The 237955-nt window shown below is 35.8% G+C and overlaps 3 protein-coding genes and 1 long non-coding RNA gene across 9 annotated transcripts; 2 read left to right on the top strand and 2 right to left on the bottom strand.

Moving 5' to 3' along the window:
* The first annotated feature begins 5889 nt into the window (after positions 1 to 5889).
* On the top strand, positions 5890 to 46583 carry STAP1 (signal transducing adaptor family member 1). 2 transcript variants are annotated; one of them, XM_059922907.1, is made up of 9 exons: positions 5890 to 6168; positions 15181 to 15252; positions 26267 to 26380; positions 28468 to 28524; positions 31628 to 31800; positions 33354 to 33482; positions 40530 to 40599; positions 42851 to 42947; positions 46247 to 46583. In XM_059922907.1, the coding sequence occupies exons 1-9, from the start codon at positions 6049 to 6051 to the stop codon at positions 46276 to 46278; spliced, it is 864 nt and encodes a 287-aa protein (XP_059778890.1). In that variant the 5' UTR covers positions 5890 to 6048; the 3' UTR covers positions 46279 to 46583. The 2 variants fall into 2 exon arrangements, with proteins under 2 accessions (XP_059778890.1, XP_059778889.1); XM_059922906.1 differs by lacking the exon at positions 46247 to 46583 and adding an exon at positions 44412 to 44516.
* On the bottom strand, positions 43268 to 141600 carry UBA6 (ubiquitin like modifier activating enzyme 6). Of its 4 annotated transcripts, XM_059922904.1 has the most exons (34): positions 141485 to 141600; positions 137619 to 137681; positions 114908 to 115002; positions 114340 to 114368; positions 110368 to 110462; positions 109731 to 109842; positions 102929 to 103009; positions 100770 to 100892; positions 98842 to 98965; positions 95290 to 95393; positions 93893 to 93955; positions 93063 to 93139; positions 92533 to 92599; positions 88985 to 89128; positions 87385 to 87452; positions 86597 to 86675; positions 85396 to 85476; positions 81472 to 81549; positions 79785 to 79966; positions 78121 to 78226; positions 76481 to 76570; positions 76161 to 76241; positions 75056 to 75184; positions 73541 to 73592; positions 73383 to 73446; positions 71996 to 72065; positions 70477 to 70548; positions 67133 to 67250; positions 65752 to 65945; positions 64863 to 65002; positions 62428 to 62515; positions 62150 to 62244; positions 60253 to 60355; positions 43268 to 43705 (listed from the first exon to the last, which is right to left on the bottom strand). In XM_059922904.1, exons 1-34 carry the CDS (start codon positions 141553 to 141555, stop codon positions 43694 to 43696), a joined length of 3150 nt encoding a protein of 1049 aa, XP_059778887.1. In that variant the 5' UTR covers positions 141556 to 141600; the 3' UTR covers positions 43268 to 43693. The 4 variants fall into 4 exon arrangements, with proteins under 4 accessions (XP_059778887.1, XP_059778885.1, XP_059778886.1 ...); XM_059922902.1 differs by lacking the exon at positions 43268 to 43705 and having other exon boundaries at positions 58025 to 60355; XM_059922903.1 differs by lacking the exon at positions 43268 to 43705 and having other exon boundaries at positions 58025 to 60355; positions 64875 to 65002.
* A 103-nt stretch (positions 141601 to 141703) lies between these two features.
* LOC132366479 (uncharacterized) lies at positions 141704 to 174682 on the top strand. The gene is made up of 3 exons (XR_009503445.1): positions 141704 to 141819; positions 156913 to 156979; positions 174271 to 174682. It is a non-coding gene; the product is annotated as an uncharacterized LOC132366479 (long non-coding RNA).
* Positions 157839 to 187499, bottom strand: GNRHR (gonadotropin releasing hormone receptor). 2 transcript variants are annotated; one of them, XM_059924072.1, is made up of 3 exons: positions 186978 to 187499; positions 174215 to 174434; positions 157839 to 158083 (listed from the first exon to the last, which is right to left on the bottom strand). In XM_059924072.1, exons 1-3 carry the CDS (start codon positions 187497 to 187499, stop codon positions 157839 to 157841), a joined length of 987 nt encoding a protein of 328 aa, XP_059780055.1. The 2 variants fall into 2 exon arrangements, with proteins under 2 accessions (XP_059780055.1, XP_059780056.1); XM_059924073.1 differs by having other exon boundaries at positions 158056 to 158083; positions 174215 to 174306.
* Positions 187500 to 237955: the final 50456 nt, after the last annotated feature.

The raw sequence follows: 237955 nt of genomic DNA, 5'->3' as shown, positions 1-237955 counted from the left end.
TTTGGGGCTTTCAGGAATGATTCCCAAAGATACACTGCAGAACTGACCCACCAAGAGCCAGCTGCATGAAGCAAACTGAAAACTGGGAAGTTGGTCCTAATGCTAGAGTCTGCAGAACCATATTGACATGGCATAATCAGAAAGCCACCATGATTACAAAATTGCCATGTCAAGGAAGCCACCACAGATAAGAAGCCTCCTGAGCAAGAAGCCTCCTTACTGCTTCTGGCTTCAGAACCACACTGTACTTCACACCGATCATTATCACAAAACCAATGTTCCATGCCTTGACTATCAACACCCATGAAACTAGTGATCAGACACTGGGACTTCTTATAACATTGCCACAGAAAAATCAGATGCCTACAGACCGTGATCGTCTATAGAAAAACCAAAGGCTGGGAAAGAATGAATTCTGTCTCTCCTCTGCCTTGCCAACATTGAATGCATGCCCCCTCTAGCTGCAAAGAAGTCTGGAAAATGTAGTTTTTAGCTTTTCAGTCTTTGCGGTAAAGAATGGCACACTAGAAGGGGTTGGAATAGAGGTAAGGCACCAACCTACAGTTAATAAGATTAGCGAGTTAAACCACTCTGACGGCTACTAATGTCACTTCACTAACAGTGATTCTTTACCTTTTTTTTTCTGTCCCAAAAGACCTAGCAGAAACATTTTCTGAGTAATAATGACTCACTATGGCACAAAGTTTTCACATAATCATTAAAATTAAAGCTGTGTTTTCACTTATGGATTGTAAACATAAATGTATACAGTTCACATATCTTCAAAATTTACTGCAATGAATTGTGATGCAAATGACAATAAATTATCAATAAACATTAAGTAAAACAAAGGTCAGAAATTTAGAAGTACTGGAAAGGGATTGGAGGCTCCTATTCACATTTACTTATTTAATCAAATGGATAGTAAAGTATTTTAGAGATCCTTAAATATTATAAAAAATGTGCATTCATTCACTTTAATTGTATTATAACATAGATGGCTCAAAAGAGCACTGAGATTTTGATTTTATATGAGTTAATCCATTATACTTCACTCAAAGTTTTCAGTTATATTTTTCATATATTCTGATGTATAGCAAATTCCTGTGACACAGATGCTGATGATGGCTATAATAGTTGGATTTTGGTGTATTTTCAAGAATTTGATAATAACATGATTGTTATACATGGCAACAAAAGAATCATATGTCAACCAATGTTCACACATATCAGAAAAAAGAAACTCCTGTCACAGTGGAGGCTAAGAACTCTCCAAATTAGAATCATAAAACTTTTCAGCTGGAAGTTATTCATTTAATAAATGGTTACTGCAATCTACTTCTTATCAACCTTGACTTCAACACAATCCCTGTATTTGAAAACCTCCGTTTCCTATTGATGCAGAGGCTATACCAATAACTAAAATACAATGGGGCAAACACTGTAATAAAAAATGCATAAAATGCTATGGGAATGCAGGGTAAGAGTGATAAACATTCCTCTTGGGAATGGGGAAGGCTTCAGGAAATCTTCATAGACAAGGATATATTCAATCTGGGTCTTCAAGGATAAGTAGCGAGTTGTATTAACAAGAAGAAGGAAGGGCACTGAAGCAAGGTGTACAGTGATTGGAAAGGTATGAGGTGATGGGAAAGACCATGAGGTATTAAGACAACTGGGAGTAACCAAATTTACTAGAAGAGAGAGTATTTTTAAGGAGTCTCGATTTAAAAGGGCCCTATTACAAATGACCTTGTGATGCTTGAGCACATTGTTAGTACTCAATAAATATTTAGTGCTGATGAAAAAATAAAAGAATGAATCTGAAAGCACTGAGAATTCATTAAAATGTTTGAAACCGGGGAATAACTTGACTACACTACATTTTAAATGAATCAGAGAGAAAAAGAGTGGAAAGTAAGAGGCTGCTTGGAAAGAAGCCTATTGCAGCTCTTCAGACAAGAAGTGAAGAAGCTGTTGTCCCAGAGAAGTTAACTGGTTTGTTCAAGGTCTAGAGCTGGTTACCAGCAAAATTGGCTTCTCTCCCTCTGCCCAAACACTTTTTCTGCTACATTTTCTTGCCTATAAATTCATTATTCACCACCTAAAACTTGAGATCTCTATAAGAGGATTTCTATTGTAATGGTGCAGTGGTACAATGATGTTGGAAGTTGTGGACAGGTCTAACTGGATAAAAATATTTCAGCAGGATTTTTGCCATTTTGTAGGTTTGGGGCTGGGGGGAGACATAATTTGAACATTGGTATATTAAGGATTAATTTGACTTGCAAACTGACAAACCAAAGCAACTTACAGTGGCTGTTGAACTGGTTTTCCATTAATTTGGTTTATTTATTTGTATTTTTGTTTATTTTTTATTTTTTAGTCGTGCCACGTGGCTTACCAGATCCTAGTTCCCTGACCAGGAATCGAACCCATGCCCTCAGCAGTGAAAGCGTGCAGTCCTAACTATTGGACTGCCAGGGAATTCCCTAATTTGATTTATTTTTTTAAAAGGTAAGAAAGACATAATTAACTAGATGATTATTTCTCAAAAATATTCCTATCTTTACATTTTTCTAGAGACATTCTTTTCTCCCATGAAACTCTGTGGCCATAAAGCCAGTGACTACTTTTTTCCTATTCCAACCACTGATGACTCCCAGCATCCTGACTCCTGCTCCCCTTCTTTTCATTTCTCAGTTCTCATCCCTCCTTTCACTGCCCCCGTTTTACGCCAGCTACCAGCTACCAAGAAGGTGGATTAGGCCATTTATCAAATCAGAAGGTTTTCCTTTCTCATTCAAATCACTTTCTTAGTACACTGAGACTAGGAATTAATTCAGGTTTTGTCTCAAAAAATTAACTTGGACTTATATTTTATCATTTAAAGTTTGGGGTAGCAGGGAGCAGGTCTCAACTTAATATAAAGGCAAGGCAGTAATTCAGAATCTTCTTCTCCCAATTTCAGTTTCAAACTGTTTTTATTTTGATAATGCACCTGAACACTCTTCTCTAGTTTACTAATCATCAGTCTGTATTGTTCTACCTGAGCAGAATTTACTTGAAATTCTATGCAATTGCAATGAGGTTCTCTATAGGACCGCTACATATCACAATGATTAATCCTCAGACATTTCCACTAAGTTCTCAGTCACCTGAGAAGACCTTGTGGCCAGAAGGAACAAATGTCCTTTGTTCTTTTTTTTTAAAATAAATTTATTTGTTTATTTATTTTTGGCTGCGTTGGGTCTTTGTTGCTGTGACGGGCTTTCTCTGGTTGCAGCAATCAGGGGCTACCCTTCGTTGCGGTGCTCGGGCTTCTCATTGCGGTGGTTTCTCTTGTTGCAGGGCACGGGCTCTAGGCACGTGGGCTTCAGTAGTTGTAGTGTGTGGGCTTCAGTAGTTGTGGCTCGTGGGCTCTAGAGCACAGGCTCAGTAGTTGTGGCACACGGGCTTAGTTGCTCTACGGCATGTGGAATCTTCCCAGACCAGGGATCGAACCCGTGTCCCCTGCATTGGCAGGTGGATTCTTAACCACTGCGCCACCAGGGAAGTCCCTCCCTTGTTCTTTAGAGCTGAATAATTCAGTCTCTCATTTCACTAGCAAAAGTTTCGTTCAGACCATGTATCAACTTGTTTTTGTTTTTGTTTTTTCCAACTTAAGCCGAATTTAACAAAAAACCAACCACTCATGTTTCCCTGGGCCTCCTGCCCAGATTCCCGTAGGTCCTTGCCTAGGAAATGCACCAGTGTCCCTTAAGACTCCAAGTCTTAACTAAAACTAGCTCAAATAAAATTTTTAGGCTCATCACTTAAAAGCAATGAGATCCAGATATCAGGAGAACTCACTGGAACACCTGAGGAGTACGGAGAAGCCAGTGGGGCTCGATGGGCTCATACTAGTGCAGCGTGCTGGTCAGGGAAGAATTCAGGTGTCCTCTAGTGGGTTATCTCTTATATCTTGCCAATTAAACCTGCATGTGGATGAAAAAACTTAATCAATAGTCTATCTAAGAAAGAAATGGAAAATTTTATTTGAGCCAAACTGAGGATAATAACCTGGGAGACAGTCTTTCAGAAAGTTCTGAGGACAGTTCTGCCTATTAGAGGTCAAAGCGCAGTTATATAAGTTCTTGAGACAAAGATTTTTAGGTCAAATGACATTGACAGTTTACACAAGCCAGATCTGCATGCACAAAGCTAGTAGTGGGTCATCATGTCCCCTTACAAGATTAAGAAGGAAGGTTATCTCCTAAGGAGGTCTTGTTAATGCAGATGCACAATACACACTAAAGGGGAAGGAAGAGGCCCAAATGGGCGGAGAAAATTTTTATGTTTAAATTTTTCTTGTCTTGCTATAAAATATGAATTTTATTCATCATACCTCACTTTGTAGACAATTTGACTCCTCACATCTACAGCTGCAGATCCAATAGAACCAAACTGGTGGGAAAACCACATGGCCTTTCCATTAAGAAAGGAGGATCAGACTGGAGATTCGTGGCTTGCTTTGACTGATGATAATATGCTAGTCTAACAGGGGAGAATGCCCAGGCCTGGGTCATAGACCTAGAGTAATTCTGAAATCTTAAGGGTGAAATAGCAAATGGTGGAACCTCTCAGGACCCCTGCAGAACAAATCAGAATTCCTTCCAATGTTCCCTTCCCCCATCATTCTTTGCACAGTGCGGCACCAAATCCAGTCTCTCAAGGACCATTTCCTGCATGCAACTATTGAATGCATTTTGGCCCCAGTGTATCTGTATAAATCTCACTAGATAGCTGTACCCCATCTGTGCACCATAGCTTCAGTGATCCACTGCTTAGAAAGCAGAAAAGAACAAAATGAAAGTTTGAAAATTTACAGCTTTCTCTGCCAGACATATTTTGCCATATACACAGTGGTAAACTACCAACTCAAAATACTGACAAAAAAGTTTAAAAATCGCATGTTCCCGTAACTATAGTTTACATTTAGTGAACCATCAAAATGGGCATGGAATAAATTTCCCATTTTTCTTTTTTAAAATTTATTTATTTATTTATTTATTTATTTATCTGGCTGCACCTGGTCTTAGTTGCAGCACGTGGGATCTTCATTGCTGCATGCAGGATCTTTCAGTTGCAGTATGTGGGGATCTAGTTCCCTGACCAGGGATCGAACCCAGGCCCCTTACATTGGGAGCTCTTAACCACTGGACCACCAGGGAAGTCCCAATAGCTCCATTTTTCTAAAAAATTTAAACGAAGCTCAATTCTGAAATACAGTTGTCCCTTGCTATCAGTAGAGGATCAGTTCCAGGGACCCCACAGATACCAAAATCCTTGAATGCTTAACTTTCTTAGATAAAATAACATAGCATTTGCATATAACATACAAAATCCTCCTGTATACTTTAAATCATCTCTAGATTATTTATTACACCTAATACAATGTAGATGTTATGAAAATCGTTTTCAGCAAGTGGAAAATTCAAGTTTTGCTTTTTGGAACTTTTTGAATTTTTTTTCTAATATTTTCTATGTATAGTTGGCTGAACCACAGATGTGGAATCTGTTGATACAGAGGGCCAACTGTACTTAAAACAGAAATAGTATTTATAAGATTATCCTATGAAGTAATTTTTAATGAAGTGGAGTTAATTCAAGTCATGTCTTCTGGGGATAAAAATGGACACCAGCAAACAAACAAAAAAAAAGGTGGAAGAAAAGAAATGTGACCTTGATGTCTCCTCAAATGTCCATAATCTCCACAGCTGTTCCTTTCATCCTCTGGTGATATTAATCTTCTGTTTATTTTGCTACTGTAATTCTAAACACACATTGTTTCCTCAGAGCTTACCCTCTCCAAGTTGGTCTATGCCTGTTCTTTCTTACCACAGAAAAAGTAAAGAAAAAAAAGTGTGTGTGTGTGTCCTGTTGGTGGTTTAAAATCGAGTTGGGACTTCCTCTTTGAACAGTTGCCTTTTCCTCTCACACAAGGGCGATCTCATCTTGTCTGAGACTAGATTCAGTTGAAACAAACCACACACCAACGAGAGGGTAATGATGGCTAAGAAGCCCCCAAAACCAGCCCCTCGCAGGATCTTCCAAGAAAGGTCAAAGATTACTGCTCTACCCTTGTACTTTGAAGGTTTTTTATTAGTCAAGCGGTCAGAATACCAGGTAAGTCCACAGATGATAATGTTAAACTAGAAACTTCTGTCTTAATATAAAATTTATTTTATGGTGATATGATGTGACAAGGGCCTTCTTGTCTCTGCTGGGACTGAACCCTCTTCCCTGAGGTCAGAAATATGATTCCAATTTGCATAATTTAAATACAACGTATGGCTTAAACACATATATGTGTATATATAAGCTTCTAATGTTGAGTCGCTAATGTAAAAAAATTCCTAAATTTCTAAAGAATTTATTTAAACATCACAGAAGAGTTTAGCTTAGAAGATAAAATGTTTCCTATATATTTTCTCTGCAATTTACTACTATGATGACAAGTACTATTAAGATGAAATGATACTATGATTGAAATTAAACCTTCTGCTCCCATTTGCAGTTGATTGAAGCTTACAAATAATGATCAGAAAATGATAAAATTGATACTGTTTAACATTGTGTATAGTTAGTTATATGTTCTAAGACACTGTTCAAGATAGTGATTTTAAAAGATACTACTTAGGGTGCTCTATGGGTACATGTACATTAAGCTACATAAATACATTCACTCTAAGAAAATTCACAAAGCATTCTTTATTTTTTAAACATAAAAATAAAAACTTATAATTAGTTAAAATCAGTGCTTTTGAAATACTAAGTGTGGATACTTTGAAATGAATGAGAGAAATAAACTTGGAAGTGTCTGTTACTAAAGAAAAAAGAAATCATTAACTTAGGTCAAATTTTATGAAATGCTAATATGAATTGAAACTAGAAAAAAATAGTGTTTTGAGAAATGCCTTAAGGAATGTTTAATAACAATTACAAATATATTTTTTCTGAGGATTTATTAATGCTTATAGAAAATGTGTGCATGTAAAAATATCTGTAATAGCACATTCATATTTCTTGCATATATAATCAGATCATTTACTATTGGAGAGTAAGACATGGTAATTTGTATTCTGTTATGGGTGTTAAACATGTATTAGTAATATCTGTCAGTTACATTGGAACATTTTTTAGTTGATCCTATACGCTTTTAAAATGAATTCAATCTTATTACTATGGGTTAGCTACATTATTACACTTTGCCAGGAAAGGGGAGTGGGAAAAAGAAATTTCTAGATTGTAATTTAAATTTGTCTATTCACTGAATTTTTTCCAAAGTGTTTATAATAACTGTTTCTGATACTGGGCTCCTTTTAATGTTTAAAAAAGGCAATCCCTTGGTATGGTTAGCAGAAAAAGAAAAGGATTTTAGAGTGTCAGTAAAACATGCCTTTACCTGATGGTTTTGCCACTTATAGCCTGGATTTAATACAAGTTACTCAATCTCCTTGAGGCTAAATTTCCTCAACTGTAAAATGGAGAGAATATGAGTCACCTCTCAAGGTATAAAGCCTGGGATACAGCGGTGCTTAATCAATTCATTCATTTAAGCAGTGTATATTTCGTGTTTCCTATGTACCACGTACCACACTCAGTTCTGGAGAATATGAATAAAATACAAAAACCCTACCTTCATGAGGTTTAGTTTAGTAAGGAGTGATGACTCACTTACCCGAATGCTAGTCTAATTTTTCTTGGAAAGCATGCCTTGAAATGGAAAGAAAAAACTACAGGTGTAAAAATTTCAGATGAAATCATAGCAAAGTATCTTTTACTTATATATCAGGGAGAAGAGATCAAGAGGATGACAGTAATGTCTACTAACAAGGTGATTTCAAGGATTAAAGGGATAACATGTAAACCACCTGGCTCATACTAGAGATTAGATTCATTCTCCTTCCATTTTATTATTCATCACATTCTTATTAACATACTAAAATCAGTTTTGAATCCACAAGTAATCCGGCTCAAAGGAGAGCCACAGTGATAATTAGAGTGCTGGAAAACAGAAGCAATGAGAAAAAGCTAAGGAAAAATAGTCAGGTTTCTAGGCAAGTGGTAGCAAAGTACCAGGGAACCTTTGAAAGGGAGGTGAGCCAAGGGTATCAAGAATGTCACCTTTCGATCTGAGGGACAGGAGGAAGTTGGGAGCCTCTACAGAATATTAAGTGAGGTCTCTGCTGAAGGAATTCAAGCTAGAAAAAATATAACTGAGGAGTAACCTGTTCTATAAGGAGATTACATGCTGAGAGGTGTTTCTTAGCTATTTTTGTGACAGGGACACTTTTAAGAATTAAGGTGCTTTGCCCCCAGGAAAATGTTCCAATATACACCATTTTAAACGCAATTCCAAGAGGTCCATGGATCCCAGGTCAAGACCCATTAAAAGCACGTAATCTTTATGGAAAAAATGTGGGAAGATTTACTTAACCCACAGTACTAGAATTCTGGATGATTAGGAAGATTTACTAGATAATAAAAGCTATTCAGTGCTACAGTGAGATACCAATGGCATCGCAGTTCTTACAAATGGGGAAAATTCTCAGTTTTCTGGAACTATTTGAACTAAGAGAGCATTTGGGCAACATCTCACAGTCTTCAAACTGTGATGTGCTATAATTAAAAACACTGTATATAATATGTCTTCTAATTATCCTGAACACAGAATATGATCATCATAATAGCATCAAAATAACATTTCTCTGACTAGTCCTCTAACTGCCACTAATTCATCTAGAAAAATTTTAGGGTTCAGTTGTGCTCTCAAACAGTTCTCTATGCTAGTAATCTCCAAATTTTTAAAGTAACACACTCTTTTCAAGAAAACATTTTTGAACACAGATCTCTAAGAAGATTAATTTATTTAGAAATTATATGTATATACTCCTGTACTACTAGTCCAAACAAATTACTCACTATATGCAGAAAGGGAATTAAGAAAGATGAAATATAATTAGACATTCTAAAAGTTTCTTCCCCAGAGGGATCATCTTGCATGCCTCCGAGGTTTAAGTGCCCCACTTTGGAGACCACTATATAACATCCTTCTTTAAGCAAAGGCACTTTATTCACTCACAAGAAAAAAAAATGGGAGCTTTTTATTGGGGACAGGGGCTGGAGAGGAACTTAACTGGATTTGCACTGTAACCCAGTTTTACTAGTTACATCAAAGAGAAAGAGCCCTGGGAGCCAGGAGATATTAAGTATCAGTCCTACTTTAGAACTTGGGCAAGTCCTTCAGAACTTTTCATCTGTTTCCTGTTTTGTAAAATGGGTAATTACTCTCTTGCATAACTGAACGGGTTGCTGTGATGATCAAACAGACTCTATTAAAATGGGTATATTTTCTTGAGGTGTTGCCATATGGAAGACATGCTAGGCTCTTAATGTCCGATCAGTCTGATCCTTACAGTAATTCTTCTGGGTAGAAATTATTTTATCTACTTCAAGTATTTTATCTACTTCAATGAGTGCATTGTTGCTCACAGAGTTTAAGCTCGAGGTGCCTCACCATTACGGGGCCTAACTTGGATTTCATTGCAAAGCGCTTGACATCATGCTGCCTTTCAAACTAAAGTTCTAATTCCATTTGGTGGTGGGTTTCTAAAGGTTGGGGACGTCTAATCACTAGATTCTTTATCACATTGAGCTCAACAGTAAGCTCAGTAGACTTTCAAAAACATTTGTTTAATTGAATGAAAATGAGATAGTGACCTTAAACTCTACATACAAGGTCATCTAACGATTATGAAGCTTAGCGAGAAATTCAAGAGGCCTATGTCGGTACATTTTTTTACTTCAGCAATTGAATGCAAATGATTGCTTAAAAATAAGAAATTTTGTGTTCAGTGTATTTAATCCAAAAATCTGCCCTTCAAAATTAATTTTTAAAATAGGTATGTATCTCTGTAGATATAAATATATACCTAGATGTTGGTCATTGAGATTGATATTGATAGATGACTCCGATTATACCGGTTTTCAGGAGCGCTTATCAGAAACTAAATCAAGCCTGTGACCCGCAGGTCTCTGCGTACTAAATATAAGTTTGATCTGTCCTTGGGTTTGTGGCTCTGGTTCGTGTCCACAGGGTCTACTGACATTTGTAATCTTCCTTTTCCTCCAGGCTGCCTTTTCTTCAACTCAGTGCCTTTGTTCTTGCTTCTTCCCCCATTTAATAAACCCTCCTTAATCCTTTCTATGAATATATATGTTTGTTTACCAGTAATGCTCCCATTTTTCCCTCATTAACTCTAGGCAATTCATACTATTCTCTCATGGCTGAACACGTCTGTAATTTTTCACAGGAGCACAGATGCATGTCTGTATGTACATAAAGAGCAAATGCAATAAACCTTGACTGCTATTAGTGATTTTAGTTTTCTATCTTGTGGCAGGTTAATACTAATGAGGCTAATTAAGAAGATGAACAGGGTGGTAGACTTTGCAGGCTTTTCTCTTGTTTTCTTTTCCTCTAAGAATCATAGAATCTCGGGTTTGGACTTTATCTTAGATGCCATACTTCAATAAAACTACACAACCCGTGACTAAGTTCTTGAACCAATACGCCTACATTCCAATCTCCTCCCCACTCTCCCTCACTCCCATCCTAGTTCCAAAATACTGTGTAATCTTGACTTCCTCCTTGCATTGAGAGACTTACCATTAGAGAAGGATGTGAAAGCCTTTAAAAGAGAGAGATGATTTTTTAAAAGCTCCAAGATAAAATTGAATTGTTTTGGGCTTCCCTGGTGGCGCAGTGGTTGACAATCTGCCTGCCAATGCAGGGCACACGGGTTCGAGCCCTGGTCTGGGAAGATCCCACATACCGTGGAGCAACTAGGCCCGTGAGCCACAGTTACTGAGCCTGCGCGTCTGGAGCCTGTGCTCCGCAACAAGAGAGGCCGCGATAGTGAGAGGCCCACGCACCGCGATGAAGAGTGGCCCCCCACTTGCCCCAACTAGAGAAAGCCCTCGCACAGAAACGAAGACCCAACACAGCCATAAATAAATTAATTTAAAAAAAAATTGAATTGTTTTATTATTTCATCTCAAGTCAATTCTCAGAAAGTTCAAGTACTTTTCAACAGAGTGACTATACACTTTCATGGTTTTTATAGAACACCTGCCTAATCATAGTATAGGTTAGCAACTTTTTCAAGACAAATTTCTCAATGCAGTTTTCTATCTTTTTACTTAAGACAATATGAAAGGGTGATTTTATATAGGAATGACAATGGATTTCATTATTCTAGTTTACAAAATATCTTCTCCTACTTGTACATAATCCCATTGAAAGAGATCTATTTTAGAGATTTTTAGTGGGCATCACCTTCACACACACATACAAATTACCATGTGGAAAGAGTATTATTATATGGATAATAAAATATGCGAAGTACCTGTTAATAATGTGAGTGATGAGGTAATGCTTCCCCACCGCCACTGGCTAATATTGATGGAACCCTTGCTATGTACATAGGACCTGGTGCTTTACCTATGTACTTTACATACATCCTATGTGCTTTACATACATCATTATTCCATTCAATCCTTCAACAACTCTGAGGATTTGCTACTTATGTAGTAAGAGGCTGGTTTCCCTACTTCCATTCTTGGTGCCTTAACACTGAACTCTCACACAGGAGACACATAATAATTATTATTATTATTACAATTCAGTGGTTTTTAATATATTCACAAAGCTGTGCAACCATCACCACTATCTAGTTCTAGAACATTGAAAATGTTTAAGTTTAATGTTTTAAGTTTTAAGTTTAATGTTTGTTTCTGAAAAGAAACACCGTTAGCTGTTACTCCCAGTTCCCCTGCCCTGTACATTTTTTATACCCATTTGTTGGGATTTTTCCTCTCCCAAGTTTGAAAGCAAGTGAAAATTAAGACACAGGAATCACACAAATGAAGATCAATTCATTACTTTCATTATTAATAAAATCTATTGATAGTAGTTTAGATTTAAGGCCAAAACTGTGCTGACACTTTACCCCAGATTTAGGTAGGCTTGACCTACCGTGAGTCACTGACGCAGTTTGAGAGTCACAGCCTGCCTCTTGGAGGCCCTTTGCCACATGGCAGGGAACAGAGCAGAACACCCACTCTGTCCTGGCAGGCTGCTGAGAGAGGACAAGAAGGCGTTGAGTTGAGCTTCCTGCCTTGCAGACTTACCTCTTAGATATTCAGTCCTACCCTCTGCAGAGGCGGTAGTTCTCTCTAGCAGCACCCTGCAGGATAGATTGGAGGGAGAAAGAAAGTAGTGGAGAGACCAGGCAAAGGGCTATTTCAATGCCATTAACATTTTGTATCCTATGTGAAAATAAGGAAAGAAAAGACTTCTGCTGGGGCTGAAATTAAGGTTTGTTCCCTTGCCTTATTGAACTGCTTGACTCAGAGATGTGTCAAGTATATACTGGCATCTGGATTTCAGAAAAAAGGAAGACTCTCTTTGCCCAGTTTTACAATTGCTTCTTTGGGGACCATCTGTTGGCTGATCCTTCAATCCTATGCCCTTTTGAATTGTTCTTTTCTTTGGTAATCCATTTTTGATTCAGGAGGCATCAGCATGTTCATTACGTTACATTATAGCCAGTTCTCTGTTGGGAGGTAGAATGAAGTGGAAAGATCACAGGGCTTGGACAGAGAAACTGTGCTCCAAGTTCCAACTCTACCCCTGAGGTAGACTGCTGCAGGACTACTATCAGTTTGTTCAAGTCTCACTATATACACTCCCCTTGGAAATGTGACTTTTCTGCTCCTGCCATAAAGAGGCTGAGTCTGTTTTTCTGCTCCTTGAATCTGGACTGGGTCATGCTTTGGTAAATGTGACAAAAGCAGAAGATTAGACAGTACTTGCACATTGGGTTTTGCCCTCTCTTACCCCTGAGCATTCTTCTGCTAGCATGTGAACAAGTCTAGGCCAGCTGACTGGAAGATGAGACTGCACGGAGTGTGATTCCAATTGTCTCAGTAGAGTGGTTTCCAACACCAACAACCACTTCTCTGATTCTCTGGACATCAACTAGGCATTCAACACTTCAGTTCAATTCTGATACTAACTACCTACCCAAATTTAGTGCAGACCCCACAGCTTAATTAAGAGCTGAGTCCCACGAGACTACCCCCTACTTCAGTCACTAGACACAAGTCCCAGATCTCCTGTCCTTCTGACTGACTGGTGATAAATCAGGGGTTCCCATGACCCTCTCCCAAGATTTCATAATTTACTAGAATGGCTCGCAGAACTCAGGAAAACACTTTGCTTACATTTACTGGTAAGGGATACAAATGAACAGCCAGATGACGAGGGCAAGGTCTGGAAGGATCCCAAGCACGGGTGCTACTGTCTTTGTGGAGATGGGGTACACCACCCTTTTGGCATGTGGAAACTTATCAAATCTTGTTGTTCAAGAGTTTTTACAAAGCATAATCTCCAGGCCCACCTCCTCCTTCCTGGAGGTTGGTAGGTAGGGCTGAAAGTTCCAACCCTCTTAATCATTTGTTCTTTTGGTGACCAGACCCATCCTGAAGATATCTAGGGGTCCCATCCTAAGTTACCTCATTAGTAAAAATTCAGGTATGATGTAAAAGGGTTCACTATGAATAACAAAAGCACTCCTATTACTTAGGAAATTCCAAGTGTTTTAGGATCTCTATGCCAGGAACTAGGAGACAAAGACTAAATATATTTCTTATTATACCACACCCAGTCATTCTGCATTCCCAGCTAATACCCCAAGCAAGTGAATGAGAGTACCCTAGACCATTAAGTCACAGCCAAGTATACCCAGATCCAAAGAATCATCCGCCAGCCACAGAATGAGGAGAAATATAAAATGCTTGCTGTCTTAGTCCACTAAGTTTTAGGGTGGCTTGTAATACAGCAAAAGCTAATATAGCACCTTATTAGCCATGAAGACAAAGGGAGAAAATAGTTCTATTAAGAACATGAGAAAGATGGTTGCTGTAATTCAGAATGAATTTAATCTTGAACTTCCTGAGAGCCAAGGAAAATAAAAGAAAGATGGGTTATAGAGTTCCCATTATTTGAGAAAATAAGTATATAAATTCTAAAGAGGTGACAAACATTTTGGTGGTCAAAAAAAGAATAAGTGATATGTCATTATCAAAGAGACACAAAATACCATAACATATGAGTGTCCTCACATTTATAAGCAAAAGAAAAAATTTCTTCACCTGATTTTCTTATATTAACACTCAATATAAATCAAGATAATCCAACATGTTGTGAAAATTCAGCTTATTAAACCCTAAAGGAAGGAATGTTCAACAAGTCTATGAAACTGACTGGAATTTTTAAAAACACACTTTTGCAAAGAACTGGGTATGAAGGTAAGTCTTCAGATATGAAGGATTTTTTTTTTTTATGTTTTAACCACACCCCCTTGCCATTCTTTTGTAATACAGCCAATCTTCATAAAATGTAAGTTCTTATCTAAATAGACTTTCACTTGATTGAGTCTTACTAGGTTATTTAAATATTTTAAACTTAAAAAATTATATTTCTATAGAACTCATAATAATGTGAACATATTAATTATGAAATGTTCAGCACATGAATGAAATTTGAATTCAAAGTTCAGCTTTGATTGTGTTATTTTTATCATTAGCAATTGCTCATATTTCCTTGATCTATATAAATATATTCTATTTATTGAACCTAAACTATGAGCCATGTACTATTCTAAGTGATTTATGTGTATTAATTCATTCAATCTTTTCAACTGTCTTGGAAGGTAGATATTAAATGCTTGTCCCAACCTGGCCCCTTATATGGCCCCTCTTACAGGTGCAAGTTTCCACTGAAAGTGCACAAAAAGTCAAGCATCTTAAATCAATGAGGAAAGTTTTGGAAAATAATTTACTTAAACACAAATCAAATTACATCCCTACCACACACCTCATACTAAAATTTGTGAAGGATTTAACCAGGAATTAAATGTAAAATTAAGCGATAAAAAAGTAGGTGATTTATCCCAGGAGAAAGAAGAATATTATATCACACAGCAATTAAGAAAGTTACAGAGGGAAATATCAATAGGAAAATTGTTGAATATACATAATGAAATGATGCTTACAATTTCTTTCCCACAGGATTATAAACATTACTGGACAGAGCTGAGAGGAACTACACTTTTCTTTTATACTGACAAAAAAAGTACAACAGTAAGTAAACGTGTTCAGCTGATTTAATTTTTCCCGATAAACACTTGTCATATAGTTTATTATTCACTTCTGTCTTCCGAAAGTAAAGATATTCCAGTACAACCAATTTAAATAAGAACATTTATATCTGTGAGGGCTATCAATTACAAGACCTATGGTAAAATTTCCTGGGAAACTCAGAAGGTGTTAACTGATACCCGAAATCTCATAACATACAATATGTCACAATTTAATTTTTCTAGAAAGTACAAACATACCCCATGAGATAAGACTTCTAAGAGTTCAAGCATGAGAATAACAATAAAGAAATTCTGAGATTATTTATTTGTATTAATTTTAAATGATTGATATTTCAGTTTAACCACAAAAAAAAAATGAAAATGGTGTATTTCATTTTTTCCACAAATAAAATGTAGCATTTTAGTAGCAAATGCATGTCTACCTTGGAATGCTATGCTTATGAGATTTTATGATCCAGTAACTTGTTTAAATATAAACATTTCAGACCATGGGTGTAGTAGCCCACACTGCTTAGAACATTGTTATTACATGACCAGATCCAATGAAAGATACAGAAAAAGAGCCTGTGTGATGTATTCTACCTGGAGGCATTTCAGCACCATTAGTGGTAAACTAACCAGAGGTCATTTAAAAAACCAAACAGAAAACAAACTTAAAATGGTCATCTTTGAGGTCAAGGGTTCAAGATGGCGGAGTAGAAGGACGTGCTTTCACTCCCTCTTCCGAGAGCATGGGAATCACAACTAACTGCTGAACTATCATCAACAGGAAGACACTGGAACTCACCAAAAAAGATACCCCACATCCAAAGACAAAGGAGAAGCCACAATGAGATGGTAGGAGGGGCGCAATCACAATAAAATCAAATCCCATAACTGTTGGGTGGGTGACTCACAAACTGGAGAACACTTATACCACAGAAGTCCACCCACTGGAGTGAAGGTTCTGAGCCCCACGTCAGGCTTCCCAACCTGGGGGTCCGGCAACAGGAGGAGGAATTCCTTAGAGAATCAGACTTTGAAGACTAGCAGGATTTGACTGCCGGACTTCGACAGGACTGGGGGAAACAGAGACTCCACTCTTGGAGGGCACACACAAAGTGGTGTGCGCATCGGGACCCAGGGGAAGGAGCATGACCCCAGGGGAGACTGAACCAGACCTACCTGCTAGTGTTGGAGGGTCTCCTGCAGAGGCGGGGGGTGGCTGTATCTCACCGTGAGGAAAAGGACACTGGCAGCAGAAGTTCTGGGAAGTACTCCTTGGTGTGAGCCCTCCCAGAGTCTGCCATTAGCCCCACCAAAGAGCCTGGGTAGGCTCCAGTGTTGGGTCACCTCAGGTCAAACAACCAACAAAGAGGGGACCCAGCCCCACCCATCAGCAGACAAGTGGATTAAAGTTTTACTGAGCTCTGCCCACCAGAGCAACAGCCAGCTCTACCCACCACCAGTCCCTCCCATCAGGAAACTTGCACAAGCCTCTTAGATAGCCTCAACCAGAGGGCAGACAGCAGAAGCAGGAAGACCTACAATCCTGCAGCCTGTGGAACAAAAAACACATTCACAGAAAGATAGACAAGATGAAAAGGCAGAGGCCTATGTACCAGATGAAGGAACAAGATAAAACCTCAGAAAAACAACTAAATGAAGTGGAGATAGGCAACCTTCCAGAAAAAGAATTCAGAATAATGATAGTGAAGATGATCCAGGACCTCGGAAAAAGAATGGAGGCAAAGATCGAGAAGATGCAAGAAATGTTTTAAAAAGACCAAGAAGAATTAAAGAACAAACAGAGATGAACAATACAATAACTGAAACAAAAAATACACTAGAAGGAATCAATAGCAGAATAACTGAGGCAGAAGAACGGATAAGTGACCTGGAAGACAGCATAGTGGAATTCACTGCTGCAGAACAGAACAAAGAAAAAAGAATGAAAAGAAATGAAGACAGCCTAAGAGACCTCTGAGACAACACTAAATGCAACAACATTCGCATTATAGGGGTCCCAGAAGGATAAGAGAGAGAGAAAGGACCCGAGAAAATATTTGAAGAGATTACAGTTGAAAAATTCCCTAACATGGGAAAGGAAATAGGCACCCAAGTCCAGGAAGCACAGAGAGTCCCATATAGGATAAACCCAAGGAGAAACAAGCCGAGACACATAGCAATCAAATTGACAAAAATTAAAGGCAAAGAAAAATTATTAAAAGCAACAAGGGGAAAATGACAAATAACATACAACAGAACTCCCATAAGGTTAACAGCTGATCTCTCAGAAGAAACTCTATGAGCCAGAAGGGAGTGGCATGACATATTTAAAGTGATGAAAGGGAATAAACTACAACCAAGATTACTCTACCCGGCAAGGATCTCATTCAGATTTGACGGAGAAATCAAAAGCTTTACAGACAAGCAAAAGCTAAGAGAATTCAGCACCACCAAACAAGCTCTACAACAAATGCTAAAGGAACTTCTTTAAGTGGAAAACACAAGGGAAGAAAAGGACCTACAAAAACAAACCCAAAACAATTAAGAAAATGGTCATAGGAACATACATATCGATAATTACCTTAAACGTGAATGGATTAAATGCTCCAACCAAAAGATACAGGCTCTCTGAATGGATACATAAACAAAACCCATATATATGCTGTCTACAAGAGACCCACTTCAGACCTAGGGACACATACAGACTGAAAGTGAGGGGATGGAAAAAGATATTCCATGAAAATTGAAATCAAAAGAAAGCTGGAGTAGCAATACCCGTATCAGATAAAATAGACTTTAAAATAAAGAATGTTACAAGAGACAAGGAAGGACACTACATAATGATCAAGGGATCAATCCAAGAAGAAGATATAACAATTATAAATATATATGCACCCAACATAGGAGCACCTCAATACATAAGGCAACTGCTAACAGCTGTAAGAAAGGAAACCGACAGTAACACAATAATAGTGGGGGATTTTAACACCTCACTTACACCAATGGGCAGATCATCCAAACAGAAAATTAATAAAGAAACACAAGCTTTAAATGACACAATAGACCAGATAGATTTAATTGATATTTATAGAATATTCCATTCAAAAAGAGCAGATTACACTTTCTTCTCAAATGCACACAGAACATTCTGCAGGATAGATCACATCTTAGATCACAAATCAAGCCTCAGTAAATTTAAGAAAATGAAATCATATCAAGCATCTTTTCTGACCACAATGCTCTTCTCAAACTCTTCCAAAAATTGCAGAGGAAGGAACACTCCCAAATTCATTCTATGAGGCCACCATCACCCTGATACCAAAACCAGAAAAAGATACTACAAAAAAAGAAAACTACAGACCAATATCACCAATGAATATAGATTCAAAAATCCTCAACAGAATACTAGCAAACAGAATCCAACGCACATTAAAAGGATCATATACCATGAGAAGTGGGATTTATCCCAGGGATGCAACGATTCTTCAATATATGCAAATCAATCAATGTGATACACCATATTAACAAATTGAAGAAGGAAAACCATATGATCATCTCAATAGACACAGAAAAAGCTTTTGACAAAATTCAACACCCATTTATGATAAAAACTCTCCAGAAAGTGGGCATAGAGGGAACCTACCTCTACATAATAAAGGCCATATACGACAAACCCACAGAATACATCATTCTCAATGGTGAAAAACTGAAAGCATTTCCTCTGAGATCAGGAACAAGACAAGGATGTCCACTCTCACCACTATTATTCAACATAGTTTTGGAAGTCCTAGCCACAGAAATCAGAGAAGAAAAATAAATAAAAGGAATCCAAATTGGAAAAGAAGATGTAAAACTGTCAGTTTGCAGATGACATGATACTATACATAGAGAATCCTAAAGAGGCCACCAGAAAACTACTAGAGCTAATCAATGAATTTGGTAAAGTTGCAGGATACAAAAGTAAGGCACAGAAATCTCTTGCATTCCTATACACTAACAACGAAAGATCAGAAAGAGAAATTAAGGAAACAATCCCATTCAGCATTGCAACAAAAAGAATAAAATACCTAGGAATAAACCTACCTAAGGAGGCAAAAGACCTGTATGCAGAAAAGTATAAGACACTGATGAAAGAAATTAAAGATGATACCAACAGATGGAGAGATATACCTAGGTATAAACCTACCTAAGGAGGCAAAAGACCTGTATGCAGAAAAGTATAAGACACTGATGAAAGAAATTAAAGATGATACCAACAGATGGAGAGATATACCATGTTCTTGGATTGGAAGAATCAATATTGTGAAAATGACTATACCACACAAAGCATTCTACAGATTCAATGCCATCCCTATGAAACTACCAATGGCATTTTTCACCGAACGAGAAGAAAAAATTTCACAATTTGTACGGAGACACAAATGACCCCAAATAGCCAAAGCAGTCTTGAGGGAAAAAAGCGGAGGTGGAGGAATCAGACTCCCTGAGTTCAGACTTTACTACAAAGCTACAGTAATCACGACAGTATGGTACTGGCACAAAAACAGAAATATAGATCAATGGAACAGGATAGAAAGCCCAGAGATAAACCCATGCACCTATGGTCAACTAATCTATGACAAAGGAGGCAAGGATATACAATGGAGAAAAGACAGTCTCTTCAATAAGTGGTGCTGGGAGAACTGGACAGCTACATGTAAAAGAATGACATTAGAACACTCCCTAACACCATACACAAAAATAAACTCAAAATGGATTCGAGACCTAAATGTAAGACCGGACACTATAAAACTCTTAGAGGAAAACATAGGAAGAACACCCTTTGACGTAAATCACAGCAAGATCTTTTTTGATCCACCTCCTAGAGTAATGAAATAAAAACAAAAGTAAACAAATGGGACCTAATGAAACTTCAAAGCTTTTGCACAGCAAAGGAAACTACAAACAAGACAAAAAGACAACCCTCAGAATGGGAGAAGTATTTGCAAATGAATCAACGGACAAAGGGTTAATCTCCAAAATATATAAACAGCTCATGCAGCTCAACATTAAAAAAACAAACAACCCAATCCAAAAATGTGCAGAAGACCTATATAGACATTTCTCCAAAGAAGACATACAGATGGCCAAGAAGTACATGAAAAGCTGCTCAACATCACTAATTATTAGAGAAATGGAAATCAAAACTACAATGAGGTATCACCTCACACCAGTTAGAATGGGCATCACCAGAAAATCTACAAACAACAAATGCTGGATAGGGTGTGGAGAAAAGGGAACCCTCTTGCACTGTTGGTTGGAATGTAAACTGATACAGCCACTATGGAGAACAGTATGGAGGTTCCTTAAAAAACTAAAAATAGAATTACCATATGACCCAGCAATCCCACTACTGGGCATATACCCAGAGAAAACCATAATTCCAAAAGACACATGCACCCCAATGTTCATTGCAGCACTATTTACAATAGCCAGGAGATGGAAGCAACCTAAATGCCCATCAACAGACGAATGGGTAAAGAAGATTTGGTACATATATACAGAGGAATATTACTCAGCCATAAAAAGGAACGAAATTGGGTCATTTGTAGAGACGTGGATGGATCTAGAGACTTCATACAGAGTGAAGTAAGTCAGAGAAAGAAAACAAATATCGTATATTAACACATATATATGGAATCTGGAAAAACGGTACAGATGAACCTGTTTGCAGGGCAGAAATTGAGACACAGACGTAGAGGACAAACGTATGGACACCAAGGGGGGAAAGTGGGGGGGGATGGTGGTGTGATGAATTGGGAGATAAGGACTGACATGTATACACTAATATGTATAAAATGGATAACTAGTAAGAAACTGCTGTATAAAAAAATAAATAAAATTCAAAAAAATAAAATAAAAAACAAAAACAAAAAACAACAAAAAAAGAAAGTAAATGACAGCCTAAATTGCCAACTGCAAGCAGTTATCTGACTTCATTTCTTCAAGGCCTCTGACAATTTCTGGCCTCATCTCCTGCCATTTCCCACTTGAGCATAATGCTTTTACCCATTCCTCTATTACATCAGACTCTTGCCTGAAGATGGACTTCCCATTTGCTTTTCTTTAGGCCTGGAAGGCTCTCCTCTCTTCAATACCATCTTCTGAGAGAGGGCTTCACTTTTCACCCACTGTAAGTTAGGTTTCTGCAACCCTTTCTTACCAGTTACTATCTCTCTCTCTATTCTGTCATGCTTTTGGAAAATTACCTTCTGATATTTTCGCTCAATTCAGCATTAATATTTTTTTGCTTTATCACCACTCTACTAAAATAATAACCTAATCTGGGTTCTTTACCTTCAATCTTTCTTATGCTTAATTCATCTTACAGCTAGAATGCACTGATCCCAACACCTTGTTTGGCCATGTCATTCCCCCATTCTCCTACCAAAATATGTCACCCCAATATTTGATAAACACCCCATGCCTAGAAGATAAAAGTCTGTAGCCTTTTGTTCAAGGTCACCCTGTACAGCCTCTACCTACAGCCCTAAACCATAACCTCTACTACTCCTTTAGAAGGAATGCTCTGCCTCATGGAATAAAAAATCATGTTTAGGGCTTCCCTGGTGGCGCAGTGGTTGAGAATCTGCCTGCCAATGCAGGGGACACGGGTTCGAGCCCTGGTCTGGGAAGATCCCACATGCCGCGGAGCAACTGGGCCCGTGAGCCACAACTACTGGGCCTGTGCGTCTGGAGCCTGTGCTCCGCAACGAGAGAGGCCGCGATAGTGAGAGGCCCGCGCACCGTGATGAAGAGTGGCCCCCGCTCGCCGCAACTAGAGAAAGCCCTCGCACAGAAACGAAGACCCAACACAGCCATAAATAAATAAATAAATAAATAGATAAATAAATAAATAAATTAAAAAAAAAAAAAAATCATGTTTACATACATTCCTGCCTGTTCAGTTCAGTTTCACATCATTTCTCTTGTGTGTTTCATTCTCTCATTCACCCTTCTACACTTCTAAATCTTTGTTCTTTATTTCAGGCCTACGTCAAGTTCTAGCACTTCAGTGAACACTTCTCCAACTCCTACAGAATTTAATGACCATTCCCTTTTTCTTCATACTTACTCAGATCTAAGCAGAAAGAGTTTTATGTTCCTGACTATGAATTTAAAATAGTCTTACAAATTGTTGCATGAAAGAAATGTCTTATAAGTACTGTTTATGTTTGATATAATAAAGTTGCAAAATAAAAAGCCAGGAAAAAAATGGTCATCTTTCACCAGATCTCTGGGTAGACAAGATTATATAAAGGTGTTTTCAAATACCATAAAATAAATTTTAACATAATTAACTTCTCTGTTGTGTCTCCAGCTTCCCACTGATGTCAGTGAAAATACAAAAGACCCTGGCCTAAACCTTGTATAATACACATATGTGAGAGAGTTAATAGTTACTATTCACCTACTACATGGCAAGGGAGGTACAACTTAGTGATTGGGAGCCTGGTCCTTAGGTAGACTACCTGGATTTTTGTCCTGGCCCTGCCACTGTTCACTGTGCCATTTTGGGATCTTGGGCTATTTACCTAACCTCTCTGTGTCTCAGTGTATCAGTTAGGGTACTGGTAGGAAACAGACGACCTCTCAAATTAGGCAATTTGAAGACAGTTTAATGAAGATATTATATTCAAAGCAGTGGACGAGATGTAGGAAAACCACAAAGGATAGTACAGAACCCTGAGGCTTTGTAACAGTGCCCCATTACCATACCTAGGAGTAAAGGAAAGAGAGGGAGAATAGTGGGAGAGCTGTGTGAAGATGACTGCCTTGAAAAGAGTATGATCTTTGACAGAGGAAGCAATTGCATAGAGTAATAAATACCTGACCTCACTCTCCTCGCTCTTCTGATCTCCTGCCAGTGTTCACCAGCGGTCCAACCCAACAGAAGTCAGAGGTTAAGGAAGCCCTTCATGTTGTCCATATAGTTCCCACTCCTGGTGCACAGTGTTGGATGGTGAAGGGATAAAAGTGAATCTAGAGGAGCAAATATCAATAAAAGATCTCCAACACAATCAGTTTCAAAAAAAAATTAGGATGAAAACAGTAGCCCATCTCATAAACTTATCAAAAAGATTAAATGCAATAGTAAGTAAAAGGACTTAAGATTGAGTCTAAAGACTTAAGAGAGGAGCTGGCACATAGTAAGCATTTAAGCATTTTACACGTATTATCTCATTTAATTCTCACAACATCCCTGCAGAGTGGGTACTATTTTAATGCCTACTTTATAGATGAGAATAGTCAAGTTTAAGATTAAAAAATTGTACAAGATCAGAAAGCTAATGAAAGGGGTACAATCCAGATCTTGTTCCTGAGCCAGCATTCTTAACCACTACGTCATGAAGAGACTGTTACAACAAAATGCTGTGGAATTGCCCATCTACCAATTTTGTTAAAAGAGGATGCAGACTTTGGGGGAATTTTTTTCGGTGATAGTCTTAGGAGAAAGCACAGGGATGGAACAAGCAACAACTGTAGATACTTAGCCTATAAGTAGGGAAGAATTTAAAGCTGCCTTTAAACATTTGAAAGGCTGTCAGGAGGTCATGTGAAAGAGTCACTGAATTTGTTTAGTGTTATTCCAGGGGAAGGGGACTAGGACCATGGATGGAAATTGCCTGGAGAAAAACTGTAGCTTTAAGACAAGAGAGATCTTGCCACAGGCACAGCTGTATAGGATGTATGAGTTCCATGTTGTTCGAGATGTTCCAGCATAGGCTGGATGACTGCATGCAGGAATACCCCGGGGGGAGATTCAAGCATCAGAGGGCAGCTAGATTAGGCAGATGACCTTTAAGGCTCTTTCAATACTACAATTAAAACTAAAAAGATATGACTTCCTTTCTTCTAATCAACAGATCAGCTTACAGCACTCTAATTCCACCATTTCTTCCTCTGTTGCTTCCTCCTTTAGCTTGATCTAGACAAGTTATCAAAAAAAGATCCCTGTGTAATTTAAAATTTTGTCCTCCTTCTCTTATACTTCCCCTTCCATTTTTAATTGCTCTTTGTTCATTGAAAATAAATAGGTCAACCCAAACTTACCCTCAACCCCATCAATATAAGAATAGCTCTGGAAAAAAATGTGCTATTTTTACGCCTTACCTTATTCATAAAACTAGAATAAGCATACTTATAAGAATACAGTAAAATAAGTTGTATTGGGCATAACAGAGAGAGGAAAATAAAAGGAGATTAAAAAGAAGTCAACAATGAGGCTGATTTAGCAAAAAATTATACCATTAAAAACTCTACTATACTTAGAGTTGGTCCTAATCTTTCTAATACTGCAGAGCAAGTCTGGTCAGTTGTATGCAGATCAGTTCATATAGACCAACTGCTCAAAAGAAATATTTTTATTATACTGGAATAAGAAATTTCCTAATAGGATCCTCATAACCAGTAGCATGTGGTACATGCTGAACAATGGCTTTCTAGAAAAAATGTATGTATGTATATATATATTATATATATATATTACAAATATTACTGATATAAAGAACGTGTAGTACACAGTTAAAAAAATAAAATACACAATACTCTTTACTGTAACTTCCATAAAGACAATTGATTCTCATAGAATACTTTCACTGATTTTTCTGAACCTGTATCCGTAGCCAACTATGATTTGACAAACTGAGTTGTTTTCCAATCTGCTGTTTCCCTAATAACTTTATTGACATTAAATATCATATTTGACATGAATGTTGGCCAATGTTTTTGTTTACATTAACGAGTAAGAGGAAAGTAAAGCAACAATTATGTATGTTGGAACGTCACCCATTTGTCAATGACATGAACAACTTCTCTGTTAAATGAGATAATGATTTTTGAATTATGAAAGAATATTTTGTCATTTTTTGTTCTGTTTATGATGAAAAAGCTTCAGACACAGCAAACTTTAAAATTTCACCTGCATTGCCACATAGCACAGGGAGATCAACTCGGTGCTTTGTGACCACCTAGAGGGGTGGGGTAGGGAGGGTGGGAGGGAGACACAAGAGGGAGGGAATATGGGGATATATGTATACGTATAGCTGATTCACTTTGTTATACAGCAGAAACTAACACACCATTGTAAAGCAATTATACTCCAATAAAGATGCTAAAAAAAAAAATTTCACCTGCATTATTGACATTTTCCCCTTCACTTTCTGAAGTCTAGACCAGAGGCCAGCAAACTGTGGCTCTTGAGCCAAATTTAGCCTGTGGCCTGATCTGGTACAGTATATGAGCTAAGAATATTTTTTACATTTTTAAAGCGTTAAAAACAAACAAACAAGCAAGAATTTGCAACAAAGACTGTATGTGGTCCACAAAGCCTAAAACATTTACTATCTAGCCTTTGTAGAAGAAGTTTGATGACCCTTTGGACAATTAACAAAACAATAAATCAACTTGTAATTTATAAGATTTGCCAATTTCCATGATGTAAAAACTCCCACCATGACCAATTTCAACCTCTCAGTGTTACCTCACTGTACATGGAGTTGGAAAGAAAGGAACAGCAGCACACCATCACAGTATATATACAGCATTTTCACCACACAGAAATGAAGATGTAAATAAACACAAGAGCATAGAGAATGCTATGTAGTAATATAACCAGAAAATGATGTTTTGAATTTTAATTCCCTTTGTTGTTAATATAATTTATTTAATTGTATGTTCATATAATTTAATTTTTAATAATGGCTATGTTTAACAAGTGGCTTGCAAAATTCCTGAAAATTTCTCAATTGACTTTTGCAAAATATGAGCCAGTCAAGCCCACCACCATGTAATACATTTCCCAGTGCCCTCTGGGTTGGGAAGGGGTGCCATGTCCACCTGAAAAGCAGAATATCATGCCAAGTACAAATAAGTTGAAAGGAAGATATTATGTATTTTCCTTCCTGCTAGAACTAATATATATTACCCATGAAATAATTTAATGAGATTTTCCTTTACCTTTTCAGTATGTTGACAAGTTAGACATAATAGACCTCACATGCCTTACTGACCAGAATTCAACTGAAAAGAATTGTGCAAAATTCACCCTTGTTTTGCCAAAAGAGGAAGTGCAATTGAAGGTGAGTGAAGAGAAGAAATTAGTCTGAAACTAGTCGTGGTTATAAATAGCGTTCACCTCTTCAAAGCCTAGTGGCTGAGGTAAAAAGGAATTATAAGAGGAGTGCCAAGTCTTATATTTTGTTAATATTTCTTGCCTTTTGCCAAGAGCCATGGTTTTCTAAATAGGGATTTAAAAGGGCACGTTCACTGTTTAGTATCCAAGCACATTGAAACCGTATACTTCTGTCCTCTGACAAAGTCAGAGATCCATCCCACCTGGTGTTTTTAGAAAGTTGTTTTTGAATTGGCATCCAAGAACTTGGCATTCACTGAGTTCCCAGATGATTCTGAGACATGTCCAACATGATATATGTTTGGAACCACTGAATTAGACAAACTCATATTTCACAAATTGAGAGACATTCTGTAAAGCAATTGGCCTATGCTCATCAAAAATACCAGCGTAAGAAAAGACAAAGAAAGACTGGACACCTGCTCCCATTTATGGAGACTATGGGGTCAAGACAACTGAATGCAATGTGTGATCCTGGACTGAATACTGGATCAGAAAACAAAACAAAACAAAAGCTTTAAAGAACAATTAGAAAATTTGAATAAGAATTGTATATTAGATATACACAATTTGTGAAATATGGAATTAATCTCAAAAAACGCTAAATTCCACACAGGCAGAGATCTGTTTGTTAAACTCACCACTGTATACCCAGCACCTATATAGGAAAAGATTTTTTTCTTGGATTGGCATTGAAAGTGAGCCAAGGAAAGTCAACCAACAACTACAACATAAAGAGAATAACTTGCAACTGAATAAGATATAGTTGGATTTAACCTTGAAAGCAGTGGTCATAAAGCTTTAGTGTACTAGGAATCACTTGTAGGTAGGAAATATAAGGCCCCATCCCCAAACCTGGGCCTCTGAATCTGCGTTTTAAGCAAGCTCCCTGGATGATTCCGATGTGGTGGTTTAGAGCACAGGATTGGAATCAAATGCCTAGATTTGAACTCTGGCTGTTTTGTTTGTTAGTATGTAATTGTAGACAACTTACTTAACCTCTTTATTGACTTGGTTTCTTCACCCAGAAGTAAGTCTTTACTCAGATGTAACCCTCTTACTGAGGCCTACCTGGACCACTTTATTAAAATTGCAACTCTTTTCCCCTCCCCAAACCGTTAATGGCATTCCCAATCTCTATTAACCCTGCTCTACATTTTCTCATTTATTTCCATCTGACACTATAACATTTACTCACTATTATGTTTATTATTTACTGCCCCTTGCTAGACCCTAAACCCTATGAGAATAAGGATTTTTGTTTTATTCTCTGACGTAAACCAGCACATAGAATAGTGCCCAGAACTTAAAGACACTCAATGAGTATCTGCTAAATGAATAAATCTATAAAATGAAATTTTAAAAAGAGTACTTTTTGCAAAAATGTCATGATTAAATCAGCTAATATATGTGAAGCACTTAGAACAGTGCCACTTGTAAGCACTTAATAAATGTTGGCTGTATTAGTAATATTTAGAGCTAAGAATTGGAAGTTTTTAAGGTAACTTACTAACTACTAAGGTAATGGGAAGTAACTACATTGGTCCTACCTGGTTGCCTCAAACTTAAAGCCAGTTAGTGTTAAATACCAATGGGGGGAGTAACCATGAACTGACATACTAAAGAAATAAGTGTGCTAACATTTAAATTTTTTCGAGCTAAGTAAATATGTAAAATTTTACTTGTTTAATAAGCAAACAGATTAAAGCTATGTACTTCCTACAAAAGAAAATATTATTGAAATATTTCATAACAAATACACATTAATAATTCTAAGCATAAAGAAAAATGAATTATTTCTTCCTTTTAACTGTAAGTGGTTTAAAAAATACAATTGACTTTTTAAAACAATGTGCTTCAATAGAAGAATATGCATTTTGTCAATCTTGCCGGGTTTTGATGGCTTACACTATTTCGAGACTTATAAAACAATCATATGAAATTCTAAAGTTATTTGAAGTTAATAAAAGTATTAATGTTCATAGTCATTCATGTCTTTTTTTTGTCTTTATCTGTTTTTGTCTACATCTTTAGACAGAGAACAGAGAAAGTGGGGAAGAATGGAGAGGCTTCATTCTCACAATAACAGAGGTAGGAAGGACATTATTTTTTATTGATTCACTCATTCAACAAATATTTACTGCCTGAACACTTACTATGAACCATGCTGAGTGAAGGGGGTTGAAGTTATAGCAGTTGAAAAGGACAGATATAAACCCTTATACTTACTCATGAAATTTATATTTTTATTGGGTGAATGAAAAGGAGAAAGAAAATAAACAAGAAAACAAATAAGATAATTTAAAATTGTGATAATTGTTTTGAAGAAAATCAACAGGGTAATGATTCTAGCTAGTCAATAACAGGTGGTCAGGGAGACCTACTTTTTGGTTTCATCCTTTAGATGCAGTGGTCTTTTGTGTATTCTGATATTTGTAGCTTACAGAGCATCTTATAAAAGCTTTCCAATTCCTTTTTTATTCATTTGATACATATTTATAAAATGCTGAGATGGATTTTATGAATAACATAGACAATATAACAGGAAGAGACCATCAAAATGAAGTCAGCTTTCAACATTTGTTTAGTGAGTCTTAAGACAAAGGGATGCTTATCTGTTCAACTCTGTGGCATCTTACCTGAGACAAATCGTAAGATCTACTTACTAACAGTTATAGTTAACTGTTGCAGCAAGATAACTACCATTATTTTAAATAAAACTACTGTAGCAACTGTCTAATAAACATGAGGTGCTTTGATAACCAGCTCCCTAAGGAGCACCATGTTTTCTAATACTCTTAGAGGACATGAAAACTTCCTATGTTTGTTAGGGACAGTTAAATACAGACTTTATCCAAAGCTAGTTTCTAAGTAAAGGCTTTGCATTCACATGAAATAAGGACTGCACTTTACCAAGATGATGGATGCTGGTTCTTTCTCTCAGCCAAAAACAAGTAAAAGTTGGAGGGTCAACTACCATGTAGGAAAGTCATAGGAAGGTAGAAGAGTGGGCCCGTTAGAGATGTGAAAGGCATATTGACTTAAGGGGAGGGAGAAACGCATTCCCTCCCTCTGTTGTGGAAAGGCATTGTTGTGTGTTTGGCCTGGCACTTCTTACACTGGGATACAGATATACCAAGTGTATGTGATTAGGTGTCAAGGAATACACTAAAACCACCGGAAAAAACTTGGGGTGCATCTTCCTAGAACACTAATTATACTTGACATTTTGGCCAAAAAGATTTGTTCTTAGTTTTTTCCTTGAGGTAAGGATAAAAAGCATTATTTTTTAAATTAAAATGTACATAGATATGGTACAGAATTAAAATAAAATTCATGTGAATTATCAAAAGATAACAATTTGCCTCTAATGTTGTGCTCTATAAATATTGTCTTTTACTATGTTCCCAGATCACTCTGTATATACATTCATACCATGCTGTTGTTAGGGCAACTTTAGTAGAAGTTTGAGAAGCACAGGCTATAGTTCAAAGTGCAGAGACATTGCTTTTGAATTAATTAAACTGGAGTTTGAGTCCTGGTTCCACAACTTTCTAGCTATGTGACTCTGGACTAGTTATTTAATCTTTCTGAGCCTGTTTTTTACATTTGTAAAGTAGGGATAACAATACCTATCTTGTAGCATTGCTGTGAGGATTTGCAATAGCATAATGCTTGGGACATAATAGGTAACTAATAAGGAACAGCTGCTTCATTAGTTTTTCCTCATTCTATTATTTTTTTCAGGATTGGTATATAAGGGAAATAGACTTACTGATTATTAGTTATGCAGAAGGATAGTCTCAAATTTCATATATATACACACATGTGATAAAATATAAACAATAATAGGAATTAATAAGATAATGTGTAAATAGAAAATGAAGTTCTAGAGTTTTCTTCCCAGACTCCAAAGGACTTTCTTATACACCCCCTGGAAAGCGTGCACCCCACTCTGGAGATCAAGATGATATTCAGACACAGCTGCCTCAAAATATAGGCTAGGTTGTGTCACATGAAGAAAAATATTCTACCATTTAGATTATAACTTCTAAGAGTACATAGCTGGTCATAATGAAGTTTAAATTAGGGGTATAAATATAGATCAGGAGAATATAGATGACTCAATCCAAACACATTTCTAGAAGAGATTTTTTAAAAACTTGATAGAGCAGTATCATAATCCTAATGTGTGAGTGAAAATTCAAAATACAAACACAAACACACGAAAATATAGACCTCTCATTGCTGATTCTCAGTCATCTAACGGATAGTTCCATCTCGACCCCATGTTGCCATATGGTTGGTGGAGCTTATTCCAGGTTATCTGTGGGATAGCTGGGCAACTTGCAGGCACTCTAGGACTTCCCTGGCAGTGAGATCCAGCGAGCTCAGAATAAAAAATGAGAGGTTTGATGTTACCTGAATCAGCTTGTGGTGCCAGGTGCGTGTACTTAGCTTTGGACCAGATCAAAAGGAATGTTTCTTGGAAGAAAGTCAGGCGCCCTGTGCAGGTTCTAGCTGGTTTAGAGGCAGTTCTAAAACACCAAGATCGTCTGTCATACAGAGTGAAGTAAGTCAGAAAGAGAAAAACAAATACAGTATGCTAACACATATATATGGAATCTAAAAAAAAAAAAAAAAAAAAAGGTCATGAAGAACCTAGTGGCAAGACGGGAATAAAAAAGACACAGACCTACTAGAGAATGGACTTGAGGATATGGGGAGGGGGAAGGGTAAGCTGTGACAAAGTGAGTGGCATGGACATATATACACTACCAAATGTAAAATAGATAGCTACTGGGAAGCAGCCGCATAGCACAGGGAGATCAGCTCGGTGCTTTGTGACCACCTAGAGGGGTGGGATAGGGAGGGTGGGAGGGAGGGAGATGCAAGAGGGAAGAGATATGGGAACATATGTATAACTGATTCACTTTGTTATACAGCAGAAACTAACACACCGTTGTAAAGCAATTATACTCCAATAAAGATGTTAAAGAAAAAAAAAAGCAAAGAGGAAAAATAAAAAAATTAAAAAAATAAAAAATAAAACACCAAGACACTCTCTTCATGATACTATCCATCCACCTCTGTCAGGTAACAGAAGCTCCTTAGGACCAGCACAGGCTCATCTTTGCTAAAACCAGTTACTCTGCTGTCTTTCTTGTTTGCCTGCTGCTTTAATTGGTTTCAGCTGTCAGTTCCCCTACATGGGTCACTCCGTCCTGGGCAAGTAATTAGACTGCATGAAGTCCTAGAGAGAGAAAAGAAAAGGAGGATTGAGACAGAGCGGACATCGAGTTCATTTCCGGAAAAAGGGAAGGAACCAATTGAAGATTATGTGGACGTATTGAACCCTATGCCAGCGTAAGTGCACCATGAACTTCAGTTTACTTATTAGATTGTCAAAATTAATTTCTAATTATCAAGGAGAGTTAGTCACTGGACTTGTTAAACCAGGGACAATAAGCTGTCTTGTGGATATACAGTATATCTATGAGTACATGTCACATTTCCTCTTCTATGTCATATCACGAAATGCAACATGTAGATTTGAACCAAGCCTCTTACCACACAGGAAATCTCCCTCCACCCACACAGTTAGACTAAATAGATTTTTTTCCACAGAACAAACCTAAATAAAACTGCTATGTAGAAGGAAGGAAAGAGGTTTTTTCACCATGCAACTCTATGATTGACTGAGTTTCGATCAGGAAATTATACCAAAGATTTAAAATACCTGAATGCTTTATTCAATTGATCAATCAATGATTAGTCTTGGGCTCGTACTTTGAGGAAGACATGTGCAAAGTGGTAAGGTGTTGTTGGAAATGAAGAGGCACAGAACATCCTGAAGTCAGCAACAGCCTACATTTGTTTTTTAACTCTTATATTGTTGAAAAATGTGACTAAGACTGTGAACCCTGGAATCTTCATCTTCTTGTCAATGAAACTTGTCCTGGTACCATCTTTGACATCAGGTTCTGATGTGTATTTTCTCTGTACTATAATCACTGAAACCTGCTAGCCATCACTCAACTGAAACCAGGGACAACTGATGGACTGATAGGTTAAAAGGCACCTAGACTACTTCTTTTTCTTTTTTTTTTGCTCAGTAAAAAAGTAATGCATATTTATTACAGATAAATAAAAGAAAATTAAAATCATTCCTTGCCCCACCACTCAGAGATATTCTCTTTCAACATCTTGGTATACTGTATATACTGCCAAATATTTTTCTGCTGAAAAAACAGACTTTTCATTGACTATAATATTTACTATAAAATAAGAAGTGCAAAAAAAATGAGATGTGCTTTCTTAAAAATTTTACACATAAAAATGCCACCAATGCCATTAGAAAGCCATATTATACCAAAAGGAGTGAATTCAGACATACCCTTAAATATGTTATTTAAAACAGAGATCATACAAGAGAAGCATATATATATACATATATGTGTGTGTATTTATATATATATATATATATATATATATATATATATATATATATATATATATATATATAGTATCCCTGAAAAGAAACCACCAACAAATATTTTTTATCCAAGAGACTATTATAAACTGAGACTGGGATATATTGTAAATTCTTGCCTTAGATTTTCAAGTGGTAATGGTAAATATATACTGATCAGTAGATAACTTTTCAGGTCTTCACTGTTTAAAAAGAAAGAGGCTTTGGAGGAATGAGGGAAGGAGGGCCTTAAGTATAAGCATACTCATAGTGGCACAGGCTTGTAATAATAGTAATTATAATTATATCAAATTAACTGTAATAATAAAGCTGGAAATTTTAAGAAAACTTAATAACTGTAGCTGTAGGAGTTATTTTAGTAGCATTTTTTCAAGTAATGATCTTCATCAGTTAAAAAAAAATTCTGTTTTTTATCTCACCTCTGTAGATGTTTTTATACAGTATCCCGGAAAGAAGCAACAGAGATGCTTGAGACGAACCCTTCCTTGGGAAATATGATCCTGAGGCCTGGTAGTGACAGCAGAAACTATTCTATCACCATCCGGCAGGAGACAGCGTATGTTTAATTTAAAAATGTATGGAATTGTTAAAAGCATGATATCACTTTAGAAAGCAAAGTCACACAAGTTCCGATCAGCATCTGCTATTTGTTTCATTGGGGATAAAAATGTGAACACAAGAATAGGGAGGGAATGTTATATAAACAATGCTAAAGACAGCCAAAGCTAACACTTGTAGTAGGGAAGAAGAAGAATGAGCAGATTACTTGGTCCTGGATATAGTTCTATTATTCATTCACTCATTCATTTCAACAAATATTTATTGAGCAGCTATGAGCTCAAGTAATACTCTAGGTACTGAGGATACAGCAGTGAACAAAACAACATCCCTGGTTTAAGGCGTCTACATTCTAGTAAGGTCACACATACTATAAATACATAACTAAAAATATCATGTATATGATGATAAGGTCTATGGAAGTAATAAAGCAGGATGACAGAGATGGGAACTCTCAGAGGTGATATAGAGAGAAATTTTTTCTGGTTGCTGTTGTTGTTTATTTCATATAGAGTGGTCAAGGAAATCCTCCTTTGTTAACTGACATTTAAGCAGAGACCTGAAGGAAGTGAGGGAACAAACCATACCAATATGTAGGACAAGAGCATTCCAGGAAGCCAGTGCATAAGGCTAGAGGTAGGAGAAGACTTGGGTTGTTCAAAAACAAGAGGCCACTGGGACTACAGTGGAGTGAGCAAGGAGAAAGGGTTAGGAGATGAGATTCCAGAGGTGGGGGAAGAGCTGACAGCTCTAAGCCCTACTGGTCATTGTAGGGAAAGGGGTTATACTGTGAATGATAATGAGAGGCCATTGGCCTCTGATGAATAAAGAAGTGACATAATCTGACTTTTCTATAAAAAGAATCACTTAGGAGCCTCTTGTTAAGGTTAATAATTTCTTTCTAGTGAAATGGTTTACCTTTGATAGTCAGTAACATTTACATGCAAAAGTTGATTTTTCTGTGTAGCTACGGTGGTTGTATCTTTTAAAGTCTACTCCTTCCCTCAGAGTCTATAAAAACTTGCATTTCAATAGGGACTCTGGCTTAGTTAACATTTTTACAACTGATAATATAATTGAAATATAGTGATTTTTGTCCTAAATGAAAATATTCAGTACATGATTATCTTTCATATAAGAGCTTAAACAGAACTTTGATTCTTGAATTTGACATTCTTTCTGTGGATAATATTCTATTTTTTTTTTTTTTTTTTTAGCTATAACACATCTATCTAGGAATCTAGCTACTGATCCATATATAAATATCAATAATTCTGAATAGATTAAATATGAAGACACTGGCAAGTGAATAAAGGCAGTAAAAAGAAAATAGTCACTTGGGCTTCCCTGGTGGTGCAGTGGTTGAGAATCTGCCTGCCAATGCAGGGGACACGGGTTCGAGCCCTGGTCTGGGAAGATCCCACATGCCACGGAGCAACTGGGCCCGTGAGCCACAATTACTGAGCCTGCGTATCTGAAGCCTGTGCTCCGCAACAAGAGAGGCCGCGATAGTAAGAGGCCCGCGCACCGCGATGAAGAGTGGTCCCTGCTTGCCGCAACTAGAGAAAGCCCTCGCACAGAAACGAAGACCCAACACAGCCATAAATAAATAAATTAATTAATTAAAAAATAAAATAGTCACTTACAGGACAAAATTAAAATTATGGCATGTGGCTGCAATGCTAGTATGAGCTACAACCCAAGAAGCTTCATTCACTTGCCAATTACTTCATATAAACAGAGACTTGTCTTTATACACTAGCCATGTGGCAAGAACGTTAGATGGTAAATCAGATCCTGAGTCTGTGTGTGAAGTAAGAGAATCTGTGTGTGTGTATTTTTCCACAATATGAATATCTATGTCAGCTTAATCATCTTGTGGTTTCATTATTTTTTCTGTTTATCATAGGCTAACATTTGGAATTAAAGGATTTTCAACTAATATGGTAGAATATCATGGATTACTCATGATAATTTACTTGATTTATAATTTAATTGGCTCCCTTGAAACCAATCCAAAATAAATAAAAGTTATGACTGGCATTAAATATCAGGGAGCTTGTAAGAACTCCTGGGAGAAAAGTGAAATTTTCTATTTAGTATATCCTGGTCAAGGAGTCTGTCCTTTTTTGGGTTTAGGAAATTGAATAGCACATAAAATACAGAATGTCTTTAACTGTTTACTTCCACTTTAAAAAATAAGAGTATACAAAACTGAATTCAAATTTATTCCACCTACCATCCCATTTTACACAATGAGACAATGAAGCCTGTGGAGGGCAGCAGCCTGCCCGAAGTCACACAGCTGAACCCAGGTCCACTGCGAGGTGGCTCCTGAGCCCGCCTCTTACCTGCAGAGCATCTGATCAGGGCAGTGACAGGATGGGGCCGGTCTCAGCTAGGAGCTGGCTCGAGGGCGGCGGTAGGGGTCGGGGTGGGAGGCAGGTGGAGGCAGGTACCCTGAGCCTCTGGCCCTTCTCCACCAGCAGTCCGCGAACTTGGCATGGAGCCTAGAGGAATTGTTAGCGTCAGATCTGAAGCTGAGACTGCCGTGTTTCAAATCCTAGCTGTGACAAACCAAACACTCCATATCTGCCCGCCTCCCGCCAAACGCATTCCCCACCCCCAACCACTGTCCTGGGAAGGTACACACTTTGGGTTACTTTCTCCTTTTTCTACATATGTTTGTCCCACAGTTATTGTATAGCATTGTTTTATGTTTTTAAGTTTTATGGAAGTGATATATTGTACTCACCAACCCACACTTCATGTTTACCCTGAGGACATGCTTTTGGATTAGTCCATATTGTTACCTGGAGATCTTGTCCTCTTGTGTCAATATTTAACTCTTCTTTAATGCCCTTCAATAACGTTTTACATATTTTTTAATAAAGTACTGCATATCTTTTGGATTTTATTCTGAGCCACTTTAAGGTTTTGTAAATGAAATTTTAAAAAATTTTAATAAAATAATTCTTAATTAGCAAAAAAATTTATCACAGATTTTTTTTTAAGATCTTTATTGCAGTATAATTGCTTTACAATTGTTTGTTATCAGCTATACATATACATATATTCCCATATCTCCTCCCTCTTGCATCTCCCTCCCACCCTCCCTATCCCACCACTCTAGGTGGTCACAAAGCACCAAGCTGATCTCCCTGTGCTATGCAGCTCTCACAGATTTTTAAAAAAAGGAATTTAATCTAACTGATTGAAAGTTAAATTAGATCACACAAGAAAGTGACTTTTTTCTTTCATACTTTTCTTTTCTTGGTTGGATTGAGTGTTTGATCCATTTGTATGTGAACCCTGTGCTACTGTTCTGCATGAAATGAACAAAATCCTGAGATCTAATGGCTCTTTAAAGACTGTATATTTCCTGCACAATAGCAGCAAGATCTCTTTTAAGGTGGTCTAAATTAGTCCAACTTTTGATTTGCATTTTCCGAACAAGTGAGCTACGAGAAATAACAGCGTTTTCTGTTGTAAATATGGGTTGTGACCAAATGCAATGAGTTTCTATACTTAGGATATAGATCTGATGTCACAGTTTTTATTCATATTGTATTTGTTATATTTAACCTCATTAGAAAGAGTCTGGCAAAGGAGTTCATATCAAAATTACATAAGTCTATTTTTAGTAAACATACTTCCAGTTTAAATTCACATAGAAATTCATGCTTGTACAGCTAATGGTCATAAAAGTTTATGACATTTCATAAAACTGATCATCCCTCCACTCTCAAGAAAAGTTTATATTTAGAAAGCAAGGAGTGAGGTAGAGTGGTCCAACTAGAGCATTCTAACACTGGAGTCAGTATGTGCTTATTTAGGCTTTGGGGAATAGTTTATACCTGAAAGTGGCTAGGAAAAATTTTAACTGTTTTTGCACAAATATTCCTTATGAGCCAGATATATCTATGATGTTAAGGATTATCATATGTGTTCTCTAATGCCTCAAAATAGGTCTTTTGGAATGCCTGGATTTAATATATTCTGTTTAACAGGTCACAATTTTAAAGAATAGCAATTGTAGAGACTAGTAGAAGTTTAGCTGGTTAGACTGTATCGCAGTAGTCTGTAAAGACTTTGGCAGAAGTCTAGACCATTAGGAAGCACTTGTGTTGCCCACAAAACCAATTCACTCTCTTACAGGTTGTAGGAGAAATGTTCAGCCATGCAAGTTTAGACCAGTGTGCCTGGTAAAACACTAGCTAAAAAGGATAAGTTGGTTTACAAAGCAGTACTTGAAAGTAAAATTATCTCCATCTGTTAACAAATCAATTGTGGGAGAAAAGATTTTAGTTCTCAGGAAGAAGCAAAAGTCCTTCAATGACAAATTATCAGGTGACTCCTCTCTTGATGTAAAATATCATCCACTTTTACCCAGCCCAGTGGTGTGTGACTTCATAAGACATAAAGCTGTTCTTACAACAAACGTCATAATTTGGTTTTGTTTTCTTAAAATTGTTATGAGTACGTGGCAAGCTAGAAGTATAAACACTTTGGAAAGCCATTAGCCAAGAAAGCAATAGAAAATATTTACCCAAAATTCATTCCTCTGCAAAAATCGGGGTCAGGAGCTAAGAACAGTATTTATAACCATATTTAAAGCCACACATATTTTTTTAAAGACAGGTTACTTCTTTTATGAGGTGGTAATCAAGAAACCTCAATATAGCAAATTTTATCAATCTAGATTTTCCCCCTCTCTCTTTATTCCTTTGGAAAAAAAAATATGAAAGAAAAACACAGGTCTGAAATGAGAGTCAAAACCTAAGTGACTTCAATGGAATTTTTTTTCTACCTTATTTTCTGCCTTAGCACTTAGTCCTATTAGTCAAAAGTTCCAAGAGACTCTGTTAACTATTGCTGCTTTTCCTCCCACAGCTTTGCCATGGATGATGATGATGATGATGATGATATGATGGCTATTATTAACAACAACAATCACTGTCCCCACTTATGGGGTACATTTGTGGGTCCTCTGTTAAGTGCTTGACAAACATTTCCTTCAGGCACAATAAAAACTGAGACAGACAGTATTTTCCATGTTTCACAAGTGAAGAAACTGAGAATTACAGAAACTACTAAAAAAATGCATTTAAAAAGTAGTAAAACATAGTTATAATTTACTGTCTACATGTGACAGACATTGTACAATACTAAGGATTTTTCAAACATTAATTCACAACAGCACTGTGAAACAGGCATCACCATTTCCATTTTATAGGTGAAGAAATGAGGCTCAGAGAGTTCATACAGCAGAACCAGAATTTGAACCTAGATCTTTCTGGTTATAAAGGCCATGCCTTTCAAGCTTTCTATCGGTCTTCCAAGGAATAATAATCACTTACGTCATAGGAATAAAAAAATTCTAATGGGAATTGGTGAGAGTTTTCAAAAGTATGATTATAAAGGTCTTTTCATGTAGGGACAAAGACAAAGACAAAGCCAGAGTCAGCCACCCCAAAAGAGGGTAGTTGTAGGATTTCCTCCACCCAAAGTTTTCCTTCACCAGCCTGTGACTGATTCCTGAAGGTTCAGCACTAGGAAATAATTTTTGGTTTTCCTTAAGAGGGAAGAGGGTAGGTTAGGTTTTATCCCATGTTTTGAGAATAAAGCTCTAAAGTGATTGGAAAAAATTGTTAGCTGTTTTCCAATGTGATATCCTATTAAGAGAAGATTTGGATATTACAGTAGATGATGAGAGTCCCTTAAGTAGAACTGTAGTTCAGTCCCAGAGGAATGTGACCTGGAAATGGAGAGAGGAGTGATGAAAAAGAACGTGGGAGGCCTTGTAGACAAACTTAACCTGATAAACAATTTTGCTTAGGCAGCTTCTGTAAACTGGACAGATGTTGAATTAGTTTGTCTTTCAAGCAATGGAGGCGTAATAAATGCTATTAACTTTTCAACATTAGAAAAAGTCTTGGTCCTGACACTCCTGCCATATGAATCAAGGCAAACATACTGGCTTCTGCTCTCAGTATAAATTAGTTCTAGCAAACAGCACTATTAGATGGGTTCCTAATATTTTTTTAAAAAAATAAATTTATTTATTTATTTTGGCTGTGTTGGGTCTTTGTTGCTGCACGTGGGCTTTCTCTAGTTGTGGCGAGTGGGGGCTACTCTTCGTTGCAGTGTGTAGGCTTCTCGTTGTGGTGGCTTCTCTTATTGCAGAGCGCGGGCTCTAGGCGCGCGGGCTTCAGTAGTTGTGGCGTGTGGGCTTCAGTAGTTGTGGCTCACGGGCTCTAGAGCACAGGCTCAGTAGTTGTGGTGCACGGGCTCAGTTGCTCCGCAGCATGTGGGATCTTCCCGGAGCAGGGCTTGAACCTGTGTCCCCTGCATTGGCAGGTGGATCCTTAACCACTGCGCCACCAGGGAAGTCCCCCAAATATTTTTTAAAATTCAGTTTTATAAATATTTACTGTGTGCCTAACGCTGGAGTACAAAAGGGAATTGAATGTGCTCCTTATTCTTAAGCAGTTCTAGTCAAAAAATACCATATATCTAGGGTGGTAATAATTTAGTGCTGTGTCACTACAGAAGAGGAAGACATTAGGATTCATCTACTATACTTACATTCTCACCTACATGTTCGTATAATACTTAACACCTACCATTTTCCATATCTCTAAGTTAGACCTGAAGTTAGCAGATTATCCACGGTGGTATACGGCTAGCAGGAAGAACAGCTACTGAGGGCATTCTCATAGGAATAGTGATGAAGAAAGGAATTTGCTTTCAGTTAATTCTTTCTACTTCCCTTTTAATATAGAGAATATAGATTTGACATGTATATGCCTACATAGGATTTTATAATATTGTCTATTTTATATCTTGGTTATTCTTTCTCATTCATCCACTCAATGACCCAGGTTTCCTATATCCCTAGCGTATAAACCCCCAAAATGAGACATAGAAAACTAGAGTAATGGGAACATAGTTTTACTGTACAGGTGATATTTTATACTCACTTTAGTTTGATTTGACCCAATAGTAAGTATACTTAAATGAAGATGAACTTTTTTTTTTTTAGCCTGCCAAGAATCAAGCACTACAAAGTGCTGAGTGTAGGAAAAAACTACACGATTGAATTGGAAAAACCTGTAAGTAACTATTTCTTTTTTGTTGATTAATTTTCTCCTGCTTCCTCCCAAACCTACCTTATATAATTCAAAGTAAGGTGGAAAAGCAGACTCCTTGCCTAGGAACATAGTGCTGGCGAAAAACAGCCATGTTAATGGGTCCTGAAGGTAGCAGACATCCAGGGTGAGAAACGAGATGCAAGAGCAGGTGGGGGAGGCAGAGTAGAAGATCATCTGCTATCAATTCTTTCCACTTCTTTCTTTCTCTGAAGATCTTTATCAATATAATTGTCTCAGGGAGAGAAAAATATTTTTGTTAAGCATCTATTTTACATACTCCAATTAGAAGTATATAAGTATTCCAATGTGCTTATTTATTTATTTATAAATTTATTTATTTTTGGCTGCGTTGGGTCTTCGTTGTTGTGCGCAGGCTTTCTCTAGTTGCAGAGAGCGGGGGCTACTCTTCGTTGCGGTGCACAGGCTTCTCATTGTGGTGGCTTCTCTTGTTGCGGAGTATGGGCTCTAGGCGTGCGGGCTTCAGTAGTTGTGGCTCGCAGGCTCGGTAGTTGTGGCGCAAGGGTTTAGTTGCTCCGTGGCATGTGGGATCTTCCCGGACCAGGGCTCGAACCTGTATCCCCTGCATTGGCAGGCGGATTCCTAACCACTGTGCCACCAGGGAAGCCCCCAATGTGCTTATTTCTAATGGGAAAAAAAATATTTAAATGCCTGGTCCTTTAATACCCACCATGCAGAAGTTCAGAAATTCCCCTCTTAATAGTAACAAGTAGTGAAGAGAGGATTTCTTCCTTGTCTTCAACCCCTCTCCTACCCCAACTGACTTGTAGTCATAACTATTCGATACTATGTTAGGCACAGAGCCAAATACTTCACACACGCCATCTAATTTAATCTTTATCATTACCCTGAGGTAACACCTATTATACAGGTGGAAAAACTGGTATTTACACTGGTTTCAGCCAGTGACAATGAAGTAATGTGGCCTGTGGTCCAGGATGCTGGGAAAAGGAAGCATCTGTAATCTCAGGCTGCAGTGGTGGGAAGATTGGGTCAGGAAAGTGCTATCACTTAAATGGATTCGATGGGTCTTGAAGATGTTTATGATATCTTCTCTAAAACTGAGCTCCTAGTTCCTCTGCCTTTCCAGGCCCATTGTACTGACCAGAGAAAGGGAGTGTAGCGTTGAATTTCTTATGGTCTGGCCATAACCCTTAGAGTGCAGACCTTTACCAAGAGCAAGACAGCTGCTGCTTCATATACCCCACTTACATCTTTGCCATAAATGCCTCCCAGAGATTTTCAGTTCTCATGTCCACGCCTGACTGGGCTTTTTCAGAAATTCTAATGAAGGAAACAGAGAATTAGATTGCTGAAGGATAATCCAAATAACCAAGTGACTGGAAGAATGGCTGGGGAGGAAGAATGTGCCTCTGCAACAGGTGAACTGGGGCTCATTTATCTGTCATTAGCCCCAACAGTCCCTAGTGTACACAAAGTGAACAGCCTGGATTATTCTTTCACCTTTCATACTCCCCAATCCTATCCTTCAACCAGGTTGTCATTCCGTGAATTCTTTTTCCTCTTTAAGTTTACCAGGGATATTCAGGTTTAACCTGGTTTTACTTGTCAAAAAATATTGGCTTAGGGGGTAGCAAGACATTTTAGTTACTCCTAGCCAAGTAAATTAGCCTGTTACAATGAGATATTAAAATGCTAAGTTCTCTGGCTTTAAAGGGGTCTTTAGTTTCAAGCAGAAGAAAGCAATTATGGTTAACAAGCAAAAAAAAGAATTTAAGAACATAGGAAGCCCACAGAATGACTGGAAGGCAAGAAAACCTTCAGGGACTAGGAAGCAGTTACTTGTACTAAGCATCATCTGATTAGGAATCTGCTTTCTTGATCCTCTACTCTAGTTCAAATTTCAGGAAGGGAGCTTTTTTGGGCCTAACTTGAATCACATTCTCATACAGTAACTGGGAAAGAGCAGAGTAACTAATTATTGTCCACCAAATTGTATACAATAGGAAAGGGGTAATTTCTTAATAGGGAATTAGATATGGTTATAAAGGAGAAAGAAAATGCATGGGTAGGTAAAACCTTGGCCATTCAGCAAGCTGTTAAAGTGAGGAATTGACACAATTTTCTGGAGGATAGGAAATACACAGTAATCTCCATTAAATTTCATTTGAGCTTTCTCTTACTCTATCTTTACACAGGTGACACTGAGCCTTCTCTCATTCTCTGTATACAGGTAACACTCCCAAATCTTTTCAGCGTCATTGATTATTTTGTGAAGGAGACTCGAGGAAATTTACGGCCATTTATATATTCAACTGATGAAACCCTTGGTATGTTCTTCATTTCATTGCTATATTAAGAAAAGGAAAACAAAACAACAACAAAAAAACCTATATATGATTTGTAATACCAACCAGGTAGGATTATATAGTTCAGCCTTTAAATTTATCCATTTGGAAATCATTTTGTCACTGACCCTGTGAAAATAAGGGAAGTACCAATAATTCCTGGTGGATACAGTATATGCCCACTCTAGAGAAACAAATCCTGAGGCATGTATTGTGACTATTAACTTCATTCCATCATTCTACTCAACTTTATCAACTTTATCAAACAAATTTGATGAGAAGAAAGCCATACAGAGTCACGGAAACCAAACAGGGAATTTAAAGGTATGGTCTGTCAACAATGTCAGATGCTTGAGACATGAAAATGGACGAGGATTAAGGGGACACTATGGGGATTGGTCATTAGGCAATAGATGACTTGAGAGTGCGATCTTATTCCACTGTAAAGGCAGAAGGCAGAGTGCAAGATAACAAGTAGTGGGTGGGTAGTGAGGAACTACAGATGAAGATCGTAGTTAGGACTGGCTGTGGGGCCCCTTGTTCATAAGTTATGAAGAATTTCAAAACAGTGGTAGCAGACCATTAAACCAAGCATGAGACCCAGTGCAAGTACACAGTTCACATGACCACAAAGCTGGCCCTGTTTGTAGTCCAGTTTTTGGCAAAGCAGGGCAGGCTGGACGTGACAGTTTCTTTCCATCCTTTGAAACAATCCCTGGTGCACATGGTCACTTGACAAGCTGTAAGCAGGAGAGAAAAAATATCTACAGATTATGAGGCAAAACAACTTGGTTTGGTTACCGGCATCAGGGCATATCTGGAAAGTCTCACTAATTAAAAGGACGGCAAGCTTTAAAGGTCCAAGTTTTAAAACATGGGTATGACTCTTGTGATGCCAAATAATTTTAGTAAACTCAGAGTCTGAAGGAACTTTAGAAAATTATCTAGTATAGTGTCTCATTCTGTATAGGAATCACCTGCACACTCAATACAGAAAACATCTCTAAGATGTGACCAGTTTGTAAATTCTTAATGACAGCCACCTCACTGATTTTTGACGCAGCATTGTTCACTTTTGGCCAGCTCTCATTTTAGATAATTATTTCTACTACTGAGTCTGAAACATTCTTCCTTTACCTTATACATATTAATCCAACTTTTGGCTTTAAAACAACACATGGTTTTAAAAAGCCCATCAAATATTTAAAAACTGCCACCATGTCCCCCCTTAGTCTCACTTTGTCAACTACAGATTATTGGTCCCGTCAGCTCTCTCCTTCTCATCTTTGACCTTCTCTATCTTAAAATATAACCACAAAGGATGAACATGTTATTATAGATATGTCAGCATAATACATTGCCTGGGCTTTATGCAGGAAAATACCACCTAATAGAAATCTTTGGGAATGTGCTATTAATGTGGTTTTTCTTTTTTTTTCCCCCCAGAGATGAAAGGATTTCCTGTAATATCTCTAAAATAATTAAAAAAAAAAAACAGGGGTGAGGGATCCAATATAATTTGCCTCCTCTATGGATGATATTGTGTCAGTTATTTAAGGCTGTGTAACAAACCACCCCTAAACCATGGTGGTTAAATCAACAACCGCTTTATTTGCTCATGACTCTGCACATCAGCAGTTTGGACTGGATTCAGTTGGGCAGTTCTTCTGCTAGTCTCACCTGGTGTCATTCACAGGACTATAACCAGCTGATGGCTTGACTGGAGCTGCAGGGTCCAAGTTGGGCTCATTCGCACATCTGGTGCTGGTGGTCAGCTGGGGCTGGCTGAACCTCTCTCTTCATGTGGTCTCTAATCCTGGAGGAGGTTAGCCCATATTCTCTCACATGAGAACTCGGAGTAGTTAAGGAGGGAAGGGTAGCTGCATGTACCTGGGCTAGGAATTCTTAGTGTTGAGAACAAAGTATGGCCCTCTTGGAGCTTTTCATATAGAAGCTGTGAACTGAATGATTCCAATGATTATGTTCCTACCCTTTTGCCAACAGCACACTATCTTGATTACTGTATCTTATGTACAGGGGTTATTTTTCTTCCTTTCTTTTAAAAAATTATCTAATTTGTATAAATAAAATTCTTTTTGGTGTATAGTTCTATGAGTTTTGACAACTATCACCACAATCAAGGCACAGAAAGTTGCATCATCTCAAAAAAAGCCCTAATGTTCTTCCTTTCTAGTCAACCCTTCTTCTCACACACAATCCCTGGCAACCACTGATCTGTTTCCATTCCTATAGTTTAGCATTTTTCCAGAATGTCATATAAATGGAATCACAGTATGGAACCTTCTGAGATTGATTTCTTTCACTCATTATAATGTATAGATTCACACAAGTGTTGTGTATTAGAGCTCACTCTTTTTTATTTATGAACAGTATTTTTCTGTAGGGAGGTACCAGTTTGTTTATCCATTCACCAATTTAAATATATTAGGGTTGTTTCCAGTTTTGTGAAATTATTAAGCTATATAAATATTCATATGCAGATTTTTGTGTGAAAATAAGTCTTCATTTCACTTTGGTAAAATATCTAGGAATGAGATTACTGGGTCATAAGTATATGTCTAACTTTTTATAAGAAACTGTAAAACTCTTCTCACAGGTGGTCCCACCTTTTTACATCTCTACCATCAATGTCTGAAAGCTCTGGTTGCATCCTTGCCAGCACTTCATATTATCTTTAAAAAAGTTATTCTAGACGCAGATGTAGAGAATGGACTTGAGGACATGGGGAGGGGGAAGGGTAAGCTGGGACAGACTGAGAGAGTGGCATGGACATATATACACTACCAAATGTAAAATAGATAGCTAGTGGGAAGCACCTGCATAGCACAGGGAGATCAGCTGGGTGTTTTGTGACCACCTAGAGGGTGGGATGGGGGGGGGAGGGAGGTGCAAGAGGGAAGGGATATGGGTATATATGTATACATATAGCTGAGTCACTTTGTTATACAGCAGAAACACAACATTGTAAAGCAATTATACTCCTATAAAGATGTTTAAAAAAAAGTTATTCTAGTAAGTTTGTAGTGGTATCTCTGTAATTTTAATATGCATTTCCCTAACAATTAAGGACGCTGAGCATCTTTTCATGTGCTATTTGCCATTCATATATCTAATTTGGTAAAATATAGGCCTAAATATCTTGCCCATATTTTTATTGGGTTGTTTTCTTATGGTGGAATTTTGACAGTTCTGTTCATATTCTGAATACAAGTCCTTTGTCAGATATATGATTAACAATTTTTTTTTCATTCTTTTAACAGCATCTTTTGCAAAGCAGAGTCTTAAATTTTGATGAAGTACAATTTATCAATTTTTGCTTCTATGGATTGAACTTTTGGTGTTGTAGCTGAGAATTCTTTGCCTAACCCAAGATCATGAAGACTTTTTTCTTATGTTTTCTTTTAGAAGTGTTACAGTTTTATTTATTTTTGGCCATACCATGCAGCTTGTGGGATCTTAGTTCCCCGACCAGTGATCGAACCCAGGCCCTGGCAGTGAAAGTGCTGAGTCCTAACCACTGGATCGCCAGGGAATTCCTAGTTTTATGTTTTAATTTAGGTCTATGATCCATTTGGAATTTTTGTTTAAGGTGTGAGGGATGAGTCAAGGTTCATTTGCATTTAGATATGTAATTGTTCTAGGACCATTTGTTTATAAAGATCATCCTTTCTTCATTAAATAGCCTCTACGCCTTCATAAAAAATCGATTCAACATATTTTTTGTGAATCAGTTTCCAATGATTATGTTCCTACCCTTGTGCCAACAGCACACTATCTTGATTACTGTAGCTTTACAGTAATTCTTGAAATCAAGAGGTATAAGTCTAACTTTATTCTTCTTAAAATTGTTTGGACCAATCTAGTTTCTTTGCCTTTTAGTATAAGTTTTAGAATCAGCTTGTTGTTATCTACAGAAAAATTCTCCTGGGTTTTGATTTGGATTTTGTTGAATCTATAAATCAATTCAGGGAGAAGTGACATCTTGCGAATACTGAGTCTTCCAATCGAGAAAGAAGTATATCCCTCCATTTATTTATGTTGTCTTTCTTTTACAATGCTTTTGTAGTTTTCAGCATACAGAGCCTGCACATATTTCGTTAGATTAATAGCTAAGTATTTAATTTTTTGGTGCTACTCTAAATGGTACTGTTTGAAAAATTCTGAACTCCAATTGTTCATTGGTATTATATAGAAATATAATTTTTGTATCTTATATTCCAAGATTTTGCTAATATCACTTATTCATTTCTAAAAGCCTTTTTTTTGGTTGTTGATTCCTTGGAATTTTATATGTAGAAATCATGTTATCTGTGACTAGAGACAGTTTCAGTTCAGTTGTCCAATCTGGATACCTTTTATTTATTTTTCTTGTATTATTGTACTTACTGGCTGGACTGTCTAGAACAATGATGAATTGAAATGGTAAGAGTGGATATCCTTGTCTTTCTCCCAGTTTTAAAGGAAAAACATTCCACCTTTTACTAATAAGTATGATGTTGGCTATAGTTTTTTTTTTATTATTATTATTTTTAAAATGCCCTTTATCAAACTGAGGAAGTTTCCTTCAATTCCTGGTTTGCTGAAGTAGTTTTATTTTTGTTTTTGAATCATGAAAGGATGTTGAATTTTGCCAAATGATTTTTCTGTACCTATTGAGATGATCATGATTTTTCCTTTTATTTGATTAATATGGTGAATTGATAGATTTTCCATTTTTGAACCAGCCTTGCATATACCCACTTGATCATATGTATTAATCTGTTTTTCAAAACAATTTTGTCTAGTTTTGGTATTAATGCAATGCTGGCATCAAAAAATGAGCTGAGAAGTATTCTCTTTTCTTTATAGTCTGTAAGATGTGTGTAGAATTGGTATTATTTCTTCCTTAAATATTTGGTAGAATTCACCCTATAGGCCTGAAGATTTCTTTGCTGGAAGGTTTTAAACTATGAATTCAGTTTCTTTAATTGAATTTAGATGTAGGACAATTCAGGTTATCTATTTTTTTCTTGAGAGTATTTTGGTAGTGTCTTTCAAGGAACTGGTTCATTTTTTCTGAGTCTTCAATAAATAGTCTTCTGACCCAGGGCCTGGTACAGAGTGGAAACTGATGGATGTTGGTGGAATAACTGGATGACTGAATGCCTAAGCATAGCATTGGGGAAGGAGGAAGCAATATTCTCTGTTTCCCAGAGGAAAACTGTCACTCTCAGAAACACAAAAGGACCATCACAATTATCTGTACATGTCCTACATTCCAGGCTCTATGTGAAGAGCCAGGATTACATGAATCATCTCGCCTTACTGCTCCCAAGAATCTTATGAGGAAGATATACTATCTATCTCCATTTTATAATCAAGAAAAGCAACACTTTAGTTTTCACATACATTTAAAGAAGTCACACACGAAGCTAGTAAGTGAAGCTTAAATCCAAATCCATGTTCATTTCTGAAACCTCTTTAAAAAACCTTCTTAGTGGTTCTGCAGCTCCAGTGATAAATATTTGTGTATATTCATATTCTCTCTCCCCTCACTCCATCTTTTCCTGTGTCTGTGGGTTAGGAGTCTGGACCTGGCTTAGCTGGGGCTTTTGCAAAGTTGCGATCAAGGTGTTGGCTAGGACTGGGTTTTCATCTGAGACTTGACCTGGAAGGATCCATTTTCAAATCAGGTTGTTTGGAGAATTCACTTCTTGCAGCTCTAGGATTCATAGCAGCCAGCTTCTTCAAAGATACCAATGGAGGTGGAGGTAGGGAGAAGGAAGGAGGGACTATTGAGCAAATCTACTAGCAAGGTGGAGTCTTATGCAATGTAACGTAACGATGGTATTGACATCCCATCACCTTTGCCATATTCTATTGGTTACCACGATTCCCATTTCCTGGTATTCACACACTGTGTAAACCCTGTATCTTGAGGGTGGGTTGCAACTGTAACTTGTTTGTAACCAATAGTGACTTGCAACCATATAGGTCCCTTTACTCTCCCCTCCATGTTATAGTTGTCATATATATTACATCTACCTAACACTGAAAACCCCAACAAGCATTATAATTTTTGCTTTCAATTGTTATAAACATATTAAAGAATGTGAGAAAAGTAGTCTATTATTACCTAGATAACTCCTACCTATTGCTCTTTCTTTTTCCTGTGGTATCATTTATCTTCAACTTGAAGAACTTTTACTGAATCTATCCAGTGATCTTTTTAATTTCAGTTTTATTTTGAAAATTTCTGCTTGGTATAATTTTTCTTCCTTTGTAGAGAACATCTATCCTACTGTTTGTTTCAAGAATATTTATCACCATCTCATGGAGCATAGCTCTTCAAAATCTTTGACAATTTCAATATCTTGGTTATTTTAGTGTTGGCATCTGTTGTCTTTTCCCTTAAGAAGTGGTCTCGTTTTTTTGCCTCTTTGTTTACCAAGTAATTTTGAATTGTATCTTGGATATTTTAATTTGAATATTATGTCATGAGCCTCTGGGTCCTATTAAAATCCTCCGGAGATTTTTCTTTTAAGCAGGCAATCATCCTGATTAGATTGAATTAATTTTGCCTTACTTTCTCTGGGAAGTGTTCCAATATCAGTTCAGTTTCAAAACCTTTGGTATGTTGCTTTGGGGCTCTCTTACGCATGTATATCTCAGGAATTAGCCTGGGACTTAGGCAGTGGTTTCTTTAGTTTAGTTCTCTGCTATTACTATTATTCTGGTGGCTCAACTGGTTCAGCTTGCTTTGTGATCAGGAACAAATTATCAACCTCCCTGCATTTTAGATTCCCTTGTTATAGGAGTAGGGAATGACAGATGAACAGAGTTAGAAGGAAACATGAAGAGAGACTTCAGATAGTCACACTGTCTTCTGTAGAGTAATATATTTTCTTTCAAAAGCAGAATGATGATGGAAGAGTAAACTGGAAGGGTAAATGACAGTGGAAATAGGACTTTCTAAGAAAAACTACAAAAAAGGTAAAAATCCACTCTGACACATACTGCTGAAGCTTTCAAGTACAAGCAGGAAAATTGTTCATGTTGAAAATAAAGAACTACCCTCTTCCACATTGGTTCAATCAAGCTTTCCCACCCACAATTTCTAGGCCAAGAACCCACCACAGAAGGGAGAAGAGAGAGGTTGAAGAAAAATCTACATATTGCATAAAATAAAATGGTAAAACTATTATACTTTCATGTATCTTGGTAATTTATTATTTTCAAAAGGAAGATATTACTTTTAAAGAAAATTATCTCTATCTTCCTGATCCTGATTACAAAGTCACTTACTTGGATACCAGAATTAAACACTGCAGCATACAATTTCATTATCTTATCAGAATGAAAACAATTTACTAGAAAACCATAGTATATGGCTGTGAGGGTAACTCATAGATATATGCATTCCCATGCACTGATATAAGTTGAAAACATATGGTTCTCTCTAAATGGAGTTTTTATTTCCCAGGGCTTCAGTTTAATACATTTACCTCTATACAATCTCCACAGCAGATTCTCTAGTTCTCATAAATTCTAGCAAGTCCAAAAAAGCCTCATAAGATTTTGTTAAAATCTGATTTGACCAATTTATGAAATGTTAAGTTATTTTAATTACCCAGCTAAAAACTAGAGACATGAAAAGTACTAGGAGAAGTCCTTTCCCAACGGAAATACTCTATGCCACACTTTTTGGTTATTGGCAATAAGTGAAATTTATCATTTTCCATGTTTTCCCTCAAGTTGTCTCTTCGCTGGCTCAAAGTCAACCCATACCTCCTTTTGTAAAAAACATTAATTTATAAGGATGGTAAAAGGCTACATAATCACCCATTTCACAAATACAACACAGTATGAGACTAATCACTTAGAATTCCTTAAAAATACTAATTCTTCAGCCCCACACAAGATCTACTGAACTAAAATCTCAGGGACATTTTTTCATAAACTTTTTTTTCTTGAAAAACAGGCTTCTAAATTGATGGTCATTCAAATTGGGAATCAACTAAGAATCAAAAGATATGGCTTATATTCTACTCCTGGTTCTAATTATTTCAATGTTTGGCTTCTTTGGTTTCTTCATCTGAAAAAATGAAGGGGTTAGCAATGGATTCTTAAGGTCCTCTTAGCTCCAACACCTTATAAAGATGTATCTTTATAAGAAGAAGAGAGTAGATCACAAACACACACAGAAGAAAGACTACGTGAGACAGAGGGAGAAGATGACCATCAACAAAGCCAACAAGAAAGGCCTCAGAAGAAATCAACTCTACTGACACATCAATCTTGGACTTTTAGCCTCTGCAACTGAAGAAATATATTTCTGTTGTTTAAGCCACTCAGTCTGTGGTATTTGTTACGGCAGCCCTAGCAAACTCATTCAATGAGTTATCTAGGATGCCTAAAAATATGCAGACTCCTAAGCTGCCCTCAGACTGAGTGAATTAATTTCTGGGGGTTGGTCCAATAATCTGCTCTTTTAAAACACATCACAATAAAGTTTACTACACACAATAAAGTTTGTGAAATACTTCTCTGAAATCTACCATAATATCAACTGTTAACTGATGCATAGATTACAAAAGATCGACCTATCTATCTCTTATTCTCAAGGGCCTCACAATTAAGTTAGTCCAAATATAGATAAGCAACAAGAGACTCAAGAGCTCCAATTTGTTACCATCTCAAATGTTAAGAATGAATTCTTGCAATCTAAAAGAAATGCAGTTCTTAATATAGGACGCTTAAAAAAATGGACTCGAAGATAGTGAGGCAAAGTGGTTGACTGCAATAAAGTGAAAGGAATGGACAGGGAGAAAGAAATCAAAGCCCAGGGCCTGACCAAGGTGGAGAGTCTAATAGAAGGCCACCAACACATTGAGCTGGGAGAAACAACAGGAAAAGAGCCACAAAAACTGCAGAAATTGAAATTGATGAAACCATAAAATGGCCCTCATAGTTTAAATACATGTTAGACAATATCTGCAGAGGATGGGAAACTATAAAAAGTGTTCTAGCAGTTTTAAAAAAGAGAACCAAATAGAACTTATAGGACTGAAAAATACAACCAAAATTAAAAACAAAATGGATGGATTTAATAGTATGTATGAAACAGATGAAGAGAAGTAAAGTAGAATATGTCAGAAGAAATTATACAGTATAAATCCTGACAAGACAAAAACAATTGGAAAATACAGAAGAGAGGGTGATAAATATATGGAAGGCAGAGTAAGTCTGCCACGTGTAATGAGAATCCTCATATAAGAAAAGAGAATGGGGATATAGGCAATATGTGAAGGAGTAATGAACTAACAAAACACACAAATCTAGATTCAAAGAGCTGAACAAATCCTAAACAGGATTAACAAAAGAAATCCATACCCAGACACATAATTATACCACATACAATGAAAGCAGATATTTGTTTTCGAGATGTAATATTTAGCTTGACAGTTGACTCAAGAGCCAAAGAGGAAGTCATAAGAGAGTAGAAAAATATTTCCAACATGTTGAAAGATAATAAAGGCCAAATTAGAATTTTACATTCAACAAACATACCTCTGCAGAATGAGAGCAAAATAAAGATATTTTCAGACAAAGAAATCATGAGCAAGTTATGCTACCAGTGGACTGTCACAATATGAAATTCTAGAGGAAATATTTCAGGTAGAAAGAAATTGATCCCAGATGGTAAGCCTGAGGCACAAAGGAGAATAAAGAGTAAAGAAAGTGATATATATGTGTGTGTATAAATATAAACATTGACTATATAAGAAAATAATAAAGTCTATAGAATTAAAAGACGTTGAAGTACTTGACAATGGAATTAAAATACAAAACAAATAAAATACATGACCATAGTATGCAAGCTGCTAGTTAGACAGTTGTTCTAGTTATTACGTCTGGGTAACAAATAATCCCCAAACTAAGGTGCATGAACAATCCATGTTCACAGATTCTGTGGGGCAGGAATTCAGCTGGGCACAGCAGGGATGGCTTGTCTCTGCTCCATGAAGTCTGGGGCCTGGAACCACTTGAAAACTTGCTTACTCATATGTCTGACACCTGATGCTGACTGTAGGTTAGGGGTCTCAGTTTCTCTCCTGGGGGCTAGTTTAGGCTTCCTCACAACATGGTATCTGGATTACAAGGGTGAGCTTTCCAAGAGGGAAAGAGCAAGCAAAAGAGACTGAGAGCCAGCCATGCAGATGCCATATAATCTTTCATGATCTAACCTTGAAGTTGTGCAATAACATATGCTGCATTCTGTTGTATTAGTTGAGGTAGTCATAAATTCTTGTTTCAAAGTAAGTGGAAACATTCTGTTGCTTGATGGTGATTGGGGGGTGGCAAGCTTCTAGAAAAGCATGTGAGACTACAAATATCGCTGTGGCTATCTTTGGAAATTATAATCTTCCCAAATGTAAAGATAATGATTAACTTTGGTCTGACTTAATCTGAATATGCATGTTGTAATATAGGGTAATCATCAAAAAATAAAAGCCACTAAAGTAGTAAAGAAAAAAATGTGTATAGTTCAGGAAAAGAGAAACCGTATTATTTATATTAAGAAAGAATTTAACATAAGGAATTGGTTAAACAGGTTTTGTGAGAAGTCAAAATGTCCGCAAGGGACACAACTATTAAAGGGAAGAAAGTAGGATTATTAGAACCTGGAAACCTAGAACAGATACCCTGCAGAGAGCCAGAAAAAAGGTAGACCCTGGGAACCAACCACAACTACTGGGAGAAAAGCCATTGCTGAGGTGATGCTGATGATCAGGAAGCAAATGGCAATGGTCAAAGTCTCTTCTCCCGTTCTCCAGCTTTCCAGTCTCCTTCTAGTGCCCCCTATTTGTGGAACCTAAAGGAAGCTAGATGGTGAAGGAGAAATATAGTATTCTCCAGAATTCTCCAGAATACAGAAGGGTGTCTAGAATTGAGAGACAGTTAATAATTGGCATAAATGGAATTAAAAAACAAAAGTAAATACAAATTTAAAAAGGCAAGAAAATAGAGAAAAAGAATCATAGAACAAGCTAGACAAAAAACAAACCCCCATAAAATAAAATGGCAGACATAAATCTATTAGTCATGATATTAAATGTAAACGGCTTTAGTGTTCCAGTTAAAAGACAAAGAATATCAAATTGGATTTAAAAAAGAAACCCCAAATCCAAACTCTATGTCAGTAATGAAGGAACACTCTCCTAAAAAACCCAAGAGTTGAAGAGGAACAACCCCTAATGAAAAATGGAAAATAAAGGCTGAAAATGAATGAGGTAAGCATCTACCGCAAGAAATTAGAAACAAGAACAATAAAAAACTCCAAACAAAATAGAAAAAATAAGTAATATTGATAAAAGCAGAAATTAATGAAACAGAAAACAAACATAGAGAGGATTAATAAAACCAAAATTTGGATCTCAGAAAAAACAAATCACTGTCCCCATTTAAAGATTATGTAGACTATCCAAAAGAATTTGCAAATAACTTACAAGCATCATTAGAGTTTAGTAAGTTTCTAGATACAGAAGCAATACAAAGATATCAATTACACTTTACACATAATCAACAGGAAATAAAGTGGGCTGAGTAATTTGGATTTAACATTCTCACTTGAGAATATTTAGAAATATTTCAAATATATTTGAAAAAGTATTGGATGATATTAGAAAGCTAAGTTAGTGAATAATTATCAAGTTAATATCTGGGAGAAAATAGAAATTCATAAAGGAAATGAATTCTTCATTTGTGACCACTTGTACTCTGGGAGATTTTGCAGATTTTTAAGAGGCTACTGAGAAGCTGAGCAGAGCTAAGGGACTTGGGATTCAAAGGTAGAATGTAGTGCCAGCCAAGAGGTGGGGGCACTAGCTCTGGTAACCCAAATCCACACTTAGTAAGCCTGAAGAGTTTCTGAAGTAAGGATTAACAGGAAGTAAGGGCACTAGTACAGTTAGCTCAGCTCTGAGTCACATGGATGACTCAGAAAATCTCAGTTTCTGAAATTGGGTCAAAATGATCCTGAACTACTAGTGCCCAAGTGCCTAGTAGAGCACATAAAAAAACTCTGTGGAGGATGAAAATATCTTATTGGGCATCAAATTGCAGTTGATCTTTGAACAACACGGGAATTAGGACACTAACCCTCTGCACAGTTGAAAATCTGCTTATGACTTTACAGTCAGTCCTCTGTAACCAAAGTTCCATTTCCACAAATCATATAATACTGTAGTATGTAGTATTTAGTGAAAAAAAAATCCACACATAAGTGGACCCAGGCAGTTCAAATTTGTGTTGTTCAAGGGTCAACTATATTTCTACAAGCAAGCTTTCAAATATAATATTGGCATACAATTAAAGATAACCACACAGACTTTCTGTTTGAATTAAAAAAAAAAAATCCCACAAGGACTCAGAGGCAAAGAATATACAAATCAATTTTCACTGCAAAGTAAAGGAGCTGTTACAGTGGAGGATTACTGGACTGAATGTCAATATTATGACATAGTATGAGTGTGTTTCATGTTTGGTAATTGCAATCATTGTTGCTTTTGTTGTGGTCATCCATGTACAATGCTTGGTGTCAGTCTATTTTTCTCTTGTAAAAATAAAATACAGTGTGTGTGTGTGAAAAAAAAAAAAAAGATAACCACACATACAAGGATACAAGATAAATAAGAATTAGCAGAAACAAAAATATAAAAAGAGACCCCAGGAGAGCTTCAGATTTGGGAATTATTAAACACAGACTATAAAATAATCATGCTTTTCATGTCCAGGTAGATAAAAGATATAAAATTTCAGCAGGACAATTAGAAACTGCTAAGTGATAGATTTACATGTTTGAAATTAGAGAACTGAAAATACAAAGGGCTAAAAATAACCAAGACACTTTTACAGAACTATAAGTTGGGAGGACTTGTTCTGCCAAATATCAAAAACAATGTATCAGCTATTGTGATGAAGAAGTATACCATCACAGGGATAGAAAAGAAGGAACAAGAAATCCAGCAAGAGACGTATACATATATGGATATGACATAAGACTTTGGTGGCACTGCAGAAAAGAACAGACTTCAGTAAACGGTGGTGAGACACTTCCTAGCATACACAAAATTAATTCCTCTTGAATTAAAAACTTAAAATGGGGAAGTCAAAATTAAAGCTTTAGAAGACAATATAGAGGAGTATCTTCATGACTTTGTGGCTCTAGAGAACAGTTTTTTTAAAACTCACAAAAAAATCTAGCCTTAAAACAAAAAATTGACACTTCGCAGTACCTGACCATTAACAAATTCTTTTTAACAAAGAGCATCATAAAGAGAGGGAAAGGCAAGCCAGAGTGGGAAAAAATATTTGCAATTATATAGCCAACTAAGAACAGGATTTATAAAGATCTTTTATGAATCAAGGAGGAAAAAAAACCTGCCAACACAACCAAAAAATGGACAAAAGAATTGAAAAGTCACTTCACAAAAAAGAAAGAGTGGCCAACAAACATATAAAAAGGTGCTTAATTTCAAGAGTAATTAGGGAAATGCAGAGTAAAACTTCAACGAGATATAACTGCACATCCAACAGATTGGCAAAATTAAAAAAAAAAATCTGTTAACACCAGAGATGAGCAAAGTGGGAAAACACGACATCTCTATTGCTCAGGAAAAACTTTGTTATTATCTAATAAAATTTAAGACGTGAATATCCTATGACCAAGGAATTCCATTCCTAGGCACATATACCTTAGTTACACTAGGCAATACATAAAATAATGTTCATTGTGGAACTGTGATTACCCACCCCCCAAACATCCCAACTGTCCACAGTCAATAGAATGAATAAATAAATAGTTGTATATTAACACAAAGGTAAAATTATACATCAATGACGATGAATGAAGTATTGTTACAAGCAACCACATGGATGAATCCCATGTTGAATGAAAGAAGCAGCCACAAATGAATGTATTGATTCTATTTACATAAAGTTCAAAAACAACAAAAGTAAACTGTATGTATTGTTTAGGTACATACATAGGTGGTAACACTATAAATAAAAACAAAGACACAGTTATCACAAAAGGTAGAAAAGTGCTAACTGCTAGAGAGTATGTGTGGGGAAGCTGGTTGTGATTGGGAAGGGACCGCAAGGGGAGTTTCTGGGCTGCTGCCAATGTTCTATTGATTTGAGAGCTGGTTATGCAAGTAGTTACTTCAAAGTTATTCTTTAAACTGTGTATTTGTATTTTATATACTCTTTTGAATATATGTATATACACACACACACATACATATATGTATATATATATGAATATATATTTCTTAAATAAACAAAGCTAAGACAAGGCAAGACAAAAATGAACAAATTACCTACTGATTACTTCCTGTGACCCCCAAGATTGCAACTTCCTGATTTATGTTTTGAATTTGTTAAAAGTAAAATAGTTAAGCCCATACCTAATGATTGTATACTAAATGGTTATATATTTACAATCACAATGAATTTTTGATAATATTCATTGCAGTTGAAAGGATTATTAGGTAAAGAGAATATTTCCCTCAAGATCTCAAGAGAACAATTTTCTTTCTGTCTTCATTTTACTAATTATAAAATAGTGGACTCTAAACACTGCTGACGTTTTTATGTCTTGTCACTGGCACCACCAGGGAGTGCCATGATACATAAAAAATAAAAATAAAGATACACATCTACATCCAAGTTCTTTGGGACAATTTAGAGGAACTTATAGATGTGTAACATACTGCTGTGAACTCTAAAAAGGAATGGACTTCGGAAATCCCCAACCAACAGTCTGGGATTTACCAGATCTTCTAGGTTTTACAATTTCTCAATTGTTTTAAAAGAATTTCCAGGAGCTAAAAGCACTTTGAAGTAATGTCTCTCCATATCTAGTGAGTGTTCTATCTCCATGATTGCAAAACTTGAAAACTAGGAAACACCAAAGCAACACTACTCACAAAATGAATAATAAAATTGGAATCTCTGGAGTCAACTACGGAACAGAATTTACAAAGATATCGTCAAATTTCTTAATTTATTTTTAATAAGTAAAAAATCACTCAGTGGTACCATACAAAATCAAATCATTAATTTTTGTACCTGGTATTTCAATCACCAGCACTGATCTCATGGTACAGAAATAAAACAGATAATGAAAAAGAACTGTCATTAAATTCACGCTGGCTTTCCAGCCTACTAGAACTATACAGAAGAAACTAATGGCAATAACCGTTACAGAAAAAAAAGCAATGACAAAATGGTTTCAGATTTAATCACAAAATGAACTTAATCCTTACTAATTTTATTTATATCTGCTAAAGCTCTGATCTCTATAAATAAGAACTGATAGCACGGTTTTGTTCTAAATTTACTTCTGAAGAGATGTGGAGATTTAGATCAAATATAAGCAAGCTACTAGATCATAGTTGAGAATTACTGAATGGCTACCTGGAAAATATCAGTTATTGTCATAGAGCACAAAACAAAAAAGTGGGAACAGACTTCTTATAGGAAAGTGCTTTTACTGCTGCTGGCCTCTAAAGTTCCAAACCATAGAACTTTGATATTCCTGGATTCAATTTTAAGTAATATTAATTTTAAGCATTATATTTGCAATATACATGATAGGAGAGGGTAGGATATGATGAACCAAAATTAATTGCTTATTTCAAAGGTAGCCATTTCCTTTAAACTTATCCTGTCCACTTATCCTCACCTCCAACGCAGACTACCCTTTAATCATACAAATTCACCCTCCACTCCTAAATATATTTTCCCAATTGGATGATACTTTTACAAAAGAATGAAACAATACAGCTGGTTGGCTAAGTAATTTAAACTATTTGTAAGTGGAATAAAAGGAAAGTTAGGTAAAGAATATAAAAAGATACCAAACTGGAGTAATACTGATGTGAATCTAGTTTTTAATTTATCAAAGTACCTATTAATGGTTTGAACAGAAGAGCAGAAGAAAAGCAGCTAGAGGGAAATGACTTTCTGTGGTTACAAAATGCCAATTGCTTTAGAATGCATGACAGCCTTGGAAATAAAATAAACACCTGCTGTTTTCACTGAGTTTACAGTGTTGAGTACACTTTATGTTATTTTAATGAAATCATTTCTATGAACATATGCAATAGCTCATATCAGAAAACAGAAAGTTTCTATCAGTAAAGACCTAAAAAAATAAATTTTTATCTTTGTCAACTCCCTTTCTGGGAATGTAGAATTAAATAATACATTTCCCTTTAAAATAAAATATTAATTTATTATTATTTTTTCTGTCCATTAGGCTGCTGGAAGAAAAAAAATCAAGACTCAACTAGTGATAATTTTTTAATTTCTACTTCTCATCTACTTCTAAGGACACTCCCTTTACAAAACCTTTTAGTCTTATATACTATGACAATCAGGTTTAGAGTTCCAAATAAATAAAATAGCCACACTAGAAGGCATACTAAAGAATCAAATGACTAGCCATATTTATCTGTTCACATTCATGGATTCTCTAAGCAGGTTGTCAGAGTCCATATGCTATTGTTAACATTTAGTCCCAGTTAACACCTGTCATCTGATGTGCTCATGACTTACAACACTGGTGCTATCAGAAAAGATCCTGATTTTGGGGAGACAGTGATATAACAAACTCTGGTTAAATCAGCAGAGGTAACATGTCAGTAAACTGTAACTTTTAAAGTTTTAAGAGTAACTACTCTTCATCCACTGCTACCATCCCTCCTCCATTGGTGTTAAATTCAAAGCCTCATCATGAGAGGTGCAGGGAGCCAAACACTGCTTGTATAGAAAAATGGGCCTCAAATACTAAACAAAAAGAATTTCATAAAATGGGATTAAACTTTTTGGATAGTTGCATTTGTTATTTTCAATTTCTTGATCTTTTATTTCTTCTGGTCTTAGATACATATTTTTTTCCTTCTTTTCATCCAAAGAGGTTAATACACAATTTTTTGGTAAGCATTGTAAAACAGCATTCCAGTTTGAAGTTGCTTGTGGGCACATCCACATATGAAGCACTACACATGTGTATACTATGCTTCAAAATGCTTTACAATTCTTCACTGTAGTTTTTTACTGATGTTTCCCTTAAATTAAGGCTTCATCAAAGAGAAATCCATAGCGTTATGAGCTGACTTTTTAAGCTCCTGAATAAGTGCATTCTTTCCAAAATCAAGTAGTCCTAAATTTAAGACAACTTCTGTTAATCAGTGTCATGACTAAAGTAGTATCTTACTGGAGGTCCAGGTAAATCTTCATCTCCATCAGTATCTGGAGCAAATGACACAGTAAGATCCACATATTTCTTTTCAGTAGAAGGTTTCACAAGTTTATGCATTCTAAGGAAAAATAAGCAAGGAAAAATAATTTGGTAAATTCTGTAAAATGAAAGAGTGATTTGGTGATAATGTTGTCCAAAGAATCTGGGCTTGTTTAAATTTATTTTTAAATCTAATAATTCACCTGCTTTCATATAATTATTTTCTTTACTAAAAGCTCTAAAATCAAGACATTCTTTTACCTAACAGTTAATCAATTTTTACCTTTGCTGGTAATGATAAGGAATACAGACCACTTATTTAAAAACAAAAACAAAAACCAAAAACTCCACAGAAAAAAACCTAAAATGTGAGAAATGCTTTTAAAAAATGAATATATCAAATATAGATCCCTGCCCTTGTGAATGAAGCTTATATTGGTGGGAGGGGAGAGACAATTAATAATACAGTAACTGTTAGACAGTGATAAATGCTATGAGAAAGAGGAAAAGTAGAGCAGTGTAAAAGGGATTAGGCATGCTAGGCTGGGGTACCAGACAGGATGCAGTATTAAATAGGGTTCAGAGAGGCCTCTTCAGGAAGTGCAAAGACCAGAGGTGAGAGTTAGTCAGATGGTCATCTCAGAAAGAGTTGCAAGCAGAGGGAAAAACTAGAGCAAAGGTTGCATGTTGGAGACTGGAATGTTCAAGGAAAAGTAAGGAGGCCAGTATAACTGGAATATTGTGAGCAAGGAGAGAGAAGTATGAAAGGAACTTGGAAGGGTAAGTGGGAACTAGATAATTTAGGGCCTTGCAGACCACTGTAAAGACTGGCTGTTTTCCTCCCTCTCTTCCTTTAGGTCTCTGCTCAAATGTCAGCCTTTCACATCAGAATATGACAGGCAGGGACTTCCCTAGTGGCGCAGTGGTTAAGAATCTGCCTGCCAATGCAGGGGACACGGGTCCGAGCCCTGGTCCGGAAAGATCCCACATGCCTCGGAGCAACTAAGCCTGTGCGCCACAACTACTGAGCCTGTGCTCTAGAGCCCATGAGCCACAACTACTGAGCCCACGAGCCATAACTACTGAAGCCCGCATGCCTAGAGCCTGTGCTCCGCAAGAGAAGCCACCGTAATGAGAAGCACGCGCAGCGCAATGAAGAGTAGCCTCCTCTCGCCACAACTAGAGAAAGCCTGCACGCAGCAACAAAGACCCAACACAACCAAAAATAAGTATAAAATAAATAAATCTTTAACCAAAAAAAAAAAAAAAATATGACAGGCAGAGGGAATACCTAGATTGCCCAATATACTGTAGCAACTTAACACCCCCTTATTCTGCTTTATTTTTCCACAGCACTTATCACCATCTGACATACATATTTAATTGTTATGCAAACTCCTCGAGCAGGGCAGGGACTCTGCTTTGCTCACTGCTGTATCCCTAATGTTTACAAAAGTACCTGGTACATAGCAGGCATTCTTTAAAAAAATCTGTTGAATAAATGAAAATAACAATTCGGCATTTTAAAAAAACACTTCAGTCTCACAAGCCTAGTCCTTATGTGTTTGCATATAAGAGGTGGATCTACTTTTACTTGGTATATTGACCAAATCAGGTTTCTAAGCCTATTAGCTTATAAGCTGACCCTGAACGATAATAAACTCACAAGGGTATTATTATAATCCTATAAATCTCACTTGATAGGTAGCCTGTGGAGCTTGGCAGATTCACTGTCTTTATTACTGCCATTAGATAGGAGTAAATCACATATTTTTATCTGAACTTCAATAACCTCTATATTTAATTTTCTAGTGTGCATCCAACTTATATTTCAACTTTTGAGAATCTCTTGCATATAATGTTCAATACTTACGTTAACTTCAATCTTTTTGCATGACCAGGCATTACAGGAACATAAAGCATTTTGACTCCCTGTACCACCATTGTTGGCTCAATTCCGTACTTCTCCTAAAAGTGAATACCCAAAAGAGAAACAATCAAAGCTCCACCCAAATATAAAATGCTGAATGACAATGTTTTACAACCAGTAAAAAGAGAGAAAACTCCTGCTAAATAATATTTATAAAAACCTCTAATGAAATTATGTATAAAACTAACAGACTCAAAGCAACTAATGAATAATTGTCTCACTTTGACTGCATTTATGAAATCCAAGAGGGTGAACTCTTCTTTTCCATGTATAATCCATCTGTCCCAAATTGTAAATGATATTCCATTTCTGTTGTAGAAAAATATTCAGAACAAAAACATTTAAATTTTCTTCCCTTTACTAATAATAAAAAACCCCAGAAGTCCACTATTTGTGATTTAGCTAGATATTAATGTGGGAATAAAAAAGGAAAATATAACAAAATATTCCATAATTCCATCTTACTTCCCCATCACACCACACAGGTAACCACTTTCATCAGTACCTTGTTTATCTTTCCAGTGTCTTATTATAGATCAGTATGTCTTAGCAAGAGAGTTCCATTTCTCTCTTTAAACAGTTGCATGAGTTTCACTGTGTGGATGTTCCAGTCTCCTATTACGAGACACTTAGGTTGTTCCAATCTTTGGCTATGATAAACAATGCCAGAATGAATATCCTGTACATATATCATTTGAGATGAGTGCAAATGTATCTGCAAGTTTGAAATATAGTGCTATATTTGCCTTAATATGGGTTATATTATTTTATACTCTCATCAGTAATGTATGAGAGTGCTTTCTCACACTCTTGCCAAGGTAATAGTTTTCAAATTTTTGGTTGTTACCAATTGAAAAATTGAAAAATGGAAGTCCAGGGGAATTGATTTGCTTTGTCATACAACTTTTGGAACTAGATTCTTAATCTCATTATCCATTAGTCAGACACTAGAATGGCTTCTAATTAATCTGAATTAGGCAGACATAGATGAAACCATAGAAAGTACAATGCTAAACAGTGTGGCACATTATGTGTTGTGAGAGTTCTATGGCTAGTTTAGTCAGCAATGCTTCATGCTACATGCAAAAGAATGAAATTGGACTCCTATCTTACACCACACACAAAAATTACCTCAGAATAGACTGAAGACTTGAATGTAAGACCTGAAACCATAAAACTCCTAGAAGAAAACTTAGGTGGTAAGCTCCTTGACACTGGTTTTGGTGATGATTTTTTAGATTTGACACCAAAAGCAAAGGCAACAAAAGCAAAAATAAACAAGTGGGACTACATCAAACTAAAAATCTTCTGCACAGCAAAGAAAACCACTAACAAACTGAAAAGGCAACCTACCGACTGGGAGAAAATATTTGCAAATCATAAATCTGGTAAGGGGTTAATATCCAAAATATATAACAAATACATACAACTCTACAGCAAAAAACCCAAACAATCCAATAATAAAATAGGCAGAGGACCTGAACAGACATTTTTCCAAAGCAGACATACAGATGGCCAACAGGTACATGAAAAGATGCTTAATTATCACTAATTATCAGGGAAATACAAATCGAAACCACAATGAGATATCACCGCACACTTGTTAGGATGGCTATCATCAAAAAACAGAAGACAACAAGTGTTGACAAGGATGTGAAGGAATTGGAACTCTTGTACATTCTTGGTGGGAATGTAAAAATGATACAGCCACTATGGAAAGCAGTATGTAGGTTCTTTAAAAAATTAAAAACAGAACTATCATATGATCTAGCAATTCCACTCCTGGGTATTTATCCAAAGAAAATGCAAACACTAACTTGAAAAGATATCTGTACTCCCATGTTCACTGCAGCATTACCTGTAATACCTAAGACATGGAATCAATCTAAGTGTCCACTGATGAATGGATAAAGAAAGTGTGGTTCTATATATAATGAAGTATTATACAGCCATAAAAGGAATGAAATCCTGCCATTTGTGACAACATGGATGGACCTTGAAGACGTTACGCTAAGTGAAATAAGTCAGACAGAGAAAGACAGATACCTTATCATCTCATGTATATGTGGAATCTAAAACAAACAAATCCCACAAAAAACTCAACCAACCAACCAGACCAAAACCAAAAAAATCCCAAGCTCATAGATATAGAGAACACTGATAGTGCCAGAAACAGGTGGTGAGGGTGGGCAAATGGATAAAGGGAGTCAAAAGGTACAAACTTCTGGTTTTAAGATGAGTAAATCATGGATATATAATGTGAAGCATGGTGACTATAGTTAATGATACTGTACTGCATATTTGAAAGTTGCTGAGTGAGTAAATCTTAAATGTTCTCATCATCAGAAAAAAAAATTCTGTAACTATGTATGATAATGGATGGTGACTGGGCTTATTATGGTAATCATTTCACAGCATATACCAGTGTTGAATCATTGTGGTGTACACTTGAAACTAATTTAATGCTGTATGTCAATTATACAATAAAAAAGAAAAAAGAAAAAAAAGAAATGCTACATGAAGATGGGGTTTTGACCTCATCATGAAGTGATGGAAGAGTTTATATATATTGGAGAAAAGGAGCAATAAAGCTATTATTTTTCCCTTTTAAAAGGTAAAAAAATTATTTCATTCTCATTATGCAAGAGAAACACACCTTCGTGCATACCTGATTTCAGTTTTTCTTACTTCAGATGTCTCTGTAAACACTATAATTGGAATGGCTAAGTTAAAGAAACAATTTTTGTAAGCTTCAAATGGATAGTCACCAGCTACTTTGATCATCTCCAATGCAACCTAGATAAAAGAAGGTGATCTGATTATATAAATAGCCTAAAACTATTCATGACTTTAATTGCATCTATATAATTTTCCTGAATTCTTCTCAAGCATTTCTGTGTAGAGAATAAAAGCAGCTATTGGACTGGAGTAATATAAATTTCTTATAAGCCTCTAATTAATTTGACCATGTAATCTTGCTACTTTGAAAGCAGATATCAGAAGTCAAGCAATACAGCAGTCTAAAATCATTTAATAATAGGAACAATAATTACATAGCTTCTAAGAATAACACTACAGTACGGTATAATAACTAGGGCCATCCTAAAGATTCTAAATCATTAAGGAAAGACTAAATTTAAAGAAATCCAAATCACTAACAGAAATTACATTTATTTTAAGACAAAGAACTAAAATCCAATATAATCAAAGAGTAAAGATTAGGGTAGTTCATTTTATTCAAGAAAAATAGAGCATTTGGATTGTACAGAGGATACAAAGATGATGAAGAGGATTATTGTCTGTAAGAAAAGTTATACTCTATCTTGACAGAGCTTATTTTTTTACATTAAAATGTCTGTGTTATCTGTAAAAGTTCAAAATACAGATTACTGTATTTTCAGAAATATCTTACAATTTTAAATTATAAGATCAATATGTATCCCTCCTTCTCTAAGATCTCTGAGTGAATGGTTTGGGGTGGTGTAATAGGGAAGACAGAAAAGAAGCAATGAATAACAAGCATTTTCAAAGAATCATAATCTCACCAAGCCAGAAACTGCAGCAGTGGATGTTGCTATAGCAGGTATAATTCTACCTGCTATGCGTTTTGTTTTCAAACGGTCAGCTGGTTCAATGTTATACATTTTGGCACGAAGATTTGATGCAGCTGTGATGAAATCTATGTGTCCATTACGATCATCATCTTTTTCAAATGAAAGCGCTGCCATCTGAAGGTCACCTGATGACAACAACCAGAAAAACAAAGTTTCCTACTAAGTGATAAAGGCTTTACTAGGTAAAAAGCAAGGCAGTGTGGGTTCACTACTGTTAAAGATTCCTTTTTGTTTAGGTTTGCAAATGACTGAAAAATACAACAACAACAACATCCAGGGAACTGAAGTTACTGAAGGATATGAAAATGATGGCTTTAAAACCACTGAATTAGAAGTTTTAATATTAAAAAAAAAACCTTTCTAAAAAAACATAAAAATGAGAAAGCCATGTACATCTGCTATTAAGTGGCTTACAATAAAAAAGTCAACACTGGGTACTGTTCAAAAATTGATTTCATAAATACTACTCTGAAACATTTTACCTCTGATAACTAAGAATAGGGTATATTGGTCAAATAAAAATAAGTGTCTTTATGAAAGATTTCCAGATTAGTGGTTCCCCAAATCATTCTGTAGACAGGTGTAGTTTAATCTGTGATGAAATGAGAAAGTAAGAAATGGTAATATGTTTTTTCTAGAATTATAATTATTAACTTAGGATATAAACCTTTTACTTGCAAAATAAATAGTTGGCTAATCTAGGCTTTTCTCCTGAATTTTACTGGTCTTTGTGTAAAATCTCAAAAGTTTGGAAACTGCTGATTTATGTAGTAGAAAGGTGCTGAGCGGGTCTAAAAACATGAGCTAATACAGATCTGTTTTTAAGGAATTAAAAGTTCAGTTTCCCTATATTTAAGACCATTTAGCAAGGGTGTACATAGGTCAGGTTTGTATTCCCTGTGTGTAATTATGGAGACTAAGAAGCCAAGAAGAAATCTGTCTACGATATTTTTTCCTAAAGTGATTTCACTGGATCTCAGGGTTAGTCTCCAAAGGACTCCATGTGTTCTTCATTATGCTAGCCATAAGTTAAAAAGGAATCACACAATAGAATCTCAAGAACTAAAACAATCAGAACAGCAAAAACAAAGCAGACTTACATTTCAGCCTTCTACGGTAGGGAAATGGTGGAGAAAGTTATGAATTTAGTCACAGTTAAAGATGAACAGTGACTTTCATATGATCATGGAATCAAGTAATATCATTATTATTGTTGTTGTTATGATTTAATCCCACAACCTTCTGAGTGTACAGCTTAGTGAAAATAAAAATCCCTTTAGTTCAAAACATTTTTATAAAGATTTCCCCTTACTTGCGGTAGCTTCACTAGATGAAATAGCCTTTTCCAGTTGGAAAACAGCATTCCTCTCATCTTCACTGCTAACAGGAACATGGTCTGGTTTCCTTGCAGTTTCATCTGTTTGAACAACCTTTAAATATATGTATGTATATTCATTAATGATATCACATCCTACACCTAAGTTTGACTAACAAATCTGTTTTTATCAAATAAGTCACAAAGCGAAAACATTCTATTGGTTTAATTAGATTATTAATCATTATGGTCCAATGTATTTTACACCTTCTATTGTTAAGTAATATTATGTTATTTACATATTTATTATCTACTGCCTCACATTGACATGTAAACTCTATGAGAACAGGGATCTTTATCTTGTTCACTGAGATAACCTCAATATATCTAAAATAAACCGCTCATAGTGGGTGTTAAAAATACTCCTGAATAGTTTATAAGATCTAAGTTCATACAACTCTCTCTTAAAATTCCACACTAAAATAAAGTTAATGTTAATCAACAGTTTGTGATTCTGACAAATCAACTTCAAACCAAATTACATACCTCTAACTAGTGCAGAGCTGTCTTCTGTCTCCAAAGAAATTGAAGAAATCCACAAAATATATAATATGGGCATCTTTTAAATATTTATTGACTGCTGAAAAGAAGTTCTATCCCAAAGAATATGTCTTCCTTCATATAGTTGCATGCTTAGGGCAGCACATATAAGTAATTTATCTTTAAGAAATTACTTATTAAACACAAGGGCAGTGAAGTTAATATTCTCAAACCAAGAAACTAGCTACACATCATCATTAAAATACTATTTCTTATTAAAGAAACACATTCAATTCACATTTTTACATATTAAATATGATTATAAATATTTGAGAAATATTAAGGAGTCAGGGAAGCCGTAATTTTTATTTGCCAGAATGTGTAGTTGATATTTTTTGGCTGTGGCATCTTTTAACTAGGAGTGCCAGACGCTGAAGCTTCAGTGGGAACTGCTTCAAGGAGTGGTGAAAAAGCTCATAAGTCATGTTAAAATTGCTCAGGGTAATTTATGACGCCAAAACTTCGACACAGAAAGAAGCAATTCAAGCTAGAAAACATATTGAAGAGCAGTAGAGACCTGTAAAGTTATTGATGCATATTTCCTTGGCTTTTGTCTAGCAGTTTTGCCCATTAGAAACATGGGCTAGGAATCTTCTTTATATAGGAATTTTGTTTTTCCTTTCTGTACTTTTGTTCTTGATAAACTACAAGTCATGAACATTTCATTCAGAAAACCTATTTACTTGCACAAAATGAACTGCCTACAAGTTTTCCTTGCCCCTAAAATAAAAATGCAGAGTGGAAGACTGCACACACCACTTCCTACTTGAATTTTGCAGGGAGGCACTCATTACTCCACATTTTCCAGTATAGCTAAAGGTAAAGGGAACAGCAGGTTGTTCTGTGGTTTATTTTTTAGAGTGCATATGAAAAGGCACATAATGAACATGTGAAAAAGAAAAATATTTAGTATTTTCAAACTTTTTTATTTACCCTGCCTAAATTTCATGTTCCATCTTTATTAATACTCCCTTTCTCCTTCCAACATATTCGCCTGACAAAATCACAACCCTTGTTACAATCCGATTTACCAGCTATTCTACAGTAGCACCCAAGCAGCTAAATGCCTTTTCTCCAGCCACATGTAGTGGAATACATTAAGTGGAATTAACATTAAGTGGATCTTAAATATTATCTCGAAATTCTACAACATCTTCTAATTTCCCACTTTTCCCACTCCCCTAGGCAATTATTTCACATCTTTTTTTTCTCTGCTCAAACTTCTTCTATCTTCTCCCTGTCACTCGGAGTGATTAAGCTTGCTTCTTTTTTTCAACTAAGAAAATAATCTTTTTTTCTTACACACTCAAACCAATTCCTTACAAATCCTGTCAGGGCTACTGCAAAATGTGCACAATATCCAACCTCTTACCACAACTTCCCTGTTACCCACTACCCCTGTTTGATGGTTCATTCAAACTACCATCATCTTTTTTTTTTTTTTACATCTTTATTGGAGTATAATTGCTTTAAAATGGTGTGTTAGTTTCTGCTTTATAACAAAGTGAATCAGTTATACATATACATATGTTCCCATATCTCTTCCCTCTTGCGTCTCCCTCCCTCCCACCCTCCCTATCCCACCCCTCTAGGTGGTCACAAAGCACTGAGCTGATCTCCCTGTGCTATGCGGCTGCTTCCCACTAGCTATCTATTTTACATTTGGTAGTGTATATATGTCCATGCCACTCTCTCACTTTGTCACAGCTTACCCTTCCCCTCCCCATATCCTCAAGTCCATTCTCTAGTAAGTCTGTGTCTTTATTCCCATCTTTCCCCTAGGTTCTTCATGACTTTTTTTTTTTTTTTCTTAGATTCCATATATATGTGTTAGCATATGGTATTTGTTTTTCTCTTTCTGACTTACTTCACTCTGTATGACAGACTCTAGGTCCATCCACCTCACTACAAATAACTCAATTTCGTTTCTTTTTATGGCTGAGTAATATTCCATTGTATATATGTGCCACATGTTCTTTATCCATTCATCTGTTGATGGACACTTCGGTTGCTTCCATGTCCTGGCTATTGTAAATAGAGCTGCAATGAACATTTTGGTACATGACTCTTTTTGAATTCTGGTGTTCTCAGGGTATATGCCCAGTAGTGGGATTGCTTGCCTATAACCTCCTAATAGCTATTTCTGCTTCCTCTCTCATGTCCTAATCATTCTTAACACAATTGCCAGGGTCATCCTTTTAAATATGTCAGGTTGTGTCCTCTGCTTAAAATCCTCAACTGGCTTCTTATCTCATAATAATACATGAAGTACTTATAACCCTCACTACCTCTCCAATCTCGCTATCTCCCACTCTCCTCTTGCATATTCTCCTCCAGAAAAATTCTGGCCTTCAAAGTCTTTCAAGGCCTTTCTCTGAACTTGTTCCTGCCGTCTGTACTGCTCTTTCACCAGATAACAGTATGGCTCACTCCCTCACTTCCTTCAGGCTTCTGCTCGAATGTTACCATATCAGAGAAGCTTTCCCCTTTTATCTCATATAAGATGACACCAGCTCCATCACCCTTTGTTTTCCCTGTTTTATTTTTTCTTATTAGCACTTATGCCCATAATGCAATATTACATAATTATTGGCACTTTTTTTATAGTCTGCCTCTGGCCCAACTTGCACAAGAACAAGAATTTTGTTTTGTTCCTATGGGCTTCTCCAGGTTTAGAATGAGACTTGACACAAGCAGAAGTTCAATAACTATTTGCTAAATGAATGAACTTGTACACATACCTTGTTGGAAGGTTTGAATTCCTGAATCTTTACTTCGGAAAGAATATTCAACAGGGTATCTGCTGATAAGTCCTGGTTTTTAAAACAGTAATTTTATCAGCATATTCTTAAAATTCTGAATTCTAAACCTTAAAAACAACCTAAAAAAGGTCCTTTATCATACGAAATATTTGAATAATTTATGATATAACTGTTTAGACCACATCTGTTTGTGACATTTACTTTTATTTCTATAGAAATACCATCCACAAAGGCTGGGAAGTGGGGGTGTTGTGTGTGTAAAAAAGTGCTTGTTAGTTAACAAACATGAAATCTTAGTTCTTTCCACAAATTTTTTTTTTTTTGGCCGTGCCATGCAGCAGGTGGGATCTTCCCCGACCAGGGATCGAACCCATGCCCCCTGCACTGAGAGCACGGAGTCTTAACCACTGGACTGCCAGGGAAGTCCATCCACAAATTTTTAAAAAGGTAGTTTTAGGACTGGTTGTATCAGACAGAGTGCCTTGAGATCAGGAACTATCTCTTCATTGTTTTACAAAGTTCCCTGCGGAAAGTTACACTCAATATACATTGACTCACAGTAAATGGAATTCATACCTTTGGAAGCAGGAAAATATTTAAATGGTTCAGGATAAACTTAGATGAATTTAAGGCTACATACATGTTTATTATTAAGAATCTACTTAGGAAAAACTGAGACACAGTGCTTCTGAGGTCACCTACAACTCATCACAAAATTATCACTCTTTTCACAAAAAGAATACCCAACTGAATGCCACTATTTTTACCAGATATTTATGGTATATTTTACTGCGTGTTAATTCCAAAAGGGATTAATGTACAACAGGCATTTTTATCTAGATCCAAAATAGCCAATTCTAGTTATGGATCTGGCTCATATTTCCCATTCAGCCTAGTACCTAAAAGTATAGCAATTTATTTAGCTCTATTATGCATTTGAGAAGGAAAATTCACTAATGCAGACCTGCCTTTCAAATAAAACTGTATTAGATCCCTTTACATATGAGTCAATGAAGACGATGTCTAAGAGAAAAGGTATAAATGATAAAAGTTAAGAAATTTCAATGTAGGGTAGCATTTTCAAATCTCCTGAAAAGCAGGTTAATTTCACAAAAATTAGCCAAACAAATGTTAACAAACAGAATCACTAAGAAATATTTAAAAATTGTTATGAAATAGGTCACTTTGGGTTTTCAGAGTAATTACAATAATTAAAGTTAGTAGGTTATAAATGTTTTAAAAATAAAGTAAGACTGCTTTTACAAATATTTGTTTCACTACTTAAGTTCAGAAAAAAAAAGTGACTTTCTTCTACTTAGTGATGCTGCAATGAGATTTTAGCTTCTGCTTTATTAGAATGGGCAACACTACAACAAAATGAGAAGTTTATATCGAAGAACGATTCTTATAACATAAAACACATTTTGATGATGCAACTAGCTAAGTCATCTAATTCTAACCTTTTCTATTACTTGTTAGGGCTTGAAGAATATCTTACCTCTTCTGTAAATGGAATGCAATAGACTGTAGCATATAATTTTGCAGCATTCAGAAGGAAACTGAAGTGCCTTTTGAAATTAAAAAATAAAGTGTGAATGCACAGTTTCAAAGATGTTTACCAGAAACTATAGCCTTTAAAATGCTGAAGATAAGTAATTACAGAATTTTTGTTACAGAATTATTTTTTTTAAAGTTAGGCAATGAAATTCTGGTCTAGACCAAGGCATTGTAGAAGCTATAAAAGAAAAAACATCACATGTTTATCCTCATAAGCACTAATATTCAGGTAGTGATCAAGACTACTTTGGGAAAAGAAGTGGCCAGAAGTAGAAAAATTATTGAAAGAAAATTCATTTTAATTCATAAGAAAATATTACAAACTTGGTTTTAAAGAGTGTACAATAAGTTCAAACTAAGCAAATGAGTTTGTTTAAAAACAAAAAAGGTAAGTTTTATAGAAGCAATCAGGGCTTCCCTGGTGGCGCAGTGGTTAAGAATCCACCTGCCAGTGCAGGGGACATGGGTTCGAGCCCTGGTCCGGGAAGATCCCACATGCCGCAGAGTAACTAAGCCCAGGCGCCACAACTACTGAGCCTGTGCTCTAGAGCCACAACTACTGAAGCCCGTGCACCTAGAGCCCATGCTCTGCAACAAGAGAAGCCACCGCAATGAGAAGCCCGTGCACCACAACGAAGAGTAGCCCCCGCTCACCACAACTAGAGAAAGCCCGAGCACAGCAACAAAGCCCCAATGCAGCCAAAAATAAATAAATAAATAAATGTATTAAAAAAAAAAGAAGCAGCAATCAGGATAAGATGACTAGAATAAGCACCAGAGGAAAAAACTAAGCACAGAATTACTTGTTGAAAGGAAGGTTAACAAGCTAAGTGTTTAATTAAAATATATACATATAAGTGTGTTTGTGTATAAAATGCATATCTAATATAGATAGGATATACAGGTATTTACTCAAAGATCAACTCCTTTGAAAATTAATCTGAGATTATTTAGGGAGTTATTTAGTAGTGATCATTTTCCCCCATTTAACTAAAGTTTCTTATATACTGACTTCATTAAATAGGAAAACATCTGTCTTCATTTTACTTTTTTAATGAATAAAGTCAAGGAGATGACACTTTGGTTGTACTTTAGAGAAGACAAAAATAATAAGATTATTTACCATGTAAATAAATAGATTCACCTATGTGTGGGGAGAAGAACTGTGGCTGGCTTTGTTGGCCAAAATGCTATGCTAACTCTTAAGATTAACAGGGATGCAATAATTTAACATTAAAGAGACTGCAGTTTTCACCCTGCAGTGTAAACCTATACAGTTAAGAAGTTTACAATGAAGGATGTATATAAAACTGGATATATATACTTACAAAGGTTCATTTAGATCAAATTTTAATGGAGAGGGGGGCCTTTTTGGTGACTGCCAAAACAAACCTAACAAAATACAAAATACAAAATATTATTTTCAGTGTCAGCAGTCAGTAATAAATTGCATTAAACTTTCTTCTCAACACTGATATATACTTACTGCCATCTTTTAATCGTGTGTCCAGAGGGAAACAGTGAAGAAGCTGAAGAGCCTAAAGAAAAAATTGAATTTAAAAAAATCACTACTTAATATTAAATGAAGTAAAAAAAAACCCAAAAAACAACATACATACAAAGATATACAGTGAAGTCTTCCAGTCACCGTTGTACTCAATCTGTCCATTCTCCTGTCACTGCCCCCCACCCCAACTCGGAATAATCTCTATTGCTATTTTTTATCAACACTTATAGATTTTTTTCTTTTTTTTGTATCTATGGCAAACATGAATATAGATTATTTTATCCCTTTTACACAAATGGTGGCATATTTTACATATCATTCTGCTCCTTTCAAAGAGCTAATCCTTAAAACAAGCAAAAAAAAAAACAGTAAAAATACATAGTATTTTATATTTTGAAATGATATGCTGCTTGAGATTTGCTTCAAAACCATCTAGGGGGAGGGTATATTAGGTGGGATTATAGATGAAATAAGATTTTCTATGAGCTGGTAATTGTTAAACCTGGGTGACAAATATATGAGGAATACATGGATATTAATTATATGCTATTTTCTCTATTATTTCTGTGGTTGAATTTTTCCACAATAAAAAAAAGTTAAAAAACCCATAGAAGATAAGGACAAAAAAGAGTTCTGTAGATTTTGAAACATGAGGTCATTGATAGTCATGGTAAGAATAATTTCAATAGTCGTGGGGAAAGAAGACACATTTACTGGATGAAGACATGGCAACAGTTAGTATAGACCACTTTTCCAAGAAGCAGAGCAAAAAAGGAAGTGAAAAACAGGAATAAGTATAATTTAAAGACTTTAAAAAGATGAGCTTATTTTATATTCCAATAGGTAAGAGCCTAAAGAGAGGGAGAGACTAAACAGAGTGCAGGACACATTCAAACTTCTGTATGTAACTGGAGTAAGAATAACAGCTAATATTTCACTAAATATTTATGGGATGGACCAGGTTCTATGCTAAAGACTTTGCATGTATTAACTCATTTGATCCTCACCACTATGCTATGAGTCAGGCACCAATTTATTACTCCCATTTTACAATGAGGAAACAGACAAAATGTGATTATTAGATATATACGGGGAAGGCAAAATTCCAACAAAATTTCTGATGGAATCTCTATTCTCTCAGTCTCTTGCTTTACTCTGAACAACAAACTTCTTTATGATTACTGATTAAATGTATTCCTTCTTCTCTAGAAGGAACCCCTATTTTATTAAAACCCATTTTGTACACAGAAAGACAAGGATTAGTTAAATGTATAACTGACAAGCCAATGGGTGGAGTTTAAATGCATTCTTTAATCAGTAATATTCAGGGAGAAATTAGTTGTGTGCCCTTCACTTGTTCTCAGTTAACTTACTAATTTCTGAAAAGCTTCCTGAAAGAAAGAGCACACATTTCAGGTCAATGAAATTAATTTCATAGTAATTAAATGAGCCAAGTTTAGACTTTTTCTTAATGTTTTTATAATGTACACTTACCTTATGGTTAAAATATTTTTCAAACTTTAATCTTGCTAATTCTACACAGTGGGACCAATTTCTAGGTCTTTTGCTAAGTAACTTAATAACTTGAAAACAGCCTTCTAAACTGTGTCCAGTTTGTATCTTCTAGAATGAGAGGAAAAAAGAAAACAAAGCAAATACATGTCCAATTAATCACACAAACACACACGCACATATTCCCAGGAAATGTCAGCCAAAGTTTGAAGTGCCAGCTCATGTGTCTTATGATTTTATTATTTTCACCTCAAGCTCCCTGTCCTCGTCTTTCTACTTTCCCTCTTTCTTTTCTTTTCTGGAGGGGAAATGGGAAAAGATAGCATGTAAAATGTTAACTCTAAAGTTTCTTACCTCCCAAGTTATCCTCATGTCTTGCTAGTGGTAAGTTAGTACTATATATGTACTTACTATATGAAGTGCTATGAATAATATTTTACACTAAAAAGTTGGCCTTTTTAGTGTAGGATTACAGGAAAGTGAAAAAACAGCTTTGAAGTTGCCCTCACCATGAGACTAATAAATCTGAGACCATTCCTACTCCTGAAATTTTCACTAAAACTTACCTCAGTTTTTTCCAAAGAGCTTAACAATCTGTTTTATTATTTGTAGCTCTCTTATCATTTATCAAATTCTTATTAGGTTGAACCATATGAATTGCTGTTCTGTGAGTCAAACATGGTAAAATATTTGCAACTCCATATAGTTTGACCAAATTAAAAATGAAGGGTTATTTGTGACCTGCTAACTTCGAGATTCCCCATATACTTACTATATACAATATTAATGTATAATCTCTGTTTAAGGAGGTAAACTATTTATAGGCAACTTGAAAATAAGATTACACTGACATAAAGTGTCAGAGTTAGCAGATGCAAACTACTATATACAGAATGGATAAACGACAAGGTTCTACTGTATAAGACAAGAAACTAAACTCAAAATCCTGTGATAAACCATAATGGAAAAGAATATGAAAAAGAATGTATATACATACAACTGAATCATTTTGCCGTACAGAAGAAATTACCACAACATTGTAAATCAACTATACTTCAATTAAAAAAAAAAGTGCATTGATTTTTACCTTTAAGACTACTTCTGCAGATGGATAGGTTTGCCAAAATTTGTTAAACAACGAAGGCTTGTAGGAAAAGGAACTTTCAAACTATAAGGGAAAAGAGGAAAACACATTACAAATAAAAGTATATTTAAAAGTTGGAAAGATCTGATGAATTGGGCAATTGGGATTCACATGTATACACTGATGTGTATAAAATTGATGACTAATAAGAACCTGCTGTATAAAAAAATAAATAAAATAAAATTCAAAAATTAAAAAAAAAAAGTTGGAAATATCATCTTTCCTACTTCAAAGAAAAATTTCTTAAAAAATATCTTTATTACCTTATCTCTTGCCCATTGTATAGTGTGTTCAATAGCAGCTGGAAAGGATTTTAGGGTACAAAATGGTATTTCCTCTTCTGGGGGATCCCGCTATTTTATAAAATATGACAACAGTTAAGAGAAGCAATGATAATTTTTTATGGAATGAATTTACTTGAGTGTTTTAAGACCATTAAAAAATAAAATTCAAAAATAAAATAAATCCAACATTTTTTAATCTTCTTTCTCCTACACATTAAGAGGAAAAGTTTATTCTTTTGACACTTAACCCATGTGTTTATAGCAATGTAACAACAAACACGAATTCTATTGTCACTTATTATCTGTGCACTCCTTTGGTATCATGTAGTACTCATATAGCAGACTATCATATATAATTACCTTTTTTTTTTTCTCCAAGTATCAAGGTGACATTTAACACTTTAAATATTCCGCATTTTGAAAAGTAATTCAAGAATTCCCAATATAGTGCCCACATACCGTGAGTTTCTTTCTCCAGGGAGAAAAAATATTTGTAAGCAGGAATCGTATGTTCTTGATGCTTAGTATAGTTTCTTGCAGAAATTGTGTATTAAATAAATGGCAAATGTCCATGTTGTGTCATGTGAAAAAGTACCATTGAAGAAATCCATATTCTCTTAAAGGGTACATTTGGTACATTTAGTCTTATTGGCTTACCCAATCTAAAACAACTCACTTTGTATCTTTTTACTTAGAGATTTTATTTTAGTGTGTTGATCTATAAAATACCACGGAATATTTTATAAACCAAAAAGGAAAGCCAGATGGAGTATTCAATTCTAGTTTTTCTGAGTATGAAGTTAGAGAATATATGTATAGGAGAAGGGAAAGATGTGGCAGAATGAGAGAATCAAGGGAACTTTCAGAATTTTGTAACATCCCCTACTTTGAAAATCTTCTAGTATGATCCCAGCATATCATGATTTTCTCCACCTAATTTCCTTCAAATCAAACTTATCAATTTTGTCTATTATAGTGTTTTTATTATATAAACTTCTGATTGCATGAGAGTAAAGGGGAAAACAAATTTTATTAAAATTAAAAAAATTTTCTAAACCAAACATATCCATTAAATAAAGGGATATTTATGCTTGTAAAATAATATTCTTCTTTCAATTTTACAACTTGGGTTGACCTTTTTTTTTAAATCCCCAAGCCTACATTTCTTAGACCAGTGATTTTCAAATTTGGCAGTATCTCAAAATCACTTGTGGAGGTTAAAAAAAAAGTTACACTTATATCATTTGTATAAAATATATGGTTATAAATGGCTTGGTCCCTCATATGGAGAAACTGAGTCTTCAGTAAGATTTTGGGTGGGTCACCAGTTCAAAGGTTGCTAAAAACTAATCAAGCAGCTCTGAGAAACAAACAGTAAACACAAGAATAATATTCCAGAAAGACCGGAAACAAAATTTTGATGATTAAAAAAATAAGTTCAGCTACATTTAAAAAAATGTCTATACACATATGCACAGACATCATTGGCAGATCAAAAACAGAAGGGATTAGGAATGCTAAACCAAATTTGCTGACTAATGAAGAGAAATAAACCATGAGATATAAAAATGATGAGCTATAAAGAAGAGATATTTACTTTAAAAAACTGGTTCACTTACATGACTATTATAGGATTCAGTTAAATGAGGTACAATAACTTCAGTGTGTCCCTTAGTGCCCATTGTTCCAGAATCTAAGAGGGGCCGTAGATTTGCTAAGCAACGGCTATGTGAAAAGAAAATGGGTAACAAACATAAAAGTGAGCAGTAACAATGTAAGCAGAGGACAACTTACCAACTTCTACTGACCATTTCACATGTTGATCACTTCTTGGATATAACACTTTAGGAAACAGATACATGACCACCAAACAACCCATTTATTATTACCATCCCCTTCCTCCCACAAACTTTGTTGCTCACCCTAGCAATTTTTGTCTCTACCTTCCATTCCCAAAGTTTGGTAGTTTTAGAACAAGACACATTACGTTTATCTTGTTCTAAAACTCCTACACAGAATGGATAAACAACAAGGTCCTAATGTGTAGCACAGGGAACTATATTCAATACCCTGTGATAAACCATAATGGAAAAGAATACAAAAAACAAATGTCTCTATGTGAATAACTGAGTCACTGCTGTACAGCAGAGATTGCCACAACATTGTAAATCAACTATACTTCAATAAGAAAAAAGAAAAAACAAAATAAAACCTCCTATCAAATTTTGGGCTTCAACTTTTTTTCCTCTGGGTTAACTCTTAATGTGTTACCCTTTCTTTTCCTGTTTTCTATTTCTTCTTTGGTTATTTTCTGACTATAAGTTCTACCTCACTATATCTTTTCAACATTTTCTTCATCCCAAACCTTCTTTCTCAATACTTATGATACCTATATTCAACACACTTTAATTTCTTAAAGTTTCTTTCTTGCCTTTCTCTGCTCAAGTTTACAAACTTTCCACCGTACTCTCAACTGGTAAATTTTCCTGCTAATAAATCTGCTCTAGCACCCTAACATTAGAGAGTCATACAAAGATATAAGAAAGATTATGTAAGGTGTATACATCATAGTCATTTATTCATCTACTTATTTAACAAATATTTACTGAATGACACCATGTATTGGGCACTGAGGATAGAGTGATGGGAAAATAAATAATAACTGAATAAATGATTTAGTGAGGAAACAAATATTAAATAAATGTGCATGTCAATAAAAAATAAGTGATATGAAAGAAAAATGAGTGCTGTGAAAGATTATCTTAGGAGGATCTAATTTAGAATTCAGGGGTTAAAGAAAGTCTGTTTGAATAAAGACATTCAGGCTGAAACTGAAAGGATGAGAGAAAAAACTAAAGGAAGTGAAGAGTAAGTAAGCAGATTTGAGGTCAGGAGTTTTAGAACAAGATAAACATAATTTCCTGAGGTTGAAAGAGTGCATGTACAAGTCCCTGAGGTGAAAAGTGTTAGATGCCCCCACTGTAAGAACTGAAAGAAAGAATGTGTGGCTAGAATAAGGGGAGCCAGGGAGAAATAGTAAATTTTAAGCTGGAGTGGTGGACAGGTGGCAGATACTCTATGAAAAACATTTAGGCCATTTTAAAGATTTTTAATTTTATCCTGTCTCTAATGGGAAATCATCAAAAGGCTTGGGTTCGAGGAGAACTATAATAGGAACATAAAGAATAATCAGAAAATTCAGTAACTTTTCCATAAATAGGTATGAGAAATGAAGTGAAAACAAAAGAGACAATTTCTATGAACCTGAATTTCAAGAACATACCTGTCTACATATCTCCTGGCTTCCACATTATCTAATGCTGTAATAATTATATCCTGCTTAGTATAGAACTCATCATTGTAAATCACCTCAGTGGCTGGACATACTTTGTTCAAGTGTGCATCTATCTTTAATTGAGGATTTATTTTCAGGGTTGCATCAGCAGCAGTATAGCTTTTAGGTTTCTAGACAAATAACATATAAAAACAGAAGAAATAAATGGTAAACAGGAAAAATAAACCATGATTGAACTTAAAACATTTTTTATATGAAGAATAACATAATGAGACCAGTTTTCATTTTTAATTTGTGGAAATTACATTCATTGTGGTAATGCTGCATTTAGTAATGCACATTAGAATAATTCATACATTATTAATAAAAATATAAACAACCTCTATTTTATAGCTAAGTGCTTTGTAATTCTTAAAATATTAGTTAAAAGTCTAATTAAAAGTACATTTTTCCCTAGTAATGAGGTTTGAATCGAGTAAGTGCCTAGAAAAAAAATGAGAACACATTCAGTAAAATATTAGAAATCCAAGTTCTACAGAATATGAACTCTCAGAGGTATGGTAACTTAATATCAATATTTTGATACTAAAATCTTTAAAAAATTTTACCATTTCTGGATGGAAATATTTAAAAAATTATATATGTTTCAGTTTTATAAAAAGAGTACTCTTTCTTTTCTTTTAGAGTTAGTGATCATTTTTAAATCACTGGTGTCATTTCAGGTGTTATCATAGTTTATTTGGGAGTACTGGCTCTGACACTAAGTATCTATAGATCATTCAGCTTGAACGAATGCATCTACTGTTAGACGGACATGTTTTTACTTCTCAGTGCTATTAGCATTCATACATACAAACTGTAAACTTTGTTAGAAGTGTAAAACAAACAGGCTTTAACAGTTCTTTTATAAGTAAAATGCACAAATGTCAGTGAATGAATCTTATCACATAAATTTTAGTTCATGAGAGACCCTGTTACTTAGTTCTTTGTATTTGGATAGGTGAGGTCATTTGGTTAACTATGCCACTACGTAACTATACAAAAGTATGCTTTAATTACTTTTCTGTTCATGACATTTCTTAGTTTACTAAGATTCTCAATGAGTTGTAGGACAACAAAGTGAAAAAAATTTCTGAAGAGCAAATTTACTTGACTGACTAAATTGTTTCTTTTACTGACTTAAATATTTTGACCTTCATAAAAAAGAAGACTGAGAATAAGCATTATTTTATAATAAAAAGAGATGTTAATCAAACAAGATCAAAAGAGCAAAAAATTCTCAAACTTTACCTGTTTTGTAATAAAGGTTAACAAAAAAGACAGTGCCAAATTTGTCATCTATAAAAACTTCAAATTAGGGAACCTGTTTTTATATCCTAAGATGTTTCTAAAATTAAATACATAGATAGATCTTGATTATAAAATGAAAAAAATACTGCTCATCATTCACAACTCAGATTTTAACACCCAAAATCAACGCAAAAACTAATTTTTATATCAAAAAATTATATATTTTCTCTATTGTCATTCCCATTATTTGATAATTTGAGAGATTCTAGTAAAATAAAGACACTATGCTTGTTCAAGCACCATTTTCTATTTATAAAAAGGAAACTCTCTTCTTTTTTGTATAACATAACAGATGATTCAAATTTGAAACAGTATAACAACACACCTGTATGTGATGAGGACGAAATAGGAACTGTCTATTCAAGTTGGATTTTTCTATCAAGTCAGGATCTGTTACTGTAACCTAATACCAAGGAAAAAAATGGCTGAAATTACATAAGAGATAAATTTAAATCTACTTTGCTTTTCTCTGAATGACTAAAACTCCCACAAGTTATTCTAAATTATTTTGGCTGGTGAAAGTTATAAGAATACAAATACTCCAAAACTGGTTACCAATACTACTGTTTTTACACTTATATTTAATGATAATGTTTAGCATAGGAACATGTCAAACAAAACAGCTGAAACCAATTGCAACTCCTACTCAAAACTTTTTTTAAACTATTCGTAACAAAATAAAGGCTTAACATCACTATCACATTTTAGAAACGTAATGGATTAGCCATAGAGGAGTTAGCTCTTCTTTCTATACATATTTATTCTCAATCTCAATTGATTGGGAAAGAAAGCCTCCATGTTTCAATTTGAAAGGAGCTCTTGCTAAAGCAGAGGTCTACAAACTATAGTGCAGGCAGGCTGCCTGATTTTGTAAATAAATTTTACTCAACACTGTCATGCCACTTTATGGCTGTTTTCATACTGCAATGGCAGAGCTCAGCAGCTGTGACAGAGCCTTAAGATCCACAAGCCTAAAACAGTTACAATCTGGTTAAGAAAAAGTTTGCAGACCCCCATTCTAAAGGATGCGAGATTAAAGTAAACAGATCCAAGATAATCTAAAAAGTACTCATAATGCATTTGCCACTTAAGCTAGTATTTGTAAAAGATTTCACTAGAAGCAGTACTTCTCAGAGTGTGTTCCAGCTGTTACATGTTGATTTGTATTCACAAACACATTCACTTTCTTTTAGCTGGCATTTCCGATATATATATATATATATATATATATATATATATATACACACGTATATATATAGATATGTGTGTATATATATATGTATATATATATATATATACTTTGTTTTGTTTTCAACAGTTCTTTGTAATTATGTGTTAGAGGGTATCTCTTTGAAATGGGGAAAAAAAAAAGCACAGAAAATGTCCTTTAAGAAAAAGCTTAATCAGCGTATACTTACTGTGATTCCTGATTAAAGAGCTTTTTCTTCTACCTCCCCCAACCCTACTTTTTATCCACTCTTTTTTTTTTTTTTTTTTTTGTTCTTCTACTGGATTGATCAAGTATTCTTGATTCTAATCCTCCCTCAACGCCCCTGTCAACCCCTCACCGAACTGATTTGGAAGTTAAATCTCTATTTTTATGTGGTGATATTCAAAATTTTAACATGTACATGTGACTTAAGATCTAAAATTAAAATCTCCATCTTCCTCCTGAACAACTGGAGGATATTTGAACTCTCCCTTCTATTTTCCATGATATCAATGAACATTTTACTTATTCTTAACCAGCCCACCCCCAAACTGGTCAATATTTTAATTAAAGGTTTTAAAAATCAATGTTTATTTAAATCTAAGAATGTTGATAAATGCCTCTACTTACCCTTGCTTCACACATTGCCTATATTAATCCATAGTTCTTTCAGTGAGAATAAGCAGTAATCTTTCATCATTTTAATAGTCAATTATCTTTTTTTTTTTTCTCCTCTTAACAGATAATTTAGCTGGGTATAGAAATCTAGGTTGATAATCCCTTGCACTATGAAGATATGCTTCTCCATCTTCAGGTGTGCATTTATTGCTGATGAGAAGTCTACTAAGTAATCTCTCTTTCTATCTTTGCTTTTGATTTGTTTGGGATTAGTTTACCTTTTCAACCTGAACACACTTGTCTCTTCAACTCTGGAAACTTGTCATTATCCTTGGAATATATTACTTCTTCTCCCTTATCTTTATTCTCTGGAAATTCTACTACACTTATGTTGGACCACGCAGATGTATCCTCTTTCATTAAAAAAAAAAGAATCCTTCTATACTATATTTTGGGTATTTATCTTCTTTTCATCAATTCTCACTTCAGCTATATTTGAATTTTAAGTTCACTGATTATACAAAAATTCTTCCTTGGCTTTTTGTGAAAATTTCAGTGCCTTTTCCCCTCATGTTTCCATTCCTCTTTCTATGTCTTCGGTCATTTTTAACTTTACAGTTTGTTTGTTCTATTATCTGTAGCACTCCTATTACCTATGTTCTTAGAGAGCTAATTCTTCTATTTTCATTGGCTGATTCTTCCAGGTGGTACCTTTTTCTAGTAGACTGTCATTTTTCATTGTGAATTGTCTTGAATGGATGTTGATTTCTCTGCATAGTCCTATGTACTCTCAGTGTGTAAGTATCACCATGATGCGGTTTTACATTTGTTTTAATCAGAGCTCTAGAGGTTTCAACAGCCCTAAATTTGTTATATTCATTTCTCTTCTTGAAGTTTTTTTTTTTTTAAGATTTTTTTTTTTAATTAGTTTATTTTATTTTTGGCTGTGTTGGATCTTCGTTTCTGTGCAAGGGCTTTCTCCAGTTGCGGCAAGCAGGGGCCACTCTTCATCGCGGCGCGCGGGCCTCTCACTATCGTGGCCTCTCTTGTTGCTGAGCACAGGCTCCAGACACGCAGGCTCAGTAGTTGTGGCTCACGGGCCCAGTTGCTCCGCGGCATGTGGGATCTTCCCAGACCAGGGCTCGAACCTGTGTCCCCTGCATTGGCAGGCGGATTCTCAACCACTGCACCACCAGGGAAGCCCTTGAAGTTTTTATATGATATAATTTTGGACCCCATACACCAGTGTGGTGCAGCTCTGAGTTATGATTTCTCACAAATGACTTTCTTTCTAGTTAATGTATTGGACATATATTCAAGACAGAAACACTTGTGAGTCACCACAGCTTTTAGCTCAGGAATTAATTTCCCTCTTGGTTCCTGGAACCTGGGGATTTCTCTTTCCTTCCTTCTAGTTAGTCTGGCTACATATGTAAACACTTTAAAAAAGAATAATTTATATAGCAAGACTATGCATTTGCAGTAGGCTAGAAATCTGTCCACATTAACTTATCTTGTTTTGTTACCTGAAGTAAGTAGGTTTATTTACTATAGTTCTTTTCCTGACTTTTATATGCTGATATGTATTATGAATTTCCAAGGAGTAAAGTAGGTGATATCCAAACTTGTGTAACCAAGGATTTTTTTTTTTTTTTTTTAAGAAATACTTTAAAAACTACCAGAACTCATAGTCATTTGTGGAACACAATTTAGGAAATGCTGAGCAGAAATAATATAACTGTAGGACATCTGCCTGTAACTGTGAGAGTAAGTTTAATAAACTATAAAATGTGAACTATTAAATAAATTTCAGTCATTTAATTACTATTAGTCACCATGATAAATCTATGACATCACCACTGTAGTGTACATCTTAAAGGCAAACAGCATCAATGAAATACATTTTTATTTAAATATATGACATGGCTTTCCAGTTAACTGCCATTTATCATCTTAAGAATTTATATTGTATACCAAAGTTTACAGTACTCACTCTTCTTTTGATACTCACCAATTGAAACAATATCTGAGTACTCTGCAACTTTCTAATGTTAGCTTCACCCATCTTAAATATTTATTTAATAATAAGTAGTATCTAATAGAAATAACAGTATTAATGTGCTTTATTGTTTGAAAAGCCCTTTCACATTTGATCTTCATAATTATATTATGAGGCAGGTAGTACAGATAATAGTTTCACAATATTAAAGAAAGAAACTGAGGAGCAGAGAACTCAAGTTATTTGTCACAAGGTCACATAAATTTTGAAAAATGGTCAGGGTAGAATCAGAATCTTCCAATTTCTAGCCTAGTGGCCCTATCCTCAAAAATCAATACTTCAGATCCATGCAGTCAAATACGATTCAAAACTGGGCAGCAAAAGAAATATAAACTTTTAACTCTCAAGGATTTATATCTTACCATTCCCTTCTCTTTGCCTGTGCCAACACCTAGCAAAGCAAAATTTTTTAACATTTCACAGCCTATGGCTCCACATCCTACCTATGGAGAAGAAAAATAAAATGTATCAGATTAAATAAAATTAAAACATCTACTTACTAAAGAGCAATTTCATCTTAATTTTCTTCAAATGCTAAGTTACAATAAATACATACTTTTAAAAATAATTTGAACTTTTAAAGTAACTTAAAAATCATTTTACTTTAAAATATTTAATGGTTCATGATATCATTATAAGTGTCTCAATTTAAAAAATGTATAAATCATAGAAGGAAAAGCATAATATTTATAATTCCTTTACAAAGAAGACATTTTAATATTCCACACAAAAGCCAAAGTTTGAACTAATTTTTTATATAAGATGGAAACAAACAGCACGAAACAGTGCATTATAATTAAAAAGATTACTTGTTTATAGACAATTTTCTAAACTCATTTGATGAATATAACTATTCTAAGACTTTTAAGTAAAAATTAATAATAAATTCTACATGCACGTAAAAGCTCAGGAATACTGATTTTCAAAGTATTATTTAAAAAATGAATAATAAAAATCAGTAGTACTTTTAGGACTGATTACAATAATTAAAAAAACTAAGTGGCAGGAGAAGTCGTCTTATGCTATTGGGGAGAGCTTCCCTGCCAATGCACTAAGACATTTAAGAAAGACAGATCCACCTACATATTCCTACATTTGGTAAAAAAAAACAAAAAAAACCCCAAAACCCACAATTTTTAATGTATTTCTAGAAAATCATTTAATGTTCAAAACTATTATACTCGTATTTTAACTTTACATGTAGTAATTCTCTAGACGATGGGTTGGCAAACGTCTTCTATAAAGGGTCAGACAGTGAATGTTTTCAGCTTTGTAAGCGATATGGTCTTTTTCACAACTACTCAGCTCCACTATTATAGTATGAAAGAAGCCATAGACAATATTTGAATAAATGGGCTTGGCCGTGTTCTTGTGAAACTTTATTTATAAAAACAGGCAGCAGGATGGATTTGGTCTGCAGGTACAGTTTACAAATTCCTGTTTTAAACGCTTCCTGAATGTCTACTATGTTAGAAACTGTACTCAAATTTCCTTTAATAAATTAATTTGATATACAATAGCAGTTTGACTGTACTATTTATTCTCATTATTATTCCTACTTACTAAAAAGATATTCAAATTTTGTAGCTTCCGACACAAAGTGTCTCCAATGCAGGCTCGTAAGGCATCATATCTATCTCCTCTGTAGAAAACAATACAAACCAAGAAAATAGAATGGCATAAAAAAACATTATTAAGATTAGTTTCATTGCTGCTATACCAATATAATGAGTTTCTTCCAAACTAACAGATAAATTATCTTATTTGAAAGAGAAGAAACTTCATAAAGAAACCAGTTGATTCTTTTTTCCATTTGACTTAATATTCTAAGTCCAAATGACTTAAGTGAAGGTCACTTTAGTTTATCTGGAAAAAAATTTTTAAGGCAGGGATTTTTAATAAAAGTTTGTAGAGAAGACTATGGTTGGGCTTTGAAGTTGTTAACCCACTTAAATTGAAGGCAGAACTTTGGGTTATGTGTATTTTTGGGAGAATGAATTCATAAGCTTTTATCAGATTCTCAAAGAGATATGTGACCCAAAAGGTAAAGAATGACTGATATAAATAAAAGCTGCAGGTAGCAATTGTTTTCATCTAAAATCAGAATGGTGTTCTGAAACCTAACCATTCTCATGATATAAATTTGACACTTTATATTCATTATTTATAAAGTGGTAAAGAGATACTGCATTATTATGACATAATCTCTAAGTAGAGAAGAAATGACTGCAGAAGTGAGCTAGGAGAAAAGACATCTAAAACAAATGCATGTTTGCACAAAAACTCTTTTAATCTAGTTGCTTCTTATAAACATACAACTAAGAAAAAAGCAACAAAAAGGTCAGTATTACCGTGGGAGAAATTCTTCACGTTCAGGTTTGCCTAGGGATTCGACAATATCTGCTGCTTCAATATATAACTTAAAGTAGAAGATAAAAACATAACTTACTATGTAGAAAACTAAATTGCTAGAAAAAGTAATTATCTTCTGTAGTTATTTAATGATCATTAAAGAAAACAATGATAAACATGCTGCTTCAGAGTAAAATAATGGATTAAAAAATATAATTGTTTCTTATGCAATAAACATTCCTTACATTCTTTCACTGAAACAATGGTTAAATCTGGAGGAACTGTAAAAAGATATAATTTGATTCATGTCATTTAGCCATCTTACAGATGATATATTCTAATATTAACAAACAAAAGGAAATTTCACCTCCAAATCTATTTTTTTTTATAACTACATAAAAACTTCTGGAAGCTTCATTCAATTTCAGCTACATTTGAATAATTTGTTTACTTTTGATAGGAAAGTACCTAGTCCATATTTAGTTTCCAACTTGGAAACTGTTGTAATTATTACATACACTACAGAGGAAATGGTCTAGGAAGCCACAATTTCAGCATTTAAAATAACATCAAACAGAATTAGTCCAGGTTAATGCAAAAAACCCCTGAGTCTCATTCTCATTTTCATTTTAAGTAACTTATATGGCTAAAAAACATAAACATGACCATGAACATGAATAAATGGTTATTTATTTAATTATAACATAGAATCTATATTAATAACATAATTTATATTCCCCATGCTGCTAATAGTTATATCTAAACCAGACTTTTACAATTGAACTTGTACACTGTGTTAAAATAAACCAAATAATCCAGCAGCAAAATAACATTAATTAATAGCATAATTAAATTATAATATAATTATAGTATATTAATATATATAATATAATTATTATAATATATATAATTCTTATATATTATATATAATATATTATAATAATTATAAACTATAATAAATTTACAAATTTTAATTATTAAAGCTAAATTTAAACTTTTTAAAACATAAAAAACAAGATCAATGTTATATTCAAATGTTTAAAATTAAAAAAAAAATAAAGGGCCTGAACAGTATCCTTTGATACACTTTGCCAATTATTCCTTCTGGTAATAGAAACCAGGGTTTTTCCATCTTGTGATGTTTTTACCCTATATAGTTCTCAAACTTTTACCATTCCTATGCTTTCTACCTTTAGAAGTTTATACCTAGAAACTAGGGAATCTGAAGATTCATGATACCAAAAGACTCCATGGAACAGTTCAAGAGTCCTGAAAGCATATGACTGCTAAACTAACAGTAGTGGAAACTAAATATAAGGATAAGAAAATTCATTCCTTCACTCTCACAAATGAGGGGAATACATCCTAGAATGCAACTTTGGGTTACATGCCAATAGCCTTAACAAATGATCTTGTCAGTTTCCACTACAGAATTAAGTTTTGGTGGCATATCACATCTGACTCATGCATCAAAAAATATTTTAAGGTTGCTTTTATAATATATTAATTAATACTATGTTATAATTCATAACAGACATTCATTATATGGGTGAATAATTCAACCTTAAGCACAAAAAAATATTAAAATAGAGAACTAACCCACTGGCACAAAGGAGAAAACTTTCCTGTCACAGCTTTCAATACTTCTTGGCTGGCAACACCTCCTACTGCTGCAGCAAGTGGGGGTAAAAAGCCTTGGGCAGTCCAAGAGAGCCAACGCACAATGTCATAATTTACTTCAGGCTGAAACACAAGCCACGAAAGACAATAATCTTAACAGTATTCACATGGTATACTCAAAATTTCAATAAATAATTATACCTTAACTTCTAAAAGAGCTACTCAATTTCCCTAATAGTTTTTAAGTCCTAAAAAAAAGTCCCAATCTCATAATAAAAGATCCAATTCCATGTCAGTTACCTTAAGCAGTATATTTCATTACCAGTACCTGCCCAATTTTGCTTTTTGACTCTTTACATTACACTAGGGAACAATTTAGAATTAACTGGATTATCTACCGTGATGTCGGACAAACAACCAGAATTTTAAAAAACATGTTTTAATGAAAACTATGGAAAAAACCTTGCACCTACATAAAAAAAAAAAAAAAAATGACCCATAAAAGATGATGAGCTATCATTTGTGCTTGAAGTGGCAAATAAAAAGTAAAACTGTAAAAAATGAGGCAATACATTGTAAGAAAAGGCAGTTTAGGAAAAAAATTAAGAGAGTAATGGCACTTTTGCAAACAAATCTAAGAGCCAGTCATCACAAAGTTCTCATTATTATACTTAAACTGAAATGATGTGTCTCAAAATAAAATTTATTAGTTTCTCAAAATAAAATTTATTAGTATTTTTAAGGAAAAAACTGGATTTTGGAGCTATTATTTTAGCACAATTTCTTATTTGTCACAAAGATCTCTTCATGAGCTCTGGCTTCTCTTTCTCTTCCTGTTCTTTCAACATCAGTAACTAGAATCTTAACCTAGGATTCAAGTAGGGCTCAATTAATCTCTTGAAATTCTATGTAAAATAACAGTACTTGTACATTTAGGGGAAGAAGGAAGGCTTTTATTACATTATCAAAGATATCTATGATACAAAAAGAGGTTACTATCTACTCACCACTCCACCCACTCCATTTCAATTTTCTATATCTCACTATTTTACAACTATTTAGCACTAAACTCAACTCAGATTACAATTTCATTTAAGATGTGGCATTTCTGAATGCAGAGATATTGGTGGTACTAATAATATTAAAAACAATGACAAGAATGCTAACAGAATCAGGTAATTTGATTGAGCATCTATTTTGAGTTGTATATTAAGTCCACATGTAATCTTCAAAATAATCCTAGGAAATATAATTTCTATCATACAAATTAGAAAACTGAGTCTTTGAAAGATTAAGTAATTTACTCAAGATTTTACTGCTAGTAAGTGGTGAAACCAGGATCTGAACCCAAAAAGTCCAACTCTCCAGCTCTATTCTTACCATTAGGTTACACTATCTTTCAAGATTTTATAGTTTTTAATAAACAAACATCCAAATCTGGGGAGTTTTTCATCACCCTAGGATAATGACTAAGGCCTATATCTGAATTTCTCCACACGGTCTCCAAAAGATGATACATATCCACAAGAAGAGAAATAAACCAGTGGCAGGGCTTCAGCATTACTAAGAAACAGAAAATATGAACTTCAAATTGCCTGTAAATAGAAAAACAAACACCAAACCCCAAATGAACTATTTCTGGACTTCATATTGCTGCAAGCCTGAACAGAGAGCAGGAAGCGTGTAACCACAGAAAAGAGGATGAAAGGCCTAATGTGACAAAGCACAGTCAAAATCATCCTGAGAAAACAGAAGGCCCATACTAAGTGCAAAAAATACTGAACATGTATGAAGTCTGGCAGATCTCAACAGTGGCTATGGTGAAAGAACTTCCCTGGGGAGAATGATGTAAATAGAAAGGGGGAGATATCCCTTGACAGAGAAGGCTAAAAAAGGAAGTAAGAGAGGAAGTTAAGTAGGATTTGGCAGAAATCAAAGAGATGCACAAGATATATCAACACGTATCCACCAAAAAATTATTTTTAAATAAAAAAAAAATCACCTATTAAAGAAACTCCTTTTCAGGAAGAGAAGAGGAAGAGGGGCTCTAGAAACAGAAATCTGGAAAAGCACCCAAAACCCTTACCTGTCCAAAAGCATATACAGAAAAATCAGTTTACCAAACAAAGCAGATGTAAAAAGGAGACAGAAAATTAGAATCAAACATTTCAGTACTGAAAATTTCTCCCCCAAACTAATTACAAGGCGGAGTAAATTTGACTGAGTGAATTATATATCAACAAACACTTGGAGATGTGGAAAACAAACACAAAAAACCCCACCTTGAATCAGAAATTTAATAACTAAGAACCAAAATGATCCATTCCACCTCCCCCAAAGGGGAAAAATAAATAAATAAAAGAAAATATGAATCTATGAATCAAAATGGGCTCATGGTATACCTGGAAAAATTGACTGAATGATCAATCTTGAGTTATAACCTGGTTAAACTATTAGATTTCACAGATGAAAAAATACACAGAAGAAAAAAATATACAGGGCCCCAAGGCAAAAAGACCAGATTATTTATAAAAAGTAAGAAAAGTAAGCTGACATCGTATTTCTCAACTATTAGATACAAAGCAAGATATCAAGGAAGAAAGTTAACAGCCTTGAATTTTACTTTCAGCCAGGCTCCTTTCAAGCATAAAGGTTACAGAAAAAATTTGAAATGTGTAAGAACTCAGGGAATACGGTTAATTCTAAGCTCCTTCTGAGAAATGCACCAGAGACTAAACCTGATTTCAAGTCTTACTATAAAGCTACAGTAATCAAAATAGGATGGTATTATCAAAAGGATAGAAACAACCAATGGAAGATAACATTGAGTTCAGAAAGAGCCCTACACATATGTGGTCAATAAATTTCTGACAAAGGTGCCAAAAAAACTGAATAAAGAAAAAACTGTGTTTTCAATAAATGGGCTAGAATTACTGGATATTCATACACAAAAAAATTAACCTTGATCTATGCCTGGCAAGATAGAAAAAAACAAATTAATAAAAGTACAAAACTGTACACAATGAGTTCAAAATGTATAGTCATGTACACGATCTATACTTTGTATGGTATAGAAAAATAAACTCACAAAACAATAAACCTACTAGAAGAAAATACAGGGGAAAAGCTTTGTGATTTTGAGTTAAAAAAGGGCACAAACCATAAAAAAGAAAAACTGATAAACTGAACTTTATCAAAATTAAACACCTGTGCTCCTCAAAAGACACTGTATTGATAGTAAAACGAAAAGACAACCCACAGACTGGAAGAAAATATCTGTAAAATGTGTGTCTGATAAAGGACTAATTTCCAGATTATATAAAGAATGCTCTCAACTAATAAGAAAACAACCTAATTAAAAAACAGGCAAAGATTTGAAAAAGTGAAGTAGAATAATGTCAAGTAACTTGCTTACTGTCACAGAGTCAATAAGTAGCAAAACTGGAATTTTCAGGATACGAGAACAGTAATATATAGAAGATTTATACGTTACATAATTTTTGATGGCCATAACTTTGAACATTCACCTGCTCTTCCAAGGTTTCACTTATAGATGTTGCTAGTTTCAGTAGCTCTTCTGAATCTTGCTGGCATCTAGGATTCAAAATAAAACACCCCAATTTCAATGTTCTCAACTGAAATTTAAGAAATATGTTGAAAAACTGTGGATTACAAAGTGCTTACTGACTTTAAGGTAACTGGATAACTAGATACATTACTTCAAAATTACTTCAAAATCATGCTCACCTAAGAACAGTATATAAATAATGTTTAGTTTTAAATATACATGGCAAAAACTTTTTGCAACAGTACTAGGAGGTAAAAAATTCTATAGCGGATTCATAATGTAATAATTCTCAGATTTTTTATTTTAAAAAGTTATAGCTTTTGAAGACTTCAAAATGGGAAAATTCTTATTTAGTATAACTCCATTTTTATAAATTGATCTCTCCACTCCTACCAGAAAAAAGACCAGGTCAGAAGTGTTTATACAGTTTGGTGTATCTAGTGGTATTACAGTAAAAAAAAAAAAGTTATTTCAAACAAAGAACATTACCCAATATTTGGCTTGCGACTATAGTTCTCCTGAAACTGGTCCAAGGCAAGCATGGCTGAGTGAATCTCTAAAGGTGCCTATTTAGAACATTAAAAATTGGTCAATATTTATTGAGTGTGTAATATGTGTCAGGCACTGTGCTAATGCTTTTAAGACACTATTTAATTTAATCATTATAATAAATGTATTAGCTTATTACTATTATTATCTTTATATAATAGATAAGGAAGCTGAGACTTGACTTCAAGGTCATAAAGCTATATCTAAACAAAGATCTAAGTTTTAATCCCAGGCTCTATGACTAGTTTTTATTAGGTTATCCATATGAAACAAAGTATTACCAACTGAACAAAGGAAACAAAATGTCTGTACAAGAGCACCGAATTCCTTTTCTTTATCAACATTTACAAATTTGGAAACTGTTAATATTGAATATAATTCTTTACTTATCACAAATATATCCATTGCTACAAAACTGATCCAGTGATTTAAAAAAAACAGAATAAATGCTTCCAAGGTTTTTACGGAAGAACTATGTATTATATAAAACTCTACATGGTTCAGAAAATCTTTTAACGTGATCACCTTTGCATAAATTAATGAAACCACCTTTACACTATCAAACCTGGTATATCATTACAAAAGTAAACCTTTTTCCTATTATTCTAACATTTCCATTATATAAATTCCTATTTTTAATCCTTGGGCATCAGCTCTAGATACATGAATACAACTTTTATTTTTAAAAAATCCGACAGTCTGACAGAAATCTTCATAATCTCTTACCAATCCCCACCCGCCTTTCTCAAACCTGCAAAGCATTTATTTACCTCAGGTTTGCTAAAATCCGCAATAAGGCACTTTGGATGTTTTATCTGCTTCTCTAATGGTTCCTAACAGAAAAAAACAAACAAAACAAACAACAGAAAATAATCCACTATTACTTCGGAGCAAGCACATGATTACTTGACAAACTATACAGAGCACTAAACAATGGCTCCCTCCCAAAGGTCTGAAATAAATAAGGTTGGGCTAATATGTTTTAACTGAAATATAAAATAGCTACCATTCACTGGTTACCCCTTTTCATATTATCACACTTTATTTTTTTAATGTTACATGCAACTAGATAACCTGTTCCAAATAGTAAATTTGGGAAGAATTGGTACAAACATTTGTATACCTGAAAAAATCTATAATCTTAGTCAAAGAGCTACCATATTTTTTTGATACCAAGTTATCAGGACTTGTTATGCCTGACATAACTTGAATAAATACCCAGTTAAAATTTTCTGTGTGGAGCAAAGAACACACCAAGGCCAAAAAACCCAACCAACCAACCAACACTCCACCACCACCTCTGCCCCCCCCAAAAAACAAACCCAATCTGAAATTTACTTGAGGCATAATTAAAAACTGGGGACAATGGCAAGAGGAAGTAATGCACAAATCTTCCTACAGCAGATATGACTAGCTGTAGCATTTTAATCTGTTTAGCTCTAACTTTGGCTTGAACAAAACCTTGTAGAGAACTTTAGTTAATAATTGTTCTGGAAAAGAAAAGGCAGTCAAGTTAAAACCTTGAGAACTTGCAAGAAAAAACAGAGATGTGTTAGACAGCTTATACTGAGAAGTGGCCTAAGGATTTAAGCAGCAAGAGGCTCCTTGGTTCCTTGATACAAGTAGCCTCTACATTCTCTCTATACAGATACTTACCTTTCCTTTCAATGCCAGTTTATGGGAATTATTTAACATTTCCAACATATTACACTATTTCTTGAAATCCAAAAAATTAAAAATTTAGAAACCTGGATTAACAAATATGATAAATAAAAGAAATATTCCTTTTACTTCAAAAATGTAAATAACTAAATAATAAAACAGAACATATACTGAATCAATGCTTATTAAATCTTTCAAATATATATTAGTTACATCTTTTGTCTTAGGAAGTAATTATAAGAAGTATAATCAACTCTTTGATGATTCACAAAGGAGTAGTTCCTTTGAGGTAACTTATATACCTTAACTATATGGATGGGTATTGTAGCTGTAAATTTTTTTGCTGCTATCAGTTTATTTCCATAGATTGATTCCATTTTCCTGAAAGTGGGTACAAATTAAAAAACAAAATCTGTTCAGCCTTTGAATTACTTTTATTGCTTTTTTCTCCCTGCCATTCTTCTGTAAAGAAACATATTTTTAATCAGAAAAAAAAAATACTTACAAAGCAGAATGTTTTAGGAGTCTTAACTTGAACAGCTATCCCTCCATGTAAATAAGGTTCCAGTTCTCTAGTATCACCAATGCTAAAAGAAAATGGTGATACCACTAAAAGGAGGAAAAAAGAAAACCATTATATACTGATATAAGTATTTAAATTTGAAGGTTTATCATCATAAAGATGTTAATTTTTCACAGTTTACAAAATTAAGAAGATCTCAGTATAAATCATTTTATTTGGTGGTGGGTGGAAGTGTGGGGAGCTTGACAGATTATTTTTCCCATACAAATGTAAGGACTTAAGCAAAAATGGTCACGAAAACTTGGAAGGAAAAAAAGGGAATGAGAGGTGCTTATTATATTAAAATACTTTATAAAGACTCAATAATTAATATACTGATACTTTTTATATATATAGTTCATAATAATTAAAATAGTATGATACTGGCTCATGAATAGACAGGCAGACAAACAGAATAGATTATTCAGTAACAGACCCACAAGGGACACAATTAAGGTGGTACCTCAAACCAGCGAAGAAAAGATACTCAATAAATCTTTTGGAAAAAAAGCCATCTGGGAAGTATTCCAAATGGATAAAAGTTTTAAGTATCAAAAAAGATGACAAAAAAATTATTAGATAAGAGCATAGGAGAAAAATTTCTTTAAAACTTTGCAGTAAGGAAGGCTTTTCTAATTATGACTCAAAAGAAAAAACTGAAAGCTTTGACATCATATACACATAGAGCCATCACAAGCAAAGTCAAATGCCAAACTACAAAAAAATTTTTGCGACTCATATTAAAAAAAAAAAACTCAGCAAATATGCCCTATATATTAGGAGTTCTGGGGAAAAATAATCAACAACTCAATGAGAAAGTGGGCAAAGGACAGATGATTCACATTAAAGGAAAAAGAAATAGCTCTAAAATTTAAGAAAAGACACTTAATCTCATTCATAAAATGTAAAATGCAAATCAAAATTATACTATACCATTTTCAATCATACAGGAGACTATTCTACAATTACTGATGTGAAAAGACCATCTAGATGTTTAGTTTAATGAAAAGGCAAAGGGTAGCTCTAGTCATAATATGTTACCTTGCATGTAAAAATGCATAAGGAAATCTGGAAGGGCACACAATAAACTAAGAATAGTGGACAGGTAAGAATGAGTGGGAGTCATAGGTGGGCAATAAAGTTTTCACTATAAACATTTGCCTTCTATTTTTTTTTAAAATTTATTTATTTATTTATTTTTGGCTGCATTGGGTCTTCGTTGTGCACGGGCTTTCTCTAGTTGCGGTGAGCGGGTCTACTCTTCATTGCGGTGCATGGGCTTCTCATTGCGGTGGCTTGTCTTGTTGTGGAGCACAGGCTCCAGGTGTGCAGGCTTCACTAGCTGTGGCATGCAGGCTCAGTAGTTGTGGCTCACGGGCTCTAGAGCACAGGCTCAGCAGTTGTGGTGCACGGGCTTAGTTGCTCCGTGGCATGTGGTATCCTCCCGGATAAGGGATCGAACCCGTGTCCCCTGAATTGGCAGGTGGATCCTTAACCACTGTGCCACCAGGGAAGTCTCCCTTCTACTGTTTTTGAACGATTTGCTTATTCACAAAATTAAATTAAATAAACAAGGTTTATATATTAAGTAGACAGAAAAGGTCAGCAGAGTAAACATCAAACTTAGCTGCTGTTACTTCTGGAGTAGAGGGGAGGTCTGAACTAGTACTCATTTTTAACTCTACCTAAACATATATACATATATATATCTAGAATAAGCATATATTGTTTTAGCTATTTAAAAATGTTTTTCAAATAACAGAAAATTACTTTAGAGCAGTAAGTACCAACTAATAAATGTTAAGAAAAAAAAAGTTTCATAAACTGCTACTCTATTCAAATATTCTCTCTCTGCCCAAAGAATTTTTGGTACAAAATGTGGGTTTTCTTTATTTTCATTCCTTGATATCCAGTGGCTTCTCCTGTTAATATATACATATAGCCTCAAGATTCGGATCCAGCACCACAATCTATCATTGCATGGCCCCCAACACAACAAAGGATAATCCTAAATAGTTAGTTGAGTCAATTTATGCAAAAACAGATAAAAATTCTTTAATATCAGTGATCTGAATCTGTATTTTACTTATTTAGATATAGTCTGGGAAACATAATCCAACAGTTTTGTTACCAAAGATTCTTTTTTAAAAATGTTTATTTATTTATTTATTTGGTTGCACCGGTTCTTAGTTGCAGCAGGTGGGCTCCTTAGTTGTGGCTCGTGGGCTCCTTAGTTGCAGCTTGTGGGCTCCCTAGTTGTGGCATGCAAACTTTTAGTTGCGGCATGCATGTGGGATCTAGTTCCCTGACCAGGGATCGAACCCTGGCCCCCTGCACTGGGAGCAGAGTCTCAACCATTGTGCCACCAGGGAAGTCCCCAAAGACTCTTAAATATAGATCCAAAGTTGTTTTGGTATAAAGAGCTCGTAACAGGGACTGATTTTTTTTTTTTTTCTCTCCTAAGGATTCATCTTGTAGTCATTAAAAGAAAAATAAAAGTAATCCATTTACTAGTCTATACACTAATCACATAATTATACTTTTAGATGCCCTAAAGATAAAACTGAATCACTCTCAGCTGAACAGGTGTAAACATGCTGTCTCTGAGTTACAAGACATCTAGCAATGTCTTTAACTCTTTTAAACATGGCTGGAGGAAAATCACAAACTACGCAGACTAATGCTGCTATAAATTCATTATTTTCAACTTCAAATGGGCCCTAAATGAAGCCTGATGATTTTTTGATTTTTTAAAATGTTTACTCTCCTCACATCTCTGGCCTTACCACCTTACCTCTCCTTTCGGTCATGATTTCATCTCAGTCCACTGACAAAACAGATTCCTGCAGCTTCTTGCCAATAAATCCACAAATCTGCCTGCAGTAACATCCATTCATCCCTTTATCCAAGCCACTGAACAAAAACATATATCTTCACTTGAATACTTCACTGTCACCTCACCCAACAAGCCTAGACTGTACTCATTATCTCTCTCCAAAACCTGCTCCTCTTCTTGCACTCCCTAATGTGTAAACAAATAAGGTGCCAGAATCTTCGCTCACCTACCATAAAGTTTCCTCTTAAATGTCTTAAGACTCTTGCTATCTCAACTCCCACTGTCACCCCTGCTATATTATATCTTTAAGTTCCTTGAATTCTATTTTGCTTCTTACTGTTTGTCTCTGCACAGAATATTCTTTTCATCATCTTTGTAAGCCGATGCAATCAATTTTAATCAAGACACCCTGTCCCCACTGCTGCTGTACCAAAAGTGAGTAGGTTTCCTTGCTAAGGTTAGAGATCCCAGAATGCCTTTTCTCTCTTTATACCATCATTGCTGAATGTTAGTATCCCCTCACTTGGATTAAATGTCTTGAGGCCAAGAATTGGATCATGTCTATCTGAGCTGATGGTGTGTTCTCGACACTGAGTATAGTGTCTGAACTGTAAACATGCTAAATAATGGATAAGTATAAATGAATTAATTAAACTTACCAGTTATTTGTTGTGTACATCCATTTAAGCCTGTCATTCCATTAATTTCTCGAAATGTTAGGAATTGTCCTGTTTCAAGTTTGTGAGGACGATTTTCAAGGCAAGTGACAATGCCAGGATTAGCCTAGAAATAAGAGTAATATACTAAAAAACAAGTCCATGTATTCCTTTTTTGTACAAATTCCAAATCTCACACAAAAAGGAACATGTTATCATAAAATTCTCAAAATAACCAAAATTCCAAGCCATTCTTCTCCTTCCATATTAAAAGCAATGCTTTAAAGAATTGTCACAAAATAGTAACTTATCATTTTATTATGTGATTTTAAAACTTATTTTATTATGAATGTTTAAAATATAATTTCTATGTTTGGGGGAAACAGATTCCACAAGGGAGTTCAAATATTTCACAGATGCAAAGATTCTTGTGATTTATAAAAAACATTCGAAGTGACTGAATGGTAAGTTTCAAAGTCATTCATGACAGACTCTGTGTACACAAAAGATGACTCTAACTTTGAAGATCAAAGAAATGTAAGAACGGAGGATGGAAATTTAAAGCCAGGAAAGTGGTAGTTTAAAGCTTATCCAACACTTTAAAGCAAAGAAATATTATGTACCCCTGCTTATCAAGATAAAAACAGGAAGGAATTGGTTTATCTCATCTAAAAGGTGGATGAGATAGGTCAGACACCAGGAAATTTCCTAACTGCATATAATCCATCACATTGCGTGAATAATGTGATAATAATTTAATTTACATAAAACCTAATGGAATTATAATTCTCTCTTTCATAAATATGTAGATTCTAAAAATTCTCTTGCTGTTTAAGGGCTTGAGAAATACAATTATGATCACAAACATGTAGATAAAATTAATGTAATGTGGGTTTACTAATATCTCAACAAGAATAGAATTCATAAGGGCTTTAAGAAGGAGAAATAATTTATAGATAAGTTAAATGGGAACGTTTATGATATTTTTCTAATTTTTTATGGATAACCTCCATATTTCCTGCACTATTCAATAAAAGACAATATCAGTGCAATACAAGATCCCTTGGAGTTTATTCTAACTCTATAATATTCTTAGGGACAAACTAACAATAACTAGAGAAGGTAAAAGGCTGAACAATAACCATTCTGTAAGCAAATTGATACAAAAAATGATTTTTCAATGAATTTTTTCTTAAAAAGGGGTGAGAAAGGCAACATTACACTGGGTTTAAAAAGAAAGCATAAAGATAGAAGCACAAATACTATTCGGTCAAAGTATATTATCATTTCCTTATGTTTGGTTTCTTTTGAGCTTTAATGTAAATTGATTATTAAGAGTGCAAATAAAGTTAATGATTTAGGCTAAACTACAAAAAGAGTAGTAAAAATGGATCATAATTTCTCCAATTCTTTCAGGGAATAAAAAATTAAGCTTGCGTGATATTAAGAGAACATGGTTAGAAAATTCAGAGTTTTTGATTTGAAGGTTAATTAATTCTTAAACTTTTATCATCCTCCAAATAATGTTTTAGAAATATAACAAATTAGAAAAGTTTTTGTTTATGATGATTTAAGTGTCCATCTTCCTGGAGTCAGAGTGTTGGGCCAAGTGACTTAAGACATGCTTAGTACATCTATGATCTGACACAATCAACAGTTCAGTAAACACTGACTCACAATTCATGTCCCATAGGAACATGACAGAGAACAAAATTAAAATTAATGACATAAGCAAATGTTCATCAATTGTTAAAAAATGTTAGATGGAATCCAGAATACTCTCTCTTAATATTCTAACTTCAATTTTAAACAAATAAAAAATACTGCATATTATAATATTTTGCTAATATCACTTTTTAAAAAATAGTTTTCACATCAACTTAAGAAAATCAATCATATACATATACAATAATATACGTATATAATCATACTTGCGTTATATTTGAAATGAAAATCTCTTTCGGTTCTTCTCCTGTTGTATCTAAAACTTCAAATTCATCACCGAAATCACAAAACAACCGTGACCAAATTCCATGTATATCTGCACTGATGAACTGTGAAATGAAGAAACAAGTTCAAGCTTATACATTTATATAAAGAAAAAAAACCCCTCAACTATCTTAGGCCTTTTGGTGACAATTTTATTTACAATTAAGCATATTATTTGAGGTATAAAGTGACCACAAATATGATAATTTATTTGTAAATTGGTTTTGGAATCAAGGATTTTGGTATTTCAGACTGGATATCTGGTGTTAACAAAATCAGAAGCAACATCAGCACACCATCATTGTACATTCTATAATTTTTAAATAACAAAAATTTGTGCCTTGCCCTAAAAATCAAGCACAGAATATAAGAAAGATATCTTGGTTTGACGGTCTAGCAGTGAATTCTTACCTTTCATTTTAGAAAAGAAGAATGGAATGTCCATTCACCAAAAGCGGTAGAGTTGAAGGAAAATAAAACAGCTAAAAACTGAGAGTGGCGTCAACAGGAAAGGGGCTGAGGAACTAACAGTGCACGTTGAAATTATGAAAGGTAAGAATCAGATTCTTAAACACAATCATAAATGTTTTATTGAAAGTGATTTTTATAACATATATACATTCTCCAGTCTAAGAAAATGTAAAGAAATTATTTTTGTGCTCAGTTATTTTCAGACATACTGATAATAAGGAAAAAGTCTTAATCTGTAACACATATGACCCTGTATAAGGTGATATTTTTCTAACAAAAACTAAAGTCTATTCATATTTGGGCATAAGAATGTAGCCCATTAAAATAATTTATACCACCTATTATATGAGGTAGTGAAATAGCTAACAGAAGACTACCTCCTACTTGATCATGCACTGCATTTACTATCAAAATAGGTACCTACAGCATTTTTTATGAGACATAAAACTGAGAAGAAATTTATAACCTTTTTTTTTAAGTTTAAAAGCTGCAAACTCAAGGACAATTTCTTTCTCTGCAAAACAACTTTAAAGTATGAATATATGCATCAATCACATAAAGATTTTAGTTTACAACCTTGTGTAATCATTTTGTAAAACTTTCGTGTTCTGTTCTAAGTTTACTGACTACTCTGTCTTATTCATCTACTTAATTTGTGAAACAGAACACACATGTTCTACAGAGTATAAATATGCTATGTAAGTACCACAATCCAAAGATTTTCAGCACATCTATTTTATACAGTATGATGATAGTTTAGTGCCTATCTCAAAGGAACAAATAGCATTTTCCTTTTGCCAAAAGAACAAAGGACCCCATGAAGGAGGTGGAGTCAGTAATATGTATGCAGTTGCAGGGGATGATTTTTCCCATCTAGACCTCTTTCCAGTCTTCTCAATGTCATCACTACTTAACAATACTTAATTACTCTGGACAAAAATCTAGGAGTCATTCTTTATCATTCTTTCCTTCACAACTCTTATTCATCCATTCTCAATCCCATTAGTCTGTTTTTACAAAAGATACCTCAAATTCAATGACTTCTCACACTCTCTATTCCCATCAAGGCACAAGTATCTCTCACTTGGACTACTTACTGCATTAGCCCCTAACTGGTCTAGCCACCTCTACTCTACTGTTACAATTCAACAGTTCTCTTTCTTTTTGGTTTCACGATCCCTTTACATTCTTAAAAATTATTGATGACCCAATTAGCTTTTGTTTATGTGGGTTATACCTACTGATATTTACTGTGTTCGAAAGTAAAACCAAGAAACACTTAAAACACAAGAACACACACACACATTCAATTAGCTGTCAGAGCAATGATATCACCACGTATCAAGTAGACTTTGTAAACTCTACTGCACCCCGTAAGAGAATCAGAGGGAAAAAAGCAAATAACATTTCAGTAATATTATAATAGTTTGACTTTGCAGACCCTATGAAAGGGTCTCTGGGACCCTCAGTGTCCTTGGACCACACTTCGAAAACGAAAATTAAAAAGTATTATTGTGATTGTCCTCATATAAAAAGTTTCTTATATAACTCACTGAAAAGCTATGAATTCTAATACTGAAAGTGCTTTTCCTCTGGTAAACTATATGTCATTATTAAGTGATACTATTACCTTTATTGGAGGGCACTGAGAACGGCAAAAGTCATTGATCTTCTTCTGCAATGATAGTTTGATCTCAGTCAATACTACACACTGTTGAGAAGAATACAAGATTAAAAAATAAACAATTATTTTGGTAATGTACAACTTCTAAATCAGGAGCATTTCAGTTTGCACTATGCTAAAAATACTTTTCTTTGTAAAAAATACTATCGTATTGTACTCCATTTTAAGGTTAATACCTTCAGAGGTACCAAATAGCAAAAGTAAAAGTAACATATACAGCCATCTCTAGGTATCCGCAGGGGATTGGTTCTAGAACTCCCTGTGGATACCAAAATCTGCAGATACTCAAGTCCCTTACATAAAATGGCATAGTATATACAGGACAAAACCTGCCCACACTAAACTCAATTATCATCACAATTAGAAGCAAACCTTAATATCCTATGTGGCATTTACACAACCCAAATGGTTGGAGATTTTATTTTACCTGTTACTGCCATGGAAATGCTTAGTCATCAAAATATTAATTAAATGCTAGCTTAAAACAATTACATTTTCAAAGAGATACATTAGTTGGCTGAGCTTTCTTTTACTTTTATTTCAGAGATTCAACAGATTCAAAATATTACAACTTTTATTTATGACAGTGCCACCAAGTTCTGTTATTTAAGATAGCAAATTATAATTTTCAATGCTTACTTTAATTTTTTATCATCACCCTGTGAGATAAGTAGAGAAGGTTTTATCATAGCTAACTTAAACTCATAAAGGTCAAATATTTTCTTAGGGTCATTCATCTATCAAGTGGCAAGAGCAGGTTGACACACTCAGTCCAGAGCTTTCCTTGCTGCTGGTTTCCATGAAATGGATAACTCAGTTTCACTACAAATAACCAGGTGTGGATTTAGTTTTATCTAGCTTAGAATAGGGTGTGATTCCTACAGAGCGGTAATCCTCCATGGATCTCTTAATGTTTATATATCTCTCACTGGGTATGCCACGAATGCAAGGCTCTGACCATTCTTTACGTGGGCTGTTTCTCAGGATTGTATTTGCCTTGTGCAAACTTGAGAAATGAGGTAATGTCTCCCTCTGGGACAAAGAGCAAGCTTGTTCACTGCTTGCTATAAAACAGCAAGTTCCCCAAGCTCAATGTTCCTTTCCTCTAAAGGAACCCACTACATGTGCAGCCATCCACTGAGCCCTCTGCACTGCACAGGTGGGATTTGGAGGAATGCAGGAGGAAACAAGGCAAATATCATGCTCACACATTTACCATGCTCTGAGTAGTAAAGTCCTTAGTCTCTGATCCAGGAATCTCATGTTTTCTGCCAGCATCCATGAAACTGTAACAGGCTAACTTATTAGCTTGCAATTAGGGTAAAATGAAATCCTATTACACCCAGTATATATTGAGTCTAATTTGTGTTTCATCAGTGCTAGAAAATTCTCAACCATAATTTATTTGAATATGCCTTTTTCTAGAAGTCCAATCTCATGAATTAGACCTTTTTATTCAAGCTCTCATTTCTTTTAATTTCTCTTTAGTATATTCTCTTATTACTGTGTGCTATAGTTTTTATTTTTAGATTTAATTCTATTTATTTATTTATTTATTTTGGCTGCGTTTGGCCTTTGTTGCTGCACGTGGGCTTTCTCTAGCTGTGGCAAGCAGAGGTCACTCTTCGTTGCTGTGCGCAGGCTTCTCATTGCGGTGGCTTCTCTTCTTGCAGAGCACGGGCTCTAGGCGTGGGGGCTTCAGTAGTTGCAGCACGCGGGCTCAGCAGTTGTGGCACACGGGCTCTAGAGCACAGGCTTGGTAATTGTGGTGCACGGGCTTAGCTGCTCTGCAGCATGTGGGATCTTCCCGGACCAGGGCTCGAACCCCTGTCCCCTGCACTGGCAGGCGGATTCTTATCCACTGCACCACCAGGGAAGTCCCTGTAGTTTCACTAATCTCCTCAGCTCTATCTTTCGATTTATTAATTCTTATTCCAGTTGTATATATCCACTGTTTAATCTATTCATTGTTTTAATTTTTAGGACTATATTTTTCATTTCTAAAAGTTCTATTTGAAAAAAAAAAGTTCTATTTGGTTATATCTGCCTGATTGCTTTCAATAGTGTCTTATTTTCCTGTTGTATATTTAATCCCTTCTTGTAAGATTTAGTCTGTTTGAACATCTATATTTTATAGTCCCTATCCAATAATTCTATTATCTGAAATTCTTGGAGGTTTAATTCTATTGTTTGTTATATCCACTGACTCTTGATCATGCTGAACTGCTTTTTCCTGTCTTACTATTTTATATTATGAACACAACCTCATAGGAGCTTTATATATTAGAATATACTGTGGCCTGGTTGAGGGTATATTCCTCTAGATCTTTTGTTTCTGTCTGGCATTCCAGCATATCACCAGCTTAGTACTATGCTTTTTGTGTGTGTGTGTGTGTGTTTGTGTGTCAAGATATTTATTGTGTACAAGATAGTTTACTGTCTTTTTCAAATTCTAAGCCCTGTATAATTCATTCACTCATTAGGCTAAAAGAGGCCTTAAGAAGTTATTCAATATAATCTCCTGAATCCAGGCAAGTCTACATGATAATGTGCATAGAAGTTAAATCAAGACTTAAAATCTTTAAAATCACAAGGCAACTTCACAGCTTTCTCAATCACCCTTGTTTCAAGACATAACAATCATCTCAAATAGGTTATACACAAAAAATTACCGATCAGACATTCACAAAATATGCTTTGAATGAAAATAACATAGCAACAATTCACTCAGAGACACCTATATGGCAAAAACTATACCATAATACAAATCAGAAATAAGAGTTTAGGATGAAAATTTGAAAAAGGTACAAATTTAAGGGCTGATAACCTAACTTTTCTTAAACTTACTGCTCTCTGTCTCCAAAGTTGTGCTGTATCAATAACAGTCTTCCACAGTGCCTCTTCTCTATAAAGGCGAATATACCAAAAACCAGTCCAACTGGGTAGTCACAGATTGTAACTAATGCAAGTCAGTTTTGTAAGGTATATTTGATATTCCATCTACATAACCAGGAACTGTCTTAAATAATAACCACCCTATATTTAACCACAACCATAAATCTCATTCTGAATCAATTGAAGAAAATGCCCCCAAATTCAGATTTAATTCAATTTGAAAACCAATTCATTTCCATATAAACCATTTTTTAAAAAAGAAGCTGGAATAACATTCTGAATTATTCATAATCCTGGGAAATCATTAATTTGGGCAGTGGTTTGAAACAGCATAAAAGAAATTATCAACCAACTTTTCTCACCTCTTATGTAAGAAAGAAATGTTACTTTAATAGTTAAGAAGGCAATGAATTGGCTGACAAGGGCCCACGGTCTATGGATGAATATAGAGATGGGATTAGGGAATGGGACATCAACTTGTGTTGAGATGTAGAATCTTCAATATTTACCAAATCTTTTCCAGAGGTAATACCTTTGTTGGCTTGTCTTTCTTTTTTTTCTCTCTGGTGAAACTATAAATTCTGAACTACCAATGCTCAATTTCTGTGACATTTCCACCACTGACACTGGAAAAAGCTTTGTTTTACAAAAAAATACACAAAGTACATTTTTCTGAGAAGCAGATGAACAGTTGGGGCATTCTGTGGATTTTTTACCACAGCTGCTATCAGACATTTGCTTAACTCTGCAACAAAAGCAACTTGAAAGAAAGATGTTTCCACAGTTTGAGGAAAAGAACCAGACCAAAAACAATAAGGCAAGCTGATGGAGAAAACTGTAACATCCAAATGGTGAGGTCATTAGGTTAATGATGCACTAGACTTACAGTCACACATTAGAGTTCACTCAGTATGACACACTCTAGGTCCATCCACCTCACTACAAATAACTCAATTTCGTTTCTGTTTATGGCTGAGTAATATTCCATTGCATATATGTGCCACATCTTCTTTATCCATTCATCTGTTGAGGGACACTTAGGGTGCTTCCAGGTCCTGGCTAGTGTAAATAGAGCTGCAATGAACATTGTGGTACATGACTCTTTTTGAACTATGGTTTTCTCAGGGTATACGCCCAGTAGTGGGATTGATGGGTCATATGGTAGTTCTATTTTTAGTTTTTAAGGAACCTCCATACTGTTCTCCATAGTGGCTGTATCAATTTACATTCCCACCAACAGTGCAAGAGGGTTCCCTTTTCTCCACACCCTCTCTAGCATTTAATGTCTGTAGATTTTTTTGATGATGGCCATTCTGACTGCTGTGATGTGATACCTCATTGTAGTTTTGATTTGCATTTCTCTAATGATTAGTAATGTTGAGCATCCTTTCATGTGTTTGTTGGCAATCTGTATATCTTCTTTGGAGAAATGTCTATTTAGGTCTTCTGCCCATTTTGGGATAGGGTTGTTTTTTTGATATTGAGCTGCATGAGCTGCTTGTATATTTTGGAGATTAATCCTTTGTCAGTTGCTTCATTTGCAAATATTTTCTCCCATTCTGAGAGTTGTCTTTTCGTCTTATGTTTTCCTTTCCAGTGCAAAAGCTTTTAAGTTCCATTAGGTCTCATTTGTTTATTTTTCTTTTTATTTCCATTTCTCAAAGACGTGGGGTCAAAAAGGATCTTGCTGTGACTTATGTGAGGGCAGGCCTATTGTTATGAACTCCCAGAGAAGATCTTTTTTTTTATTCAGAGCTCAAGAGAAAACAGACAAGCGTCTTGTTCTGATGGGCAAAGACTGTTCTCCTACACCCTTTCATTAAGGGTGTAGCTTTCTGAGGTTCCAGAGAGCTACAAAAGGTGGTATGTCTCAATTACACTTTTCTATCACATATAAACAAATTTTTATCATTTTTGTGTGACCATTAATTCACAGGAAATGTGGTTACTGAGACAGGCAAACCCTGTCCCTGAAAATGACCACAGCCAACAGTTAACTGGTCTTCTGTTAGCTACCTATTCATTTTTGGTCTCTGAGCACCTCTCTTACATATTTTGACCTCATGTAATCATTGAAAAGGAAGTCTATTAAGCAATTCTATCGTAGACAGTCTATGAAGCATCTTTGTAGCAGGATGGATTTCAAGCTATCCAGTCAAGAATGGAAGTCTACACTGATTTTTAAGTGGGTGTGATATTGTGATTATAGTAAGAAATATATATTTTGGTCTTCATCCAAGGTTCCTGCCACATAGCTCCTACCACACTTGTAATTTCCTATAGAAGAGCTATAGATGCATCTTTTGTTATAATATTTAGTTTTGTCCTATTTCCTGAAATAGCTTCAGAGTGATAAAGATGAAGTGAACGTCTTGTTATTCATAACAAGCCCTTTCATCCACATCTGAGTTTATGTTAATGAGGAGACTTTTGGAAAGCCCCTAAAGATGGGGGCTGATTGTTAGAGGAACCAACCTTAGGATGTGAGGTTCAGAACTTTCAGCCCTATCTCCCAGACCTCTGGGGCTGGAGACTGACTTAATCACCAACGGCCAATGTGTTACTCATTCATGCTTACATAATGAAGCCTCCATAAAAATCCCTGAACCAGGAGCTTAAGAGAGCTTCCAAGTTTGTGAACATGGCATACCTGGAGAGGGCATGGGAACTCGACAACCCTTACCCCATACCTTAAACTATGCATCTCTTCTATCTGGCTGTTCCTGAGTTATAGCCTTTTACAAAAAACTGGTGATCTAGTAAGTAAACTCTTTTCCTAAGTCTGTGCGCTGCTCTGGCAAATTAACTGAACCTGGGGAAGGGGATGTGGAAACCTCTGATTTATAGCCAGTCCTCAGAAGCACAAGTAACAACGTGGACTTGAAATTGGCGTCAGAAAGGGGTTGGGGAGTGTGGGTTCTTGTGGGACTGAGCCCTTAACCTGTGGAATCTAACACTATTTCTCCGGGCAGACAATATCAGAACTGGATTAAACTGTAGGACACCAAGCTAGGTGTCCAGAGAGTTGGAGAATTGTTTGGTGTTAGGGGGAACACTCATATGCATATAGTCACACAAGTGCCAGAAGTATTGAGATCTTAAAGAAACACAGGAGTGCTTTTCCCTAGACGATGGGGGAACATCGTAATTTAATCACAGGGAAAATCAGGGTCAATCTAGTCACTTTTAGAACTTCCAAGGTGCTGAGAAATTTTGTTTTTATTCGTTACCTGACTTACACTGAATTGTTGGTCCACATTATTTACTTCCTTGTTCCTGGGTTATATATTACTCTCTGCCCATGGCCTTAGGAAGAGTATAGTGTGCTTTCCTGCTCCTTCACTTTGGGCTTGACCATGTGACCTGCTTTGGCCAACAGACTATTAATGGAAGCAACACAAACAGAGGCTTAAAATGTGCTTGAATGGTTGCACTCGCTCCTTTGCATTTCTGCTATTGCTATGAGACCATGTCTCAGGTAGCCTCCTGGTCCCAGAAGAGAGGTACATGGACCAGAACCCAGACTGTGGAGTTCAAGTTTAGCCTAGAACAGCAGAACTCAAACTGACATGCAGATGCATGAGAAAGAAATACATGTTGCTATAAACCACTAAATTTGGGTAGTTTTTCATGTACATTACTGTGAAAATAGCTGACCAATATATTTACTTTGTGAGTAGTTCTTAGGCCCTTTCCCTAAAACGAAGCACTTGAAATGTATTAGTCTAAGTCTTTTAACCTGAAATTTTTTGATCTGCTCAACAGACTACGTTAAATTAGTTATACTATATTAATACATAATGATTTGCCTTGGAGTCTGTCAATAACATCTAATATAAAATGGAGTACCAACCTGGTATTTATCTAAGAAGGAAAGATCGGTAGTTTCATTTAAAGGAATAGAAGATGATGTGACATGAACATATGGATTTAATTCTGCAATATGTTGAAGTACAGCTTCAGCCCTAAAAAAAGAAAAGAAAAGAAAAAAGACTTTTACTACTCTTTTGTTCAATAAATATACTCAATCTTTCAAACTTGGACACTTTGATGACATCAGAAGAACCTGAATGTTACAAAATTTCATGGGAATTTAAACTGGAGAGGAATAAAAGAAGTTAAAACTTATTTTTACTATACAATCTTGAGATGTAGCATACTGTCATATTCCATAGTTAAGTCACATAATCTCAAAGTGTACCCTTATAGGTCAATGCTCCTTAAGGCTCAATGATTCAGCAATAATAAAGACCTACTTAAACAATCTTAAAGAAATGCATTTCTAGGTAGCAATGTGAATGTATTAAATTTTTGACAAATATAAATAATTAAATGTCAACACTTACTTATCTACAGTAGAGTGAATTTATGGTGATGAGTTAAACAACTATGACTGAACTGGTGTTCTGGATATAGAAAATATTCTAAGTAACTACAACAGTAAAAAAAAAAAAATCCTATGATAATACATCAAAATATCTTATCTTCACCTGTTTCTCATACTAACAACATCATCTTCACAGAGAAAGAAGTTGGTTCCTAGATCCCATGCTTGGCATTCTTCTGTATCATGAATTGTAAGTGCCTTCAAAAAAGAGAAAAATATCTGTTAAAGTCAGGAGTAAGACAAGGATGCTCACTATTTCCAATACTATTACACTGACTTGGAAGAATTATGTAATTAGACAATAGAAAGTAATTAAAGTCCTAGTAATTGGAAAGGTTATAAAGTTACATCCATTTACAGATGATATGACTATATACAACTGGAAACCCAGAAAAGTTCATGGAAAAACTACTTTATTATTATTTTTTTTATAATGCAAAATAATTTTTTAATGCTAGTATATGATTTTTTTGGCAGAGATTACTGTTACATTAACTTGAATATAGCTTCATTATTCAACTGTGAAGTGAGATAAGACAAATGTTAAAAGCAGGGTTTTGATTACTTAACACAGTAAAACTGTAATTCCAAGTTACAGAGACACTCATGTAACGATATTTTTAAGCTACTAATAGCTGTATACTGATGACAATAAGAATTAATAATATTTTCCACTTACGACATTTATCAATAACAATTCTCAATTAATTAAGTAAAAAATAATTAACATGATGGTCATATTGTAATTCCAAATAAATATACTATATGCTTGCTGTAGGTGTGTGTATATGTACTCTATTTTTCAAATAGTACTGAAACCTAGTTGACTTTAAAAAATGAATAAATTAGGCATATTACCATGCACTTACATCACCAGGGTGCCTTTATGCTATGTGAAAAACTACTTTAAAAAACAGTTAGAGAATTTAAGTTTAGAAAAGTAGCACATTATACAGATCAACATATATACAAAGATTTTAAAAATTCACATAAACTAACATTTCCAAATGGTCATGTTCTAAGTAAGAAAGAAAACTGACTAACTGGAAAATATATTTTTAACTTATATTTCAAGCCACAAATCTTATAGAAAAAGGGGCAAGGTATATGAACGCAGAGTACACTGAAAAAGAAATACATAGGGCCCTTTAAAATATTTAAGCATGTTCAACCTTGCTCAAGAATGAAACACCTTTTTTCATTCATCAGAATGGCATAAATCCAAATTGGTGAGAGTGAAGTAAATCAGGTATTCTCATATATTACTGGTGGGAATATGAAGTAGCACAAAACCTCAAAAGAAAAAAAACTGGCATTCTTTAGCAAAATGACAAGTACTTTTCTCCTTTGACACAGCAATTCCACTTTTAAGAATCTATTACAAAGACACACTGGAAATAATACAAAAATACATATGTACAAGACTCTTAGCTGCAGCACTATGTGTAATAGCAACAGACTGGAAATAATCAAAATGTCCACCAATGAGGAACTGGGTATAATTACGTATGATACATCAACACAACATGTATCCATGCAGCTATGAAAAAAATAAGTGAAAAAATATATTTACCACTATGGAGTAATACCAGGATATGCTGGTATGTGATAAAAAGCAAAGAAGTATGGCACTTTACCTAAGAAAGGCAGGTGGGGATAAATATGTACACACACACGTACAGATTTGCATGTCTATAGGTATGTATTTGCTTATATTTAAAAACAGATTAAAAAAAGAAGGCAATCTAATAAGGGAAGGAGGAAATAGGGTAGAGAGATGCTAAACTTACCTGAATATACTTCGCTTTATAAATTTGACTTTGAATTATATGTCTCATATAATAATAAAACTAAATCAAATTTAAAAAGCAATCCCTAAAAATCCAAAGTAAAATGAATAAATGGACAAAACTATCTACTTGAATTTGTTGCATAATTACACACAGGAATTATTTAAAGTGACTTAAGAAAGCAGTTAATTTGTCTGCCAAATCCAGATGGGATACTAAGGATAAAAAAACTTATCTTAAACTGTTTTCAATAATCATATTGTTATTAATAATGCTGGAACTGTTATTCCAAAACTATGTCATAGATATAATAGGATATAATATAGGATAAAGCAAATAAGTAGTCAGGTTCATGTCATTAAGACCCAAAACCTTATAGTAAGAGAAGAGATACAAATATAAAATCTAAGAAGTAAATAAGTAAATACCCTGTAATCCTAAACTTGAAACTCAGAAATTTCAGTGTTCATTCACAATGAATGTTCTAGCTCTGTCCACTGGTAAGACTTTACAGGCAGTGACAACCAAAGACCACTGGGGTAGTGTCAAAAGGACTCAAGGACTTCAGGAAGATCCCCCAAAGCAAAGATGAAACAATCTGAGCATCAATGAAAATAACAAGCACAATGGCTCAAAACACATCAAATACGTTTAAATCCATCATGATGTTCACATACACACATACCACCCAAGTTTCACCTGTCACTGTTATGGGATCATAGAAAACCAGTGATTTTGAAAAGTAGTAAATAAAGGGGGGAAATCAAGTATTTATCTTGTCTTTTACACATGCACTAACTATATGTAGCGAAACCAAACAAGTGATGAATGGAAACTTTTCTTTCTAAAATATTATTCCCATTAATAAATGAAATAGAAATGACAGAAATAGAATATCACAGCCCCAATAAAATAATGATCTAGGCAATGATCATTAATAGGTAGTAATAATCACAAAAAAAAGATAACAGAATATTATTTCCTCCTAATGGGAGAACACAATATCACTTGTGAAGCAGCAGTGCCAAAAGAATCAAATCTGAATCTGATTCTCTGGATATAATGACCAGTTTATAAGAAATACAGAGATGGAGGTACACGTGACAAATGACCTGATTTCTTTAACAAGTAAATTGAAAGGAAAAAAAAAAAATCAGAGAAGGGAAATCTATTGATTCAAAGAAACCAAGTTCAGTATATGGACTTTACTTGGATCCTGATTAGAACAAAACAAATTAAAGAAAAATTCTTTTAGACGATTGGGAAAATACGGACTCTAACTAGATACTTGACGATTGTGGTAGGCAGGCTTCAAAGATACCCCAATGATTCCCACTTCCTGATATTCAGGCCGTTGTGCAATCCCGTCTCCTCCTAGTGACTTGCTTTTAAGGACTACAGCATAGGTGATGGAATGTCACTTCTGAAATTAGGTTACAAAAGACTGCGATTTATCTTGCTAGCACATTCCCTTTCTTGTCTTTTGCTTGCTTACTCCGATGAAACAAGCTGCCATATTGTGAGCTGCCCTATGAAGAGGGCTACATGGCAAGGAACTGAGGGTGACCTCCGACTAATAGCCAGCAAGGGACTGAGGTGGGAACGACACAACCTTGCCACTGAATCCTATCAATAACTACACGGGCAGGTTTGGGAAGCAGATCCTTTCCCTAGCCTCAAGATGACTGCAGGCCCTGCCAATATCGGTGACTGGAGCTTTGTGAGAGATCCTCAGAGGAATCTGCTAAGTTGCACCTGATTCCTGCCCCAAAGAAACTGAGGTAAATGCTGTTGTTTAAGTTGCTAAGTTTTGTTTAAAGATAACAATGATCTTAAAAAAACTGTTAACGTTTTCTGGTGTGGAAGTGATACTGTGGTTATGTTTTCAAAAGGCACCCTTATCTTTTAGAGCTATATAGTAAAATATTTAAGAATGATATAATAGGATGTCTGAGATTGATATTAAAATAATTTGGCAGTTGGGGGCAGTGGGGAATGGGAAGAAGATACATGAAACAAATTTGTCTATGAGCTAATAACTGCAGGTGCATGATGGATACATGGGGTTTTGCTAACACTATTCTCTTTTTTTGGATAATTTTCAAATTTTCTGTAATAAAAAGTTTTTTAAAAGGAGGAAAATAGAGAATTATGACAATTTTGCTACTAAATGAAGAAGCAATAATTAGGCCAAAGGGTAACTAATATTACCACTACGGATGAGGGGAAAAAAAAAAGAGTTCATAACAAACAAACAATTCTTCTTACCAAGGACATTTACTCACCTTAATCCCTGCAAGAACAAGATTCTTTGCTATAAAGGGGGAAGAAAAAGAAAGGAATAGCTTAATATTAGGAATTGTATATTAGATATGTCTTCATGGAGTTTGGTTAAATCTCTGACTGAATAATTTTAACTTTTTACTACCTAAGAAATATAGGTTCCTTAGAAAATATGGATGAACAAAAAGAAAAAAATAAAATTTTCCATAATCAAGCCACACTGAGATAATCATTCTTAAAATTTCAGTGTATGCTTCCAGACATGCTGTTATGAATGTGTGTAGGTGTGCTCTCCATAATGAATTAATGGATACAGGGAAAGATCATTAATACCTATCAACATCACAAAAAGAGAAGCAGGAGAGTCATTACTGGTTCCGTGTGGAAGAATGTAACAGTATGAAATACTCTTGCCCCAGCTGTCCCCCCACCCAAAATCAAAACTGAATCTCATCAAGGTTTTGGATCTAATTTCCTTTATAGAAAATAATACAAGGGAAAGGAATTAAATTCTTTAAATTATGTTGCTCAAAGGCATCATATATAATTATGAATAAAAATACTGCTTACCAATTTCCAAACCAAGACCACCCATACCACTTAAGAAAACATGGGACTTGGCCATCTTCTGCATTGCTGTGTCTCCAAGAACATACCTCTGTCGACTACATGTAAAACACAATGAAAAATTATTTTACCAGAATTGTATATCCTTTTAAAATCATTTGCAAACTAATAACCTGGCAGCTAGATCCTGCCCACAGACTTGTTTTGGATCACTTGCACAGTGCTTAAAAGTTCTGAATTAATGCCAAATATATGACATATTTTGAAAAATTAGAAGATTTGGCACCACAGTCCACATTCCCTCATGGCTACAGAGTTGAGTAGGAGTTGCCCTGTTCAGAGAGGGAGGACTATGTGATCTAGATTTGCCACAGTTCCCATCCTTCTCCTCTCATTTACTACCTCGGTGGCCACCACAGGCATCTGAGTTCGCCACTTCCACTTAAAGCCTTTCACTGTGAAAAGGATTTCTCAGGCAAAAAACTGGTTTCCTTCTTGGAGTTTAGATGACTTAAAGTTAAGTAGTTTTCAAACATTATTTTAAATATAAAAGCTGATAAATTATATAAAGGACCTTGTTAAGTCATCCGTCCTAACAGTCACAAGGCAGTATCAGGATGGGAATTTCAAAAAATACACATTGGCAATTAAAAAAAGTTAGATATAGTAATAAAGTCAATAGTAAGAGTTTATTTGAAAGAACATTGATTAACTTGACGCTATACTAGTTTTTGAAGATAAGGGCATTCAAATGGCTTCTCACCAGAATTATTTTGAAACATGAGTTCAGTATAAATAAATAATTCCAGAGCCCCTTGGGTTGCAAGTATTTCTTTTGGAATTGACACACACGCACATTTACAGATGCTGGTTTAATGTATGTTTGTTTAATATATAGATGTTTATTTAATTTCCATATTTCATCTATTGATATTCAATATAAAAGCCTGAAAAGGGGTCTCTTGTTTAGTAAGAAGAAACTTTATAAACACAAGCTATCTTTACTATTTCCATCCTTATTCCCTACAATATATAATAAAAGCTAGACTTTTCTTGTTCTTTTAAAATTTATTTTATTGAAGTATAGTTAACTTACATGTTGTTAGTTTCTGCTATACAACAAAGTGATTCAGTTATACATACATTTATATTCTTTTCTATCATGGCTTATTATAGGATATTGAATATAGTTCCCTGTCTTATACAGTAGGACCTTGTTGTTTAACCATTCTATATATGTAAGTTTGCGTCTGCTAATCCGAAACTTCCAATCCATCCCTTCCCCACGGCAACCACAAGTCTGTTCTCTATTAGAATTTTCTTTTTAAATTGGTATTCACCATTTCTGCTTCACACATAAAATTGATTTATTTATGAAATATTTATTGAACATCTACTATGGTATGTATAGAACAGTGTATTATATAGTCTTACAACCCTTATTTGTGCATTCCTAAACAATATATTTAAGTTTTGTCTCTTTTGGAACTTTATATAAACAGGATCATTTGAATACTTTTATGAGTTATTCATATCCATGTAGCTGTTCATTAATTTTCATTTCATGTTGTATTCTATTACACTGTACTATTCTATTGTGATAATATACCATAATTTAGCTATTCTACAGTTTTGGACAGTTACCAATAATGAGACTATGAGTATTCTTATATATGTGTCATGGTACAAGTGTAGTAGTTTCTATAGCACGTATATCTAGGAGAGGAAATGCAGGGTTAACTATTAGATAATGCCAGACTGTTTTCCAAAGTGGATGTACCAATTTACTCTCCTCCTGGCAGTGTATCAAAGCCCCAATAGTTTCAAATCCTTAACGTGCTGGAAAAAGTTAACATAGCAGGTCTGATCTTTAGCCTGCTTATGGGGGCTAGCCTTTGGCCACTGCCTGTGAACTTGGCTTTTGAAATGTTTCCTACGCTAATAATTTTACTTTTCTATTTTTATTCCCTGAGTTTCCTGAAATAAAAACTCCTTAATTTTTAGGTTTTCTATTCTAAAATACACACGTGGAACTTTAACTGATCTTAAACAGCATCCCAAATTTTGATCCATAGTACTTTAAATTACTATTCTCCAATTTTAATCATGATTCTTCTTTTGACTTATGGGTTCATCTGAAGTGTATTTTTAAATTTATAATTTTATGAGGAATTTTACAATTATCTTTTGTGTTGACTATTAGCTTAAATGTATTGTGAATAGACATCACCATCTATATAATTTTCACTCTTTAATATTTGAGAATTTCTTTGGTCAATTTTACAAATGTTCCATGTATTCTTGAAAAGAATGTGTACTCTACAGTTGTTAGATACAACACTCCTTATATGTGCATTAGATTAATCTTAATAATCATGTTGATGAAATCTATACCTGTTCTGACTTTTTTGTTCGCTTGTTCTCTTGATTACTAAAAGCAACATTTAAAAAATGCCCCACTATGATTGTAAATTTGTCTATCCTCCTTATATATCAGTACCTGAACAGTGCTGACATGTAAGAATAACAGCTAAAACTCAGTGTTTATTACACGCCATGCACTGTTTTAGTGTTTTATTTGTATTAACTCATTTAATCCTCACAAAAATTCTATAAGTTCTATTATTATTCCCATTTTTACAGAGAGGAAAACTTAATCATAGAGAAATTAAGCAACTTATAAATAGTGGAGGCAAGATTCAACCCAGGCAGTCTGGTCTTAGCATCCATATTCTTAACCACTATACTACACTGCACATAGATTAAGAAAGTTAAATCATTCTACAAGGCTTACAGGAAGAAAAAAAAATCAGTTCCTGACCTAACTCTTCCCTACCCTGATTCCCAAGTCCTAAGAACAACCACCCTCAATTCTTTTAGTTATTTCTTCTAATATTAACCCCCTTCTTTCTCAATAACATGTTTGTACTTTTATTTCTTGATTTTTCAGTTTTACATATTACCTATTAACTTCCAACTAAGAAAGACAGAATGACTTTTCTGAATACAAATCTGGTCAAATCATTTTCCTGCTTTAAAAACTCCAGTGGTTTCCTATTTCCCTTAAGATAAAGTCTAGACTCTAATATTAGTCACAAAGCTGTTCATAATCTAGTCCCTGCTTGGCTCTCCAGTCTCATTTTTGTCACTCTACCATCAAACTCCATGTTCCAGGTGTACTAAAGGTTTCCAGTTCTCCAAACGTATTTTCTCTTTGGCTGATAGACGTTTTTCTGGAATATTCCTCTCCCCCACTATTTTATGCCTGAATAACTCCTACTTGTCCTCAGGTCTCAAATTATATATTATTTCCCCCCATGATACTTCCCCTGATACCCCTAAACTTTCTTAAAACAGTGTTAGATCATCTTTTGTGTGCATCCATAACACCCTACATTCAATCTATTATAACAATTAACACAGTGTATTTTCACTATTTGTCTATTTTTCCTAGGAGATGTAGATTCCTTAAGACAGGGCCTGCCTTATTTACTACTGTATCCCCATTGACTAACAGGGCCTGGCGCATAACAGACACACAAAACCAATTTGCTAAATTAATGAAAGAAATGAATTGGCACACAAGAACAACACTTTTATGCTCTACTAAGCAGAGGGCTTGAATTCTTTTTTCTACATTCACAGTCACAAAAACTACATTAGAAAAATATGTTTTTCATCTCACACTTGTCTTCATCAATTATTTTTAAGATTACTTAGGTAAATAATGAATAGCCGTGACACAAACGTGGTTATAAATGACAAAGAACATCCAGATAAAAGAATAAAATTAAGATATATGAGCCAAGGTTTTCAAAGAATCATATAATCTCAGACAAATTCTCAACAGTTGATTAAATTACCTGCCTTTTCAATGTTGGCCACCAAGGGGAAGGGTACTAAGTAAGTGCCTACTTTGTGCTAGGCAATGGCAGGTACTCTGCAATTGACCCTTAAATCCTATCGGATGGGATTTAAAGAGCTGAGAGTGTAACTTCAAGCCCAGCATTGATACATTACAGCTGACTGTATTAAATGGACATGCAACATATCAGTGAATGTACCCAGTAAAAAAGAAATTTCCAAGGCTAACTACTCTACTTTTAAAGAGCCCTATTTATTAAAGATTCTCCCTTTAATGAAGGTACAATATCCCCCTGTAGTTTTCACCACTAGTCCTAATTTTACCTCCTTGGGGCCATAGGGAACTTGTCTAATCCCTCTTTGATGTGACAGCCCTCCAAACATTTGAAGATGGTATTCAGGTTCCTCCAGGCTAAACATCTCCAGTTCCTTAAACAATTCCAAACATGGCATCATTCTGAGTCCCCCTCAACACTCTAATCACTATCTTCTGGATGTACTTCAGTTATCTTCAGGCATTCATAAATTTATTAAAATATCTATTTCAAGGCAGGCACTGGCACTGTGTGGGGATCAAGATAGCAACAACCTCATGAGGTACTGTGAAAATTAAATTATTTAAAATAAAATATATAAAATACCTAGGAGGATGCCTGTGACATGTTATTGGTGGGGGGGGGGGGTAAATAATCAAATAATCCATTATTAAGTACTATATACAGAAGTACCAGAAACTACGGGAACCTGAAATACAGAAGAGAAAGTGATTATCTCTATCAGTGGAGGTCATGGTAAGCTTCACAAATGAGGTTCAGGTTGAAATCTGAAGACTTAAGAGGAGTTAAATTAATCAAAGAAGGAAAAGCATTCTATGCTAGGAAAAAGAAAAGCATGAAAAAGAATGGCAGGTAAGAGATACATAGTATGTACCTAAGACTTCCACTTCTGGCCTTGGTTAAGTAACAGGGACCAGATTTATCCTCTTTCTGCCTTAAACAACTGAAAACTGGACAATATAAATGAAACAACAGATTTGAGACACTGGAAAATAGATAACTGAGGACAGTAATCTCAGAGAAGAAAAATAAATGAGGTGAGTTTTATGATTGCCTAGCCACTGCCTGGAGAGTTTCCAGGAGACAGAGCAGGAAGGGAAACTCAAGAAGAGCCTGGTGGTCTCCTTGTTGAATTGAAGAGACAGAGCTGTGAATTCAAGGCTAGAATTTGTGAGCAGAAAGATGCACAGAGAGAACACCAGACATCTGTAGAGGGTTCTCCTTGAGTCTTCAGCTAAGTTAAGATGAGGAAACAACCTCAAGCTGGGGAAAGAACCAGGTGACAAGTGCAAGTGAAACAATCACTGTTTTTAAACAGGGTCAGAAACAGTTTGTGTTCCTCTCCAGCCAAATGGAAAACCTATAATACAGAGGGCACTGGATAGAATACTCTGAAAAATATTACATCAATACTGGGGGAAAAGTAGCCTCAGAATTGAGTCTCCTCTCATCTCACCTAACAAAGCTTAAAAGTAAGTAAGCCTTGAGAAAATAAAATTGTTTTCAAGTAATTTAACTGTGTCCCTGAAAAAGCTCAAGAATATTTAAAGGAATTCAAGATTATCCAGCAACCAAAAAAGTAAAATTCATAATGTCTGACATACACTAAAAAATTACAGATATGCAAAAGAGCAAGAAAATACAACTTACAGTGAACAGAAAAATCAACAATAGAACACATTTAGAAATGACAGATGATAGAATGTGTAAACAGACATTAAAATAATTAAAAATATAATTCATATGCTCAAGAAGCAGCAAAACTTTTAGAGATGAAAACTATAAAATCTAAGATGAAAAATACTCTAAATGGAATTAACAACAGATTCGACACTGCAGAAGTGAACCTGAAGACATGGCAATAGACTTTACAAAATGAAACACAGAGATGAAAACAAAAAAGACTGGAAAAAAAACCCAAACAAACCCCAAAACCCAGAGCTTAAATGAGCTGCGGCACAACTTCACTTGGTCTAATATATGTGAAACTGAGGTCCCTGAAAGAGACTAGAGAAAGGGGGAGAGAAAAACATAACTGAAGAACTAAACAGTTAAAAATTTTCCAGGAACACAATAAACTCACAGACCATGATGCAAACAAAGAACAAGATGTATAAAGAAAACTATACCAATGCATATCATAATTGTTTAAAACTGGGGATAATGAGGAAATATTTAAAAAATCAGAGAAAACAGATCATGCAGAGGAAAGGTACAAATGACAACTTTCTCCCAGGAAAGCAGTACAAATCAGATGGCAGCGGCACAACATTTTTAGAACACTGAAAGGAAGACACTGTCAACCTAAAATTCTATACTCAATTTCAAAAAAAGGAAGTAAAGACTTCATTTGACACACAAAAGGTGAAAGAATTCATTGTTGGCAGACCTTCACTATAAGAAATGTTATAGCAAATCCTCAGGCAGAAGGAAAATGATACCAGATGGAAATCTTAATTTACACAAAGGAATAGAGAATATCAGAAATGACAAATCTATGGATAAATACAAAACCCCCTTTTCTTTATTTTTTAAATCTCTTTTAACGATAATTGACTGCTTAAGCCAAAAACAATAATGTACTGTGAGTTTATAACATAAGTAGAAGTAAAATGTTAAGACAACAATAACTCAAATCCTGGAACAGGAAAAACAGAAGTACACTGTTGTAACATTCTTATGTCATACAGGAAGTGACAGAATAAGATTTGAACATACACTGTGACACATTAAAGATGTACACTATAAACCACAAAGTAATCACTAAAAAAGGCAAAAGAAAAAAGTACAGTTGACTCTTGAACAACACAGGTTTGAACTGTGTGGGTCCACTTATATGTTGATTTTTTTCAATAAATATACAGTCAGCCCTCCATATTCACATCTGAGGATATGGAGGGCCAACTGTATTCATTGTACTACATCACTTGATGTAAGAGGCTTGAGCATCCATGGATTTTGGTGTACATGGAGGCTCCTGGAACCAATCCTCCCCGGATAGTGAGGGACACCTGTAGAGTAACATGCCAATTAAAGGAGATAAAATATAATTAAAATACTCAATTATTCAACAAAAAAAAAGGAGAGAGAGAAAAAAAGGAACACCAGTAACAGAATAAGCAATTAGAAAACAAACAGCAAAAACGGTATCAACATTCCACATTAAATATAAATAGTGTAAACACTCCATTAAAAGACAAACTGTCAGGGACTTCCCTGGTGGTCCAATGGTGAAGAAAATGCCTTTCAATGCAGGGGATGTGGGTTTGATCCCTCATCAGGGAACTAAGATCCTACAAGCTGCGGGGCAACTAAACCCTCGTGCCACAACTACTGAGCCTTCGCGCTCTGGAGCCCGCATGCCACAACTAGAGAGAAGCCTGTGCGCCACAACTAAAGAAGCCCCCACGCTGCAATGAAGAGCCTGCGCGCCACGACTAAGACCCAATGCGGCCTAATTAATTAATTAAAAAAAAAAAAGACTGTCAGATTGAATAAAAAGAAAAATCCGACTATATTCTATCTATAAGGAGCCCAATTTAAATATACAAATGAAAGTCAAAGGGTGGAAAAAGATATCATGCTACCAATAATCAAGAGAAAAGCAGACTTTTAATATCAGATAAACAGATTTCAGAGCAAAGAAAATCACCAGGATACAGAGGGCCATTTCATAATGATAAAATGGTCAATACATCAAGAGGACATAACAATTCTAAATGTTTATGCACTAATAACAGAGCTTCAACCTACGTGAAGCAAAAACTGGTAGAACTGAAATAAGAAATATACAAACAGGAAATTATGGACAACACCACTCTCTCAGTAACTGATATAAAGAATGACAGAAAATCAGTAATGATACAGAAGAGCTGAACAACACTATTAATCATTTGACCTAATTGACATTGATAGGACAATCCAATAAATAACAGAATACACATTCTTTCCAAATACACACAGAACATTGACCAAGATAGACCATATTCTGCACTAAAAAACTTTAAAAAAAAATTTAAGTCACACAAATTATGCCCACTGATAACAGTGGAGTTATTAGAGATCAAGCATAGAAAGATCTCTGGAAAAATTCCTCAATATTTGGAAAACAAATAAGACACTTCTAAATGAAGCATGTGTCAAAGAAATCAAAAGAAAATTACAAGTTTTCCGAACTGAATGAAAATGAACACATACCTGTCAAATACATAACAAAGCAGTGCCCAAAAGAAAAATTTTAGCATGAAATGGATATATTAAAAAAGAAGGGTCTCAAAAATCAATGATCTCAACTTCTACCTTAAGAAATTAGAAAAAGAGCAAATTAAACTAAAAATAAGCAGGAAAAAACCCTCAAAAGAACAGAAATCACTGAAATACAAAACAGAAGAAGTATTAAAAAATTAATTAAACTAAAAGCTGGTTCTCTGAAAAGACAATAAAATTGATAAACCTCTAGCCAGAATGATCAGGAAAAAAGAGAAGACAGAAAAATTACCATTATCAGGAATGAGCAAGGGAACATCATTCAGATCTTACAGACACTGAAAAGGATATTCTGGGAATATTACAAACAACTTTATGCCACTAATTTCAACCACTAAGATAAATGAACACATTCTTTGAAAGACACAAACTATTAAAGTTCACTCAAGAAAAAATATATTACCTGAATATCCGTTTATCTATTAGCTGTTTAATATGTAGTTAAAAACTTTCCCACAAAGAAAACTCCAAAGACAGCTTCATTGTGAATTCTACCAAAAATTTAAGAAAAAAATACCAATTCTACACAAACTTTCTAGAAATTTGAAGAAGAAACACCTCTCAGCTTATTCTGTGAGGTCAGCATCACCCTGATACCAAAACCAGACAAAATCATTCAAGTTAAAAATACTCAACACCAGTATCCCTCACGTACATAGTTGCAAAACTTCTTAACAGATTTTTTATATATACATGTAAAAATACATCATGATCAAGTGAGCTTTATCCTAGAAACAGAATGCAAGGGTACTATAATACTCTAAAAGACACAATTGTAATTCACAACATTAAAAGACTAAAGAAGAAAAACCATATAATCACTTCCATGAATGCAGAAAAAGTGTTTGACAAACAATACCGATTTCTGACTTTAAAAAACAACAAAACTCTAAGCAAACCAGTAATAGAAGGGCACTTCCTCAACCTAATAGGGTATCTATGAAAAACCTGTAGCTAACATCATACTCCTTATGGAGGAATGAATGTTTTCCACCAAAGATCAGGAAGAAAGAGAGGTTGCCTGCCTTTACCTCTTCCATTCAACACTGTATTGAAGGTTCTAGCCACTGTAATAAAGCAAGACATAGAAACAAAAGGCACCCAAACTGTAAAAGAGGAAGTAAAATTTCTTTATTTTCAAACAACACGACTGTCTAGAAAATGCTATGGAATTTGCAGAAAATTTTACTAGAACTAATAAGTGAGATTAGCAAGATTGCAAGATAAGAAGTAAATATGCAAAAATCAATTGTGCTCCAATTTAAGAATAATGAATAACTAGAAATTGAAATTCAAAAATTACCATTTACTTTACAATAGTATAAAAAATACAAATACTTAGGGATTAATTTGATAAAAATTATGCAAGATCTTTGCACTGGTAACTATATAACACTACTAAAGACAGTACAGAAATAAACTGACAGACATACCATATTAAAGATTCTTAAAGCATGCTCCCAATTGAAGGAGACTAAACAGGCTTGACAAGTGAATGTAATATGTGATCTGGGATTTTCATTTCTGTAAAAGATATTTTTAGGACAACTGATGAAATGCGAATAAGCCTGGAAAATTAGCTAATAGTCCTGTATTGATGTTAATTTCCTGATTTTCATCATTATGCTGTGTTTATATAAGAGAATGTTCTTGTTTTTAGGAAATACACACTGAAGTATTTAGCGGTAAAAAAAAAAAAATTCTTAAAGTTCAACAGTTAAAACATCAATGTTCTCAGAACTGAACTACAGACTCAACACAATCTCAAACAAAATTCCAGGATTTTTTTTTTTTTAAAGAATTGACAAGCTGTAGAAATTCAGAGAACCTAACAGAGCCCAACAAACTTTGCAAAAGACATCAAAGTTGGAGAAATTTTACTCCCAGATTCCACAATTTATGATAAACCCACGGTAATCAAGACAGTGTGGTACTGGCATGAAGAGAGACACATATATCACTGAAATAGAAGATTCCAGAAATAAAGCCAAAGATATTTAATTTATTGAATTCTGCCAAAGATATGCAGGGAATTCAATGGGAATGGAAAAATCTTCAACATATGGTGCTGAGACATCGGAGAGCAATATGGAAAAAAATAAACCTTGACCCCCCACTTCACACCATGTACAAAAATTAACTTGAAATGGATCATACACCTAAATTTAAGAGTTAATTCCACGAAACTTCAAAAAGATAACACTGGAGAAAGTCTTAGTGTCCTTGAGTTTTGCAAACACCTTTTATTTTTTAATTTAATTAATTAATTAATTTATTTATTTTGGCTGAGCTGCACAGCGTGCAGGATTTCAGTTCCCTAACCAGGGACTGAACCCGGGCCAAAGCACTGGAAGCCTGGAATCCTAACCACTAGGCCACCAGGAAACGCCCACAAACATATTTTAAGTAGGACAACAAAAAGCAGGCAGTATATACTAAAAAGTTGTATCTCACTAGAATTAAAATGTTGCTCTGCAAGACACTGTTATAAAAAAAAAAGACAAGTCACAAACTAGAAGAAAATATCTGCAATCATATAGATAACAAAGGACACTCTCATAGATGTCCTCATAGAGAACATACACCATAAAGAACTCACTAAGACAAACAACGTAACAAAAAAAAGAGAGGCAAAAGTTTTAGAGAGACATTTCACCAAAGTAGATAGATGGCAAATAGGCTCATGAAAAGATGCTCAAGATCGTTAGTCATTAATGCAAATTAAACCACAACATAATACTATTATATACACCCTAGAATGCCAAAATTAAAAAGACTGACCATAGCAGGTGCTCAGTGAACATGTGGGGCAATTCCAACCCTCATACGCTACTGGTAAGAATGTAAAGTGGTACAAGCATTTGGAAAACATTTTGGCATTTCTTCCTTTTTTTTTTAACATCTTTATTGTAGTATAATTACTTTACATTGTTGTGTTAGTTGATGCTGTATAACAAAGTGAACCAGCTATATGTATACATATATCCCCATATCCCCTCCCTCTTGAGTCTCCCTCCGACCCTCCCTATCCCACCTCTCTAGGTGGACACAAAGCACCGAGCAGATCTCCCTGTGCTATGTGGCTTCTTCCCACTAGCTATCTATTTTACATTTGGTAGTGTATATATGTCAGTGCCACACTCTCATTTCGTCTCAGCTTACCCTTCCCCCTCCCCATGTCCTCAAGTCCATTCTCTAGTAGGTCTGCGTCTTTATTCCCGTCCTGCCCCTAGATTCTTCATAACCATTTTATATATTCCATATATATGTGTTAGCATACGGTATTTGTTTTTCTCTTTCTGACTTACTTCACTCTGTACGACAGACTCTAGGTCCATCCACCTCACTACAAATAACTCCATTTCGTTTCTTTTTATGGCTGAGGAATATTCCATTGTATATATGTGCCACATCTTCTTTATCCATTCAGCTGTCGATGGACACTTAGGTTGCTTCCATGTCCTGACTATTGTAAATAGAGCTGCAATGAACATTGTGGTACATGACTCTTTTTGAATTATGGTTTTCTCAGGGTATATGCCCAGTAGTGGGATTACTGGGTCGTAAGGCAGTTCTATTTTCAGTTTTTTAAGGAACCTCCATACTGTTCTCCATAGTGGCTGTATCAATTTACATTCCCACCAACAGTGCAAGAGGGTTCCCTTTTCTCCACACCCTCTCCAGCATGTATTGTTGGTAGATTTCTTGAGGATGGCCATTCTGACTGGTGTGAGGTGATACTTCACTGTAGTTTTGATTTGCATTTCACTAATGATTAGCGATGTTGAGGATACTTTCATGCATTTGTTGGCAATCTGTGTATCTTCTTTGAAGAAATGTCTATTTAGTTCTTCTGCCTATTTCTGGATTGGGTGGTTTGTTTTTTTAATATTGAGCTGCTTGTAAATTTTGGAGATTAATTCCTTGTCAGTTGCTTCATTTGCAAATATTTTCTCCCATTCTGAGGGTTGTCTTTTCGACTTCTTTATGGTTTCCTTTCCTGTGCAAAAGCTTTTAAGTTTCATTAGGTCCCATTTGTTTATTTTTGTTTTTATTTCCATTTCTCTAGGAGGTGGGACAAAAAGGATCTTGCTGTGATAGAGTGTTCTGCCTATGTTTTCCTCTAAGAGTTTTACAGTCTCTGGCCTTACATTTAGGTCTTTAATCTATCTTGAGTTTATTTTTGTGTATGGTGTTAGGGAGTGTTTTAATTTCATTCTTTTACATTCAGCCGTCCAGTTTCCCCAGCACCACTTATTGAAAAGGCTATCTTTTCTCCATTGTATATTCTTGCCTCCTTTATCAAAGATAAGGTGACCATATGTGCGTGGGTTTATCTCTGGGCTTTCTATCCTGTTCCATTGATCTATATTTCTGTTTTCGTGCCAGTACCATACTGTCTTGATTACCGTAGCTTTGTAGTATAGTCTGAAGTCAGGGAGCCTGAGTCCTCCAGCTCCGTTTTTCCTTCTCAAGATTGCTTTGGCTATTCAGGTCTTTTGTGTTTCCAGACAAATTGTGAAATTTTTTGTTCTCGTTCTGTGAAAAATGCCATTGGTAGTTTGATAGGGATTGCATTGAATCTGTAGATTGCTTTGGGTAGTATAGTCATTTTCACAATGTTGAATCTTCCAGTCCAAGAACATGGTATATCTCTCCATCTGTCTGTATCATCTTTAATTTCTTTCATCAGTGTCTTACAGTTTTCTGCATTCAGGTCTTTTGTCTCCCTAGGTAGGTTTATTCCTAGGTATTTTATTCTCTTTGTTGCAATGGTAAATGGGAGTGCTTGCTTAATTTCTCTTTCAGAGTTTTCATCATTAGTGTATAGGAATACAAGAGATTTCTGTGCATTAATTTTTATCCTACTACTTTACCAAATTCATTGATTAGCTCTAGTAGTTTTCAGGTAGCATCTTTAGGATGCTCTATGTATAGTATCATGTCATCTGCAAACAGTGACAGCTTTACTTCTTCTTTTCCAATTTGGATTCCTTTTATTTCTTTCTCTTCTCTGATTGCTGTGGCTAAAACTTCCAAAACATTGTTGAATAACAGTGGTGAGAGTGGGCAACCTTGTCTTGTTCCTGATCTTAGCGGAAATGGTTTCAGTTTTTCACCACTGAGGACGATGTTGGCTGTGGGTTTGTCATATATGGCCTTTATTGTGTTGAGATAAGTTCCCTCTATGCCTACTTTCTGGAGGGTTTTTATCATAAATGGGTGTTAAATTTTGTTGAAAGCTTTTTCTGCATCTATTGAGATGATCATATGGTTTTTATTCTTCAATTTGTTAATATGGTGTATCACATTGATTGATTTGTGAATATTGAAGAATCCTTGCATTCCTGGGATAAACCCCACTTAATCACGGTGTATGATCCTTATAATGTGCTATTGGATTCCGTTTGCTAGTATTTTGTTAAGGATTTTTGCACCTATGTTCATCAGTGATATTGGCCTGTAGTTTTCTTTCTTTGTGACATCTTCGTCTGGTTTTGGTATCAGGGTGATCGTGGCCACGTAGAGTGAGTTTGGGAGTGTTCCTCCCTCTGCTATATTTTGGAAGAGTTTGAGAAGGATAGGTTTTAGCTCTTCTCTAAATGTTTGATAGAATTCGCCTGTGAAGCCATCTGGTCCTGGGCTTTGTATTGTTGGAAGATTTTTAATCACAGTTTCAATTTCAGTGCTTGTGATCGGTCTGTTCATATTTTCTATTTCTTCTTGGTTCAGTCTCGGAAGGTTGTGCATTTCTACGAATTTGTCCATTTCTTCCAGGTTGCCCATTTTATTGGCATAGAGTTGCTTGTAGTAATCTTTCATGATCCTTTGTATTTCCACAGTATCAGTCGTTACTTCTCCTTTTTCATTCCTAATTCTGTTGATTTGAGTCTTCTCCCTTGTTTTCTTGATGAGTCTGGCTAATGGTTTATCAATTTCATCTTCTCAAAGAACCAGCTTTTAGTTTTACTGATATTTGCTATTGTTTCCTTCATTTCTTTTTCACTTATTTCTGATCTGATCTTTATGATTTCTTTCCTTCGCTAACTTTGGGGTTTTTTTGTTCTTTTTTCTCTATTGCTTCAGATGTAAGGTTAGGCTGTTTATTTGAGATTTTTCCTGTTTTTTCAGGTAGGATTGTATTGCTATAAACTTCCCTATTAGAACTGCTTTTGCTGCATCCCATAGGTTTTGGGCCATCATGTTTTCATTATCATTTGTTTCTAGTTATTTTTTGATTTCCTCTTTCATTTCTTCAGTGATCTCTTGGTTACTTAGTAGCATACTGTTTAGCCTTCATGTGTTTGTATTTTTTACAGTTTTTTTCCTGTAATTGATATATAGTCTCATATCACTGTGGTCTGAAAAGACACTTGACAGGATTTCAATTTACTTAAATTTACCAAGGCTTGATTTGTGACCCAAGATATGATCTATCCTGGAGACTGTTCCGTGAGCACTTGCAAAGAAAGTGTATTCTGTTGTTTTTGGATGGAATGTCCTATAAATGTCAATTAAGTCCATCTTGTTTAATGTATCATTTAAAGCTTGTGTTTTCTTATTTAGTTTCATTTTGGTTTATCTGTCCATTGGTGAAAGTGGAGTGTTAAAGTACCCTGGTATTATTGTGTTACTGTCGATTTCCCCTTTTATGGTTGTTAGCATTTGGCTTATATATTGAGGTACTCCCATGTTGGGTGCATAAATATTTACAACTGTTGTATCTTCTTCTTGGATTGATCCCTTGAGCATTATGTAGTGTCCTTCTTTGTCCCTTGTAGTAGTCTTTATTTTAAAGTCTATTTTGTCTGATATGAGAATTTCTACTCCAGCTTTCTTTTGATTCCATCTGCATGGAATATCTTTTTCCATCCCCTCAGTTTCAGTCTGTATGTGTTGCTAGGTCTGAAGTGGGTCTCTTGTAGACAGCATATATATGGGTCTTGTTTTTGTATCCATTTAGCCAGTCTATGTCTTTTGGTTGGAGCATTTAATCCATTTACATTTAAGGTAATTATTGATATACATGTTCCTATTACCATTTTCTTAATTGTTTTGGGTTTGCTATTGTAGGTCTTTTCCTCCTCTTGTGTTTCCTGCCTAGAGAAGTTCTTTTAGCATTTGCTGTAAAGCTGGTTTGGTGGTGCTGAATTCTCTTAGCTTTTGCTTCTCTGTAAAGGTTTTAATTTCTCCGTCGGATCTGAATAAGATCCTGGCTGGGTAGAGTAATCTTGGTTGTAGGTTTTTCCCTTTCATCACTTTAAATATGTCCCGCCACTCCCTTCTGGCTTGCAGAGTTTCTGCTGAAAGATCAGCTGTTAACATTATGGGGATTCCCTTGTATGTTATTTGTTGCTTTTCTGTTGTTGCTTTTAATATTTTTTCTTTGTATTTAATTTTTGATACTTTGATTAATATGTGTCTTGGCATGTTTCTCCTTGGATTCATCCTGTATGGGACTCTGTGCGCTTCCTGGACATGATTGACTATTTCCTTCCCCATATTAGGGAAGTTTCAACTATAATCTCTTCAAATATTTTCTCAGTCCCTTTCTTTTTCTCTTCTTCTTCTGGGACCCCTATAATTGGCATGTTGGTACGTTTAATGTTGTCCCAGAGGTCCCTGAGACTGTCTTCAATTCTTTTCATTCTTTTTTCTTTATTCTGCTCTGCGGTAGTTATTTCCACTCTTTTATCTTCCAGGTCACTTATTTCTTCTTCTTCATCAGTTATTCTGCTATTGATTCCTTCTAGAGAATTTTTAATTTCATTTATTGTGGTGTTCATAATTTTTTGTTTGCTCTTTAGTTCTTCTAGGTCCTTGTTAAACGTTTCTTGTATTCTCTCTGTTCTATTTCCAAGATTTTAGATCATCTTTATTATCATTACTCTGAATTCTTGTTTGGTCTGGTGGGTTTTTACCTTGCTCCTTCATCTGCTGCATATTTCTCTGTCTTCTCATTTTGCTTAACTTACTGTGTTTGGGGTCTCCTTTTCGCAGGCTTTTACTCCTTTTCGTAGTTCCTGTTGTTTTTGGTGTCTGTCCTCAGTGGCTAAGGTTGGTTCAGTGGGTTGTGTAGGCTTCCTGGTGGAGGGGACTGGTGCCTGTGTTCTGGTGGATGAGGCTGCCTCCTGTCTTTCTGGTGGGCAGGACCATGTCCAGTGGTGTGTTTTGGGGTGTCTGTGACCTTTTTATGATTTTAGGCAGCCTCTCTTTTAAATGTGTGGGGTTGTGTTCCTGTCTTGCTAGTTGTTTGGCATGGGGTGTCCAGCACTGGAGCTTGCTTGTCATTGAGTGGAGCTGGGTCTTAGCGTGAGACAGAGATCTCTGGGAGAGCTCTCGCTGATTGATATTACGTGGGGCTGGGACGACTCTGGTGGTCCAATGTCCTGAACTCGGCTCTCCCACCTCAGAGGCCAGGCCTGACACGCTGGCGGAGCACCAAGACCTGTCAGCCACTTGGCTGTTTGGAAGTCTGAGGTCTTTTGCCAGTGTTCAGTAGGTGTTCTGTAGGAGTTGTTCCACATGTAGATGTATTTTTGATGTATTTGTGGGGAGGAAGGTGATCTCCACGTCTCACTCCTCCGCCACCTTGAAGGTCTCCTCCTAGGCAAACTTCTTAAATCCAGCATTTCTTAAAAGGTTAAGAAATACACCTACCATACAACTCAGCATTCATTTCTAGGTATTTATCTAAGAATACATGAAAGCATATGTCTACCCTAAAACTTGTATATAAATTCTCATGGCAGCCTTATCTGTAATAGCCAAAACCTGGAAACAACCCAAATGCCCATCAAAAATTATTAAGCGGTTAAATAAATTGCAGTATATCCATACAATAGAATATAACTCAGCAATAAAAAAGAACAGATTACTGATACGACATCATATATGAGTCTCAAAATCATTAGGCTAAGTGAAAGAAGCCAGACCTCCCAAAGGTGTACATACTGTATTATTCCATTTATATAAAATTCTAGAAAATGAAAACTATTCTACACTACAAAAAGCAGATGAGTGGTTGCCTGGGGCAAATGGTAGCTGGAGAGAGAAGAGAGGAAGGGATTACAATGGAGCACAAAGAAAATGTTTAGCTTTGATCGATGTTATCTAGGTTGTGGTGATGATTTCATGAGTATATACACATGTCAAAACACATCAAATTGTACACTTTAAATATGTACAGTTTACTTTATATTAATTTATACCTCAATAAAACTGTGGAAAAATACGTATTTATGTTGGGAGACACTCCTTCATGGGTCTTTCAACTCCTAGATGTCTCTCTAGGTATGCCTAGTGGGCAATGTCCTGACTACTCTTCACTTGGCCTTTTCTCAGGGTTGTATTTAACTTTGAGGTATAAGGTGAATCTCTCTCCAAGACAAAGAGCAGGCTTGATTACTGCTTTGGGTGGGTCCCCCAAATTCAGTGTTCCTCAGCAGTGATATATGTACCAAGCATCCATCTGGGCCCATGGCATCACTCCCATGGGACGTGAGAGCAAGGAGAACCAATACCAGGCTGATGCCCATGCTGTTTGCTATAAGTAATGAAATCCTCTCTCTGACCCAGATGTTTCACACCTTACGCTATCACCCACTAAACAATAATAGGCTAGCTTTTAGCTTGTAAATAGGGCAAGATCAAATCCTAGACCTTGACAATATATACATAAATTCTGAACAAGGCTAAAGAATAGGATGTCAGAGTGTAAAGTGGTGAGAAGTGACATGGAGGCTAAAAAGAAAGATATGGCCATAACTCATGGTAAATTAGAAGCTACTGAATTCATAGGTACAGTACTAGTCTTCATAATTTATTTGCAATTTGTGCACATTTTCTCATTAAATATTTAATGAATAAATGAAAGAAATGATTGGACTTAAAGGTTAAGTAACCTAAGATCATACACTAATAAATGATGGAGAATGATTCAAATTCAGATCTAATACCTAAGTTCAAACTGTCAGCCACTGTTATGCTGTATCCATAAAAGGGCTTAAATGTATATTGTACAGTTTGGCCTCATCAATGTAGATTATAGGGAATCATTTAAGGATTTTAAGCCAAGAAGCCATGGACTCCAAGGTAAGTGCCAAAAATACAACTTTGAATAACTTATGAAAGATGGATTAGAGACAAGAATAGTTCTAAAGAGAACACATAAGAGAATATTATAATAGTTCAATTGAGAGATTCCAAATTCAGGGAGAGAAAATGAAAGAACTGGAATTAAGAGTTGTTTAAAAAGAGCTGAAAGGATTTAAAAAATTTAATTTGGAAGATGACAAATAGGGAATAACCTAAGATGACACCAAGGTTTCTAGCTTAGGTTACCGAGTGGGTGTGGCACCATTTAATTAAGCTTGGGAATGGGAAGAGGGAAGGAAAAGGATTCCAGTGGTGTTGAGTGCTACTTAATGCTGAAAATTTTATATTAAGTTTTTGGGTGAACACTTTAAGACTTAGATATTATTCTTAAGAGATGTTATTATTCTTATTTACACATGAGAAGTATGAGAAGCAGAAAGATTAAATAACTAGTTTCGGTTCATATAAATGTCAGGATTGGATGTGAACTTTCTCCTCTAAATCCAGAGACCATGTTCATTTCACTGTACCATAGTGTTTCTCTAAGAAGTAGATATTCTAACACAACATTGTAAATCAACTATATGTCAATTAAAAAAAAAAAGTAGTTATTTGCTGAACATCTGCCTGGTTTACCTTTAAAGCACCTTGTGGGACTTCCCTGGTGGTCCAGTGGTAAAGAATCCGCCTTCCAATGCAGGGGATGCGGGTTCAATCCCTGGTCGGGGAACTAAGGTCCCACATGCCACGGGGCAACTAAGCCCACGTGCCACAACTGTTGAGCTTGCTCACCTCGACGAGAGAGGCCATGTGCTGCAACCTACAGAGCCCATGTGCCCTGGAGCCTGTGTGCCACAACTACAGAGAGAAAACCTGCACATCACAACTAGAGAGAAATCTGAGCAGACTGTGTGCCGTCATGAAAAGATCCCACATGCCTCAACTAAGACCCGACACAGCCAAAACAAACAAACAAAAAAACAGCACCTTGTGTGCATTTAAAAACAAAGGTCTTGAGCTTGGAAGAAGAAAGCTGAAGAAAGGGACTCAAATATAGACAGAAAGCTAAAATCATGGAAATGGATGTGAACTAGAGTATGAACTGAGAGAAAAATCCTCAAATTGGAACCTGGCATTTATAGTGCAGGCAAAGCAAGAGCAGACTAAGAAAAGTCTGAGAAAGAAGTCAAGAGGAGTAGAAGCAAATCCAGAAAAACTGTTATCTCAAAAGCCAGAGAAGTTTCCTCTAGTATTACACGAGAATACACACAGTTTTGATACTATTATGACTGTATTAATCCAGAAAGCTAAGAATGCCCTGATGCTGCTCTGATATTCACGCCTTGTTCATATAGTGATCTCTACACAGGAACCTATATGCAAGGAGCATAAAAAAAGAGACAGCAAAGTATCATTTTATCACTATCTGAATTAGTTTTAATTACCTCCAACAGAGAGTTCTTTGGTAAAAGGAGAGTTAGAAAACCAAGGCTTGAGTCCTAAATTGGGACTCATTCATTTCTTTAGATAAATCTTGGGATTAGCAGGCTCAGGCATATCTTCAGAGGAAAAGAAATGGGCAGATCTACAGAACTGGCTCAAGTCTAACTAGCTGTCTAACTCACCCAACAATTTACTGGCCATAAAGATGCAAAATTAAAGAGAGATGGGGCCCAGAATGCTGTTAGAAGTGCTCCGCCACCCCAAAAAAGAAATCTTTAGATTCTGAGAATAATTTCAGGTTTAGTTGATCAGTAACTATGAGGTAATTTAAGATTGAGTAATAAGAAAAAAGTGAGATATATTTAGCAAGCCACTTTGTTAAAGTAAGTATTGAAACTGCCCTAAAAATATTTCCTACCTAAATATATGTACAAATATCAGACAAATATGTACAAATTCAAGATTTGTAGATTTTATAGAGTTTCAGTTTCATAGGAAAGCCTAAATGTTTACAAATAATTATAACCTGAGATTCAGTTATTCATATCTGGGAAAAACTTTTATACCTAGTAAATATTAAACAAATTTCAATGACAGTATTTAGGAATAAATAAATAGTATTTAAAGTATTGACCTTGGGGACTTCCCTGGTGGTGCAGTGGTTGGGAATCTGCCTGCCAATGTAGGGGCACAGGTTCGAGCCCTGGTCTGGGAAGATCCCACATGCTGCGGAACAACTGGGCCCATGCACCACAACTACTGAAGCCTGCGCGCCTAGAGCCCGTGCTCCACAACAAGAGAAGCCACCACAATAAGAAGCCCGTGCACTGCAATGAAGAGTAGCCCCTGCTCACCGCAACTAGAGAAAGCCATCACGCAGCAATGAAGACCCAACCCAGCCAAAAATAAACTAAAAAGAAAAAAGAAAAGACAACAGGTGTAAATGCATAAACTATGGTAAGAAGTAGTCTAGTATGGCCAGTGTACTCAGAGGAAAACGTAGGTTTGGACTAACAAAGAGCATTGGGAAAATTGGATTTCCAAAACAAAAAATGAAAAGATTAGAATTTAGACCTCTACCTTACATCATCCACAAAATCAACTCAAAATGGCTTAAAAACTTAGACAAAAGACCTGAAACTATAAAACTTCTAGAAGAAAACATAGGAGGGAAACTTCTCAGCATTGGTTTTGGCAAGGATTTCCTGGATATGACACCAAAAGCACAGCAATAAAAGCAAAAACAGACAAGTGAGACTACCTCAGACTCAAAAGCTTCTGCATAGCGAAGCAAACAATCAGCAAAATGAAAACTCAAACTATGGAATGGGAGAAAATATTTGCAAACCAGGTATCTGATAAGGGGTTTAATGTCTAAAATATATAAGAAACTACAACTCAAGAGCAACCCCCCCCCCCGACCCTGCCTATAACCTGATTAAAAAATGGGCAAGGACTAGACTAGACATTTCTCCAACAACAACACACAAATGGCGAACAGGAATATGAAAAGGTGCTCAACATCACAAATCATCAGGGAAATGCAAAAACACAACGAGATAGCACCTCACACCTGGAAGGATGGCTATAATATAACAAAAATAAAACCCGAGAAAATAAGTGTTGGTGAGAATGTGGAGAAACTGGAATTCTTGTGCACTGTTGGTGGGAATGTAAAATGGTCCAGCTGCAATGGAAAACAGTATGGAGGTTCCTTAAAAAATTAAAAACAGAACTACCTTATAATCCAGCAATACCTGATCATATATGAACTGCTATATATGATACCTAAATTGCTATATTCTATAACTTTCAGTCCAGCAAACTGACTACAAGTGAACTGTAAGCCGACTTACCTAGCTTTGCAAATGGAAAATTTAATCTCTGGTTTACTGAAAATTATGTTCATTAATCAGCCATTATAGGATTGGAGGGATATAAAAATGTTTCACAAGGACTGCAACAAATAATGAAAAAAATTAGCCAATGCTATCTCAAGGAGCTACCATTTGTTATCCCAAGAATATGATCAGAAGGACATTAAGAACATCGTAACTACAGACAGAGTCCAAATTTAAGATGACTTCTGAAGTATAATCAGAGTCAGGAGACCACATGGTAAAACAGTTTTCACGTAAGCAAAATCAAGTTAGTCTTTATCTCTTCTTCCAAGGTATAACACAAAATGTGACTTGAAATCAACATACCAGGTGGTATATATCAGCTCCTCCTAAACTGCTCAAAATTGACTCTGCATCCCACATAAAAAAATATAGAAAGAAATCCAAATTACATGATGAGCCTATTGTTCCAAATTCTACCTACATAAAATTTATTTTTTCATGATTACTTATAGAGGAAATCTAAAAACTTTTAAACTGAGAGTATACTATCTTCCATGCAAACATCTCAAAGTATCTACTAGAAATGACAGCAATTTATGTGTTTTTAATTTTTCTTTAATTTTGAAAAAAGTATTTTTATTTCATGAAAAAATATGGTAAAAAAAGTCCCACTAAATTCCATTCAAATCACAGCTCTTCAATCACAAAATACTTCTCCACTGTCTATACAGTGCAAACATGCAATGTTGTTAATGAGATTACACTGAAGTTAACATGGTCTCTAGATGCTACTGTATAACTAACTAAAGTGAAATGAATTGTCTTTCATGAGACTCCTGCACTATCAAGGACATAAATATGTACTCCTGTCCAGAAACAAGAGGTATATTTTGTAGTGGATAGCAAAATCATTCTTAGTCATATCACCTAAACCTAACGCAACCAAGATTTAAATATTATTCAAGCTTTCAGCCTACAGTAAAAAAAAACAAAAAAAGAAACCCAAATTTTTAACTTGAGTAGAACTCTTAGAATATATATTACAAAATTCTGCATAGGCCTAATGGTGTCTTTGAATAAAACTACTCCGTTACTGGAGAACAATGAATGGGGAAAATGTTTCAGTTTCCATAAGGTTCTTACCTGTATAATGCATCATCAATCTCCACAGATTCTGTTGGCATATTGGGCAAATTTGTATTCACACTGAAAAAAGAAAACATAACTTATAAGGGCCAGTATGGCTATTCAATATTCATATTCTGTAATGTAAAATTCAATTATACATGGGATCAGATTCACTAGTTACTAAAACAGGTTTTACAAACCAGATATATATTTTATTATTTACCACTTTATTTAGATTTTAAAAATAGGTCAAGATTAAATTCACTGACTGCCTACCCTGTGTGTATTATAAAATTAAGAGCCCATGGTTGTTTTATTCTCAGGTGTTGTTTATCATTGCTACATATTTTCTGACGCATCTATATTTTAGCAATTTTATTTGCGTGCCCCATAAACCTTCTATAATATACACACTCGGAATTTACCATATAATGATATCTAAGCTTATTTCTACATGTTTGATCTCTCCTCTGCCCTCCAGATTTTATGCATCTGCCAGAACAGTATCTCTATTCTGATGTCTAACTGGTATCACAAACATAACAAGCCTCAAATAGAATTCAATTTCCCTTGCTTAATCTATTCTTCCCCAGTGTTTCCCAACTCACTTGGGACCACCAAGCAAATGATGCCACCACTTACTCACATGCTCAGGCCAAAAATCTAAGGATCTTCTTAACTTTTCCCTTATTTTCTCTATCTGTGAGTGCTGTTAGTTCTACCTTCAAAAGGGATCTCAAATCTGATCACTTCTCACTATTTCAGTCAATACAATCTCAGGCCAAACCATCATCATATCTCATGTGAACTACTTCAAAGGCCTCTTAACTATTCTATTTCTATTGCCCTTCCCTTTATTTTCCATCTAACAGCCTAAAACTTTTAGAATGTAGTCAGACATTACTCCCTAACTTAGAATTATCCTTCAGTAAGTTTTCTTTACCCTTAGAACAAAATTCAAACACCTTAACATACATAATAGGGCCTTTATGTATGTCTCCCAGTTACCTGTCCAACCTCAACGCCCACACCTCTCCCTCTTGCTCACTATCTTCAGCTACACTGGCCTACTTGATGGTCCTCAAAAAGCCAGGCTTGCTATCACTTCAGTGTTTTTATACTTGCTATTCCATTCGCTTCAAATGTCCTTCCTTCAGATCTCTGAATAACTGACTCTTATCATTTAAGCCTCTATTAAAATACTGCTTCACAAATATCACATAGACCATTTGGGATCACCCTATTGAAACTGAGCAGGACCCTGTGGGGCCTTCCCTGGGACAGACTTCCCCTCCCTGCTTGTTTGTACAAAAGTTTTAGCCTCCTAGGCTTTCCCCGAGTTCCAAAGAGCAAATTTAATCAGAGAGGTGAGAAAATGTAGAAACAAAGGAAAGCAGTCAAGCACGGCAAAGTAATAATAGTTTAGCCATAAAACAAAGTCAAGGACCTTTCGTTGTCTTGCGGATGCTAAAACTCCCACCAGGTGTACGAAGTTAACTGTGTGCTGAACTGCTGATCAGTTGGAACCACAAGGTTGATGACTGAGGTTCCAAAAATATTACCCTGTTACCTCACCGTCAAGCAATCAGAGAACTGAGCATGGATCACACACCCCACGACCCTCTTCCTCAGACTGTCTTTAAAAACCCTTCCCTGAAAGCCAACAGGGAGTTTCTGTCTTTTGAGCATGAGCTGCCCATTCTCTTTGCTTGGCCCTGCAATAAACTGTACTTTTCTTCACCATTACCTGGTGTCAGGAGATTGGCTTTGGTGTGCATTGGGTAAGCAGACCAAGTTTGGTTTGGTAACACAATCAACGAAGTAGCTCCCTAACTTGTTAACCTGCTGTATTTTCTTCAAATCATTAACTATGTATTTTTTTCATTATCGTTAACTATCACCTGCCTTCCCCTATAGAATACATGATCCATTAGGAATTCACTACTGTATTCCAAATCCCTAAAACAGTACCTGGCATTTAATAACAAGAGCAAACATGTGCCACACACTGCTTTAACTGCTTTAGATGTACTAACTCAGTTAACCCTTTCAACTTTATGAGATAGACACTATTACTATCTCCATTGAACAGAGGAAAAAACCTGAGACTGACAGAGATTAACTTAAATAATATGCCCATGGTCACAGAGCAGGTAAATGGCTGAGCCCTGAATCTAATCAGTCTAGCTCCTGACAACCACATTATACTGCCTACTGCCTCTCACAGTAGGCATGAAGAAAGCACTAAAAAAAAAAAAATCTGTTAAATGAATTTTAAAAATTAAAAAAAGGTTAAACATACTAGTGTAACAAGACACAAAGTGATGTATCATTTACTGCAGTTCATTCCAATTTTTTCACAGCATGGCACAGAAAGAAAAATGATAATAGGTAAACACTGGGAAACAGAAATAGTTCCTGGACAGAGGGAACCAGCTGAGACATTTGGGCCTGAGCCACGGTGACAGCTAAGATCAATATCATCTTGGCAAAAGTGGGATCCATTCTAGGTTTTGGGAAGCTCTAATTATCAATTACAGTATTCTAAAAACAACGTGATAGCACAAAATTCAGTTTTGGAATCTTATTTTCTAGGCCTGGTGTTGCTATACAAGCCAAAGGATTTGAAAATATAATATCAAAATGTGACTATTTCTGTTATCAAATATTGATTAGATGATCAAGTGATATCAGCTTCTAGCTAATAAAAACACACAAATACACAATATACCCTGGCACTGTAACAAAAATTTTTATTACAGTTTTCTTATTCCTGGTATACTTTCACTAGCTATCTTCCTTGCATGGAGGGCAATAGTCTAGTGGGTAAAGCTCTTAAGTAAACATGAGAAGAGCTACATTCTAACCCGTTCTGTCACTTAATGATACCACTGGCACCTACTTTTCAGAAAGTTCTGCCTTACTGGAATATTTCAAAAATCATTCTTATGATAAGGTCTACATGGCAATCAAAAGTGCTTTAAATAAGGAGAGGTTTTGTTTGTATTACATAATATCTCCCAAGTAAATTTGGCAATGCTGGCAATGTCAGGTAATACGATGGTACCAAAAGCATCCCTTCAGTCTGAAGCTGGTGAAAATGCTACAGGTTTGTGAACATTCACATTAGCTCAAAATCAAATATGCGCCACTTTTATCTTCGGCATATTGTATTCTGGTAGTGGGCAGAATATAACTATCCGCTTCATTAATTACGAAATGATTGAAACAGGAACTACACGCACATTTCCCCTCTATTTTTGCCAGAATGGAAAAGACATGAACCTCAACACCAACTGGGAAATAAGAATGGGTAACTCGCGTTTTTTTCCTGGATTTCTTTTTCTCTCTTTCTTTCTTTTTAAAGTGCCGTCAACGGAGGCCTCAGACTGTCCTGACTACCACTGATTCATTATTACCAAGTTCCCTCTGGTAATAGTTTTCAAAGGAGAATCTCAGCGGAGGACAGCGCACAGCAGAGCTTAGCTTTCACTTTATCGAAAGGAGGGAAGGTGTCCGGCACCAGGTCTGGGAAGCTCACACCGAGCGACTCGGACCAGAACTCTCCGCCGGAGCCCCTTCCTCCCCTCCACGTCCGGTGACTGGGGGGAAGGAGGATGGCAGACCCCAACCAGAACTGAGAAAGCGCTGAAAGGGGTTGATAAGTGGGCTTTTTCCTCAGCGAAGCCGGCAGTCGCAGAGGCCGGAGTCCACGCCGCCACACCCACACCGCGCGCTCCCCTAGCCGCCCAGGGCCGGCTCTGGCCAGCCCCGCGGCCTCTCGCGCGCTCCCTGCCCGCCTTAGGGGGAGAAGCAGAAAGCCGGCCCCTGGGTCCTGCCCGCCACGCCTTGCTTCTTCGCGCCCACACACGTCCTCTCACCTGCCGGCCCCCCAGGAGGAGCAGGACGCTTCTTCCCCCTGACGTGCGGCCACCGGCTGGGAGCCCTCCATTGCCTCCCAAGACGCAGCCGCCGCTGGATACTGGGAGGCAGGGAAGGGGGCAGGACCGCGAGGTCAAGGGGCGGGCGGTGACGTCACCGGAGGGGGCGGGCCTGGGGGAGCGCGCAGCCCGGCGGCGCCTTCCCGTCAAGCCCAGAGGCGTCCTGGCTTCCGGTTTGGGTGTGGTCGTGGAGTGGGCTTTGCTGCAGGTGATTGCAGGGAGTGGACTGTTGCGACTGGGGTCTGGCAGATGTAAACCGAACCAAATCACTGAAGGTACGAGTCACCTACCAAACACAGAGGATTCCAGTGGCCAGCGAAGTGATGGGATTGCGTAGCAAAATCCTTAAGAGTTTTATAGTAGGAAGAAGAAACCCCTTCCATTTTATACTTTTAAAAAACCCGAAGGCTAGTAATAAGTAGCTCCGGATTTCCAGTCTGAGATTCCATTTTAAGACGTTACACGTTTAACAAATAATTTTGGACGTCTACGTGTCAAGCACTGTCACAAATTTGATAGAATCGTGATTTTATGAGCCATGAATGGCATATGGCATCCAGGTTGCCCCCTTAACTTTGTGAGGGACAGAAATTTACGGTTGGTGTGACTTGCCAGATTAAGTACCTGAACATATGTGTAAGGACCTCTCATCTAATTCCCTTTCCATTGACTCCCCTTTCACTCTTCTTGGAAAACAACAAGAATTAGAGTGACTCAATAATATTACGATTTATCTTTCATTCTATATAAGTGTATGTTTGGAGAAATGTCTGTAGGATTTTAAAAACTGACAAATAGTTTGACTCTATATTTATATCATCTGTAATGTATGATATTTTTACTTAGAATTTCTTCCCATTCTGGTGTGGAGAGAGGGTCCAGGCAAAAGGGCATTATCCTTCGTGCCTCTGTTCTCTTTTCAACTTGCACATCTCCAAATACCTGGAAACTTCTTATTGCTCACCTATGCTGTCATTCAGATTTCTCAGTTAAGTTGTATACCTTTTCTACATAATCATGAAAATGAACTTGGTCTGTGTCCCATTCTTTCAAGGTTCTGCTCTAGGACTGGACTTATCCCCTGTCTTCTCTCTTTATTCTAAAATTAATAGATATAAATATCTTTGAAAGGTTCGCTCCGCAAATAACACCAGTTTCTCTCCTAATTTCTTTTCCCTGTTCCTTTCTTTCTTAAATATTTATTGAATGCCTGTTAAACATTAGGGCCTAATGACTAGACAATGATTGGGTGATAGAGATACAGTGATCCCTGATTTCATCAGTCTCATTGTGGGAAGGCAAAAAATGGAAAATAAATGAAAAATAACATTAGAAAGTAAATACGATGAAGAAAACTTTATAACATGAAGAAAGAGACTTGGGGAGGAGGAGAGAGACAATTTTAGACATAGTAGTCAAAGGTGGCCTCTTTGAAGAAGTGACATTTGAGCTAAAAACCTAAGTGTGTGAGTCCTGTGAATATCTAGCAGAAGAGCATTCTAGACTGAGGGAAAATCAAGTGTACACTTTAAAATTTTTATTTTTTGAGATTTGTCACCTTCTGGTGTATGTTTGTTATTTGTAAATTGCCTCTCTACCTTTAAAAGAGACTGGTCTTTTCCTGGAGAAAGAGATTCAGAGTGTGAGGAGGAATTTGTTGGGAGGGAAAATCTCCATTGCTGGCTTCGAAAAGGGAAGGGGGCACATAGAAAGGAATGGGAATGACCTCTAGGGGCTTACAGTGGCCTCCAGCTTCCAGCCAGTAAGGAGAAGGGGACCTTGGCCTACAGCTGCAAGGAACTAAATTTGGTCAACACCTACATGACCTTGGAAGAAAACCCCAAGTTCCAGATCACAACAGGTCTGCTAGTACCTTGATTTCAACTTTGTGAGGCCCTGGGCAGAGAACCCAGCTGTGATGGGCCCACAATTATGACCTTAGAACTGTGAGCTAATAAATTTGTGTTGTTTTAAGCCACTATGTTTACGGTAAGTTGTTATACAGCAATAGAAAATGAATATACTGAATATTATCTAAGACCCACATTTTTCTACATTTTAACTTCCTTGGAATTGCAATGTATTTTTTTCTTTTTTATCAGGACAGAAAATAATGGTGTTCTTAAAATTGAGGTCATGATAGATTTGGTGAAGTATAGTGTGAATTATTTCAAACAAACAATGTAACAGATACCCAGATTTAACAGATTTTAGTGTATTCTTACATTTGCAAAATGGGGAAGAAAATTGGAATATCACTGGACTTTTCACAGTGAAACTTTTGCCAGAAGAAAGTGGAACAACATATTTTGGGTACTCAAGGGACAAAGCATGCACTAAGGATTTTATATCCAGCAAAACTAACTCTCACGTACAAAGGGTATAAACTATTATCAACACTTGATATGATATCAGTATTTGATGAGACTTTCATTCTCATGAGCCCTTACTGGAGAATTACTAGAGAATGAGCGTCAGACAACGAAAATGATGAGAAAAACATTGACCTAAGGATTGGTTCAGGTTCTTAACGGAAAATCATAATCTGTTGTGTGTAATTAATTCTTTATTACTAATTCTCCTGAGTTCTGTCACCTTAACTTCTGAGTTTTTCTGTTTTCTTCCCAGCTTTATCAAGATATAATTGACAAATAAAATTGTAAGACATTTAAAGTGTGCAATGTGATGATCTGATATACGTATACAGTGTGAAAGGATTCCCTCCATAGAATTAATTGTGTTTTTCTAATTCTGAATCATGTTGTTCTTTCATACCTTGTATCATTTTCTTAATGTCATTTAGCTAGTTTAAAAATAGTAACTTTCAGTTTTGATCTATTTTGTGACACATGTTTGAGGCATGCTTTCATTATCTGTAATCATGATGTTATACTCCTTATTCTCTCTTTTTTGATAATAATTTTGTATAGTATTTGAACTTGATAGTTTTTGGCAGCTCAGTTTTATGTGAAATTACTGTTCTTTAACTTTTAGTATGAGGCAGGCTTTCTAGTCCAATAAGACTACATCCATCAGAAACAAAACTGTATTCCAAGAATGTCAGGTTTCTGGCTCATTGCAAGGAGGGAGGCCACATTCCATGGAGCCCACCATGGGATGCCTCATCAAACAAAGGAAAAGGTAGGTTTATTACAGGAATTTGGGGAAGTGTAGAATTTAGGAGAAATTAAAACGAAGTAGTATTTTGATGGACTCAAAAGAAAGGAAGGATGTATGTAAAGGGGTCTACCTTAGGTCTGGACTGTAACATGGACCCTGTTTTTTTGGAAGCTACAAAGTCAAAGTAGGTGAGGAATGTGTCCACAAACCCCTTTTCTGAAGTTCTGGAAGTAGAGGCTGTGTCTCTATCACATAACTCAGATCATCTAGCCAAGAATGGGATATTTCAATCTTAATGAAAGATTTCAAAGAGCAAGTTTTTTGACAATCTATGATTTTAGAGAAAAGAGTTCTCTGTGAGTAAAAAAAGCAGCAGTTACTCATAGTGGGTTTTTTGGTGACACTACAGCATGTTCTTGGGAGAGATATTATTTTCTGTTAACTTTACAGCTGGCTTTATCTGTGTTTATTATCTATACCTGATGAATGGCAAAGCAGATTTTTACTTTCTTAGTCCAAGCTCATTTTTCCTTTCTCACAGGTTTCAGGAAAACTTTTCTAACACCAGAGAGCTCCTTTTTTGATGCTTTGGTGTAGTGCTGAAAAATATGGTGGCTTGATTTCTGTGATTTCCTTCATTTCTGTTGTCCCTGTGCTGCATGTGTTTATATGTGTGTATGTATGTATGAATGCATAGTTACATTCTCAAGGCATAGTACAATAATTTTATTTTAAAATCTTTATTTTGGGTAATTTTAGATTTACAGAAAATTTGCAAAGGTAAAACAATTTCTGTATATACTTCACTCAGCTTCCTCTAATGATAACATCTTAAGTAACCGTGGTCCATTTGTCAAAACTAAGAAATTAATACTGGTACAATACTATTAACTAGCTACATACTTTATCTGGATTTCACCAGTTTTTCACTAATGTCCTTTTTTCTGTATGGATCCAATCCAGGATACCACAATACATTTAGAATTGCCCCATCTTGATCATCATGTAAGTGTACATTGTAATGAATATCTTCCTGAAATTTTATGTACAAATTGGATTTCTGCAAATTAAATAGTTCACATCATAAATTATAAAGATAATAAATAACATCTATATTGTGTTTTATAATTATAGAGGCTATTTACATGCATTTTTTACTTCATTCTCCTAAGTTATTGACTGTTAGCACAGAAAGGATATTTAGCAGTCACCTCAGTATACAACCCTATTTCTTTACAGAGGATGAATCAAAGAGGTAAAGAGTTTAAATGTCTTGGATAAATTCACATCATTACAGGTACAGAGCCACAACTAGCTTCATCCCTTGTTGAGTATTTCTCTAGTATATTATACCCAGATCCCAACAATTGGAATACCTGTTCCGTGACTATCATAAAGAATAGGGAGTACTACGTCCTGAGGTCAGGCCTTCATGAACATGGTTGGAAAGCAGCCAACCTCCTGAGTTTTGAAGCAGGCGTCTTTGTCCAAAGATGTTGCGGTAACATTTGAACTGGCTTGAAGCTGATTATTAGAGACTATTTAGAAGAACCTAGAGGGAATTCCTTTGTGAAGAAAATAAACCTTTTCAAAATGTGAATAATTATCATCTTAAGTGGTCTATGAATTAGGATATATGCATATCACATTTTCCTGAAATATTTTTAAAAAATTGCCCATAGAGCAATAAAAAGACAAGTCACTGTAGATTAACGATTGAAATATATTTTTCAAGACACTTTATTGTTTGATTTAACTGCTTATGCAACAGTGACTAGAGATAAAATATAATAAATCATGCCTCTAAGTTTAACCTTCTTCTAATATTGGTAGAAAACAGATGACAAACCTGAAAATCCCTAAGTGGGACTTCATGTTTTTGTGTCTTTCTAGGCACTATGCTGTAAATGCATCTGGATGTGCCCTAATTGGGTGATAAAGGCACCTCAACCCCTTTATGAAAGAGGATGCTCAGAGCCCTACTCCAAAGATCCGAATTCAGCCACAGTCACTGTTCACCATAGACTCAAACTATACTATCCAATTTCACATCTTTTTTCTTGACTGAAACAATGTTCAGATCATCTCCCTTCTCATTTTCGGCTTGTTTTCTCATCTTTAGTTTGGCAGCCAGCACCTCTAGCCTGGAGGCATCAAACTTCAGCACACACCAGAATCTCCTGGCCTGCCTATTAAAGCAGATTGTTGGACCCCCACTAGCATTTATGCTTCAGTATGCTTGGGTAGGGGCTGAGAATTTGCATTTCTGACAAGTTCCCTGGTGATCTGTGCGCTGCTAGACCTAGGACCAAATTTTGCGCTGCTCTAACTCGCTTCCTCTAACTCATTCTTTGGGCTACCTCTAAACCTCCTTTCAGTACGGCTTTCCTTATTGCGTTCTGGACTGCACCGATCTTTGTGTTAGTCTTTTGTTTCTGTTGCTTAGTTTATTTGCGGTCCCATTCCTCTTGGCTCTGATGTGATTTTATACTCTGAATGCTGCCTTTAGAAATGCCTTATATTTACCATTACAAGGTAATAGAAAAAGAATTAGTAATTTCTGCTACAGAAAATGTTTGTGATTGGTTTTTCTAGCAAAGATAACTGGGATATATGTGGACAGAGGGAGGGAGGTATGGAGATAGAGAAAAAGTTAGTATGGAATTCTGTCACATAAATGTGCAAGGCATCATAAAATCTGAGGGAAGCAGTGACGGAGAATACAATCCTGTTGATAATGTGGTTAAGGTTATTGTATACTGAGTGCTTGTAATTAAGGTTTTTACACAAATATAGGTAGCCCCATTATCTCATATAAAAGCACAATCATAATACTCCAGAGTAGATGAAGTTGAAGACTTCAGATACAGCTAAGAAAAACTAAGAAGCTGGGTAAATGGAGAACTGTTCCTATAATCAACTATCAGCAGGAATGAGAAATAGAAACTGGCTTTACAACCAACCAGCAGAAATCCAAGAAAGCCTGAACCTACACTCAGGTCAGCTAGCTTCTGAATCCTGTCCAACGCTAGGTCACTGATTTCCTCTTCAATGGTGTAGTGCCTAGAGGCTCAGCTATTTGCAACATCTTCTTTGCCAGTGATGGCATTCTAGAGAGACCTTCATCACTTACAATTCGTTGTACGTCTATCTATAAACATTCTTGTGGGGACATACTAGACAACACTATTCTCACTGAAGAAGGTGTTGAAAGAGTCATCTCTCACAATCCTCTTATCACTGGGCTTTGGGTGGGATGCTGGATTTTATATTCCAGGAAATAGAGCTCCCAGCAGCTATTTCTATTCTGGACACTAACCTCACCAATGTGATTAAGGATGCTTTAATGCAGGGTGGTAGAAACAGGAAGCAACGGTGAGGGAATAGATACTGAGTCCAGGTTATCATCTCCAATAAGGTAGGAAGAGAGATATCTGATTTAATAATTAGTAAAATGACAAGTTTAGAATAAACATACTCTAAAGATTCTTTATTATCAATTAAGATAATATTAAGTAACAATGGCAACAACAACAAATTACCTGCATGAATCCTCAGCCCTCTGCTGGTGAGATTTGTTTAGTTCCAAATGTTGGGCAATTCTGGATGAAAGGAATAGGCAAGAAATAGATTTGCCTACCACCAAGTTTCGTGGATAGATCTGGTGATTGCTTCAAAATGGGAGATGCTCCCATCACTTTTAATACTTCTACTGAACAGAAATTATGGTCATTGATGACATCTAATCACAGCTTCTCTTTATTCATTCAAATTGCTGAAAGACAGGTTGAAAGACATCATACTCCTTCTTTCTTGGTAAGAGATCTCTCTTCTTTCTTGTTAACAGAATATCAATTTTGTTCAGACAAGGCTGCCATGAGCTTCACGGGAGGCTAGATTTCTCCCTAACCCTAGATACTGAGTTATGATTGGTCTAAAATAGTCAAAATCCCAATCTCCTTAGAGCTGACTGGTTTAGGCATTGGGATGTTAGGCGATTCAGGATAATAAGTGAGAGGTAGTCCTATGGATGGGTTTCTGAAGAAGATTCTCCCTGTTGATAAGAATAGACACATCATGGAAATATTCCCTTTTTTGTCTTCGGACTTACTCTGTGAGGAGATGACTCCTGCAGCCGTTTCAAGTTTTTCCTGGCCAAAATGGACAAGCCTGAGATCAAAAAAACTGATACAGTGCATATGCCAAAATCCTAAATTTCCTGCAACTCTGAGTCAGCTAAGCTCTGGAATGCTTGTTATGTGAAATAGTTTCTTTTTGTTTAAGCCATTTTTAATTGGGTTTCTCATTCTTCTAGCTTAAAGCATCCTAGTTGATAGTATTTCTCTCCATTACTGAATAGAAACATTAAGGCAGCAAACTTGTATTACATCTGCACTCTGAAATATCACAAAGAATTTTAGAGTTTTACATATTTCATTTCTCTTAGCATATACATGTAAATATATATACAAAATTATAAATATATAAAATATATATTATACACAGACACACACACACACACACACACACACACACACACACACACACATATATTTCCTTGAACCACAGTGTGGGTCTTGCTGTGTCACTCTTTAGGGACAATGATGATATTATACTAATTCCATCCTTTTACTGAAGAAGGAAAAAAGTTAACATTGGCAATGTCCCACAGCCTCTCAGCCTGAAGTCAGAATTGATCATTCAGAGTTGCTCAAGAACACCAAAATAAGAAATTTGGATTTTGTTTTAAGTGGAATGTGGAGTCATTAGAGAGTAAGCAGAGGAGTGACATTTTAATTATATTTAAAACGAGCATTCTGGCTGCTTTGTGGAGAATGGATTATAGCAGAGCAAGAGGAATTTGGTGAGAAGTTTGTGGCTCTAATCAGGTTGAGAGAGATGATGCTGGGTTAGACTAGGTCAATGACAATAGGAATAGAGAAATAGATTTGGAAAATATTTTGAAGACTGAACTTATTGATGGATTAGATATAAGATACTATGGAGAGATAAATTAAGAATAAATCCTGGATTTTGGCTTGAACAAGTTAGGCATACTTTGGTGCCAGCATTGAGATGGAAAGAATAAATGAGAAAGTGATTTAGGGAAGAAATAAAGAGTTCATTATAACATAATAAAGATATATTGAGTTTAAGATGTGCATGTAGAGGAGTCAAGTATAAATTTGGATCTATGAACTTGTAGCTTAGAGAAGTCTGAGCTAAATATATAAATTTAAAAATATATAGTATATAAATATGTGTGTGTACATGTGCATGTGTTTGTATATGTGTATATATATATACATATATACACATATATATATATATATATACACACACACACACACACACACACACACACAGGACTGAGTGATATCCCCAAGGGGGAGAGGGTAGACAGATAAACCAAGAATCCCTAGATCTGAGCCCATATAAATATTAGGTAGAATAGAAGGAGAAAAAAATGAAACTGAGAAAGAACTCCTAGTGAGATAGGAGAAAAACTGGGAGGGGATGGTTTCACAGAGCTAAGAGGAGTGTCTCAAGTGGGAAGCGAATTGGTATAGGAATTCATCACTGTCCAGTTCCACTCAAGTATTGATGCTGGGCTTTGTTCTTAATCTGTTAAGGAATTACCACCCCCTCTTTTCAGTGGAATTAAAAATATACTAGACTGCTGAAAGTTGGATTTCTACCCAGAATAGTTATTCAGATGGGGGCTCAGCCTTGTTTTAGGATGATGACTGTTTTCATGAATGGCCAAGGGATATTGTGCTGATATCTGAAAATGGAAGGCCATTCACCAGATAGTGATAAGAAAAACAGCAATGGGGCTCCTCTGTGACGGCAATATTATTTACTCACTTGAAGAGGGAGGGATGGCCCTCAGACATCAATTAAGCTTCCATGTAGCTCCCTGGTGCTTGACAATTTCCCAACCCACCTCTTTGTCTTGTGGTCTCTCCCAAGTCAAGCTTTCTCTTTCAACTCCTGCCACTCCAGTATTCTCCAAGATACGGCCCAGTCCTCCTTCACCTGAGCTCCTTACAGAGAGAATGAACAATTGTTTGAATGTTGATGAAAATTACAGTAAGTCAAGAACAGAGAAATCACCATTAGCTTTCATAGTAGGGTGATCTTTGGTGACCTTTACTAGAGTTTCACTGGAGTAGTAAGGACAGACTACAAGGTGACAGGTGTTGAGGATTAAAAGGGAAGTCAGGAAGAGGAGTTATCAGGTGTGGACAACTCTTGAGAAGTTTTCTGGGAGGGAGAGTAGAGAAATGGATTGTGGGAGGTGAAGCTGAAATTGAATATATAGCTGAGGAGGATTTTTTTTTAAGATGCAAGATAAAAAGCATTTTCATACAGCAATGGGAATGGTTTAGTAGAAAGGGGGAGATTGATGGTGTAGGAGGACAAGGGGATATCTGAAGTGATGTCCTTGAAAGGTGAGAGAGAATGGTATCCACAACACAAGGGAAGGAATTGGCTTTTAAGAGGAGCAGGGACAAGTCTTCCATTGTAATAGGAGAACACAGAGAACAGGATATAGTTTAGGAAGGTTTAATAGTGGGAAGTTGAGAGAGCGCTCCTCTGATAAATCTTTGTCGGCTTCTGCATTTCTATTTCTTTGGGATCTGTTTTCTATTGAATTTGACAGTGCTATTCTGATAGTGGTTGCATTTTGTCAAATAGCTTGTCATGGGATTGTTATCTGCAATGGACTTGGAGACCTTGTGAAGGTATTCCTGGGAACTACATCTATTGGGGCAAGCAATTGTTGTAGAGGAACCAGCTATCAGTGAATATGGTAAGTGCATCCTAGAAAGTAGAACACATCCAGCATGTTTAGTGATAGATAATTACTAGTTCCAGAGATCAACTAGTAATAGAGAAAGCAGTGGATGAGAGTGCAGCAAGATACATCCTATCAGGTGGGTGGAGCATAGTAATTAAAAATCTATAAAAGTAGGGAGCATTAGAGATTTTGGTACACAGACCAGTATAGTTTGCAGCAGAGATGCCTGAAATAAAATAGCATGTTCTCCTTAGTTAAAGTTGGTTTAGGAGCAGACTTCAGTCCCATTCTAATGGAGAGGAGGCATTAGAATGGTAAGAATAAGGCAGGACCCCATTCTAGCAAGTCTAGCTTTCTGAAGAGATCACTGGGATAGTAAATCCCAAGAAAATAAGATTTGAATCCTTTTACCAGAACTAGTGTATAAGTTTGGAAAGTGGAAAGTGGTCTTAGAAATAATGCAGGGGCTTAGTTTCTATCAGAAGGATTCATGTTTTCTGGGGCCTGAAGTTTTTACAAACATCACAAAATCTAAAAAAAAAAAAAAAAAAAGTAATAATTTTAAGCATTAACTGCTTGATATAACTCTAAAGTACTTTTTCCACTAAATTATTTTGGCTGCATACTCCCTAATTATGTCTTAGTATAACAATGTTTTATAATATAATGTTTTATATATTGATAGTTTTAATTTTTTTCTTTCAATTTCAAAATTCTTTGTAAGTAATGACATCCTAACATTTAATCGCATACATTGAGATGCATGAAACAGATGTACTCACTGGCTTTAGTACTGCTACAGTTTTGTACCCTACAAACACAGGAATTCTGATAAATTTTACATTTCCAGTCAAAAAGAAAAAATAATATAGGCATTTATAATTGTATATGCTGCATTGTTGAGTATATTTCTGAAAGGAGAGAATTTCTATTTTAACTAGGATTTGATGAGGACCCAATCTTTTTCTTACAATTTTACATGCTAAGTATATTAGTTTTCCATTGTTGCATAATAAATTACCACAAGCATAGTGATTTGAAACGACACACATTTATCTCACAGTTTCTGTGGGTGTGGAGTCCAGGCATGAGACTGGGTCTTCTGTTTCGGGTGTCAGCAGGCTGTAATCAAGATGTTGGCCAGGCTGTGCTCTTCTCTGTAGGCTTGACTAAGGACAAATCCACTTGCAGGCTATCAGGTTGTTGGCAGAATTCGTTTCCTTGCAACTGTATGACTGAGGGTCCCAGCTTCTCATTAGCTGTCCACCAGAGGCTACCCTCAGGTCCTAGAGGCTGCCCACAATTCCCTGCCACGTACTCTCTGCAAAAGTAGTTCACAGCGTGGCTGTTTGCTTCTTCAAGGGCAGCAGGAGAATTTCGGGCTCAGCTAAGATAATCATATATAATGTAACAATAGTCATGGGAGGAACATCCTATCACCTTTACCTTATAGCTTAATCAAAGAAATGATATCCCATTACCTTTTCCATAGGTAAAGCATGGTTGGAAGCAAGAGTAGCTTATACAGGGGTGTGATTTATTGGGAATCACTTTAGGGTGGACATGCTAAGGAATGAAATAATTTCTGTAGACCAGTTTCTGTACGTTTTATACCCTACTTTTCCTCCACTACTCAAATAGTTCTGGTGCCATACTCTAGACACCTCCATATCATGATATGACCTCTGGCCCTACACTTTCCTGTCACTATGCCAGGTAAGTCAGTATGGGGGTAACAATATTTTATCTAGTACTATGCCTAGATGCTTACTGTGATGGTTAGCAGTGACTTAACTACACATGAAAGTGACCAAGAACCACAAAATATCCCTCTAGATTCAATGTAAATATATACCTAATTCAAGTTCCCCTTGGCTGGATCCCAAAGCTATCCATGGCCATTCCAACTCCAACACCACCTCATCTGAGGGATGAGTGTGACAGAGGGGAAGTAAAAGTGAAAAGAGTCTTAATTATTGTAATTATAATATCTTATTTTTATGAATTTTATAAAAACATGTACCCACGGGAAGACTTCTTTTCCAGGGCTCATGAGGGGGCTAAATGAGGAGCTTTGAAATTAAGTTTCATTAGCTTCATGGGAAATCCACTTCAGGTTGCCACATTTTTTTTTATTTTATTTTTTTTTATTTTTTTAGTTTTGATCACATTTTAAAATTATTAATTTATTTGACAATTATTCTCTTGATCTGAAGTGATAGTTAGAATTTTTAAAACTTATGCAAATTTCTTATCCAATGGACTAGTTATAAAAGAAAGTCAATAATTGGGTGGAAGTTACCCTCTATGCATCAGTTGAAGATTCCAACCACAGGAGTTTAAATGTTTGGATTTAGATTGTGAAAAACAATAAAGTTTGTTCTTTTCCCTTAGGGCTACATTTATTGTATAATTACAATGTACCAAGACTATATTTAGCCTTTATTCTTTGTGTTTAAATTGTGTGCTATTTAAATTTTGTGATATACATAGTCCTGATTTTATTTTGAGAAGGTAATTGGTGATTGTAGCAGGTACTTCTGCCTTCTGATCCCCAAAACATTCCCCTCTTGCTCTCACAAAAAAAGAAAAAAAAAGAGAGAAGAAAAAAAGAACTAAATATTTTTTAAAAGTTATCAGGTGACTAAATGTTCAGGGAAATTGAGTGCTGCTCTCCATAAGATAAAACATACCCTTAAGGTGTTTAGGGTAATCCCTTTCTCCTTTGCTAGTGATAGTTTAGAGGTGGTCATGTGCTCCAGTTCTAGCCAATCTAAGAGGAAGTGCTGATGGTTCTGGGAAAGAGAGATGTATGGTGAGAAACCACCCTTTCTTTATGCCTTTGAGACTTCTAGTTGGTGACAAGTAGTTTCTGATCACGAAAGCCTAGAGGAAGCAGAGAAAATGACTCAAAGCTCTGAACTAACCAACTCTGCATGCTTTCTTCTGGACTTCCTATAACGTGAAATGGAAACATGCCACGTCTAGTCTGACATTTCTATTGCTTACAGCAGAAAGCACTCTAACAGAAACAGCACAAAAGTCATACAAACACACATATAATATTTATTGTACCTTTTTCTCTTAGAAAAGCAATATATGTTCATTCTGGAAATTTGGGATACAGGTATTCACAAGAAATTTAAAAAATCATTCAGAGATAACTATATCAACACTTTTTGCACATATTCTATTTTTCCTATTCATGCACTTTGTATATTATATAATTTTAAAAATTAGACTTATTGTTTTATACCTAATTTTTAAACTTAATAACCAAAAGAATTAAATTGAAGATTTAAATCAATTAATCTTAGAAATTAAATTGAATCTTATTCTATTTAGTCTCCTATGGACACAATTTATAGTAATTAGACAACAAGAATTGGTTCGACATTTGAAACTAGGCTAAAGGTTAAATAGATGAAATTCAAATGTATTTTAACTGCTCATAAATATTATCTCTTTGTGACTACCAAGTAAGTTCTGAGATCAGGGCACTTAAAATTTTTTTCTAACTCATTTACACTGATTTATGCTGCTGGGAAGATTATGTTTGTAGTACTCCAACATTTTTGGTTTGTTTGTTTTAAGCTATGATATCTCTGTTTTGTAGGCTGAAATTGAATTTGCACAATCTTTTAATTCATTGTTGTTTGTTCATGTCATGTATTACTAAATTGAATTTAGCAAGAGGAAATCCATTTTTTAACCAGTTTTATATGCCAAATAGAAGAGGAGATATCCAAGATAGAATCTTAATTATCTGATATATTGGATTAACTCTGCAGAATGTATCCTTTTTTACAAGGAATCCTCATCTTTTATTATGACTGAAAATAGAGTAAATGACTGTAATACCAAATATGAAATACTCTATATTGAGTGATGTATCTTTAACTTAAAAGCCACATTTACCTTTTGCACTATTAATTTTTGTATAAATCCATATCCACATTATAATTTACAGACCACAACATTTATATAATATACTTATTTCTGCCAAGTGTTTCATTACATGTTGAGCCTTAAGAGAGTTTTTAAGGTTGAAAATGGTGAGTGATCAAATTGAAACAATCCAGTACAGTTTCAATATTAACATTATTATGAATATATATATATATATATATATATATGTAAATGTATCAGGTGAATACATTCTGATACATTTTTATTGTAATAAACTTCTTTATGAATGTACAGAATCAGTTGGGAATTCCTAACCTTTTTTGTGACATTGGCTCCTTTGGCAGTGTGGGATGGCCAAAAACCCTTCTCAGGATAATGTTTTTAAATGCATAAAATAATACAAATAGGAATAAAAGTAAAGCAGTTGCATTGTAATACAGTTTTGTGAATGGCCCACAGTTTAAAAACACCTGCATCAAGATTTTGAATAGCCCTTTAGTTAATGTATTAAAAAATGCCTGAGAGCGTATCTAAGTAGAGCAGTTTCTTGAATGTGTAAAAGCCAAACTGACATATGTTCAATAAACACATATCTAACAAAGCCGTTAGATTGTATCTTGTATATTTTTGCCTTTAAATCCATATGTAAGAATTGTTATCAGTTTGGGAATAAGAATACGTATGACAAAGAGACGGTAGAGAAGAATGGTTTTGTTGTGACTTATCTATATTCCTGTGTCATCTAGTGGAACTTTAAATTCTTGGTATTAGTATACACACCTTTAAAGTTAACTTTGAGCATTTTAGCACATTACAAATTTGAGTTCAGCCCAATTCAACTGTAGAGTTGGGGCATTGATTGGCTAATTAAAGGTATGAGTTTAGTAAAAAGATATGAATGAAAGAGTAGAAGGAAGGAGTTCAATAGTGACAGAAATAGGACCAATGGAGACAGAATTGGAAAATAACCTGGAATGTGGAAAAATAACTACTACACACTACAACACTAAAAGACAAAGTATGAGAAGAGAAAAATAAGGAAAGGAAAGACCTACCATTAGTTTAATTAGTAGTTTACTTATCACAGTTCCACAGGGCCTGGAATGTGTGGAAATGACATTTCATCTTTTGTGTGGTACTACATACCTCATGTGAATATAATAATATTTTACCTATTTCTTTTAAAAAATAAGTTAAAGAGTGGTTGAATTTCTTTTAATTCCCTTATATGGTTTTCTTATTTAATGGATATTATAGAACCCTTTCATCCTATCCCCTTTTTCATGGAATGGGTGGAAATAGGCCTGAATTAAAAGAGGTATTGTGCTGACATATTTTGGAAACCATACCACTCAATGTGAACATCAGCAGGTATTAGTTATACATTTACAGAGAGTTTTTCTTTTCCCTTTTCCAATACCCTTCTGTCTCCTTTGACCTATATATAGTGAAACTGAGGTTTTCAGAGTTAATTTTACATACCAAATAACTTTTTACTTGTGCATTTGCTTGATTTCTTATTTTTTTTTTTTAGTGATTTGTGGATTATGGATTTAGAAAGATCAGAAGATAGAAAAAAATCCCTGATATTAGAAGAGAAGGTATGTTATTTATAAAACATAATCAGTATATATCTTTTCATGATTGCATTTTAAAACAGTGTTATTATTACTACACTTAATTACCACAAACTCCATAGACTACACAGCCCAAGAGGAATGTTCTAACCCCCTGTCCAAATCTGAGCCCCTCTGAAACTCCCTTTTATATGGAGGCACTTCACAACCTGTACCAAGTGAAGAATGGGATGAAAGAGAACTATTTATAAGTCTTGTCAGGTTGGAGCAGTGGACGGTGGGTTGGTTGCTGAATACTCCAAACATCAGAATGCTTTTGAAGCCAAGGAAAAAATTTGATTCATTGCATTTTGTTTTTTTAAACCATAGAAGGGAAAACTGATCACATGGGCAGGGCTATCTCTGTGCTCTATGTATTTATTGTTTTAGCATAAGATTGTAATTGCTGCTAAGCCCCTTTGGAGAAAAACTCTCCAAGGCATGCTGAGGTTAGGACTGTGTTTCTCAGCGTTACTTTTTGGCATCTGTTTGCCTTAGGCCATGGCTATTTTAAATATTTATATATTATAAAAGAAGAAAGTGATTTAAAAACCCATATAATATGTTATAGGAGCTCAGTAAGTGAAGAGATTAATTTAGAAGCTAATGGTTAAGAGGAAATATTTAATTATTTTTCCTGAAAAAAATTTTCCTAGTAATTGAGTTTCTGACAATGTGATTTCCAAACGAATAAATGTAATACCATAATCTGAAACTCTGCTTTGTTTGTATGTAAATGTGCTGGAATATGCTTTGTGTTTATCATTCCCAAAAGGGGAAATTCATTACCTTGTCCTACATAGTTTACGTGTATGTTTACGTGACTTCCTATGTAGTCTAACAATTACAGAGAAAAATATCCATATATAAGTGGATCAAAGCATGGATTTAAAAAAGCAAAGAGAAAGAAGAAGTGATTTACTGGATCTGACACCCTGTTTACCATTTCAGGATCAAACCAATACCAAATTCCAAGGACATAGTAGGGAGTCCAGCAGACAGTAAATGAAGTGGCAAATGCAACCGTCATCTTTAGAGTCCTCAGTCGAGCTTGTGGTATATTATTCTTGGATTGATTCAGTTGTAGTTCTTTTAGGTAGAGAAAAGAGAAGGCATTTAACAACCAGTTTTATTACAAAACCAAAGTAGACAAAAAGGAAGAGAGAATCATAATTCAACCTGATGAATATAATGGAAGCAAATTTCTAATATTTTTAATAATGACAATTTGTTTGAAAGGCTTGTTTATATTTCAAGTTTTCCACTATGTTACATAATGAATAGAAAATATTAAAGATAGTAGTACTCTTAAAATAAATTTTCCATCAAACTAATATGGATTTGAAATAAGGGGCTACTCAAATTCTTAAAATATAAATTTAAGAGAGCAGACTGAGGTTGAGCTGAGTTGAATTCCCTGCCTTTTGGTTGTCATGCCAACATAACCATGTTTACTTTATAAATTTATAAATTCCACCTCTTTCCCGACTGGCCACGCAGGAGGTGCCATCGCCATTGCGGGAGGCAATGTAAGCTTGGCACATGGAAGAAACACATGCATTGGAACTGGTGTCAGAATCCTAGTTGGCATTAAGGACATTGAAGGACGAGGACAAGATGGTGGAGTAGAAGAATGTGAGCTCACCTCTTCTTACAGAAACACCAAAATCACAACTAACTGCTGAACAAAACATGCTGGAAGCTACCCCAAAAGATACCCTACATCCAAAGACAAAGAAGAAGACTCAATGAGACGGTAGGAGGGGCTCAGTCATGATAAAAACAAATCCCATACATGCTGGGTTGGCAGCCCACAAATTGGAAAGTAATTATACCACAGAAATTCTCCCATAGGAGTGAAAGTTTTGAGCCCCATGTATGGCTCCCCAGCCTGGGGGTCAGGCAATGGAAAGAGGATCTCCCAGAGGGTCTGGCTTTGAAAGCCAGGGGTTTGATCACAGGAATTCCAAAGGCCGGGGGGAAACAGAAACTCCACTGTTGGAGGGTGCACACAGGGTCTTGTGCACACCAGGACTCACGGGAAAAAATAATGACCTCATAAGAGACTGAGCCAGAATTACCTGCTAGTAGGGGAGGGTCTCTTGTGGAGATGTGTGGTAGCTGTGGCTCACTGTGGGAGCAAGGACACTGGCGGTGGTAGTTCTGGGGAGTACTCATTGGCATGAGCCCTCTTGGAGGCTGCCATTTTCTCACCGAGACCTGGCCCCACCCAACAGCCTGTAGGCTCCAGTGCTGGGATGCCTCAGGCCAAACAACCAGTAGGGCAGGGACACAGTCCCACCCATCAACAGACAGGCTGCTTAAAGTCTTCCCAAGCACACTGCTGCCTGCTAAACACACCCCATGACACAGCCCTGCCCACCAGAAGGACAAGACCCAGCTCCACCCACCAGCAGACAGGTACCAGTCCCTCCCACCAGGAAGCCTGCACAAGCCTCTTAGACAGCTTCATCCACCAGGGGACAGACAGCAGAAGCAAGAAGAACTACAACCCTGCAGCCTGTGGAACAGAAACTGCAATCACAGAAAGTTAGACAAAATGAGATGGCAGAGGAATATGTCCCAGATGAAGGATCAAGATGGAACCTCAGAATAACAATTAAGTGAAGTGAAGATAGGCAATCTACCTGAAAAAGAATTCAGAGTAATGGTAGTAAAGATGATCCAAGATCTTGGAAAAAGAATAGAGGCACAGATCAAGACGATACAAAAAATGTTTAACAAAGACCTAAAGAACTAAAGAACAGTGAAACAGAGATGAACAATACAGTAACTAAAAAGAAAGATACTCTAGAAGGAATCAATAGCAGAATAACTAAGGCAGAAGAATGGATAAGTGAGCTGGAAGACAGAATGGTGGAAATCACTGCCACAGATCAGAATAAAGAAAAAAGAATGAAAAGAAATGAGGACAGTCTAAGAGACCTCTGGGACAACATTCAATGCACCAACATTCAAATTAGGAGAGGAGAGAGAGAGAGAGAAAGGACTTGAGAAAGATTTGAAGAGGTAATAGCTGAAAACTTCCCTAACATGGGAAAGGAAACAGTCACCCAAGTCCAGGAAGCACAGAGTTGCAGGATAAGCCCAAGAAGGAATAAGCTGATACACATAGTAATCAAACTGACAAAAAATTAAAGACAAAGAGTAAATATTAAAAGCAACAAGGGAAAAGCAACAAATAACATACAGGGGAATCCACATAAGGTTATCAGCTGGTTTTTCAGCAGAAACTCTGCAGGCCAGAGGAGAGTGGCATGATATATTTAAAGTGATGAAAGGGAAGAACCTACAACCAAGAATACTGTACCCAGCAAGGCTCTCATTCAGATTCAACAGAGAAATCAAAGCTTCACAGACAAGCAAAAGCTAAGAGAATTCAGCACCACCAGACTGGATTTGCAACAATGCTAAAGGAACTCCTCTCAGCAGAAAAGAAAAGGCCACAAGTAGAATAAAGAAAATTATGAATGGAAAAGCTCACCAGTAAAGGCATACATACAGTAAAGGTAGGAAATCATCTGCACACAAATATGATATCAAACCCAGCAATCGTGAGGAGAGCACAAATGCAGGATATTGGAAGTGCATTTGAAATTAAAAGACCAGCAACTTAAAACAATCTTGTTTATATATAGACAGCTATATCAAAAGCTCATGGAAACTGCAAATTGAAAATCTGCAGTAGATACACACACAAAAAAGAAAAAGGAATCCAACCAAATACAACACTAAAATTAGTCATCAAATCACAAGAGAAGTGAACAAAAGAGGAAGGGAAGAAAAGACCTACAAAAACAAATCCAAAACAATTAACAAAATGGCAATAAGAACATACATATCAAAAGTTACCTTAAACATGAATGGATTAAATACTCCAACAAAAAAGACAGAGTGGCTGAAGGGATACAAAAACAAGACCCATATATATGCTGTCTACAGGAGACCCACTTCAGATCTAGGGACGCATACAGACTGAAAGTGAGGGGATGGAAAAAGGTATTCCATGCAAATGGAAATCAAAAGAAAGCTGGAGTAGCAATACTCATATCAGACAAAATAGACTTTAAAATAAAGACTGTTACAAGAGACAAAGAAGAACACTACGTAATGATCAAGGGATCAATCCAAGAAGAAAATATAACAATTGTAAATATATATGCACCCAACGTAGGAGCACCTCAATATATAAGGCAAATACTAACAGCCATAAAAGGGGAAACTGACAGTAACACAATAATAATGGAGGACTATAACACCCCATTTTCATCAATAGACAGATCATCCAGACAGAAAATCAATAAGGAAACACAGGCCTTAAGTGACACATTAGACCAGATACACTTAATTGATATTTATAGGGCTTTCCATCCAAAAGCAGCAGAATACATATTCTTCTCAAGTGCACATGGAACATTCTCCAGAATTGATCACATGCTGGGCCACAAAATGAGCCTCGGTAAATTAAAGAAAATTGAAATCATATCAAGCATCTTTTCCGACCACAATGCTATGAGATTAGAAATCGACTACAAGAAAAAATAAAACTGTAAAAAACACAAGCACTTGGAGGTTAACCAACATGTTATTAAACAACCAATGGATCACTGCAGAAATCAAAGAGTAAATTAAAAAATTCCTAGAGACAAATGAAAATGAAAGCATGATGATCCAAAACCTATGGGAGGCAGCAAAAGCAGTTCTAAGAGGGAAGTTTATAGCAATGCAATCTTACCTCAGGAAATAAGAAAAATCTCAAATAAACAACCTAACCTTACACCTTAAACAACTAGGGAAAGGAGAACAAACAAAACCCAAAGTTAGTATAAGGAAACAAATCATAAAGATCAGAACAGAAATAAATGAAATAAAGATGAAGAAACAGTAGAAAAGGTCAATGACACTAAAAACTGGTTCTTTGAAAAGATAAACAAAAAACCTTTAGCTAGACTCATCAGGAAAAAGAGGTAGAGGGCTCAAATCAATAAAATTAGAAATGGAAGAGGAGAAAGCTATTATACAATTGACAGCACAGAAATACAGAGGATCTTAAGAGACTACTACAAGCAACTATATGCCAATAAAATAAACACCTAGAAGAAATGGACAAATTCTTAGAAAGGTACAATCTCCCAAGACTGAACCAGGAAGAAATAGAAAATATGAATAGACCAATCACAAGTATTGAAATTGAAACTGTAATGAAAAAACTCCCAACAAACAAAAGTCTGGGACTGGATGGCTTCACAGGCAAATTCTATCAAACATTTAGAGAAGAGCTAACACCCATCCTTCTGAAACTCTTCCAAAAAATTTCAGAGGGAGAAACACTCCCAAACTCATTCTATGAGGCCAGCATCACCCTGATACCAAAACCAGACAAAGATACCACACAAAAAAGGAAAATTACAGGCCAATATCACTGATGAGCATAGACGCAAAAATACTCAACAAAATACTAGCAAACAGAATCCAATAACACACTAAAAGGATCACACATGATGATCAAGTGTGATTTATCCCAGGGATGCAAGGATTTTTCAATACCCGCAAATCAATCTGTGTGATACATCATATCAACAAATTGAAGAATAAAATCCATATGATCATCTCAATACATGCAGAAAAAGCTTTTGACAAAATTCAACACCCTTTTATGATAAAAACTCTCCAGAAAGTCAGCATAGAGGGAACATACCTCTACATAATAAAGGCCATATATGACAAACCTACAACTAACATCATGCTTAATGGTGAAAAGCTGAAAACATTTCCTCTAAGATCAAGAAAAAACAAAGATGTCCACTCTCGCCACTTTTTTCAACATATTTTTGGAAGTCCTAGCCATGGCAATCAGAGAAGAAAAAGAAATAAAGGGAATCCACATTGGAAAAAAGGAAGTAAAACTGTCACTGTTTGCAGATGACATGATACTATACATAGAAAAACCTAAAGATGCTAACAGAAAACTATGAGAGATACCAATACCAGACAAAGACACTACAAAGAAAGAAAATTACGGACCGATATCACTGATGAATATAGATGCAAAAATCCTCAACAAAATACTAGCAAACAGAATCCAACAACATGTTAAAAGGATCATACACCACGATCAAGTGGGATTTATCCCAGGGATGCAAGGATTCTTCAATATATGCAAATCAATCAATGTGATACACCATATTAACAAATTGAAGAAGAAAAACCATATGATCATCTCAATAGATGCAGAAAAAGCTTTTGACAAAATTCAACACCCATTTATGATAAAAACTCTCCAGAAAGTGGGCATAGAGGGAACCTACCTCAACATAATAAAGGCCATATATGACAAACCCACAGCAAACATCATTCTCAATGGTGAAAAACTGAAAGCATTTCCTCTAAGATCAGGAATGAGACAAGGATGTCCACTCTCACCACTATTATTCAACATAGTTCTGGAAGTCTTAGCCACGGCAATCAGAGAAGAAAAAGAAATAAAAGGAATACAAATTGGAAAAGAAGAAGTAAAACTGTCACTGTTTGCGGATGACATGATATTATACATAGAGAATCCTAAAACTGCCACCAGAAAACTGCTAGAGCTAATTAATGAATATGGTAAAGTTGCAGGATACAAAATTAATGCACAGAAATCTCTTGCATTCCTATACACTAATGATGAAAAATCTGAAAGAGAAATTATGGAAACACTCCCATTTACCATTGCAACAAAAAGAATAAAATACCTAGGAATAAACCTACCTAGGGAGACAAAAGACCTGTATGCAGAAAACTATAAGACACTGATGAAAGAAATTAAAGATGATACCAACAGATGGAGAGACATACCATGTTCTTGGATTGGAAGAATCAATATTGTGAAAATGACTATACTACCCAAAGCAATCTACAGATTCAATGCAATCCCTATCAAATTACCAATGGCATTTTTTACAGAACTAGAACACATCATCTTAAAATTTGTATGGAGACACAAAAGACCCCGAATAGCCAAAGCAGTCTTGAGGGAAAAAAACGGAGCTGGAGGAATCAGACTCCCTGACTTCAGACTATACTACAAAGCTACAGTAATCAAGACAATATGGTACTGGCACAAAAACAGAAACATAGATCAATGGAACAAGATAGAAAGCCCAGAGATAAACCCACGCACCTATGGTCAACTAATCTATGACAAAGGAGGCAAAGATATACAATGGAGAAAAGACAGTCTCTTCAATAAGTGGTGCTGGGAAAACTGGACAGCTACATGTAAAAGAATGAAATTAGAACACTCCCTAACACCATACACAAAAATAAACTCAAAATGGATTCGAGACCTAAATGTAAGACTGGACACTATAAAACTCTTAGAGGAAAACATAGGAAGAACCCTCTTTGACATAAATCACAGCAAGATCTTTTTTGATCCACCTCCTAGAGTAATGGAAATAAAAACAAAAATAAACGGGACCTAATGAAACTTCAAAGCTTTTGCACAGCAAAGGAAACCATAAGCAATACGAAAAGACAACCCTCAGAATGGGAGAAAATATTTGCAAACGAATCAACGGACAAAGGATTAATCTCCAAAATATATAAACAGCTCATTCAGCTCAATATTAAAGAAACAAACACCCCAATCCAAAAATGGGCAGAAGACCTAAATAGACATTTCTCCAAAGAAGACATACAGACGGCCACGAAGCACATGAAAAGATGCTCAACATCACTGATTATTAGAGAAATGCAAATCAAAACTACAATGAGGTATCACCTCACACCAGTTAGAATGGGCATCATCAGAAAATCTACAAACAACAAATGCTGGAGAGGGTGTGGAGAAAAGGGAACCCTCTTGCACTGTTGGTGGGAATGTAAACTGATACAGCCACTATGGAGAACAATATGGAGGTTCCTTAAAAAACTGAAAATAGAATTACCATATGACCCAGCAATTCCACTACTGGACATATACCCAGAGAAAACCGTAATTCAAAAAGACACATGCACCCGAATGTTCATTGCAGCACTATTTACAATAGCCAGGTCATGGAAGAAACCTAAATGCCCATCAACAGACGAATGGATAAAGAAGATGTGGTACATATGTACAATGGAATATTACTCAGCCATAAAAAGGAACGAAATTGAGTCATTTGTTGAGATGTGGATGGATCTAGAGACTGTCATTCAGAGTGAAGTAAGTCAGAAAGAGAAAAACAAATATCGAATATTAACGCATGTATGTGGAACCTAGAAAAATGGTACAGATGAGCCAGTTTGCAGGGCACAGGTTGAGACACAGATGTAGAGAACGGACATATGGACACCAAGGGGGGAAAACTGCAGTGGGGTGGGGATGGTGTTGTGCTGAATTGGGCTATTGGGATTGACATGTATACACTGATGTGTATAAAATTGATGCCTAATAAGAACCTGCAGTATAAACAAACAAACAAACAAAACAACTAATACTAAACTTTCATTGGGTTATTTGTATGGAAATATGTTAATATAAATGTTTCAGACATTACATGAAATTTCTAAAAATCTTATATGTTCTGGTATAATGTTATAAGTCATAATCCTAGTTATTACCTTAAAATGTATATCTCAGAAATAACTAATTTTCTTGTCAACTGCATTATTATGAACTTTCATCAAATTTTTAACTGTGGTCATTTTAAAGTCTTTTGTCATTTACAGACAGTTCTGTGTTTACTCTGATGCTATTGCAAATATGTTCCTATAAAAGGGTTTCATCTTTAAGAAATTCATGGAAAAGACTCTGACAAGTACAAAAAAATAAAAAATAAAATAAAGTATCTTTCTTAAAAAAAAAAAAGAAAACTATGAGAACTCGTCAATTAATTTGGTAAAGTTGCAGGGTACAAAATTAATGCACAGAGACCTTCAAGATGGTGGAGGAGTAAGACGTGGAGATCACAAATACATCAGAAATATATCTACATGTGGAACAACTCCTGCAGAACACCTACTGAATGCAGGCAGAAGACCTCAGACTTCCCAAAAGGCAAGAAACTCCACACGTACCTGGGTAGGGCAGAAGAAAAACGAAAAAACAGAGAAAAAAGAATAGGGACAGGACCTGCACCTCTGGGAGGGAGCTGTGAAGGAGGAAAAGTTTCCACACACTAGGAAGCCACTTCACTGGTGGTGGGGGTGGAGGGGGGGAAGCTTCGGAGCCACGGAGGAGAGCGCAGCAACAGGGTGCGGAGGGCAAAGCAGAGAGATTCCCACACAGAGGATCAGTGCCGACCAACACTCACCAGCCTGAGAGGCTTGTCTGCTCACCCGCCAGGGCAGGTGGGGGCTGGGAGCTGAGGCTCCGGCTTCCGAGGTCAGATCCCAAGGAGAGGACTGGGATTGGCTGCGTGAACACAGCCTGAAGGGGGCTAGTGCGCCACAGCTAGCCGGGACGGAGTCTGGGAAAAAGTCTGGAGCTGCCTAAGAGGCAAGACACAATTTTTTCCAGCTGCGTGAGGAGAGGGGATTCAGAGCACCGCCTAAACGAGCTCCAGAGACGGGCACAAGCCACGGCTATCAGCACAGATACCAGAGACAGGCATGAAACACTAAGGCTGCTGCTGCAGCCACCAAGAAGCCTGTGTGCAAGCACAGGTCATTATCCACACCTCCCCTCCCAGGAGCCTGTGCAGCCCGCCACTGCCAGGTTCCCATGATCCAGGAACAACTTCCCTGGGAGAACGCACGGCGTGCCTCAGGCTGGTGCAACGTCAAGCCCATCACGCCGGCCTCTGCCGCAGCAGGCTCGCCCCGCATTCTGTACCCCTCCCTCCCCCCGGCCTGAGTGAGCCAGAGCCCCCTAATCAGCTGCTTCTCTAACCCCCTCCTGTCTGAGCAAAGAACAGACGCCCTCAGGCAACCTACGTGCAGAGGCGGGGCCAAATCCAAAGCTGAACCCCAGGAGCTGTGCGAACAAAGAAGAGAAAGGGAAATCTCTCCCAGCAGCCACAGGAGCAGCAGATTAAAACTCCACAATCAACTTGATGTACCCTGCATCTCTGGAATACCTGAATAGACAACGAATCATCCCAAAATTGAGGTGGTGGACTTCGGGAGCAACTGTAGACTTGGGGTTTGCATTCTGCATCTAATTTGTTTCTGGTCTTAAGTTTATCTTAGTTTAGTATTTAGTTTATCATCATTGATAGATTTGATTTGGTTGCTCTCTTCCTTTTTTAAATATATATAGATATATATATTTTTTCCTTTTTCTCTTTTTGTGGGCGTGTATGTGTATGCTTCTTTGTGATTTTGTCTGTATAGCTTTGCTTTTACGATTTGTCCTACAGTTCTGTCTGTCCGTTATTATTATTATTTTTTTGTATAGTTTTTAGTGCTTGTAATCATTGGTGGATTTGTTTTCTGGTTTGGTTGCTCTCTTCTTTCTTCCTGTCTTTTTTTAAATTTTTAATAATTTTTTTAAATTTGAAAAATTTTATTTTATTTTATTTATCTTTCCTTCCTTCCTTCCTTCCTTCCTTCCTTCCTTCCTTCCTTCCTTCCTTTTCTCCCATTTCTTATGAGGCGTGTGGCTGACAGGGTCTTGATGCTCTGGCCAGGTATCAGGCCTGTGCCTCTGAGGTGGGAGAGCCGAGTTCAGGACATGGGTCCTCCAGAGACTTCCTGGCTCCATGTAATATAAAATGGTGAAAGCTCTGCCAGAGACCTCCTTCTCAATGCTAAAACCCAGATCCACTCAACAACCAGCAAGCTACAGTGCTGGACACCCCATGCCAGACAACTAGCAGGAAAGGAACACAACTCCACCCATAAGCAGAGAGGCTGCCTAAAATCATAATAAGGTCACAGACACCCCAAAACACACCACCAGACGTGGTCTGCCCACCAGAAAGACAAGATCCAGCCTCATCCACCAGAACACAGGCACTAGTGCCCTCCATCAGGAAGCCTACACAACCCACTGAACCAACCTTAGCCACTGGGGGCAGACACCAAAAACAACAGGAACTACGAACCTGCAGCCCACGAAAAGGATACCCCAAACATAGTAAGGTAAGCAAAATGAGAAGACAGAAATATGCAACAGATGAAGTAGAAAGGTAAAAACCCACCAGACCATACAAATGAAGAGGAAATAGGCAGTCTACCTGAAAAAGAGTTCAGAGTAATAATAGTAAAGATGATCCAAAATCTTGGAAATAGAATGGAAAAAATACAAGAAATTTGTAACAAGGACCTAGAAGAACTAAAGAGCAAACAAACAATGATGAGCAACATAATAAATGAAATTAAAAATTCTCTAGGGGCTTCCCTGATGGTGCAGTGGTTGAGAATCTGCCTGCCAATGCAGGGGACCCAGGTTCGAGCCCTGGTCTGGGAGGATCCCACATGCCGCGGAGCAACTAGGCCTGTGAGCCACAATTACTGAGCCTGCACGTCTGGAGCCTGTGCTCCGCAGCAAGAGAGGCCGCGATAGTGAGAGGCCCACGCACCGTGAAGAGTGGCCCCCACTTGCTGCAATTGGAGAAAGCCCTCACACAGAAACGAAGACCCAACACAGCCATAAATAAATAAATAAATAAATAAAATAAAATAAATTATCTAGAAGGAATCAATAGCAGAATAACTGAGGCAGAAGAATGGATAAGTGACCTGGAAGATAAAATAGTGGAAATAACTACTGCAGAGCAGAATAAAGAAACAAGAATGAAAAGAATTGAGGACAGTCTCAGAGCCCTCTGGGACAACATTAAACACACCAACATTTGAATTATAGGGGTCGCATTAGAAGAGGAGAACAGAAAAGGACTGAGAAAATATTGGAAGAGATTATAGTTGAAAACTTCCCTAATATGGGAAAGGAAATAGTCAATCAAGTCCAGGAAGTGCAGAGAGTCCCATACAGGATAAATCCAAGGAGAAACATGCAAGACACATATTAATCAGACTATCAAAAATTAAATACAAAGAAAAAATATGAAAAGCAGCAAGGAAAAAAAATAACATACAAGGGAATCCCCATAAGGTTAAGAGCTGATCTTTCAGCAGAAACTCTGCAAGCCAGAAGGGAGTGGCAGGACATATTTAAAGTGATGAAGGAGAAAAACCTACAACCAAGATTACTCTACCCAGCAAGGATCTCATTCAGATTCGATGGAGAAATTAAAACCTTTACAGAGAAGCAAAAGCTAAGCGAATACAGCACCACCAAACCAGCTTTACAACAAATGCTAAAGGAACTTCTCTAGGGAGGAAACACAAGAGGAGGAAAAGACCTACAATAGCAAACACAAAACAATTAAGAAAATGGCAATAGGAACATACATATCAATAACTACCTTAAATGTAAATGGATGAAATGCTCCAACCAAAAGATATAGGCTGGCTGAATGGATACAAAAACATTACCCATATATATACTGACTACAAGAGACCCACTTCAGACCTAGGGACACATACAGACTGAAAGTGAGGGGATGGAAAAAGGTATTCCATGCAAATGGAAATCAAAAGAAAGCTAGAGTAGCAATTCTCATATCCACAAAATAGACTTGAAAATAAAGACTATTACAAAAGACAAAGAAAGATACTACATAATGATCAAGGGATCAATCCAAGAAGAAGATATAACAATTGTAAATATTTATGCACCCAACATAGGAGCACCTCAATACATAAGCCAAATGCTAACAGCCGTAAAAGGGGAAATCGACAGTAACAGAATCATAGTAGGGGACATTTACACCCCACTTTCACCAATGGACAGATCATCCAAAATGAAAATAAATAAGGAAGCACAAGCTTTAAATGATACATTAAACAAGATGGACTTAATTGATATTTATAGGACATTCCATCCAAAACAACAGAATACACTTTCTTATCAAGTGCTCATGGAATATTCTCCAGGATAGATCATATCTTGGGTCACAAAGCCTTGGTAAGTTTAAGAAAACTGAAATTGTATCAAGTATCTTTTCTAACCACAATGCTATGAAACTAGATATCAATTACAGGAAGAAATCTGTAAAAAATACAAACACATGGAGGCTAAATAATACATTACTAAATAACCAAGAGGTCACTGAAGAAATCAAAGAGAAAATCAAAAAATACCTACAGACAAATGTCAACAAAAACACGATGATCCAATACCGCTGGGATGCAGCAAAAGCAGTTCTAAGAGGAAAGTTTATAGCAATACAATCCTACCTCAAGAAACAGGAAACATCTCAAATAAACAACCTAAGCTTACACCTAAAGCAATTAGAGAACGAAGAACAAAAAACCCCCAAAGTTAGCAGAAGGAAAGAAATCATAAGGATCAGATCAGAAATAAATGAAAAAGAAATGAAGGAAACGATAGCAAAGATCAATAAAACTAAAAGCTGGTTCTTTGAGAAGATAAACAAAATTGATAAACCATTAGCCAGACTCATCAAGAAAAAAATGGAGAAGACTCAAATCAATAGAATTAGAAATGAAAAAGGAGAAGTAACAACTGACACTACAGAAATACAAAGGATCATGAGAGATTACTACAAGCAACTATATGCCACTAAAATGGACAACCTGGAAGAAATGGACAAATGCTTAGAAGAGCACAACCTTCCAAGACTGCTACAGGAAGAAATAAAAAATATAAACAGACCAATCACAAGCCCGGAAATTGAGACTGTGATTAAAAATCTTGTACCAAACAAAGGCCCACGACCAGATGGCTTCACAGGAGAATTCTATAAACATTTAGAGAAGAGCTAACACCTATCCTTCTCAAACTCTTCCAAAATATAGCAGAGGGAGGAACACTCCCAAACTCATTTTACAAGGCCACCATCACCCTGATACGAAAACCAGACAAAGGTGTCACAAAGAAAGAAAAGTATAGGCCAATATCCCTGATGAACATAGAGCAAAAATCTTTAACAAAATACTAGCAAACAGAATCCAACAGCACATTATAAGGATCATACACCATGATCAAGTGGGGTTTATCCCAGGAATGCAAGGATTCTTCAATATATGCAAATCAATCAATGTGATACACCATATTAACAAATTGAAAGAGAAAAACCATATGATCATCTCAGTAGATGCAGAAAAAGCTTTCGACAAAATTCTCATCACCCATTTATGATAAAAACCCTCCAGAAAGTAGGCATCGAGGGTACTTACCTCAACATAATAAAGGCCATATATGAAAAACCCACAGCCAACATCATTCTCAATGGCGAAAAGCTGAAACCGTTTCCTCTAAGATCAGGAACAAAACAAGATGGTCCACTCTCACCACTATTATTCAACATAGTTTTGGAAGTTTTAGCCACAGCAATCAGAGAAGAGAAAGAAATAAAAGGAATCCAAATCGGAAAAGAAGTAAAGGTGTAACTGTTTGCAGATGACATGATACTTTACATAGAGAACCCTAAAGATGCTACCAGAAAACTACTAGAGCTAATCAATGAACTTGGTAAAGTAGCAGGATACAAAATTAATGCACAGAAGTATCTTGCATTCCTATACTTTAATGATGAAAAATCTGAAAGAGAAATTAAGGAAACACTTCTCTTTACCATTGCAACAAAAATAATAAAATACCTAGGAATAAACCTACCTAAGGAGACAGAAGACCTGAATGCAGAAAACTGTAAGACACTGATGAAAGAAATTAAAGATGATACCAACAGATGGAGAGATATACCATGTTCTTGGATTGGAAGAATCAATATTGTGAAAATGACTATAACACCCAAAGCAATCTACGGATTCAGTGCCATCCCTATGAAACTACCACTGGCATTTTTCACAGAATGAGAACAAAAAAATTTCACAATTTGTATGGAGACAGAGAAGACCCCGAATAGCCAAAGCAGTCTTGAGGGAAAAAAGTGGAGGTGGAGGAATCAGACTCCCTGAGTTCAGACTTTACTACAAAGCTACAGTAATCAAGACAGTATGGTACTGGCACAAAAACAGAAATATAGATCAATGGAAGAGGATAGAAAGCCCAGAGATAAACCCATGCACCTATGGTCAACTAATCTATGACAAAGGAGGCAAGGATATACAGTGGAGAAAAGACAGTCTCTTCAATAAGTGGTGCTGGGAGAACTGGACAGCTACATGTAAAAGAATGACATTAGAACACTCCCTAACACCATACACAAAAATAAACTCAAAATGGATTAGAGACCTAAATGTAAGACCGGACACTATAAAACTCTTAGAGGAAAACATAGGAAGAACACTCTTTGACATAAATCACAGCAAGATCTTTTTGGATCCACCTCCTAGAGCAATGGAAATAAAAACAAAAATAAACAAATGGGACCTAATGAATCTTAAAAGCTTTTGCCCAGCAAAGGAAACCATAAACAAGATGAAAAGACAACCCTCAGAATGGGAGAAAATATTTACAAATGAAGCAACTGACAAAGGATTAATCTCCAAAATTTACAAGCAGCTCATGCAGCTCAATATCAAGGAAACAAACACCCCAATCCAAAAATGGGCAGAAGACCTAAATAGACATTTCCTCAAAGAAGATATACAGATTGCCAACAAACACATGAAAAGATGCTCAACATCACCATTCATTAGAGAAATGCAAATCAAAACTACAATGAGGTATCACCTCACAGCAATCAGAATGGCCATCATCAAAAAATCTACAAACAATAAATGCTGGAGAGGGTGTGGAGAAAAGGGAAACCTCTTGCATTGTTGGTGGGAATGTAAATTGATACACCCACTATGGAGAACAGTATGGAGGTTCCTTAAAAACTAAAAATAGAACTACCATGTGACCCAGCAATCCCACTACTGGGCATATACCCTGAGAAAGCCATAATTTAAAAAGACACAAGCACCCCAATGTTTATTGCAGCACTATTTATAATAGCCAGGACATGAGAGCAACCTAAATGTCCATCAATAGATGAATGGATAAAGAAGATGTAGTATATATATACAATGGAATATTACTCAGCCATAAAAGGGAATGAAATTGGGTCATTTGCAGAGACGTGGATGGACCTAGAGACTGTCATACAGAGTGAAGTAAGTCAGAAAAAGAAAAACAATTATTGTATATTAACGCATATATGTGGAATCTAGAAAGATGGTGCAGATGAACCTATTTGCAAAGCAGAAATAGAGACCCAGCTGTACAGAAGAAATGTATGGACACCAAGGTGAAATGAGTTGGGAGACTGGGATTGATATATATACATTAATATGTATAAAATAGATAACTAATGAGAACCTGCTGTGTAGCACAGGGAATTCTACTCAATGCTCTGTGGTATCCTAAATGGGAAGGAAATCCAAAAAAGAGAGGATATATGTATACATATTGCTGATTCACTTCACTGTACAGCAGAAATTAACACAACATTGTAAAGCAACTATACCCCAATTAAAAAAAAAAAAAAGATAACCAACAAGGACCTGCTATATAGCACAGGGAACTGTGCTCCATACTCTGTAATAACCTAAATGGGAAAAGAATTGGAAAAAGAATAGATACATGTATCTGTATAACTGAATCACTTTGCTGTACATCTGAAACTAACACAGCATTGTTAATCAACTATACTACAATATAAAATTTAAGAAATTCATAAATTTTAGTATTTGAGAATGCACCAGATTCTTAAAGCAAAAAGGCACAACTGCATCTGTGAAGTTAAAGATGAAATAGTCAATTACACGTTCACGTTCGCATACTCAACACACACACAACACACAAATGTGCATAGTGTGTGGATACATTTTGTGGGTACAGGAGATTTGAATGTGATACAGAAATGCTTAACTTTAACAAGTCTATTGGCTACCATTTAACGAGTTGTACTTTGGTATTCTAGACATTAGGTGTTTGATAGAGCTTTGTGATGGACCAGCAGGAACAAGTTGCCAATGCTTCTATCGGGTAATTGGAGTAACTGTCCTTTCATTTTTAATTTCATGCTGTAAATTTATAATATTGGGAGTATTAAATTACCTCGTCTCTAAATTGGGGATAATAAAAGTATTGCCTCATGGGTTGATTCTGAATATTAAAAGAGTTAATTAATATACATAAACTGCTTAGAACAGTATCTAACGCATAGTAAGTGCCACTCTGCTTCTGTACTTTGAGTACTGCTGTTAAAAGCTGTCTACCCCCAATTAACACCAAATCTAAGGAATACGTACTGTGGGGATCCTGATGAAGGACGCTTGTCAGGGTGAAGATAATTTTTGCATTGCAGATCAACATGATGAGAAGAGGGATGATGAAGAGGCAGGTGAAGGTGAAGAAGTTATAAAAGGCTTGATGCCACCATTGTGGAAAACTGCAGTGTGTTACACATTGAGAGAAACCTTCTGTCTGTCCAGAGTCATCTGCTAAATGGATCATCCTGAAGATGTATAACTGTGTGAGAAAAATTTTTAAAAAGTGATGTTGCTTATTTTCAAACAGTATTTGCAAGTTTTCTTGAAAGTTTTCTCTTCTGTATTCTGCTAACCTTCTAACATGTTGGTGCCCAAAGCAACTGCTAAGCATCTTGATATTCTTTTGGCATTTCTATAAAAAGTTATAAATGGATTTTACTTAAAATATGTTTGGGTAATGTGAATGGATCTGTAGGATTTTGGATTTCTTTTGCAGTTATTTCAACCTTGCAGCACAATCATCAACCAAAGATTTAAACCTTGTTTGTATTTCAATTTCAGATGCTATTATGCTGAGTAAACTTTTTGCAAGTGATTTTGCAAGTGATTTTATTGTTATATCCTCAGCACATAAAACTGTGTCTGGTATTTAGAATATACCCCCAAAATACAAATTTAAATTTTATTTTTGAGACACAAAATATCATTAAAATGGTCATAAAACATGAACAGACAGTTCACAGAAAAGATATAACAGTGGCCCTTAAGCATATGAAAAGACGTTCAATCTCACTTATGAGAGCAGTGCCAACCAATTAAGGCTACAATGATATGCCATCTTCTACTATCAAGATTGGCAAAATTAAAAAAAAATAGCACACTTTCATGGCAAGGCTGTAGGGAAACAGGGACTCTCATACATTGCTAATGGGCATGCAAATTGGTACAACCATTAAGGAGGGGAATTTGGCAATAACTAGCATAACTACATATGCATTTACCTTTGACTCAGCAATCTGACGTTCAGGAATTTACCCTGAAGATACACCCCTACTTCCATTATATGAAAATACATATGCACAAGATTATCCATTGATGCATTGCTTATAATTGAAAAACATTGAAAATAATCTAAATAACAAATCATTGAATAGTAACTGAATAAACTACAGTTGGCCACACAATGGGGTGCTGTACAATTGTAAAAAAAGAGTAAGGGTAATTTGTCTGTGTGTGTGTGCATGTGTACACATAAATACATTTATTCCAGCTCTGCCTGTGGAGAGAGCCTAGGAATAATGACATCCGAGTAGCAATGAGCACACCCAGCACTACAGCACCCAGATCTTGTTTTCTAAGTATCATTCTCTACCAAAAGGAACCAGACCTAACTGGAGAAATGGGTGATCCCAAGGCTGGGGAAAGCAAAGTACAATATGTCCTTGGAACAGCTCTTTTGCTGAAAAGTCAGGAAATGCCCAGAGAATGATGCAGCATGTGAAAAATGTTCAGGCACCAGCTAGAAAGAGCTTCAGTTGGCTGGATCTGGGATAGTTTAAGCATGAAAACAAACACTGATAGAAAAGAATGATAAACTATTGAATAAAGAAAGAAACCATGACTCCATGCTGATATAAATTACAAATCAACAATGACAAAAAAATGGGGAGAGGAAAAAGATCTTTACTGTAGAAAGTCAATTAATAAATGTAAAAGGTATAGTGGAAGTAGTGAGTACCATTTTGTAATCACTATAATAATTGATTCAGGCAAGAATCACCAATGGATGGTAAAAATATGGGTGTAAGTTTGAGGAGAGTAGTTTATTTATATCATCTCAAAGTATCTACCTGCAGGATACATGTCATTATAACGTTATTATAAAATAACTTTACTAGTCGAGAAATAACCAAATAATTAACATTGCCAATAATGGGACCAATCGACAGCTTCTGCTACCTTCTAGAATGTGCTGTGAAGAAAGTGTCACCTCTTAGGTATTTTTTGCTAAAAGTGTGTGGATGAAGAATGTCACCTACCATATCAGTAAACAAAGGATGTTGTGGCCATCAAGCCATAGCCACTGCAGCCACCCCCGACTGTGCACACTGAGGGGATTCAGGATGGAAAAAGGCAGGATACTGGCTCTAGATAGTTAAGGTGCTTTTCAAAGGGATGATTTCAGTAAGTCTGGACTCTTGTACCTTCCCATACTTAGAAAAGCGCTAAGTTCATTAACTTGAGATGTATCATTTTTCTTTAATTAACAATAATCTTTTGATGTTCCGACTACCTCGTTTTTGTTGCAAAAAAACCTATACATCCTGGCTCCTCCCTTGCTTCTTGGGAACAGTCCCTCATAGTTATCTGAGAGGCTGTCTTCCGGGCTTACGTCCTCAGAAAATCTACTGAATAAAACATAATTCTCAACTTTTAGGTTGTACATTTTTCTTCAGTCGACAAGTGCATAACCTGAATCTACCCACGAGCAAACATCAGACAAACTCAAATTGAGGGGCATTCTACAAAATAATTGGCCTGCACTCTTCAAAAATGTCAGCATCATGAAATTCAAAGGAAGACCAAGGAATGGTTCCAGTTTAAAGGAGACTAAAAAGACATGGGAACTGAATCCCTCGCATAGTCTTGGATTTTCTTTTGCTAAAAGGGATATTATTGAGACAGCGAGTGAGATATGGATAAGGTATATAGATAAAAAATAGCACTGTGTTAGTGATAATTTCCTGATTTTGATAATTTGTATTGTGGTTATGTGCTAGAAAAAACACAATGAAGTATTGAAAGGGACATCATGTCTGAACTTACTTTTAAACAATCCAGAAAAAAATGTATACAAGAGAGAGAATAAGGCAAATAAGCAAATGTAGTAAAATGTTAATATTTGGGGAATCCAAGGGAAAGGTATCCTAGAAATCTTTGTATGATTCTTGCAACCTTTCTCTAAGTGTGAACTTATGTTAAAAAAAGAACAAGTTGAGTTAACTATTAAGGAAACGTTGCAAGTGGTTTTCAAAAACAAGTTCTAGTGGACATTTATTCATCCTTTCCCCATCCGTCAAGCACATTTCTTACTTCAGCATTTCCAAGATTTTCTATAGAAAAACTTCATTTTACCGTGAAAAATTATTAAAATGAAAAGAGTGCCCAAGCACTTTAAAACTGATAGCAAGTTAATTCAAGCAAAAATGTTACAGGATTTTTTCTTTTATTTTAAGCAAATGAGGCAGAGTATACATTTTCTTTAGTTGTTGATTAAATTAGTAAATTTAAATTACATTTAATTAACTTAATAGGCCCAGAATTTCTTTCCTTTTTGGGAGGGGTGGAGTAGGAGTAGATTATGCCTTAAAAAAAATACTGTTTTTCCTCTTTGCTTGTAGAGTAGAAAAATTTTACTAAATGTAAAATATAATTATAATAAAATATATACAAATGTAATAAAATGTAAGTAAGTATAATACAAAATATAAACCTATTTCTTTTATTTGTAATTAAAATGTTGATTTTCAGTTTCAGATCTTTTCAGCGTCAAGGGCAAAAAAGAATTTTGAAATAAATCCACTAGAGGGCGCCAATGATCATATTATCTATCATAAAGTCGAAAAAACATACATTCAGCTAATTCTATTTTATGATCCAGACCAACTTTTCCCACATTACAAAGTGACCCTTTCAGTTTTTCCATACTTCTTTGCAAACTGACCTTATTTAAAATTCAGTTTGAATTTGACTCAACAGGTGTTGTGAGTTGAAATCCTTAGAAGGGTTCCTTCGCATAGAATCCGAGAGTCCTGTATTTCTTAAAAATATTTTTCTCTCTACCTCCCCAATCAGCCTTGGAACCAGATGACCTGAATTTGATTTTCTGCTCTGCACTGGGTCACATTTTCACTTTAATATTTTATGTTTTTAAGTTATAACGATGAAACTTTCAATAAAATTGACTTTATAGTACTATGATTTGAATTTGGTTGTCATCTTTATTTATGTAACAAATGCTAGTTTTTAAAGCAACTCATTGGTCAAAAAACTATACTAGGCACACTCTGTTGTAAAAGATGAACTACATATGTCCTGCCATCAGGGAATTAAATTTTTGGTAGGGGAGATATAGCATGTATGTGACACCTGTAATACAAGATAGACAGTGATAAGTTCCAAAGGAGAGGTATAGTGTTATGAAAATTCAGAATCTTACTTGCCCATAAATTAATTTGTTTTAGGCTTGGTTCTGTTCATTTTCAGCTCCAAGGCCATATTCATTTGCATGATTAATATAAGGATCCACTTTACTTCCTGTGGTTCTTTTGTCCTTGGATCATATTTTTAAAATTTCTTTATGTTTCTTTACTCTCATGCCTGGCCCCAGTTCTCATCAGTGTTTGCTTTACTTTGCCCTCAACAATAGCAATCTGTTTTCCATATTTACAGTCCTTGCAGATGCTATTCCTCATAGCATATTATTTTTAACCTTCACCTTACCCACTCTAGTGACAACATGACCTAATCTTTTCCAAAGGTGATTAACTTTAGATGATGTGCTTCAGGTTCCTCTCATCTATAAAAGGGATATATTAATAGTATCTGCTTCTAGGAGCTGTCATGACAATTAACAAGTGAATACTTGCACTTAGAGTAGTGCCTGGCACACAACACTATGTAAATTATAATCATTATTAAAATAAAAATTTAGAGGCACACAACTTATAAATATATATCATATATATATGATATATATATGTGTGTGTGTGTGTGTGTGTCTGTGTTTTTTGGCCGTGCCATGGGGCATGCGAGATCTTAGTTCCCTGACCAGGGATTGAACCTGTACCCCCTGCATTGGGAGCACAGAGTCTTAACTACTGGACTGCCAGGGAAGTCCCTCTGATATCTCTCTCTCTCTTCTTTTTTTTATAATTTGTAAGAGTCTTTTTAAAATAATTAATTAATTAATTAATTTTTGTCTGCTTTGGGTTTTCGTTGCTGTGCACAGGCTTTTCTCTAGCTGTGGCAAGCGGGGGCTACTCTCTTTGTTGTGGTGCGCGGGCTTCTCATTGCGGTGGCTTCTCTTGTTGCAGAGCATGGGCTCTAGGTGCACTGGCTTCAGTAGTTGTGGCGCATGGGCTTAGTTGCTCTGCGGCATGTAGGATCTTCCTGGACCAGGGATCGAACCTTGTCCCCTGCATCGACAGGCAGATTCTTAACCACTGCGCCACCAGGGAAGTCCGTCCCTCTGATATCTCTTAACTATCTATTCTCACCTTAAGATTTTCCTGTCTTTTTCTTCTTCAGCCTCCTACAGGAAGAAAGAAAATAGACAATATTGTATAGTGTGATATATTGTAGTCATTAAAAACTCTGGGTATGGAGTTAACTGGATGTACTGATACCTCCACTTACTAGATGGTAATCTTGGGCATGTTACATAGCATTCATGATCTTAGGTTATTCATGAATAAAATAAAAATAATAATTGTATCTAATTTATACAGTTATTGGGAGCCTTACATGAAGTAATGAACACAGAAGGGAGTTCCCTGGTGGCCTAGTGGTTAGGATTCTGGGCTTTCACTGCTGCGGCCTGGGTTCAATCCCTGCTCGGGGAGCTGAGACCCCTCAATCCGTGCAGCATGGTTGAAAAAAACAAGACAAAACAAAAACACAATACAGAAGAGGGACTGTCCTGGTGGTCCAGTGGTTAAGACTCTGCACTCCCAATGCAGGGAGGCCACATTCGAACTAGATTCCTCATGCTGCAACTAAAAGATCCCTCATCCCGCATGCTGCAACTAAAGATCCCACAGGCGGCAAAGAAGATCCCTCGTGCCTCAACTAAGACCTGGCGCAGCTAAATAAATAAATAAATAAATATTAAAAAACCCCCACAGAAGCATTTAGCACAATTCCTGGCACATATTTATATACTGAATAACTATTATTTATCAAAATCATCATCATTATTTTTATTTTTGCTACTAGCATGCTATTACTATGTTCCAGTACTGTTTTGGGCATATTGTACACGTGTAACGAGTATTTATTGAATTTAAACTGCTTGTCAAGTTCAGAAGTGCATTCTAGCCCTGTAAATTCTGTGTGTAACAGGAAAGCCTCCACATTTATTCAGACCACATGTCTTCACACCAAAGAATAAAGAATTGCTCATATACAACAGACCCTCCAAATCTGTGGGTTCCACATCTGCAGATTCAACCAACTGCAGATGGAAAAATATTTGGAAAAAAAATTTCAGAAAGTTCCAAAAAGCAAAACTTGAATTTGCCAAGCTCCAGCAACTATTTACATAACACTTACATTGTATTACACTTACATTTGAGTAGGACAGCTTGGTGACTAGAGAGTACATTGGCCAAATTTACTTATCAGTCAGAATAAATGTCATAATTTGAGAAATATGAAGTAATCTTTATATAAGCAATTTTCTTTGCTGTTTCTTAAATAATTATTTAACTTTCATACTCATATTTCCCTATTATTTTTTTCTCCTGACTTCAAAAATTCTGTTATGAAGGAAGTAATGAAGACAGGAAAAGAGGAAGGAATGAACATTGAGTGTTAGTGTAAAGTCTTGTACTGGATGATTTTATATATCTTACTCGTTACAATTGAAAATTACAAAAGAATTGTAATTCTTTACAGTTATCCTTTTAAACTTAGTTAACTAATTTACTCAGATAGCTGGTAAGAGATAGCATTGAGATCTGAAACCAGCTTTGTTTAAATCCAGTATCCATGCTATTTTGACTATCCCATTGCCTTTCAGACTTGCAATGGGATCTGAGGTCTTCAGAGACTATGACCAAGCAGAGGACTGGGGCTCCTTTATCCCTATTTGACCAGAGCAAGTCCACTTATATCTGTTTCATTTACTGAAGCTCCACATAGAATTCCGTTTTAAAAGAAAATTCCATTACTAGCAAAAAGTATGACATTTTGGCCACACTATGCTAAAACTTCTGAAAATATATCCCCAAATCGTCACAGAACTCTGAGGTTATTAGGAAGGTGGAAAAGCCAGGTGGTCAGTTTGAAATTTGGTCATTCTGAGCTCTACTCTAGCAAAATGTCATAAATTCTTAGATTCCCGGCAATGTGACAACTAGCTCGTTAGTTTATTTCTTTTTTCAACTTAGGTATGAATTACTCAAGTGATAGAATATATATGCACCAAAAGATGAAGATAAAAGTCATCCTTTCAATGTAAATTAGCCATGACAGGATACGCCTTTGTCAATGGGCTTCTCCGTGGAGCGTGGTGAAGTGTGATGTGTACTCACTGTGTATCACAAGGTCTGGAAATAAAAAGCCCTCCCTACCTCTTATCTTCCCCATCAAATACACATAACATTAGTCACAGGGTTGAAACCTCTTTTATTCAGAGAGATAGCAGAGAACTATAATAAAAAAGATAAACTGGACTTAGTAAAAAGACAGGAGTCCAACAGGCCAAGTGGCATTGGGCAAACAATGAATCCCTTTAAACCAGTGCTTTTCAAACTGCGGGTTGTACCCATCAGTTGGTTGTAATCAACATTAAAAAATGAAATGGAACAGAGTAGAATATTTATTTTATGAAAACTTTTCTCAGTTATAAGTGTGTGAGAGAGACAAAGTCTTTATGTAGTATGTATATCTTTCTGTTACTGTCAAAAAAGTTTGAAGGACATTGCTTTCAAAGGTTCTCTTTGTTCTCTTATATGTGAAATGGGGACAATAACACAGCTTTTATGTACCTCACAGAGTCAGTGTAAATACCAAATAAGATTATGACTGTGTGGTTTTTCAGGAAACTTCAGCAAAGTGCTTTATAAATTTAAAGTGTTGCTGAAATCAAAAATGGGTCATTTGTTTTACAAAATGAAAGAGTACTACCATTTTCTGTGGCCCACATTTACACAAATCTCTCAGGTAGAGTAATGTATTTGAGCTCAGGCTATTACATGAAATTCCTAAACAATTCGAAATTAATTTCAGATTTTCTTTTCATTACATCAAGACAGATCAGTATTTTGCATTTTCTGTTATTGCTGTGATAGATGAAAATAATTGAATTAATACATCAATATTTTATTTATAGTCTCTGGGAGAGTCCTTTAAAAGAAAGTGAAATTGTGGGTTTGTGTTTGTCATTATCACAAATTGACTTATTTAGACTTCTGTCTAGACTTCCATCTGCATCAATATCCCAAATTACCAAATGCTTTCCAAATAGCTCTTTTACTAGCCTGCCTTCTCTCCCCCTTCAAACAAATGGACAGGCAGACAAACAAACAAACCCTTCTGTTCCCAACCTACCTGTCTATTCCAATGGTTTTAAAACTCCTCGGCTAAAAATATTGGAACTTTATTTTACTTTGGTCTATTACTAACCCCCCTAAATCCAATTTGTTGCCAAGCTTTGTTTTTTTGGTTGAAACGTCCCTCATAAATACTATCAACCTCCTCTAACACCATCCTAGCCTCCAGCCTAATCACCTCATCATCAAATGACCTGAAAAGGCTTCTTTGCCTCTCTCCACTCTATTTGGTTTATGTAATTTTCTCAAAACATTTTTGTTAAAAATCATTTTAATAATGTACAACATGATGGCTACAGTTAACACTGATGTATGATGTATAGAAAAGCTGTTGAGAGTAAATCCTATGCATTCTCATCCCAAGGAGAAAAAAATTTTTTTTCTTTTCTTTTTACTGTATCAATATGAGATGATGAATGTTAGCGGAACCTATTGTGGTAATCATTTCACAATATACATAAATCAAACTATCATGCTGTATCCCTTAAACTTATACAGTGATGTATATCAATTATTTCTCAATAAAACTGGAAATAAGAAAAAAAACCCAAAAGAAATATTTTACTCCTTGCACAGGACTCATGAAGGCTATATGGCTTCCGCATTATTTTCAGAATTTCCCCTGGATATTGGTGTCTTCTGTTATATACAACCATTCCACCCCCAATGATTGATTCATTTAGCCAAATTTTTTTTTTTCTTTCTTTCTTTTTTTTTTTTTTTGTAAAAGGTGAAAGGTCTACTTGATCTGGAGAGAAACGGGAGTATCCTAACATTTAAAATTTCTATTTTTGTTGGGTATCTCATTGTGTACTGTGAATATTAAGTTGATCATAACAGTCTTCACTGTTGTAAGAGCAAATACCATAATGGCAAAGACAAACAAATACATAATCATAATGTTTTCTGGCAAAGAAATAATGTGCCATGAGGTCAAAGGAAAGACAGCAACCACCAAATCTAATTTCCTGCTACTCTCAACTCTCAGTCTTTCACTTCAGCCAAGCAAGTCTCCTATGAAAATTAATCACTTTTCAACCTTTGCTGAGAAATATATGTGATCCTTGGCTTACTTTTTCCATCCAAAAATCATTCATCTTTAAAAACTCAGCTCATCCTTCTTTTACCCTAAAACCTTCCTTCACCATTTCAACTCTTGTTCATCTCTCTCTCTCTCTTCTTACACTTCTAATACGTTTAAAAACTTTTTGGTACATAGTTATATTCATTTTATGTAAGTTTTGTCTCTACAACTGAATGATACTTTCTTTGAGGGCTGTTTCTTTGTTTCATCAGTACCCGGCTCAGTGTTAGGAGCCTAACTTGTGTTTATCTTTTCTAAGAAAACTGGACAATACACAGCACTCCTACTTTAAAGAAGTAAAATGGAACATTTCAGAGCATAAGCCTTTGCTAAGCAACCTCATTTTAAGTGACATATTTGCTAAACTAATTCTTGTATATGCAGTCACTGTGAGAATAATTGTAATATGCTTTTTTCCAGGGAAATGAAAGCATTTTGGTTTTTCCCATTTCTTCTTCAATAAAACACACACTGATATACAAAAAATGTTAAGTGAGGAATTGGTGGGAGAATTTAGATATCTAGCTTTCTAGTGCAAGAAAATGCACTAGAAAGAAAGAAAAAAAAATTTAAGGGTTACAAATATTCAGATTTTATTATAAATAAAATACTATTTTTTTAAACATAAAAAAATGTCAAGTGTTGCATTTTATTTACTACCCTGGAGAGCAAGACTGTAGATTTTAAGGCAAACAGCTAAAGTGAAGGCACATGGAAAAGGGCCACAGTTGGAATTAAAAGGGAAAATTTCAGGGAATAGCTATGTATGTTCCCTGTGACATCAGCATTCTGCCGCAGCCACCTTGTCAATTTTATTAATAAAGTACAGATAACTAGAACTATACAATAAAATAATGGCTATATTGCAGGAGTGTTGTTAAGGTATCATCTTATAAATAACTTTTATTTTAAAAATAAAATTCTGCTTATGTGTCCTGGCTATTGTAAATAGAGCTGCAATGAACATTGTGGTACATGACTTTTTTTGAATTATGGCTTTCTCAGGGTATATGCTCAGTAGTGGGATTGCTGGGTCATATGGTAGTTCTATTTTTAGTTTTTTAAGGAACCTCCATACTGTTCTCCATAGTGGCTGTATCAGGTTACATTCCCACCAACAGTGCAAGAGGGTTCCCTTTTCTCCACACCCTCTCCAGCATTTATTTTTTGTAGATTTTTGATGATGGCCATTCTGACTGGTGTGAGGTGATATCTCATTGTAGTTTTGATTTGCATTTCTCTAATGATTAGTGATGGTGAGCATTCTTTCATGTGTTTGTTGGCAATCTGTATATCTTCTTTGAAGAAATGTCTATTTAGGTCTTCTGCCCATTTTTTGGATTGGGTTGTTTGTTTTATTGATATTGAGCTGCATGAGCTGCTCATAAAGTTTGGAGATTAATCCTTTGTCAGTTGCTTCATTTGCAAATATTTTCTCCCATTCTGAGGGTTGTCTTTTCATCTTGTTTATGGTTTCCTTTGCTGTGCAAAAGCTTTTAAGTTTCATTAGGTCCCATTTGTTTATTTTGTTTATTTTTGTTATTTCCATTTCTCTAGTATATATGGACATATATACACTACCAAATGTAAAATAGATAGCTAGTGGGAAGGAGCCACATAGCACAGGGAGATCAGCTTGGTGCTTTGTGACCACCTAGAGGGGTGGGATAGGGAGGGTGGGAGGGAGGGAGGTGCAAGAGGGAAGAGATATGGGGATATATATATATATGTATAACTGATTCACTTTGTTATAAAGCAGAAACTAACACACCATTGTAAAGCAATTATACTCCAATAAAAATGTTAAAAAAAAATAAAATAAAAATAAAATTCTGTTTAAAAATATACCACACAGATGGAAAAGGAGAAAAGAAACAACAACAACAACAACAACGAACCCTCAAAATTTCACTGTGGCCTAAGACTTACTGGCATGAACCTGACCCATAGGCTAGATGGAAAACTACCTTAACAGTGTATCTTCAGTCCTTTTCCTTCAACCTTGACCAAAACATCTTTTAGGATGTGGCCACTTAACAAGAGGAACTAGCTAGGAAACACTGATGTGAACACTTGGCAAGAAAGAGCCATGCTTCCTGTTATAAAAGAGGCCTGAGAGGAGGAACAGAGTGGAAGCTTAGGAGGATGCCAGGTCAAAACACTGGTAAGTCAAATCTGGGATGCAAGGAGGAGATGGAAAGGGGAAGAACTAGGTTAGACCACCTCTCCCTCTCTGCCTTTCCGTAGCACAATCCCTGATGCCCTACAATACTCAGTAATTATGCAGCCCCTCATCAAAATGATCCATCCAGCCCAAACAATTGCCAGAGGGTTTTAATGTCTTGCACTATTTAGTGAGTCCTGTGTGACAGTTTTTGTTTGTTTGTTTTTTGTTTTTATGCCACCTGGCCAGTTTAGAATGTCTAGATAAATTTCCATTTGTAGTGATAAGTTTTTGGAGAATCACAGTAAACTCTGACTTTACTTCTTGACACATCTTTGTACCCTGGGTTCACCATAGAGTACATTTACAAGCATAGAGACAACTTGTTCATCTGTTATTAAAGGATCTTTGCCATTTTAAAGAATGTGTCCTTTTCTTCAGAGATCTGACTGTTGAAGAGGCAGATTCTGCAGGTCAATCAACCAGGTTGCCTCTGATGAAGACAGTCTGGAGAGATATCTGCTTTCTATAGGAGAGGGCCTTGCCTGAACCAACAGTCTTATAGTTTTGCTAACAGCCTGTTACATCTAGCCTACCTCCAGAAAAGCTCACGTCAACCTCAGGGAAATGTTCAAATTTCCAAAAGTCTGAGATTTCCCACATTTCCTCTTTATTCAATGCCACATAGCTGCAAACTGCAGAACAACATACTAATCAAGGATAGTTCTCTCTAACCTGCAATGAGAGAAGACTCAAGAAGCCCCAAATAAAACAAGTTATACGTACTTTCTACCTATGCAAATTTCATTGTTCCTAAAGATTCTCTCAATTTACCATGTCAACCTGGGTGAAAGGAAAAGTAGATGGAAAAATAGAATAGGGATGAGGTCAAATTTGAGAATAGCTACATTTTCAGGGAGCATTCACTAGGTACCGGAGATTATGCTAGACACTTTAACACACTATTCATTTAACCATCACAAAAGGTGCATAAAGTAGGCATTACCTCCATTTTATAAATGAAGGAACTGAAACCCAGAGGGGTCAAGACATTTGCCCAAAGTAACAGAGCAGAGCCAGGATTAAATTCCACACTCTGACTTCTAGAACCCAAGCTCTTAGAGATAATACAACACTGCCTTTGACAAGACCTTCATTCAAATTTATATAGGAAATCTGTGATCTCCATGTCCTAAAAAGTTTATGATACTGGTTTACCTGTGGTCCAGCAAAGATGCTACTGAGGAGCCAGGCCCAGCCAATCAGGAGCTGTCCGAGCTTGTTGTTGCTTTTCACAGCTAGGGGCCTCGTGATGGCCAGGGAGCGGTCCAGGCTGATCACCACCATCACGAAGGCGGGGGCGTACATGGAGAAAAGCTTCAGATAGCTGAGGACTTTGCAGAGGAGTTCTCCAGCATACCATTGCACAGTAATGTTCCACATTCCGTCCAGTGGCATGACAATCAGAGTCTCCAACAGGTTGGCTAAGGTCAAATGTTTTAAAAGCACTTTCATTCTTGAGAGTTTTTTCCCTTTCTCTTTCCTTTGAGTCCACTTCTGAAGTTTCAACAAGAAAGAAGCATTGAAAGTTGTGGAGAGTAGAAAAAGGAAGAAAGTAACTGTCACTCGAATCTTTCCAGATAAGGTCAGTGTGGGGAGGTTGCCCTGTGTCAGCGGGATGCTGCTGTTGATTGCTGAGCAGTGATTTTGATTCTGCTCAGGAGAGGCACTGTTTGCCATCCTTCACGGCTGATATAGCTTCAAAACTTGTGTTTCGGGCACTTCTGATGTTTTCATTGTAATTGCACTCAAAGTCCTGTTTTATTTCAGCCTTCTTCGAAGAGAAACGTCACGGGTTTATATTTATGTCAAATTTTGTCCCTGAGATACTTTATATTTAAAGTGAAAGATCAAGGTGAACTTGTTTTGTGGGCTTATAATCCAACAGAGTGCTAAAGCGAGCAAACACTTTCTGAGGGCCAAATGTAACTGTAGTATCTCAGCAGATGGCCTGGTTTCCACAACATTTTTCTTAAGTGAAGAAGGACGTTTGAAACTTAATTTTATATTTAAAATTCACTTATGGTACTGTTCAAATAACTCTAATGAAGAGATTTTCTAAAAACTATTACATGTCAACAGATGCAAAATGAAAAAGAAGAAAAATACTAAAAAAAGAACTTGATCCAGTTAAAATTTGTTGTTTTAAGAAATTAATATATTTCTCAAAAACATTTGTTTTCTTTTCAATCACACACTGCTGAGCATTCAAACACTAGATAAATAGATTTATTTAAAACCATCCTCCACGAAACACCAAATTAATACCTTAACAGAATCAATTTGATCTGATATAAATTGGGCTGCATTCAAATTTATCAATCAGTCTTAACAGTCAGATTATCCATGCTTAAGTTAGTAAAATCATTAACTATTTTTTCTGTTATTGCCTTGATTTCATAATTGTCTAAATATTGTACCTGCCATTATTGTACATATTGCATAATGTGACTAGGTATTGGAGAGAATACTGTATAAATGCTGTAACCACATCTATGTATGTTTATATATACTATGAATATTTGTTTATATCCCTTTATATGCAATCTGATTGTTTCACATTAGGGTCACTTAGAAACTTTCTCTGAGTTGTTGCTTTAACTTTCATGATGAGTACTTGATGATGTTGTTTACTAATACTGGTATGACTTAGATTGGAATTGATTAAATCACCAGCTTGATTTGTCTTATATCAACTAGTTTGCTTCTGTGGCAGCCAAAGAAGGAATAATGTTAAGAATAAAGGTGGCTATTTTAATTTAGATGGTCCATTCTTGTTGATTCATTTATTTGTTTGTTCTGTCTTATATTCATTTATTTAATAAATAATTACTAAATACCTGCTATATATACTCTCTTGGCCTTAGCAGGTGATTAAAACGTGAATACGGCATCATCCAGGCCCTGAAGGAACCTATTTGGTACTATAGAAGATTAGACAAGAGTACTGGATTTACCTTATGTGCCTCCTCAGTTCCTGCTGTGCTGGCTCCTTGGTCTTGAGCAGCTTAGACCAGTTGCTTACCTGGGTTCCCCTTTGGTTGTCACCACATGCCCAGACATACTGGTTTTTCTCACTACTTCTAGACTTGGATGAAATATTATACTGCAGGACATGAAATATGGCTTCTTAAGTGCCTTTCTGAAGGTTCTAGAAATATTTTCAAATGGATTATTTTGGTCCTGAAATAAACTACTTTAGAAAAATTAGTGGGAGGAATAGATGAGTCAGAAATCAAGAGGCATGTGTTTTTTAGCAAAATGTAACAATGCATTTTTAAGCAGAAGTATAGCATAAGTATACAGTTCATGCTACTCATTATTTGTGGTAATTCTGTTCTACAGAGTTGCCATGAATTCTGAGTTAGTGAATACTGAACCGTTGCTGCTAGTGAAGATACAGGGTTAGGTTTCTCCAAACCAAAAACATCATTTGCATCATACAGATTCATCTGCCAATGTCTTTGTAAAACAAGCCCAAACTCATCAGTGTTGAACACCTGCTCCTCCACATAACCCTTTTCCTGTATAACACAGAGCAGATATTTTAAAAATTCTGTAATATAATATTGTAAATCAACTATACTTCATTAAAAAATTCTTCCCAAGATGCGATGCCTGATTTGCAGAAATTGCCTCACCTGCAAGTGTGACATTTTTCACACTATATCACCTTTCATAATGTGCAAACCGGTTACCATAAGTTTCTTTGGCTTTCAATCTCATAACAGTGCTGTCCACTCTACTTTAAAAAATCAGCCCTCATCTCATGAATCCACAAATTTCACCACTTGTGCAGGTTTTCTGTGGTTTCATCACAAACTATAGATTTCACCTTAGCACTCTCCGAAGCAGCCTCATGTACAGATCAGAAAATTTCCTCTTCCTTTTTCTGGGTATACCATGGTTTTGAGTCATTGACATTGAACCCATGGGCACAGCACTATAACTTTTGCCTGACAAGGCCCATATAACACATCCATTTTCTCCATAAGGCACATCACAGCCTTCTTGTGCGTAGGAACACTGGACAGGACTTCAGCACTATGCTTGGGGGGCCATTTTAACAGTGAAATCACCAACAAAAAGCACAAACATGGTACTATATATACCATGAAAAACGTGGTACTAAATATACCATGAAAAGGATGCTAGCTTGGAATATAAGAGCTAAAACAAGGAGGCAGAGCATTGCCTTTTTCATCCTTGGCTGGGAAATTGCACCATGGGCAACTCAAGTATTTCCCTATTCTGTGCATGTACATGCCTGGGAATAATCACAAAATCACTATGAATATGATTTTGGGGTTTGAAAGAAATTTTAGCAAATAGATATATTTGCAAATAATAAAGATCAACCGTAAATAAGAATTGATGTCAAATAGAATAAAGAAAAATTAAAATTCCCACTAGAACTTCCAAATAATTTAAACTGTATTACAAACGAAAATGTTCATAACATTAAAAATAATAGTGTTTTAATCTAGAAGTTCTCAATACATTAAAATATATTTGTTGAACTTGCAGCCATTTTGACTTTATATAGCATATTGAAGAAAGGCATTTTTTTTTTCACATCTGATACTTGTGAACATAAATTTTGTACCTACTGCATTAGCTATAGTAGGTTCCTTAAAATCAAACAGTCTTGATTATAAGAGTTTATTATTCTGAAAAACTCAAAAGACTTTGCATATATATCATGCCAGTTAATCTGATCAAGGCCATATGCTTGAGACAAAACAAAACAAGGTAACCATTGGATAGATTTTATAAATCTGAAAAGCTATTATATGTGGGTCAGAAACCTAAAGAATAAAGGAAAAAATGTTCATGGTAAAATCTGATTACACTGAGGTATAATTTGCCCTTGCCTTCTACATTTAGGGAAAGAAAAACTGACGCATAAAAGCTTCATTGTATCTTTCCTTTCTATTTCTTTCCCTTTCTCTTTCCAAGATTCAGCTTGGTTGAAACTTCTTCCAACATGTATTAGTCCATCAAAGTAAGAAAAAGGAAGTAAAGGAAGATTCCAAAAGAAAGAAAGAAAGGAAGAAAAGAGAAAGAAAGAAAAAAAGGAAGGAAGAAAGAAAGGAAGAAAAAGAAATGAAGGAAGGAAGGAAAGGAGAAAGAAAGAGAAAGAGAACTTATGACGAAGGCAAAAAGGTGATTGGGGGATGAAGTAGATGGATGGGGAGGCCATTCTCAGAAGCTGGAAGAACATGCTCAAATACAATGTTAGGATATTCAATGTGGCTGGAAAACGGAATCTGAGAACAGGAGTGGAAAAGATGAAGCAGCCATCAGATCAGGAAAATCTATATTACATACTAAGAAGTCTGGGCTTTACCTATGCACAGTGTCTTGAAGGATGGAGTAATACGGTGTAGATATGGCCAGAAAGAAAAAGTGCACTTCAACAAACAGTACTTACTTGTAGTGTTATCTGTGTAATATTGAACTTACCTATTTAATAAACTTGGTAATAATTTATTTATATTCAGTGTATTGAGTTTTCAGTATTATTTCAAAGTTCTCATCATGAACTCTTGCCAGGTACTATTTATAGAAGAAATGCCTGAATCTGAAGAGACTCAGTAGTTAAGACACTGATGCCAGATGGGGAGGCACCATTATCATTGACATTACCTATTGTTTTGTCTCTCTTGTAGAGAGGGAAATAGAGTCTATGATCACATAGTATACTATCATGCAGATTAGTTCACTTAAACCATCCCTATTTGGAACTGGCATACTTCTTAAATGTGCTAACAATGTAGCTATTTTCATGTCAAATTATTTTCAAAACACAAATATTAAGTGTTTTGTACTTTTTTCCCCCCCACAGGAATTTTATATACCTGCTATACACAAGGAAATTAGATAAAGAGGAGTACTATGCCTTAAAGTATTAGTCCATCTTGCTTTTTTCCAAGATATCAAAATATGCATAGTGTGACATTGTTTTATGGAAAATCTGATTAAGACAATAAACACATGAAAACATAGAATTTCTGTTGTGAAGTAATATGATTTTGAATAACATATCGATTCAGAAGATAGTACATTTTCCATTGGATAATAAACAACTTTTTTTTTTGGTCTACTAGCATTCTTTTTCTGGAAAAGCCCTTCCCTGACCTGAGAGGCTATCAGTAAAAGGCCCCATCTCCTCCACCACGAGTGGTTCCCTGGGCCAATCATAGGCATCTCAGGACTTCTTTCTTTACTCAAGGCAATGAGTAGGAGGGCTCTATTTTTGAGGGACTGTTAGCCTACCACTAAGGAAAATCTAAGTCTAGAGCCAAGAAGCCTGTCTTTACCACCTTAGTGGGTAGTATCTGGCCATGAATGAAGACAGAGGAGAGGAAAGTTAAGATGTGGCTAGAGATCAAGACATTGTTTGAGCTCCTGGATCTAGCCTCAACTCTGCCATTTGTAGATCCTTATATTTTTAATTAGATGAGTCAATATATTTCTTCTTTTCATTTAAGCTACTGTTAATTGAGTTTCTGTCACTTACAACCAAAGAATTCTGGCCAAAATGCATACAGTTTTTTGTTTATTCTTAATTTCTAGACAATAAAAATATAGAAATATTAATTCTGATAAATTTATAACTCAAGATATATCAAAATATTTTAAAACCAATCAAATAACAAACCTACTATATTAACTCATCCCAAAATTTTATGACAAATATTTCATTTTAGAATACTATGCTAGGCAGATACTTAGTTACAACCATATCACATAACATAGCATAGTTGTTATTAAGTGTGGGCTCTGGAATTCAGTTGTCTGATTTTTAATCCCAGCTCAGCTAATTATAAACTCTCTGATCTTGACTTTTCCCTACCTCAGTTTCCTTATTTATAAGATTAAGTTTACAAGGGGACAATCCTCACAGTGTTGTGGTGAGAGTTCAATGTAATAATACATGTAAAGTGTGCCTGGCACATAGTAAGTGGTCTATGAATGTTAGCTACTATTATTAATGCAATTATTCTTTGGGTCCTTGAAAAAAATTATATCATAATGAAGGCTATTAGTGGTAGCTGTAGGAATGTCAGTGATGAAAAGAGAAGGGAAAACTGCTATAGAGATACTGGTGGACTGCAGTCTCGGAAAGCACCCTGATGAAATAGTATTCCAGATAAAAGCCAACTGATCTGCTTATTTGGCAAGTTGGCATGAGGCATAACAGTGCATTTTATAGATATATATGCCATCATCTAGAGTCTTTCTGTATGGGCAAAAGGAAAGTAAAGTAGAAGCAACATTTTCATATTATTTATTCTGTTTGATAATTTGTATTGTTGAGGAATTTTAAGAGATTGGAGACACGTAATATGGTGTTATTGACATAGTGTATTTAAGCCTAATAATGAAATATAGCCCATGTGTCTGAGGATAATTTTACTATTGTATGTGTATATGTGAGAACTGTCTTCTAGCCTCACTTTCACATGAAAGAGAAATAGGGACAAATCAACAGTCATCAGCATACGTCAAGGGATCCATCAACGATTATCATGCTATTGTGCGTCACTCAAGGTGAGGAAGCCATAAATAGAGAAGGGATTAGCGTTGGTACAAAGACTAGAAAGAAAACAGGTAGACAGATTTTCCTGAAAAATTTTTATAGTCAGTATTATTGCAACTCACTAGCCAAAAACCCACCAATATTGGGATCTTGTGGAGTCCATGTGATTCAGCAGGGGATTGTTTATACACTCGGAAGGTAGTTTATTGCTAACACCTAGTCTGTGATTTCTCAAGGGACCTGGATCTGCAAATCAATAGAGAAAAACTCCTTAGTAAAGTGTAATCCACATTTACTCATATGATTCCCTTCAGTCTAGAAAGGGTAAAAGGGGAATTATATGGCCTGGTCCATCATTATCACTAAACCCTTGTCAAAGTCTAATACACAACAATTTTTCATAATTCTAAAATTATATATGTTTAAATTTGAGACATTAAATGTACATAAAGAGAGGTGATTCTAAGTTAAATGTGGTTTGAAATTACAAACATATTTAATAAAGGTATAATTTTTGAACTTTAATCTACAAAGCATTTATGCACTAGAGACCAGTTTTGGACATGATCCAGTCTCTATAGTATATCACTCGAGTGTAGACTCCAGGTTTGTTTGGAAGGGCACACTCATCTCCCCAGCTTATAATACCAGCAAGGAACCAAGTGCCTATATAATCTGTACCAACCAGAGGTCCACCAGAGTCACCCTAGAGAGAAAAAGGAAATATACAATTAATATAAAGATGAATACTGCTTATTTTTCTCTTCTGTAGTAAAGACAAGGAGAAGCAGAAGGAAAAAAACCCTAGATATTTCAATATTAAAATGATTCTAGTCAAGAACACTTTTGTTTTGTTTTGTTTTGTTGCTGTGCCACGCAGCATATGGGATCTTAGTTCCCTGATCAGGGATTGAAACTGTGCCTCTTGCAGTGGAAGTGTGGAGTCAACCACTGGACCTCTAGGGAAGTCCCCAAGAACATTTTTGAATTCTATAATCATTTATTTAAATCAAAGACATCAGTACATGTCTTTGGATATAACAATATAATAATAAGAAATATGTCTGAAAAATTTCAACTCAATTATTACCCAAAAGAGATATTTAAGGTATTGTTGCTTATGGCATCATCAGTATGCTGAGGAATTCTCTGATTATCTCCCCAAACTCTCCTATTTTCACTCAGATGTTGAAAAAAGAAGTAGTTTATATTTACTCACCACCAGCACTGGGCTACTGCTCTTCCAATCTTGTGGAAACATCGCTCCAGTTCTCAGAATTGTGTAATTTGGTTAAACTACCCTCTATACTCCTTTATGGTTTTCATTTACTGGTGTTTAGCCCATTCTTCCAGAATGATGGGACACCTTGGCATCTGGATTTTCCTTTGCTCTAATCTTTCCTATCATCCTGGATAACTTCAACACCCATTGGATGAAAGCATAGTCTTTTGGTTTCTTTGATTCTAATCATCTTCATATTTATTAAACATTTCTATGTCACTCCTTGTCATCACCTGGACCAGCTCCACCTCTGAAATGCTACTACTAGCATTACAATTGCAGCGTTTTCACTCCACTACTTTTTAACTCTACTTGTGCCCTTCAACCTCTCAACCATTAAGAATGCTAATTTTTGACTCCTCCGTTTTCTCCTAGTGTATTAACTTACCTCTTACTTTCCATCTTTCTTTATGTGACAATATTCCATAATTTATCCATACCACTACTCTTTCAACAAGATTCTTAGCTTCTTACCTTCCTCCCTACTGTAATCTGGACCAACCATACACTGTGAAAGAAAACCATGTTACAAATTTACATCCTCAAACCAACACCTCTCCCCAGTAGTTATGTGTCCCTAGCCATATTCCTTTCTCATTTTTAAAAAAATCACTATTTATTTTTTAATTGTGTAAAATGCACATAACATAAAAATTACCATTTTAACCATTTTAAGTATGCAGTTCAATGGCATTATATACATTCATATTGTGCGATCATCACCACCATCCATTTTCAGAACATTTTTCCATCTTGCAAAACTGAAACTCTATACCCATTGAACAATTACTCCCCATTGTACCCTTCCCCCAGCTCCTGGCAAACACCATTCTACTTTTGGTCTCTATGAATCTGACTACTTTAAGTACCTCATATGAGTGGAGTTGTACAGTATTTGTACTTTTGTGACTGGCTTATTTCACTTAGCATAATGTCTTCAAGTTCATCCATGTTGTAGCATGTCTCAGAATTTCCTTCTTTTTAAGGCTGAATAATATTTAATTTTATGCGTATATCACATTTTGCTTATCCATTTACCCGTCAATGGAAATTTGTGTTGCTTCAATCTTTTGGCTATTATGAATAATGCTGCTATGAATATGGATGTAAAAATATCTGTGTCCCTGCTTTTAATTCTTTTGGGTAAATACCTAGAAATGGAAATGCTGGATCATATGGTAATCTATTTTTAATTTTTTTGAAAAATTGCCATGCTGCTTTTTGTATAGGCTCACCATGTTATGCTCCCACCAGCAACATACAAGGCTCATTTCATAATTTTTAAATTTCTCACTCTGAACCTAGTGTCTTACTTCATTTTAAATTCATAGAATAAGTAGAGAGTAACAGGTAGCAATCTCTCCGTTTCTTGTCCTTGCCCCTTTTGATTTCCCAGTTCAACTACATCAGCCTACCATCTGTATTTACTCTCCTTTTCAGACAAATGGATGTATTTGGTTCTTTCCAAGGTTAATCCCCCCATCTGTTCTTTGATTCAAGGACCTTGTTCTATCAATAATTGTTTTGTGTATTTGTTTTTTCCTAATATGTCTTCATTTCCTCCACTGTCATTTATCTCCAGGAATATACATTTTTTTGTTTGTTTGTTTTTGGTCTTGCCTGCCTGAAAAATGACAAACTTTCTGGATTTTAAGACCTCCTCTATTGCCCTAATTATCTTTCTCTCATAGCTAAGTGACTTGAAGTAGTAGTCTATACTGAAGTTTCCAGTTTCTCATTCCATTCTCCACTTACTTCTTTTTTTATTTTAAAATTGAGTTATGATTAACATACAATATTATGTTTCAGGTGTATAACATAGTGATTTGATTTTTTATACATTATGAAATGATCACTACAGTAAGTCCAGGTACCATCTGTCACCGTACAAAGTTGTTACAATATTATTGACTACATTTCCTATGTGTATGTTACAACCTTATTTATTTTATAGTTGGAATTTTGTATCTCTTAATCCCCTTCACCTATTTCATCAGTCCCCCCACCCCCTCCCCTCTGGCAACCACCAGATTGTTCTCTGTTCCTATAAGTCTGCTTCTGTTTTGTTTTTCAGATTCCACATGTAAGTGAAATCATATGGTAATTGTTGTTCTGTCTGGCTTATTACACCTAGCACAATACCCTTCAGGTCCATCCATGTTGCTGCAAATGGCAAGATTTCATTCTTTTTTTATGGCTGAATAATATTCCAGTGTGTGTGTGTGTTTGTGGGTGTGTGTGTTTGTGTGTGTGTGTGTGTGTATACACCACATCTTCTTTATCCATTCACCTACTGATGGACACTTATGTTGCTTCCATGTCATATGGTAGTTCTATTTTTTATTTTTTGAGGAACCTCCATACTGTTTTCCATAATGGCTGCTCCAATTTACATTCCCACCAACAGTGCACAAGGGTTTCCTTGTCTTCACATTCTCTCCATCACTTGTTTCTTGTCTTTTTCATAATTGCCATTATGACAGGTGTGAGGTGATATCTCATTGTGGTTTTGATTTGCATTTCTCTAATGATTAGTGATGTTGAGCATGTTTTCATGTGGCAAGAATAGTATGCAATGGGGAAAAGACAGTTGTCTCTTTAATAAATGGCTCTGCGGAAACTGGACAGCTACATGCAAAAGAATGAAGCTGAACCATTTTCTTACACTATAAACAAAAATAAACTCAAAATGGGTTAAAGACTTAAATGTAAGACCTGAAACCATAAAACTCCTAGAAGAAAACATTGGCGGTAACCTCTTTGACATTGATCTTAGCAATATTTTTTTGGATATGTCTCCTCAGGCAAGGGCAATAAAAGCAAACATAAATGAGACTATAGCAAACTAAAAATCTTTTACTCAACTTACTTCTAAATGGTTTTTCCACCAATGCACCTTTCCAAACTTTACCAATAAGCAATTGCTGAATTTGATAGACACTTTCCAGCACTTACCTTACTTGACTTCTTGATGTCATGTGTCACTATTAACCATCCCCTTTTTTTCTGATCCCTGGACCCCCGTGAGACCAATTTCTTATGCTTTTCTGTCTTTCTGATCTTTCTTATCTCTTACTGTTAGCCCTTTAAAAGCATGTGTACCTGAGTTCTGTTACTTAGCTGCTTCTTATTTTATATACTTTATCTGAGCTATTGTATCCATACTCATGAATTTAACTACCACCCAGATGACAATGACTTTTAGGTATATATCTCTAGCCAAACTCTTTCCTGAGCTCAAGGTCTTTATTTACAATGATATAATGGACATATGTACCTGGATATTCCACAGGCACCTCAAATTTAGCAAACCCCAAACTGAACTTTTACCCTCCTTAAACCTGCTCTTTCTCCTATATACCCTTTCTCCAGTTGCTCAGGGAAAAATATAGAGTTAGCAGGTATAACTCCATTTTCTTCTTCCTCACATCTAATCAGTCTCACAGTCCTGGTCACTCAACTGTCTTATGGTCTTTTCATTCTTACTGTGTCTTAGTTGAAGCCCTTATTACCTTTCACAGGCAACATATTTTAATAGAGCCCACTATCTCTAGCTTTCTTGCTTCTGGTCCATCTGACACTCTGCTTGTATTGAATCTGGCAGTTAGAAAATCATTAGTAATCTTGGCTAGAATACTTTCAGTGAACTAGTAGGGCAAAAGTCTGCAAGCAGTGGGTCAGAGAGTGAATAAATTGAGAATGTGAAACATTGTTGTAAACTATTCTTTAAAGATTTGACCAAGAAGGGAATAAGAAAGACAGAGTAGGATATATTAAAGGAGAGACCTAATAATGTTTGCAGAATATGTGGAAGAGTGTATTAGAGTGGAAGTTTGGAAAATATGGGAAAAGTTCAAAATTAATGAAAAGTTCAAATACCTGTGTAGATGAAAACAGAGTGGATAAAGAACACAGGTAAGAGATTAGCTTTTCTTTTCTTCCTAATAGATTTATATTTGTACTTATCCTTAACTTCTAAGCTGAGGAGGAACAAGTTTCTTCTACTATTCAATCAGGAAGGAAAGAAATTAAAGGAGTAGTTGCTTTCATTTTTTTTTTCTAGTTAGTAGGAGGAAATGTCATTTGTTAAGGAATATAAGGGCGTGGTGGGATACATTCAAAGAACATAATAAAAGTTTGACATAGCACCATAAAAGATGCATTAAAGGATTCTACAGTCTGTTAAGGACCCAGCTGTAACTACATGACACAAGGCTTTACATTTATAAGGCTGTAAGATTTCATCTAGCTGTGCTCAGGAGATCGCATATAAAAGCAAATAAGGTAAATAGATTGCTATGTGTTTGGAGATTAGGATGTGTGTGGGGGAATTAGAAGATGGTGAAATCATTGAGGGCGCTGTCAATAGAGTGGTTGAAATAATAAAACATGGGCTCTAGGCTGCACAAAGTTAGAAGACAGTCATGGGTTTGAGAGTGATGGGCTGCGAGAAAATTGAGAGAAACAAGAATTTAAGTTTGTCATGACTTTGAAGAATAGGTTTAATGGGACAGTTGCGAAGATGGGAATCTGTAATAAGAAATGATAATTATGTATTACAAGTGTTTGCATGTCTTCTAGCTCCTAGAGTACAAGAATAATGAGTAAATTGAATTGAATGAATAAAATAAGGGTCCTTCTGGATTTATCACTGATTCTGCATGCTTAGATAACTTACAGTAGTACTTTAGTAGTTCTAGGACTATTGCTTATAAAGAGCATCAGAGGTGTTTGAAGTATATTAAGCATATGGAGAGGCAATTTAGTGTAGCATTCAGAGTATAGGCTGTGGAGTCTAATTTCCTGAATTTAAATCTCAGTTCTGCCACTTAATACCTGTGTTAGTTTAGACAAATTACTTGACCTCTTTGTCTCAGTCTCTTCATTTGAGAAATAGGGTTTATAATAGTATAAACAAACATCACAAGATTGTCATAACTTGACTAAATTATTATTTGTAAAGAGCTCAGAAACACTGTCTGGCACATGAAGATGCTATATAAGGGTTGTCAAATAAATAAAGCATTTAGGATGTTGGAGCCACCCTAAATCAAGAAAGCTCCATGATCCATAGGTTTGTTGTTGGACCCAGTTGTGATTCCCAGTCAAAGAGGGCCAGTTGAACTAAAGTCACCAATATTCAATTTCATCTCTTCATTGCTTATTCCATATTGAGTCTCATCCCCACTCCCATTCAAAGCTTCTTATAACAATAAGGGTGATTTAGCTCTATAGTACTTTAATGAGACCTATCAGATAGCAATATAATTTTAATCAGGTACTTTGGCTATGAAACACACGTAAGTCTTTAAAAATTGTCAGTCTTTTGAGACAATTGAACAGGTTAATTGGAAATTAAAAACCATATGAAAAAAATCTTTTTGAAAATGGAATAAGCAGATTTACCTGGCAGGCATCCACACTTCCCTTCAGGAACCCGGCACACAACATTCCAGGTTTGATTGCACCACCATATACCACTTTACTGTGGCAGGCCTTATTATCTATAATCTTCACTAATCCTTTTTGGAGTATATTAGGATTTGTTCCTAAAGGAAAAAATATATATATAACATTTGCTAAAGTCAATATTAATCTCTCTGGCTAGGTTATTAGTATCTAACCCTATGTAAAATTTCCAAATCAATGTAAAACATGTTTTAATTAAACGTATTTGTGTGCTTTCTTAATAACAAAGAAGTAATGTTATGAATACACCAAGCTATTGTTAAAAATCATCATATTTAGAAATACTTAGTGTGTCCATCCATGTGTGATGGGATGGTTTTTACTTTTGAATTGTTTTAGAAGTTTATATTTATTACCTGTATGGTTTAGAAAACAAAACAAAAAATTCATATTCCAGAAATATACATTTTATGATCATTTTTAGATTTTCTACTGTTTGTTACTACAATTCTGAGTCTTGGAATTTTGTGGTTTATTTTTTTCTGCTTTCAAATGCATTTATGAACACAAACAGCCACTAAATCTTTACATTATTAGGGTCATGGTTTAAATGGTCTTTGCTCAAGTATTGCTTTGTCACAGAGAGCTACTCATTTTACCCCATCAAAAGTGTCAAAATCCCCTGTAGTTCTTACTTTTGCTATGGTACTTATCTGCATAAAATATGCTATGTAATCTACTTATTTATTGTATCTCGTGATTATTGTCTGTCTTTCTTTGCTAAGAATGTAAGCTTTGTAAGGGCAAGAATATTTGCCTATTTTATTCATTAATATATCCAAACGACCTAGGACAGTACTTGGAATAAAAGTCGTAATCAAAATAAGTGTTTATTGAATGAGTGAATGAATAAATGAAATGGAGGAAAATGAATTACTTATTCAAATAATCATTTCTGTAAAAACTGCCATTCTTAAGGGAAATTAAGGTAAACAGGTCTATGAAATTGTAGTTTCTACATGAATGTTGTTGAGGATGATTTTCAACCCATTGCACATTACCTCCTTTAAAATGACCCAGAGAGAGAGAGTATTTCTCAGGTTTAATTGTGATTCTGAGTATTTTTTTTGACTCCTAAAACTCAAACCATGTAATGATGGAAGGTTAGGAACTCACCATCAGACTTTGATGTTCCCTATCCAGTGACCACCACATCAGAACTGGGTGGGAATGCATAAGAAGCTTCTGGAAGACATACTCTTTGGATGTTGCTTGTATATAATACTGGTGAAGACAGATGCACAAGAGCAATGTCATTATCGTGTGCTGCTGGTGTAGTGGTAGTTTTCATGAATTATAATATCCTTGACACTTTGCTGTATTTGTGGATCACTTAAAAGAAGCCTCAAACTAACATTCCATTCTTTGGGATTCCTGGCCCTAAAGAAAATAAATTTATTTATTAAAAGTCCTGTATATTGGAGTTGTAGGAATTAATATCTTTTACTTTTTTAAAGAACTAGATAAGTTTTGAATTCCCATAGTGCATATAAACATACAAAAGCAAAGATATATGTAAGAAAAAAATTAAAATAATGATAACATGAATAGACTTTGAATAACTCAATAAGCTCTATTTTAAAGGATAGCTCATGTAAACTACATTTTATTCTTTTTTGTACAGAAGAGACTCAAGGGGATTTAGAAAGATAAATATAACAACACAAGATAATAAGATTAAACAAAAAGTGGGCAAGGATATGGGACAAAGTGAACTTGTGGAAATTAAGGAAATAGTCTAAATCCTGTTTTATACGCATTAAAAACTATAAATAGAAAATATTTCTGACTTTTACTATTACTTGTTTATCAAGGGTTGTACATTAAGCACTGAAAGTAGTACTGCCGGAACACTTTAAAACTCTCAAGTTTGAGAGGGATTTTTGTTTACATATAAAAACAATAAGTGCTATATAGAACCAACAGAAATTAGTGAAATGAACCATCAAACAAAAGGGTAAAAAACTTTTAGGTATAAAAAAGTAAACTTTTGGTGTAATAATATATCCTTTAAAGAAATAATCATTTCATGTAGAGATATAACATATATGGAAGGATGCAGGATGGATTCAAATACTTATGATTAAGTAAATATGACCAAATGTAATAATGATGAGAAAGGAATAGAAGACCTGTACTCAATTTGGGATTTATAATTTCCTTATGAAATTGATTAAGTAGATTTAGCTTAGTGATTCTCAACTGAGAGCTATTTTGTCTTCCAAGAGACATTTGCTAATGTCTAGAGACATTTTCGGTTGTCAGTCTTGTCCTCTAGACACTGACATTTGGTGTTTAGAGGACAAGGATGCTCCTAAACATGCTATAATGCACAGGCTAGTCCCCCACCACAAAGAATTATTTGGTCCAAAATGTCAGTAGTGCCACTGTTGACAACCCTGCTCTAGTCTGAATATATATATATATATATATATATATATTTTTTTTTTTTCTTTTTACTGATAATTCATTGAGTAATTTTGAGCTATATCTCACAATATTGTACAGCTGGAAGCATAGTTGTATGACTATATTCTTGAAAGATATGTATCAGACTTTTAGGTACTTGAGTGAATTTGAGGCCTTTAAGTGGTTCAGAGCTTACTTTAAGAGACAGTGAGCAGCAGTGACAAGCCAGCTGTTACTAATCAGAGAGGATCCACATTGGTGGACATTGTTCTGTTGAAGGCTAGCTTGCCAGGGCCATTCCCCTTCCTCGGCATCCATGCCCCCAGCTATCTTGTTGCCAAAGGGAGTTATTGTGTGTTGTCCACAACCTTTTCAAAATCGAGTCATTAGCATATAATATTGATACCACTTATGCATGCATTCCTATAGTAAACAACCTTCCTGTAATATGGGCTACTGTTAACTTTTAACTGAGAAAAAACACAGTCTTGGAAAAGTCAGGACTAATTTACTAATGACATGAGATTTCCTGAGAATTCATTCAAAATAGATTGACATCTTTCTCCCCCATCCTCATCACTCACATACATCTTTTTGTGCGTGGTTCGGCCTTGCTATGACCTGTTGAAAGAGGTAGGTGGAATTAAATGTTTAAATCTGGAAGATAATTGTATAACAAATTACAAAGTTGCATGGGGAAATGTGTGCTTTTTAATGTTGTGAACAGTTGTTTAAAGCAATAATTGCTATTAAACATTTATAAGAAAGTGTGAATGAGATATTGATGAGAGACAGAGTAGATAGAAATGTATTTGCATTCAAGTTACAACAAACAATACTTGGATAAAAGGAAAAACACATGAAGATAGCCAACACTTTTCCCAAAGTTATATGCTTCTCTGTATCAGAACTGTGCTTTAGTGTCAATTTAGATCCAGAGAAACTGCTAGACTCTTAAGTCTTTAAAGCAAATCTGCAGTAATAGTGTAACTTCACTATTATTCTACCCATCTGACCCTCTGTCTGATTCTTGTGACTATCTCGTCTTACTCCAACTAAAGCACTGAGCTTGTCCCTTAACAGTTTATGGTACCTTTTGCTAGAGATCATCAGCCTCACTAATAAATATTTTTAGAGGGCAAGAATCGTATCTTTAAATTAAAATGTATCTCCAGAACCTACTGGAGAGAACCCATCACATAAAAGGAGCACAAACAAGTTCTCAAATGTTTGTAGAAATGAAGCCTGTATAGCGTAATCCATGAGACATCTTAAAATAAAAATATTTGACTGCAAAACCCTCTTCTGTATTAGGTTTGTTCCTAAGAATTTGGAGAGTGAATAAAATTTGCCAAAATCAGTGCAGTGGGCATAGATTAAGGTAGTGGTCTCAATCAGTGTCAATTTTGCATACCACCTCCCATCCCCAGGAGTAATTTGGCAATATCTGGAGACATTTTTGGTTGTCATAACTGGGAGGGGAGCAGTGTTGGGCTACTGGTATCTAGTGGGTAGAGGCCAGTAATCCTGCTAAAAATTCTATAATGCATGGGACTGTCCTTGAAACAAAGAATTATCTGGCCCAAAAAGTTAGTAGTTAGGGTTGAGAAACTCTGAATTAAAGAAAAGATGTTTGTATCAAGAATGAGAATATTTAAATTAATTGGAAAGGTTAGATGGTCAATTGCTTCACAGAGATGTTGTTTATTATACGTGACAAGAGGTATCTTGAGATATTCTCTCCTGAGGGTGGAAAGGATTAGAAGAACAGGGGAGGGACATGTAGACTTTTAAAAAAACTTCACTAGCCCTTTGAAATCCTTAAGTTTGTATATTGCTTCTGATTCTAGACTGTTCTCTTTGATGAAACCCAAACTTCAGGTTGTAAGGCATCCTCTTGATAAACATCACTGAATTTGAATGAGACAGCACTCACATTGACTCACTAAGTGTGACTCCCTTTTCTTTCCCTCTTTCTATCCACTCCTTTATCATGGACGCTACAGAGGATAAAGAAAATAATGCAGAACCTGAATATATAAGGGTGCCTGCTGATCTTCCTTTCTGTTTGGACAACTCCTAAAGGAAGTTGGCTTTTACTCAACTTCCTTCAGAGGAATGTAAAAACAAAGATGATTCTCTGTGGGCTAGGAGAACCTCCCCTGGGCGACTCTACTTCTCTGTTTCTGCTCTTACTCAGAATTTTAATCTAATTTATATCCATGCACCAATTTTTATTCTGAGTTTTTATTTACTCATGATTGTTGTATCTGTTAAGCTTTTAGCCGCCACCTCTGCAGTACTACCTTGTTATTACCTCTGCCAAAATCTTACCTGGCACCTTAGAGCTTTTGTTATGTCAAAAGAGGTCATTTGACAAATTTCAAGGATTTAAGGAATATAATGAAGACTCTCTGGGTGATACTTTCAGGAAAATCAGATAATCTACCAAGCTCTTACAGTCTCGCTACCCTTCTAACTTCTACTCCATCAGATATTACTGCATTTAAAAAATTTTTTTATCAAAGTATCGTTGATTTACAATGTTGTGTTAATTTCTGCTGTACAGCAAAGTGACTCAGTTATATATACATATATATATATATATATATATACATATATATATATATATATATATTCTTTTTCATATTCTTTTCCATTATGGTTTATCACATGATATTGAATATAGTTCCTTGTGCTATACAGTAGGACCTTGTTGTTTATCCTATTACTGCACCTTAATATACTTTACGTCACATGCCAAACTCTATTCTCTTCAACTCTGTTCGATTTTTCTTGCCTACCTCTCCCTTCTCCCTTCTTATTTAAAGTACAATTAAAATCTCAGATAAACCAAGGCAAATTCAGGATACTGGTCTGGATGGTTGTTTAGTGTCCCAGATGGGCAGATGGACAAATTGGCTAATCTCTTTCTTACCACTGCTTTTATTCCTGTGTTGACTACCTCTCTCTACCAACCTGACAAATTCCTAATTGTAGATTTTGATCATATCAGTACTGAAGTTTTTAACTGGAATAATTGACTTAAAAATGTCTAATTAGTTGCTTAAGCATTGTTCAGTCAAAATATATCACAGAGAAAAACAATCTAATACAGATTTGTGTTTAAGTTTTGCCCAAGTTGCTCAGAAATAACTATGATGTGACTGAAGGATAGCAAGAGCAATTGGGGTCGGTGTCACCTGGCTCTGGAGGGCAATTCCTCTAATCCAGTTGCTCCAATCAACCTCAGATAAGAGGAGTGCTTCTCCTGACAGTGTGCTCCAGGTTCTAGCAACCTTGGGGATCACATTTCCCAAAGCGGCTAGTGGGAGAGTAGAAACAGAATGCCTTGGCCAACAAGCAGCTGCTTGCATGTAAGGCAGCTGACTTCTTAGCACACTAAACTTGGCTTCTAGGATCAGAATTCCACAGTGAGTTCCTAGGCCTGAAGTTTTCAGCGGCAGAGTAGAAAATGCAAAGGGCTGACATCTTTTGAGTGCTTATCATGAGCGTATACTCTTTTAAGTACTTTACTTGTACCTTCTTTTATCATCACAATAACTTGGAACGGAAGGTTTGAGAAGTTAAATAACCTGTGTAAATTCATCCAGTTAGGAAGTGCTAGATCTGGGGCTCAAAACTAATGTGTAGCTAGTTTTAGAGTCTAAGTTCTTCTTTTTTTTTTTTTTTAACATCTTTATTGGAGTATAGTTGCTTTACAATGGTGTGTTAGTTTCTGCTTTATAACAAAGTGAATCAGTTATATATATACATATGTTCCCATATCTCTTCCCTCTTGCTTCTCCCTCCCACCCTCCCTATCCCACCCCTCTAGGTGGTCACAAACCACCTAGCTGATCTCCCTGTGCTATGCGGCTGCTTCCCACTAGCTATCTATTTTATGTTTGGTAGTGTTCTTAATTATCACTGCTGTCCTTAGATCCCCTCTGCCATCATGGCATGAGATAATGTGTTCCTCATTTTAAATCCATGATATCAGTCAAAAACCATCTACAGTCACCTTCATACAAGTTTCCAGAAGAAAGGTTCCCATTACACCTTTACGGATACCACATTGACTCTCAAGTGGATGGTTGGTTTTTTTTTTTTCCATCTAAGGAATTTCTTACTAGAAAATAACTGTTTATTAGTGAACTTACAGGTATTGAGAAGATTTTCTGCTGTTGGCATTGCAATGTCTAAAAGTCAAGGGGGAAGAAAATGGAAATAGTTACATTTATGAACACATTTTGTTTTAATATTAATTCATATTAATTATTTTGTTTTGGAGAACACATTATTCTGTAGGCATAATCATTTTATTCAATCCTGACTATGTAATTTCTATGTTCATAGATTAGCATAGAGAGTAATAAAATCTTAGTATTTATTATTCTGTTTTTAAAAAGACTCTCAAGTTCCCCATCACAAGATATTTGAAAAAGAGGTCTGAGTTCTAGAAAGTACTAAAATATATGAAAAATGGCAATCTGTCACCACATCTTGAATACAAACCACCAGATACTGAATGCATTTGACACTTTTTAATGCCATTTTAAACACTCTTGGCCCATCTTATCCCAGCCACAGTATGGTGACCTATTCCACACAGATTTGGATCTTCTCTACTCAGGAGTAATAAATGCCCTTCTCAAGTCAGCACCTAAGACTTCTCACCTTCTGCTAGAAGGAACCCACTGGACATTCCAAGATGGACAATAGGAGATGTGGGAGGTAACTGTTGGAGCCAGAATTGGCTGAGAGCTGATGGACAAATGTTTCCCCCTTTAGTCACAGGGGAACACAGTTCTGAAATACAATTAGTAAGGTCCTACCGGATGGAGCTAGAATTGCTGCTAGTGATGACCAACTTCTTCCCATTTTACTCTTTCTGTCCTTTACTCTTTCTCAAATCAACTACTGAATGCAAGTCTCTGTCTCAGGCTCTGCATTTGAGGAACCAGGTTAAGACACTCAAATAACTACATACCAGAAAAAATAATGCTTGTAATTAGGAGAGAGTACATAAATTGTTATAGTTAGTGCATTTTTCAGTGTTGTGTGCATTTTGCTCATTTAAAAATAAATACATTTTGTGCAGTAAATTTCAATTATTCAGAACATTCAATTAAGCATGCCATTCCATTTCTCATTCATTTTGGATAAAAATATATTTTAAGAAAAGGGCACACTTCAACATTGTCTACTCATTCCTAGACATCTAGGGAATATTATAGAGTGAGATTTACTCCTGATAATTTTGGTATGGGCCCATATCGATGCAGAACGGCAAACCTGTTTAATTCATGTGCAAAGTGTGTGAGGAGAGGGTAAGTGAATTACAATTATGTCCCAAGTTTCAGATGCAGAGAACTGTAAATCCAGTAGCCATTTTGACTTATGAGTTCCTCTTCAAAAAGAAATCACCAGTTACTCTATAAGTTAAATACTGTAAATGTCAAAGTAGGTTCATTTTTATCATGCTCTTGGATTTCTATAAATCCAGGAGGGAGTATCCAGTTATATATGCCAATTACAATTACACACTCTTGTATTAGGTTGCACAACAAATCAGGGAGACAAAAGAATCCTTTACCAGAAAGTCAACCTGTCTGAACAAAAAGGCAGGAGCAATTCAGCAGTCAGAGGGACTAGGAGTAGATGTGTGCCACACCTACTTAAACCGATGGCGTATTTCTGTCTAATCCTTTATGTCTGCTTTCCAGAGGCTAATTTTTATTCAACATGATACCAGTAGAGTTTGATTTTGAGCTTTGTGTGGTTGGTAAAATATATCAAACCATATCAAGATTTTGGGAAATAATTAAACTACTATAACTCTACTGGAAAAATGTTAATTCCTAGATCTTAAGAACTAATTATTTAGAAACCCTACTTTGTTCACAGACTTTCTTCTTCCTTTGAGGTTTTCTTTACTGATGCATGACTTTTTTTTTTTTTAAGGTATGATTAACACTACAAAAGTTACAGCTTTATTCTGATATGGCCTCAGTACCTAATTTATTTTTGTATTTTTTAATATATCTTTATTGGAGTACAATTGCTTTACAATGGTGTGTTAGTTTCTGCTGTACAACAAAGTGAATCAGCTATATGTATACATATATCCCCTTATCCCTTCCCTCTTCAGCCTCCCTCTCACCCTCCCTATCCCACCCCTCTAGGTGGTCACAAAGCATCGAGCTGATCTCCCTGTGCTATGCAGCAGTTTCCCACTAGCTATCTATTTTACATTTGGTAGAGTACATATGTCAATGCTACTCTCTTACTTCGTCCCAGCTTCCCCTTCCCACCCGGTGTCCTCAATTCTGTTCTCTACATCTGCGTCTTTATTCCTGCCCTGCCACTAGGTTCATCACTACCGTTTTTTAAGATTCCACATATGTGCATTAGCAATGCATAACTTTCTAAAGAGAAGAAATGTTTTTGAGTTGGAACTTACATTTAATAGTTGTATTATTTCAGAGCTTAATACAGTAACTATCACTTGGTTAGGTGGAAGACAGGTACCATGAATGGGGAAATGACTTAAGCTGTCATTGTTTTCGACTGAGTCACCGCTCTGGCACTTTGTGTGTCCTTCCTTTTTTTAATTATTTTTAATTTAACATCTTTATTGGAGTATAATTGCTTTACAGGGGTGTGTTAGTTTCTGCTGTATAATGAAGTGAATCAGCTATACATATACATATATCCCCATATCTCCTCCCTATTGCATCTCCCTCCCACCCTCCCTATCCCACCCCTCTAGGTGGTCACAAAGCACCAAGCTGATCTCCCTGTGCTCTGCGGCTGCTTCCCACTAGCCATCCATTTTACATTTGGTAGTGTATATATGTCCATGCCACTCTCTCACTTCGTCTCAGCTTACCCTTCCCCCTCCCGTGTCCTCAAGTCCATTCTCTACGTCTATGTCTTTTTAAAAAAATTTTATTTATTTTTATTATTATTTTTTTAACATCTTTATTGTAGTATAATTGCTTTAGAATGGTGTGTTAGTTTCTGCTGTATAACAAAGTGAATCAGTTTTACATATACATATGTTCTCAAATCTCTTCCCTCTTGCGTCTCCCTCCCTCCCACCCTCCCTATCCCACCCCTCTAGGTGGTCACAAAGCATCGAGCTGATCTCCCTGTGTTACGCAGCAGTTTCCCACTAGCTATCTATTTTACATTTGGTAGAGTACATATGTCAATGCTACTCTCTTACTTCGTCCCAGCTTCCCCTTCCCACCCGGTGTCCTCAATTCTGTTCTCTATATCTGCGTCTTTATTCCTGCCCTGCTACTAGGTTCATCACTACCATTTTTTTAGATTCCACATATGTGCATTAGCAATGCATGACTTTCTAAAGAGAAGAAATGTTTTTGAGTTGGAACTTACATTTAATAGTTGTATTATTTCAGAGCTTAATACAGTAACTATCACTTGGTTAGGTGGAAGACAGGTACCATGAATGGGGAAATGACTTAAGCTGTCATTGTTTTCGACTGAGTCACCGCTCTGGCACTTTGTGTGTCCTTCCTTTTTTTAATTATTTTTAATTTAACATCTTTATTGGAGTATAATTGCTTTACAGGGGTGTGTTAGTTTCTGCTGTATAATGAAGTGAATCAGCTATACATATACATATATCCCCATATCTCCTCCCTCTTACATCTCCCTCCCACCCTTCCTATCCCACCCCTCTAGGTGGTCACAAAGCACCAAGCTGATCTCCCTGTGCTGTGCGGCTGCTTCACACTAGGCATTTATTTTACATTTGGTAGTGTATATATGTCCAGGCCACTCTCTCACTTCGTCCCAGCTTACCCTTCCCCCTCCCGTGTCCTCAAGTCCATTCTCTACGTCTATGTCTTTTTTTTTTTTTATTATTATTATTTTTTTAACATCTTTATTGGAGTATAATTGCTTTACAACGGTGTGTTAGTTTCTGCTGTATAACAAAGTGAATCAGTTATACATATACATATGTTCCCATATCTCTTCCCTCTTGCATCTCCCTCCCTCCCACCCTCCCTATCGCACCCCTCCAGGTGGTCACTAAGCACCGAGCTGATCTCCCTGTGCTATGCTGCTGCTTCCCACTAGCTATCTATTTTACATTTGGTAGTGTATATATGTCCATGCCACTCTCTCACTTTGTCACAGCTTACCCTTCCCCCTCCCCATATCCTCAAGCCCATGCTCTGGTAGGTCTGTGTCTTTATTCCTGTCTTACCCCTAGGTTCTTCATGACCTTTTTTTTTTCCCTTAGATTCCATATATATGTGTTAGCATATGGTATTTGTTTTTCTCTTTCTGACTTACTTCACTCTGTATGACAGACTCTAGATCCATCCACCTCACTACAAATTGAGTTATTTGTAGTGAGGTGGACGGACCTAGACTCTACATGACCCTTTTGAATTATGGTTTTCTCAGGGTATATGCCCAGTGATGGGACTGCTGGGTCGTATGGCAGTTCTATTTTTAGTTTTTAAGGAAGCTCCATACTGTTCTCCATAGTGGCTCTATCAATTTACATTCCCACCAGCAGTGCAAGAGTGTTCCCTTTTCTCCACACCCTCTCCAGCATGTATTGTTTCTAGATTTTCTGATGATGGTCATTCTGACCGGTGTGAGATGATATCTCATTGTAGTTTTGATTGGCATTTCTCTAATGATTAATGATGTTGAGTATTTTTTCCTGTGTTTGTTGGCAATCTGTATATCTTCTTTGAAGAAATGTCTATTTAGGTCTTCTGCCCATTTTTGAATGGGGTTGTTTGTTTTTTTGATATTGAGCTGCCTGAGCTGCTTGTAAATTTTGGAGATTAATCCTTTGTCATTTGCTTCATTTGCAAATCTTTTCTCCCATTCTGAGAGTTGTCTTTCGGTCTTGTTTATGGTTTCCTTTGCTGTGTAAAAGCTTTTAAGTTTCATTAGGTCCCAATTTTTTATTTTTGTTTTTATTTCCATTTCTCTAGGAGCTGGGTCAAAAAGGATCTTGCTGTGATTTATGTCATAGAGTGTTCTGCCTATGTTTTCCTCTAAGAGTTTGATAGTGTCTGGCCTTACATTTAGGTCTTTAATCCATTTTGAGTTTATTTTTGTGTATGGTGTTAGGGAGTGTTCTAATTTCATATTTTACATGTAGCTGTCCAGTTTTCCCAGCACCACTTATTGAAGAGGCTGTCTTTTCTCCCCTGTATATTCTTGCCTCTTTTATCAAAGACAAGGTGACCATATGTGCTTGGGTTTATCTCTGGGCTTTCTATCCTGTTCCATTGATCTATATTTCTGTTTTTGTGCCAGTACCATACTGTCTTGATTACTGTAGCTTTGCAGTATAGTCTGAAGCCAGGGAGCCTGATTCCTCCAGCTCCATTTTTCGTTCTCAAGATTGCTTTGGCTATTTGGGGTCTTTTGTGTTTCCATACAAATTGTGAAATTTTTTGTTCTAGTTCTGTGAAAAATGTCAGCGGTAGTTTGATAAGGATTGCATTAAATCTGTAGATTGCTTTGGGTAGTAGAGTTATTTTCACAATGTTGATTCTTCCAATCCAAGAACATGGTATATCTCTCCATCTATTTGTATCATCTTTAAGTTCTTTCATCAGTGTCTTATTATTTTCTGCATACAGGTCTTTTGTCTCCTTAGGTAGGTTTATTCCTAGATATTTTATTCTTTTTGTTGCAATGGTAAATGGGAGTGTTTTCTTAATTTCACTTTCAGATTTTTCATCATTAGTGTATAGGAATTCCAGAGATTTCTGTGCATTAATTTTGTATCCTGCTACTTTACCAAATTCATTGATTAGCTCTAGTAGTTTTCTGGTAGCATCTTTAGGATTCTCTATCTATAGTATCATGTCATCTGCAAACAGTGACAGCTTTACTTCTTCTTTTCCAATTTGGATTCCTTTTATTTCTTTTTCTTCTCTGACACTTCCAAAAGTATGTTGAATAATAGTGGTGAGAGTGGGCAACCTTGTCTTGCTCCTGATCTTAGTGAAAATGGTTTCAGTTTTTCACCATTGAGGACAATGTTGGCTGTGGGTTTGTCATATATGGCCTTTATTATGTTGAGGAAACTTCCCTCTATGCCTACTTTCTGTAGGGTTTTTATCATAAATGGGTGTTGAATTTTGTCGAAAGCTTCCTCTGCATCTATTGAGATGATCATATGGTTTTTATTCTTCAATTTGTTAATATGGTGTATCACATTGATTGATTTGCGTAAATTGAAGAATCCTTGCATTCCTGGAAGAAACACCACTTGATCATGGTGTATGATCCTTTTAATGTGCTGTTGGATTCTGCTTGCTAGTATTTTGTTGAGGATTTTTGCATCTATGTTCATCAGTGATATTGGCCTGTAGTTTTCTTTCTTTGTGACATCTTTGTCTGATTTTGGTATCAGGGTGATGGTGGCCTCATAGAATGAGTTTGGGAGTGTTGCTCCCTCTGCTATATTTTGGAAGAGTTTGAGAAGGATAGGTGTTAGCTCTTCTCTAAATGTTTGATAGAATTCGCCTGTGAAGCCATCTGGTCCTGGGCTTTTGTTTGTTGGAAGATTTTTAATCACAGTTTCAATTTCAGTGCTTGTGATTGGTCTGTTCATATTTTCTATTTCTTCCTGGTTCAGTCTCGGCAGGTTGTGCATTTCTATGAATTTGTCCATTTCTTCCAGGTTGTCCATTTTATTGGCATAGAGTTGCTTGTAGTAATCTTTCATAATCCTTTGTATTTCTGCAGTATCAGTCGTTACTTCTCCTTTTTCATTCCTAACTTTGTTGATTTGAGTCTTCTCCCTTGTTTTCTTGATGAGTCTGGCTAATGGTTTATCAGTTTTGTTTATCTTCTCAAATAACCAGCTTTTAGTTTTATTAATCTTTGCTATCGTTTCCTTCATTTCTTTTTCATTTTTTTCTGATCTGATCTTTATGATTTCTTTCCTTCTGCTAACTTTGAGGGGTTTTTTTGTTCTTCTTTCTCTAATTGCTTTAGGTGCAAGGTTAGGTTGTTTATTTGAGATGTTTCCTGTTGCTTAAGGTAGGATTGTATTGCTATAAACTTCCGTCTTAGAACTATTTTGCTGCATCCCATAGGTTTTGGGTCATCATGTCTCCATTGTCATTTTCTTCTACGTATTTTTTGATTTCCTCTTTGATTTCTTCAGTGATCACTTGGTTATTAAGTACTGTATTGCTTAGCCTCCATGTGTTTGTACTTTTCCAGATCTTTTACTCTAATTGATATCTAGTCTCATAGCGTTGTGGTCAGAAAAGATACTTGATACGATTTCAATTTTCTTAAATTTACCAAGGCTTGATTTGTGACCCAGGATATGATTTATCCTGGAGAATGTTCCATGAGCACTTGAGAAGAATGTGTATTGTGTTGTTTTTAATGGAATGTCCTATAAATATCAATTAAGTCCATCTTGTTTAATGTATCATTTAAAGCTTGTGTTTCCTTATTTATTTTCATTTTGGATGATCTGTCCATTGGTGAAAGTGGGGTGTTAATGTCCCCTACTATGATTGTGTTACTGTTGATTTCCCTTTTTATGGCTGTTAGCATTTGGCTTATGTATTGAGGTGCTCCTATGTTGGGTGCATAAATATTTACAATTGTTATATCTTCTTCTTGGATCGATCCCTTGATCATTATGTAGTGTCCTTTTTTGTCTCTTGTAATAGTCTTTGTTTTAAAGTCTATTTTGTCTGATATGAGAATTGCTACTCCAGCTTTCTTTTGATTTCCATTTGCATGGAATATCTTTTTCCATCCCCTCACTTTCAGTCTGTATGTGTCCCTAGGTCTGAAGTGGGTCTCTTGTAGACATTATATATATGGGTATTGTTTTTGTATCCATTCAGCCAGTCTGTGTCTTTTGGTGGGAACATTTAATCCATTTACATTGAAGGTAATTATCGATATGTATGGTCCTATTCCCATTTTCTTAATTGTTTTGGGTTTGTTTTTGTAGGTCTTTTCCTTCTCTTGTGTTTCCTGCCTAGAGAAGTTCCTTTGGCATTTGGTGTAAAGCTGGTTTGGTGGTGCTGAACTCTCTCAGCTTTTGCTTGTCTGTAAAGGTTTTAATTTCTCCATCAAATCTGAATGAGATCCTTGCTGGGTAGAGTAATCTTGGTTGTAGGTTTTTCTCCTTCATCACTTTAAATATGTCCTGCCACTCCCTTCTGGCTTGCAGAGTTTCTGCTGAAAGATCAGCTGTTAACCTTATGGGGATTCCCTTCTGTGTTATTTGTTGTTTTTCCCTTGCTGCTTTTAATGTGTTTTCTTTATATTTAATTTTTAATAGTTTGATTAATATGTGTCTTGGCGTGTTTCTCCTTGGATTTATCCTGTATGGGACTCTCTGTGCTTCCAGGACTTGATTAATTATTTCCTTTCCCATATTAGGGAAGTTTTCAACTATAATCTCTTCAAATATTTTCTCAGTCCCTTTCTTTTTCTCTTCTTCTTCTTGGACCCCTAGAATTCGAATGTTGGTGCATTTCATGTTGTCCCAGAGGTCTCTGAGACTGTCCTCAGTTCTTTTCATTCTTTTTTCTTTATTCTGCTCTGCAGTAGTTATTTCCACTATTTTATCTTCAAGGTGAGTTATCCGTTCTTCTGCCTCAGTTATTCTGCTATTGATCCCTTCTAGAGTATTTTTAATTTCATTTTTTGTGTTGTTTATCACTGTTTGCTTGCTGTTTAGTTCTTCTAGGTCCTTGTTAAACGTTTCTTGTATTTCCTCTATTCTATTTACAAGATTTTGGATCATCTTTACTATCATTTTTCTGAATTCTTTTTCAGGTAGACTGCCTATTTCCCCTTCATTTATTATGTCTGGTGGGTTTTTACCTTGCTCCTTCATCTGCTGTGTGTTTTTCTGTCTTATCATTTTGCTTATCTTACTGTGTTTGGCGTCTCCTTTTTGCAGGCTGCAGGTTCCTAGTTCCCGTTGTTTTTGGTGTCTGTCCCCAGTGGCTAAGGTAGGTTCAGTGGGCTGTGTAGACTTCCTGGTGGAGGGGACTAGTGCCTGTGTTCTGGTGGATGAGGCTGGATCTTGTCTTTCTGGTGGGCAGGTCCACGTCTGGTGGTGTGTTTTGGGGTGTCTGTGGCCTTATTATGATTTTAGGCAGCCTCTCTGCTAATGGATGTGGCTGTGTTCCTGTCTTGCTAGTTGTTTGGCACAGGGTGTCCAGCACTGTAGCTTGCTGGTCGTTGAGTGGAGCTGGGTCTTGGCGTTGAGATGGAGATCTCTGGGAGATTTTCTCCATTTGATATTACATGGAGCTGGGAGGTCTCTTGTGGACCAGTGTCCTGAACTTGGCTCTCCCACGTCAGAGGCAGAGCCCTGATGTCTGGCTGGAGCACCATGAGCCTGTCATCCACACAGCTCAGAATAAAAGGGAGAAAAAATAGAAAGAAAGAAAGAGGATAAAATAAAATAAAATAAAATAAAATAATTAAAAGAAAAAATAATTATTAAGAAAAAAATTTTTTTAAGTTAAAAAAAAAAAAAGAAATCAAACAAACTGACAGACAGAACCCTAGGACAAATGGTGAAAGCAAAGCTATACAGACAAAATCACACAGAAGCATACACATACAGACTCACAAAAAGAGAAGGGGAAAAAATAATGTATCTATCTTTGCTCCCAAAGTCTACCTCCTCAATTTGGGATGATTCGCTGTGTATTCAGGTATTCCACAGATGCAGGGTATATGAAGTTGATTGTGGAGCTTTAATCCGCTGCTCCTGAGGCTGCTGGGAGAAATTTCCCTTTCTCTTCTTTGTTTCCACAGCTCCCAGGGTTCAGCTTTGGATTTGGACCCGCCTCTGTGTGTAGGTTGCCTGAGGGCGTCTGTGTTAAAGGAGCAGCTGATTCGGGGGCTCTGGCTCACTCAGGTCGGGGGGAGAGAAGGGTACAGATGCGGGGCGAGCCTGCGGCGGCAGAGGCCAGTGAGACGTTGCAGCAGCCTGAGGCGCACCATGCGTTCTCCCGGGGAAGTTGTCCCTGGATCACGGGACCCTGGCAGTGGCGGGCTGCACAGGCTCCCGGGAGGGGCAGTGTGGATAGTGACCTGTGCTCGCACACCGGCTTCTTGGTGCCGGCAGCAGCAGCCTTAGTGTCTCATGCCGTCTCCTGGGTCTGCGCTGATAGCCGCGGCTCGCGCCCGTCTCTGTAGCTCCTTTAAGCAGCGCTCTTAATCTCCTCTCCTCGCGCACCAGGAAACAAAGAGGGAAGAAAAAGTCTCTTGCCTCTTAGGCAGGTCCAGACTTTTTCCCCGGCCTCCCTCCCGGCTAGCTGTGGTGCACTAACCCCTTCAGGCTATGCTCACGCCGCCAACCCCAGTCCTCTCCCTGGGATCTGACCTCCAAAGCCCGAACCTCAGCTCCCAGCCGCTGCCCGCCCTGGCGGGTGAGCAGACAAGCCTCTTGGGCTGGTGAGTGCTGGTTGGCACCGATCCTCCATGCAGCAATCTCTCCACTTTGCCCTCCGCACCCATGTTGCTACGCTCTCCTCCGTGGCTCTGAAGAGTCCCAGCTCTGCCACCCGCAGTCTCCGCCCATGAAGGGGCTTCCTAGTGTGTGGGAACCTTTCTTCCTTCACAGCTCCCTCCCACTGGTGCAGGTCCCATCCCTATTCTTTTGTCTCTGTTTTTTCTTTTTTCTTTTGCTCAACCCAAGTACGTGGGGAGTTTCTTGCCTTTTGGGAGGTCTGAGGTCTTCTGGCAGTGTTCAGTAGGTGTTCTATAGGAGCAGTTCCACGTGTAGATGTATTTCTGATGTATCTGTGGGGAGGAAGGTGATCTCCACGTCTTACTCTTCCACCATCTTGAAGCTCTGGTAAATCTATTTTTAGTTTTTAAGGAACCTCCATACTGTTCTCCATAGTGGCTGTATCAATTTACATTCCCACCAACAGTGCAAGAGAGTTCCCTTTTCTACACACCCTCTCCAGCATTTGTTGTTTGTAGATTTTCTGATGATACCCATTCTAACCGGTGTGGGGTGATACCTCATTGTAGTTTGGATTTGCATTTCTGTAATAATTAGTGATGTTGAGCAACTTTTCATGTGCTTCTTGGCCATCTGTATATCTTCTATGGAGAAATGTCTATTTAGGTCTTCTGCCCATTTTTTGATTGGGTTGTTTGGTTTTTTTTAATATAGAGCTGCATGAGCTGTTTATATATTTTGGAGATTAATCATTTGTCCGTTGATTCGTTTGCAAATATTTTCTCCCATTTTGAGGGTTGTCTTTTCATCTTGTTTTTGGTTTCCTTTGTTATGCAAAAGCTTTGAAGTTTCATTAGGTCCCATTTGTTTATTTTTGTTTTTATTTCCATTACTCTAGGAGGTGGATCCAAAAAGATCTTGCTGTGATTTATGTCAAAGAGTGTTCTTCCTATGTTTTCCTCTAAGAGTTTTATAGTGTCAGGTCTTACATTTAGGTCTCTAATCCATTTTAAGTTTATTTTTTTGTATGGTGTTAGGGAGTGTTCTAATTTCATTCTTTTGCATGTAGCTGTCCAGTTCTCCCAGCACCACTTATTGAAGAGACTGTCTTTTCTCCATTGTATATCGTTGCCTCCTTTGTGATAGATTAGTTGACCATAGGTGAGTGGGTTTATCTCTGGGCTTTCTATCTTGTTCCATTGATCCATATTTCTGTTTTTGTGCCAGTACCATATTGTCTTGATTACTGTACCTTTGCAGTATAGTCTGAAGTCAGGGAGTCTGATTCCTCCAGCTCCGTTTTTTTCCCCTCAAGACTGCTTTGGCTATTCGGGGTCTTTTGTGTCTCTATACAAATTTTAAGATTTTTTGTTTTAGTTCCATAAAAAATGCCATTGGTAATTTGATAGGGATTGCATTGAATCTGTAGATTGCTTTGTGTAGTATAGTAATTTTCACAATATTGATTCTTCCAATCCAAGAACATTGTATATCTCTCCATCTGTTGGTATCATCTTTAATTTCTTTCATCAGTGTCTTAAAGTTTTCTGCATACATGTCTTTTTTTCTCCCTAGGTAGGTTTATTCCTAGGTATTTTATTCTTTTTGTAGCAATGGTAAATGGGAGTGTTTTCTTAATTTCACTTTCAGATTTTTCATCATTAGTGTATAGGAATGCAAGAGATTTCTGTGCATTAATTTTGTATACTGCAACTTTACCAAATTTATTGATAAGCTCTAGTAGTTTTCGGGTGGCATCTTTAGGATTCTCTATCTATAGTATCATGTCATCTGGAAACAGTGACAGTTTTACTTCTTCTTTTCCAGTTTGGATTCCTTTTATTTCTTTTTCTTCTCTGATTGCCATGGCTAGGACTTCCAAAACTATGTTGAATAATAGTGGTGAGAGTGGACATCCTTGTCTTGTTCCTGACCTTAGAGGAAATCATTGGCATAACATTCTATGACATAAATCACAGCATGATCCTTTTCAACCCATTTCCTAGAGAAATGGAAATAAAACCAAAAATAAACAAATGGGGCCTAATGAAACTTATAAGCTTTTGAACAGCAAAGGAAACCATAAACAAGACCAAAAGACAACCCTCAGAATGGGAGAAAATATTTGCAAATGAAACAACTGACAAAGATTAATCTCCAAAATTTACAAGCAGCTCATGTAGCTCATTATCAAAAAAACAAACAACTCAATCCAGAAATGGGCAGAAGACCTAAATATACATTTCTCCAAAGAAGATATACAGATTGCCAACAAACACATGAAAGAATGCTCAACATCATTAATCATTAGAGAAATGCCAATCAAAACTACAATGAGATATCATCTCACACTGGTCAGAATGGCCATCATCAAAAAATCTACAAACAATAAATCCTGGAGAGGGTGTGGAGAAAAGGGAACCCTCTTGCACTGTTGGTGGGAATGTAAATTGATACAGCCACTATGGAGAACAGTTTGAAGGTTCCTTAAAAATCTAAAAATCACACTACCATACAACCCAGCAATCCCACTACTGGACATATACTCTGAGAAAACCATAATTCAAAAAGAGTCATGTACCACAATGTTCATTGCAGCTCTATTTACAATAGCCAGGACATGGAAGCAACCTAAGTGTCCACCGACAGATGACTGGATAAAGAAGATGTGGCACATATATACAATGGAATATTACTCAGCCATAAAAAGAAACGAAATTGAGTTACTTGTAGTGAGGTGGATGGACCTAGAGTCTGTCATACAGAGTGAAGTAAATCAGAAAGAGAAAAACAAATACTGTATGTTAACACATACATATGGAATCCAAAAAAGAAAAACAAAAGAAAAAAATGGTCATGAAGAACCTAGGAGCAGGATGGGAATAAAGATGCAGACTTACTAGAGAATGGACTTGAGGACATGGGAAAGAGGAATGGTAAGCTGGGACATAGTGAGAGAGTGGCATGGACATATATACACTACCAAATGTAAAATAGATAGCTAGTGGGAAGCAGCCACATAGCACAGGGAGATCAGCTCGGTGCTTTGTGACCACCTAGAGAGGTGGGATAGGGAGGGTGGGAGGGAGGGAGACGCAAGAGGGAAGAGATATGGAGATATATGTGTATGTATAGCTGACTCACTTTGTTATAAATCAGAAAGTAACACACCATTGTAAAGCAATTATACTCCAATAAAGATATAAAAAAAAAAATAGTATGGTACTGGTACAAAACCAGAAATATATATCAATGGAGCAGGATAGAAAGCCCAGAGCTAAACCCACGCACATATGGTCACCATATTTTTGATAAAGGAGGCAAGAATATACAATGGAGAAAAGACAGCCTCTTCAATAAGTGGTGCTGGGAAAACTGGACAGCTCCATGTAAAAGAATGAAATTAGAACACTTCCTAACACCATACACAAAAATAAACTCAAAATGGATTAAAGACCTAAATGTAAGGCCAGACACTATAAAACTCTAGAGGAAAATATAGGCAGAACACTCTATGACATAAATCACAGCAAGGTCCTTTTTGACCCACGTCCTAGAGGAATGGAAGTAAAACCAAAAATAAACAAATGGAACCTAATGAAACTTAAAAGCTTTTGCACAGCAAAGGAAACCATAAACAAGATGAAAAGACAACCCTCAGAATGGGAGAAAATATTTGCTAGTGAAGCAAGTGACAAAGGATTAATCTCTAAATTTTACAAGCAGCTTATGGAGCTCATTCAGCTCAATATTAAAAAAACAAAAACCCAATCAAAAAATGGGCAGAAGACCTAAATAGACATTTCTCCAAAGAAGACATACAGATGGCCAAAAGGCACATGAAAAGCTGCTCAACATCACTAATTATTAGATAAATGTAAATCAAAACTACAGTGAGGTATTACCTCACACTGGTTAGAATGGGCATCATCAGGAAATCTACAAGCAACAATTGCTGGAGAGGTTGTGGAGAAAAGGGAACCCTCTTGCACTGTTGGTGGGAATGTAAATTGATACAGCCACTATGGAGAACAGTATGGAGGTTCCTTAAAAAACTAAAAATAGGGCTTCCCTGGTGGCGCAGTGGTTGAGAATCTGCCTGCCAATGCAGGGCACAAGGGTTCGATCCCTGGTCCGGGAAGATCCCACATGCCGTGGAGCGACTGGGCCCGTGAGCCACAATTACTGAGCCTGCGCATCTGGAGCCTGTACTCCGCAACAAGAGAGGCCGCGATAGTGACAGGCCCGTGCACCGCGATGAAGAGTGGACCCCGCTTGCCACGACTGGAAAAAGCCCTCGCACAGAAACGAAGACCCAACACAGCTATAAAAATAAATAAATATATATATAATTAAAAAAAAAAAACTAAAAATAGAACTACCATACGACCCAGCAATCCCACTACTGGGCATATACCCTGAGAAAACCATAATTCAAAAAGAGTCATGTACCACAATGTTCATTGCAGCACTACTTACAATAGCCAGGACTTGGAAGCAACCTAAGTGTCCATCAACAGATGAATGGACAAAGAAGATGTGGCACATATATACAATGGAATATTACTCAGCCATAAAAAGAAATGAAATTGAGTTATTTGTAGTCAGGTGGATGGACCTAGAGTTTGTCATACAGAGTGAAGTAAGTCAGAAAGAGAATAACAAATACCGTATGCTAACACATATATATGGAATCTAAAAAAAAAAAAAGAGGTTCTGAAGAACCTAAGGGCAGGACAGGAATAAAGATGCAGACGTTGAGAATGGACTTGAGGGCACGGGGAGTGGGAAGGGTAAGGTGGGACGAAGTGAGCGTGTGACATGGACATATATACACTACCAAATGTAAAATAGATAGCTAGTGGGAAGCAGCTGCATAGCACAGGGAGATCAGCTCTGTGCTTTGTGACCACCAAGAGGGGTGGGATAGGGAGGGTGGGAGGGAGATGCAAGAGGGAGGAGATATGGGGATATATGTATATGTATAGTTGATTCACTTTGTTATAAAGCAGAAAGTAACACACCATTGTAAAGCAATTATACTCCAATAAAGATGTTAAGAAAAAAAAAGTTCAGGATTCATTTCAGGTATCTTGGATCTAAATTGCCAAGATAACTCTAGAACTCCACTAAATAAAATCTGTTGGGGTCTGGTCTACTAACAGCTTATTTTGATCGAGTCTCAGTCATTCTACATGGATCTATCAGGTAGTCCAGGCAAGTAACTGAATTGGCCCACTAGATGGAGTGTCTTAGCGTTAATCATTTAAAATTAGTGCCTGACTATCAAAAATAAGCAAGATAAATTATAATGTTTTTCCTTTTATAGAGAGTAGAAAATAAGGATGATTCATTTGGAAGAAAATTCTTGTTTCACAGATAATTCTGTGACAGTATGTCTTGTGTGCCCTATTCATAGCGAGTCCTTTAATGCAATGACTATTAATAATTTTTAAATTCTCTTAAAGTATCTGGACTGTGTCTAATAGCTGTATCATTCAATAATATATATTTATTTCAAGCTTGCATTTGAAAAATACGTAAAGAAAGAGAACATGTCTCTGGGAAACAGTATACTTTAAAAAAAAAGTCCTCTAGAAGTTATCAAAGAATGATTGGTTAAAGTTGGTTTAAACATGGTACAAATGAAGCCATGCAGTGTCTCAGGATCAAGCCACATGAAAAAGCTGTGTTCTACTAACATCATTTATATCTCAGTGTTGCCCAGCTACACACAAATGAGTGCTAGGCCAGAGCTTCATTCCTCTTCTTGTAAAACTCTTAACAGTGGGTCAGGACCGTCATCCTTGTGTATGAATTTCTATTACTGTCACATAATTTGAGTTATTACTTTAACCAGTTATGATTTAGCATAAGTATTTAAAATATTTTTCAAGCTTAATCAGTAAATGGTTAAGTGTAGCAGTATGTACAAGGCATTTTTCTGTAGGAAATAATAAATATTTTTTAAAACAAGGTATAGTCATATCCTTAAGTATGCCCATTAAAGTTATGAGCATTCAACTTTATAAGGCATTTCATTAAAACCCTCACTTCAGCTTATGAGGCATTTCTTTGTTTTTACAAAGAATGACTTAGATTTTTCCTTCCAAAGCTTCCAGGAGAGAAACACCATGTGGTCATCCTTGCAGTTGTGTAGTTGGTAGATCTAGTCTAGCATTACATTTTCTTCTTAGCTGTTGGCTTGATAGTTTATGGCAGTGACAGTTAAGTGCATCATGCTATGAGGTCAACTTGTTTGGTGAGATATCACTTGCATTGCTTTACTTGTTCTTTTCGTTCTTTCTTTCTTTCTTTTTGCATTAAAGTTTGTAAAACATTAAGTATCACATGTATGTTCTGGTTTTTTTTGCATTAAAGTTTGCATAAACATTAAGTATCACATGTATGTTCTGCCTGTTAAGCTATAAAATAACAAGATCATGTAAGCATGATCTTATAATTTATAAAGAAAATAATTTATAAAGAATTGATTGTGTTAACTAATTTTAACTATTGAGGTTATCATCTCTATTTTTAAAATAATGTGATATTGTTTAAGGATAAAGTATAAGTGAATATAAATTCAGGGGTTTGGGAATGCATAAAAACTTTCACCACTGAAGTCAGTGGTATTAGGTTAAGAAATTTGCCGTTTGAGAGATTTTTCTGGAAACTATTCCATCATGGGCAGGGGAAAACTATTCCATCAATGTTTTTTCTAGGCTTTATGCCTGGTAGTCAATTTGAAAATTCTCTGATCTAGTAAGTTTAGAATTGATGGAGAAAATACTTATTTCTCACTGAAGAATACACTGTAAATACTGATTGTTAGTACCTAGGAAGATAGTAGCAGTGTCATTTCCCTGGAATTCAAGAGTGAGTGGAAAATTAAATTGCATATTATGTTCACAGGTCTTAATAATTGAAGCACTCTTTGCATCTTAAATCTGGGGATAGCAGTGCCTACTAGCAGCGTACATGTGCCAAACTTGCCTTCGGCCTTCCTCAGTTGGGGTTCTGTAAGGGAATGAAGCTCTAAAGTCCTAGGTGGCTTTTGTTCTAATGAAACTTCTCTTTTATGCACCTGGAACATCTCTATTATGCACCGATGATACATAGGTTATGCATATCATTATTCTATATGCCCTCTTTCTAGGCATAATCATATGGGAACACTGGTATTGTATTCAGGCATTCATTGTAACTAATAGCACTGGCCAGTGATGTCTTTTTCCTCTACGTTAGCAGCTTGTATGAAAATGAAATCCACAACCTTGACATACTTAGGAGCAGGCGCTAAGCAACCAAACTAACCAGGCAGCATAAGAAGGTCAGGCTATTCAATAAGATGCTGTGACAGCAACCGTGGCTACCTAAATAAGCTTTCGTAAATCCCTAAGCCAGAGACCCATTTATGTGGTGACTAACGAAGGTTCATAATCTCTTTAAGAGCTGTCTTAAATGTGAGCTTTGTGTTAACTCACTTCATTGTGGTTTTGGAGGCCTGGCCCAGTCGGCTTCTGAGTTTGATCTTGCACCTGTGAACGCCCAGTCAGTTTCATGAGACGTCTAGCTTCTGATGAGAAGTGAAGGAGGAGAGATAGGGAGTTTCTAGGGAACAGGCAGAGGCTAAGACAGTACCAAAGCACCACATGTACTTAAGAGTATTACACTTATCAGTCACTGCTCTCCATAAACTTGTCGGATGGCATTGTAATAAATAAAACTACTGAGGAAAACCATAAACCTGGGAAATACCTCCCAGAAAGTCTATTTTCCAGGGATCCTACATAATGTTCTTAAAGTTTGGAGGAATACCAGGAATATAATGCTGTTTCTTTACTATGTGAGTTCATGTTATAGCAGATGAGTTTCCAAAAATATATCTTTGGTGGTTGATTCTCTGTAAATCAGAGAACTGCTTTATTTCTCCGTGTTTTTTTAAGGTAATCACACGTAGTTGTGTGAGAAGGAAGGTTCTAAGACAAAGCGTCTAATATAACCTGAGGAGAGTCACATTTCAACAACATGATGGATTTTTATCCAGGAGAAGCATGTTCAGGTTTTGCTTTTTGATCCTTTTGATGTTCCAGACAAATGAACACTTGGACTAGATTTTTTTTTCACAAACATTTAGTCCTTTAGTCCTTCCTGTAGGAATAGGATACTTTTCTGCCCTTGATCAAATTTGTTGTAGCAGAGAACTGATAGCCTAGCTTAGATGTGCCAGGCATTGGCTATACATTTATCAAGATCAGGGAGACATTGATTATCCTGTGAATGGAGGACATGTGTCACTATCTTTTAGTAGCCATCTTTCACAATATTGTTATGTGACCAAGAATAAGAATTAGATTGGATATAAGAGAGAGATGAAATCCATTAAAGGCCTATCAAGAAATAAGTTGGATGTTAAAGATATTCAAACTCAGTTCTCGAATTTGGGAGTCTAGATTCTTAAGACATCCAAAAGAACTGAGAGAGAAATCATGACCCACAGAACAAGCCATAAGTGTTCGAGCTTAAGGCTGCCTTGTTTTGCAAAGAAATGTTATTTGGGACCATGACTGCTTTTTTTGAAAAAAATCTATCATTAAATAAAGTTTAATTTCAAGAATACAAGGATGATTCTATATCAAGAAATTGATTAACAGAGACCTTGATTACCTTAACAGCGGTTAAAAATAATTATCATTATCTATGAAATGATATTTAAAGAGAGAAATATTGTTTTCATTTGCACAGCAAAACACCATATTCAAATTAAAAGATGAAAATCATTCTGTACCATACATAAAAAGCTTACCTGAAAATCTAAATGAAGAAGAATCTATACATAAAGACCCAGTTTTGCCCTTTAGCTTCTGATGTAAAATGGTTTCGATCCTATCCCAAAATTTTGCTGCATTTTTCATATAACAGGATTTAAACTTAAGCACAGCATGTGTTATCACTTTTCCTTTGGCTCGGCAAAGGAAACAGACGAAGAAATTATGCTTTTATTACTGAGCCTCTATCATTCTTAGTGGAGTCATTCTATCCTTTGTTAAGCAGAGCTCCTGGCAGTTTTCTAGTTCCTCCAAAGGGAGTGGAAACAGCACTTTATTGACATGGTGAACAGCAGAGAGTGTGATTTAGACTCACAGGAACTGAGTTTGTACTCTAGATTCACCATTTCACATTCACATTCAACCATCTACCCTGTTGCAAAAGCCTTGAACAATATCTTCCTTGTCTGTTCAGTTTTGTATGGTGCAATTTGTGCTTTGACAGCCCGGTGGTGGGAACAATTTTGTCATGTTTATTGGGGGAATAATAGCAATCTATATGGATATAAGTGTTGAATGAGGATGAGGGTATGAGATGAGGTCAGAGAGAAGCAGGGCCATTCCAGGTAAGGTTATGTGCACTATGTAAGAAGTGTGGAATTTGTGGGAAACTGCCAGAGGATATTAAGGAAGGGGATGATGGCCTCTTCTAATTCATTTTGATTGCTGCATGCAGTATGTATAATAGTGGAGCAAGAGTGAAAGCTGAAGAGTAGACAAGTTGATGCAATAATCTAGATATGATTGCTTGGGTTCAGACTACAGTTTTTTACTTATTAAATATGTGACCTTGGCAAGTCACTTAACCTAACTTTGCTTCAATCTCCTCCTCTGCAAAATGAGAAACTAATATGTACATACCATACAGGGTTGCTATCAGGTTAAATGAGTTAATATAAGTTCTCTGGGGGTTCTGGTTGAGAGCATGGATTATTTAAAAAGGAACCAAGAAAATTAAATAGCACAAGTTCTAGTTTTAGGAAGTGGTATATTCCAAAGCATATTAGCTTTTCTATTTGAGATTGTGGTTATTGTTTTTCCATATCTATTGCAGGTTACCTCTTCCTCACCAGTGTTTGGATAAACATCTTTGCTGCTAGAAAATAACTGTAGAATTAGGAAGGTAAGGTAAAAGAGTGAAGCTGGTTGGGTGTAAATACATGTGTATACATTTGTGTGAGTGTTAGGGCCTGCTGCAAACAGTGCAGCTTCAGTGTCAGAATATTGTTACTGTGTGGGAATGTGGGTCACATGTTTTTAGATCTTTTGATTTTTTTAACGCATTCTGAGAATCCTGCTTTTATGTGAAATTTTCAAACTTTTACATTTAATCCACAATTCTAAGCAAGATTTGGCACATTATCTACTAGCGTGCCACTCCTGGGTCAGATATTTTATATGTGGCTCTCTTATCTTATCCATTCTTACATTGAAATTATCTGATTTTAGGTTTGCTTTTTGACTTTGTGCCTTCAAATAAAAAACAACCCCATTTAACCTTTACCACCATCAGCTGGAACTCTTGGTTCTGGTTTAATAATTTTCCAACAGACCTTGAATACAATTTTTCACATTTGAAAAGGCTAGTGGTTTTGAAGCCCCAAATTTAACCTTTCGATTATATACTATGCAAAGATATTCTGTTGAATATGAGATATGAAGGCAAAGGAAAAGTTTATTCTCTGTGCCTCTCAGGCTGTGTTACATACCTTACTTGGGCAACATGAGGTTTGACATACTGTCTTCTCAGTCTGTATCCATGAAATGTTTCATTTATCTGTTAAACAGTAAAATGAATAACTTATGCTTTTAATTTTAAAGTTTTCATTGTGAAGAACTTCAAATATACATGAAAATAAATAGTAGTATAATGTACCCCATGTACCCATCATTCATCTTCACCAGTTACCAATCAAGGACCAAACCAGTTGCATTTTACTACTATCCACATCCTAGGGATCAAATAACTCCGTAATATCATCAAATACATACTGTTAAAATTTCCCCAGATCTCATTTAAGAAAGAGATGCAATGTGTGTTAAACATGTGTTTTTTTTTGAAAATTACCTTTATACTAGCTCAATTAATTCACAAATATCCTTAAATCAATAAATTGTGTGGCAAGGTGAGGCAATAATATTTGCTTCCTAACAGCATGATAGGGAAGAATATTCATTTTGGAGAGGTAAATTCAAAGGTCCAATGGATACAGTTTGTCTTCCATGTTCAGCATCCATTGAACATCAATGCGATAAAACTAAACAGAAGTGTCCCGAGAAGGAGGAAATATTTCTTTCTTTTTTTTTTTTTTTTTGTACTATGGCAGCCCGCTTTTCACCTCTGGACTGCAAACCATTTCCCCTGATCTTTCAGTTATGTGCTACCGACGGGTTCAAAGCAGGATATGTAGAAATCTCTCAGAGAAATCTCACATAAGAGTCATTTTCTCAGCTGTTCTTGATCTTAACCTAATGATGATTTCTCACAGCAGGACCTTCACAGAAGACAAGACAAAACGTTGCACTGTCCATGGCTTTTACTTCGGCAAAGATAGTCCTTCAGAAACAGTGACTCATTTTTGGAATTGCAAAGATTTAATTTATATTTTTCCTCTTGCTCCAAAGCAATTGGAATATGTTCATTTATTCAATAAATATCTATTGAAATAAAACTACTAACAAATTAGATAGATCCATACTTTCTTGGAGATTCAATGAAGGAGACAGATAATAAGCAGACCAAGAAATAAATATATAAATATGATAATTTGAGATAGTGTTAGGTGATATAAAAAATGTAAAATGATGTGATGGAGTGATTTAGGGAATAATACTTGAATGATAAAATAAGATCTCTTTCAAGAGGTGACACTTGATTGAGACCTGAAAGATGTAAAGTTGACTATCAAAGGGAGAAGAATATTCTATATGGAGTGAACAACAAGTGATATAATCCTAGGTAAAAATGAGATTAGTATATTTGAGGGATAGAAGCAAAGTTGCTGTGACTCAAGTAAAGTGAGCAAGGGAGAGTGTATAAGCTGAGGTTGCCCAGGTAGATAGCAATGTGATTAGAGAGAGCCTATTTGGCCATGGTAATAAGTTTGGATGTTATTCCTAAATATAGTGAATGGAGGAATCCTGACAAGATGGTAACTAAACTATACTGTATTTTTCTTCTATTTTTCTTCTGTTCTCTATTTCAATCTGCCACTCTTGGGGCCAGGTGGAATTGGGTTTTATGGGAGTCAAACAAGAAGGTGATGAAGAATTTCTTTTCCATGGGTCAAGGAAGAACCTAGAGAATAGTATGAGTCCTGTGCAAGGATAGAATCCAAACAGGCCCTGGGAAGATCCTGGTCAACAGAGGTGCGTGAATACCCAGGGATAAGGTCAACATTGGACCATGTGAGTGTGTTTCCATGGCTCCACAGAGGCCAAGAAGGAACTGAAAAGGGGGCTGAAGCCTCCTTTCTCCTGATGCTAGGCTAGTACTGCAGAGCTGAAAGACTTCTTCCTGGGTCTTTGGTATGGAGATGCAGAAGGCCTGCTGCCCACATTCAGACTACAGGATTTAAGAATAGCTCATGCTCTATCTTGTAGGATTGTCTCCAGTAACAAGACTGTGGCCTGAATAAACCAACAAGGAAAAATGATAATACAAATAAAGAAACCCAGCAGCCAGAGAAAGGAAATAACAGATTAGGTGCTCATCAAAAGAGAACTTCTGGAGAACACAGCAACCTAACAACAATGGCAAAAAGCACACATAAGAACATTCAGGTACATCAAAAAAAAAGACTATGTGGTACTAAAAAGCACAATTTTCAAGTTAAAAAATTTAGTGGGTCAATTAAAAAAAGATGAGTGTCATTCTTGAGATCCAAATTTGTGACCTGTAAGGCCAAAAAGAATAAATACTTTAAATAGTAAAATTTAAAAAGAAGAAAACAATGAGGGAAGAGAAGCAAAACAGATCATGATTCCAGAAGTGGCTGTAAATAATAGGATCTTGAAGAGAGAAAGAGATGGAGAGAAAAAATAATAATAATAGTAAAATAAGTAGTAGGAGGAGGTGGTTCTGAATTAAATAAAGATCAAAATCTACAGATTCAAAGGGATAGACTGAGTTTCAGGCAGATTTGATGCCTCAGGGGGAATATTTTCTAATTTTAGCTACAAACTTTAATACTGAAGTAAAAATATTTTGACAGAAGAAATAGAATCATTTCATATGTAACATTTGAAGGTGGAAGCTGGTGGAATAATATCCTCATACTCTGAGAGAAAAAGCTGACAATTTAACAATCCTATCCTCAGTCAAGATATAATTTCTCGTTAGAGTAAAATAAAGTTATTTATGGATATTCAAGAATTCAGTAATCTAGCATTCACATATCACAACTGAGGAGAATACATGACTATGGATTCTAGGAAAGCAAGATATAAAACAGAATTGAGGTCTCAATAGAGGGGGAGGTGAAGAGGAGAGGGAACAAACGTTGAGCAATGAAACCTGAGGGGTGTGTGTACACTACAATGAATGTATAATGGAAATGCTTGCAGCAGAAGCAACAAACTTTAAGAAACAGCCTAACAATAGAACTTGAGGTGCTATTTCACCTATTAGGAATAGGAAGGGAGGGCAGGAGAGGGAGGGGAAACAAGTGCTAAAAAGCCTTATCAGGAGTGGGGAATGGGAATGTGAGGAGAGGATACAAATGAAAGTATGTTAAAGGCCTCCCGTTCTTGGGTTGGGGTTTAGGTAAGGAAAATAATGTTTTGATAGGGCTAATAATTTTTTTAATAAAGAAAAATATTCATCTAACTTTGAGTTTCAGGATGGATGTTACCTATTAACTAAGTACATTGAAATTTTCAAAAGGAAAAAAATAGAATGAAAAACAGTGAAAATCAGGAAGAATAAGGATAAGAAAGTAAAAAAATAAAATGTTATTTACTTAAAGCAAGATGGAGAAATAAAATCAAGTATATTACCTGCTACAATTAATGAGAATAGATAAAACTTTGTCATTAAAGAATCTATGAAATTGCATTCAAAAACCAAAACCTAGTTATCTATTATTTAAAAGAATCGTACTTGTAAATAAAGGGATGAAAGACTGTTGACTATTTTGCTCCTGACTGCAGTGTGCATGTATTTTTTCCCCCTCTTCCATGTTTTCTAAACTTACACTAAAAGGATTCATCAAATCATCTTGTTCAGATAGCTCAGGATTGTTTTTCTTTTGCTTACCCTGTGCTCTTGGGTTCTATGGTATTTCTGTAATTACGTAACAATGGTGTTGCACAGTAATCTATCATATAGAGCTATATGTATGGAAAATTTTGATCAGTTTTTAAAAGAAAATTATCCTGTTTGCAAAGGCACAATAAAGTTGCATCTTATAGACTATAGGCAATAAAGCTAACAATAAACTTTATTTAGCACAAACCATATTCACATTCCCTGTTCATTTGATCTTGAGAAAAGTATATCCAGTAGTTTCACGGATATCATTTTAACTTAAAAGTTTCTGATATATTTAATTTATAAATCTCAGACTGATATAGTTTTGGAAAACGATAAGAAATGCTTTGTTAATGTGTGTATTCTTATATAAAACCCATGGCTTCTCCTGTGTATATTTTTAAAAATTAAAGGAATGCACATTTGACAAAAAAAAGACCGTTGATTATGAAGTTATGAGAAAGAAATGCTATACAATTAATGTGGAACACAATATAGAATCAAAAAATAGATCCTAGATTATACACGGACTTAGAATACAACAAGGATGGCATTTTATTTTATCTATTTTTCAAATTAACATTAAAATTTTATTTGGAAAAATGTAGTTTAGGGAAGATCTAGGCTTATTTCATGTATGAACATGTGTACTAACTGTTTAAGTACCATAGGTTTGAGTCCTAAAACACAGAAATTCTGATATATTTTAGTTTGTATGATTTCCATTATAAGAGAAAAAAATGTAATGGTATATTTATGATTTTACATACTGCCTTATCAAATATGTTCCTAGTACAAGGGAACTTCCATTTGACCATGTACTGAAATAATGTGTACTGATGGATGTTAACCAGACCTATTGTGGTCATTTCACAATATACATGTAGACGGAATCATTATGTTGTATACCTGGAACCAACACAATGTTGACAATGTTAATGTCAATTATACCTAAAAAAACAAAAACAAAAACTGAAGCCTTTAAAAAATTTTACATGTCTGATGACTGGATTCTAGCTCTTAATACCAAGATTCATTTATCCCCCTCTACCACATACTTCCACTGTTGATGCTCATGATGCATTCATCATCATTCTAGGGCGCCAACCCTCTTCCTCATATAACAATGCTAATTTTCTTGTGAGATGCATAAGTTCTAGAAGCTATCTGTGCAGTAAAGAGTTAACTCAGTAGGCTTAGGGTGTTCAATCCCTGTACATTCCAAAGGAAGGAGTGACCCTTGACCAGCTTCTGAGGGATAACCTTTAAGCCCTTGGAATGTCCTGCCTGAGAAGAGTGTGCTTGTATACCTGGGGCTTTGGGGGCCCTGGGTCATGGTATAACAGTTTCACCTCTGGAGGGGCTGCAGACTAAGTAGTTAAGGACAGTCATGTGGATACTCCATGTTTATGTGACTGCCCCCCAGAAATTACCCTGGATGCCCTAATGCTTGGATGAGGTTCACTGGTTGGCAATATTTCATATGTGTTGTCAAACCTTTTGTGAAGGGGGACAGTAATTATATGCTGCTTATGAGCTGTTATGATGATTAAGTGAGATAATATGTCATATGCTTAGAACAGTGACAGACACTGTTCTAATAAATAAAAGCTATCTAAGCGCTTGTTAAATAATTCTAAAGGGTGAGTACAGGAAAGCCAGAGTTTAGAATCGAAAACATAGATCAAGCAACACTTTTTCAACAAAACTTTACTGAGAAGGAGAGCAGGAAAATGATGCTGGAGGAGAACATAGAGTCAAGAGCAACATTTTTAGATGAGTGTGTGAGCTAGCTACTGATATCTCTGAAGAAAAGACCATGAAATACTGTACTGCACTCTAGAAGAGCAGTAGTATTACAGTATCTTGTTTCCTGTGGAAAAGAAAATCCTATGAAAAGAGAGAAAAATATAGCTACTTATATGATCAGAATAATTCAACTGTTGTCAACTCTCTTAGGCTGCAGAAATTTTCTGCTGATCCGTAAATCTACCTTTTTCTCTTTAAGCTGTTTCATCATTTTTCTTTCTCACTCCTTCCTAACTCCCTTCCCCCTGACTTTTTCTTCTCCTTTTTTTCATATACTATTTGAATATGAGGAGATGACTGGGGCAAGAGGTACAGGGAGCATACCTGTAGCTACAAAGAGAAGACACAGTAAGTGACAAAATTAGTACCACAGATTGTGTTTTCTGTAGGTATTCAGAGATGGGAGACAACATTTTGAGTTGGAGCGGTTAGATAATAGCATCCTAGAATTGATAGTAATAAATCCACAGATTAATGGAATTTAAATCTATAAGCCACCTTATAAATAATCTTAACCAGTCCTATTCTTCAGATAAGTAAACAGAATCTTGCACAAGCTAACTACTTATGTAATTGAGTGATTACACCAGAAACACAAATAATATCACTTCCTATATTTTCCAGATGGCTAGCTGATTGGCCCAACACTATTGAATTTGAAATTGCATCTTTATCATAAACTAAAGGATTGTACTGGATTTATTATTAATTTGAACAGGATTGATATAATTAAGATAATGAGTCTTCTGTACAATTTATGTTAGTTTTATTCATGTATATCTTATAGTTTTTGTTGCTATTAAATGGAATTTAAAAATGTTTATATTTTGTTATTTTTGCTGATTAAGAAAACTATTACTTTTTGTGTGTTGGTCTGGTATTTGGCCACCTTGCAAAACTCTGTTACTATTTCTAGTAATTTTTCAACTAAGTCTTTTGAATATTTTAAGTATCTAGTAATATTGTCAGTATATAATGACCTTTTCCCCTCATTATTTTCAATGTACACATATTACTTCCTTTTCTTTTTGTAGTTGCATTGGTATAGACTTCCAGTAGAATGTTTGATTCAGTCCTTTAATTAATTTACAATATATTACTTCCTGTTGGAATAATTAATACCTTATGTTAATTAATTAGTTACCCACTATGACTTCCTTTCAACCTTTGGTTTCTCTGATCTTGTGTTTATTTGAAGCTTCTCTTGGGAAGACTCACTTTCTTGGAGGCTGGTATTTTACCTCAGGGCTCTGGAGTTTGTCAGCAACTGTGCTGCTGAGATTTTACTCTTAGTGGAGCTCTAGTTTTTATCTTCCAGAAACTCCTCACTCTTTTAGTCTTTTGGGTGGCAACATTTCCACCATTGTAAGACACATTGTGTTGTTTTTATTTGTCTTCTGTCATTTCAGTGAGGTTTGAGGAGAGAGAGAGGGATAAATGCTTGCTTTTAATCAGCAATCTTGCTTTGGAAGTCAGGCTAGAATACTTTGAAGAAATAATTAATAAAATTTGGTGAATGGTTAGATAATGGAGATAATGGTTAGATAATGGAGAAGGAGGGGTCAAAATTGACTTTAAGATATGGTGACTAGGTGAGTGGGAGAATGGGAATACTATGAACCAAAACCAGGGAAAGAGACTAGACTGAAGACCAAAAATGATGCCTGCTAAATGATACTTGAAAAAAATAAGCTTCAAAATGAACTCAGACACCCAGCTTTAGCATATAATATTTGTTTAATAAGGTGTGGATATATGGAAGATGTAGAACCATCCTTAGAGTGAACAGTAACTTCAGGCTTAGGGTGTTCCAAGAAGCTGTAAGGTGGATTTATAGAAGTTTCCACAGAAGCACTCATGCAACCCCTGTTTTTAAGAAGCTCGGTCTCTTGGTACACCTGTAGGAAAAGGGTTGTTAGATATTTGACCTGAAACTAAGTGCCAAGTTTCAGAAACTCACTTAGAATTATGTTAGTGTTCATTATTACCATTCCCACCCTCCATAACCATGTCTGCAGACATCCTGTCCTGAGCATCTAATATTTATTTCTTCTCTCCTTATTTTCCAATTGTAGAAAACTAGTGCATCAGTAATTTTTGTAAGTTTTCTTCATACCATTTGAAATATGAATAATATCTTCATAATGTTGGTTGCATTTTTTTGATAAACCTGGGATATTCTCAATTCCTTCATGGTTAAAAATTTAACTCACAATGATTTTCATTTAATATGTCAGATCAGCATTTTTTCAATAGCCTATATTGGAGAGTACAGTATTCTTGAATTTAGTTTTCTTATAAGTTTTGAAGGGCATGAAACTGAATGACCACTGGCATAATATTTACTCATATTAGATAGGACAGGAATCCTGCATAGTATCCTTCACTTTGTTACCTTTTAAAAATTACATACTTCTAATCCTGATGAATTCCATAGATAATGTGTCATTTGGTAGGCTGCACAGAGAGACATAAGTATAAAGGTGCATATGCCCGTACCAGGTTTAGGTTGGCTCAGCAGAAAATTTGTTATTTGATGAATACCCTGGTTATATAATGACCAAAGATGCCCCCTGCTCTTGGATACTCTGGTAAGTAGTTTGATGTATAAGCTTGGCTGACCTGTTTCTTATGGGTAATCTTAGATATCTTAAACATATCACGTATCGTTTTGGTCATCTATAATCCACTGCATTTATATGTGAAAACCACATAGTATTTGGTTAAACATTTTGGAATATTTGACCTGTCATGTGAAAATTGATGTAATTGGAAATGTGCTTGAGATTTTATAATGTTTGCATGCTCATTAATTATAGGACAATAAATCATAAAGTAGAAGGAAGCATACTTGCATTATGACTTTGGGTAAATTAACCTCTTCATGCCTCAGTTTCCTCATATGGAAAATGGGGATATCAGGAGAATCAAATAAGTTAATATATAAAGTGCTTAGAACACTGCTGACAATTAGTAAAGCTAATTTTTGTTGTTAAGGTACTACCTCACTCCTAAATTTTAGAATTTATATTCACTGTAATTGGACATCATATCTGCTGGAGAGCTACAAAAAAAAAAAAAAGAAAGAAAAGAAATAACAGAGATTTCTTTTTGAGTTTCTCACTAGAAAACCATATATTTAAAACATGAAAATGTTCCCTATGAAGGCTTATTCTCTGTAGTGAAAAAAAAACTATGATTCATAGTAAAGCAGCATCTCTCTTTATTTAATTCCTTTTCTCCTTTTAGAGTGAATCATCACAAGAATTATTTAATGGAAATCAGAAGAAAAACAGGCTGTGTGCATTATAATAATGACTAATAGGTAAGTTTGATGAATGATTCACAAGTCCATTTGGTACATGCTATCATCACCAGTGTTGTACTTTTGAATGTTGTGTATATGGTAATAATTATAATACAAGGAGCATTGAATTAAATGAAAATAGAAGGAAAGGCATGTAAAAGCAGGCATTCTGACCCATGTAAATGAAAAAGTATGAGAAATATTTGGTGCTTGTTTTAATACAGGTGACTTACAAATTGGGAATGAGGACTGCTAAAGGAGCCTGAAGCAAGATGTCAGGATTGGTGGTTGATTGACCAAGATGATATGATAATAGATCAGACTGATAGTTTTGGAATATTCATTTGTGAAGTAAACATAGGTTAATTGGTTTGAACATGTTGATTTGAATTTATAGCAGAAAAGGTGAATTTCTTAGTGTGGCATATTTGGAGTTATTTTAAATTTACATACTAGCTTTCTTATATACTTAAAATTTATTAAGTCTATTGGCACTCATTTTAGGTAATTGTTTTAGACCATCCTTATTTTAAGGGTTTACAGAATAATAAGACTTCTGCTAAGATTATGGCATATTTAACCTTATGCCATGCCAAGAATATTTCCATGGTATAGGTATTTGTCATCTCATTTTTAGTTGAAGAAACTGAGGTGTGGGACGATTAAATAACTTGTCTGAAGTCATACAGGTAGTAAATGGCTACACATAGAATTGAACAAGGACTCTGAGTTCAAAGTCTACTATTTATTAATGAGTGTGTTATACTGCTTCCTTGTCATTTCCTTCTTTATCATAAAGGTAAACTAAAAGTGGGAATTTTCTTTCTTCATTTTCTATATGCTAACTCTTAGTCTAATGGTAAAAGCACACCAAAACTTTTAAAGTCTTTGGATTTATTAGAAACTGGAGGTAATGGAATGCTGTGGGAAAACTACAAGCTTTACTCAGAGACAGTTAGGTCTGAAAATGTCCTGTCAGGAATCTGCTCAGGGAAACGGGAGATGAATGATGACACCATTGCTCTTGGCAGAATTTGGTTTGATAGAATTATTTGAGTTAGTTAGATTGGTATCTATGATAAAGGAAGCTTATGTCCAAGGGGCAGTCAAGACTTTTCATTAGGTCTTTAGTCAAGTAAAGTTTAACTTATAACAAGCATATTCTTAAGTAGACATTTAAAAATTTTTACATACACTGAGGCTCAACAAGAAGATTTTTATTTTGGGCTGTATGTTCTCTTCTACACTGGCCATTTCTCTTCCTTGAAGGACTGTTTAAGTTAGGAGCAGAAACAGCATAGCCTTGGTCAGGTATCTTGGAGGTAGAGTAAGTTTTATTCATTTAATTTATTAATACGTTAGAAATATTCTTTGACTGTCTATCACATGTCAGGCATTTCTTAGATGTTTCAAAATGTGTCCCTCTTACATTTTTCCTCCCATACATGTATTCTAACTAACTTTCTGAAAAGGCTCACTATCCTTATCTAGAACTGAGGTAGTGGTAAGAAATAATATCAAATTATCAATCATTTCCAACTTGGAAGGTGAGTGCTAGGATTCTGGCATTTTAAGGAGCATAGCATTAAAAAAAAATGCTAAGAAAAGAATTTCATCTTACCAAAGATACTATCTTTTTAGTTAGGTCCATATATTCTTGTGAATATGGTTTTTTGAACGTGCTGTCATAGTCAATATTACTGACTTTAAAGCTCATGTGATAGTAAAAAGGTGTTTTTCCTGA

This window comes from Balaenoptera ricei, chromosome 5, assembly GCF_028023285.1.
Source record: "Balaenoptera ricei isolate mBalRic1 chromosome 5, mBalRic1.hap2, whole genome shotgun sequence".
Taxonomy (NCBI): domain Eukaryota; kingdom Metazoa; phylum Chordata; class Mammalia; order Artiodactyla; family Balaenopteridae; genus Balaenoptera; species Balaenoptera ricei.
Note: the sequence above shows the minus strand (reverse complement) of the source record. Positions and strands in the feature narration are given on the sequence as shown.

Bases quoted from the DNA above. Each gene is read 5' to 3' on its own strand.
- STAP1 (XM_059922906.1), top strand. From the start codon at position 6,049: ATGATGGCTAAGAAGCCCCCAAAACCAGCCCCTCGCAGGATCTTCCAA. The intron at 40,600-42,850 runs GTAAGTAACTAT...CTCTGTATACAG, and splicing joins CGATTGAATTGGAAAAACCT to GTAACACTCCCAAATCTTTT. The intron at 42,948-44,411 runs GTATGTTCTTCA...TTTTCCCCCCAG, and splicing joins TTCAACTGATGAAACCCTTG to AGATGAAAGGATTTCCTGTA.
- UBA6 (XM_059922902.1), bottom strand. From the start codon at position 141,555: ATGGAGGGCTCCCAGCCGGTGGCCGCACGTCAGGGGGAAGAAGCGTCC. The intron at 100,893-102,928 runs GTAATAGTATCA...TTCATTTCACAG, and splicing joins CTCAGTGCCCTCCAATAAAG to TTCATCAGTGCAGATATACA. The intron at 93,956-95,289 runs GTAAGTATTTTT...TTTTTCTGTTAG, and splicing joins CTCCTAAAACATTCTGCTTT to GAACCATTAGAGAAGCAGAT.
- GNRHR (XM_059924072.1), bottom strand. From the start codon at position 187,499: ATGGCAAACAGTGCCTCTCCTGAGCAGAATCAAAATCACTGCTCAGCA. The intron at 174,435-186,977 runs GTAAACCAGTAT...TTTCTCACACAG, and splicing joins GCATCTTTGCTGGACCACAG to TTATACATCTTCAGGATGAT. The intron at 158,084-174,214 runs GTACGTATTCCT...TCTACCTAAAAG, and splicing joins CCTTCATCAGGATCCCCACA to AACTACAACTGAATCAATCC.